General features: G+C 43.4%; 4 protein-coding genes and 1 non-coding gene across 12 annotated transcripts; 3 read left to right on the top strand and 2 right to left on the bottom strand.

Annotated features, from left to right (window-relative positions):
* Positions 1–20828: 20828 nt before the first annotated feature.
* LOC130872260 (beta-1,3-galactosyltransferase 5-like) lies at positions 20829–21761 on the bottom strand. Its single transcript, XM_057766164.1, has one exon. It carries the CDS (start codon positions 21753–21755, stop codon positions 20829–20831), a length of 927 nt encoding a protein of 308 aa, XP_057622147.1. The 5' UTR covers positions 21756–21761.
* Positions 21762–129724: 107963 nt separating this feature from the next.
* LOC130871583 (eukaryotic translation initiation factor 1A-like) lies at positions 129725–131446 on the bottom strand. The gene has a single exon (XM_057765059.1). It carries the CDS (start codon positions 130880–130882, stop codon positions 130448–130450), a length of 435 nt encoding a protein of 144 aa, XP_057621042.1. The 5' UTR covers positions 130883–131446; the 3' UTR covers positions 129725–130447.
* A 16108-nt stretch (positions 131447–147554) lies between these two features.
* Positions 147555–189618, top strand: LOC130871838 (beta-1,3-galactosyltransferase 5). 4 transcript variants are annotated; one of them, XM_057765479.1, is made up of 4 exons: positions 147609–147674; positions 150412–150485; positions 181825–182005; positions 183783–189618. In XM_057765479.1, exon 4 carries the CDS (start codon positions 183784–183786, stop codon positions 184636–184638), a length of 855 nt encoding a protein of 284 aa, XP_057621462.1. In that variant the 5' UTR covers positions 147609–147674; positions 150412–150485; positions 181825–182005; position 183783; the 3' UTR covers positions 184639–189618. The 4 variants fall into 4 exon arrangements, with proteins under 4 accessions (XP_057621461.1, XP_057621462.1, XP_057621459.1 ...); XM_057765476.1 differs by having other exon boundaries at positions 183712–189618; XM_057765478.1 differs by lacking the exon at positions 150412–150485 and having other exon boundaries at positions 147555–147674; positions 183712–189618.
* On the top strand, positions 147618–283389 carry Igsf5 (immunoglobulin superfamily member 5). Of its 5 annotated transcripts, XM_057765472.1 has the most exons (10): positions 147618–147674; positions 150412–150485; positions 246820–246897; positions 253095–253412; positions 258478–258777; positions 267726–267866; positions 270603–270627; positions 274847–274947; positions 276380–276453; positions 282643–283389. In XM_057765472.1, exons 3-10 carry the CDS (start codon positions 246840–246842, stop codon positions 282736–282738), a joined length of 1113 nt encoding a protein of 370 aa, XP_057621455.1. In that variant the 5' UTR covers positions 147618–147674; positions 150412–150485; positions 246820–246839; the 3' UTR covers positions 282739–283389. The 5 variants fall into 5 exon arrangements, with proteins under 5 accessions (XP_057621455.1, XP_057621456.1, XP_057621454.1 ...); XM_057765473.1 differs by lacking the exons at positions 147618–147674; positions 150412–150485 and adding an exon at positions 243004–243202 and having other exon boundaries at positions 267828–267866; XM_057765471.1 differs by lacking the exons at positions 147618–147674; positions 150412–150485 and adding an exon at positions 243004–243202.
* On the top strand, positions 209205–209277 carry Trnaq-cug (transfer RNA glutamine (anticodon CUG)). Its single transcript has one exon. It is a non-coding gene; the product is annotated as a tRNA-Gln (tRNA).
* Positions 283390–288358: the final 4969 nt, after the last annotated feature.

Here is a 288358-nt window from a genome sequence, read left to right as displayed (position 1 = left end):
CTATTGCTCTTTTCTTGATTTCCAGGTTTCTCTTTTTCTGTTGTAGGGTCCACGTGTCTTCTGTTCCTTTTGTGGGTCATCTTGAGGACAGTTTCTGGCCAGACATATTCTTGCAATTTCTGGGTAAACATCCTGTTTGTTCCTGAGTTCCCTCTGCCCCTCTGGTGATTAGCTATAGGGCCATTGTAAATTCCATCTTGGACTAGGCAATTTCCTACCTGTCTGGGGAAAATTCCATATTGCAGCAACTAGGTATTATAAGGTTTTTCCTAAGCTTGAATAAAGGACATTTGACATTATCTCCTCATGACTGGCCCATGTCTCTTGTGTGTTCTTTTAATCTCCAGGCCCTTGTCTGGCTCATGAACAGTGCAGTAGCACAAACTGTACTGTAGAGAGTAACACAGGCGCTACATTTGGAGGCCCGTTAGTGAGACTGGGAAGTAGAGGAGCCCCTGAGAGACTGCTCTCAGAAGGCTGGCCAGCAGGTAAGAAATTGATGGTGAGGGTGAATTGAAAATGGGTGCTGGTAATTCAGTATCAAAGAGCCAATTGATGGGCCAATTGATAGTTCTTTTAGAGAAGCAAGGCACTGGTATTAAAACTAAGACAGCACAGTAGTTCATTAAGACAGTTTTCTTTTGTGTAAGGTAGTTTATTGCCTAATTTTTTAAGAGAGATTAGTCCTGGTTTCTAGAAGCAGAGGGCTTTAATATTCCTGATTGTGAGCAGGTAAAAAAAAAAGTACTAAAAGGAATATAGAATAGGAAGAAGAAACTTTAGAAAGGGAAATTGTACTGCTAAAAATGAAATTAGAAAAAGAAGAAAGGCAGCTTTGCAGAGCCTGTCTTTCAGGAGGAAATTGTTTGTTAAGGATAGGTGAAATGTGTGTGTGGGGGGGTTGAGTGGATGCTGTGGGTTTCCCCCAGCATGACCTTGGCATGTTGCTGGTGTGGGAAGGTGCACGGGCTTAGTAGCACAACTTACTTATGACCCTGCTGTTTATGCTCAGATAGGTGCTGTGGCCGTTAAAGCATGGAAAGCTTTACCTAATAAAGGAGCAGGGGAACAGCTTTCTGAAGTCCTTCAATGACCCTCAGAACCTTATTCTGAGTTTGCTGACCACTTGTTACATTTGTGAGGTTGCCATTTTGGGGATGTGGACACAGCAATGCCTTTCATAAAGCAATTAGCCTATGAAAATGCTAACAAATACTGTCAGGGGCTATACATCCCCATAGAGATAGCGTTTAAATGAATAGATTGAGTTATACAGGGACATTGATGACACTCAAGTGATGGGTCATGTAATTGTTTCTGCCCTTGGGGGAGTCAAGGTGGAGCTAGATCAAGGACTTGTTTTCAATGCCACAGCCAGGATATTTCAAAAGGAGTTGTCCTGTGGGTAAAGGGAAGGTTAGTCAGGACAGGAGGAATCCAGGTGTTTGCCTAAATGTCAAAAGGGGGCCCACTGGGCTAATGAGTGGCACTCTAAAACTGACATTCAAGGAAATCCAATTCCCATGTTGGGAAATGGGAGGAGGGGCATGCCTCAGGCCCCCCAAATGCAAGTGTATGGTTCCATGAGCAGACTGGATGCTCCTATCAAATTCATTCCTCAAAGAAACACCTCACTGTCCATGACCTTGTACAAAGCATCCCAGGAAGTGCTGGACTGGAACTCTGTTCCCCCTCATGGGCAGTGTTGACACCACAAATGGGTGTGCAGGCCTTGGAGACGAGGGTATATAGACCTATTCCAGAAGGTTCAGTAGGTATACTCTTGGGTAGGGTTAGTTCAGCGCTTAAAGGAATTAAAATTTTACTAGGAATTATAGGCTATGACTATACTGGAGAAATTAAAATTATGATTGGAGCCAGGGTGGGAGTCCTTGTCATCCCTCATGAGCGAGGATAGCTCAACTGGTGCTTTTGCCCATGTATTGCTCTACTAACCCATTCTTTAAACACAAATGAGGGGACAAGGGGTTTGGCTCCATGGGATTCCCTGGACATTTGGGGGTTTCTAGTTTAGAGAACATCCCCACACTTATATTAACAATTATTGGGAAAAGGTTCCAAGGCCTTCCAGATACAAGGGCTCATAGTTCTGTGATTGCTAAAAAACACTGGCCCACAGCCTGGCTCCTACCATCAGCCTCTATGGCATTACAGGAGGTAGGAATGGCCAGTTCTCCAGAGTGCAGTGCCCAATATTTGGATTGGAAGGATGAAGAAGGCCATAAGGGCATCTTAAAACCATTTGTCCTGGAACACCTTCCTTTCAACTTGTGAGGAAGAGATATTTTGCAAACTATGGGAGCAGTTTTGACCACTGAACCTGTGCAGTGCATGTTAAAAGACCAGGGCTTTTCCCTGGTCAGGGTTTGGGAAAGATTCTGCTGGGAAACCTGCAAATTTTAACAGATAAGAAAATAGTACAATAGTCACCTGAACAGTTTGCAGGGTTGAGAAATTTTTCTTAGGGGCCGTTGCAGAGCAGCCAGAAAGCATTCTCATAAAATGGAAAACTGAAAAACCTCTATGGGTAGAGCAATGGCCACTAAGTAAGGAAAAATTACAGGTTGCTCATACCCTGGTCCAGGAACAGCTAGAGGCAGGACACATAGTGCCATCCACTTCTCCCTGGGATTCTCCTATCTTTGTTATTAAGAAAAAGTCTGGTAAATGGAGGCTGCTACAAGATCTTAGAGCAGTAAATGATTGTATGGAAATAGTGGGGGCAACTCAACCTGGGCTGCCTCAGCCTGCGGGAATTCCTGCAGGAAACCATCTTTTAGTTATTGACCTGAAAGATTGTTTTTCACCATTCTACTGCATCCAAAAGATTCTGATAAATTTTCTTTCAGTGTACTGTCTCTAAATTTCAAAGAACCCCATAGATGCTAACAATGGGTAGCATTACCTCAAGGAATGGCTAATAGTCCTGTCATCTGCCAAATGTTTGCGGCCTGATTTATTGCCCTGATAAGGTATACATATTCTAAACTGTATATCATTTACTATATTGATGATATCCTATTAGCTGGACAGGACCCAGATATAGTTCTTTTTTTTTAAATATTTATTTATTTATTTATTATGTATACAATATTTTGTCTGTGTGTATGTCTGCAGGCCAGAAGAGGGCACCAGACCTCTTTACAGATGGTTGTGGGCCACCATGTGGTTGCTGGGAATTGAACTCAGGACCTCTGGAAGAGCAGGCAATGCTCTTAACCACGGAGCCATCTCTCCAGCCCCCCAGATATAGTTCTTGAGGCTTTTGCTGAAACCAGAAAAAGTTAGCTCTTCCCCACTTGGGAATTAATCCTTGTGGGCTTGCTTTTAATCATTTATGGCAAATGGATGTTACCCATGTTCCTTATTTTGGGTGTATGCAATATGTTCACATAACTGTGGATACATATTCTCATCTTATTTTTGCCTCAGCCCATTCAGGAGAAAAATTATGGGATGTTAAAAGTCACTGTCTCCAGGCTTTTGCCTATATGGGAGTTCCAAATACTGTAAAAACTGACAATGGGCCAGCCTACACCAGCATTTGCTTTGCTAAATTTTGCTCTGAGTTCTTTATTTCTCATAAAACAGGAATACTATATAATCCTCAAGGGCAAGCTATAATAGAGTGAGCACATCATATGCTCAAAGCCTATTTGCATAAAACAAAAAAGGGGGAATATGTTTCTACCTCCAGAGACCATTTATCTTTTATTTTATGCATTTAAAATGTTTTGACTATTGATGTTCAATCTCATACAACTGCTGACCAGCATTGTCTGCCAGTTTATTACAAGATGCCTGATGTCAAATGGAAGTATCTAGCAGGTGGCACTTGGTGTGGTCCTGATCCCATACTCAGGTCGGGGAAAGGGGCTGCTTGTGTTTTCCCACAGGATGCTGACAGTCCAGTATGGGTACTTGAGCTCTTGGTGTGTGCTGTGGATTTTTCTGCCCAGGAGTCTGAGGGTGGGACAGAGCCAAGAGATCAGAAGGACACTGGCAAAGAATCATCTGTCTCTGAAGCTGACATTGGGGCATTGTTATCCATGCCCAAGCAGGTTGAAAGGCTAGCCAAAGGTAGGGAGAAAATTTAGGCAATGGGACCTCATCAGACTTCACTGAAGGGACAGGGAGTGCTCACATCAGCTGGACTGGTCCGTGTCAGCTTTCAGCAAGTTCATGGCTCACCACCATTCAGAGCAGGTTGTAATAAGCAACTGATGCTTAGATCCATCTGCCAGCCAAGTGGAAGCCTATTGAGATAAGTTTAAATTAGGAACAAAAGTTAAAATTTAGAAAAAGAGCAGATAACAGATGTCTGTAAACAGGAGGTATAGACTCACACTTTTGAGTCCTAGCTAACAAGTTGGCTACAGCTTTGTGGAAGAATCTAGATAACTTTTGCTATTAAACTGACATTATAACTGTCCTATCCATTAATATTATCAGAGATCTCAGAAGGATAAATAAAGTATATCTGAGTACAGACCAAATAGTTTCCAAATCTACCAAAAACAACAGGGACCAGAGTCCATATACAGTTAGTCATACCCAGATCCCCATAGCATTGGAGACAGAAATATCCAGAACAGCACTCTTACTGCCTAAGCCAGACTCATAAGGTGAGCTTTTTCTTTTTCTGTAGAAGAGGGACATGGAAAAGACTGACCTTATTTCATCTAGGCAAAAGTGGTGCAGTAAGTTCTCCAAGGTCCTGCTGTTTGTCCACAGTCTGGACCAGGTCCTGGCAGAAGGTGTTGTGCTGGGGCATCTCACCAAGTAGTCAGCATCATTGTAATCCAGGTGGAAACATCATGGTGTCATCATAATCCTCTTTGGAGACCTTGGGTTACTGCTAGGATCTCAGAGTCTCTGTCTAATATAATAAGCTTTTAAATCATTATTTTATTTTAAATCATATATTCTGCAGATCTCCGAAGTATGAGGGCTGCCTAGGTATGTCTTATTAGACAAACTTTGTTTTTCATTTTTGTTTTAAGTTTGACTTTAAAAACATATACAGGGAACTAAATAAGGCTTATTTCTGTAACTAATTATATCAGTAGTTTAAAGATGACTGACTAAGTTAGCAGCTTTTACAAGACTAGAACTCCATGCTCTGTAATGATTTTGAGTTAAAGCTAATAAAGAAACTGAATTAGTCATTCTGGGGGTAAACACAGAACAAGTTTTTGTCTAGCTGTTAATGCTGTCTCCTGCAAAGGCAAAAAAACAAGTCCCAGGGTGAAATGGAAACAGGAGGGAGTCTAAGAGCTAGCATTGCCCTAGGGCAAACTGAGACTCAGGTCTACCTTTTTGCTGATCTATGGAACCCATCTTGGCAGGTGTGTACCAAGTTGCCCTGGGAAAGCTATCCTGGGCCCTATATTTTTCCCCTTCTGAAGACAGGACATGATCATGGATCCTGTCTGTCCAGGGGCTCAGGGGTGTTACTGGAACCTCAATATCATCAGTTGATGACATTGACCCATTCTCAAGCAAAGCCATCAAGTCTGTTCATAAGAAGAAGCAAGATCATTAGGGGCCTGTTAAAGCTGAAGGTAATGTTGTTAACAAGGAGATCAGTTAAACAAGTTTTTATCCAGCTTTAGTGTGAGCATTTTGTTCTCTATCATTAGCAAGGCCATTGAATCTCTAATTACCCCAGAGTGATTGACATAGAAACAACATTCTTTATTCAGAATAGGAGGTCCAAACCTCTTAGTATCAATACAAAAATTTATGACTCAGTTATTCCAAATGCCCTTAAACTCAACAAAGTTAGCAAAGATAGGGAGGCTAAACATACACTTTTAAGCCAATAGACCTTGAACTAGGAAATATACTTTTAAACCACTCTTTAATATTTTAATGCCTTTACCTTTTAATATAGTTTTTTATGTTATAGTGATCCTCCCATTACAGAATTTTTTTGTTATTTTCCAAGTGCAGTTCTGCCTATGTTGTGTATCTCAATCCAAACATCTGGCATGCAGGTGGTCCTAGACTACCCCTGTACAACAACCTCCAAAAGATTGAGATTCATAGGCTTGGATGATGTTCCAAGTCCTCTATCAAACTGCTTAGATCACTGTCTTCTGCATCACAAGAAATGAACACTTTTGTTTCTGGTTAGCTTTTGGTGTTTATGGCTCTGACCCTAATTTTTAGCTTTTTATTTCAAGTTTAAATATTAACAATATAAAACATTTTATAGCACAGATGTCTCACAGCCTTTTACATTTATTTATTTTTTTAAAAATTAAAATCTCCTAAATGTCCTCCTGCAATATCAAGAATATTAAAAATAAAGTACTTCTTTGTTCCCACCCTTGACAGCACATACATAGCCTGTCTTTTAAATCTCAGCCTGCTCCATTTCAGTGTAGCTGGTACTTCTGTTGACTACCCCCTGGCACTGGCATTTCTAAAACTATTAAGGTTCTGTTAAACATTTGTAAACCTTAGCTGTGTTTTATGATTCCTTTATGTCTTTATAACCATTATTACCTTGGTGATTCTTAAATTAACAAAATCTAGCTGGCAGAGCAAGGTATTATTTTGAGTATAAAAACATTGAGATGTGCTTTAATATTTTAAATTTAATATCATATATATATGTAGTGGGAAGCTGTGGGCCTCTTCCCACAGCCCGGCTCATGGTTGCCTGGCTAGTTTATGCCCCAAAATAACGACACACAAATGGTATTCTTTTAAGCACTGCCTGGCCCATTATATCTAGCCTCTTCTTGGCTAATTCTCACATATTAATTTAGCCAATTTCTAATCATCTGTGTAGCACCTCAAGGTGTGCTTACCAGGAAGATTCTAGCCTATGTCCATCCTGGGTCGGAGCTTCATCGTGTCTGCTCTAGAGAGGAGAGCATGGCGTCTGTCTCTCAGAGGAGCTGCCCTGCATCTGAGCTCACTTCCTCTTCCTCCCAGCATTCTGTTCTGTTTACTCCACCCACCTAAAGGCTGGCCAATCAAATGGGTCAAGGCAGTTTCTTTATTAGCCAATGACCTTCCTCCATCATATATATATGTGTGTGTGTGTGTGTGTGTGTGTGTGTGTGTATATATATATATATATATATATATATATATATTAAACTATCTTAATTTAGACTGTCTTGGAGATTTGTTAGGACCACTCCATGTGGTCACCTTTAATGATGGTGAAATCATGAGTCATCCTTTTTTTCTAATACTCTAGCAAAATGGCAATCCAAAATGTAAAATAGAATTATTGCTTATGGTTTCTTTAAAATTACCCTTGCATAGATTTTAAGTAAAAAAAAAATGGGTCTAACAAAGGAAGAGCCATAATCCAACTCTAGAGCCAGCTGTTCAATAAAAAACCCAGCATATAGCAGTTTTAACATTATTTATATCAAAACTCATCTGAATTTCTGCTAACCCAAATTCAGTGATCAGAGCTCAGTGATAAATTTCTGGAGTCAAGCCCATTAATGTGGCCACAACAGTGATGGGTGGCAGAGACAGCAAAAATAGCCAGACCATTTCTGTCTCAGCTCCATGCTTGTAAGAAAACATACATAGACAAACTTTTTAACAAAACAAACATATTCAGTATTTGCATGTATGAGAAACCACATCAAACGTAGTTTATATCTCCTTCTGACCTTTTATAACTTTTTATATTGTATGGTTACAAAATTTTAAACAAGAACAAAAACATGCATGTACTATAACAAAAAAAACCTTTAAATTTAAAGCAAATAAAGTCCTGTACCAGCATGAAACATTTGAGACCAATAGTTGTTTTTCTTATACATTAACTAACACTAATTTTTAACCAGCACCTATAAATTTTGATAGATATTTACAACACATTTTATCTGAATGATCAAAGCAGCTCTGGTGGAGGGAAGTCTGGCTGTAAGTGTCACAACACCTATAGCCAGAGTGGAGCCAAACCTTGGTCATGTATGACCAGAAGCTGAGGCACACAGCCCCAGGGTAGGCAGAAAAAACTCATCCACCAGCATGGGAGGGGGCAGGGTGGTATGCAGCATGAAGGGGAAAGATTTTAACCTGACCAGCCATAGCAATTAACCCCAGATTCTCTGTTTAGTGTTTGAAATCCTATTGGGATATATTTGCCCCCTAAAACTGTGACTGGCAGCCTTGCTACATTAAACAAGGCTGCATAGCCCAGTCACTCATCCATATAAGCACACTGCCCCACAGCCTCGTAGTTAGGGCCAAGGCTGACTCCTTTTCATCAAATGTTTAAGGTGATGGGTAGAGGTTATTTGTCTTATCCCTTTTAGGAAAATATACCCCTATACTTATGGCCCTATCTCTAAAGTCCTGCAGGTGATCACAATTTCAAAGTCAAAGAAGTCATGATTTGAATCTGTCCCATATTGTCAGCGTCAGTCTAAGTCATGACAAAAACACAACACATAGACACACAAGACAATGAATAGGACAATGGAGCCAAATCAAACAAAAGATGACAGCCTCAAGCTGTTTTGTGGGTGTGACCCACCCCTCTATCAAAATGAGAATGCTACCTGCGTGCTTCTATACAGAACGGAAATGCTACCCATGTGCTCTCAACAGAACTGAGAACACTACCTATGTGTCTCTCAACAGAACTGAGAACGTTTCCTGCCTGTCTCACCAAAGAACTGAGAACTCTACCCATGTGTCTCTTAACAGAACTGAGAACGCTACCTGTCTGTCTTACCATAGAACTGAGAATGCTACCCATATGTCTCACCACAAAACTGAGAATACTACCCGCGTGTCTCATGACAGAACTAAGAATGTTACCCATGTGTCTCATCAGACTGAACCACCCTCTGCAGAAGGGTCCTGGGGACGTCTCCTCCAGGTGTCCCACCTGTGATTTTTTTCACGCATCTGCAGATTGTCTGCAGACACTTATGTTTCCTGGGCCCACTCACAGAAAGACATGAGACATGAGACACAGACATGAAACATGAAACAAAACACAGAAAACTTACTGGCCGGTTGAAGGCTCTGCAGGTGGTAGTCCCAGTGGGCTTGGGGGATCCCAGACAAGCCCCCAAATGTTATGCAAAAAATCTGTGAAGTCCCCAAAAGCCAAAACGGATACTGAGTCCCGTGTGTAAAAGCAAAGCACCTTTATTATATGCAAGTTTGCAAACTCAGTCTCTCCACATGTCCAACGTATTGGAATAACCAGAGAGCCCCGAGCTCAGTTAGAATTGGGTTTTGATAATAGTAAAGGTGGGGGTGAGGAGTTTCTGAGTTTCAGGACCCATGACTGGCTGACATTTGTCTAGGGGTGTCCTGGTGAGTGTGTGCTGGCAGGTGATCCTATCTACAGCAGTTGGAATGTTAGGCATTTCCTTTGGATGGTCTGTTTTTGGGTGGTGCTCAGCTAATCTCAGTTTGTGGTCCTTCCTGCAACCAGGTATTGCTTCAGGGTAAACTACTGAGACTCAAGACTTTATTAAATTTATCAATGACTGAGTCATACACTGGCAGGTGATAATGGTTGGAAGTAAAGAACTTCCTTTGGGTGATCTGTTCATTTTAGCTTTTCATGGCTGGCTCCTTCAGGTTTGTTTCAGCCTACAACTCTCAGGTCACACTCCATCACTGGGGGATGTCAGGGCAGGGAATTGGGGACAGGAACTGAAGCAGAGACAACAGAGCAGTGCTGCTTACTGGCTTGCTCCTCACGGTGTGCTCAGTTTGCTTTCATACATGACTCAGGATCACCTTCCAGGGTTGGTGCTGCCCACAGTGAGCTGAACCCTCCCATGTCAATCATTAATAAAGAAAAGGCCCCAACGAATTTCCCACAGACAAATCTAATGGAGTTAATTTCTCAGTTCCTTCAAGATGACCTAACTTGTGCCAGGTTGACAAAAAACTCAGCAGCACAATTGACCCCTTGTCAACTCAACACACAAATACATCACTCTCAAGCCCTAGCCTTTCTTTTTGATTTATCCCCAAGGTCTCTTGGATATAACACAATATAAAACAAGTGTAACTTTAAAACTCTCATAGGCTTTAAATTTTTCAACACTTGTAAAGTCCAATCTCTTTTAAAAGAAAGTTTTTTTTTAAGTCCAAAATCTTTCAACTGCAGACTTCTGTGAAATCAAAAGAAAATTAAGAGCTAGATAAATAGCTCAGTGGTTAAAACACTGCCTGCTATTGCAGAGGACCCATGTTCAGTTCCCAGCACCCATCTGGCAGCTTAAAGCTGTCTGTGAATCCAGTTCTATAAAATCTGGGCTTTCCTAGCCTCTGAAGGCAGTGCACACATGTGGTACACATACATGTATGCTGACAAGCGTAAAATAAATCTTTAAGGAATATATAAGGAGGGCAGAGAAACGGCTCAGTGCTTAAAAGGACTTGATGCTTGTCGGAGTAGGCTGCTTTTTGGTTCCTGGCTGCTCAAGGCCCTGAAATAATCACACAGAAACTGCACAATTTAAATCACTGTGTGGCCCATTAGCTTTAGCTTATTATTGGCCAACTCTTGTTGTAATATGAGCGGCAGGGCTGCGTCCCCGGCACCCGGCCGCCCGCATGGCTTATGCCCCAAAATAATTACACGGAAACTGTATTCTTTTAATCACTGTCTGGCCCATTAGTTCCAGCCTCTTATTGGCTAGCTCTTACATATTGATCTAACCCATTTCTAATATTCTGTGTAGTACCACGAGCTGGCTTACCAGGAAAGATCTTAACCTGCATCTGTCTGGAGTGAGACAATCATGGCGACTCCCTGACTCGGCTTCTTTCTCCCAGCATTCTGTTCTGTTTACTCCACCCACCGAAGGGCTGGCCTATCAAATGGGCCAAGGCAGTTTCTTTATTAATGAAAGTAACTCCTCCATCAAACTCTTACATCTTAATTTAACCCATCTCCAATAATCTGTGTATCACCATGAGGTCATGGCCTACCAGCAAAGTTTCAGCAGTCTGTCTCCAACAGTGGATCCATGGCTTCTCTTTTATTCTGACCTTCTTCCTCCTGCTGTGGGACAATTCCACAGTTGAAATTTGCTCTTCCCAGATGACTCTAGCTTGTGTAATGCCAACATTAAAAAATAACCACATCGTCCAACTAATTAGAGTGAACATTAAACACCTGCTTGCTACCTCACAGTTCTGAAGGCAGGAATCCTGCCATGCTCATCAGGGGAAGGTTATGCAAACGGATATTGCATGATCATTTCCCAGCCTCCCAGATCCAAATAACCACACAGAACTGTGTTAACTACAATACTGTTTGGCCAATGGCTCAGGTATATTTCTAGCTAGGTCTTATATCTTAAATTAACCCATTTCTATTAATCTATGTATCCCCATGAGGCTGTGGCCTAGTGGTAAGTTCTGACATCTTTCTCTTTTGGCAGCTACATGGTGTCTGCCTAACTCTGCATTTTTTCTCCCTGCATTTGGTTTAGTGTTCCCTGCCTAGCTCTATTCTGGTCGGCAACAGGTGAAAGCATCATCCTTATTAACCCTGGGTAATCAAACAAATTTACAGCATACAGAGGGGAATCCCACAACATCCAACAGATAAAATGGGCCATGGATGCTTTTTGTCTGCACTTATAGTACATGAAACCATGTCCAGAGTGGGCTAGTATCTTAAAGGCTATTAGCTGAAGGAGTTCTCACAACAAGTCTATCCCCGAAGGAACTGAGTAAATGCACTCCAACTCTGTGTTGCTAGCAGCTTCACCTCTGCAGGCTCTACAGGACTGAGGTTCCATCTCCTTCCTGGCTGCTAACTGAGGGCCCCCATTCCCAGTACACACCCATCAACAGCTTGTGGCACGATTCTTTCCCCATCCTAGAATCTCGGTGCAGTCCAGAGCAATCTCCTCTTCAAAAGGCTCCCAGTCTGCACCCATCCATGTCATGCCCCTTTAATGGACTCAGAGTCAACTCATCCTGAACTTTAATTACATCCACAAAATCTGTTTTGCCGTGCAATATGGTATAGCCATAGCTGTGCTGTCTCACCCGACTCTGTCCTGGAGAACAGGGCAGAAAATCCCAGGGAACCATAGCAGAATTCCATGTATCACATTATAAAGCCAATCATCATCTAGCCCCAAATTACCTAGAGTTGTTTTATTAACTTGGGCATCCTGAACAAATATCTTCTATGTCAGCTTAAATATCAGGCAGTTCTGGAAGTCGGGGGTCAAAGTGTTGGTCAAGTCAGGTCCTTCTAAAAACATTCTTCTTGTTATACACACATATTTTTTTATCCCCTATGCTGTATCTTCTGTGGCAGAGAGACCATCACTCTAATCTCCTGCCATAAATGTGTTGAATCATCCATAAAGGTAGAAATCTTGTGTACAAATGTATTACCTCTGAAATCATCAAGCCCATCCATAGGGTGAAACTCTCATGGACTACTGGGAGTACTATCTCTCCAGAGAAAGTACAAGCAAATGGAGACCCAGTGAGCAGCAGGGGCTTCTGGGGAGAGGCTAGAGTGGACAGGTTGGTGGATGCAGAAACGTGTTGAACCAGGGATTAGGGTGTTTAATGTAGTGAGATCAGAGTCAGAAGAGACGAGGTAGGGTGGACCGGCTATGTACTGCCTGTATCCCCTAGATTACCATGTTGGAGCCTATTTCTCCATGTGTCATGTTTGGAGGCTTTCTCAGGGTTTCTATCGCTGTGAAGAGACACCATGACCATGGCAACTCTTACAAAAGAAAGCATTTAATTGGGTTTTCTTACAGTTCAGAATGTTAATCCATTATTTTCATGGCAGTTGGCATGTAGGCAGACACAATGTTGGAAAGGTAGCTGAGAGTTCTACATCTTGATTTGCAGGCAGTAGAAGGAGCCGGGAGCCAGTGTGTCACAGTGGGTGTAGCTTGAGCATCTGAGACCTCAAAACTCACCCTCACAATGACACATTTCCTCCAAGAAGGCCACACCTACTCTAACAAGGCCATACCTCTTAACGATGCCATTCCATTTGGGTCAAGCATTCAAACACATGAGTCTGTGGGGGCTATAGCTATCCAAATCACCACAGAGCGCTTTTGAGCAGTAATGAATTAGTGCATGAGAGTTCTACTCTATGGATGGGCTCGATGATTTGAGAGGTATCTAGTGTTCACTGCACTAATGTAAATATTATCTAGTTGAGCATGACTGGCCCTCATCACAGGAAGAGATCTAATTGTTGAGTTCAAGATCCATCTATACTGACAAAGCCTACAGAGCCATAGCGCATCCAAACAGGGAGAGAACACAGCATTGCCATGATGGACTGGTTGTGACTGGCCTGTCCCACCCTCTCCAACTGCACATGCCAGGTAGAGAGGATACTTTACCTGGTTCACAGACATTGGTCATAAGGAGCAGAATAACTGACAAATCTAAAATGGACATTGTAGATACACCTTTCTCTAAGACCTTAAACAGCTCTGCACCATGGGATAGAAGAGATCAATAAGGCTTTATGATGATAACTGGTGCTTCTCCATCCAGTCAGTGTCATCTATGGCTACAAAAAGTTACCTGGACTGGTGCAATGGCTTAGCCAGTAAAGGTGCTTGTCATCCAGCCTGGCAACCTGAGTATGATTCCCAGAACCCACTTGGTGGAAAGGAAACAAACTCATCCAGGTTGACATCCAATGTAAAGAAAATCATTTATATCACAGTTGTGTGTGTGCTTCCTGTGTGAATTCTAGCACACATGTATTACAACACATCTGTGGAAATCAAGGCCAACCTTGGTATCAGTTCTTGCCTTCCATCTTATTTGAGGCATTTGCCACTTTGTGTACCAGGTCACTTGTCCTGCAATTTCCCAGGGAGACTCCACCTCCCATCTCACAGTAGGGAAGCTGGGATAACATGCTTATGATCCCAGCTTTACATGGTTCTAGGGATATGCTCATGTAGCAAGCACTGTGTTCATGGAACAATGTCCCTTGAACCTTCTCTGGCTTCTTAATCCAATGCAGACCACTGTGTCTGTCATAAAACAGAGGAATGAAGAGATGATAAGTCTTGGTAGGGGCAGAAGGAACAGGATGGATTTTTGCCTTCCCATGTGGTAGGAGTAGTTGCCAGAGGGAGGATGCTGTCCCCACCAGGATGATCAGGATATTCTGAGATGAGGGGAGCAAGCTGGAGAAAGATAACATGGGGAAAGCTGTTCTTTGGAAGGGTTTTTGCACTAAGAAAAAGTGAAAGCAGGCAGAACTGGAGAGGGGGCGGTCTGAAAGACAGTCTGTGTAGAGAGGGTGAGCATGCTGTGTTCTGAGGGAATGTTCTAGAAGGGAGGGGGTAGCAGAGCTGCAGATGGGAGATAACAGTGTGAGCTTGGTTGGAGAGGCAACAAGGCAGGCATGCAGGTGGGACAGGACCAGCCTTCAAGGTGACCACGGACAGTCTCCACATTCTCATGGAAAGGCAAGGCTGCTGGTGGGGACGAGAATGAGTGGAGCCATTGGAAGCTGCCCATCTCCAGGCATCTATGCACTTGTGTGCACAGCTTTGTGGCCCTTGCTGCTGCTTCCAACTTGGTTTCTGAGGCAGCAGAGGAGATGAGTAGTGAGGAGCACGGGTGCAGAGATTTCCAGGGCTGCACATGAGATTAGTGGCACATGCTAGAGTCAAAAGGAGACATTACTGGCTCATCCACTTTATTTCCACTTAAGTGACACATGAGAGATGATTGCCTACTGTCTGTATTTATAATTACCAAGAACGCCACACTGTTCACCCAAGGCTCACTGCCCCTGAAAGCCTTTCATAGTTCTGTTGAGTTCTATAGCTTTGCCTCCAAAATATGAGTGAAACAAGAAGTCCTCTTATATTTCAAACATAAACAAGACTGTTCAGCAATACTTTTCTAAGCATACAAAATCAAAGCCGAAGAAAAAAATTCCAGACACAAACATCAATGAAAAAAAAAAGACAAATTTAGACCATACAGATATGGATAACTTCAGAGGAGCTGTAAGTTAGAACCACCCACATGCACTGTGCTACTTTTAATTTAACTTTATCAAATATAAATATCATTATCAACAAATCAAAAATACACATACATGCTCCCCAAACAGAGTATCAGTCTGTAGAACCTCCTCAATGTACAGGCAAATGACAATTTCAAACACCATTCAATGACATAGACATTTAAATTTTATCCTTTAGGAAATAAGATTTGACCACAAAGTATCCTCAGTTTCAGATGAATGGTTTCCAGTCATGGAGTGTATTTTTTGTCTTATGTGACTGGGTGAATTGAGTCTGCTCTCTCCCTCTGATATTTCCCAAAGCAGAATGTAAGAAGGGTTTCACGGCTTGCTGGACTCACCTCAGTTCGGGACAGAGCACTAGCACCGGTGATGACATCCAGGGACATGGTGGTGTGAGAAGGGTCTGAGACCCCGTGTGGGTAACGCCCTGAGCATCTGTTTTAGCTTCATTTCTGTTACTGTAATAGACACCCTGACTAAAAGCAGCTCCGGGAAGAAGGGTTTCATTGGCTCACAACTCCAGGTGTGGTCTGTTATTGCAGGGAAGTCAAAGCAGGAACTTAAAGCAGAGGGGCACATCCATGGTCCCAACAGAGACAGGAAAACACAGGGATCCTTGCTTGCCCTCCGCTGGCTTCCTCCTCTCGTACTGCTTAGGACACTATGCCTATGGAACAGTGTCATCCACAGTGGGCTGAGTCTTCCTACATCAATGGATACTAAAGAAATATTTCTAATTAAAACCCTCTGTAGCGTGATTGTAGGTTGTGTCAAGATAACAGTCATAACCTCCCAATACAGCATTTGAACTGCAGGCATCAGGAGCTGATCCCCATGACCCCTGCATGGAGGTAGTAGAATGCATGATGCAAAACACTCACCAGGGGCTGGGGAGAGCTTGTATGCAGCCATGGGCTTAATCCCCAGCACCAAAACTCCAAAATGACACCACAAACATTCACACACAAATGACATTTAGCCATAGAATTCAGTTTTCTTCTTGTATTTAAAATGACTATGCCTGGTCATTAGAGAATGTTGCTTTTAATTGATTAAAACCTTTTGCTATTGTTATTAGGCTTCATTCAAATTTGTTCATCTCAGGCTCATACAGACCGTCTCAACTCTGAGCTTGGACAGTTTAATCTTCACCTCCAGGAACAACCTAAAGCCATCTTTGAGGATCTGTCTATTCCTGAAAGTTAGGCTAAAAGGCAGGAGACGCATGAGGCAAGCCCCCAATAAATTTTCCTATCAAATTCTCAGCCAAATGAAAGTACCACACAAATCCTAGAGGTGTGATTGAGAGTTTACTTCTAATTCATCTGTGCCAGTGTTCACACACAGGGTTTTTCATCATGAAGAGCCAGAGAAATAAAAATAAGCAAAGAGCCTGGGAGGTCAGTGTTTGCAGGAGCCTTTGCAAAGATTATTTTTGTTTGCATTTCATTTATTATGTGTGTGCATGCACATGAGGGCAGGCCCACCATGGGCTTGTGAAACTCAATTGTCTCAAGGACTGAATTGCATTTGCTAGAGTAATTTGGCAACAAACACCTTAACCCACCTATCCATCTTACCCAGGCCAGAAGGGACTCCCAGGCTAGCACCCTCACAGAATGCAGCAGCTTGGCTGACATCAGACACCTCCTTTAGGAAGTCCCCTCAGGACCTGTGAATAATTACAAGACTCCCCCCCACCCCAACTATATATACCAAGCCAAAGTCCCAGCCAGAGAGGAGTAAGCATCCTGTCTATCAGGAGACCCAGCCTAGAGAAGGCTCAGATGCCAGTCCTAATGTGATGAATACAGGAAATTAGTTCTCAATTTTAAAAATGTGGTATGAGAAAGCAAATGCTTCCAAAAGGAGGAATGGAGAAGATCTAAGCAACATCTCATCTATTTTTTAAGTGATGCCCAGCAGCTACCATATTAAATTCAGCTTCTAAATTATTCAGTCTGCCATGAGGCTCAGACTCAGTGGGGAAACCAGACAATGTCTGAAGCCTGGCTTTGTTCTTTCAAAACAGCATCCTGAGGCCAGCGATGGACATTCTAGTGTGACCACTGGTGCAGCTGTGATGATAAAAAGCTATGTTTCCTCAGCAGGCTGGTGGATGTGTTTCATTTCTACCTGGAGGCTGGAGGTCAAGAACCCTCTGGGTTTGCAACTCTGAGCCACTCCTTCAGCTCATGTCCCCACCATAGCACACCTGGCCTTGTGACAAGCTTGCAGCTGATTGTGCAAGAGAGAGATCACGGCAACCTCACACTCTAAAGAGAAGATCAGAGGCACTTGCTATGCCACATCCCAAGTAATAAAAGTAGCCTGGATCCTGCATGTAGACACCTGTATCTGCTGTGTTTGCATATGTAAAATGCACATGACCTCATGATAAAGCTAGTCTAAATGGGAGGGTTGTGAGAATTCCATGGAAGGCCCCAGGGCCAAGTCAGAATCAGAGAGAACCATGAAGAAGTAAAGCCACACTCTAGCCAACACCCAGGACAGAGGTGGCAGTGTGCAGGCAAAGGGAGATGCTGATGACTCCTTGGGTAGCACCAGCCCCAGGCTTCTGAGAGAAGTGAGCATGTAGGAAGGTATGTTAATGCTGTGCCAATGGAGAAGGCTGAGGGCTGGGTCTCCACCGCATCTCAGGCCCTGGGTGAGTCACTGAGTCACCTCAGTTGCCTCTGCTAACAACCAGTTTGGTCGTAAGAGTGAAGTGCAGCTACCTGCAAAGAATGCTTGCATCTTCAATGCAAGAGCAAGTCTGGGCACAGGTGATCACACCTGCTTATGCTCCCATGCACTATGCATAGATCAAGAGAACCTGTGCCTGACCAGCTTCTCTGCACTGAGTGCTCACTCAGATCTGCTGTCTGGAGACCCTCACCTTGACCTTGCTCTTGATGTGTGTGAATGCAGTGAGCAAACATGGCTAATGAAGGAATGAATAAAGGGAAGGTCTGACGCAGAGCGGCTGCTGCCAGGTCCTGATGTCAGCTCTTCCACCCTCTAGACAGCAAAGCCACCATATTGTTACAAGCCTTGGCTTCCCTCTCTGTCAAGCGAAGACCTGGTTTGGTTTTGATGGTGTATGTAGTCCCTAGTACACACGCAGGAACAGTCACCCTTTCTCTTTCCCCAGCTCAGATTTTCACATATTCTGAACTAAGGGTCTAGAACCTAGGATTTTGAAGAATGTCACAAAGAGAACAATTTTCCCCCAAGAGTTATGTGAGAGACTCAGAGGAGTGACAGGAACAAGTGTGGAAATGAGGCCCTGGAGGTAACTTCCAGCTTCCTCCAACCGAAGGAGTAATGGTTCTAACTTGAGTAAGTTTTCCTGTGTTCAGAGAGCATATTGCAACATTATAGTCACACAGTCACATGAAGCCTTGGTACCAAGCACACAGTAAAATCTAGTAAAGTAAAAGGCAGGGGGAAACAATAATTCCCATGATACAGAGCAAGACTATATGTCTGGTGACAGTGGCTGAATTGCCATGAGCCCCTGTTTTTACCCAGTTATGAAAACCATCAAGGTTAAATTCCAAACCAAAACACTCAGCAGATCTATGACCATGTGATAATCCAGTGTGAAGACCTGGGGTCAGAAGGATCACAGATGCAGGGAGAGCCCTTCCACTAGGCCTATCTCCATGCTCTGCATTCCAGGAGCGTGGACCAGTTCAGGTTCCAGCAAAGTTCTTGGATTCCCATATAGACCACACCTGTGCCTGGCTGCCCTTGAATTTGAGATCTGAAGAGTTCCAGTGCTGCAAATGGTCACCACCAATACATCAAGACATCCTCAACAGAGACAATGTGTCTCAAAAGGCTCAGAGGAGATGTCACCCTTGCTAGGATTTCAGCAGTTTTATCAGCCTATACAGAAACCAGCTATGGTTTCTCAGTCTGATTTATATGGTCATACAACCCAGTTTCCTTCTAGCATAGAGGTGAGCTAGTGTCTGCAGACATGCATGTCTCATGTTGAAGATGCATTGGGTACCAAGTGGCTAACACACTCAGTGCCTAGCTACATCATTCAAGTGAGGGGAGACAGCTGAGAAATTTGTTTCATACCAGACTTAGCATTTAAAAAGTAGAAGAGTACTACTCTGCAGTAAAAAACAATGACTTCTTGAATTTTGCATGCAAATGGATGGAAATAGAAAATACTATCCTGAGTGAGGTAACCCAGACCCAAAAAGAAGATCATGGGATGTACTCACTCATAATTGGTTTCTAGCCATGGATAGGGGGCCACTGAGTCTATAATTTGTGGTCCTAAAGAAGCTAAACAAGAGGGCAAATCCAAGGAAAAACATATAGTTATCCTCCTGGCTATGGGAAATAGACAAGATTGCCGGGCAAAAAAATTGGAATCTTGGGGGTAGGGTGGGATGGGGGTAAGGGGAGATGGAGAGAGAAAAGTGTGAAGGAGAGGATGAGGGGAACTTGGGGAAACGGGATGATTGGGGATATAGGAAGGTTGGATAGGGGAGCAGGGAAACTCATATCTTAGTTAAGGGAACCACCTAAGGGTTGGCAAGAGACTTGAACTTGGGGTGGCTACCAGATGCCCAGGGCAATGTCCCCAGTTAGTTCCTTGGGCATCTGAGGATAGGGAACCTGAAATGAACCTATCCTATAGCCATACTGATGAATATCTTGCATATCACCATAGAACCTTCATCTAGCGATGGATGGAGATAGAGACAGAGACCCACACTGGAGCACCGGACTGAGCTCCCAAGGTCCTAATGAGGAGCAGAAGAAGGGAGAACATGTACAACGACGTCAGGACCACGAGGGGTGCACCCACCCACTGAGACAGTGGGGCTGATCTATTGGGAGCTCACCAAGGCCAGCTGGACTGTGACTGAAAAAGCATGGGATAAAACTGGACTCTCTGAACATGGCAGACAATGAGAGCTGACGAGAGGCCAAGGACAATGGCACGGGGGTTTGATCCTACTTCAGGTTCTGGCTTTGTTGGAGCCTAGACAGTTTGGATGTTCAACTTCCTAGATCTGGATGGAGGGGGGAGGACCTTGGACTTTCCATAGGGCAGGGAACCCTGACTGCTCCTGGGACTGGAGAGGGAGGAGAAGAGGAGTGGGGGGAGGGGGAGAGGGGCGGGAGGAGGGGGAGGGAAATGGGAGGCGGGGAGGAGGCGGAAAATTTTTTTTTCAATAAAAAAACAAACAATAAATAATTAATTATAAAAAAAAGTAGAAGAATTGGGAAGTGAGGGGCAGGGGACTCAGGAAAGAGACTAAATGATGCTAGTTAGCTTTAAGACACCCCAATCCTAAGCTTCTTCTACTACCACCCTCTCCCAAAGAATGGGACACTCAGTTGGAGGCCAGCAACTTAATTCTAATATTAATTGATTCTCATTCCTGCTCAATCTGCAGACTGGGAGTCTTCGGATAAGTGGCCAAGGCTGCTGGTTCCTAACCTGTAAAATAGGAATGATCACATCCACGGCTTCATATGTATACTGAGCCCTGAAATGAGTGGATGAGGGCATGTCTCAAACCTTGAGAACATAGTGCAAAAGCCTGAAAGTCGAGATCTGTTATTGCTCTGGGTGCCAAGTGGGAACAAATCTTGATTCTGTTTGTGTGTTCATCCACTCTAGTATGTGCAGGGCATTGAGAACAGTACTCTTTGTTTTCCTCCTCCTTCTCTCTCTACCCCTGACAGTGCCCAGCAAGGCCATCCCAGACCTTCCCAAAGTATCACCAAAAGTTATTGGAGGTTCCCCTCAGACATCAGAGCAATCCTGTTCCTGAGAGTTCTCCAGTATCTGCCAGTAAGTGAGTAAGTTCTGAGGTGACACGTAGTGGCAGGTCACAATTTTCCGAAAGAGGCACACAGAGAAGTGTAAGCCACCTGGGAAAAAGGTCTGTTTGGTATGGAGTTCCTCAGGCCGGATCTTCAGCTTGGCCAGGCAGAGCCCGACAAACACATCCTCCAGCTTGAGGAATGGAACACTCTCAGAGACCTCGTATACTTGGCTGGCCACATCACTAGAAAAGATGTAACCTGTTCCAGAACAAAAAGGTGGGTACCTATCCCAGGGATATTCAAATTTACTCACAAACCATTTGTTTAAGTTATGCCTGAAGGGCAGTTGATGGTACCTTATGTGGCCTGTGAAGAACCTGGAGGTTTTGTTTTTCTTCAGCAGCAGTTCAGTCAGATAGCCAACATTCACAAACATGTCTGAGTCTGTTTTCATCACAAAAGCTGCCTGAGGACAAAAGTGGTGCACCCATTCCATGCCCATCAATGTCTTCAGGGTCAAGTTGTAATAGTCGTCCTTGAAATCCTTCTGGATGATGTCACGGTGCTGCTTGCCCTCCTGGGCTGTGGCATTCATCTCATCAGGGCTCTCTGAGGCCCCCAGGAGGAAGAGGGTCTTCACATTCTTCCCATGAATCTCTGCCTCTCTACCCCATGTCTTGCGGATGGCCAACCGAGCCTCCAGCTGCTTGTGGGACGAAGTCACCAGCAGCACAAGGAAAGGTGGCTTCTGCTTGCAGTCTGTATCTGGAAGCTGGAGAAACTTCCCGTGACCTTTCTTGAGAACAAATGGTGGTTCCTCGAAAAGTTCCATGCTGAAGTACAAGCAAAGAGCACCCATCGTCAGAATGAAAGCGTAAACCAGCCTCATCTTCATGAAGTCCATCTGAAAGAACAAAGACAATCTGCAGGTCTCCAAAGCGAGAGCGTGGAGGAACAGATATCCAAACACAAGATCAGAGGGCTTTGTTCTGGTGTTCCAAACCTAGCACCAGGACCAGAATTTATAGTTTATAAGGAACTGACAGAGAAGTATTTGAAAGTTCATAACACAGGGCTCAGTAGTTAGGAGCACTTCCTGTAATCAACCACCTGTATCTGCTGTTCCAGTGGATCTGATGCCCTCTTCTGGCCTCTGCGGGCACGGCACACAAGTGGTACACATATAAACATGCAGGCAAAATCCCCTAATACATAAACTAAAAACTTTTAAATTTTACCCAAAATGTATCAAAACAAAGGAAAAAAATAGATGTTTAAGGAAATGGAACTGTGAATCTGTGTAAACAGTACACATTATATATGCATACTGCATTATACCAAACCCCACATATACACAATATAAAAATGAACTTTTAAAAATATGAGTATGTTGTGTTCCCAGAAACCACATGGTCTGATGCCCCCCTCTGGCAGTCAGGCACACATGTAGAACACCCATACATAATATATAAAAAAGAAAAAGAAAGAAAACTCTGTAATCTTTCAACACACAGAAATGGAGGCCATTCCTCTACAGTGAAGCACACAGGACAACCTGCCATGCTGTTCTCCAGTGCCACACTGACAGCCTTGGGATTCTAGATGCTGGTCCCAGCTCTGGGAACTGCCAGTACTTCACTGATGTGGTATTCAGACTACTTGTCTTTCAGTAGATGGGACCAGATCCCCCAAGAGATTTCAGCTCTGACATCTGGTGAATCCATGACAAAAAAAATGTTACAATGCAGCTAGACAGCCTGTAGGTCTGACAGCTGTGCATTCAGGGTGGAAGCACAGGACTGGTCACAGACTTCTCTGCTCTAATTGCTCATGCTAAAAATGCAACTCTTTACACTATGAGTTCCTGACAACTCATGTGTCTGAACTCTTGGTCTGCAGCTGATGGTGCTGTTGGAAAAGGTTGTAGAACCCTTTATGAGACTGGGTTGAGCTACAAGTGACTCTTGGGGGATGAGTGTTGAGTTTATGCCACTGTCCACTTCATGTCCTCTCTCTGCCTCCTGATCCACAAGATATGAGCAATAATCTCACACCCTGATACCACAGCTACAAACTGCTCCCAGTGGTATGAATGTATTCCTTCTGCAAAGGAGAATAACCTCAAATCAAGATCCAAAGTAAATGTCCCCACCCCATAAGTCATTTCTCTTTAGGTATTTGTCATAGCAACAAGAAAAGTAATGGACATAAAAGCACCTCCATTCACCAAACCACATCATACAGAAGTCTGATCTCCAAAATATACAAAGAATTCAAGAAAGTTGTCATCAAAAGAACAAATAATCTAATAAAAAATGAAGTATAAACCTAAACAGAGAACTCTCAACAGAGGAATCTAAAATGGCTGAAAGACACTTAAGGAAATGTTCATCTTTAGTCATCAGAGAAATGCAAATGAAAACAACTCTGAGATTCCATCCCACACCTGTAAGAATGACCAAGATGAAAAACACTGATGACAACTTATGCTGGACAGGATTTGGGGTAAAGGAAACACTCCTCTATTGCTGGTGTTCAGACACTTTGGAGATCAATAGGGCGGTTTCTCAGAAAACTGGGAATCAATCTACTTCAAGATGCAGAAATACCACTCTTGGGCATATACCAAAAAGATTCTCACTCATACCACAAAGACATTCACCCATTATTACAAACCTTATTTGTAATAGTCAGAACCTAGAAACAATGTAGGTGCCCCTTAACCAAAGAATGGATTTAAAAAATTGTGATACATTTAAACAATGGAGTACTACTTAGCAGTGAAAAACAATGACATCTTGGAATTTTCATGCAAATGGGTGGAACTAGAAAAAAACATCCTGAGTGAGGTAACCTAAACCCAGAAAGACAAACATGGTATGTTCTCACCCATAAGTGGATATTAGACATAAAGCAAAGGATAAACAGATTACATTCCATGTCCCCAGAGAAGCTAGGTAGCAAGGAAAAGCCTAAGAGAGACATACATGGATCTGCCCGGAAAGGGGAATGAAACAAGATCTCTTGAGAAAGTTGGCAGTCGGGTGTAGAGAAAGGAGGTCAGAAGGAGAGGGGGATGGGAGAAGAAAAGGTAGGAGGAGAACATGAGGAAATGGAATGGTTGAGATGGGGGAAGGACAGAGAAGGAGATCAAGGAAAGAGATATCTTGATTGAGGGAGCCATTGTGGCGCTAGCAGGAAACCTGGCACTAGGAAAATTCTCAGGAATTTATAAGAATGACCTCAGCTAAGACCCTAAGCAATAGTAGAAAGGGTGCATGAACTGGTATTCCTCTATGATCCAATTGATGACTACCTTAATTGTCATCATAGAACCCTTATTTAGCAACTGATGGAAGAATATGAAGAAATCCACAGCTAAGCACTGGGCTGAGCTCCCAGAGACCGAAGAGAGGGAGGAGCGATAATATGAGCAAAGGGGTCATGACTGTAATTGGGAATACCCACAGAAACAGCTAACCTGAACTAGTGAGAGCCCACAGTCTCTGGACTGACAGCAGGGGGAACCTGCATAGGACCAAATTAGGCTCTCTGAATGTGGGTGACAGTTGTGTGGCTTGGGAAGTCTCTGGGGCCACTGTCAGTGGACTGGGGTATATCTTTAGTGCTTGATCTGGTGTTTTAGACCCCATTCTTTTTGGAGGGATACTTTGTTCAGCCTAGATATGAAGGCAGGGTCTTGGTCCTGTCTCAAAGTGATGTGTCAGACATTGCTGACTCCACTTGTGAAGCCTTACCCTCTCTGAGGAGTGGATGGGGGATAGGAAAAAAGGAAGGTAGGGTGAGTGGGAGGAGAGGCAGGAGTGGGAACTGGGTATTTAAATGAGAAAAGATTGTTTTAAAACAATTAATTTAATAATAAAAATGACTCTCATAGGTTCATATATATTAATGCTTTATCATTATGGCTAGTACTACCTGAGTGATTAGGAGGTGTGGCCATGTTGGAGTAGGTATGGCCCTGTTGGAGGAAGTGTGTCTTAGGGTGGGCTTTGAGGCTCTACCTGTTGCTTGTAGATCTGGATGTAGAACTCTCAGTGACCGTGTCTGTCTGTGTGCTGCCATGCTGCATGCCATGAGGATAATGAACTAAGTCTCTGAAACTGTAAGCAAGCACCAATTAAATGTTTCCTTTTGTAAGGGTTGCCATGGTAATGGTACCTCTTCATAGCAATAGAACACTGACTGAGACAACTAGTCATTAGGAAATGAAACAAACTCATAATGAAACACCATGAGTGTAATCAGGACACATGCAGCAACAACAAGCCCTGCCAAGAATGAGAAGAATTGGAAGTTTCAAACCTTCTAGTAGGTGTGTGTTATAAGAAACTCTTAGAAGTCATTGAGAAGTCATGGTTCACCATCGTTGGGGAAAACAAGATATTCCATGAGAAAACAGTTTTAAACAATACGTATCCAGAAACCCAGCCTTACAGAAAGTACTAGAAGGAAAACCACAACCCAAGGAAGCTAACAACAGCCACAATAACACAGATGTCTGATAACCCTCTACCAACACAACCCAAAGAAGGGAAATACACAAACACTACCACCAAAAATAACCGGAGTTAATGACCACTGGTCATTAATATCACTTAATATCAATTGAAGGTGAAGGCGTAAGTTACAAATACCAGTTTGGAATTATGATTAATAAAATGGTTATTTATTTAAAAGGGAAAAAAACTTACAGATCACCGTCACAGACAACAGCCCTCTGTACAATCAGGAAGGGAGTCTAGTCACCAGAACCAGAGCAGGAAGTAAAAAAAAGTGAGGAGGGAAGTAGCCGCTTTTTTAAAGGGAGAGAGACCACACCCCAATGGGCTGGTATCTCAGTGGCTATTGGCTGGAGGAGCGGAAGGACCTCCCGCAACACCTCCCCCTTTTGTTTAAGTAAGAGAGTTCTAAACCTATTATGAAATTATATACAATAAGTACAAATATCCTATTCTAACTAGCTTAGGTCTTATATAATAAATAGCTTGGACAAGTCATGAGTGGAAAGTAACTACATTTATATAGTATTCAACCCCATTGAAGATCTGAGAAGGGAAATAATGTTACCTGAGTAATTAGGAAGTGCAATCAAACAACTTCCAAAACATGCAACAAATCACAGAGACAACTAGCTACCTGGGCAATCACCCAAGGTCACATTTGCAGCGTTGAAGCAACCAACTTTGGCTAAGGCCTAACATAACTGACATACCATCTTCAAAGGCAAGAAACTTGTCAAAACTATCTTACCCTGTCTTGGCAGGATATGACAGTCCTATTTTTTCCATTCACAGATACTCTGTACTTCTGTCAGTGGTTGAGGTATGGGCATTTCTTTGCCCAAAGGCCAGTTCAGCCAAGAAGAAAAGCTCCAGGTGGAGTGTCTTTGGTGCTCAACATTCTCTCGGGAATAGAGTGGTGTTGCCAGGAGCAATTGTGTCTCACTACCACAAAACTCTGAGTTAAAGGCCATTTTCTACAGCTCTTTGAAGAGGTTGAAGATTATCTATCTCTACTGAGTATAATCTCTATGTATCTAAAGAACCTGATTAGTCTAATTATAAATGACAAACTTAGAATACTATTGATCTATATAATTCTCAATACCTATCTAACTTAAAGACTAAGACAATAAATGACTGTGAAACAAATGAGGACAATGACCTCCAAATATAAACAATGTACAAATATACATTGCAGTATGGTAAATATATATCAGTACACAAGCAATATGTAAGTATCTTAATCAGAGGTAGAAATGTACACTGCAATATGGTAAATATATACAATATATATATCAATACAATATTTGTCAATACATAAAAATGTTTTAAACAGAAGTAGAAGCATGCATGCATACAATAGTCAATATAATTTCACTTTGTATCAATATATAAGAATCGATACCAATATATTTGTCTCAAAACAATAACTCACAAGTACCAACAAGTACCAATCTATTATCCCATCATCCCATTATCCCTCTTTTTTTTTCAAATGATCCCTGAGCTTATAAAATTCCTTCCCCAACCCTCAACTGTATACCAATTATAATCAACCCCTAAATGATGTCCCTAAACCCAAGGGCAAACTTTACTGGGAGAGGGGACGTCGTCCTCTAGAGTTACTTCCAGCTGTCATGGGGGTGACGTTCTTTCTGGGGGATCCTGTGAAAGTAAAATGATGGTTAAATTTCAAGATCAATGTCTTTTAAAATTGCAAATAGTCTCTGAGTATTTTGTGCAGGTCTGGCCGAATGTTGTATAAGATGTGCACCGTTTCAGCTAACAGGAGCCAGGGCGACAGGAACGCAGCCCGCAGCTCCCACAACAATCAAGGGACTCAATTCACCTATAGAAAGGCACAGGTTAAGAGAATGGATATAAAAACAGGATCCAGCACTCTTCTGTTTACAAGAAATACACCTCAACCTCAATGACAGGCACTACCTCAGGGTAAAGTGTTGGGAAAAGGTTTTTTGATCAAATGGACCTAAGACAAGTGGATGTGCTTATCCTAATATCCAACAAAATTGATTTCAAACTAAAATCAATCAGAAGAGATGGATAAGGACACTTTATACTCATAACAGGAACAATTCATCAAGATGAAGTCTCAATCCTGAATATCTATAAGAGCACCTACATATGTTAAAGAAACATTACTAAAACTTAAATGGCACATCGAACCCCATACACTAATAGTAAGAGATTTCAACACTCCTCTCTCACAAATGGACAGGCCAACCAGACAGAAACTTAACAGAAATAAGAGAACTAACAGATGTAATAAAACAACTGGACTTAACAGACATCTATAGAACATTCCACCCAAACAGAAAAAACCTTCTCGAAAATTGATCACATACTCGGTAACAAAGCAAACATCCACAGATACAAAAAATTTGAGTAACTACCTGTGGCTTATCAGATCACCATGGAGTAAAGTTAGAATTTAACAATACTACCCACAGAAAGCCTACAAACTCATGGAAATTGAACAGTCAACTACTGAACCACCCCTAGATCAAGGAAGAAATAAAGAAAGAAATTAAAGTCTTCATTGCATTCAATGTAAATGAAAGCACAACATATGCAAACCTATGAGACACTATGAAAGCAGTCCTAAGAGGAAAGTTCATAGCACTAAATGACCACATAAAGAGAATGTACAAAGCTCACATTAACGACTTAATATCACACCTGAAAACTCTAGAAAAAAAAGAAGTAGACTCACCCAGGAGGAGTAGAAGACTGGAAATAATCAAACTGAGGGCTGAAATCAACAAAATAGAAACACAGAAAACAATAGAAAGAATTAATGAAACAAAGAGCTGGTTCTTTGAGGAAATCAACAAGGTTGACAAACCCTTATCCAAACTAATCGAAAGGCAGAGAGAGAACACCCAACTGAACAAAATCAGAAATGAAAAGGGGGACATAACAACAGACACTGAGGAAATTCAGAGAATCATTAGGTCTTACTACAAAAACCTGTACTCCATGAAATTGGAAAATGTAAAAGAAATGGACAATTTTTTAGATAGATACCATATACCAAAATTAAATCAAGACCAGGTGAGCAATTTAAATAGACCTATAAGTCACTAGGAAATAGAAGCTGTCATCACAAAACTCTCAACCAAAAAAGAGCCCAGGGCAAGATTGTTTTAGTCCAGAATTCTACCAGAACTTCCAAGAAGAGCTAATACTTATATTCCTCAATGTGTTCCACATAATAGAACAGAAGGGTCATTGCCAAACTCTTTTTATGAAGCTACAGTTATCCTGATACCAAAAGCGCACAAAGACTCAACCAAAAAAGAGAATTACAGACCAATCTCACTCATGACCATGGATGCAAAAATTCTCAATAAAATACCAGCAAACTGGATCCAATAACTCATCAAAAAAAATCTATCCATTATGATCAAGTAGGCCTCATCCCAGAGATGGAGAGCTGGTTCAACATACGAAAATCTATCAGTGTAATTCATCATATAAATAAACTGAAGGAAAAAAACATATATCATTTCATTAAATTCCAAAAAAGGATTTGACAAAATTCGAAACCCCTTCATGATAAAGGTCTTGGAGAGATCATGGATAAAGGATCATTTCTAAGTATAATAAAAGCAATATACACTAAGCTGACAGCTAACATCAAATTAAATGGAGAGAAACTCAAAGTAATTCCACTAGAATCAGAAACAAGACAAGGCTGTCCACTCTCCCCATATCTCTTCAATGTAGTGCTTGAAGTTCTAGCAATAGCGATAAGACAACATAAGGAGATCAAGGAAATTCAGATTGGAAAGGAAGAAGTCAAACTTTCGTTAGTTGCAGATGATATGACAGAGTATGTAAGTGACCCCAAAAACTCTATCAAAGAACTCCTACAGCTGATAAACACCTTTAGTAATGTGGCAGGATATATGATAAACTCAAAAAAATCAGTAGCCCTCCTATACACAAAGGATAGAGAAGCTGAGGGAAATCAGAGAAACATCACCTTTCACAATAGCCACAAATAGCATAAAGTATCTCGGTGGTAACACTAACCAAAGAAGTGAAAGACCTATTTGACGAGAACTTTAAGTTTTTGGAGAAAAAAACTGAAGGAGATACTAGAAATGGAAAGATCTCCCATGCTCTTAGATTGGTAGGATCAACATAGTAAAAATGGCAATTCTACCAAAGGCAATCTATAGATTCAATGCAATCCCCATCAAAATCCCAGCACAATTCTTCACAGACCTTGAGAGAACAATAATCAACTTAAATAGAAAACCAAAAGACCCAGGATAGCCAAAAAATCCTATACAATAAAGGAACTTCCGGATGCATTACCATCCCTGACATCAAACTCTGTTACAGAGCTACAGTGATGAACACAGCTTGGTACTGGCATAAAAACAGAGACGTTGACCAATGGAATCGAATAGAAGACCCGGATATTAATCCACACACACCTATGATCACTTGATTTTTGACAAAGAAGCTAAAGTTATACAATGGAAGAAAGAAAGCATCTTTAACAAATGGTTCTGGCATAACTGGTTGTCAACCTGTAGAAGAATGAAAATAGATCCATATCTATTGCCATGCACCAAACTCATGTTGAAGTGTATTAAAGACCTCAATATAAATCTGACCACACTGAACCTGATAGAAAAGAAAGTGGGAAGTAGTCTTCAACACAAGGGCACAGGCAATCACTTCCTAAATATAGCACAGTATATTCCCAGCAGCACAGACACCGAGAGCAACAATAAATAAATAGGACCTCCTGAAATTGAGAAGCTCCATAATGCAAAGGACACAGTCAATAAGACAAAAAGACAGCCTACAGAATGGGAAAAGATCTTTACCAACCGCACATGAGACAGAGGACTGATCTCCAAAATATATAAAGAACTCAAGAAATTATATATCAAAATTTCAAATAATTCAACTAAAATGGGATACAGAGCTAAACAGAGAATTCTTAACAGAAGAATCCCAAATGGCCAAAAAACACTTAAAGAAATGTTCAAAATGTTTAGCCATCAGGGAAATACAAATCAAAACAGCTCTGAGATAGCCTCTTACACCTTTCAGAATGGCTAAGATCAAAAACACCAATGATATGCTGGAGAGGATGTGGAGTAAGGGGAATACTCCTCCATTGCTGGTAAAAAAGCAAACTTAACAATCACTTTGGAAATCAGTATGGTGGTTTCTCAGAATATTGGGAATCAACCTAACTCAGGATCCAGCAATACCACTCTTGTGCATATACTCAAAAGATGTTCAATCATACTACAAAGACATTTGTTCAACTATTTTCAAAGCAACATTATTTATAATAGCCAGAACCTGGAAACAACCTAGATGCCCCTCAACGAAAGAATAGATAAAGAAAGTGTGGCACATTTACACAATAGAGTACTACTCAGCGGTAAAAAACTAATGACATCTTGAATTTTGCATGCAAATAAATGAAATTAGAAAACACTATCCTGAGTGAGATAACCCAGGCCCAAAAATATGAATATGGTATATACTCACTCATTAGTGGATATTAGCCATAAACAAAGGACATTGAGCCTATAGCTCTTGATTCTAGAGAAGCTAAGTAATAAGGTGAACCCAAAGAAAAACATATATTAATGTCTATATATGGAAATTGGAACCTGGAAATTGGAAGCAGACAAGATCGCCTGACAAAATTTGGGAGCATGGGGGTGGGGGGGTAGAAGGAAGGGGAGAAAGGGAAGAGGAGGGGAGAAGGGGAGGGTTGGGGAGAGTTCGAGGGAATGGGATAGTTGAGGAGGAAGGACAGATGTAAGAGCAAGGAAAGAGATATCTTGATATCTTGATTGAGGGAGCCATTTGGGGGTTAGCAAAAAACCGGGCTCTAGAAAAATTCCCAGAAATCCACAAGGATGACCCCAGCTAAGACCCTAAAGCAATACAGAGGGTGCCTGAACTGGCCTTGCCCTGTAGTCAGACTGATGATTATCTTAAATATCACCATAAAACCTTCGTCCAACAACAGATGGAAACAGAGACAAAGACATTGGAGCACTGGACTAAGCTCCCAAGGTCCAGTTGAAGAGTGGAAAGAGGGAGAGTATGAGCAAGGAAGTCAAGAGCATGAGGGGTTCACCCACTGAGACAGTGTGCCTGAGCTAATGGAAGCTCACCAACACCAACTGGACTCGGAATAAACGAGTATGGGATCAAACCTGTCCCTCTGAATGTGGTTCACAGTTGGGGAAGACTGAGAAGCCAATGGAACTGGGATTTGTCTCTACTGCATGTACTGGCTTTTTAGGAATCCTATTCTTTTTGGATGTATACCTTGCTCAACCTGGATGTAGTGGGGAGGGACTTGGACTTCCCACAGGGCAGGGTGCCTTGCCCTCTCTTAAGATTGGAGGGGGTGGGAGGAGAGTGTGTAGAAGGAGTGGGAGGAAAGTGGGAGGAGGGGAGGAAGTAGGAATTTGGAAGGGTATTTTTTAAAGTAATAAAATAATAATAGTAATGAGAAGGAGAAGGAGAAGGTGAGGGAGAAGGAGAAGAAGAAGAAACACTCAGAAAAGGCCCGCCTGCCTTGGCAGCATCCACCTAAGCAGGACACACATGTCACGACTCAGCAAACATCTCCTGATCATACCCAACAGAAATGACTACTGGTGGACACCAAGAGACACAGCCCAGAACATTTATAGTAGCATGGCTTAAAACTGCCAAAAATGCCTCTGGATCCAAACAAGAGAGAGAAGTCACTGAGTTATTTGCAAACAGGAAATTAATACAAAAGAAGTTGCTGCATTGGGGGCAGATGTGAACAGTGCAAGATTAACCAGAGGAAGAAGAGAACTCTGGAGGACTGAGAAGAGTCACTGCCCATCCCAGACTGAGATGCACAGCCAAGGCAAAACCTCACAGCCCCAGGCTGAGATCTGGACCATGGGGGAAAGGCAGAGTCATGCAGTTGCACTTCACAGGAACATGTTTTAACACATACACATACACACACATGCCCGTGTGCATGAGAGAGACAGAGAGAGCTGAAGACCTCTGGTTTGCCTGGGGAAGCTATTTGCAACTTACCTCACAGCTGCACTCTGCTTGAAACCCGAGGATGTGTCCTCAGTGAAGCTGCTTTCTGCTGGGTGCTATGATGCTATAGGAGCCTGCAATGCCAGCCGGGCTGACCTGTTAGAAAAATGCTTCCCCTCCAAGGCTTCTCCAGCTTCGCCCTCTGCTGACAAGCTTTAAGAGCTGAATTGTGAGGAACAGTGTTCAAAAGGTCCAGATCTACTTTCACAGCCTTTGAGAAAGGGCAAATTGGGAGCCCAGCAGAAATACACTGATACCTAAAACAGCTGCTGTCAGGAAATACGCATTAAGAGAAAGACAAATAAGTGAACTCCCACAAAGCCATGAAATACAAACAACATATGCACTGTGTGCTAACACGACAGACACTGTGTTGTAGAAAGGAACTACACAAGAATGAACACATTTATATGAAACAGGAAAAACCTTTCCACGATAGAGGAAGACAGAGCAGTGATTATCTTTGGTGAGGACTTATTGACTGGGAGGGACACAAGGAACATTTTGAGAGCTAAATACATTCTATTCTTGATCAGAATGGTGGCTACAAGGAAATGATTTTATGTTAAGATTTGTTGGACCAGACAGCTAAGACCTGTGCCTTTTGTTCTAGGCACACACTACGTAATGTGGTTTGAATGAGAAATGTCCGCAAAGGCTCATGTGCTTGAACACTTGGTCCCCAGTTGGTGGTGACATTTGGGGAGGCTATGAAACCTTCAGGAGGTGGAGATTTGCTGGAGAACTTCCATCACTGGGGATAGGCATTGGGGATTTATCTCCTACTCCAAAACCTCTTGCTTTCTCTCTCTCTCTCTCTCTCTCTCTCTCTCTCTCTCTCTCTCTTCTTCCTGTCTAAAGAGTTGATCTCTAACTCCCCCACTCCTGCACTCATCCTTGCTGACATGCCTCACATAAGGAGCTCTTATCCCCCTGGAACCATCAGCTGAAATAAATTCCTTCTTCCGTCAGTCACTTTTAGCAGAATGTTTTATCACACCTACAAAAATGATGTAATATATGCTAATATCTGATGGAGGAGGGTCATCTGTCTATGTGTTACTTTCATTGGTTAATAAATAAACTACCTTGGCCTTTTGATAGGACAGAAATTTAGGTAGGCGGAGTAAACAGAACTAAATGCTGAGAGGAAGAAGGCAGTGAGGCAGATGCTATAGCTCTCCTCTCTAAGATGGACGCAGGTTAAGATAGATCCTTCCCGGTAAGCCACCACTTCATGGCCCTACACAGATTATTAGAAATGGGTTAATCAAGATGTGAGAATTAGCTGATAAGAGGCTAGAACTAATGGGCAGGCAGTGTTTAAAAGAATACAATTTGTGTGTTGTTATTTCGGGTGTAAAGCTAGCCATGTGGGAGCTGGGTGGGAATGCAGCCTGCCGCTCCTTCTACAAATACCTTTATCACAATTAGAAATAAATCTCTGAAATTTTGGTATCTTCTCCAGAACTACCCAAATTCATTTGGCCACAGATTTGATTTTTCCTACCACAATGCAGTTCGTGTTGCTGTGTGTCACAACACAGGCTGCAGGAAGAAAACTGGGTTTGCTCTTTCAGTTCAATCCAAACCTCACATCAGTTGGTGTTAGACTAGAGCCTGGCAGGACCTTTGATCCCTGAGAGTTTGCACAATGGCTCTTGCAATATTTTATAACTTATGGAGTCAGTCAATTGCATGCGAAAGGCTATTTGATTTCCATTATGAATGGGCATTGAGGCAGCAGACTCAGGTACAGGAATCCCAGTATACAACTAGGATGGAGGAACCAGGAACTTGGAATTAGAAGACTGCTCACAAGGCTGGTTCAGCTGGTGCAAGCACAGGACCTGAGTTCTATCTTCAGAAGAAAGCTGGGCATGGTGGCATACACGTCTGATTCAAACACCGGACAAGTGCAGACAGCAAATGCTTGGAGCTCACTGGCTAACCAGCCTAGGCCATTTGGCAAGTTTCAGGAGTGAAGAATGACACCTGGAGTTGACCTCCAGTCTCCATATGTGCACACACACACACACATGCACAGACACAGACACAGCCACACACACACACACACACACACACACACAAAGCTGTTCTCATTCCAGCTCAATCCCAGCATGGTGTGTCATGGTCCACACCTCCGTCCTGAATCCCTCATCACATGGAGAACAGGGTAACTGACTTCTTCCAACTACAGTGCAGTAGCATCCACATAGGGTACTCAGGGATGCCAGCTTGGTTCTGCCCCTTGTGCCCCACCTTTTCAAGAGCCTTTGTGGACCCCAGCTTTCCTGTTTATAAATGGAAATTTCCTCTCTGTGGATAACTGGAGAGTCTAAAGAATAAGAGCCTTGCTCCAAGCTCCTTGCTTACATTCCAAGCCTTGTCTCTAGGACAAAGAGCACAGCCAGGGACAAGTCCCTCAGAGGTCAATGACTTTCTCTTAAAGAGCAGTGTAAGCACATGTCTGACCTTCCATGACTGGCTGGAGTTTTACCTGGGTAGGGCCCAGGTCAGTGAGGTCTCACATGGGGATGTTCCTACTCCAGGAAGTCAATGAGTAGAGACAGGGCATCCAAGATGGCCTGGTGGGTAACAGTGCAGTGTGTGGATGGAAAGCTTCAGCTGAGGGGAAGACCTAGGAAGGCTGCTCCACATGGCATTGTTATGACTGGTCTCAGAACCAAGGAATCAAAGAAGCTGGTCATTTAGGAGACTTCTCCAATTGCTCAGCTATGGTGGGAAAGCACGCTAATAGCCAAACTCACAGATGTATCATCCCTCAGTTCTGAAGTTGAAACCCCAAGCAGGGAATCAGCTGCTTAGGGAGGACCCTCTCTCCCTACCTTGCTGTGTCTTTGCACAGCAGAGATAATTTTAATGTTTCTTCCCACTCTGTTTTTTTTAAGGCAGGGTCTCTCTACACAACCCTGAGTATCATGGAACTCATTCTATGACAAAACTGGCCTTGAACTCAGAGATCCACCTGCCTCTGCCTCCAGGGTGCTGCGGCTAAATGCATCTGTCAACATGCCCAGCTGTCTATTCCTACTCTTCTGGGGGGGGCACTATTCCCTTTGCCAGGACTTCACAGTGCTGATCTCACCTAAACCTTCTCAGCTCCTGAAGGCCCCATATCCTTGGGGCCAGTGCTCTGGAGGCTAGCTAAGCCTCTGCCTATGAATCAGAGGATGCTAATACAGTCCACAGCAGGAATCATCTCCAGAAGTCATGGGGCACCTCTTGCAATCCCATAGGGGTGGGGCTGTCTCTGAAGGAATGTTGCACTTTTCTGGCATAGCGGGGGGGGGGGAGGGTTTCCTGCTGGGAAATTACACTTGACCTCAAATTTTTCCTTCGCAGACACGGAAAATGTTATCATACCTTGGTTGGAAACATAGATTTGGAGAGTGTACCAATGTGGAGGGCGGGGTGTATCTGTGTTGTATTCAAGCTCTGACCCTCAGCCTGCAATCTGATCCCTGTTAAAGCTGCCACAATCTTATATAAATCTGTAGGGATATAGCCCCACCCATTGGGGGCGTGTTTGCCTTGGGCTAATGTTTACTGATAAATCTGCCGGGCGTGATCCCAGCAGCCCCTTTTTTTGCTCTGCCTTTCCTGTTCTCCGCGGGAACCTGTGGTCCTGTAAGTCTATTTCCTTATTAAAGCTGCATATATTTTTATAATCTTTCTGCATTCATTTACGCCGCCACATTTTGGCGTCCAATGTCGGGCTATTTTGCCCCTGCCCCAGCACAGGGGGGGGCGCAAGCTCCATCTTTCCCAGCCTTTGCGAGCAAGTTAGTTACCAGAGCTCAGGAAGTGAAAGAGCCTGTTAGCTTTTATAGCGCGCTCCCTGCTCACTTTCCCTTCCCCCACTCCAGGCCACGATACAGTCACAGAGCAGCAACCCCCACGGAGCAGTTAATAGCTCCCTGCCCATCTTCCTCTTGTCTTCCAAAGCCTCACTTAACGGAAGCACCTGCGGTTTTGAAGCAAAAGCCGCCAACCCCTTCCCTTATCAGGCAGTACAATAATTTTTGTTTTGACTTGTTTCAGACCGGCTCTGGTTTAGACCACATGGACTCAGGTGCATTTCTTTTGCCACCACTGGCAGGAAAACGTCATTACAGCTACATAATTTTCTTTTATAAATAAGAAAAATGTCTGAAAACATTACCATTCAAGACTTTAACAGCCTTTTCAGTTGTACCATGTGGGAGATTTTACAAGAAGTGTCTGTCAGCCCACAGATATGGATCTTTCTGGGATTCGTAGTTTTCCTTGGTACTGTATGGTTTGATAATAGAAATATGATAAAGTCTTTACGAGATGAGGTTGAATGCTTAAAAGCAATTGAGAATGACAACAATCTTCTCAAAAATCAGTTTGAAGTTCTCCAGGCAGAGAACAGATCTTTGTTTAACACAACTCGACAAACTGAACAAAATTTAGAAGAGGTACAGGCTGATGTTAAGGAGAAATTCATTACTATGGAAGAGGGAACAGCTGATTTGGATCGTAAGCTTCAGTCCCTTTAAGTAGGAACTGAAACATTAACTGAGAGAATCAAAACTGCTGAATGTGACAATTGGATTTTGTCTAAAGTTTATGACAGATTGGTGGAAAGATTGTCAATACAAGAAGGCACGGTATATGCTATAAAAATTATGTCCAAAGATGAGATGTTATCTCTAATGGACAAACTTCATACTTTAGAATCCTCAATGAAGGCTTTGGAACATAATTCTGGACAGGAGATTCAGACATTAAAGAAGGCAATGGTGAATAGAATTGAAAAGATTGAGGAATTTCTAAATTCTGAGGAAGAAGAGCAAGAGGTAGAAAGGCAAATTTTAACTACATCTGTGGGTAAATCTCTCCGGGACAATTCCCACAAAGCTCTACCTACAGTTCTACCTGCCTTTCCAGTTGTAACAACAGAGAAAGTAGTTGGTTCCAGAAACCCTAGGGTCATCAAGGAAGATACATGGGAACCTGTCCGTATGAATGATCTCAAAGAAATTAAACAGGCTGTAATGACTTTTGGAATGAATGCCTCTTTTGTTAAAGAGATGCTAAGATCTTGGGCCACAACAAATAAAGTCACGCCCTCTGACTGGTTTCAACTGAGCTCTGCTGTCCTTGAGAGTGGACCGCAATTGAAATGGAAATGCTTATTCAGGCAAGAGGCTAGACTTTTAGAACAGCAGGAAAGAGCAAAGGGAATTGAGATTTCCATAGATCAAATTCTAGGAGAGGGGCTATTTTCTGACCCTCAGGAACAAGCTAATTTGGATGAAAACACACTCTCCATGTGTACTACAGCAGCCTTAAGGGCTTGGGACAGGGTGCAAGACCCAGGACAGAGGATGGAATCATTTGTCCGAGTTAAACAGGGTCAGAGAGAACCCTTTACTGACTTTTTACAAAGAATAACTAAAGCTGTACAAATAGGGATATCTGACCCAGAAGCAAGATGTATAATGATCGAGACTTTGGCTTATGAAAATGCAAATGTGGAATGCAAAAGGATTTTGGGATCTTTAAAGCTCAGATCAGCGCCATTAGAAGAATGGGTCTTGCATACACTGAATGTTGATACATTTGACTATGGCACTGAAGTATGGGTAGAAGAAGGAATTTCCAATGGTAAAAGGAGACATCAGAATACCAAATGTTTTAATTGTGGCAAAATGGGTCATATGAAAGGAATTGTAGACAACGGATTTTCAGAAATAATAATAATGCATCTTCTAGAAATAACAGAAATAGGAGGACTCAGCCTTCAGGTTTATGTAGAAGATGTGGAAAGGGCAGACATTGGACAAATGATTGCTGGTCTACAAGAGATAGACAAGGCAACCTGATACAGACGGGAAACGTGAGAGATGGGGCCTCACAGGCCCCCATGGCAAACATGATTCAGTCATTTCCAGTTACTACAGAGAACGTGACTCGTCAGGACAATTAGAAAGCCCCATGCCTACTGTTACAAGCAATAATGATCAGAAAGATGAGTTCCGTGTATTTTGGCAAACTTCTATAAATGATCAAAGACCAAAGCTGAGAGTATGTGTAAATGGCATTTTTATTACTGGCCTGCTGGACACAGGTGCGGATGTAAGTATCATTACCCCAGAATCTTGGCATCCGTATTGGCCTCTTCAGAATGTAAATGTTCAGCTCCTGGGAATTGGAACCCTATCTCGAGTAAGGCAGAGCACGAGATGGGTTGAATGTATAGGACTAGAGGGACAAATAGGAAAATTAAGGCCATATGTAGCCAATATTGCAATGAATTTATGGGGTCGTGACCTATTACAACAATGGAATACCCAAATTAACATTCCTGCTGCGTCTAGAGCCTATATTTCTGGGGATAATATTAAAAGATATTACAAACGGAGAAAACCAGCCATTTTGGCTGTATAAGAACAAGCAATTGATGTCCCTTTAGAGATACCAACAGCCTTGCCTTTAAAATGGTTGACTGAGAAACCAATATGGACAAAGCAATGGCCTTTAGCTGAGGAAAAGTTACAGGCTTTAGAACAGTTGGTACAAGAGCAATTAGATGCTGGACATATAGAAGAATCTACCAGCCCTTGGAATTCTCCTGTATTTGTGGTTAAGAAAAAATCAGGTAAATGGAGAATGGTGACAGATCTCAGGGCTATCAACAAGGTTATTCAACCTATGGGCCCTCTGCAATCTGGAATTCCTTTGCCCTCTTTATTGCCAAAAGGATGGCCTCTCATAGTTATTGATTTAAAGGATTGTTTTTTCACTTTACCTTTACAAAAAGAAGATAGAGAAAAATTTGCCTTCACAGTGCCTACTTATAATAAATCTCAACCTTCGAGGAGGTACCACTGGGCCGTCCTCCCCCAGGGTATGTTAAATAGCCCCTCCCTGTGCCAATATTTTGTGAATCAACCACTGCAAATAATATGCAAGAAATTTCCCAAATCGATAGTATATCATTACATGGACGACATTTTGTTATCCGATTCAAACATGGATACCTTGAACAGACTGTTGGAAGAAATAAAAATACTTTTACCAAAATGGGGATTGCAAATTGCTCCTGAAAAGATTCAGAAGGGAGATTCTGTTAATTATTTAGGTTATAAAATAGGTTTGCAAAAAATTAAGAAGCAAAAGGCACAAATTCGGAGAGATTGCCTACGGACTCTTAATGACTTTCAAAGACTATTAGGGGACATTTCCAGTCTACGGCCAGCTATTGGGATAACACCTGATCTAATAATTCATTTGAACAAAACCTTGGATAGTGACAAAGATTTAAACAGTCCCAGAGAATTAACAGCTGAAGCAGAAAAGGAACTGACGATGATTGAGGAAAAATTACAACAGGCACATGTGGACAGGGTAAATCCAGAGCTTGATTGTATTCTCGTCATACTACCATCAAAAATTTCCCCTACAGGAATTTTAATGCAGAGAGATGATATTATCTTGGAATGGATCTTTTTACCACATAAACCAAGTAAGAAACTGAAAACTTATGTGGAAAAAGTCTCTGAGTTAATTATAAAAGGCAAGTTGAGACTTCGTCAACTAGCAGGCATAGACCCAGCAGAAATTATAGTGCCTTTCACTGCTGATGAACTAAAGAAATTATGGGAAGATAATGAACCATGGCAAAGAGCTTGTGCTAATTTTTTTGGAGACATTAATAACAACTATCCAAAATGCAAGAGGCTTAACTTCATAAAGAGAACTTCTTGGATCCTTCCTCGAATCGTCCATGATACTCCAATAACTGGAGCCCGTACATTCTATACTGATGCCAATAAATCAGGGAAGGCAGATTACAAATCAGAAGACTTGGGTAAGGTGGAACAAAGTCCTTATGATTCTGTCCAGAAGGCAGAATTATATGCCATTCTTATGGTGCTAAGGGATTTTAAAGAACCTATCAATATAGTTACTGATTCACAATATGCATAAAGAGTTATTTTACATATTGAAACTGCTGAATTTATACCTGATGATACAGAACTAACCTCTTTGTTTATCCAGGTGCAAGATTTGATTAGGAACAGGCTTTGCCCTATGTACATAACACACATCCAATCCCATACGGGTCTGTCAGGTCCTCTAGCACAAGGTAATGCAGAAATTGATCAATTATTGATTGGTAGTGTGCTACAAGCCTCTGAATTTCATAAAAAACATCATGTTAATAGCAAAGGTTTGAAGAAAGAGTTTTCTATTACATGGCAACAAGCTAGGGAGATTGTAAAGAAATGCCCTACTTGCTCTTTCTATAACCAGACGCCACTGCCTGCAGGGGCTAATCCAAAGGGCACCCAAAGGAATGAAATCTGGCAGATGGATGTGTTCCACTTTGCAGAATTTGGCAAATTAAAATATGTTCATCACACCATTGACACGTATTCAGGCTTTCAGTGGGCAACGGCTTTAAGTTCAGAAAAAGCTGATTCAGTTATCACTCATTTATTAGAAGTCATGGCTATCATGGGTATACCTACACAAATAAAGACAGATAATGGTCCTGCTTATGTCTCTAGGAAAATGAAACGGTTTTTTGATTATTACAATATCAAGCATGTTACAGGTATACCATACAATCCTACAGGTCAAGCAGTCATAGAAAGATCAAATAGAACTATAAAGGATATGTTGAACAAACAGAAAGGGGTGGAAAACACCCCCAGAAATAGGTTACATAATGCTTTGTTAACCTTGAATTTTCTCAACGCTAATGAGAAGGGAACATCGGCTGCAGAAAGACATTGGATAATGGAAAAGTCTACTGAACTAAATCAACCAGTTTATTTCAAGGATGTGCTGACTTCACAATGGAAGCTAGGAGACATGCTGCGTTGGGGAAAGGGATTTGCTCATGTCTCCACAGGTGAGGAAAAATTGTGGATACCGTCAAAATTGATAAAGGTTCATTTTGATGAAGAGAAGCCAGTTGGGAAAGATAAATAACAATTCAATCACATGGATGGCAATCATACTGATGGTAAGTAATACAGATAGGTTGGGGGCAGGGTTCTCTTCTTATCTCCACAGGAAAATACCCATCTTCAAAGAATTTAAGGGACCCTGAATATTTAATTACTGATGGAGGGACGTGTTCTGTAAGTATTAATTTATATATATATATATATATGTCTTAAACTTTCTTTGCTTTTCCTCATATCTGTGTCTTTCTTTATATGTCAGTATATGTCCTTGTTGTTAATGTTTAAATTTCCCATAACAAGCAACAAATTTTCCTACAGTAATCTTTGAAGTTTCCAGGATGAAGATGGGGCCCCACGACATCAACTCAATCTGGTTTTTATGACGTCATGAATTTTTTTTTTTTAAAGAGCTAATATTAGACCTATTTTTTGGTACCAACTACATGAAACAATTTCGAATGGTGCACATTTTTGACAATACTCTGGCCAGACCTTCTCAAAATGCTCTGAGACTAGTTACAATTTTCTTAGGTCAAAGGTTAATTTGGGAATTTTACCATCATTTGCTTTCACAGGACTCCCCTAAGAAGAACGTCGCCCCCATGTCAGCTAGAAGCAATCTTAGAGGACGACATCCCTTCTCCCAACAGAGTTTGCCCTCAGGGTTAGGGACATCCTTTAGTGGTTGGTTTAGGGTTGAGGGGATGGGGTGATATTTTTATGGAAAAAAAAAAGAAGAAGAGGAGGAAGAAGGGGGATTAACTGGTTTATGGGATGATTGGTTTTTGTGAATTACTGTTTATAGAAAATTATATTGGTACTGTTTCTTGTATATTGATATATTGAATATTGAATGTGAGTGTTACTACCTCTATTTTTGTATGAGTATGCTTATAACTTTGTCTATATTGTATTGATACATCTACCATATTACAATGTACATTTCTACCTCTGATACTATGACATTGTTTACAATTGAAGATCATTGTCTTCATATATTGCACAGTTGTTTATTCTTTTAGTCTTCAAAGTTAGATAGGTATTGAGAATTATATGTTTGTCATATTTATTTTTAAGTTTATCAGGTCTTTTAGTTACATAGAGATTATATTTAGTATAGATCGTATGATCTTCAGCCTCTTCGAAGAGCTGTAGAAAATGGCCTTTAATCTAACCTAAAATTTCTGTGCCAACGAGACTCAATTACTCCTGGCAACGCCACTCTACTCCCGAGAGAACGTTGAGCACCAAAGACACTCCACTGGGAGCTTGTCTTCTTGGCAGAACTGGCCTTTGGGTTAAGAAAAGCCCATACCTCAACTTCTGACAAAGATACAAAATATCCCTAAGTGGATGAAACAGGATTGTCTTATCCTGCCAAGTCAGGGTAGGATAGTTCTAAGAATGGTATGTCAGTTATATTAGGCCTTAGCCAAAGTTGGTTGACTCAACATTGCAAACGAGACTTTGGGTGATTGCCCAGGTAGTCAGTTGTCTCTGTCAATTGTTGCACATTTTGGATATCTCTCGTTTGTTAAGTAATATTTATTCCCTTCTCAGATCTTTGACAGAGTTGAAGATTATATAATTGTAGTTACTCTCTATGTTATTTAGACTCCTTGAGATAGAATGTTTAGCAAAACTTTTGTTCTCAATATTGTTTGTTATATTTATTATTTGTTATTATTGTATATAGTTGTATTTGGTTTAGTTCTATCTTATTTAGACAAAAGGGGGAGATGTAGGGATATAGCCCCACCCATTGGGGGCGTGTTCGCCTTGGGCTAATGTTTACTGATAAATCTGCTGGGCGTGATCCCAGCAGCCCCTTTTTTTGCTCTGCCTTTCCTGTTCTCCGCAGGAACCTGTGGTCCTGTAAGTCTATTTCCTTATTAAAGCTGTATATATTTTTATAATCTTTCTGCATTCATTTACACCGCCACATAAATCATTTTTTTAAAAGAACCAACTAGTGAGCAACATGCTGGATCTTCACCCTGTATGGCACAAGCATAGGACTTCTGCTCTATTCCTTTCTTAGGAAAACACCAGATGATACTGAAAATTTTATTGAGCACAATTTATCCACAGTGACAAAAAATGTTTACAGATTTAAGGAGGTTGAGTTGTTTGTTTGTTTTAGAAAAATAAGTTGGTGATGTCAATACACCCAAAAAATCAAAGCAACAAGGTTTTCTTCTTACCAAAAATCAAAGAAAACTAATTAAAAGACATATATTTAACTCTACAGAATGACATCAATAGCAATGTTGGGTATTTTCATCACCCAAGTTAGAAACAATGAAAATTTTGTATTAGATTCTTGACCACCAAGGTTTAGTGAAATACAATAAAGAAGGAATCCTTGCATCCTTTGAACCCTGCAAAGGGTTGAATGAGAATGTCCCCACAGGCTCATATATTTGAATACTGGGTCCTCAATTGATGGAACTCAACTGGGAAGGACTAGAAGGTGTGCCCTTGGAGGAGATGTGACATTGGGTGGGCTTTGATGCTCACCATCCTGTTTGCTCTCCCTACATCATGTTTGTGGATCAGATGGAAGCTCTCAGCTACTGCCCCAGGGCGATGTCAGCCTGCCTGCTGTCATACTCTCCACCATGATGTCCATAAACTCACACTCTGAAACTGTACACCCCAAATAAACTCTCTCTTCTACAAGTGCACTGGACATGGTGTCTTATCACAGCAGTATGAAGAGAACTTTGACAAGTGGCAAGGGCTTCACCAAGTCCAATCCCTTGTTCTTGACCATGCAACCACCTTAACTCTCATGGCTTTTCTTGGTGAGCAAATTCAGCACTCTGAAAGACATGAGTCCCTCGGTCTGCAAGCTGGTTTGTCTAGTCCTGGTGACTCCCCAATGCCCAGCCCTCACACTGGTTTTTGTGCCTTGGTCACCCCCATCCTGTGTGGGCCTTATGCCCCCATGCTCAACACCTCTGCCTACTACTACATGTTTCCTTTTTCTGCCAGCTCCTCCATAGGCTACTCACATCACCAATGTGCTTTGTTGTGCAGGGAACCATGGAGCTGGCCTAGCCTAGCTGCCTTAAGAGGCATCATATGTTTTTCCTGCTAGAGCCCATGGCTCCTGCTCACCATGTGCCTTCCAGTACCTGAGAGGCCAAGGCACTCCCTCAGGCAAGGAAGCCTTCAGGCTACTTTGTGTTTCTCTGTATGTTCCCTCAGAAGTCAAGGAAGCAGAGAAGCCTGAGAGGACAATTGTTCTTAGACACTGATCTTCTGTACCCTGTGTAGTTTGCAAACTTCACTGTATCCTGGAAACTGCAACTGTCCTGATCCTGGCAACTGCTGTTACATTCTGTTTCTGATAAAGATCTCAAAAGTCTGATTGCTCTTCTTAAAGTTGCCACAGAATCACTGTACTGTGGCCCCTCCAGATGGCATGATTTAATTCCTCGTGGCTATATCAGGTGACCCTGGCATGGTAATAAACTTGGCACTTACAGCTCTGTGTATACGGATTTAATTACAGGGTTGTACAGCCCATCTTATCATTAGTTGACAACTCCAGAGAACCAGTTATCATCTATCTGCCTTTTCCACTATTGTAGACTCCATTTGGACAGATGTTCCAGCACATGGCCACCCAAGGGGATGTTTTGAGCCAGTAGATGAGAATGGAAGAGATTCTTGTCTCCAGATTCCCACACTTCTTGATTCAGTACATTTTCCCTCTTGGAAACTGACGCATGGTTTATGTGGCTTCTCAACTGCTGATCAAAATGTTGATTGAGTCAGGTATGTTTGCTCTCTGCATCTTTCCTAAGAGGTTTTGATGATTTCTGAGAGGTGAGTCAGGTTTATTGCAGAAAAGACGTGGTCATGTGTTTCACTCCCCTGCTGTTTGTGGGCTGGGGCTTCAGGGCTAGTGGGTGGTTAGAGACCCAGTGTGCTTCTGGGGCAGGTTCAGCCATGGGGTGCTCCAGTGTCCCTGCTGCTAGCTTCCCTGCTAGCTTCCCTTCACTAACAGTTTTCTCTTTCTGTTGAAAATGGACTTTTAAAAGAGCACTGATGGCTGATTTTTCATAAGTGATTATCTCCAAGAATGCAGGGAAGAAGAATAAATGTGGTCATGTGTGTCCACCATCTGCCAGATCAGCACTCAAGCCTAAACTTTCTCTGGGAAGTATTTCTTCTTTGGTGACTCTGCTGAACAATGAAAGGTGTAGGCGGACATGAAGTGCTTATTATTCTTCTCCCCCTTTGACCACTGCCTGACCTGGTTCATGGCATTTCTCAAAGGCTGTCACCCAGGAAGAAATTTGTCTAGATCAGTTGGGATCAGCAACTAGTCACCTTTACTCAGAAGTCAAAAGTCCAATCTCCCCAGTTTACCTTTGACCAGGAAAGACTCTGAACAGAACCTTATCTAGGCATCATTGTTAACTGCCCCTTTATCCCTATCAATACCCCTCACACCGTGTGAAAATACAGAGATTCTACTCGTATCTGATATAGAGCAGACGCTGGGACACAAACCAAAGCAATGCCGGATATTCACATGGCTTGTGTCAAGAAAGCCATCCAATATTTGTGCATTCTGGTGTACGGCTGAGAAATCATCAATAAGGAAGGACATGAAGAAAAGAAGGACCTGCCTCAGCGTGAATCCAGTGCCATATATATTGTATAAGAACCAAGGAATTGATTCCCAAGAATGGAAAGAAAATCAAAGGTATCAGTCAAGAAAATTGACGTTGTCATGTACCTGAACCATGGAAACACAATATCATCTGTGCCTTTGATGCCTGAGGATCAGACTCTAGACAAATAGGGACCATATCTTCTTCTCAGTTAGAGGTAGGCTTAACCATCTCAAAGGAGCCTTCCTCCATGACTTACAGAGTACAGTGTTCATCAGTCATCCTGCCCTAGATCCTCTGGACCCTATGGTCTCTTCTGACTGTGTAGTAATTTGGGCCAATCATCTAACAAAGAGGGGAGCTGTGAACTGCTCATCTTCTTAGCTCATGGCTGTTCTGGTGGAGAGAGCTAGTGCAGCATAGCCTGCTTCATGGGAAAACTAGTTGAATATTTAAAATGATGCAAAAATGTCTCTGTGGCTCAGAATTGTCCTTCCACCTTCAAGACAATGCAAGTTACTTCAAGAGAGTATAGAGAAATCCCTTGGGTTTTTGCCATGTTCAAGGAGAGAGAGGGAGCTACATTTACTAATCTCTTGCTGTAGTCCATGAACATTATATCATCAAATTAGTACACCAGCCTTCAGATTAAATCTTTTAAAAATGAAAAGACTGGGAGGATGTTAAAGAAAAGGCCCAGTGATTCAAAGTCCTTGACACTCCTGCAGAGGATCTTAGTCTGGTTCCTAGTATAGACATAGTAACTCATTCCAGAGGATTCATTCTTTCTTTACTGCTATCATGCTCTTATACACAGAACTTGTATGCACAATCATGCTCACACACACACACACACACACGCACGCACACATGTAAATAAATTTTGAAAATTGCGAGAAGGAGTTGAGTGAGAAAAGGTTTTTGTTAAGGTCATCCAGGAATGAGCTGGAGGAAGGAGAGCAAGTGAACTCGAGAAGAGGGCCAGCTAGAACTTGATTCCTATAAAACAACTCTATTGGCAACAGCCAACTCAAAAGGGAGGAGTTCTGGGTTAGTGACATTCCACTGATTATAAACCACAAGGCTCTGGCTGTAGCCTGTGGCCTGAAGAAGGGCAGTGATTTGGAGCACGTGCCAAGAGGGACCAGGAATTGGCTTGAACTCCAGGGTGCAGGCATAGAGCTCATGTTCTTCTGTCTAATACAGAGATCTCCAACAAGCTGTTAGACTTGAGGAACCCAAATTCCTCATTCGTTGGAAGGAAATGTCCCAGAGGCAACCTACTTAGGGATGAAGTTATCCTTAGCCACACAAAATGCTTTGACACACAACACAGGATCTACCATAAAAAGCTTTGGAAATTGTTTAACACTGCAGGGACACATTCCTTCATGCATGGCTATGGTAAGCCTCCTGCAAGCTCTGCATCTTCAGGGCAGCTGTGGAAACCACAGCAGGATGGAAATCTAGTACTGTCTCCAACCAATAGACAGGAAAATGCAGGCTGACTGAACCACTTTCCAGAGTGGCAGTCACTTTTTCAGAACACTGGTACTAATTTATCTTGCATGTCAAGTGGTCAACTGACATAAAGGATGATGGGTGATACTTTGCAAGCAGGTGTAGGAGAAGCTTGAGCTCACTACTAGTAGGGTTGAGACTAGTGGTGGGGTGGTGTTAAGGCTAGCACTAGGGTGGGGTGGTGTTAAGGCTTGCACTAGGTTTAAGGATGAGTTAGGGTGAGGATTATGGTTGAGACTAGGCTTTCAATATAGTTTCCTCCATACCTCCCCTTCTTCCCCTTCTCCCCCTTCCTCTCTCTGTGCCTTCTCTTGAACTAAGTTTAGAACCAGGACCAGGGCTGGGATTGCCTTAGGCTATGTCAGGCTGGGGTTAAACTTAGAGCCAGAGCTACAGTTACAGATGAACTAGGTCGAGGATTAGTGTTTTGAGTGGGATTTGGATATGGGATTAGCATTAGCATTAGAGCTAGGGATATGGTTAGTGTCATGCTCACGATTAGGCTTAGGCTTAAATTTAGACTTAGTCTTCAGTTTGGAAAGGGTTTGAGTTAGGGTTGTCTTTTACATTAGGACTGGAATAAGAGACTTGGTTAAAGTTAGAGTTAGTTTGGGTTCTGGTCATGGAAGCCTTCTGTAATATAGGGATTTACCTTGGGTTTCCATTCTAGATGCTCTGAGGGCAAGGCTATTTGGACAGCTCCCCAGACCCTCCTCATTTCAATTCTCATTGTTCACCTACAATTTCTCATTGCTTCCCCTTCACCTACATGACCACCCCCTTGGCACATGACTCTTTGATGCCTACAGCAGAATAAGTTCACAGCCTGCCACAATGTTCCCTGTGCCCAGGAACAACAAGAAATCAGCCTCTGACTCGAGCCTTCTCCAGTCTGGTAAGGAGCACTCTCTCTGCTGTACCCCAATGGCTAATATGCACATCCCTGAAAAGCTAGATCGCCCTCTTGTAGACAACTATATATTTCTTCATGTCCCCACTTAAACTCATTTAGCTTTTAGTATTTTCCAGTCCTTCAGAAAGAGAAGATCTTCACATATTGCTTCCCTGGGGGAAAGACCATGCACAAAAAGATTGTCTTTGGTAATTCTATTTGAAGCTTATTAAGTCTTTTAACAAGAGTCTGTGCCAATCATGGACTTGAGGAAGGAAGAAGGAAAAGCTGCAGTCAGTCACCAGGGGACAGTCAGAGGACACACAGCAACAAATGTGCTGGGAACTAAAAGGGAACCCAAGTATGCTTCACACAGTGGCTTGAAAATGGGGACTTGGAGAGGGAGGTCAGTTCATGACAAGATTATATACAAGGGTTTTACACTGCACAAGATGTGTCTGCGTGTTAGATGACTTCTCTCCCCAACTGCTGCACTCTGGAGGGTTTCTACTGATCAGTGTCCTTTGGGTCTGGACAGTGGTAAGCAACAGCAAATTTACAAGTCAGATGTCAGAATACCAGACATCAGGATTCCTATCTGGCCACTTCTGACCAAAGGCTTATTCTCTAAGGGGCTCCTCTGCCAGATGACCCCCTCAGTGTGGCTGCAGTTCCCACCTGATGCTGGGTTCCAAGCCTTCTTCCACCTCTCTAGGACATGGTTTGATCTGTTAACATAGTTGTGTCCAAACTACTTGTGATCTGAATGAGATTGGCCTCCATAGGTTTATATGTTTTATTGCCTAGTCTCTAGTTAGTAGAACTGTTTGGGAAGGATTAGGAGGTGTGTCACTGGAGGTATACTTTGAGGTTTCAAAAGCCCACCCCAAGCCTAGTGTCCCTCTCTCTTTCTCTTGACCTATCTGTCTGTCTATCCATCCACCATCCATATCTATTTCTATCTCTCTCTCTGCCTCCAACTTGAGGGCAAGATGTAAGGTATTGGCTGCTAAAATTTTAAAACTTCCTTTTTATTTAGACAGAAAAGAGGAGTTGATATGGGATTCTCCTCTCTATTCTGTGAATTCTTTATTATAGTAGATTAACAAAGAAGCTGCTTTGTCCTACGGCAGGGTGGAATACAGCAAGGGGGAAATACAAGCAGATATAGAGGAAGAATGTGAGGTCAGGGAGACTTCATGTAGCTGCCAAAGAAGAAAGACACCAGAACATTATCAGTAAGTCACAGTCTCGTGGTGATACACAGATGAATAGAAATGGATTAATTTAAGATATAAGAGCTAGCTAGAAAATTTCCTAGGCTGTTGGCCAAGCAGTGTTGTAATTAATATAGCTTCTGTGTGATTTTTGGGTATAGGTGGTCAGGAAATGAAATCCCATTCTCTGTTTATACTCGGCTACTGCTCCAGTACCATGCCTGCCTGCCTGCTGTCATGTTCACTCCACCATGGTGGTCATGGATTCACCTTTGAAAGTATAAGTACTCACTCAAGTAAATGCTTTGTTCATGGCACCTCTTCACAGCAATAAAAAAGTAATCAAGATAGTCCTTTATTATTTTATTAAGCATTTAAGGAGGAAGAGAGAAAGAGAGAGAGAGAGAGAGAGAGAGAGAGAGAGAGAGAGAGAGAATGTTTATACAGGTACATTTACTTACTCATTCACAAATAAAGGCTAGGAGAAGCAGAAGGCTCTCTGATGGATTCAAGTTCTGGGCTTGAAAGAAGCCAAAAGATGTCACTCAATCTTCTGCAACTGTGAGCATCCAAAGAGAATTAGGAACAGGGAGAAAAGTATGAGCAGACTAAGCAAAGACAACAGCTAGCCAAGTCAACTGAGAGCAAGGGAAAAGAAGCAGAGTGGAGTTATGTCCTTGACCATTCCACCCACTGCCCAGCTTCCCACATCTGCTGACCACAGGTCACATGACCATCCCTTCTTTCCTGTCCAACCCTGGAAACATGCACATCTCTTTCTGTCTCTCCTCCATCTCCAACCTTCCTCTACTTCACAAAGAAACAACTGAATACAAGTTTTATCCAAACTGTATCATGGCCTATGTTTGTACCATGGGGTCACCTTAATGTGACAGGATACTAAAAGGAAGATAGAATTGAATAACTAAAATAGCAATCACAGGAATAGCAGAAGTACGTGATGTGTGAAGGATCTTATGTGTGCTGGCTAGTTTGTTGTTGTTGTTATAGTTTGTTTTGTTTTGTTGTCAGCTTGACACAAGTCAAGGTCAACTAAGAAGAAGGAACCTTGGTGGTGTACTATCTTGATTGATGATTGATGTGTGAGGGCGTGACCCACTGTGGATGGTACTACCCCATAGCCAGATGATCCTGTATTATATAAGAAAACAAATGAAGCAACACACAGAGAACAAGCCATATACTGCATTTCCCAATGATCTTTGCTTCAGTTCCTGCTTCCAGGATTCTGCTCTACTTGAGTTTCTACATAGGTTTCCTCTGATGATAAACTGCAAAGTATAAGATTAAAAAAAAACCCTTTTCTCCCCAAGTTGCTTATGGTCACGGTGTTTATCACAGCAATAGAAGGCAAACTAAGATTCTATGTGTGAACCAAGTCAGCTAGTGGCAGGGACTTACTATGGCTCAAGAGAGCTGGAAAAACAGTGGTATAATAACAACCCAAGGTAGTCACCACATACAGAAGATTATAAAGCCTCTCCCAGTGGCTGAGGTTCCTCCAAATATCCCATGCTGTTTGATTTTAAACAAGTTTCTTAAAACTTTGAGCTTCCATATCATCAAGCTTAAAGTAAGAAAGATGATATTGGATTAAAAGAATGCATTCACAGAATAAAGCAAATATGCAGAAAGGGACTTATAAACTAAGAAGAACGTTGCAAATGTGAGTAGCTATCACCTTAATGCAAAGACCCTGTACATTTTGAAGTTTGATTTAGAATCACAAGCTTTGGTCACTACAAACAGCATGCCTAGTGTCATAATATGGAAAACCCAGGGTCTCTGCCAGGTTCTTCATTCATGCACAAGAATGCAATGACTGTGTACAACAGGGCAATAGCCTGGGTGTGTAGTGCTTACCTGTTACACACAAGGCCCAGTGTTTGGTCTCTAGAGTTGAAGAAAAGAAGACAGGATTGCAGAAAAGCTTAAAATGAAATCCTTAAGTATGTCTTAAGACCATCTAAGAAAACAAACTATAATAGAATATTCTATAATCATATTTTAAGTTGTATTTGTACATGGATACTATGTGGATTACATCGATTTGTGTGAAGATCACAGTTCAAGATTGCTCAAGGTGCCCCGTAGTAATATCCTCTTAACTAGTTTGAACTGGTTTCAACAGAAAACAGGAAGGTCAGTGTCACAGTGTAGAATGAGGTCACCCTTTTAAACTGACCTTTCCCCTTCATTTTGGGGGCTGCTTTATCACACTGGGGACAAAGACTGTTGAGTCATCTCTGCTCTCATGATTCACTCAATATATTGGGACCTAAACACAGGAAATCTGGTGAAAGCAAACCCTTGTAGAGTCCAGCGTGCAGGAATGCCAGTCTATTCCATTCATTCTCTGACGAGCCAAGGTGAACATTGCCCTGCCCCCAACAGTCCAGTACTCAGCCTTCTAATGTCAAAGCAGGTTAGCTGCATTCCAGTGGCAATGCCTGGGTCAGGAAAGTTGGTACAGATGGACATTTCCATAGCATGCTGTTCTCAGGCCCTTAGTGAGACAGGCCGCAGCAGCCTTCGGTGAAATTCTACCCACAGAACTATCACGCCGCCTTCTGTCCCTGTGTGCTTCTTCCTTTCCTCACTAGACCTTCATTTTCTTCAACTTTAATTTTATGTCTGTTTTTCCTGCATTATGTCTGTGTGCCATATGTGAGTAGTATCCACAGAGGCCAGAAGAAGTTGGGAGAGCCCCTGGGACTGGAGTTCCAGATCATTGTGAATCACAGGGTATATACTGGGAATCAAACCTGGGTCCTCTGAAAGAGCAGCCAATGTTATTAACAGCTGATTTATCACTCAGGCCCTAGATCTTCATTTCTTTGAGGAGGCCATGTTGCATATAATGACGTTACCAGAAGATAGGTGGTCACAGAGGTCTAAAGACAGCAGGGACCCATTTTCAGAACTGGATCCCACTCTTAAGCTGGTGTCTGCCTCATCTTAGCTCTCAGAGGTGGAAATGACAGGAAACCACTTGTCAAAGAGGGGTTAGACAAAATTCAAAATTCTGGGGCTGCCCACTCAAGCATCTGGGTTACTTGTGGAATCTGATTTTAGCTTCTCACACTCATATAACTCCAAGTCTGACTGCAAACACATGGCGTGCAGTGAAGATGATTTTGCCACGAAGTCTACTTATTTCCTGTAAAATGATTCACAGCTAACATACAACACATTTTACAACCTTGTTAAAATTGTTAAACATTGATAGGTTTGTTAGAAATCCCTCCTGTTTGGTAGAAAGAATCCTAAGTTTTAACAGGTGTCTGTCTTTTCATGTTGGCTGTAATGGAACAGGCTGAAACTGTTTTCCCACGAAAACTCACAGTAGCAATTTTGTTACAGATTTTATTGATAAAATATATTCTACTTGTTTAAAATCCTGTTGAGTGAGGAACCAGTGAGGTAGCTCAGTGGATAAATATCTTGCTGAAAAAGTATGATCATCAGAGTTCAGATCTCTAAAACTTGGTAGGCATAGTGACTCTCCTGTAATCCCAACAAGGGAGAGGCAGAGACAAGGGATCCCTCACTAGCTAGAGGGAAATGGATGCCCTGGGAATGAAGTTACAAATGATTGTTAATCACCATGTGTCTTTGGGAAGCCAAACTTCAGTCTCCTGAAACAGTGGCCAAATCCTTATGGTCTCTGTTCGACAAGAGATCATACCCCAGTAAAATAAAATGGAGAGTGATTGAGGAAATCATCCTCTTCCGTTATCTGCATGCGTCCACCCACATGTAAACACACACACACACACACCCTTAATTTTATATTAAGATTGTGACTTATGAGTATGAGTTCCAGATTCTAGTTGCCTTCCTGTTAAATCAGTATCGCTGTCATTGTGTAAACATCCACACGTCAATACAACCATGTTGAATTTAAGAAGTAGCCTATTATCCTGGTCACAAGGCATCAATTAAGAGCAAACTTCATAAAGATCAACACTTTCAAGTAGTTAGAATCAAAGAAAAGTAGTACCAGGCATGGTGGTGTGATCCCAGCAGTCAGGAGACTGGGGAAGGGAGATTTCGAGTTTGAAATCAGCTTCACTAGGTAGCAAAACTTTGTCTGAAGGAAGAAAGGGAAAGGAAAAAGGAAGGGGTAGGGATTTGAAGTCATGTCAAATGCAAAACTAAACATGCAACAGTAGACTACTTAACAAATCGAGTAAGAATTTTAGGTACAATCTCTTAGGTGTATTTAAAATTTCTTTCACAGGTAAATCCATACATAGCCTTAAGAATTTCCATTATTAAGCCAAGCTTGGTGGCACATGCCTGAAATCCCAACAGATCAGGAGCCTGGAGCAGAAGAGTCACAAATTCCCAACAGCCTTAACTACATAGTGAGATCTTATCTTGTTCTTCCAGTTCTGGAGGGGTAGAGACAGGAGGATTCCTACAGTTTGCTGAGCAGCCAGTCTAGACGAATCATCAAGTTCCAGGCCAATTAAAAAATAATATGGACATCTTCTGAAGAACTATACCCATGACTGACATCTTGCTTCTGAGTATATACACACACATACGGGAACACTGAATGTCTTTTTGACCTATTTTTGTGTCAGATCATTTCAGCAACTACTGTTACTCTTAATGTGTAGTAGAACATGGAACTTGTGTTTCTCTGCTGTTCACACAAAAATAAAATCCAAGTTCAAGTCAGGCATTGTGATTCATACATGAAAACACACACTTAGGAGACTGGAGCAGGAGAATCATCATGAGTTCAAGACCTGCTCTGGAGTGAGCTCCGACCCTGTCTCAAAAATCAAATCCACAAACTTTTAGAGAGGCCAAAAATATACAAAGGGCATCCAAAGAGACACAGCTCTAGGCAAATTCCTTCACATGGGAAGTCAGAGGAGGGACAATGGAAGTATCAGATTTTTACATGTACCTTTTCAGCAAAAGGAAAGATGAAACATTGAAAATTAAAGTCTCACTAATAATCCCCAGATTAGAAAAAAAGAAACATAGGCATTAAATGGGAGAGCCAAGGAAGATGATCTCTTGGTATGAACTCAGATGTCTGGTCTTGCCCCTCCGCTAATTACAGAAGGCCGAGGCAGGAAGAAGAGCCATTTTCATTAGAAGTAACTGTCTCCATAGTAACCTGCCTAAGGCAGAGGGGCTGCTGAAGAGGATCAACCTGCTCTGATAAACACTGCTGACAAAAGGAATGGAGGAGAACAGGAATAGATGTGAGGAAAAGTTCACCGACAACAATGCATAATCGAAAATGTGAGTCCTTAGATCATAGCTGTACCTTAATTATCACCAGGACAGATTCATACTTCATTATGTAACAGTGAGACTGAAGAACTGCCAGAGGAAAAGGCAAATTACTACAAAAAAACTGATAATGAGTCTAATAGTAGTTTCCTATAATTAACAATATGATCCAAAGTATCTTCAAAATGTTGAAAGGAAATACTTTCCAAGCAATAATTTTTATACCCTACTAAATTAACATCAAAAAATGAAGCCATAATTGACATATCTTCAAGTATTTATGCATAAAGCTTATCATCAATGTAGCTGCTGTCATGGAACATAGTTTTCACTACAAAAAGGGAATGAAAGAATTTATTCTGAACCAAATATGAGTGATAATAATCAAGGAAATATAGAATCACCTTGCCACAAATAACATGTTCTACTGTATAAAGTAGTTACATATACTTTTTATAGTCACAGAACAAAAAATCCATCATAAGTGAACACACATACTAAATTCATTGGTGGAGAAGACAGATTTGTAGCTCAGTGGGAAAACTTGGCTATAAGTTCAGATGTTAGCTAATAACATAACTTGGAGTTGGTGGAAGCCAATGGTCTCTTAAGTTCATACATTACAAAGATTTTTACCTGAGAGTCAAAGATTGTAGATCAGATACAGAAGTGGGTGATAAATTGCTATTAAAGGGAATAATGATTATGGAAGATAATTTTGGCTCTTGAGTTACAGCATTTCGTTCCTACACAATCAGAAAGTTCTGACCAGTCAGTCAGTGTGCAGGACCTCCCACACAGGTAGTGTGTTCCTTTTCCAGGGAACTTCAGCTCACACAGTCTTGCTCCAAGGTTTATAAATGGATTTACTTGGACAGGATATTGTATAAACCCATGTATATGTCACAGGATATAAGATATGAAAAAGAATGCAGAGCAAGAGGCTGTGGTAGTAGGCGATTCCATCCACTTCCATCCATTAGCAGAGATGAATATTTGCTATAGTCGGTGAGCTAGAGGGTCTTCTGTGTCAGAAGAAGAAGGCAAAGCAATATAATGAAGTCTTGGAACCAGTCAAGAATTCAAGAGATAAACACAGCTGACAGCTGAAGGAAGAGACTTTCCAACTTTTACATACAAAAATAGGATTAAAGCTAGTGATGTAAGAGGGTCTTTATCTATCTGTTGCTTTCATTGGTTAATTAATAAAGAAGACTGCTTGGCCTGATAGGTCAGAACATAGGTAGGTGGAGTAGACAGAACAGAATGCTGGGAAGAAGGGAAGTGGGTCAGACGCCATAGCTCTCCTCTCCAAGATGGATGCAGGTTAGAATCTTCCTGGTAAGCCACCACCTCGTGGTGCTACACACATTAGTAGAAATGGGTTAATCAAGATGTGAGAGTTAGCCAGTAAGAGGCTAGAGCTAATGGACCAAGCAGTGTTTAAATGAATACAATGTGTGTGTTGTTATTTTGGGTGTAAAGCTAGCCATGCGGGAGCTGGGTGTGATGAAAAGCAGGCCTACTTGCCACATTACTACAAGCTAGAGCAGGGGAGAGACTAGACAGCAGCATTGAACAGTCGTAAAAAAAAAACCAAGAGAGAATAAAAAACAAAACTGATTCAAGAACATGTTAATAAATTATTGGTCCTTAATTTCTGGCTTAGTTATGAGGAGGAAATGGGCTCTTTGATGTAGAAATATAACTGGACAAAGTGTGGGGCCGACATTTAAGAACTGTAGCCTGGTTTCCCTCTCACCTAAGCTTTATGCTGCCTGGTTGGTGTGGTTTGACTAGTCACCTCATCTTCCTGCTGCCAGAGGCAGGAGCTGGTCCTGACTCCATGCTGTCCCTGCTGTAATGGACTGTACCTTCTTCCCTGTGATCTCAGGGCAATCCTCCCTCTCAAGTTACTTCTGTCTCGTTAAGTATTTGGTCACAGTGATAAAGAGACAGAGATAGATGATTGATGATAGATAGATAGATAGATGATAGATAGATAGATAGATAGATAGATAGATAGAGATAGATGATAGATAGATATAGATGATAGATAGATAGATAGATAGATAGATAGATAGAGATAGATGATAGATAGATATAGATGATAGATAGATGAATAAATAGATAGATGGGGATAGATAATAGATTATAAATAGAAATATGGTAGGTGAAAGAGAAATAATATGTGATTTTAAATCAAAGATAGGTGACAGACAGATAATAGACATACAAAAAAATATTCAATAGAAGTTAGGTAAATTATATGGATTATAAATAGAAGATAGATTGATGTAAACATACATGATAGACTACTGATAAGTGATAGAGATGGATAGATGATAGATAGATTACAAGATGATTGATAGATTCACCAGATAGATATTAGATGATAGATAAACAATATATATGATAAATAGAAAATGGACAAGAGCTATGTACATAGATGATAGAAGACTACCAGGTGGTGGATAGATAATAAATACAAAGGGAGCTGAAAGATAGATAGATCAATCAATAGATGATGATGGCAGATTGATAAACAAGAGACAGACAAATCATAGGTTAAGACCTATATATTACTGAAAACACTGACAGCTGTGCTAGAATCAGGTAATGCATATTTTCTTCCTCTTCCTCTCCTTTGATTTTTTGAGACAGGGTTTCTATGTGTAGCCCTGGCTGTCCCGGAACTCACTCTGCAAACCAGGCTGGCCTTTAACTCACAGAGATCTGGCAACCTCTGACTCCTGAGTGCTGGGATTAACAGTGTGCACCACAACCTGCCTTAGGTAAAAGAATATTAAAGCATTAAATGGAGTTACTACTTTTTCTATTAATACAAATGTAAAGGTCCAGTGAGTCTAAGTCTTGGCCAAGCTGTGGAGAACCAGGCACTGAGTTACTGAACCATATGGTTGGTGGGAGTGTGATTTAGTGCAGGCCCCTACCCTCTCAAGTAGCATCCTTCAGGATCTAGGAGAGATTGAGACCTATCTAGAACAGCCCTGTAAGTCAATTACGTTCTTATGGATAAATCCTTAATCTACAGGAAATCACACAGTTGTGCAAGAGGAGACAGACCACTGTAGGAATGCCTACCACTCTATTTTATATAAAAATGCAAAACATCTAGATATCTAGCAATAGTAATGGATATGCAGAAATTACCACTACAGCTTAATACCAGCAGATTTAAAAGCATAATGGTAGTGACGTGAGATATAGCCTCACACATAGAGATAAGAACACGCACACAGGAAGGATGGAGGAAGGATCCAGAGCAGGGAGAAAGTGTAAAAGGTGGGGAGAGAAATGAAAGGCAATGCTCTATGACCAACTCACTTTTTACTATTTCACCTTATAAGTCACATGCAGGTGCTGCCCATATGACAGGGACATGGTCGCACACAGCTTGTCTGTGGCTCTCTGACTTTTCTACAGCCTGAAATAGTTTGCAACTTTAAAAAGTATATATTTGATTCCTTCCTAACCTGAGTGGCCTTGAAAACCTGTTTTGGTAAGAATAACATTAATAGCAATCTGACAACATGATTATTCACATTGCCTGATCCCTCTCCCCATTTTTTATAACCTGGGACAACAAAGAAGTAGATTGTGATATACACGGATGGTTCCATTGAAGCTCTGAGATGAATTTGAATAAAACCCATATAAAAGGGAGTTAGTACCGAATGGTCAAACTAACTTGAACCTACAGAGGCAGCCAACCAGATGACCCTGCCCGTGTTAAGCAAGAATGACAGGTCAGCTAATCTGGAAGAAGGAACTCCCAGAAGTGGATCAAAAGGGGAGTGATGGAGGAAGGTCATTGGTTAAAAATAAAGAAACTGCTTGGCCCTCATAGGTTAGAGCATAGGTGGGTGGAGTAAACAGAACAGAATGCTGGGAGGAAGAGGAAGGGAGCTCAGATGCAGGGCAGCTCCTCTGAGAGACAGACGCCATGCTCTCCTCTCCAGAGCAGGCACGATGAAGCTCCGACCCAGGATGGACGTAGGCTAGAATCTTCCCGGTAAGCGCACCTTGGGGTGCTACACACATGAATAGAAATGGGCCAAGCAGTGTTTAAATGAATAGAGTTTGTGTGTTGTTATTTTGGGGCATAAGCTAGCCAGGCTATCAGGAGCTGGGGCAGCAGGAACACAGCCCGCAGCTCCCACTACAGAATGGCGCCCACGTGGATAACTGCATCCACAGAAAGCCTGAGAAAGCTTGGGAAGTAATTCTAGAACAAAATGACAGTGTTGTGCATGTTTTCTTGGTAGCAGCAATTTCTCAGGTCTGCTCTGCTTGCTAGAGGCAAGCAAGTGCTCTCATCTAAGAGAGACTTCCTGACTCAGCTTCAGCTGTGAAACCTTACAGCTCATTTAAGAGTTCCTGCCACGAAACACTTAAATGGCATTGATAAAAGCTGACTGCATGCTTGTCTGTTCTCAGCTGTAGCAGGAAAAAAGTTGTGCTGTTTTAAAATGCTGGCATTCTGGTCCATCCTGCCAGGGCAAACTCTGACTCTGAGGCAGGAGGTCAGCTACAGAGAGAGCATTTGAGTGTTGTAGCTTGTTTGCTGGCAAGGACCTTGAAACGCCACAGAGTTGTGGTGATAAACATGGCTACAGCTGGTACCCCCCGCCATGAGGCTGGAAAGCTAAGGAATGGGCTGGATCTAGCTGGCAAAGCCACAGCTTTAAACCTACCCATATTGCTCAGTAATTTCAAGGCTCGTGTGGTCAGAAAAAAAGAGATATACAGTAAAAGAAGGATTCAAAGTCAAAGAAAAGTTTAAATGATTTACAGTGTTTAAAAATATATGCAGGCTGAAAGTTAAAGTTCTTAAAAGTAAAAAAAAAAATAAGGAAGTAGTTGGTTGTGGTAGTACACACCTTTAATCCCAACACTTGGGAGGCAGAGGGAGATTGACCTCTGTGACTTCAAGGTGTGGCAGTACACACCTTTAATCCCAATGCCTGGGAGGCAGAGACAGGCAGATCTCTGAGAGTTCAAGGACAGTTTGGTCTACAGAGTTATTCCAGGACAAATATATACAGAGAATATAAAACAAAAGTAAAAATAAACAAAATAGAGTTAAAATAAAGCTGCACAAAGATGGAAAATACACAGAGAATCTTGATACTGTATGCTATTATGCTCTCTTTGAATTGTTTGAATGCTGAGGAAGGAGCAACAGATGCTAAAAGATATTTGTTTATAAATGCTGCTGAACTAATCCAAGATAGATATTTTCAAAATATCTCGACTTCAGAATTTGGATCTAAGGATATGATACTTTGGAAAAGAGTTTCTTCTTTTGTTTTCACAGAGGATGAGACCCTGTGGATTTCTTCTATTTCAATATGGTATGATAGACCACGCCCTCCTGAATGGTTGCTGTGAACACCCTTAAAAAATTGCTTCGCTCAACTGCCAACTGAGATGAACCTAGCAGACAGGTTATCCCATAAAAGACCTGAATAACAGCGCCCCTATTCAGCAGGAAGCAGTTTGGAGAGAAAAAAAACTGCGCCCATGTTCCCATATATTGTTTATAAATGTTCTTTTACATTTAAAGGGGGAGATGATATAGATGTGAATAATTTGCATTGATATGAATCTTGGTTTACTGATATTAATTTAAGGTCAATTTTATTATATGTATATGTATTTCTGATATTGATTAAGGTTTTGTGATTGTGTAGCTCATGTAAAAATGTAATGTATATAGGTTGTTAATAGATAATCATCTATAATAATCAAATTTGTAGTCATGTTAGTTAGATTTTCTAGATGTGCATGGATATATTTCAAATAGGCATTCATCATATCTTTCAAAGGCTAGAGAATATGGCATTTTAAATGTTTTAATAACTTAGGGCTTTTCATGACAATGAGACACGTCTGCTCCTGGAAGCACCAATCTACTTCAAGAGGAAGATGGGCATCAAAAAGGCTCCTTAGGGAGTTGGTTAGTCATTTGGGCAAGAAACTGCTCTTGCCTGGGCTATTGCATAAACTGGACACAGAGAACCTGCAGAGAGAGGACTACTGAACTTGCCTAAAGGTGAGATGATCTTTCGGGGTTCCTGATTCATAAAAGACTCTGTGAGACATTCTGCAGGACACAGATAGTGATTGAACTGCCTTTGTAATTTTCCTGCTTCATGGAAATGTCTCTGGATACTATGGACCTGTAGGCCGAAGATGGATGCCCCAACGGTACAGAGGAACTTTGGGTGACTCTCCGGGCAGTGAGATGTCTCTGATTTCTAGAGTTTTGTAAGTTGCTTACTTCTCATTTAGTTAAGTAATATTATATCCTCCTGGAGTCTTTGATGGAGTCGAAGAATAGATAGATAGTTATAGCTGTTTTCCTTTGTTATGATAAAAGATAAAATAGATGTAAATATTGTAACTGTAATTCTTGCTTGATAACTGTTTTGTTATATGTAATTTTGCTATGTTAAAGTTAAAGCCTTCCTTTTTTTTGTTTAAACAGAAAAAGGGGAAATGATGGAGGAAGGTCATTGGTTAAAAAAATAAACTGCTTGGCCCTCATAGGTTAGAACATAGGTGGGTGGAGTAAACAGAACAGAATGCTGGCGGAGGAAGAGGAAGGGAGTTCAGATGCAGGGCAGCTCCTCTGAGAGACAGATGCCATGCTCTCCTCTCCAGAGCAGGCGCGATGAAGCTCCGACCCAGGATGGACGTAGGCTAGAATCTTCCTGGTAAGCGCACCTTGGGATGCTACACACATGAATAGAAATGAGCCAAGCAGTGTTTAAATGAACAGAGTTTGTGTGTTGTTATTTTGGGGCATAAGCTAGCCAGGCTACCAGGAGCTGGGGCGACAGGAACACAGCCCGCGGCTCCCACTACAGGGGAGCCTGAAAAATGTACTGCTCCCCAGAGAAATTGGGAATGCTCAGTCAGCAAAACACAATGGACATAGAAAATTACTAGAGACCCAGGAGATTAACAGAGGGACTTGCAGAGTTAACACATGGCAATTAACACACCACCAGGGAGCAGAGAAGTGAGGTCTTGCAAGAGAGAGAATAGACTGCTTTGAACAGTGACACAGGGAAGGGAGTTTAGACAGAGAGAACAAGCTACATGGAAGAGAGCCCAAACCTGAGTCAGCACACTCGCCACTGTGCCCCAAAGTCTCTCCTCTCTTCTGCCAGTCTACTGAGCCCCAAATATATATCTTATACTAACTGGCAATTATTCTTAAGGCCAAGTTATTTCATAATTTGAGAAGCTTTTTATTTCTTGCCATAACCAAGCAAAACTCAGCAGAGAACTTAGAAAATGTGAGGTAACGTTGCAATAATCATTGTCGCCGATGTCACAAGGAAAAATGCGACCATATAATCCTTATGTGCACCCAGAGAAATAATAATATCAGCCTCTGTGGTGTCAGTGGAGAGACCTGAGGTACAGGGTTGAATCAATGTGCCCGAGTTCCTCTGTCTCCATGAGTACATAGGGAATGAGGGAGTGATCAACTACATCTTTAGCCCTGTTTGGTTCCAAATGACTTCTAGCTCTTACTGAGGATGTGGGATGATGTTCAAAATCAGATATAAAGAGTCTGAATGATATCTTTACCAAGGGAATAGCATTATATAGCATTCTGAACCCTTGGTCTTGGTTTTCAACTCACTACCTGGCGGTGGTGGTGCATACCTTTAAGCTTTTAATCCCAGGACTCTGGAGGCAGAGGCTAGTGGATCTCTGTGAGTTCAAGACCAGCCTGGTCTACAAGAGCTAGTTCCAGGACAGGCTCCAAAGTTACAGAGAAACCCTGTCTCTGAAAACAAACAAACGAAAGAAAGAAAGAAAGAAAGAAAGAAAGAAAGAAAGAAAGAAAGAAAGAAAGAAAGAAACTAGGGACAAATGACTCTCTGTGGTGCCAATTAACAATGGAAAGCACAAGCTGACCTCCAAGCTCACTCAGTTCCTGTGGCTCCTCTCAGCTCTTCTAACCCTGCCCCCTAATCCTCTCCAGCTCAGGGGATTCCCTTCCCCAGATTCTCCTTCTATAACCCTGCCATTTCATCCATGAGCCCCTCTTGACCTCTTCTTTTTGTTCTCCCCTTTCTCTTCCCTTCCCTTCCCTTCCCTCCCCTCCCCTCCCCTCCCCTCCCCTCCTTTTCCCTTCCCTTCCCTTTCCTTCCTTTCCCCTCCCCTCCCCTCCCCTCCCCCTCCTCTCCTCTTCTCTTCCTCTCTCACTCTATTCCCCCATTACTCTCTTCTCTCAAAGCTCAGTTCAGTCTATTACTTCCTGTTCCTGCTCTGGACTCTTCCAGGTACCTCTGACTGTTCACTCCTCATGCCTACAATAAGAACCTTCCCCTCAGCTATACCTTGAAGCAGCCATGTCCTCGCTTTATATAATTTTGTCAAAAGCTCTGTTATAGCTGGGTCTGCAGGTTCTTTCCCTACTCGGTATAACATACAGATGACTAACCAGTTCAGAGAACCACCTAGAGATTTGACTAGATGGCCAATGATAAGCACAGTCAGCTTATATTCCAAAGGACCCTTCTCCTCTCCCAGAGCAAGTGTGTTCTCTGAACGGCCACACATTCAGGCTGAGTTATAATGGTTGTGACAAGCTCAGATCTTTCTCCACATTGGATGGTGTGTTTTTATCTTTATATTGAAATTATAATAATCCTGGGTTCATCTGATATGCCAATGTAGCATCTAGACCACATGGGTCTGGTCTGGAACATCACCACCCCCACTCTTCCTTAGTTGGGCAGTGGGAAATACAAACTAACTTAATAACTAGCAGCCAAGGACTGTGGTTTCCAGAGTTCAGGCTTTAACCTATTCATGCCGTACCACTAGCAGGACAGCTGGTCATCGGTTATTTCAAAGCCCAGTCTGGGGACACTCAATCTCATGATCCTGGCTTTAAACTGAGATTAGGTAACTTTACCAAACCTCGATCATCCATCTTACCCACCCTTTCACTCTGCAGCTTCAGACATGAGCTCAGATAATTCCCTTTTACCAGAAGATAAGGAAAGTGTTGTCCAAACCCACGGGAGGCCAGTCACAAAGGCTGATGGAGCACAGTCCCCAAGCCTGAGATCAGGAGAAGTGGAAAGATCCCTTGCCAGTCGTGTGCTTCCCTGATGACAGGGAAGTGAGCAGAGATGAGCATTAAAAATCAGGAGAAAAGCCAGCTGGGTACTGGAGGCCACTCCTCAACTCCTATCCCCACCCTCCTCCCCCTCAACACCACCTCTACCCCTACATATACACCACACACACACACACACACACACACACACACACTCAGCTTACCCAACCCAGGGTGGGGCAATGACAATGCAGTGAGCTCCTGGTAGTTGATACTGAGTCAGGAAAAGGTTCAAGGAAGGATCACATCCTGTTCAGTCAATTCACGTACTGGGGACAGAAGATACCAGGCAGCTATTCAAGACCACAGGAACCAGGAGTGACTCTCGGGACCAGAAAACCCAGGAGAAATAGGATCTGATGCCCAGTTAAATGGGCAAACAGAACAGATGTCAGGTTTCTGAGCTCAGAGTTTAAGGCCCAGGTCAGGCTCAGGTTAGCAGAGACCCCCTCTGGAAGTCCTAGGGTTCTCTGCACTGACCTAACCTTTCCTGACCACTGCCTGTAACCAGCAAGTGGGAACAGAAGGAGGAGAGCCCAGCTGAAAAGAGACTCCCCAGCATGTCAGAACACCTGGCCTCATGCTATAAAATTCAGTCTCAGAGAAGCCCATTGTTTATTCAGAGCACCTGCCCACAACCCACAAAAGAAGGACCATCTGCTGAGAGGAACGTTCATAAAGGAAGAACTGTCTGGGTCAAGCTGGGAGTGGGGAGGAAGGAGAAAGATCTGCTCCCCAAGATCTCTTCCGGGACTTGACGCCAACAGCCTTGCCCTGAGCTTCTTCCTCAGAATTAGACTTTCTTGTTAATTTTCCTAAATAGACCTGTGCACAGTCACTCCTTAAAAAAAAATCTCTTTGAAGACAAATTTGCATATTACTCAAACTTTTTTTAAGAGAACAAAAACTGAAAAAGGCAGATAGATGGAGCATACACAAGACTGGATGGGTGATTGACAGGCAAGTAAACAGATGATAGGTTTTTTGTTGTAGTTATTTTCAGTTCTCATTATTTGAGCTGGGGCCTCCCACATGCCAGGGTTTCTCTACCACTCAGCTGTATTCCTTTTCCAAAGCAATAATTTCACTGAAAAACTTCATTATACAGAATGGGCAAGCTGGGTGGTGGTGGCAGCAGTAATAGCAGAGCCTTTAGGCAGGCAGATCTCTGTGAGTTTGACGCCAACCTGGTCTATGAGTAAGTTTCAGGACAGCCAGGGCTACAAGAGAAACCCTGTAACAAAGAAGAAGGAGCAGAAGCAGGAGGGGAGGGAGGGAGGGAGGGAGGGAGGGAGGGAGGGAGGGGGGGAGGGAAGGAAGGAAGGAAGGAAGGAAGAAAGGAAGAAAAAGAAAATAATGGGCATTAAAGTGTGTATAGAATTCAGCTGTGCAACTAAGAATTCCCTACATTCAGAAAATGAACAAGAGCAATCACTGGGCACCCCAGCATTGACTGGACCAAGACCCTTCCCCCAGACTCCACCTCTTTAAAACCTATTCCCCCATTCCTTGGACCCAGGGCAGAAATAGTAAATGAAGGAGAAAAAAAACCCAGGAGACGATGCTATGTACACATAGAAACAAAAAAAAAAAAAAAATTTAAGCGGGTAGAACAAATAGGTGAAAAAGAAGTCTATAGCAGCTTTCTTCTAATTCAGTTTCCATTATTTGAAAGCTGACTCTGTCCCGTAAAATTAGAAACCTGTAAACTGAAACGGGATGAGGAGGCAGAAGAGTTCCTCAAATGCTGTGTCCAAATGATGCGTAGCCCTCATGTATGTGTGTGTGCTGTTACCCACCCAGAAACACAACTTCCTTCAGTGTGTGTATACAAGACTGTCAGTGAACCCAGGCTCGCACAAGCTTAATTTTACAGGAAGAAGGAACACATGGATGCCAGCCTGCCCTGCGGTCCCCTCACCCTGGGGTCCCGGGATTTCCCTACCTTTGTCCCGCTGAAGCTGAGGCAGGGGTAGTGCCCTGGCTCAGGTGGTTCATAGGCGCTGTCCAGACTGGAGCAGTCGCTGACTGGGCAGGCATTTGCAGGTGGGAGGAGCGCAGAGCAATGCACTCAGGGACTGTGATAGGTGTGCAGTGGAGGGAGGAGGTGCACTCAACTCTCAGAGTGCACAGCACGGGGTCAGTCAGTGCCTGGGCCCCAGGACCTGCTGCTCTGCTGACAAGCAGCCTGACTGCGAAGGTCCCGCCTCCAGAGTGTGCCGACCAGAGCATCTTCCCTGGCACCAGCAATTGCGCAGATCCTCAGCTGGGACACTGCTTGCTCTGCACTCTGTCCTTCCCAGGGGACAGTCTCAAAGTTAACTTTAAAATTACTCTGGTGCAAGCCAAGTTTGGAGTCCCGAGTTCACAGACACCGAAGTCTCCACAGACCTTGAAGCTCCCTCAAAGTGGCCAGGGTAGGGGGTGGGGTGGGGTAAGGAGGAAGGAGAGAGAGAGAGAGAGAGAGAGAGAGAGAGAGAGAGAGAGAGAGAGAGAGAGAGAGAGAGAGAGAGAGAGAGAGAGAGAGAGGAAGCAAGAGAGTCTGAGCCTGAGAGAGGGAGGGAAGGAAGAAGGGAGGGAGGGAGGAGGGAGGGAGGGAGGAATGGAGGGAGGGAGGGAGATGATTCTCATATGAAACATTTCTGCAAGGTTAAAGAACCTCATGGGGAAAGGCGCCTGCATCCTAAGCCCTGGGGCAATGGTGAAGGTATGATTCATTTTTCTCATTTTGCAGATGAAGAAATTGAGGCACAGGAAAGTTAAGAGGCCTGTGCTGGGTAATGTCCTCTGCCACAGGCCAAGAAGAAACTGAATACAAATGTGTTGATGGAACAGAGGGAAAGAAGCTAGCTGGGGTGGCAGAAGACACCAGACTTTTCTCTAAAAAGTGGCCATTTATTTATGTGCCCTTGTGTACAAAACTGCACAGCATTTTTGTCAATTGAACACAGCTCTAACTCAGTGCTTAACCTGAATCACACAGTGAAAATCTTTGGGAAGCTCTGAAGAAGCCCAGTGCACAGCTCCCATCCCTAACAAGTGGGTGTTGCTTTTTTCCCTTAAAGTCCTGTGTGTGGTGGTCTCAGACAGTGCAGGACCTTGTCTGCCTAAAGTTAGCATGCCATTGTTTTTACACAGAGACAAACGTGCTCCTGGGCTAGGGACCTGGGACAAAATTTAGGACAACTGGAGTTCACAGTCAGAATGATGTGAAATCCTTTCAGATATGAGAGCGGGAACCTGTGGGTTGTGGGAACTGCAGTCTCTGTGGGAGAGGAAAGGAGTTGAGTGAAGCACCGCCCTCACCCACAGTTATTAAACTCCCATGCTATTCTGGGCAGGGCTTCAAGCAGAAGCTCTGTTTCCTGGAGTAACCAAGCCCTGATGCACAAGCAGAACCAGGTTGTACAGAGCCTTCTGCAGCCAGGGATTGGACCACCCACAGAGCACAGGACTGTGTCCACTACTTTCCACACCTGTCCTCTCCATCCTGACCTCCTTGACCTCAGAGCAGCCCCTCTCCCCACCTATCTCATAGCCTTTCCACCAAGGTCAGCTTCTGGAGCTCGGGCAATGGAGGGATATGACCATTTTGCTTCTTTGTTTCTGTGTTTGTTTAGCTTACAAAATGGTGAGTTTGATTATGACATTACATTTGACTGTACTTTGCTGAGATTACCTGAAGCCTGGGGATGACAGGACTGGAGACCCCTTTTAGGGTGCAGCCCATGTTGCAAGAGCGTGCACATGCGCACACACACACACACACACACACACACACACACACACACCAGTAATTTCTCCGGACCAGCAAATGTCCCATGGAAAGAAAAGTTGTCTACAATTGAGAACTACTGCTCTGGGAGAAAAGGACCCAGCCTGGCATGTGGACGAGGAACAAGAAATACTTTCGGGACCAATGTAACGAAATCCTAACTGGTCTTATTAAATAAAAATCCAGAGTCAGATATTGGGGTGTGAAGCCTGCAAGATCGGAGAAGCTGAGTAGCAGTCACTAGTTCTTAACCCTATGAAAACCTCAGACCAATTGGGCAGAGCTCCTGTCTCAGAATGAATGCCGTCTCTATGAAACCTCAGACTGAATCCTGAGCTCCTGTCTCCTCTGGCCTTATATTCCTCTCTCCACCAAGTCATATCTCTTTCCATCTCGATCTTCCTATGGCTGGGATTAAATGTGTGGGCCACCACTGCCGGGCTCTGTTGTAATATGAGCAGCGGGGCTGCGTCCCCGGCACCCAGCCGCCCGCATGGCTAGCTTATGCCCCGAAATAATTACACGGAAACTGTATTCTTTTAATCACTGCCTGGCCCATTAGTTCCAGTCTCTTATTGGCTAGCTCTTACATATTGATCTAACCCATTTTTAATATTCTGTGTAGTACCACGAGCTGGCTTACTAGGGAAGATCTTAACCTGCGTCTGTCTGGAGTGGGAGAATCATGGCGACTCACTCACTCGGCTTCTTTCTCCCAGCATTCTGTCTGTTTACTCCACCCACCTAAGGGCTGGCCTATAAATGGGCCAAGGCAGTTTCTTTATTTAATGAAAGTAACTCCTCCATCAGGGCTCTGTGTCTCTTTTACACTGATTCAACCTCATACAGCCCAGGGTGGACTTGAACTCATAGAGATCTGTCTGCCTGTCTCCCATGTGTTGGGAGTGAAGGTGTGTGACACCACTACCTGGCCTCTATGGGAACTCGCATGGCTAGCTCTGCACTCTGATCTTCAGGCAAACTTTATTTGTTAAAGCACAAACAAAATATCACCACAGGACCAGTCAATGAGATGAGGAGTGAAGCTGTCTGGTGTCTGTGGATGGCAGCTGGGGATGGAGAAAGGGGTACCTTCTTCCACAGTGTGGGTAGCCTGACAGGACAGACCAATGCCTTGTTCCACAATGTGGGTAGCCTGACAGGACAGACCAATGCCTTCTTCCACAGTGTATGTAGCCTGACAGGACAGACCAATGCCTTCTTCCATAGTGTGGGTAGCCTGACAGGACAGACCAATGCCTTCTTCCACAGTGTGGGTAGCCTGACAGGACAGACCAATGCCTTCTTCCACAGTGTGGGTAGCCTGACAGGACAGACCAATGCCTTCTTCCACAGTGGGGTAGCCTGACAAGAACACACCAATGCCTTCTGCCACTGCTGACCTGGCTTGGTCAAGGGACACAGAGGAACTGTAGCTCATCTGTCTCTCACTATTTTCAGAGAGCCTCAAGACATTGCCAGTAAGATATCCCTGGCTCCTGAGTCAAGAACCTGGGTAGGGGCAGCCTCTGGCTGAAAGATCCAGAGACTTTCCGTGAGGTTCTATGAGGCCTGGCAGATGGTTCTCCCAGAGAAGCCACTATCCTGATCACAATGACTCTGCTGGGAAGGCTTTTCAGACTCACAGCAGTTTTCTGATCCATTAAACACAACTGTCTAGTGGACCACGAGAAGGGTCACTGGGACAGAGAGTTGGAGGATAAATCAGCTGCAGCTCAGAGTGTGAGCACTGGGAGCAGAGAGCCATGGACAGTGAGGTCACTGCCCCAGGGCCCTTGTGATCTGCATTCCCTTCCACCAGGAGATACCCCCTGCCTATGTGTGCCAGGCTGTCCTTTTCTTACCTGGGCAGGAGCCCTCAGTGGGTGGCAGTGTAGAATAGGGTTTTATGCCCTCTCCTGGTCCACAATGGTTGCAACCTGTCCCTATGCATCGTAGAGAAGCAAGACTGGGGCCAATCATATCATATGTGCTGGCATGTAAGTGGCCCTCATTCCTGTAAGCAGCTGGATCTCAGTGACCAGGTGATGGCGTCCACCCTCTGGAAAGCTGGAGAACGGACCACACTGGAGGAAAGGAGGGTCAGGTTAGTGGAGGATGGCTGCCTTTGGAGGCCTTTGTTTACCTCTGAAGTGCAGAACCCACCAGTCCTGCTGCCACAGGGAGAGGATGGGGCTCTGGATGTGGCAGAGTTCATGTCTTAAAGACGTGTTGGAGAAGCCATTGGATTCCGGGCTCTGACCTCATAAGTGGTCCCTTGGTGGATTTGTACTTGATGGCGCTGTTGGGAGATAAAAGGTGAAACATGTTGGTGTGTCCTGGAAAGTGCGTGTGCGCATGTGTGTGTGTACACTTACATGTGCGTGTGTGTAGGAGTTAAGGGAGATTCCTGATAGGCAGCAGATAGGGAGAGGGGTCTCTGATAGATACTAAAATTGACACACACAGCTTCTTCCTCCCCATTCTGACCTGAAACTGTAACACGAAGTCTAATTGGTCTTAATAAATAAAACCTGGAGTCAGATATTAGGAGGTGGAAGTTGAGAGATCAGAGAAGCAGTGCAGCCAACCACAAGAGAGACCTTTTACCTCTACCAATGCTCAGACCGAAGGGGCTATCCTGTCCTCAGACTGGCTTCTCAGACTGCAATGAAGTCCCGTTTCCTCCTGCCTTATATTCCTCTCTCCACCCAGCAATATCACTCCTGTCTCTACCTCCCTAGTGTTGGGATTAAAGGTGTGAGATCCCAAGTGCTGGGATCCCCTTTGTATGAGCTCTGTTACTCTTTTAGACAGATTTAATCTCATTAGCCCGGGTGGCCTTGAACTAACAGATCCCTCTGCCTCTACCTCCTGAGTCTTGGGATTAAAGGCTGATGACACCACTGTCTGGTTGATAGTGGCTTAGCTCTGCACTCTGATCATCAGGCAAAATTTGTGAAAACACAAACAAAATGTCACCACATCTCTTTTTTGTCTAAAATAAAAAAAGAAGGCTATAACTAATATAAGAAAAACTATATACGATAAGTATAGTAACAATATACAATATATACAGGCAATATATACATTGACAATATATTTGCATTTGACAAATTCAGAGAAAATATTCCTTTATCTATCCTATCCTGCTGAGTCCAAAGTGTTGTACCCAATTTACTTTCTATTCTAATTTGTATTAACAACTCAAAATTATTTTTTATGTTTCTCAACCTAATATACTTTACATTTTTTAGTGAGTTTCTTTTCTGAGTCTGATAAACAAGGAAAACTATAACTATAATTATCTATTCTTCAACTTCCTCAGAGACCCAAGACATGGGACTCCTTTTTGTATGCTGTGATTAAGATTGGTTAATAAAGAAATTGCTTTGGGCCTATAGCAGAGATATAGGGGAACAAAGCTAGGTGGGGAAAACTGAACTGAATGCTGGGAGAAAGAAGGTGGAGTTGAGAGACATCATGTAGCTGCCAGAGGGGCAAGATGTGACCTTCCAGCTGGAACCTTGCTGGTAGGCCACACGCCTCATGGTGAAAATATAAACTAATAGTAATGGGTTAATCCGAACATATAAGATCTAGCTAACAATGCACTTAAGTGTTTGGCCAAGCAGTGATTTAAATAATACAGTTTCTGAGTGATTATTTCAGGTCTAAGCTACCTGGGTGACCTGGAAGCAACAAGTGGCCTCCCCTCCAACAGTTACTGGAGGGCACTATAGGGTTATTATTAGGGAGAAGCAGCACCACTATGCAAAGCATTATTGTTGCCCCTGGAGTCATTGACACTGATCTTGAGGGAGAAATCAAGGTTATGACTCACTCATCCAATGGAGTTTCTGTGGTAAAGACAGGTCAGAGGCTTGCACAATTAATTTTAGTTTCTGCTGTGCAAACCAAAAATCAAATTAAGAGGGATAAGAAAGGAAAGGCCAAATTTGGTTCATCTGATGCCTATTGGCAACAAGCCATAGGTACTCAAAGGACAGAATTCACCTTGTTTATAAACAGAAAAAAAATTTCTGGTCTTCTAGATTCTGGGGCAGATATTTTGGTTATAACTCATAGGTGGTGGCTTTCTAAATGGCCCAAGACAGAGATTGTTACACAGTTACAGGGGATTGGTCAGACTCAAAATTCTGAACAAAATTTTGAACAAAAGGAGTAATGAGCTTTCCTGGAGAAGGCCATGAAGGAACTTTTCAGCTGTATATTATGTCTTTTACCCATTAATTTATGGGCCTGAGATATTATGATTAGAATGGGGGTGGGTTTTTTTTTGTTTTTGTTTTTGTTTGTTTGTTTGTTTGTTTTTTGATTTTCGAGACAGGGTTTCTCCGTAGCTTTTTGGTTCCTGTCCTGGAACTAGCTCTTGTAGACCAGGCTGGCCTCAAACTCCCAGAGATCCACATGCCTCTGCCTCCCGAGTGCTGGGATTAAAGGCGTGCGCCACCACTGCCCGGAGAACGGGGGTGTTTTTAGATTATCCCCCACACAGTTGTTATTAATCAAATGTTTCATCAAGGATTATTACCTAATCCAGGCCTAGGCAAGGAAGACAAGGGAAGAATTGGTCCTATCATACTGGGCAATAGACCTCCCAGGGCAAGATTAGGGTATTTTTAGGAGAAGTCACTGAAAAACCTGCACTCCATGAAGACCCAATAATATGCAAAAATGAGGAACCTATATGAGTAAATCAGTGGCCTCTAACAGAAGAAAAATTACAAGCTGCCTGGCAATTAATGCAGGAACAGCTGGATAATGGTCACATTACCCCATCTAATTCACCATGGATTCTTCAATATTTGTCATTAAAAAGAAATTCAGAACTTAAGGGAGATCAATGTGAGCATGCAGCCAATGGGAGCATTACAACCAGGGCTGCCTTCTCCTACAGCTGTACCAAAAGGCACCCATAAAATAATTTTAGACTTAAAAGATTGTTCTTATACCATTCCTTTGGCACCACAAGATTGCCAAAGGTTTGCTTTCAGTGTCCTCTCAGTTAATTTTAGAGAGCCAATGGAGAGTTATCAGTGGAGCATCTTACCTCAGGATATGGCAAACAGTGCCACCTTATGACAGAAGATGTAGCTCAGGCTATACAAAAGTTGAGAGATCAATTTCCACAGGTTTATATTGTCCTTTATGTGCATGATATTCCACTTGCCCATAGAGATGAAGGAATTTTACTTGAAACTTAAGGACTACTACAACAGAGGCTAAGCCATCCAGGGCTAATTATTGCTCTAGAGAAAGTGAAGACGCACCCACCTTTCTGGTATTTAGGTCATACGTTAACCCTAGAGAAATTAAGCCAAGGATGGTTTAAAGACTCTAAATGATTTCCAAAAGTTGTTGGGGAACATCCAATATCTGAAACCTTATTTAAGGTATCCTTCAGGAGACCTCGAGCCTCTAAGTGAAATCGTTAAAGGGGACAGTGATCCAAATTCCAGTAGACAGCTTTCAGAAGCTGCCAGACAGGTACTCTCCTAGGTAGAGCATGCTGTACAAAAAAGGCATGTATATTATATAAATTGTGACCAGCCTTGACAAGCATGTTTATTACCTACAAAACTAGCTCCTACAGTGGTTTTATGGAAAAATGGTCCATTTTTATGGATGCACCTTCCTGTATCACCAGTTAATATATTAAACCCTTATTTTGAAGCAGTAACTTGCTTAGCACAAAAGAGCAGGATGGAATCTAGGAGACATTTTGGCAAGGAACCAGTGATAATCAATGTTTCTTATACTAAACAACAAATTGAATGGTTATTCTAAAATGATGATTCTTGGGCAATTGTGTTTGCTCAATTTCAAGGCCAGATTAATAATCTTTTTCCTGCTGACCTGTTGCTGCAGTTTACACAACTACATGCCTTCATTTTCCCTAAAATGGTAGCAAAAGATGCTTTAAAGGATGCTTTGTTAATTTTCACTGATGGCTTTTCTAATGGGAGGGCTATATATGTAGTTAATGGTAAATAACATGCAGTGCAGACAGAACCAGCCTCAGCTCAGATAGTCAAGTTGTGAGCTGTGGCTATAGTGTTTCAACACTTTGCAAATGAGCCATTTAACCTATATACTGATAGCTGATAAATTTATAATGTTCTTCAGGTCCTAGAGACCGTTCCTTACATTGGGACTAGAAATATGCAAGTTAAGATGCTGTTCCAGCAGATTCAAAATGTCATACAAGAAAGAAAGTTACCATGTGGGGTATATCAGAGTATATTCAAATCTTCCTGGTCCATTAGCTGAAGGTAATGTTTTAACTTATAAACTTACAAAAATAATCACTCTATCAGAGGTTGAGCTTTCTCAGCAGTCTCATGCTTTGCACCATCAAAATAGTTTTAAGTTTACAAAAGCAATTTAAATTAGCAAGGGAAGCTGCTCACCAAATTGATAAGCAATGTGAAATGTGCACACAATATTTACCTATACCTCATCTGGGGTAAATTCTCAAGGACTACTTTCTAATCATATATGGAAAATGGATGTTACTCATGTTACAGGATTTGGAAAATTAAGATATGTGCGTGTGACAATCAATACATGTTCAGGATTATTGATGGCCACTGCACAAACTGGGGAAACTGCTAAGTATGTAATAACTCATGTATGAGAAACCTAAAAATAATAAAGATAGATAATTGATTTGAATATGTCAGTAAAGCATTTCAGCAATTTTGTGCCCAGTGGAATATCGAACATAAGACTGGTATTCCTTATACTCCTCCAGGGCTAAGAATTATGGAGCATGTCGATAGCTCCTAGAACACACAACTTCAAAAGATAAAAACAGGAGAATTATATCCTAAAAAGCCACATAATGCCATGAATCAAGCATTACATGTATGATCATGAGCAGTCTGTGGCAGACAGATTTTGACATAATAATACTAAGGTGACCTTCGCAAAAGCAAGGTGGAGAGACCCTTGCACTGCAATATGGAAAGGACCCAATCCTGTATTAATATGGGGTTGAGGATGTGTCTGTGTTTTCTCATCATCAAGCAAGATGGCTTCCAGAATGTCTGGTTCAATGTGTCTAGCAGAAGAATACCAGACCCAATGACATAGTAGCTGCTAATGCCCCCATGGAGGAGTCAGAGTGAGAGTCTGTGGCCCTGCCTTCCCTACCCCATGGAGAGGAGTGCCTGATCTGCAAGACTGGGCTTAGGATGCACGTAGCCGACCTGCTGCTGCCATTCTACACTGTGGAACATTGAGTTGCCTCTGGATACTCAGGACCCACACTGCCAATGAGGCCCTGCTGTGACAGCTGTGATAACTATGACTTGCTGTGGTCTGGATCCTGTTTACCTTGGAGCTGCACTAGAAAAACAGACTCAACATCTGGCTGTTTGCGGACGTAGAACTCAGATTGTCAATGGGGTATTCAGTCTGCTGTTGAAATGTTAAGAGAACCTAAGAGCTGAGATCTCAATTTTCCCCTCAGGGAAAAAAGGACTCTTACAAAGAGTGACTGGAAGCCCTCTTCAGATATGAGGAGGGTAGCCTAAGGATTTTTGCTGCTGCTCAGAGACTGGAACAGTTACTTAAAAGCAGCGTTGCATTTGGACTCTTACCATTACAAAAACCTTTTATTTTCTTTTGGTTAGCATGGATTTAAGAGAATCATGATTTGCTAAATTGTGTTATGGTATTGACCTGTTAATACTTTAGTTCACTATAAGATGTTTATGATTAGAAAATAATTAGAACTTGTCTAAGAAAACTTTGATATTAGCAATGTTCACTATAAAATGTCAATGATTAGAAAATGATTAGAAGTTGTTTAGGAAACGTTTGACACTAGTAATGTTTACTATAAGATGTTAAAGTTTAGAAAATGTTTAGAACTTGTCTAACAAAAGTTTGACACTAGCAATGAATTCTTGAATTTTACATGTTTGATAAGACAAATTTAGATTTTAATACAGCTTAATATTCTAGGCCAATTCAAAAGTTGGCATTCCCAACTCTGGTGATCCTCCATTCCTTTAGTTAGAAGATATATTAGCCATAGAAGCATGCATAGCATAAAGTATTATATACTTGCTTACCATTAGTTAATTGCTGATGAACTCTCTTGACATAAACTTGGTTCAGAGACACAGAGCTCAGTACTTTCTCTTTTAACCCTTCGTTTACAGAGGTCAGCAATCAGTGACAGATTTTGATCTTTCCCTTCCCCCTACCCCTGGGCAACTAAGACATGGACTTGCATAGGTGAAATGCATGTTCTGAAGATGAGTACGTCTGGGAAATGAAAAAGTATTCAACCTAAGGCAGAGGTGATCATCTGTACTGTTGCAGAAGCACAGACTTTATTAAAATTAATAAAAAGAAAGGAATTGCAAAGGTCCAAAAATGTGAGCCTGTTTCCATGCTGACCAAAAGTCAGAGAGTGGGAACTTTCTTCTAGTTCCTTCAATGTTATTTTGTTTCTGCCTCAACAAAGGTCCCACTTAGATTTTGATCAGAGAGTTTTGCTCTTGCAAGGTTATTGTTTACAGGTGTGGCTAATAGCCAGACTTTGTGACCCAGGAAGTAGATTGTTCCTGCCTCAAACAGGAGTCTAAGGATCCAACTAAATCCCAGTTACCTTTATGGAGATAACTTGGGATTCCAGCCAGGGAGTGGTTTGCCTACAGAATATTTTGGTCTAGGGTGTGAGCATGACTTGTTTTGTTCTAGCAACAGAATGTTTAACTATGAATATAACCCATGACTTTGAATTGGTATGTTCATTTCTTTGTATTATGTTAATATAGTCTTTTGTCTTACTCCTCCCTTTTGGGGTCAGGTGTATTTTAAGCAGTTAGAAATTAAATGCAGGCAAATTTTCAGTACTCAGTGGAATCCCCTCCCAACATTATCCTTTATGTTTCTCCATTTTATTATTTTCTTCACATCTTCATATTCTTTACTGTATTTTTAAATTCCATGATTCTCTCTTGGAGAAAGGTATTTTTGTCGAGGTTAGTACCCCACAAGTAAGGATAGATGGAGCTGGCAGGCAGAAGAGAATAAATAGAAGGAGAAGCATGAACAGGAAGAGGAGCAAGGAGAGAAGAACAGAACACTAGGGCCCAGCCACCCAGCCATCCATATAGTAAGAAACATAAGAGATAAAAACCCAGAGGCAAAGGCAGATGTGATAATTTAAGAAAAGCTGGCTAGAAACAAGCCAAGCCAAGGCTCGGCACTTATAAATAAGAATAAGACCCCATGTATGATATATTTGGGAGCTGGGTAGCAAGCCCCCGCCCCTAAAGAGTAAAAGAATAAAAAATAATGACATTTTGGTGTTCCGGCATGGGGCTAGAGTAAAAGAAAGTCCAGCGACATGGGGCTTGAACTCAGGTCGTCAGGCTTGCATGGTGAGCACTTTATTGGTCGAGCATCTCACTGGCCTTTGACGTATACGAACTATGTTGGAGCTGCAGTAAAGACAAACCTATCAGGATAGAAAGGCAGTAAAGACATTTTTGTTTTGGTTGAAAGCCTTAATGCTTGCATCTCTGATCTGATGTTGTTAAATCATCACAGTTTTGCTGATTGACACCTTGTGGATAAGTAATGCCCTGCTCATTCAATGAGCTTTCATTGTGTTATAGTTTGTTTACCTTAAAAATTCAACTTAAATTTTACTCCTTTTTTTTTTTCAATTTTGTGGACCCAAGGAAGAAGAGGTTGAAAAGGGAAAGAGAAAAACAGAAAAGGTAGGATCTGTATCTTTAACCGCTGGTTTAATCAACTTAGTGGTGATACCTGTGCTACATTCCTTTCATGTGTGTGCATGTGTGTGTGAATCATGTGTGATTCTTTCTCATAATTCTATGGACAAGAAGCTGATATCAAGATGGTTAATATGGCCAGGTGGTGGTGGTGGTGCATGCCTTTAACCCCAGAACTTGGGAGGCAGAGACAGGTGGATTTCTGTGAGTTCCAGACCATTTTGGTCTACAGAGTGAGTTCCAGGACAGCCAGAGCTACACAGAGAAAAAAAAGAAAAAAGAAAAATAAGATAGTTAATGTTTTGTTGGAGCTGGTGGGGATGTCTGTCACAGTTTGTTATTAGACTATAGAAGTATTGTGCTCCGTTTACATTACAGTAGATCTGGGCATGGCTGGTTGTCTCCCCACCACTTTCCTTCATGCTGGTGACACACAGACCTCTCAACTATGTATTCCTCTGTAATGATTCCACTGCTAAGGAATGAATTGTGGCTGATATTTAAGAAAAAGAAAATTAGCAGTTTTATGAAATTCCATCTGAAGAATCAGGAAAAAATGCAAAAGTGATGATTTTATCATTAAACCAGCAGCAAAGCCAAAGGCTACAGAGCCGCAGCCTTGCGAGCACCATGCAAATCCACTGATAGCCAGGCTACTTGCAGGGTTCTTTAAAAACTACGCAGTTTTAATATGATGACCATATAAATACTGAATGTGAACTGACAGAGCAGAGAGAGAAGCCTTAGTATTTGGACGGTGTCCAGGTCCAATTCCAAAGTTAAAATAAAAATGAAGGAACAGTGTGAGGCTGTCTGGGTCATTTTGTCTGTTTCTCTGAGGGTGCTAGGTTGGAACTCAGCCCATTATAGTCTGTTAAACACCTGGATGTGAAGGCATGGACCAGGAGGCTCTTGGCTTCACCCTTGGCTCCCACTGATTCAGTGACTTTCTTTCAAGTGTGCCATAGTTGATGGCAGGAGTGGTCTCTGGGACAAAATGATATCTGGGTCTTCTATTAGGTTCAATTGGTCCTTCTGTCTGTTCTTATGCCAATACCAGGCTGTTTTCAGCACTGTAGCTCTGTAGTAGAGTTTGAAGTCAGGGTTTGTGATGCCTTCAGAAGTTCTTTTATTGTACAGAATTGTTTTGGCTATCCTGGATATTTTGCTTTTCCATATGAAGTTGAGTACTGCTTTTTTTTTTTTTGAGGTTTTTGAAGAATTTTTCTGGGATTTTGATGGGTATTGTGTTAAATCTGTAGATTGCTCTTGGTAAGATTGCCATTTTTACTATGTTAATTCTGCCTACCCAAGAGCATGGGAGATCTTTCCACTTTCTGGTGTCTTCTTCAATTTCTTTCTTCAAAGATTTAAAGTTCTTGTCATACAAGTCTTCCACTTGTTTGGTTAGAGTTACTCTGAGATATTTTATGCTATTTGTGGCTATTGTGAAGGGCGTTGATTCTCTGATTTCTTCCCAAGCCCTTTTATCATCTATGTATGTCAGGAGCCATTTTCCCAAAGAATATAGCAGGAACTATTGTCCTAAGGATGTTTGTGGAGAGCCCCACACCCCCAACTGTATTGAGAACTGTTTGCTGGCAGAGCCTACCCCACACCCAACTATCTTGAGAGCTATCTGTTAGCAGAACCCACCACATCCCAACTATCTAGAGAACTGTTTGTGGTTGGAATCACAAAAGAAACGATTCCGCTTGCATAGAGAACACTAGGTGTGTCGACTCGTGACCGACTTGTGACCAAGTGTCAACTCATGACCATTGCTGCAAGACCCCTTCCTGCTCTCGCCATGCCCCTGCCCCCATCCCAAGCCAAATTCCTCATCCAAGGGCTATATAAGCTGCTGCCATTATGCTAATAAACGGAGGCCTTGACAACAGATCTTGCTTGGCCTTGTTCCTCTTTCCTGCCCATGTCTTTTCAGATAGCGCCTCTTCAGGGACCCTGGAATAACTGACCCGTCAGGCGGGTTACAACCCTAGAATAACAGACCCGCCAGGCGGGTTACAGTGGCACCCGAACAGGGACCTGAAGCACGGCCAACTATCAGATGACGAAGCAACAAGAAGAAAAGAGAAGATTCTGCTGTAGAACTCGGACAGATCTGCAGGATGAGGTAGGTGCAGGTCCACTGTCGTCCAATAGACATGGGAACAGTCAATTTCAAAGGAAGAAAAATTTATCAGGGAGAGAGGAGTAAGAGTCAAAAAGAGATTTATGTGTTTGCTTGTGGACTCAAAAGGGAGTCCCTCAAGACGTGGGAAATAAGGGGGAAATCCACAGCTATGCCTGCCAAGCAGGCTGACTGCCAGGGCTAGAGAGCCTATGTCTTACCCCCCCGCTACACGGAGCAGAAGCTCTCAGGCAGATTTGCTATAAAGAAAACTAGACCAGAAAGCTACAGCTTCAGGACAGTAAAAGGAGGTTAAATATGCTTCTTTTCCATTCTAAAATCTTGCTTCTTGGTCAAAAATCTTTAGTTTGTAGGTCTATAAATTTATATCCAAGGTAGATTAATTTCAGTACTATGGTTCTGTAAAAAAGCTTTGAAGTCAAAGATTGTAATACATTCAGAGGATTTTAAAATTATTTAGGCTATCCTGAGTTTTTATTTCTTTCATATAAAGTTGAGGATTGTTCTTTCGAGTTCTGTAAGAAGTTTTGCTATAATTTTAATGAACATTTACATTAAATCTGTAGGTGAGTTCTGTGAGGAATGTTGCTATAATTTTTAATGGACATTTACACTGAATCTGTAGATTGTTTTCAGTGAGATTATCATTTTTGCTATGTTTCTTCTACTTTCCCAAGAAAATAGGAGATCTTTTTATTTTCTAATGTTTTAATTTTTTCTTAAAAGATTTAAAGTTCTTATCATACAAGTTTTTCCAATTGTATGGCCCGCTCTTGGGTGGGAGTCAAGTTGTCTCAGCTTGAGGTCCTTTCCTGCTACCAGGTGTTGCTTCAGGGTGGACTGCTGAGACTCAGGCCTCTTACTAAGTTTGTCAAGGGCCAGAGTTATACTTTAACAAGTGATAATGGTTAAAAATAAAAACATTTTCGCCTTCACAAGCAGAGATGACAGGACCCAATCTTCTGTCCTGCTTGCTTAGAGTTACTCCAAGATATTTTATGATATTCATGGATATTTAAAAGGATGATGTCTCATTTATCCTAGGTGTAAAAGAGATACATTTGGGTTGTTTTCAGTTTCTGGCTATGATAAAGTAGTTCTGCTATAAGCATAGCTGAGCACATGTCCTTATGATTTGGTTAAACAACTTTTGTATTTAGGCCCAAAAGGGGTATTGCTAAAGTTTTAAGGTAGATATTTGCCTAATTTTTAAAAAACAGCCATAATGGGGGGCCCCCCAGTGCTGGGGAGACTCTCACTCAGGTCTCGGGATGACACGCCCCCCCCCCCCCAGTGACTCACGGGAGATCATCCTTGCTGCGGTTGCACAGGGCTTTGGTTGGCGGCCCTGAGTGACCGGGAGAGGAAGTTTTTGAGGAAAAAAACCACAGCCCAGTAATCCAAAGGGGTCATAGAAAATTCCAAAAATCCAGTGATGGCCACTAGGGGACAACTCCCTGCCTCTCAGGACCACTCCCAGGGTCATAATCAGCTAGTTCCTAAAATGTACAATGATAATCACAGCTGGGAGGCTCCCTGTTTCTCAGGATTGTTCTCAAGATTACAGTCTGGCTTTGTCTTCAGCTAGTTCCTGGGGCAGGGTCGCTGAACTGGCTAGTTCTGAATTTTTGATTCTTCTCTTCCTGCTGGGGGAGCCTGGATTTGTCCAGGTCTTTCAATACTATGTATGATCCAAAAGTGGCTGTGCCAGTTTACACTTCCAGCAATGGAGTTTTTTCTTTACCCACATTTTCTTAAACATAAATTGTTAGTAATAATTTTTTATCTTGGCTATTTTTACAAGGATAAGATAAAATCTTAGAGTCTTGATTTGCATTTCTCTGATGGCTAAAGGATGTTATGTTTGGGCATTTTTTAAGTGTCTCTCAGTCATTTTTAAGTTCATCTGTTGAGAGTTTTCAGTTTATGTCTGTAGCAAATATTCTTATTGGATTAATTTTTTAATAACTAATTTCCTGAGATCTTCATATATTTTTGGAATGGGTTTATGATAAGTAAAGATCTTTTCCCACTCTATAGTCTTGTTTCTTTGTTTGTTTTTTTGTTTTTTTTTCGAGACAGGGTTTCTCTGTGGCTTTGGAGCCTGTCCTGGAACTAGCTCTGTAGACCAGGCTGGTCTCGAACTCACAGAGATCCACCTGCCTCTGCCTCCCGAGTGCTGGGATTAAAGGCGTGCGCCACCACCGCCCGGCTATAGTCTTGTATACAAAAGTTTCTCATTCGGAGATCTTTGTGCCACTGAGGCTGTGCTTGAGATGAGACAAAATGTACTTCTAATTTTTCTCTGTGAGGTTCAATGTGATTTTTAAATGCTGAGGCCTTTGGCTCATTTAAACTTGAGTTTTGTACATGGAGATGGATATGGATCTCTTTTTATTCTTCTACATGTTGGTGTCTAATGAGGCCCAAATCATTAGTTAAAATACTTCCTTTTTCCATTTTCCTATCTGCCAGACAGACTTACAACTTAAGAGAATAGCTTAGAAACTTTTAATTAGATATTCAATGGTTAAAGTCCTAGTTATAATATTCTTATGGGAGACCTTGAGCTGCTAGATAAAATTCTTACAAAAAAACAATAAGCCAATTTCCAATAGAAAGCTGATAAAAGCTGCCAGACAGGTAAAGTATAAATCAACAGGTAAAGTATATAATAATGTATAAGTACAATATATTACAGCTATGGCAAGTGCATATATTAAGTACAAACTTATTGTACAACAGTTTTATAAAAAAACAAAATGCTGTTTATGGCTAAACCTTCCCAGTTTTGCCAGTTAAGATATTAAAATCTTAATTTAGAACAGTAACCTGTCCGGTACAAAAGGGCAGGATAAAATCTGGAAGATGGTTTGACAAAATATTGACTATAATCAATGTTTCTTATACTAAACAATAAATTCATTGATAATTTTAAGATTGATTCCTGGACAATTGTGTTTGCTCAATTCAAAGGCCAGAATAATAATCTTTTCCCAGATGATCATTGCTACAATTCACACACCTGTATTTTGCTAACGTTATAGCTAAAAATCCCTTAAACGATTTTATGCTCAATTTTACAAATGGCTCTTCCAATGGAAAAACTGCATATATGGTTAATAATAAAAAGAAGTTGTGGAGCGTACCAAGGCTCCTTAAAATCAACTTATAGAAGTTACAAACAGATCCTGATGCAAACGGATCTAGCATGATAACACCAAGCTGACCTTTACTAAGGCAAGGTAAAAAAGCCCTTGCAATGCATTATGAAAAAACCCGACCTATATATATTTGGGGTTGAGGATATATTTGTGCTTTTTTTTCACAGAAAAAAAATAAAAGCTGGACCTGATGATGTCGTGGCTGCAGACACCCCACAGAGGAGTTCCAGAGGTGATTGGGGAGGGGTCCTTGGTCTGGCCTTCCCTGACCCCAAGGAGAGGAGTGCCTGATAGCAGGACCTGCTACACCACTCTGCAGGGTGTCATTCTGCCTCCAGAGAGTCTGAACAAAGGACTGAGATAATTGCCAAGATGTGCTTCAGGTAGCTGAATCCAGCTCACCTCACCCAGAAATCCCACCTGCCCTGAAGCACAAATGCTGAGCTGTTTCTGCAGTTTAAATTCTGTTTGCTTTGGAGCTAAGATACAGACTAAACATCTGACTGTTTTAATCTTTGGGACACAGAACTCATTTTGATTAAAATACTAACCCCTCTTCACTTAAGAAGGGGGAAGATTGGGGTTCTGACTGTTGCCCAGAGACTGGAACTGGTGGTGTTTAACAACAAGGTCTGTCATTGTACCCTTACTGGAATTGACCTAATGATATTTGTAACTGCTTATAGATGTTGGGAAAGGTTTGACACACGCTGTAAAGTGTTTGGGTTTAATGCATATGTTAAGAATTTTAGATTTTGATCCCTTTACACTGCCCTAATTTTTGGCAGACAGCACTCGTAATCTTATGTTGGAGTTGGCATTTAGGAAGGAGCATATACCAAAGGCCAGACTAAAAGGTGTATACTGGGTTTGGAAGGTGCCCTTTCTTCTTGTTTGGAGATGGAATTATTGGTGCCCAAATTATATCTTTACTCAACCTATACGTGATATCTTTTATTTGAGGAGCTCCTCGCAGTCTTTTCATTAATGATTGACGCAGAGGCCCAACGATGGGAATATTGTGGAGCCCTCCCCTGAACAGCACATCATACAGAGGCTGTACAGGCCAGCTCAACATGGCATGGTGTCAGGGGACGAGGATCGCCCTCCACATAGCCTAAGACAGTGAACCCTGCGGTCAGAGACCTCCTTATTTGAGGACCTCCAAGGAACTAATGCTACTTATAAGGCACCCCTCTGTTCCCAGGAGAGAAAAATTGCTCCACCACCTGAGAGGAGGGCTCTCCTTGTCCCAGTCCCTTCTCCTTTAGGTCTGATGATGTGGTTAGACTCTGACCTGGTACCCTCCACTTGATAGCTGCCTGCCCTTATAAAAGGAAGGGGGATATGTCAGGAGCCATTTTCCCAAAGAATATAGCAGGAAGTATTGTCCTAAGGATGTTTGTGGAGAGCCCCACACCCCAACTGTATTGAGAACTGTTTGTTGGCGGAGCCCACCCCACACCCAACTATCTTGAGAGCTATCTGTTGGTGAACCCGCCCCACATCCCAACTATCTAGAGAACTGTTTGTGGTTGGAATCACAAAAGGAACGATTCCACTTGCATAGAGAACACTAGGTGTGTCAACTCATGACCGACTCGTGACCTCGTGACCGACTCGTGACCTTGTGACCGACTTGTGACCAAGTGTGGACTTGTGACCACTGCTGCAAGACCCCTTTCTGCCCTCGCCATGCCCCTGCCCCCATCCCAAGCCAAATTCCTCATCCAAGGGCTATATAAGCTGTTGCCATTATGCTAATAAATGGAGGCCTTGACAACAGATCTTGCTTGGCCTTGTTCCTCTTTCCCGCCCATGTCTTTTTAGATAGCGCCTCTTCTGGGACCCTGGAATAACTGGCTCACCAGGCGGGTTACAACCCTAGAATAACAGACCTGCCAGGCGGGTTACATGTGTACAGGAGGGCTACTGATTTTTTGAGTTAATCTTGTGTCCTGCTACATTACTGAAAGTGTTTATGAGTTGTAAACGTTTTTGGTAGAATTTTTGGGATTACTTATGTAAACTATCATATCATCAAACAGTGAGAGTTTGGCTTCTTTTCCAATTTGTATCCCCTTGAACTCCTTTTGGTTTCTTATTGCTCTTACTAGGACCTCAAGAACTATATTAAATAGATATGGAAAGAGTGGACAACATTGTCTTGTTCTTGATTTCAGTGGAATCACTGGGAGTTTCTCTCCATTTAGTTTGATATTGCCTGTTGGCTCGCTGTATATTGCCTTAATTATGTTTAGGACTGTTCCTTGTATCCCTGCTCTCTCCAAGACCTTTACCATTAAGTGATGTTGTATTTTGTTAAAAGCTTTTTTGGCATCTAATGAGATGATCATGTGGATTTTATTTTTCAGTTTGTTTATATATATGGTGGATTACGTTGACAGAGTTTTTGTATGTTGAACCATCCCTGCAACTACGGTATGAAGCTGACTTAATCATGGTGGATGATGGTTCTGATGTATTCTTGGATTCGATTTGCCAGTATTTTATTTAGTATTTTTGCATCAATGTTCATGAATAAGATTGGCCTGTAATTCTCTTTCTTAGTAGTGTCTTTCTGTAGTTTGTGTCTCAGGGTAATTGTAGTCTTATAAAAAGAGTTTGGCAATGTTCCTTCTGCTTCTGTTGTATTGAAGAGTATTGTTATTAGTTCTTCTTTGAAAGTCTTGTAGAATTCTGCGCTGAAACCATCTGGTCCTGGACTTTTTTGGGTTGGGAGACTTTTGATGACTGTTTCTATTTCTTCAGCAGTTATAGGTCTTTTTAATTTGCTTATCTGGTCTTGATTTAATTTTGGTAAGTGATATTTCTCCAGAAAGTTGTCCATTTCCTTTAAGTTTTCCAGTTTTGTAGAGTACAGGTTTTCGAAATATGACCTGATGATTCTCTGTATTTCCTCCATGTCTGTTGTTTTGTCCCCCTTTTCATTTCAGATTTTATTAATTTGGATATCTCTCTCTGTCTTTTGGTTAGTTTGGATAAAGTTTTGCCTATTTTGTTGATTTTCTCCAAAGAACCAGCTCTTTGTATCATTGATTTTTTTGTATTATTTTCTTTGTTTTTATTTTGTTGATTTCAGCTCTCACTTTGATTATTTCCTGCTGTCTAGTTCTTATGGGTGAGTTTGCTTCTTTTTGTTCTAAAGTGTTCAAACGTTCTGTTAATTCACTAGTGTGGGATTTTTCCAGCTTTTTTATGTAGGTGTTTAGTGCTATGAACTTTCCTCTTAACACTGACTTCATTGTGTCCCATAAATTTGGGTATGTTGTGTGGTCATTTTCATTGAATTTTAGGAAGTCTTTAATTTTTCCCTTTATTTCTTCCTTGACCTACTGATAATTCAGTTGAGCATTGTTTAATTTCCATGTGTTTGTGGGTTTTCTGGAATTAGTATTGCTGTTAACTTCTAGTTTTATACCATGGTGATATGATAAGGTATATTGGGTTATTCCAAATTTTTTGTATTTGTTGAAGCTTATTTTGTTACTGAGTTTGTGATCAATTTTTGAGAAGGTTCCATGAATTGCTGAGAAGAAGGTATATTCTTTTCTGTTTGGATGGACTATTCTATAGATGTCTGTTAAGTCCATTTGAGTCATAACATCTGTTAGTTCTCTTATTTCTCTGTTCATTTTTTGTCTGATTGACCTGTCCAGTGGTCAAGCTACCTACTATTAGTGTGTGGGGTTTAATGTATGATTTAAACTTTAGAAGTGTTTCTTTCACATATTAGGGTGCCCTTGTATTTGTGGCATAGATGTCCAGTACTGAAATTTCCTCTTGATGGATTTTTCCTGTGACTAATATGAAATGACCTTCTTTGTCTCTTTTGACTGATTTTAGCTTGAAGTATATTTTGTTAGATATTAGGATAGCTACACCTGCTTGTTTCTTAGGTCCATTTGATTGGTATATTTTCCCAACCTTTTACTCTAAGACAATGTCTGTCTTTGAGGTTGAGATGTGTTTCTTGTATGCAGAAGAAGGATGGATTCTCTTTCGTTTCCAATCTGTTAGCCTGTGCCTTTTTAGAGGTGATTAATGACCAGTGATTGCTATCTCCTGTTAATTTAGTTTTCACCATTGGTGATGTTAATTTGTGAAATTTTTTCTTCTTTGGAATTTGCTGCTATGAGATCATCAATTGTCTGTGTTTTTGTTGGTGTACCCATCTTCCTTGGGTTGAAGTTTTCCTTCTAGTATTTTGTGTAAGACTGTGTTTGTGGCTAGGTATTGGTTAAATCTAGATTTGTCATGGAATATCTTGTTTTGTCCTTCTATGGTTATTGACAGTTTCGCTAGGTATAGTAGTCTGGGCTGGCATCCGGGGTCTCTTAATGTCTACATAATGCTTGACCATGACCTTCTGACTTTCAATGACCTTCTGGTCTCCAATGAGAAGTCAGGTGTAATTCTGATAGGTCTACCCTTATATGTTACTTGGCCTTTTTTCTTTGCAGCTCTTAATATTCTTTCTTTACTCTATATATTTAGTGTTTTGATTATTATGTGGTGAGAGGACTTTTTTGGGAGTCCAGTCTATTTGGTGTTCTGTAAGCTTCTTGTATCTTCATAGGCATATCTTTCTTTAGGTAGAGAAAGTTTTCTTATATGATTTTGTTAAATAAATTTTCTGTGCCTTTGAGTTGAACTTCTTCTATACCTATTATTCTAAGATTTGGGCTTTTAATGGTGTTCCATATTTCCTGGATATTTGGGGTTAAGTGTTTATTAGATTTAATGTTTTTTTTAACTGATGAGTCTATTTCCTCTATTGTATCTTTAGCACTTGAGATTCTCTCTTCCATCTCTTGTACTCTGCTGTTCATGTTTGTGTTTGTGGTTCCTGATCTTTTTCTCATGATTTCTGTTTCTATAATTCCTTGAGCTTGTGTTTTCTTTATTGTTTCTATTTCAGTTTTCAAGTCCTGAATAGTTTCTTTTATATGTTTGATTTCTTTTTCTTGGTTTCCTTTAAGTGATTTGCTGATATCTTCCATTTTTTTGTCTGTCTTTTCCTCAATTTCTTTAAGGGAATTTCTCATTTCATCTTTAAGAATTTCAAGCATTCTCTTGAGGTTATTTTTAGGGTCCTCATTGTTGTCTACATTTACAAGAGATATTTTAGAGAGAATTAAAGTAATTCTTTCCAAAATCACCAAAGTCACTTCCTTTAAAAACATTTCTCCCTTTGCTAACAGTAAGGTAAAAGACTGGTGAGATGGAAGTCAGGTGATCAAAAGTTAATTCATCTTCTTCTACTTCATTGTAATGAATTGTATTCTAGTAGTGTTTAAAGAGCATCTCTATGTACTTCTTGCTGGTGCTTAGGGCTGACTTTCTGTCCTTGACTGAGTAGGATGAGGTAGATGAAGCTCACTGCCAATTTACCTCTTAGCTCACACATTTTAAAGCAGGAGGTGGAGGCAGGAAGGAGCCTCCCTCCCACTGATGGGTCAAGTCATGAAGAGCAGCGGCCCCCATAAGCATGTGCACTTATATACCCCAATAACTCAAAATTCCATATTAAAAACAAAAATAAAAACCCCAGGAACCCCTCAAGAAATCAACTAATTTTATGTTAATCTGATAAGACTAGAAGATTAAAGAGTTTTATTAGTCTAAAGAAGGCCTAAGTGTTTAAAGTAAGATTTCTAGTTAGAAAATCAATGACACAAAAGCTCGAGTTTATTTTTTTTTCAGCCTCTTTCATCCCCTCTTCCCATTGTTTCATCCACCCAGAAGGGTGTCCTCCGTTCTTCTGGTTGAAGAGGCTACCTCTTATGCTAAGGACAGTTTGTTTTTGTGTTCCAGATTAATGTGAGAACAGGAAGGGAATGAGATGGTTTGTCTGCAAAGCATCTTGGGGAATCTTTGGGAATATTTTCTCAGAGTTCTCCAACCATTAAACACCCGCCTCCCAACCCCACTAACATGGGAAATGGTCCATGCTGTAATAACAGAGAACCACCAGTAGGTGGCGAGAAAGGACAAGATTCTTGGTCGGGTGTCACAGTCCCTGGGGCAGGCAGCCTGTTTTGCCCACCGATCAACCAGGAGGAAGAGAGAAGACAAACCTATACAAATTAGTGAGCTAACAAACACACCATTTACAATGCTTTTATCCAAGATAATTTGTTGTTCAAGATGTTGGGCAGGTCTAAAATTAATATGTGTTTACATATGAATGCATAATACATATCACAAATGGCTTCATCATGGCATTTTCATAATATATATCATGCATTTTTGCTGCTGTTCACTCATTGTAGCCCCGCCCTCTGACTGTTTCATATGAATTTTTTTTCTTTAAATGTGTATGGGTGTTTTGTCTTTATTAGTGCCTGGTGCCCAGGGAGGATAGAAGAGAGAGTCAGATCCCCTGGGACTGAAGTTATAGACAGTTATGAGCCACTGTGAAGTGCTTGGAATCAACTCCTGGTCCTCTGGAAGAGCAGCCGGTGCTCTTAACCACTGAGCCATCTCTCCGGCTCCCTACCTGTTCCAGCCCTGTATTCCTCGGTATATCCTGCAGAAGGGGCATCCCGAACTCATTTAACACTTAGCTGCCAGCTACCACTGAACAGTTGCCATGAGTTCCTGGTGGCAATTTTTAGTAGTGAGAATAATTTCTGCCTGAGTAATTCAGAGAGGTAAGATGTGTCCAAATCTTGGGGTATCTTTGGTTTATTTTGTAGTAGGCCAGTTTTCTCTGTGGGTCCCTGCCAAAATATTTGTCTAGGGGCCTTGGCAACCCTAACAATTTAGATTTAGTCACCCATCCCCAGTAGCCAAATAGAGACAAAGCAAGGGGTTGGGGACTTGACTGAGCAGTTAAGAGCACTGGCTGCTCTTCCAGATGACCCAGGTTCAATTCCCAGCACCCACATGGTGCTCACATTGTCTAACTTCCCTCCCACCCAATCTGACATCCTGCTCTGGCCTTCAAAGGCACTGGACACACATAGAAATGTCTGGCGCCCAGACATACATGCAGACAACACACATACATACAATAAAAATAAATCCAAGAAATAAACAAAAGAGAGAAATGATAGTGAAAAGCAGAGAAAGGGAATTCATTCGAGGTGTACAGAAGCAGACCAGGCAGCTGCACGGGCCATGACTGTAGCAGCCTCCCCTCCCCCATTCTCTAACGAGCAGTCTGTGAACATGAAGCTTCCTAACAGAATCTCTAGTGCCCAAATTGCTTGATTCTCCTAGGAGGTTGCTGGACCTGAAACATCAAAGGACTCATGATGAAGCCTACCACCCCTGAGCCCTGCTGAAGAATCACAGTTGACCTGGCTGCTGGCTCCAAGGAGATCCCATAAGGAAGGTTCCTGACTCAGCTCTATGATACTGAACTCCACACAGTTCTTATCTAACGGGATTGTCTCTCCATCTGCTGATGGCATTTATAGTTATTCTAAAAAACTTCTTACCCCGGCCGTCTGCTGCGGTGACCTCCTTGAACCATTTCGTGGATGTGAGGTTTAAATTTCCATAGAGGTGGTGAGTTTACGCACAGCTGAGCAGTGCTGGCCAACGTGTGGTTCTCTGTCTAAACTCCAATCTCTCCTGCAAAGCAGTTTCCACAAGTTGTCCGGACCGTGTAAAATTTCCTCTTAGGGTCCAAGTTCCTCCTCTGATTGGCCCTGGGCTTCAGCTTTTCCTCCTCCCAGCCCAATATCCCTGGGGAAATTCCAGTTCCATTGGGATAATTGTCTCAGAAGCCAGATGACCAAATGAGGGATGCACGTCTCTTTGGAATGTCTTGGTATCTGCCAGGTTACAGCTTTTCCATGACAGTCAGACATCTGGTTCACCTAAGTCTTCACGGCTAACAAAGGCCTGGGAAAGGACACCAGACTCTCCTGGCTTGAAAGAGCTGTCTGTCTTCTCGCAGCTTAGATTGACTTTTTTGTCCACACAAATCATGCACCCAGTTCTCTACTCTGGGGTGGGATAACTGCTTCTGCTGTAAAATATGGTTCTCTGGGCAAAACAGCTGCCATGTTCATGGGATACACAGGGCCTGCTTGCAGAACGTCATCACAGCCGTGCTTGTCTGTTGGTGTTCCCCATAGAAGGAGGGTCGGGGCAGTTATTGGAATCTGTCTTGAGATTCTATTGTCTTCTCCCAGCCATTCGTGTGCTGTTCTGTCCCAACAGGCCTCCCGAGTCTGGGGAAGAAGTAAGTATATAGGCTGGGAAAAGACTTCCATCTATGGTGACTTGAGGAAGCCATCATCCATGCTGGGGTTGTTATCTTCTAGAGGTCTTGGTCAGGTTCCTTTGCTGGGACAATTAAGGAATTAAAAGGCAGAAAATCTTGAGCACATCAGGTAGCTGCAGGGACAATCTCAGACTCAGAAGTCAGAATCAGTCCATAAAGAATTGCCTTTACTGGGGGTATGAAAGAACACACACACACTCAGACAAATACACAATCAGACATAAAAACAGACACACATACAGAAACACACACAGATACGCACAGACACAGAAACACAGACACACACATACAGACGCATATATACACACACAGAGACATCAAACACAGATACACAAAAACGCAGATACACACACATACACAGAAGGAGAGAAAGAGAGAGATCTTCTGCAGAGCAGATTGGGGGGCCTAAAGCCTAGCCTCTCTAGTGGGCTTGGGGTTTTAAGGGTCTTTGAGATTTTCTTTCCTTAATTTAGGGTTGGTCAGTTTCAATAAAGTCAGAGAGGCTGACAGGCCCCCAACTTTGGGGATAAACATGTCCTGAAAGTCCATAAGGTCTTTATTTCAAGTTTCCAGATTTTGTCTCAAGTTAAGCAGGAGAGGACGAAGTCGGCACCTATCTTTGACTGGTCTCCCGATCTGTCTCCTTTCAGGGGTCTGTCTAACTCTGAGTCCCTCAGGGTCTTCCATTCTCCTTCCAGGAACCTCCTCTCAAGCTGCGTAGGTCAGCCAGATGAACTTGTTGGGTCCTCAGGGTGGACTTGTGTTTTGGTTTGTCCCTGGGACCTTCTGGGGAGGGGATAGAAGCTGTTTATGTCTCCCCAGGGAACAGACAGTTACCTTTTGATAGTGTTCTAGGATTCCAAGGTAGGCAATGGTCAGAAATTGCTTGTGTTTCCACCAATAGGGAGAGGAGATAGATTTATACAAGTATGAAGCTTGAAGGAAACAAGTATCGCAAAAGCCCCATTCTTGAAGAGGGAGGGAGCATCTTAGGGGCTTTATGGAGTGACTCCTGGACCGTCCCTCCTAGTCACGACCCTGCTGCAACTTTCTGTCCCAGCCCCATTCATACCTTTGCTTTGACAGCTTGTATGGTGCAGCCCTTAGTCTTTCCTTTTGAAGATCAGGTGCAAGTGTGACCCCCATGGTACTGTGGTACCTGTTAAATGTACTAATTTGCAAGTGAAGTGGAGTGGGGGGTGGGAGTGGGGCTGGACTCCATCACTGTCTGCCTCTGAGTATAAGTGAAAAAGATAGATTGTTGTAAGTTAAAGAAAAGGTGGAGGGAGGGTCGTATCGGGTCTTGGTTTACACTGACTACCAAAGCCCTCAAAGTGCAAGGTCAGCATTTCCATCCAGGCAAAGCGCTCCTCCTCACAAACAGTCTCGAGTTTTAGGTAAACACGATGAGCTCATATTTCAGTCTGCGGCAGTGTGGGCTGGTTTGGCTGTGTGTACGGACCATGTGTACCGAAGTGACTGTCTCTCCGAGGGCAGTCTGCTGCTCACACTCTCAGGCGTGGCCCTGTCTGGGCTCAGTACCACTGGCTTCCTCGGGGCTCTGCAGGGCTCCTTCTGCTGCCTGCCCCACATGCTCCTCTGGGGCTTCTTAATGGATGTTACTCTTCTCATAAGGCCACTGGTTCCCTTTAGGGCTTGTGTTAGTTCATTTTCTCTCTGCTGTGACAACTGAATGGCAGAAGCCACTCAAGGAAGGACGGGTTTATTTTACTCAGCTTTGAGAGTACAGTCCACCACGGAAAAGGAGGTTTGGTGGCGGCGGCAGCCACAGCTGTGTCAGCAAGGGTGCGAAGCTGGCAAGGGTGCGAAATTGTGAAAGTAAGTTCCAGAGAAGGGCTGAAACTTCCCCTGAGGTTTCTGATTGTGCTGCAAGTCCAGAGGTGAAACACCTGGATGCACCTTTCTCTGTACTGACCCAACAACATCTTTGTGACCATTACGTAGCCCATGGAAGGAAGAACTGCTATCTGTGCCTTGATTTATGACTTGTCTTTGGTCTGTTACTATAAAAGACTTCCTCAAATGGTTACCACATTGAAACATGGAATTTGAGGCCACCTGAATCTGTATTCCTGGGTCATGGCTACTCCTTTTGTCTCTAGAGCAAGCTCTCTCTTATCTCCTCTGATGTGAGAGTTGTGTTTTATGCTGGGACTTGCTTTCTCTTCCTATGTCTGTTCAGCTCCCTGAAATGCACCCTCTTTCCTCTTCAGTTAAAGCTCTCAGGAAGCACCCTCACAGCCACATCCAGAGGCATGTCCCCTAGGTGGCTCCAAACCCAGTACAGTTGACAGATGAATGCAACCCCATTGCATGGCTCCATACAGCACAACTGGGTTTCTTCTTAAGTAGTTCTGATCTCAGAAGGAATCTAAGGCTATTCAATATCAACTATAGTTTTTGGTTGGTCACTACTAGTTCTTACCTAATTGTGTCAGTAATTAAAACATTTTGTTTTGTGTATGGTGTGGAGCAGGGGGGAAACCTTGAGAGTTGGTCCTCGCCATCAGCTTTGTTGAGGAAAGGGAGGGTCACTTTTTCTTTTTCTTTTTTATTTGTGTGAGTATTTTGCCTGCATGTATGTCTGTTTTTGCCGTCCACCATTCTGCCCCCCAGGCTGGCGGCTCCACCAGTTTCTGGAGTCTTCTGCTTCCACCTGCCGTCTCACCTTAGGAGCACAGTTATAGATGTCTGTTACTGCACTTGACTGGTGTAGGGTCTAAGGATTTGAACTGCGGTCCTGAAGCCTGCACAGCCAGCCCTTTACACATGAACCATCTCCCCGGTGTTTTTATTTTATTGATGTTCTTTTCATGTGGTTTCCTGGGAGAGACATGAAGTAGATATGATGCTGATGACCGTGTAAAGGTGCCTATGCCATAGACACGCACTCACGAGTATTGGAACCAGGGCAGATTACTCTTCAGTGATGGAGAATGAGCCCAGCAGAAACTGTGGACTACAAACAGAAAAGCAAGCTTGTTTATACAAGATCTCAACCTGGGGAGCTCGTGATGGGTTGTGCTGCTCCACGGAAAACTCAGACGGTGAGCAATTACAGATGGCGAGCAAAGTCCTGTTTTCACATACCTTGTTTGTGTATGTGTGTGTGTATGTGTGTATGTGCGTGTGTGTATGTGTATATATGTGTGTATATATGTATATATATGTATGTGTGTATATGTATATGCATGTGTATGTGTATATGGGTGTATATGTATATATGTATATGTGTATGTGTATATGTATATGTGAATGTGTGTATGTGAGTGTACTGTGTATGTATGTATACATGTGTATATGTATGTATGTGTATATATGTATGTCTGTGTATATGTATATGTGTGTATATGTGCACACATATGTGCACATGTGTATATGTATGTATGTGTTTATGTGTATATGTATGTATGTGTGTATGTGCGAGTGTACTATGTATGTATGTGTGTGCATGTATATGTATCTGTATGTGTGTGTATGGGTTTGTGCATGTATATGTGTGTGTGTATGTGCGTGTGGTTTCTTGCTTATGTCTGGGTACACATGTGTTTAGAGGTGCCTGCATCAGTGTGTACATGGGATGCGCATGTGAAGGCTGGAAGCTGAATTTGGATGTTTTCCTTGTTTGTTCTTCATCTTGTCTACTGAGGCTGATTTTCTCACTTGAACCCAGAGATCACAGGTTTGCCTAGTCAAGCTCTCCAGTTTGCTGCAGGGATCCAGTCTCTACCTTCTGTTGGATTTATAGGCAGCCACCGCACATGCACATGACTGGTATTTACCTGGGTGCTGGGGTCCACACTGCAGCCCTCATGCTAACGTGAAAGCACTTTACCCAGGGGGCCTTCTCCCCAGGCCCCTCTCCTATCTTTCCTCTGCCAAATCATTGTTGTGCGGTCGACACCAACAGCTGGTCATGGAAGCTAATTTAGTAGTCTGCACTTCAATTTGAATTTTACTTTGTTTTCCTGAAGGTTTTGTGTCAAGGTTTAGGGACCCACTATGAAGGGCAAACCTGGTAACCATGGCAACACCATTGCAATCCACAAAGTAGTTCCCAGAACTCAAGGCTCTGGGGTTGGGGGTTAATCCCTATAACAAAGGGTTTTCTGTTCTAGTGGGCACGGGGAGGCTCCTGTCTGTGGTGGTGGCCATGACAAGCTTTCAGGCTGATGACTCCGGAGGGAAGAAAGTGAGTCCTAGCTTCCCGCCTTTGGTTGCTTTATGAACAGAAAAGTGAGCGTGAGAGCCAGCGGGAGCGTGTTCCTGAGTGACCCAGCGCCTTCTTAGCAGTCACAGACTCTCTCACATAGCAGTCCCTGACCTCAGTCTCTCCTCGGAGTCTGCCTTAAAACACCCCCATGACCAGGAGCAGTCCGACTGCTGCTTTGCTGTCTGCTTCTCACAGACACTCAGCTGCATCATCAGGGATGTTAACCGTCCTCCAATAACCACCCACACGCTGCAGACTCAAGACAGAGCAGATCCGCAGCTGGTGAAATGCCCTCCTGGAGAGCATCCAGCCGGAGACATAACATTGTCTCAGAAAAAGAGGAGAGTGTAGTTTGAACAATTTAGTGAGGGGGAAAAATGTGTCTGAATTCCGGTTTGTTTCGCTTGTGGCAACAGTTGCAGGGGAGGGGACAGGGTGAGCGCAGAGGTTCTGTAGTAAGAGCGTGGCTTGCTTTTACTCCCTGGATGTTTACTTATTATTTTATTTACTGCTTACCTAGTGTGCATTTCTTGGTTTGCTTATTTTCTGCATGTGTTTTGGAGGAAGGAAATGGAAAGGACAATGGTCTCTGAAAACTGGACCATGTACAGAGCAATGACCCAGGGCTCTGCTTATGGATGTGTGATTGTTACTGCTGGTCAGTGGCGGGTTCTGGGCCGGATGTTTCCAAGGATGATTCAAGATTGCGAAGCAGCAGGACTGCTTAGTTCCAACAAAGTGCTAGTACAGATCAGAAGAAATGTGTTTTATTGTTATTGCTTGGGGCTTTCTTTTATGGGTGTCAGATAAGGAGTTCAGCTGCGAAGGGCACGGCACAGGTGGTTCAGTTTTGACTGACAGGCTTGGTTTATGCAAGCTTTTGCTCCCTTACCAAGATACCTCTGACTTTAATCTTATGTGCATCAACTTCTGCATAGACGTAAGACCATAAATAGGGAGCTTCCCTAATAGCTCACTCAGAGGAAACCCCAAAGCAGGCTAGGTCATACTGCCCATTTTCTGTTGTTCTGGAAATGGGGAGGTAGGAATGTATTTCAGGGTGTGTTTGAACAGAAACCAAGCAGGTGCACACAGAGCTGGGTGCAGATGGAGGACGTAGGCTGCTCACAGGTTTCTAGTGGTGTTGTTCGGACAGGACTGAGTGTGGTACACAGAGTTTAGGGTCTCAGGCAGCCAAGGACATTATTAGAAGTTCCTTGAAGGACAGAGATTACTCAAACCTTTCTCTGGAGGTTTTCAGGCCCCAGGGACATCTTGTGGCCATTACCCACTCTCTGGTAAATAGAAGATAAGATTAGAGCAGCTAGCAGATTGGTGGGGGCTGAGTCCAAGGTGAGTGTGCAGTCGTAGTGAGGAGTGTGCAGTCATAGTGAGTGTGCAGTCGTAGTGAGTGTGCAGTCCTCAGTTGCCTTCAGTAGCTAAGGAGAGCAATTGCTTCTCAATACAGCGTATCTTCATAAACTCACTACTTTCTCTGTAATATTTAGCTTTCTCTGTTATATTTAACCTGACCTTGAACATTTGATATCTTCTTTTTTTTTTTTTTTTTTTTTTTTTTTTTTTTTTTTTTTTTTTTTGAGAAAGGGTAGTCCTGTCTGTCCTGGAACTCATTCTGCAGACCAGGCTGACCTTAACTCAGAGATCTGCTTGCCTCTGTGTCCTGAGTGCTGGTATTAAAGGTGTGAGCCACCGCTGCCTGGCTTGATCTTTTACTTTTAGATAAGATTACACACTGTAAAGTTCATTTATTTTTATGCATGTGAATGTTTTATATAAACACATGTATGCATGGATGCCAGAAATGGGCCTTGGACTTATTAGAAATATTTCCTAACACGAGTTCCCTGCTGAAGCAAAAATTCCCAATCAAGCCAAATCAAAACAAGCCAAATTAAGAAATATCCAGGTTTAATGGGAGATCTGCGCTCTTGGGTGGCCCCAAGGGGGAACTGGGAAGCAGCAAAAACACACGACCCCCGGGAGGAAGAAAGGGAGACCATGTGTTCCTCTTTCGGGAGATCACTTAAATACCCTGGGGAGTGGTCCTGACCCCATCCCTAGGGAGGGGTCAGGACCTGGCCTGCTGGGATTTGGAGTTTAGACCAAACCTGGGGGCTGGGATAGTTGCGAGGGGCTGGGCCCTATGCTCCCAACTTGACAGATTCCCTGATGCTGGAGCTACACACAGATGTGAGTCATTATGTGGGTGCTAGGAATTGAGCCTGGACCTTCTGGAGGAGCAGCCACTGAGTACCTTCCACTGCCAAGCCATTTCTACAGACTTTGATTAATATGTTTTGTTTTTCCTTACAGAACTTACAAAGAGTTTTTAAACTAAATCACTGCTCCCCATACAGTTTGTCTTTAATCTGCAGGGCATCCTGTCCTGGGGGCAAATCTTGTTTGCTTTGTTAGAACCATTAAAGAACAATGCCTCTGCCCTTCCTTTATGCTCCCATAACACTTCAGGAAACCTAAAGTACCCACACTCTGCCACTCTAATACTGCTCCCTCAAGCTTCCCCTGAATGCTGAGCTGCCGGAAGCCTCTGTGGTATCAGTGCCCGATGTGTTGAGCGGCCCTTGATCTGGCCAGCCACAGGGCAAGTGCTCCTGGGTCTGCTGGACACTGACTCTTGGCAGCCAGTACCTCCAGCTGGCGATCTCTAGGTCAGCTGCGGAGGGATGGTTTCTGCCCTGCCTGGCTTCCTCTCCTTTTAGCCCTTAGGTCAGCCCTGGCATAGGGGTTAGTTAAGGGATAGACTCCAGCACTGAGCTCTTGCTGTGTGACTTTTTCTTGGGGGAGGTGAGCAAACATCCATGCACCATAAGTTATAACACCAGTGACAGATGGAAGTCCAAGTCCACCTTGATGAGCCAATGAGCTCATTGGTTTTTCTTACAAGTGTGGATGAGGAGTTAATTACAAGAGTGTGCATGGCCTTCCAAAACAGTTGCATCACTGAAAAGTCCCATCCGCACATGGATGATGACGTCATGAAACCTGCATGGTGAGGTTATCTTTAGGTAACCTCTGCTTACTCTGTCAACTCCTGAGGCCACATGGAGCTGTTGTAGGATTCCACACTTCTGAGAGGAGGGATAGAGCGGGTGAGATCTCAGGTGAGGGTCTGGTGACACTGCCCACTCCTTCCTTCCATGAGAGCCTGATATTTTAAGACTCTCAAGCCAGTCCACACAGCTGCTCTCTTTGGAAGGTGGTCATTGCCATGCCACACGTGGAGGACAATGTTCCCCCAGATGGAAGTGTGAGTTAATCAGTCATATATATGTTTTCCTTAGCCTGAGTCACCCTTTTGGTCTAGAAACTTGACTCAGGTTAGGGTGTGTGTCTGTGAGAGTTCAAATCAGGTTGTGGTCTCTGGGAGGCTTAATCCAGTTACATTAGTATCCAAGGAAACAGACTACCAGAAATTCTGTGGTTTTAAACAGCAAAACACATTTCGTAATCTGTTCTCTCTCTCTCTCTCTCTCTCTCTCTCTCTCTCTCTTCTCTCTCCTCTCTCTCTCTCCTCTCTCTCTCTCTCTCTCTCTCTCTCTCTCTCTCTCTCTCTCTCTCTGTTTGTGTGTGTGTGTTTGTGTGTGTATGAGAGAGAGAGGAGAGAGAAAGGGGATTGAGCAAGGGGGGGGAGAGAGAAAGAGCAAGAGGGAAGATGAAGGGGGGGGGGGTACTATGGAAAGCAGCAGTGTGCATCTGAGAGGCCTGCAGGCCACGCCCCATCCTAGCAGGCTAAGGAAGATCATTTGTGCCCTTCCCAGGTGGCCCCAGCTTGCAGCAGCATCATCCCATTTCTGTCTCTTCTTTACATACCTTCTCCGCTGTGTCTTTTGTTACCCTCCTCTCTTGCAAGGGGAGAGGGCTTACTCTGAAAGAAGGGTGTCTTGCCTTGAGATCCTTAACATAGTTACAGCTACAAAGATTTTCTCTCTACAGTCACACTTAGGGGTTCCAAGTGGACGTGAGTCCCATCCCCCATTATTAGATTTTGCAGGGATGGGCACCTGGTGGTCCAGCATGCTTCGATCAGGAATGTTTGAATGGGTAGATTCTAGGTGAAAATACCCAAGCAGGGAGTTGGGAAGCAGCCAGTCTGGTGCAGGGTGGGAAGAATGGGAAGGCTAACAACTTGTGTTAGCTGTTTTTCCCCATTGCTATGACAAAAGACCCAACAAAAGCAACTTAAGGAAGGGCTCATTTTGGCTTGTGTTTTGAGGTGGGATACAGTCTGTCATGGTGGGAAGTCATGGAGGCAGGAGGATGGCAGCTGTTCACCCGGCAGCAACAGTCAGGACACAGAAGTAGGTGAACGCTGGTTCTCCTTTTTATTCGGTCAGGGACTCAAGACCTTGGGATGGTGCCACCTACCTCCAGGGTAGGTATTCCACCTCGTTTAGCCCAGTAAAACTCCCTCATGGGCATGGACAAAGGTTTATTTTATGGGTTATTCTAGATCCTGTCAGGTTGCCAGTCAATATTAATTCTTACACAGCTCTTAACACCCCAGGACCAAACGTGTAAGAATCAGGAAGTGGCCAAAGGGATGAGAAAGAATTATGTTGGAAGACTGCCCAGATGGGAGCAGTGATCCAAGACACCGTGTAGGAGGGCCGGGGAGAAACGGCCACTGACTTGACTTCATTTCTAGTCTCCCTGGAAGCAGTTTTGAAATCACAGAGCAACACAGCTCTGTGTGTGGCCTCTAACCTAGGTCCCAAGAAAGCAAACAAAAAGCAAGCTAGGGAAAAGTAGGGAGGCACAGGAAGGACACCTGTCCTTATTACTGTGGGTTCCTTGTCAGTTCGTGGAGCCCTCTCTGTGGCTGATGACACTGACCTTGCACAGTAAGCAACTGGTGGCTGAGCCCCATCTGCTGTGATCGCATGCTCACTTGGCATCTGTTAGCTCTCACCAGATGGCTACAGAGGACTTTACCGTGTTACCAACTTCAGTAAGCCGTAACAGGACACTGTGTGGGCTGGGGCGCAGGTCCATACAGCTCTCACCTGGTCTATGTGAAGCCCTGGTGTCCAGGGTTGCACAGGCTGAGACAGGAGGGGCCGGAGGTCTCTAAAGGTCTCACTTCTGTTGTGAGACTAATCCCATGGCTTGCAGACCAGAGGGTGGCCCACCGTGTCTCTTCTAGGCAGCAGCAATCCTAGTTAGTGTTATTCCTCTTGTACAAAACCCTCAGGCGCAGTATTCAGCACAGCCGGCTCATCCCAGCTTTCTGCATCCATCCCCTCTCCACATCTTCCCCCCATGCCTTCATTTCATCTCTCCTCCCTTTCTCCCTCCCCTTCCTTCCTCTTCTCTTGCCTCTTTAATCCTCTTTCCCCTGCTCTTTTCCCCCTCCCTCCCCCATCCCATCCTTCTGTCTTCTCCTGTCTCCTTTTCTCTCAATCCCATGTGGAATCAGATTCAGGGACTGAGCCAGCTAGGGTTTTTGACTCTGGGAAGATTCTCAGTGCTGCTTAATGCGAGGGTCTGTGTTGTTTTATTCTGGAATTTCCTTCCTCATGGCAGCTGCACCAAACCTTCTGAGCGCTACTTTTGAGCAGGATATATCGATAGGCTTCTCATGCACACAACCTCTTTGCTCCCCTTCAGCCCAAGGAACTTGCTGAACCTCATAGCCATGCCCAGGTGGTCCATAATAGTGAGGACCTTGACCCTGCTCTGTATCCCTACACCTACCACTTCTGTTTCCCAACCACGACCTCATGTAGGACTTCTCGTCCTTACAAACCAGGCACAAAGTTTTTCTGGAGTCTTGCTTTATGGGCTGAGGATGGAGCCCAGTTGCCACGGTGCTTGCTTAGCATGCAAGAAGCCAGGGTCGGATCCCTGAGCTGCATAGACCAGATGTAGTGATGCATGTTCGTAATCCCAACACTCAGCAAGGGGATGCGAAAGGAGCAAGGCAGTCACCATCCTCCTTGGCAACCGCGCTTTTGTTTTCTTGTTCTAGTTTTGTCAACTTGTAGCAATCTATAATCACCTGTGAGGAGTCTCAAGGAAGGGTTGTCTAGATCACGTTTACCCGTGGATGTGTCTATGGGGTTGTCTCGATTTTGGTGATTTATGTGTGAAGATACAGTTTAAAAGTGAGCCCTCCTGCTCCCTGGGTGTGGGTGCTGGGCTGTACGAAAGAGGAGGTGAGTGAGTGTCAGCAACCCACACGTTCATCTGCTACCTGCTCTGTACTGTGTGGATGTGATCAGCTGCTCCAAAGTTCTGTCTCGGCTTTTCTGCAGTGATTGACTGTAACCTGGGTTTGTCAGCGAAATAAACTCCCTCAAAACTGTGTTGCCAGGGTCCCCCATCACAGCAACAGGAGGAAGCTAGGCCAGGTTAGCCTGGTTACCACATCACAGCATCAAGAGGAAGCTAGACCAGGCTAGCCTGGGTATCCCGTCAGAGCAGCAGGAGGAAGCTAGACCAGGTCAACTTGGGGCTGCTGTTGCCAGGGTACCCCTTCATAGCAACAGGAGGAAGCTAGAGCAGGTTAGCCTGGGTACCACATCACAGCAGCAGGAGGAAGCTAGACCAGGTTAGCCTGGGTACCCCATCACAGCAGCAGGAGGAAGCTAGACCAGGTCAGCTTGGGGCTGCTGTTGCCAGGGTACCCCTTCATAGCAACAGGAGCAATCTAGAGCAGGTTAGCCTGGGTACACGAGTCCTTGTTTTAAAAGCAAAGCAAAACAAATCATGTCTTTCTTTCATTAAGTGGTGTGTCTAAGATTTGTCAGTGTTAAATGTAAAATCTAACCTGTGACTCTTCCCAGCCACTACCTCTGATTCTCCTGGAGAGAAGTATGCCACCTTTCTTAGTGTTCCGTTGCTGTGGTGAGATGCCACAGCCACGGCAACTCTTATAAAAGAAAGCATTTAGTTGGAGCTGACTTACAGTTCGGAGGTTCAGTCCATTATCATCATGGCAGGAAACACGCAGGCAGACATAGTGCTGGGGAAGGAGCTGAGAGCTCCACATCTGGATCTGCAGGGAGCAAGAAGAGAGAGACATTGGGCCTGATGTGACCATCTGAAACCTCAGAGTCCACCGCCAGTGACTCACTTCCTCCAACAAGTCCACACTTCCTAGTAAGTAATGCCATTCCCTATGAGCCTATGGGGACCATATTCATACAAACCACCACATCCCCTCCCACCTCTCCTAGTGCTGGACACAGGTCACCAGAACCTAGAGTTCCCCAGTGTACAAATAAGAGCACCATGAGTCTTTTCCTATGTCATCACATAGCGTCAGAATTGCCTGGGCTGACCATGGCTGAGCTAGGCCAAGCTGCTGGACAAGTCTTGCCTGTTACCAATATACACAGCCCTACACCCCCATTTCCCTGCCAGCTTGGCCCAGCCTACTGACTGGCACTAGGCTTATAGGTGTGAAGTGCTGCCCCCTGGCATTAATTTGCATGTTCCTCACTGATAATGGTTTCCTGTATTGCTTTCCAAGCCTACTGTTATGACCCCAGTTCACCCCCTGACAACTGAGGACATTCATTTACTGCTGGAGTTGCAGTTTTCTCTGTGGTCCTCTGGTCTCTCTAGTCTCTCTAGTCCTGTTCTTTGTTTTCACATTTGGTTGACTGTCCTTGTCCCCAGTGACCTTTCTCGATTCATGGCCTCCATGTCATAACACTATGTGTGCTCATATTACTGTGAGCATTGACGGTTAGCTTAAGAAGACCCATGCTGTCTAAAATCTGGAAGTCATATGCCTGGATCTCCTCCAGGCACGGTTTTGTCTTATTTGGTAGGAATTGCATTTACCTGGGGTTCATCATTACATCTGTGTTGAGCAGCATTCCCTCGCACCTCTGCCAACCCATGTGCCACTTCCTCTGGGTTTTTACCACCTTCACCGTATGGTGACCGCCATGCAGTCTTCTGTTTTCTTGGCATGTTTTCTACTTCGTGTCTATGGAACACTGTCCTCCCATATGGCATCTAAGATGTGTTCCTCAGGCAGGATTTAAACTCCTGCCTCTGTGTCTGGAGGGCTGAAACTGCAGGTACACAGCACTGAGCCCAGTGCACTCTGTCTTTTTGTTCCCATGACTTCGACTTCACCTTCATGTCTCGTGGGACAAGTGATTGTGCTTGGATTAGAAAGTTGACTTAGCTCTTATAGGCCCCTTCTCCTCCATTTAGCTTTATCACGTTCCTCACAACACTCTGCTGGAATTTATTGCCTGTGGATGGCAATGGAGAGAGAAGGTAGAATAGCATCTTTACTCTGCTGCTTGACATTGAAGAGTCTTCTTTTCATAGATTCTTGACTTGCTCATACTTGCTTCCAAGGGTCAAGGCTGAACTTCAAAAAAAAAAAAAATCACTTCTTCTGCTCCTTTCTTCCATCAATGAGGGCTTAGGTGAACCTTCCCTCTCTTCCTGCTTCAGTTACTGGGAATAGCATGAATTCTAATTGGTATAAATAATAAAAACTCAGAGACAGATATTGGGGTTAATGCTGAAAATTAGAGAAGCAGATCTGTCAGCCACTTGAGAGTTCTTTTATCTCTACCAATGCTCAGACCAAAGAGATGAACCTGTTCTCAGAATGCATCTTCAGATTGCGTCTGTCTCCACCAAACTTCAGACTGCTTGAGTTCTTGTCTCTGCCTGCCTTATATTACTCTCTCAGCCCAACCATATCACTCCTTTCTCTACCTCCCTAGTGCTGAGATTAAAGGCAGGAGATCATGTTTGTATTTCTCTTTTAGACAGATTCAATATCATGTAGCTCAGGGTGACCTTGAACTAACAGAGGTCACTCTCCCTCTGTCTCCCAAGTCCTGGGATTAAAGATGTATGCCACCACTCCCTGGCCTCTAGTGGTTTGCTCTGCACTCTGATCTTCAGGAAAGTTTATTTGTTAAAACAAACAAACAAACAAAAAAAACACCAAAATATCACTACAACTGGGAGTCCACATCCTCCAAACCAGTCCCAACAATCCCAACACTCAGTCTCCAGGCTATGACCCAGGGCTGGAGAGTCAATATACCTTTGAGATAAAACTGTAATTGTATACTCATGGCCCTGACAGCAAATTGCTTCTGGTGGTTCTTATGGTTAGGTAAATGAGAAAAAGGCATTTGCTAGATCAGTAGCTCCATATCATGTACCAGGAAATGAGCTTTTATCTGATCAAGTAAGGACACCCATCTGGTACAGCGTAACTTCTCTGTCCCTCCAGCAAGCTCCCAAATAATGTCATGGAGACTTATTAATTATGAAAGATTATGAAAAGCCTTAGCTTATCTCTTATAACCTAAATTAACCCATTTACATTAATCTACTTTTTCTTTCTTTGATTCTGTATGTCTGATTCCCTCCACGTCTTGTCGGTGTCTGACACGTGCCTAGATTCATCTCTTCCTTTCTCTCTGTCTCTGCCCAGAAGTACCGCCTATACCTCCTGACTAGCTATTGGCCACTCAGCTTTTTATTGCACCAATCACAGCAATACATTTTCATATAGTGTGCAATTCGATCTCACAACAGTACAACAGCTGCAGTTGGAGTCACTACTAATTAAGGTTTTGATAGTCGGCAGCCACTCTCTGGTTCCGTCTGTCCTCTGCACAGGCCAGAGAGAAGAGTTAAAGGAGGATGTGGTGTGAACAACAATTCCTGCATTTTACAAGTCCTTGGTGGTGCTAAATCCTGCGTTTCCTTCGGGGTTGCGATGCTGGCTTTCGTTCACTACTTTTCCCTTACAGAAATTCCTTCGATGCCTGGCTCTCAAATCCACTTCCTTTAATGGTATATTTAGGTCTTAGGATATGACCTCTGGAAGGTGATACTGTGGGATAATGCTCTTGTGCATTGTAAAGATCTGTCATTTGTATTGGTTTAATAAAATACTGATTGGACAGTAGTCAGACAGGACATATAGGTGGGACAACAAGTCTCAGAGAATTCTGGGAAGAGGAAAGGCAGAGATGCAGTCCCAAGCTAGACACAGAGGGAACAAGATGAGAATATCTCACTGAGAAGAGGTACCAAGCCACATGGTTAAACAGATAAGAATTACAGCTAAATTTAAGTTGTAACAGCTTGTTAGTACTAAGCCTGAGCAATAGAAGAGACAGTTTAAAAGTACTATAAGCCTCTGTGTGTTTATTTGGGACTGAATGGCTGTGCGACTGAGTGGGACAGAAATTTTTGTCTACAAGATGTCATGGAAGATCCTTAGGATCTGGTCCTACACAAGGGCTCCATTTGTTGTCTGGCCCCCAAAATGTCCCATTCTAAAAATGGCTCAGAACAATTCTCTGGTTCCTTGGATGCCTGTGTCACATAATGAGAAATGGATCTTGTAGTAGGAAGGCCGCTTGTTGGTTTCCCAGATTCCCAGACTCCCAAAATAACCACACAGAAATTGTATTAATTAAATCACTGTTTGGCCTATGAGCTCTAGCTTCTTATTGGCTATCTCTTACATATTAACTTAACCTATCTCCATTATTCTGTGTATCACCACAAGGTCGTGGCCTACCAGCAAAGTTTGAGCATATCTGTCTCTGTTGGAGGCTTCATGGTTTCTCTCTACTATGCCTTCCTTTTCCCAGCATTCAGTTTAGTTTTCCATGTCTACCTACGTTCTGCCCTATCAATAGGTCAAGGCAGCTTCTTTATTCACCAATGGTATTCACAGGATACAGAGGAGAATCCCACATCAGGGTCTGAGTTCTAAGAAAATAACCACACATTCCAAAGTATTTGGACAAAGCAAAAGTTCTACTTCTGAAGAAGGATGCATACTACATCACAGCCAGCAGGCAAGAGCATGCAATAGGGGTGCAAAGGGATCCTGTGCCTCACTCTCAGTACTCAGAGTTTGGCCTTATTCAAATGGCTATTCCTAATTCAAACAACCAGCAGAGGCAGGAGGATCTCTGAATTTGAGGCCAGCCTGGTCTACAGAGTGAGTTTCAGGACAGCTAGGACTACACAGAGAAACCCTGTTTTTAAAAACCTAAAAACTCAACCAGTGAAACCACCACCACCTCAACAAGAATCCCAGCTGATAAGCAAACCACAACTTGTGAGAGCTGTGTGCAATCTTGAGTGTGCAATGCAAAACTTGTGAGAGTTGAATGCAATTTTGAGTGTTTCATTATTATTCTTTTTCTAATGTGTTCTTATGTCAACACAAAATCATATCCCTTTGGTTTGTTTTGACAAGACAAAGTAACACTCTTGTTGACTGCCCATGTAATTGCATATGGGCAGGTAAGTTCTCTTTACCTCTCATTTAAAGGACTCTTTACTGATCTTGGGTCACGAAGACTTCTTGTGTGTCTCATTTAAGAGTTTAATAACTTTTGCTTCTGCAGTTGTCCTATATTCCACCTCTTGTTGGATTCTGTATGATGGGAGGTAAGGGCCATGTAAATGATTATGCAAATTATGGTTGTAATCCTATCTAACAACAGAGACTCTGAATGATGGAGTCTAGGCTATAACATTGATGAGTAGATGTTCACTTTTTTATAAGATGTAAAGTTATAGATAATTCAAGGTTCAAAGCAGTTGTAATTGGTGAAGAGATTAACACCATTAAAGAAAATAACTTGCGTCTACACTGGGACAGCATCTTGTAAAAAATGCAAATTCACTTGAAAGTAAAATTCAAATTGACATTGCTACTAGAAGGGTTTTCAACTAAACAAAGAAAAAGTAAAGAAAAAGTCACCTAGGAAAGTGTTTCCCCATGATCAACACACAGTAAAAGAATGGTGGTCCAAGAAGATCATCTTCAGATCAAGCTGGCAGCAGAACTTCGCAGCATCAAGTACATGACACTGATTTTGAAAACATGGGAGATACAAGATTTCGGGGGCCCTGGAGCCTTGCTTCACAGTTTCAAGAGCTGCCAAGGTTAGGCAATATGTGACAAGGTCAGAATTTCCTGCACAGAGGCCCTGAGAGATCATGCTGTATAACTGTAAGGATAAAGTCTAACTTGCAATGGAGACACCAGGGTGTTGGGGATGCTGGGATCATTGGATATCTACTGAGGGAGAGAAGCTTGAGTGTGGCAGGCAGCAGATGTGGAGGGATGGGGCTAAGCAAGCTCTTTGGGGCCCAGACAATTCTGTCACAAGCCCAAGATGCTGGATATGGGATTGTAAGCTTCATCTTTGCTTTGGTCCCACCATTCCTTGTGCCCTACTTCTTTCTCTTGCAATGGGAACATGTACTTTGTACCACTACATGTAGAACTGTGTAGCTTCTACCACTCACAGTTAAGAAATTGCCTTACATCTCAGAGAAGACCTAGAATTCAGACTTTTGAACAGTGTTTGGACTGTTAAAGACCACAGACTTTTGAAGTTGGGTTGGCTTCATTTTGCTTTGTCAAAAGGGACAAAGGATGGAAGATCATAGCTCAAAAGTGGTATATCTGGGTGTCAAGTTGACAAGGACTTGACGTGATGGCTTATATTAACTGTCACTTTTAACAGGATCTAGAACCACTTTGGAGAGGAATCTCTGGAAATGTTGTGAAGGATTTTCTAGATTATGTTCATTGAGGTTGGAAAACTGAGGTTGGAAAACCAACCTCCAAAAGTGAATGACACTGTTTCATGAACTGGGGAACTGGACTTCATTACAAGGAAAAAGCCGACTGATTTCAGATGCAGTGTGACCAGACAGCTTTCTGCTTCTGCCATCATGCCTTCCATATGGTGCTAGATTGTGTCGCATGAATTAAGCCAAAATACATCCTTCATCCCTTACTTTCTTTTTTTTTGTAGGCATTTGGTTATAACAAGAGTTAAAGTGATCAATACACAGCAAGTCTATCCATCTGTCTATCTATCTATCTATCTATCTATCTATCTATCTATCTATCTATCTATCTTCTACCACCTATCTTATAGAATGGGTAGACAATATATGCCATAGATGAGCTCAAGGAATTTCACAGAAGGCAGATAGAGGTATGAAGATAATTTCTGCAGGGATTAGATAACCAACTCTCTTAGTTATAGTGTGTGATCTGTGGATAAAATTGGGCAGATTGTATTGTTTGTGTGCCCAACAGCATACAGAATCAGCCTGTCTCTGTGTTTGTACTCCAAAAAATGAACTCTTATAGCACAAGACAGTCTGAAGAAAACAGTTTTGAACAACCTAGAGTAGCTTAAGGCAGGCTACAGCCTGCTTTCAACAAGAACTATTTAGATAATATCAAGATTCAACATAAATGTGATGTCAAGAAAGATCTCTTCATATGTGCAATATGGTTGTGTGTATAATGCCTGCATATTTAGACAGGTTCATTTTGAACAGGGGACATGTATCCTCCCAACAGGGTTCTTTACAAGGCAGCAAAGCTTCCATCCTGAGTCCTCTAGGGAGGGAGGCTTCCACAGCAGCACCCTGATCAATTAGATAGGGTTTCACCTGAGGCAAGCACTCAGAGAACTAAGAAGCTGATCTAAAAGCAATCATAACCTGTTTGGCTTATAATATATCGGCTATGGGACATGCCTAACTTCAGAGCTTCTGCTTTCCCTGCTGGCCGTCTTCTGTTGTAGGTACTTTCCTATTGCTCTGAAGAGACACCGTTGTCAAGACAACTTATAAAATATACTTTATTAGAGTTCATAGTTTCAGAGAATGAGTCCATGCAGGCAGGCAGGCATGGTGCTGGAGCAACAGCTGAGAGCTTATATCAGATGATCCACAAGTTGAAGGCAGAAAAGCCCAACCCCAGTGGCACACCTCCTCCAAGGTCACACTTCCCAATCCTTCTCAAACAGTCCCATCAACTGGGAACCAAGCATTCAAACATGTGAGCCTATAAGGGAAGGGACCACACCTTCCTTTAGGTTTTTAAGTTAAAGACAGTAACAAAGATCTCTTCACAATGTCAGGTAGGTCCATTTAAGCTTTTCTCTGTGTTTGTCTCCTTGTGGGATCTGGGACATGTGTGGAGTATGCCACAGTTAGTACATGTGTTTCTGGCACAAGTTTGGGGAACCACACTATTCTTTGATTTTATCCCCAAATATCTCCCATTACATCCTGGTGATAGTGGGAGTAGCTTCCTGCTTTTAAAAATGTACTGTTAGCATTTTATATGTGAGAGTGTTGTGTCTTCATATATGCCTGTGTACCATATGCATGCCTGGTGCCCACAGGAGCCAGAAGAGGACGTCAGATTCCCTGGAATGGGAGTACCAGATGGTTGTGAGCTGCTCTGTGGGTGTTGGGAATTGAACCCAGGTCCTTTGGAAGAGCAGCCTGTGCCCTTAATAAGCAGCTGTTGCTCCAGCCCTGACTTCCTGCATTTGAAATTCTTATTTTTGAAATTTTGAAACTGTTCTCATCATTGCTCACAAGCTCTTCTAATTATTTTATTGGAATCGCTCCAACTTATCTCTTGTTTTTATGCTGGATTTCCCTGCTTGCTGAATTTTGCTGTTTCTTTTAAACAAAAGATCCTAGAATTCTAAGATCTGACTACAGACTCTTGAAAGAGATAATAACTTACAAAGAAGAAGAATGTTTGAAAAGCTTGTAAATCAGATAAAGAATCAAGAGAAGACAGAAATCTATACGGGAAGACTGTTGGGATTGAGTGATTGGTGCGTGCATGCACACACATGTGCATTTGTGCTTGCTGTTTAAATGGGATAAGGCCGAGGCGGGGATATAGGCTTTTGAGGGACTATGGCGGGGGAGGGAGCTAAAGGATTAAGGTCTTCCTAGAAGAGCAGGATGTTAATTAGTAGAAGAAGGAGGAGGGAAAACAGTATTTCTCAGTCTATCACCTGCCAAAGAGGATCTTTGTTCATGAGTGCATGCAGAACACCACCAAGGAAGGTAGACTCATGGGAGATAGGAGAAGTTCTACAGAGCATTTAACCTTAGGCATACAAACTCCGAACTCTGAGAGAGTTATACCCCAGTGTTTCTGAGAGTTTCATAGACTCCAAAGACTCAGCGTGACTTCTCCTCTTAGGAAAGGGAAAGGCAGAGGTAGTCTAGATTGATAAATTCCCAGTCAGGCCCTGGAAGCTTCTGGAATGGTATGCGAAACAGATGGCTCCCTCACACAAGCCAGAGGAAACACTGAACATGTTGTGTAGCTTTGATTTTGCATGAGCAAAATCCTGGTGTTTCAGTTTTTCTTCTCTTCTTGTTCTAACTAATAACTCTGGGAATAATTTATTTCTCCAACTTGTTAAGATTCTTGGATCTCTCATAGAACTACTCTGCAGGTGGCTAAATGATATTTGATAATATGTTGACAGTAGTGGCATTTCCATTAGCCCCGGAGATGACAATTCCAAAGCTGAACTTCACATGGGAGGGTGGCATACATATTTATAAAAATACATTTTATAATCTATAACTTGAATAATACATATCTTGAGAAACAAGATCTGGGATTAGGGTCCAGAAAGCAAGTTCTTAACTGATGAATGACTCTCCTTGAATAGTATAGATGAGAGGCTTGGGATCCTAGAATGGTTTTGTTGTTGTGTGACTTTTACTGGAGAGGTGTGAGCAAATGTTTATTCACTCCAGATAGGACACCACTGACAGACCAAAGGAATGAGTCCACTTAGTCTGGTTTAGGGAAGCGGTGAGATTGGGGGGGGGGGGGATAAAATAAATGGGGATGTTTACTTACAGGAAGACTGGGGACTTAAAGACAGCTATATCCTGAAAAGCCTACACCAGCATAGGTGACAACTCACAAAATTGCTGGATGTGGGGAGCAAAGGAAGCCTGAGCATCCCAAGGAGATGTTCATTGTTGACAGGGGCTTGGCCTCTGAGAACCATGGGAATAACCAAACCTTCCCTAGGTAGGAAGGACTGAGACTTGACAAAGCCTTCATTGTGGAGTGAGGCTCGAGGGGTGGCAAAGCCTTCCTGTGGCCTTTGTGGGCATGTCCATGTTGATGCTGCTTGGAAACACAAGTGTTTAGGAGCAACTGACCAGAGTATGGGAAAACTAGCAACTCCAGCTTCCTCCTCCAGGTGAGACTACCTAAGCCCTCCCTCCAAGAGCTCTACTTAAAAGTGCTGAGGTTCCTGGTTGCTGTGGGCAGTTAGGGTGTTCTATGAGAGCAAGCACAGCCCACCTGACCCTAGCTTTTCTGCGCTGTGGCCATGTATCTGTCCTTTCTTCATTCCTCTGATGCCTCTAGTCAAGTAAAGGGGCTAAACCATGCCGGGAGGGGTATCTGGATGCCTGGTATGAATTTCAGGCAGCAGTTGTTACTACATACCTAACCTTGAAACCATCTTATAAATCTTCTAACTTTCTTCTACTTCTTGGGCTTTGTGTGTTTCATTTGCTTTTCGAGTCTCATAAACTTCCCTCTGAGCCTCAGAAGGAATGATTTAAATAGGAGAGAGCACCTGTATCGTATTGTTATGAAGATGATGTGAGAATGAAGGGGCACAGAAGCAGACCTTAGTAATGGCTAGCATAGCAGCTAGTCATTAAAGATTTATTAAGCGATAAGTTAAAATAAACACAACAAAATACAGAGCTGTTTGTGAAGCAGCGCCCTGAACAGTGGGGCTTTCTCCCTGACCCTGGATATGGCACAAACACATCCACACACCGGCTTTCACAGAGAGATCCTTTTTTAAGTGGGAGAGAAAAGTTAAAGAGGCTGCTTTCTGACTCAGAAAACAGCAACAAATGACCTTGCAGGTGTAATTTTTAAGAGGAGGAAGGCAGTTCTGTGTTAGAATGGGCTAAAATGTGATGGTGAGGGAGATAGGGGACAGGAAGAAGGGGAAGGGGACAGGGAAAGGGGCAGGGGTATTTGTTCTGGAAGGACAAGGAACTGCCTCTGCATACAGGGGAGATAGATATGGCACATAGGCAAATGGTGGTTTATAAAGGTAGTGGGAGAAATACCATGATGGATGAGGGTTTTAATTTTAATTGGGCATGCTAATTAGGTGAGCCAAAGGGTGGGGGTTGATTGCTGAACTTTGGTGGTCAGCTTTAGGAGGAGGAAGCGGCCACCTAAGGGAACAGACCTCGGTGTAGCTTTAGGAATGTAATCTAATGGCTTTTAGCAAGGCAGAGGGAATGGGGAGAAGGGCAAGGCCATCTGTAGTGAGGAGCTGCAGGCTGTGTTCCCGCTCGGCTCCCGTATGCCTAGCTAGCTTATGCCCCAAAATAATTACGCGGAAACTGTATTCTTTTAAACACTGCTTGGCCCATTAGTTCTAGCCTCTTATTAGCTAATTCTCATAACTTGCTTAACCCATTTCTAATAATCTATGTAGTACCATGAGGTGGTGGCTTACCAGGAAGGATCTTAACCTGAGTCCATCTTGGAGAGGAGAGCTATAGCGACTGCTTGAATCTGCTTCTTTCTCCCAGCATTCTGTTCTGTCTACTCCGCCTACCTAATTTTCTGTCCTATCAGGGCCAAGGCAGTTTCTTTATTAACCAATGAAAGTAACACATAGACCCTCCTCCATCAGCCATCCAGAGCCTCATGCTTGCATGGGCTAGTGCCCCTTTGTTGTAAGGAGCGCTTGTTGGTTTCCTGGCTGCCCAGACTCCTGAAATAATCACACAGAAACTATATTAATTAAAACACTGCTTGACCCATTAGCTGTAGCTTCTTATTTGCTAACTCTTACATCTTAATTTAACCCAGCTCCATTAATCTGTGCATCACCACGAGGTCATGGCCTACCAGCAAACTTTCAGCACGTCTGTCTCCGACTCCATGGCTTCTCCATGACTCCTCCCCCTTTCTCCCAGCATTCACTTTAGTTTTCCCCATCTAGCTCTATTCTTTTGCCCTATCACAGGCCTCAAACAGCTTCTTTATTAACCAATGGTATTCACAGCAAACACAGGGGAATCCCACATCACTCCTTCAGTTTCCAAATTTTAAAAGTTGAGTGGATGGGCCTGAGGGCTCAGTGGTTGGGGCACATGCTGCTGAATTGGATGACCTGAGTTTGATCATCAGAATTCACATGAAGGAAGGAGAGAACCAAGGCCTTCAAGTTGTCTTCTGACCCCCACTTGTGTGCTATGCTGTGTGCACAACCCCTGAAAAAAAAACAAGTAGAAAACAAAGTCAAGTGAAATACCTATTGAATATTGAAGATTAAAATATTTTTCTAAGTGCTATAACATTACCAAAAACTGACAATGGAATTTATAGAGTAAATAAACATTTTGGTAATTAGCTTGTTGTCATTTCTCCCCATCTCTGCATGTCCTCTATTTTTTTTTTGACTACTTAAAATAAATGAAAGGTGGGGAAAATAGGACTCAGTAGGGGTGTCAGGACACTTTGATGGGAAGGTGTTTTCACTCATTCCCTCACTGTCAGGAGTGGACAGACCACACTTAGAGGACCGCACCCATTCCACGTGTGTGATATGACTTCGTGATTGACTAGATGGGATCAAGACCAGAGATGAAATCATCGTTTCCCAGAGTCCACTAAGGGAGCAGTTAGAAGAGAGAAGTTTGGGGCGAACCTGTTAACGGTATGCTAGATTAATGTTGATCTATGAGCCAATTGACCCAACAATGTGAGAAAAGTCTAGATTTACAGAACTAACATAAGATCATGGCCAGCTTCAGGAATATATTACCAGGGACTGGAGACATGGCTCAGAAATTAAGGGCGCTTGCTGCTCTTCCAGAGGAGCTGGGCTTGACTCTCTGCACCCGCATGGCAGTTCACAACCATGTGTAACTCCAGGGGATCGACACCCTCTTCTGTGTGTATGTGGTGCAAGATGCAAGGGCTGGCCCACCAGGAGTGACTGTCTGTGAAGCTGATCTTCCACAAAGTGAATGCGATGGGGTAGGGAGTGACATGGAGGAATCCAGAAGTAATTACACTCTGACATGCCAGACTCCTTATCCTAATAAGTGACTGAACAAATAAGCCAGCAAGGGTACAGAGGGTTTGATTGGCATTATGAACAGTCTGACGTAGCTGGCAGGGCCCACCCTCCAGCCGTGTGTGTGTGTGTGTGTGTGTGTGTGTACAATGCCTTCAAATGCTTGCACAAGACAAACCAATATAAACCAAATTCTGGGCCTTTGGACAATCGCCAACACATTAAAAATGATCAAAGTGATGAAACCTATATTCTTAGACCAACGTGGAACCAAAGGAACCAGTACCAGGAAGGTATCTTTAAACAACCCTCCAACATTTGGAAATGATAAATAACCCACTTGTCAAGAGAAAGTGACAAGAGAAACCAGAATACATTTCTGTCTTCACTGAGTGTAGAAAAAAAAGTTGCAAGAGTCAGTCTCTTTTTATAGAAATGGCAGCTATTAAAATTCAATTTAGTTGAATACATTTTCATAATCTTCACTCGTATGAGAACAATGTTAGTGTAAGACCAGCAAAGCAGGTGCAAAATCCCAACAAGCCCAGGTTGATGAGGTGTTCTCCAGGGAAATGAGTTACATGTTACATAAATTAGAATCTCATGCTAACATTCTTTCCACACTGTTATTAAATCAAAAACAATGTCTAATTTTTAATGCTTCATCCTGACTAAAAATATTTCTTAAAAATCCCTCTCTCCCCTTTCTCTAAAATGTTATCATCTGTGAGTCAGTGGCCTTGCTTCTTACCCAAAAACCTCAAGCATAACTGACCAAAGAAATCCAATTAGTTCTAGCTGAACTTTTCCCCCTTCTAGTGCTGCAGCTTCAGCATGTATGTTTTACTAATAATACATGGAAAAATGAGCTATTAATTTTCCCCTTTAAAAATTCTTCTATTTTGCTTAAAATTTATGTAAGTGCTTAAAAGTCTCTCTCCAGCAACTAGAACAAGGGACTCTGAAAATAGATTTATTAGCTTTTTTTTTTTTAAATGGGCGTTTTGATTGAGTGTTTGTCTGTGTACCACATGTGTGCAGAAACCTAATAAGGTCAGAAGACAGCCTTGGACCCCCTGGAATTGGAGTTTCCACCCTGTGGGTGCTGGATACTAAGCCTTGGTCCTCTGTAAGTGTAGCAAATGCTCTTAATCACCGAGCAATCTCTCCAGCCCGGGAACTGATTGATTTTCTCCTACTTGCTCTCCACCCATGTGAACGAGAGTTTGCAGATAATGGTACCTGAGGATGGGAAGTGCTTCCCGACAGGCACAACAGAAGGCGTTTTTCCTTCAGGGGTCAAAGGCAAAGCCCAGGGAAAAGCAGCACTGACCAAGCTTGGAACCTCAGCTGACTGCGCGCTCTTAAGAGTGAGTGCAAAGTCTCAATGAAGATTGCCACCAGAGTTACAAAACGACCCGTGAGCTGTGAGCCCCAAGCTCAGCAGCCTCTATGAGGTACCAGGTGCCGGAGTCCCGCTCCGGCGGGGTTCTTGTGTCGCAGGACGGATGTATGAAGTCGGCGAAGAATAGTCTATCCACCGCTTGTCTTTCAAACTGACTGCCCTGCTATCTCAGGCCGTCTTTATACAGTTCTAATACATTCAAGCTCGAGCAGTTTCACATCCTTTCTCTTTAATCATTAAAGAATCACTGACATTTATTCAATTAAGTTCCTCTTCTTTCCCACTTCCTTGACGTCATTGACCTTTACCCCATATCATTACAATGCAAGCCAAATGTTTTTATCTAGCTAGGTGCATCTCATTCATACTGTGCCCTATCCTGCAGCAAATACACGATTACAAAGTAAGAAATTTAAGCCTTGTGATTTGTGATTGATTCTTAACAATATGAAATCAGCTGAGTGTATTGTGATGCCTAGGGTATCATTTTCAGGTATATACCAGTACTAAGTAATCTAAGTCACCTTTATTATGAGGACCACAGTTGTAATCCTATTCTTTATAAGTTCTCAAAAGGAATGATTAATACCTAACTTTTTAACTGTTGGAACTAAATTTCTATTCTTCCTGAAAATTTCTGCATGTGCTTTCCTTAAGGGAACTGGGGGTTTTAGATTCCTTTATTGATATATTGGAAGAATATCCAAGTGTTCGTGTCCTGGCACCAGAATAATATCTGACCTTTTGTGTCCTGTACTGTTTCATTATATGTTCCTATAAGTTTTTAACGTCATCTTTTAAGAAACCGTTTTCCAAGTTGTTAAGTTCTTCAGAGTATATTTATTCCTTTTTGGAATGGAATAAGCAATAATCATCAACCTTAGTGAGTTCTTTAGGCTTGCTTGGGGTGGCTGCAAAGGCAGGCAGGGGCAACCAGAAACCGATTCTGTAACAGATCAGAGAAATTTAATTTTTCTGTAGAGGTTTTTGTTTCCAGTAAACTCGGGCACAATCGTGGCTAATAATGCAAAACTAAGTATTACCATAGAATAAGCATAGCAGAAGTTACCAAGGCCTGCAGCTCATGAGGTCCTTAGGATTAGCACAGGAGTCTGCAGTATTTTTTCCACAGGTCCTTGCCAATTGGATGGGACTCTCCAAAGGGCCTTGCCATCCAAGGAACTCCTTTTGCAAAACATTTATGCTCTGTTCCCAGGGTGACAGTATGGCTTCTGCCAACCAGGACACAGGAAGCTGAGCCTTCCTTCAGGGATCCTGGAAGGGCATGTGCTTCTTCTCACAGGTTTATGGCTTCCATCCCAGCCTAGTAGTTCCAGTAGGGCCCTCCAGGCAGTGGGGAATACACAAAGACCCTGGTTATACATGGAAGTTTCTTTCCCACCCTGTCTGGTAGTCATTCAGTCCCAAAGAAACACGGGGGATTTTATTAATCTTAAACTGTTTAGCCTATTAGTTCAGGCCTATTATTACCAAGCTCTTACAACTTAAATTAACCCCTAATTCTTGTCTATGTTTAGCCACGTGGCTTGGTACCTCTTCTCACTGAGGCATTCTCATCTTGCTTCCTCTGTGTCTGGCTGGTGACTGACTCTCTGCCTTTCCTCTTTCCAGAATTCTCTTAGTCTGGTCACCCCAACTATATTCTGCCTGGATACTGGCCAATCAGTGTCTTATTAAATGAGTAAAAATGTTTGCAGTGCACAAGAGCATCATCACAGAGCAATTGGTACTAAGTAATAGGAAGCTAACCTTATCATGCTGACAAGGACAGGATGGGAGTCTTGGCCCTGGGGGCACATGGATTTCTGACTTCCAGAGCCATAAGGTAATAAGTTCTCATGGTTAGCAGTGATTGAATGGGATCCAGAATGGCTCCAGGATCCCTGCAGGAACTATTATCCATGCATGCTCAAGTCTCTGTCAGGAGAGGATACAATATTTGAATAAATCGCACACACATCCATCCACATGCTCAGCCATCTCTGAGTTTGCACAGCTAGTCCAATGCAAATAGACGCTGCACCGTATGGTTTATGCATTGACAAGGAAAAAGTCTGCTTATTCAGAACAGTGCAATTCAAGTTGGCTGGATCTGAGTATGTGGAAGCCATAGATAGGAAATATTGATGGAGTCCTGCCCCTTTCCTTATTTCATGCCTTTTTCTAACGTGTAAAGGTTTCCTGTACTTCTTCACTCACAGGGTGCAGCCTGACCACTTGTGAGGTACTGCTGTGTCCTTGTCAGTAAACAACTGATGGCCCGCATGGGATGCAATAAAGCCTCAGGCTACAGTGAGCCTCATTTGTCCCTGAACTCTCTGGTCTCTGTCTACGTGATGCTACTTCTTGATGCACCCTGACCTTTAGTGGCAGGCAGCCCTCCTCTCCCAGTAAATCATGACTACATTACTACTTGTTTTTTCCTCTTAAAACTCTCTTCCTGTGGCCACAGAAAGACTACAGATGTAGTGTAGGGCTAATTTTATGTCAGTTTGACACAAGCTAGCTCTCAGAGAAGGATCCTCAGTTGGGAAAAATTCCTCCAGGTAGGAAAACATGTAGGGCATTTTCTTAATTGGTGATTGATGGAAGAGGCCTATCCTTGGGCTGGTGGTCCTGAGTTCCATAAGAAAACAGACTGAGCAAGCCATGATGAGCAAGCTAGTAAGTAGCGCCCCTCCATGGCCCCACTTGAGTTGCTGACGTTGCTGCTTTGATGATGAAACAGTTATACGGACGTGTGAGTGAAACAAACCCTTTCCTCTCTAAGTATCTTCTGACCATGGTGTTTTATCACAGCAATAGAAACCCAAGCTAAGACATGCGGCTTCCAAAGTGCTTTTTCCCTTTCTAACTTTGATATGGAATCTGTATGTCACAGAGCAGTACCTAAGTGAAAGAAATGAAATGTTAGGCTGGTTAAGATTCTATAGCCTCTCTTTGCCCTTCTTTCTGGAGAGTCCCAGGTTGTATGAGTTTATTGATGGTTTCTGATTGGTTATAAACATCTTGAGTTTTCTTTTTTTGTTATTGCAGGCATTTACCATGTTTGTGAACATAGCAAAGTTCAAGTCACCCATGAGATCAGGTAGCTCCAACTGTGCCCCTCCACAGAACTTCAAACAATTGCGACTATCACTATTTGTGCAAACACACCCTTAGACCTTTCACTGTGCCTCAGTTTACCTTTAACCAGAGGCCCCAAGAGGACCATCCCTATTGATATCTTGCTCTCAGATTTCTTGTCTTCAGGGTTGGGAACTCATGAGTCTGATACTTCAGTTGCCAGGCAGACACACTCACTTTCTTGCAACTGTATTTCAGGTTCTGCGTCCCCTGCCCAGGCAGTACATTAGACTTTCTCCCCACTCCCTTTGTGAAAAGGGGTAGATCCTGGCTCAGCTGACTGTAGGGACATAGCCCCACCCATTGGGGGCGTGTTCGCCTCGGGCTAATGTTTACAGATAAATCTGCCGGGTGTGAGCCCAGCAGCCCTTTTCTTTTGCTCCACTTTTCCAGTGCTCCGCGGGAACCTGTGGTCCTGTAAGTTTATTTCCTTATTAAAGCTGTATATATCTATATAATCTGTCTGCATTCATTTGCACCACCACATTTGGCGCCCAACGTGGGGCTCGAACCCACGACCCTGAGATTAAGAGTCTCATGCTCTACCTGGTTTTTTGGGATGATTGGTATTTGTGAATTACTGTTTATAGAAAATTGTACTGGTACTGTTTCTTGTATATTGATATGTTAAATATTGAATGTGAGTGTTCCTACCTCTATTTTTGTATGAGTATGCTTATAACTTTGTCCATATTGTATTGATACATCTACCATATTACATTGTACATTTCTACCTCTGATACTATGACATTGTTTACAGTTGAAGATCATTGTCTTCATATATTGCACAATTGTTTATTCTTTTAGTCTTCAAAGTTAAATAGGTATTGAGAATTATATGTTTGTCATATTTATTTTTAAGTTTATCAGGTCTTTTAGTTACATACAGATTATATTTAGTATAGATAGTATGATCTTCAGCCTCTTCGAAGAGCTGTAGAAAATGGCCTTTAATCTAACCTAAAATTTCTATGGCAAAGAGACACAATTACTCCTGGCAACACCACTCTACTCCCGAGAGAACATTGAGCACCAAAGACACTCCACTGGGAGCTTGTCTTCTTGGCAGAACTGGCCTTTGGGTTAAGAAAAGCCCATACCTCAACTTCTGACAAAGATACAGAATATCCCTAAGTGGATAAAACAGGATTGTCTTATCTTGCCAAGACAGGGTAGGATAGTCCTAAGAAAGTTCCTTGCCTTTAATAATGGTATGCCAGTTATGTTAGGCCTTAGCCAAAGTTGGTTGACTCAACATTGCAAACGAGACTTTGGGTGATTGCCCAGGTAGTCAGTTGTCTCTGTCAATTGTTACACATTTTGGATATCTCTCGATTGTTAAGTAATATTTATTCCCTTCTCAGATCTTTGACGGAGTTAAAGATTATATAATTGTAGTTACTCTCTATGTTATTTAGACTCCTTGAGATAAAATGTTTAGCAAAAGTTTTGTTCTCAATATTGTTTGTTATATTTATTATTTGTTATTATTGTATATAGTTGTATTTGGTTTGGTTCTATCTTATTTAGACAAAAGGGGGAGATGTAGGGACATAGCCCCACCCATTGGGGGCGTGTTCGCCTCGGGCTAATGTTTACGGATAAATCTGCCGGGCGTGAGCCCAGCAGCCCTTTTCTTTTGCTCTGCTTTTCCAGTGCTCCGCGGGAACCTGTGGTCCTGTAAGTTTATTTCCTTATTAAAGCTGTATATATCTATATAATCTGTCTGCATTCATTTGCGCCACCACAGCTGACCTCTGCACCAGCCTGGGAAGCCCCAAGGCTGTGAGCCAGCCTGGGAAGCTCCAAGGCTGAGTAAGGCATGGTGTGGCCATACATAAAACAGTCTCATACTGGGCTGGCTACAGCAATGGAGAGAAAACATGAACCCTCATGGTCCAGAGGGCATGCAAGGTGGGTTGTCAGTGTGTCTACAAGAGGTAGGAAAAAGCCCATGGGAAGGGGAGCTGGTTATCCTGTGTATGCCTGTGTTTTCCTCAGCTGGCCTCCTGGGTGAGAGCTAGCATGAGGTTCTGTGGTCCTGCCTTCCTGGTCACTGTCTCACTCTCAGAAGTGCTGTGGGACACACTACTCTTTCTCCTGGTGTGTGCTTACCTCCTTGGGTGAGAGGTCTCTTCCTTAAAGAGCCCAACATACGCCATGCATTTTTATCTTAGTGTTCGGCTCTGCTTTTGAATCGCTTTAGTAGGATGTGTTGGGCAAAGGGATCGTTGAAGGGTTGAAGTTTGTGCTTATGACGTAGGGGTCTCTGACGTGCTGTGTGCTATTGGTTTGGTGGAACGCCTGGTTTCCTAGGGGTCTCTGACGTGCTGTGTGCTGTTGGTTTGGTGGAACGCCTGGTGTCCTAGGGGTCTCTGACGTGCTGTGTGCTGTTGGTTTGGTGGAACGCCTGGTGTCCTAGGGTTCCTATGGCTGTGATAAGACACCATGAGCAAATGAACTTGGAAAGGAAAGGATTTATTTCACCTTTCGGCTCATAAGTCCTTCTCGGAGGGAAGACAGGACGGGATTGAGCAGAACACTGCTTATTGGCTTGCTCCTCATGGGTTGTTGAATTTGCTTTCTTATACAGCTCAGGACCACCTCCCAGAGTTGGCACCACCCACACTGAGCTAGGCCCTCTCACATCAGTCAATCTGGTAGGGCATTTTCTCAGTTGAGATTTCCTCTTCCCAAACACCTCTAGCTTGCGCCAAATTGACATAATGCTAACCAGCACCGATTAAGGTGCAAAACCCAGGCAGGGTTTGGAGCAGGCACTTTAAACCTGTGTTTGGAGTCAAAGGGGGCAGATAAGCTGAGGTAGGGCAAAGGGTGACTTAGAGTAACCCAGTAACTCTGTTCCCCATCCCAGTGGTTTTAGGAAATCTTGAGGTAGGTCAGGCATAAATATATGCATGGATAGCTTGCTCCTGGCTTGTCCTGTGGGACACGGTCAGAAGAGCTGGGCAGAGTAAATTATTGACCAATCCTTACCAATGAGAGAATGTGGGCATGGCCAAGTGGCTCTTACCATCTGTAAATACGTAGCTTTCAGGACATTGATAGTGTGGGCTTAGTGAATGTGAGAACCTGGGCTGCAGACACTTGAACCACTTTCTTTCAAAATAAGAGCAGTGCCTCTTATTTATAGTGGCTTCTCTAAGATTAAACTTTTGACTCGAGCTGGGTGTGGTGGAATTCCAGCACTAGGGATGCTGTGTCAGGAGCGTCTGAGAGTTCAAGGTTAGCCTGGTCTACTTAGTGAGTTGCAGGCTTTACTGTGGAAAGCGTCAGTTCTCATTCCCATTCTGAGGCCAGGGTGGATGGTTTTGCCTTCCCTGTCTACAGGGCAGCCCTACTTGCCTGTCTTTTTTTTTTTAAAAAAAAAAGTTTTCTGAGGTTAATGACTTAAGCCTAGCAGTTTAACTCATTCCAGAATTTTCTTCATCAGCTGTATGACAGAGTTTATCGTTACACTTGGGGGAATTCCTTGGTGGTTGTCAACAGTTATGCACAACAATGCATAAAAATATCATGTTTTTGATTCTGTCTGGACTTGGACCTAGCAAGTGAATCTAAGCATGTTTTTATGAAGCCCCCACAGAAGTTGGATGGTGAATATTCATTGTACTTGTTTTCCAACAGATAAGCAAGAAATAGTAGCTTAGATGGTCACCACATTTTCCAGGTTTTCACCATGTCTAGGTGTGAAGTCAGCATTCCAATGGATGAAAATGCCACCCCAAATCTGGATAATGTTCAATTTGGCATCAGATTGGTGTGGGACAATTCTGTATTCTGTCAATTATATTTTAAATAAACGCTGATTGGCCGGTAGCCAGTCAGGAAGTATGGTTGGAAAACCAGGCAGGAAGTAGAGGTGGGGCAATGAGAATAGGAGAATTCTGGGAAGAAGGAAGCTCTTTCAGCGCCCTGCCCAAATCACCGAAGAAAGAAGATGTGACCTACCCTGCTGAAAAAGGTACTGAGCCATGTGGCTAACATAGATAAAAATAATGGGTTAATATAAGTTATAAGAGCTAATACAAAGCCTGGGCTAATGGGCCAATCAGTTTATGATTAATGTAGACTTCTGTGTATTCTCTTTGGGATTTACTGGCTGTGGGAACTGGGCGGGACAGAAATCTCAATGAGCAGGCCCTCGTGTTACATCAGATGTCTTGCTTCTGTCACCACCACTCCAAATCTGGTCTGTAACAATCTTTCCCTGGGCTTCCAGCCAGCTGCCCTTCCTCTGATAGAAATTTCTGTGTCTAAGGGCAGCTGGGCTGGCAGTACTTTCTGTGGCCACCACCTTCAACTGAAACTCTCCTGTCCTCACTGCAGATGTCCTGCATACATGCCATTTCCCTTCCACACATGGCTCTGCCATGTCTTAGCCAGAGATGGGAGAGGGCAGACAGACGCAAGCACTGGGGGTGGCACAAAATGAAATCTAGCAGAAGAGGAGCTACTTACTGCCTCCATCTCCTCCCTCCCCTGCCACAGCATGCCTCTTGTAAAGACAGGTTCTGGGGAGGGTGGCATCTTAGGGATTTCCTAAGTCTTAGTGACGCGACACCATGACTATGGCAACTCTCATAAAGGAAAGCATAAATTTGGGGAATTGTTTATAAACTCTGAGGTTTCATGGCAGGGAACATGGCTACATGCAGGCAGATATGGTGGAGAAGTAGCTGAGAGTTCTACAAGCAGGGAGACATACACACACACACACACACACACACACACACACACACACTGGGCCTGGCTTGAGCTTCTGAAACCCAAACGCCTACCCCCTGTGATATACACTTACTTCAAAAAGGCCATATGTCCTATTCCTTTTCACGAAGAGCCACACCCTAATGACAAAGCCTTCAATTATGTGAGCCTATGGGGGCCATTATTCTTCAAATCACCACACTTAACTTGTCCCACTTCACTACTTAACAATGACATGATAGTATCATGCAAGTGGGGGAAATTGGTGACACAAAGTCCCTGACCCTGAGTAGGGTACAGGCATGTGATCTGAGTAGCCCTAATGGTGCCACGTGATCCATGCTGCTGCAGGGCCAGGAACAAACATGCCCCAAGGACAAAGTCACTAACTGAGTCAGGGCACATAAGGTAGCATGTGTTGGGGGTTGTGGGAATGACTAGGAGTTTTCTAGTAATATGGTGAAGGAAGTGGTGAGGAAGCCAGGGCACAAACAATGCCAGGGTCTTGTGATGGTGGATGGTGACCATCACTGGCAACAGAGACTGAACTGTGATGGAAGAGAAATGAGGTTGGGGACAATTTGAAACCTTTTATGCGCATGCATTTCTGGCTAGGGTGGTCATGGTGTCTATGTAAGGGCTTGATTTCATTAGGATGGTGCTGATAGGGGAGCTCAGGCGGGGGGCACCCAGGGATGCTCCAGAGAGCCCACTAGCCATGGCGAGACTTCTCAGTTGCTCTAAGAAAAGAGATGTTAAGGAAGAAATGACTAGAGTTTGTGGAAGATGAGGACTAAAGACTTCTGCCCCAGTTGTCATGTGGATAATGGTCCCGCATCCCTAGAAAGGTCAGATAACTTGCAGGAAGGACCTTGGTGCATCTGGGTTCTCTGCTTCTCAGACTCTCCCTGACATCTGTCTAGTGTTGACTTGGCATGGGTCAAAGGTTCCACATGGATATGGATCTACTGTGCGAGGATCGAGGCTCCACAGAGATGTCATCAGAAGGAGACGTGTGTCTCGAGGGAGGGGGCTGAGCACACGCTGCCTCCATGGCACAACCTGAGAGGCTGGCCCTGCATCTTCCCACCCGAGCCAGTGTGTTAACGAGGATCTGGGTCTATCAAAAGGAGTGGAGTTGTATTTTTGGTTGTCTTCTGATAAAACCAAATGGCATAGACTAAGTAACTTAGAAGGCACAAGAGTTCATTCATCTCATAGTACTTAATAAGAAGTGGACCAAGGGCTGCATCTGCTGAGAAAGTAGGCTGGCAGTAGGGTATGACTTCGTAGAGTTCCAAGGCAATGCTGGGCATTATGTGGTGTGGAGAGATATAAATGTAAGAAAAGCTGGATATTACAACAGATTTGACTCTGCCATAATCCTAAATCTATGCACTCACTCCTTGCTTTTTGAGATAGGATCTCCTGTGTCCAGGCTGGCATTGAGCTTTCTCTGCAGCTCAAGATGACCTTGAACTCCTGATCCTCCAGTCTCCATGTCCCAAGTGCTAGATCACATGAGTGCTCACCAACCTTGTCTACAGTGTGTTGGAGATGGAACCCAGGGCTTTGCATGTTCTAGACAAGCATTCTGTGAACTGAGCTACTTCCCCATGAGTCAGCGAACAGACTGCTCAATCCAGGAGGACACAGCCCTCTCCAGCTTACCCTACTCAAAAGATTACCTCCGTGATAGGCCTGCACAGTGTCTCCTGTAGCCTCTTGGTTAGACTCCAAAGCCACCATTTCTGAGCTGCCTGACAGTATGGCATGCTGTCCTCCTTTGGGATACAGGAGTTTAGGCCCAGCAGAACATAATATAATAACTGCCTTCTGAAAAACACATTTATTTCTAAGTATAACACTGCCCCCTAGATTTAGGGACAGTGTGGTCTGCTTCCATAGGTATAGAAAAGTCACCTGTATACAGATTCTCACTTCTCAGCCTCCCTAGGCCATAACCAGGTGCCTCTCACCCACTTTCATAAACTTGAGGGTCAAATTGCCCAACGAAGAGTCTTGGATAATCACAGAAATAGGTACCACACATATTTATGTGGTTATTTTCTAGGTTGACTTTGTTTTTAGAACAACTTTCACCCAAAGTGGAATTCTCAACATGTCTATACAACATGTTCTCTGAAAAAATGGGTTCCAGTGTCAGATGATTGTGGGAAATCCTGCACCCCTCATGCTCTTCTTCAGTATTCGCAATTCACCATCAAGGCTCTGAGAAAGTCTGCAGTGTGAACAGTTGGCTTGGGCTGGGAGATGTTGGATCAGGAAGGAGAGTGCTCGCTGAGCAAGCATGAGGTTCTGAGTTCAGATCCCAAGTACCAAGCGCTGGCAGCACATCTGTGATCTCAGTACTGAAGAGAGCAGAGGCAGGAGGATTCCCAGCTCCTTGGCCATCCAGTTTAGCCAATCAGTGAGCTCTGGTACAGTGAGAGACCCTGTTTTTCTTCACCATTTTAGATGTACATGGTGGAGAGCTGTAGAGTAGACACCCTGTGTCGGCTTGTGGCTTCCACATATATGTGCTGACGTGAGCACTTGTACCAGACAGTCTGTGCACACACATATGTGAACACAAACAACTCTCTGTTTCTCTATCTCTCTGTCTCTCTCGCTCCTCAAAACTGTAGATTCTCTATTGGTTGTCAGGACACAAAACCTGTGTGTTGTTTTGCATTAAAATTACATTTTTACATGTACGTGTGCTTTGCCTGAATATATGTTTATGCACCACATGCATGCCTGGTGCGTAAGGAGGCCAGAAGAGGACGGTGGGCTGGGATTATAGATGGCTGTGAGCCAACATCGGAGTCCTGAGAACTAAACTCCGGTCTTGGCAAGATCAGTAAGTGCCCTTAGTCAGTGAGCCATCTTTCCAGTCCCCTTGTTTTGCACTTTTTGCTGACTGTAGTTTTAACACCTGGGGGCTAGACCACTGTGAATATTGTCATAGCGCATTCACACCAGGCTAGCCTTTAAGGTCATGTTAAGAGTCTGTGAAAGCGGTAGAGCCTTGGACAGCCCTGGAGCTGGAGTGGGGCATCTCCTGACCTGTGGGAGGATGTCAAATGTCTTCTGCCTTCGTCTTCCATTTTCATTTTCCCCCACTACTCGCTTACGATAATTTTCTTACTTATTCTATTTCTTGATCTTTTACCTTAGATGAAAGTAGGGTAATTAGTTCCTTGTCTCTGTTTTTAATGGTGTCTCATCTGCCTTCTGGCTTAGCAGTTAATTATGGCTTTAGGGTTCTTTCCCTTTGAAATGAATCTATGCTGTTATCCTCCACCACCCAACCGCCCCAGGCTAATTTCTCTTCTGTCCCTGGAGACGTCCGACTCATTTATTATTATAAAAAGTTAGAAAGGGTCCTGGAGAGATGGCTCAGTGGTTCAGAACATTTAATGATCTCACAAGAGCTAGGTTCAGTTCCCAGCACTCACAAGGTATCTCATAACTGACTGTAACTCCAATTCCAGGGGAACTGACTCCCATTTCCGGTATTGGCAGGCTCCCGCATGTACACCGTGCACAAAACACACATGCAGGGCAAACACTGGTACTCACAAGGTAAAAATAAATCTTTAAAAGAAAGCTAAGGAGGAATCATTTGCTGATAAAGTATTACAGTATTCATTTTGCATTGCTAGGACGCTGTTTTCCCTGGATCAATGCTTTGACCTCTCTGTGAGCCATTTCTGTCATCTGCTAATGCCATCTGCCTTACAGGAGTGTGGTGGGAAGGAAATGAGTTAATATGGCGCTAATAATCACAAATGACACAGTTATTATAGTAATTAATAAGAACAATATTTTTACTTTAAAAAGGCACTTAAATACATTTTCTAAACAGCTCTTGATTAACTCTTTTCCCCCCCAGTTTTACTCAACAAGATGAACCACAGAAAATGGTCTTCGTACCACAGTGTTATTTTTATTCACCAAGCTGCATTTTCTGCTCTTTTGCAGTGCACACAGCCACTCTAAGGACACTAGCCTGGCAGAGTGAGAGGAGGGGAGAGGAGGGAACCCAGAGGATTGGGCCCTGCCTTGCCACTCCCTCCTCCTCCTCCCAAGGGCCCGCTCACTAAATGACCAGCGCTAACACATGCAAGGCTTGCACTTAGAGGTAACAAGAGACCATGGGCTCAGTCACCCGTGGGTCTCAATTTCAGGTGTAAATAATACATTCTGCCCACTCCGACCCACGGCCTCTCAGAGGCTGTGCTGGATGCCTCTAAACAGTGCTTTGAAAGTAGCAGCTTTCTAGTGGGAGATGGTAAATCTCAAAAGCTCACTTTGATGCATTATTCAAAACTTTATTCTCTAAAGTTTTTATTTGTACATGTTGATTTTACAAAGAGAGGTTTTGTGAGCGCGTCATTCCAGTATCTCATGTTCTTTACGACGGTTGCCCAGCATTGTTCTCTCGGACTCGGTGGATGTGTCATCCCTGCCTTCGCAGAGAGCTGACAAGAGAGCTCTTGTCCCTGTACCCTACCACGTGGACCGGCCATAAAGGACTATTTGAGAGCAGCAGCAGCAGGAGATGCCTGGGACTTTGGGGTGACAAGCTGTCTGGGTTTCCTCTTCTTAGGGTTCTGCTGCTGGGAGGGCCAGCCTTCACCATGCAGGGCTCAAAGGGAATCCACAGGGTCAGTGTACTAAGATTTTTTTTGTAGGAGAGAGTAAGGGGAAAAGATCCTCACACATTCTCTTGATGACTTCCTTTAGACATTTTCTTTATTTTTCTTCTGTTTTCTAACTCTTTGTTTTTTACCTACAGCTTATGTACCCTAACAGAATCTTTCAGGCAATATGGAAATTACAATGTGGTTACATTCCATTTTTCAAGTGAATGATTATAATGAATACAGGTAAGAACATGTTTTTCATTTCCGTTTACATGATGAAGACAAAATCATCCCAAGAACCCACATACATTTACATCTAAGTAACTTGTTATAGATTAGCAGAGTGTGAGCAAGCAGGGTGGTTTTCTCAGCCAGTTCTTTTGCTGGCAGTCTGTATATTGTGATTACAAAGGAAGAATCAATCACTTTATTACTTATCTTGAAAGGTAATCTTACAAGCTTACAAGGAGCTACAAATCTAAACTTGTATACATAAAAAAATATTAGCCAACTCTAAATCTTTAGGGCTTAGCCTACTCATCAATAGTTTTTTTTTTTTATATCAGGAAATTGAGGGCAGAAATAGGCACAAGGAATTAATCATCATCTTTGATCACAAACCAATCCTAGCGAGGAAAGTACGTCAACTAGTAATTGGGCTTCTTTGATTTTAGATCCTGTACTGAGAGGTTTTATCAACTTGACACAGCTATTGAGTCATCAGAGGAAGGAGACTCAGCTGAGTGAATGCCTCCATGAGATCCAGCTGGAAGGCGTTTTTTCATTTATTGATCAGTGGTTCAGGGTCCAGCCCACAGTTGGTGGTGGGATCCCTGGGCTGCTGATCTGGGTTCTATAAGAAGGTAGGCTGAGGAAATCAGGGGAAGCAAGCCAGTAAGCAGCTCCCTTCCATGGCCTCTGTTTCCAGGATCCTGCCCTGTTTTGAGTTCTTTTTTTTTTTTTTTTTTTTATGATGAACTAAAAATCATCCAGTCATTTATTTTTGTTACATACCAGAGAGATAATGAACATATTAAAAGGGAAAAGTATTTTTATGCCAACATATTTCACTGGGCTTCTCTTCTGGACTCTGCCATTCAGGAAAAAGGGATTGCCTTTGCATTAAGCTGTTGCTCCTCTCCCTTTAACCTACGCTTAGGTTAAGGAAGACTTTATTTATACAATTATGTAATTAACTTTAATCCATACACAGCAATTAAATTATTCAAAGCCTCAATACAGTAACTTTTTGGAAATGACTTTTTACACAACCTACTTTGCAAAGTAAAAATGTTTCATGTGCTATTAACAACCACCTTCTCTCCGCAAGTATCAGAACGTATTTATTTCACTTTTTATTTTCAATTCTTGCGTATGCCTTAGGAAAGTAAAAATTACATATAAACATTGTCAACTACTGGATTTCTAAAGTCAAGATGATTATCACCTAAGTGTTTAATTTCTGCAATGGCTAATTTTTAAAACTCAAAATTGCTACTGATGTAATTTAAAAACTGCACTGCAAAATGCCTATTTATGGGTGGCAACAACATAAAGGCTAAAATGTACAGAACATGAAAAGTATAAAATGGCATGGCTCCATAAGTACAAAAACAGCTGCATTCTTACTACAAATGTGGAAATCTGACTCAAGTCTCAAGGCCTAAGGGCCTGAAGCAGATGTGCTGGAACTGGGGCATATTCAGCCCAGGATGCTCGACAGGAGGAACTGCAGACACAAAGCACTCACGTGCCAGAAATGAAGTGTCCCAAACGGAAAGGCAGTCTCAGCAGTGCACACTGCTCTACCCCTAAGTTCAGTTACATCTATAAGAACAAAGGGTTAACATGTCACAGTAACATCTTTCGTTTTCAAAGAAATATAATACTTCAAAAAATAAAAATGCATCAATCTGCTTTAACAAGTCATACTCATGCTAAAAGAAGTTTTACTTAACAGCTAAAGGTCAAGATCCCAAGTATGCAAACTATCTTCAGAAAACTTGGGATGTAGCATGCTTAGGTTAGCTTAGATATCATCAATGTCTTCATCATCATCTCCAATATCATAAAACTGGATTTCATCATCATCCCCAGGACCAAATGTGTCTGTTTCATTGATTTTCGCATGTTCTGGAAGTTCTCCATACGCCTTCAGACTTCTTGCTTCATCTGCATTATACTTTAAGATTACATCAGCTTTGTTATCTTGATAGTCTCGTAGACCAATCAATATAATGTCTGAGGTATTTATCCAAACCTTTTTTCTCAGCTTTCCTCTGAAGTGGCACAGCCTCCTTACACCGTCGAAACACATTGCTTCCAATCGTCCGTTTCCCAGCATTTTGATCACCTGGGCATACTCTTGCCCATCTTCTTTAAACACCAACTCTCTTTTTTCAGATTCATTTTCATTTTTACCTCTGCGCCTGTTTTTGCCTCCTTTGCCTTTATTCTTCGGCATGATGGTAAGGGCAACCACAACAGTCGAGGTGAGAGACTCTTTACTGACGTTGCCTGCAACTCCTCTCCAAGAGGAAAGGATGGGCGGTAGGAAGTGTCTTAACAGTGGTAGATTGGAAGAAACTGTGCAGTGACTGGAACTTTCTGGTAAACTGTCAGTTCAGAAGATACACAGGCAGCAGAAAGTGTTCCAGAGTCCTGCCTTCTGCTAGGATGACAAAACGCAGCAGAAGCCCTTCATCACTGCAGCCTGGCCCTGTTTTGTGTTCTTGTCCTGACTTCTTTCAGTGATGAGCAGCAATGTTGAAGTGTAATCCTAGTAAACCCTGTCCTCCCCAGCTTGCTCTTTGGTCGTGGTGTTTTTTGTCACAGCAGCAGAAACCCTAACTAAGATTTCTAACCTAATGAATCTATCCCTCAGCTGAGGATGGATGTGTCATTGTGAATTGTTTTCTAGGGTTTAGATTATTTTCTAGGGTTTTCCATCTCAGAGTTATTATTAAAACATCTCAATCTAACATGAAGCTGTTGCAACTATGATAAAATGGAAACCTATGAATCTTCAATCTTTCAACACCAAGATTAAAAGGATTTCAGTCATCCTGGTTCCCGGACTAAACTGTTTTCTTTAATCATTAACTTGAATTGTGATCCCTGAAGCTCCTGAAGTGAAACCCCTTGGCTTTTTCTAGAGCATTTACTCTGTAAGTTCTCAGTCAATCCCTTCTTCAGTAATCAATGCCAATCAATTAGAGGTGATCACCTGCTGAATAAAGGCTGTGACTGAAGCTGCCACAGATCCTGTAATGGCTATTAAAGCAGTAATGCCAAGAATAGGTGTAGCCATGAATCTTTCAGGCCATGAGAGAGAGTTAGTAACCCATTCGAATGTGAACACAACAGGATCATCACACCAGGGTGGGGTAAGGGTAACAGGCAGCACATATGGTGGTCAATGAACTATATGGAATTATATTAATTATATTAATGAACTGTAAGAAATTATAGGAACTATATTAATTAATTAACTATAAGCATTGGGATTCACGGTAGAGTTAATTCATGTTGTCAAATAACAAGTTTTATAGGAAATGTTATATATAGATCCATTCATAACAATATTCATAAGGCCTGAATCTCCTAGATACAAAATAGCAAAATGTGACACAAGACTGAATTCTAAGAGAAAGACAATCAGATCACAAAAGCAATTTTAAGTTAGTGTAAGTGAGGGCAGCAAATAGGTGATACAATTGAGTTTGAGGTTCAGGGTAGTGGGATGCCTAGGGCTACATATGTGGGGCTGGACCACTCAACGTCCAGCGTGTTACAGCGTGTATTCTCATAAGGATGGATACTAACTCCCGTGTTGGGGAAAGCACATGGTATCCACCTGGGACTGTGGGTAACAAGGTTAATGCCATTCCAAGTATGATTTATGTTCTAGAATCACAATCCGGAAGGCCCTTAGGAGGAGGTGTGGGATCAGGAGTTAGTTTATCTGGGTGATACCAGTCTGCAGGGGAAGTCATATTTAGTGACCAAGTCTGTTCTCCAGCTGTTTGTGTAGGCTGACTAGTCTTGAGTGTCCTGTATTTTAGAAGAAAACATCCTGTAGTGGGGTCGCAGCAGATGTAAAAGAGGACAAGGGAAGACTATCTGAATGTCCCTGAAATTCAAAGGGCTCCGTTAAACGGGGTTGAACAAAACCAGATCCCCATAAACAAAGAACCATTAGAAACAAGTTTTACTTTTTCATAGTTCCATGTAACTGGATGAAATGGGGGAGGGTCAGGGACACTATCCCAATATGCTTCTTGAGCAAGAGCACAAGGAATAAGGCACAGTACCTGCAGAGTAGACACAGCTGACATAACCATGAAAAGATTTTCAGGAGGTAGAGTTTTTCCCTGATTCAGTAAAACCTAAGCGACTTCAGCCGTCTGCTGGTTAACCTGTCCTCAAGAAGGAATCCAACCGTGGTGGGTAGAAGTAACAGACCATGGGGCATGATGAGGACGGGGCTGATGAATTTGGAGGCAGTCCACCAGGAAGGTTAGGGCATCAGGTGTTGGTTGAATATTTTCAGTGTCTTCATATGAGGTGGTGGTTGGAGATATTGGAGGATGAGGTGGGTGTGAAGAAAGCATCAGGCGTGAAAGTCTCCACCTTGGCATTGGTGCTGGGAGCATCTGATGTAGACCAACTGGCCATATGGTCTCATCAATTGGTCTGGTACCCACAAAGGTGAATCAGCATCCTGAGGGAAAATATAAGCATAACCTCTTTCTGATGTAAATAAGACATCTGGACCCTTCCACTGACCCATTCACAGGTCTTTCCTCTTTACCAAAGGTTTAGGAATAATTTCGGTAGTAAAATGTCTAAGGAATGGACTCATTTTGTCCTCAGAGATATTTACATGACATATAGGGCATGATTTAGAATATGATGAAGAGATGAGTGTATAAAATGCCCATTTTGTAACATAGATATTTAAATTTTCAAAGTTTGGGTTGTCCCTACAACGATCTGTCCTTGAGGATTATAAGGGATACCTGTGAAGTGGGAAGTAGTAAAAACTGAGTACCATTTATTAAAAGCTTTAGAAATATAAATGGGCATTATCTGTCTTTAAGGCCCTAGGCACCACCAAATTATAAAACAATAAATTAAATGTTGCTCTAGAGTGGTCAGAGCACAAATAACATGAAAATATGTATCCACATACACATTGACAAGAGCTAGCTAGCTTTCCAAAGGAAGGGACATGAGTAATGTCCATTTGTCATAAGTCACATAGACTTAGGCCTCGTGGGTTGACTACCATGGGGCGAGTATGTGTGGTTGTGGGACAAGCAGGGCAATTCCATACGGTTCTCCAGGCAGCTTCGTGAGGGAGTTGAAGCTGAAAGTAGAACACCACAGCGTTTTGATGATAGAGTGTGTGGTTCTGTTGACCTGCTTTTGTGGAATGGGCTATGATTCTCATCAAGGGATCATTTTCCTTCATGTACAGGGCCAGGAAGTATAGAGTGTGCTCAAACGTGCCTCACATTTAAGATATTCATCAGTCTGACTACAGGCAAGGCCAGTTTGGGCACTCTATTGCTTAGGGTCCTTGCTGGGGTCATCCTTGTAGATTCCTGGGAATTTCTCTAGAGCTTGGTTTCTTGTTAGCCCCATAATGACTCCCTCAATCAAGATATCTCTTTCCTTGTTCTCATCTCTATTCTTCCTCCATCTTGACTATGCCGGTTTGCTTTTTTAAAAAGTTAAATTAAATCAAATTTAAGAAGTTATTTTTCTGGGCTGGAGAGATGGCTCAGAGGTTAAGAGCACTGCCTGCTCTTCCAAAGGTCCTGAGTTCAGTTCCCAGCAACCACATGGTGGCTCCAAACCATCTATAAGGAGATCTGGCGCCCTCCTCTGGCGTGTGGGTATAAATGGAGGCAGAAAGTTGTATACATAATACACAACCATCTGTAATGAGATCTGGTGCCCTCTTCTGGCCTGCAGGCATACATGCAGTCAGAATACTGAGAATACTGTACACATAATAAATAAATCTAAAAAAATTTTTTAAAGTTATTTTTCTTAAAGAGAAAAGAAAGGAGGTACACAGATATATCTGAAAGAAACATAGTGAGAGAGAGAGTGTGGGGTAGTCATGTCTGAATTTTAAAGGTAGTTCAGTGCATGTGTATAGGAGTTTATGTAGCTATGCCAGGCATACATATAGATTACATGGCCATGCTACACATGTGCATAGATAACCTAGGGCATAAGGATCCAGGGTGACCAGGGAATTTGCTTGAATGCTGATGCACAGCCGTGGGACCTCAGAAATGCTAGCACCTAGGGTGACTAAGCATTTTGCTAAATGCTGATAGCTGTGGGACCCCGGATGTGATGGAAATTAGATCAGAAACTCCTAGGCCCTAGCTGTGTGACATCTCCTTGTATTTATCCTCAATCCTCAAAACTCTACCTAAACTGACATTATTATTATCAATTAGACAGTACAGCTTGGGAAGAAAGCATCTTAACAATCCATGGGTTAAAATGCCCAGTAAAGTGGGATGTTTCCACAAGATAGACACACTACAGCAGCAGCAGTGTGGCTCTCCCTGAACCCACTCACACCATACCCAGAGACAAAGATGGCAGAGGTAACCTGTAAAAGCACAGTGGAAACAAAAGACATTCTGGAGTTTGTGGTCCTTGTCTATCTGAGACTCACCCATCAGGGTTTCTCCTCCTGGTGGGCTGACTGCCCAAACTTCAACTGCCACCTGCTGCTCTCACAGGGCCCCTGGCACTGTGGCTTCCTTTCTGTGTTTTGCTCAGGGGACCCACTGACCAGTGTATGAAGTCAGAAATGGAAAAGAATGAGTCTGCCCTCTGACCCAGACTGGGAGAGAGGATATTAAATGCTGCCCCTGCTACCAGCTGAATGAAGGCTGCCTCAGCTGGTTTATTTCAAGTTCACACAAATGTAAGCATGAGAGCTTCTAACTTTTAAACAGAGAGCAGTAGATCAAGTCCTGCTGAGCTGGAAGGTTGGAGTTCTCCATTATCTGTCATTCTGTGCTGAAATGTCCCTGTGTGAATCCTGGTCCTGAAAGGGAAGGCTTCTGACTGCCACTCTGGTCTTCTTTTTGCTACTCTTTGTTCCTGAGAAAAAAAATGTTACCATGTAAGTTTGCACACATACATATGTGTGTGTGTTTGTGTATGTGTGCCTGTGCATGTATTTGGACACATGTCCAGAGGTTGTGGCAAACTTTTGTGTTGTTTCTCAGTAGCTAAGCTACCCTCCTTAATTTTTGAGAGGGTCTCTCACTGGTCTGGAGTTTGCCAAGTAGGATGGGCTGTCCAGCCAGTGAACCTCAAAGATCCACGTGTCTAGGCAACTCCCACCCAAGCAGTGGTGCCACAAGCCTGCATTTACCATGTTCAGCTTTTAAAACAAAATGTGAGCTCTGGGGTTGAGACTCAAGTCCTCATCCTTATTAAGGAGATCAGCGTATGAAGCCATCAAAGAACTGGTATTCTTCAGACAAGTGTCTCTTAGTGCAAATGGCTGCAGGTCTCACTTTTTCCTAGCTGTTTTCAGAATCACCAAAAGCCTCCTTATCTCTCTGAAGATAAATTTGATTTCCATGTGTCACCAGCCCACCCACCGCTGGCTGGTGGCTTTTCTGAGAAGAGTGACAAGTGTCTCTGAAGAAAGAGTTTCTGAGAGGGTGGCAGATGTACTAGGGTTGGCTGAGATAAGGATGTGACTTTTAACTTGCAGGCTAACTTGACAGGTGTCAGACTGCTCTATCATCAAAGAAATAGCTTATGTTGGAATGATGCTTCTTCCTGCTTCCTTCTTAATCAATCCAGCTATAGGCTGTTCAACTCTGCTTCTAGATGGTACTTTAGAAAGTCCAGGCAGGTTAAGCGATGGCTCAGAGATTAAGAGCACTGGTTACTCTTTCAGAGGTCCTGTGTTCAATTACCAGCAACCATATGGTGGCTCACAAACAACTATAATGAGATTTGGTACCCTCTTCTGCCATGCAGGTATACATGCATGCAGAACACATAATAAATAAGTAAATCTAAAAAAATAAAAAAATGAAAGTCCAGGCATCCTTGAATCTGATTGACAGCTAGAGCTGTCTCCTCTCCCCAAGCTCTGGTTCTCTGTATGTGCATGTACCATTGTTAGTGTCAGCGAGAAAGATAGTTCTCAGTGTGTGTGTATGTGTGTGTGTGTGTGTATGTGTGTATGTGCATACATGTGATATGCATGTTTGGCTAGTGGCTAGGTACATGTTTACATGTGTGTGTTTGCTAGCTCCTACGTGCTCATGTATGTAGAGGCCAGAGGGATGTTGATGTTGGATGCCTTCCTCAGTTACTTTCCATCTTATTTTGTTGTGAGAGAAGGTCTCTCAGTGAACCTGGCTCATCAAGTGGGTGAGGCAGGCCAGTCAATGAGGTTCAGGGATCAGCCTGCCTGTGGCTCCTAAGTGCCATGACACCCAGGTTTTACATGGACACTGAGGATCCTAACTTGATACCTCATGCTTACATAGGAAGTGCTTTACCCAGCCCTGGTCCACATTGTTTCCATCATCTTTTCTGAAAGAGATATAGAAAGGACCAATGGAAAATGTCTTCTGTTTGCTTGTGCACAGGAAGAGAGCTCCTGTGGTCGTCCTTCCCCCAAATTGCCACCAATGGTGTCATCTTTGTCTTGAGCAACTCTCTTAACAAAAGGCCCGCTGTTCCAAAAGCAAAGGATGAAATGAGGAGCGCTGAAGATGGCAAACGGAGCAGACAGTGCATGACATGCTCCTGACCTGCTGGCCTCAGTGACTGTTCTACTCCTCTGCTCATTTTTAAATGCATTCGGTACTCTATTGCTTTGTCTATCCTTGTGCCACTCGTCTGAGTGCTCACACAGTCCTTTCTGTTCCTGTTGCCATGATAAAATATCCAGAGAAAAGCGACTTAATGGAGAGATGGATTATTTGACTTACAGTTCCAAGTCATAGTTTGTTATCAAAGTGTAAGAAACTCAGAGCAGTAGGTCACATTACATCCACAGTGAAAGCAAGGAGCAATAGCTTTTTCTCTTCACTGTTTAAAAATTACATTGGTTGTGTGTATGAGTGTGCATGGGCATGTGATGGTCACATGGGGAACAGTGTGTGTGTGTGTGTGTGTATGTCAAAGGACAACTTTTGGAAGTTATCTCCTTCTTCCATGCAGCTCCAGCTCAGACAATCACCTTTACAAGCTAAGCCATCTTGTAAGTTCTTCCTCCACTCCCATTCAGTTCAGAATCTCATGTCTAGAGAATGCTGTCACCTGTAGTGTTTCCGTTGTCTCAACTCAGTCAATATAGTCAAGCTAATTCTCCACAGGTGTGCAACAGGCCCCCTGACTGAGACAGTCTCTCACTGGCACTCTCTTTCCAGGCAACTCTCGGTTATGTCAAGTGCAGCTCCTCCCACATGATTCTAGATTCAATCTCATGACCATGATGATGCTTGGATAGGAGAGGTGATTTCCAGAGGTTTGAGGAAAAATCAAAATGTCAAGTGTTTCAATTGCGGCAAACAAGGTTATTTAAAAGGGGCTCTAAACAGGGCATTCCTAGAAGCAATATTTTTTCTAGGCATAATACAAACACAATACCCCTTTCTTCTGGAATATGCAGAAGGTGTGGCAAAGGCAAATATTGAACTAATGAATGTCAATCAAGAAGGGACATTCAAGGTATCCCTTTGCCACTGGGAAACCCTTTGAGGGGCCTCTCACAGGCCCTAATACCAAATCTATTTCTGTCATTTCCTGCCATTATGGAGAAAACTCCTTCCCAGAGCAATTAAAAACCTAAGTCCTATTGTAAGAAATCACACTGCTCTGGAAAGCAGAACAGCTATATAAAAAAGAAGAGAAAATTCAGGAAAAACCATAAAGTGATTATTTTGGCAAACTTTTATAAATAAACAAGGACCAAAATTAAAAATATGAATAAATGATGTTGTCATTGAAGGTTTGGTAGACATAGGTGCATGTCTACAATAATTCCATCAGAATCTTGACATACAAACTAGCCTCTTCAGAGGTAAATGTTCAGATTTTGGGGATTGGAACTTTATCTCAGGTAAAGCAGAGCATGAGATGGGTCAGATATATAGGACTAGAAGGGCAGAGAGGAAAATTAAAGCCATATGTGGCTGACATAAGCAATGAATTTGTGAGGATGTGATTTGTTACAGCAATGGAATACTCAGATTAATAGTTCCCCAATCTCAAAAACAAATAAATTAATGTATGTTTCTGGGAAAAATATTAGAAAGTATTATAAAGAACAGTTACTGATCATTCAGATTGTACAAGAACAGTGCATAGCACCTGCTGATCTTTCAAAGGCACCAACAGCCCTACCTTTAAAATGGTTGACAGACAAACCTGTATGGGCTGTGCAATGACCTTTAACCCTTTAAAGACAGAGAAACTGTAAGCCTTAGAACAGCTGGTACTGGAGCAATTAGATTCTCAGCATATCGAAGAATCAACCAGCCCTTGGAATTCTCTTATGTTTGTTGTTAAAAAGAAATTTGGAGAATGGAGAATGGTGACAGATCTAAGAGCTGATAATAAGGTGATTCAGTCAATGGGCTCTCTACAGTCTGACATTCTTTTGCCTTCTTTATTGCCTAAAGGATGACCTCTTACAGCTATTGATTTAAAAGATTGTTTCTTCACCATAACTTTACAAGAAAAAGACAGAAAAAAATTTGCCTTCACAGTGCCTGCTTATAGTAATTATCATCCTGTTAAGAAATATCAGTGGAATAATTTCCCCAAGGGAATGTTAAATAGCCCCATCCTCTACCAATATTATATAAGAAGTTAGCCCTTGGAAATAATATGTAAGCAGTTACCTTAATTTATAGTTTACCATTATATGGATATTTTACTTGATGACTCAAATGTAGATACTTTAGAAAGAATGTTTGAAGAAGTAAGGAAATATTTTCCTTGGTGGGAATTACAAATTGCTCCTGAAAAAAAATTAAAAAGAGATTATATTAATTATTTAGAATAAAAATATAAATTTTCTCCAGAAAATTAGACCGCAAATTATTCAAAATAGGAGAGATCAATCGCTGACTCTTAGTGACTTTCAAAGATTTCTAGAGACATTTCCTATCTAGGGCCCACTATTGCAATAGAAAAAATAAACTGAATAATTTGTTCAAAACCTTAGAAGATGAAAAGGACTTAAATAGTCCCAGGAAATTATCAGATAAAGCTTTGGTGGCAGAGAAATTACAGAATGAGTATGTGAGTTGTGTGAATCTAAAACTTAGCTGCATTCTGTTCATGTTACCCTTGAAGCATTACTCTACGCGAGTTTTAATGAAGAGGGAAGGTAGCATCTCAGAATGGATCTTTTTACTGCATAAACCAAGTAAAAGCTTAAAAACTTATGTGAAAAAAAATGTTAATCCTAAAAGAAAAAATTGAAACTTCATCAATTAGTAGGAATAAATCCAGAAGTTGTAGGACTGTTTAATAGTGTTAAGATGGGCAAACTATGAGAAGAAAGTGAACTCTGACAAGGAGCTTAGAGTAATCTGGGGGGAGGTGGATATTAGCAAGAAATGTACCCAAAGCAAAAACATTCTACTTATAAAGAGAATTAATTGTATACTTCCTCACATTATATAGGAATCACCAATATCTGGAGCCCCTACATTCTATACTGATGCAAATAAATCAGAAAAGGCAGGATACAAGTTAGAAAATGTTGTCCTGGTTTCTGTCTTCCCACCAGGTCCCACAGCCATTTAACCCTAAAGAAAATCACACAGAGGTCTTTATAAGTTATAAATTGATTGGCCCATTAGCTCAGGCAACTTATTAACTCTTATAACTTATATTAGCCATTATTCTAGTATATGTTAGCCACATGGCTCAGTATCTTTTTCAGCAGGGCAGGTCACATGTTCCTTCCTTGGTGTCTGGACAGGACTGGAGAGGATTGGGCTTCCTCCTTCCCAGAATTCTTCTGTACTCCTTGACCCACCTCTCCTTCCTGTCTGGTTGTCCTGCTTATACTTCCTGCCTGGCTACTGGTCAATCAGCATTTATTTAAAACATAATTGACAGAATACAGATTTGTCCAGCACCAAGAAAATATTAATAAAGTAGATCTAAGACCTTATGAATCTGTCCAAAAGTCAGAATTAAATACTATTCCCATGGTATTAATGGATTTTACAGAACCTCTCAATATAGTTACTAACTCACAATATGCACTGTTTTGCATATTGAAACTGCTGAATTTATACCACATGATACAGAATCCACTTTATTTTTTATTCAGTTACAAGAAATAATCAGGAATAGGAATCATCCCATATACATAACACATATCTGATCCCTAAGGGTCTGCCAGGTTCTCTAGCAAAAGGTAGTGCAGAAATTGATCAGCTATTGATTGGGAAGTGCTGGAGGCCTCAGAATTTCATAAAAATCATGTTAATAACACAGGTTTAAAAAAAGACTTTTCAGTCACATGGCAACAAATCAAGGAAATTATAAGGAAATGTCCTACTTGTTCTTTATACAACAAAACACCACTACCTGAAGGAAGTGACTCAAAGGGTACTCAAAGGAATGAAATCTGGCAGATGAATGTGTTCCATTTTGTAGAATTCGGAAAACTAAAATACGTACACCACACCATTTGTACTTTTTCAGGTTTTCAATTGATTTGGTAATCACACATTTGCTGGAAGTTTTGGCCATTATAGGTATACCTATACAAATAAAACGCATAATGCAAAAATTAAACATTTAAAGTATATACGTTGGTTTAGCTTCACAGCCTGTACAATGAAATGTCTATCTCCACTTAGCTCCTTCACAGTCAAAGAATTCAAAGAAAATACAATAATACACATAATCCAGACTTTTTGTGTATATTCCATCTTTACATGGCTTATTTTTCTTTTCTCTTTTAATCTATAACTGTATGTACTCTGTCTCCTTAAAGACTTAAGTTTTATTTTTTTAAAAGAATTTACTTCTTTTTATAACTCTCTATGTTCTTTTTCCTCTCTCTCTCAAGCCTATGTACATTTATTCAAAACTGTGACCCATTTAGAGGTCTTTGATATCTGAATTTGTTTTATTGCATATGTATCTGTAATTGTTTTTCTGACCAGAAGCACCCTTTTTGTTAAATGATAAACAGGTGTGGCTAGGACCAATTAGGCCCTTCCTACTTGCTCTGCCCAGTCCAACATGGCAGAGGCATGTTCACTGCCTCTGAGACTGGAGGTGGGAGCCATCCTCACCACTTCTACTCTGGGAAACACCGTGCAGCATATAAACCCTTTTTATCTAAGTAAAAGCTAAATCTGCCATGCAATGCTCTGCGTGGCCTGGAAATACCTCCTTGTATGGTGATGGGAATTCACCATGTTCTCCTGCCTGTGCTTGGCCAATAGCTTAAGAGTATTGATAGCTAGCTCTTACATCTTAAATTAACCCATTTCTATTATTTTATATTTTACCACAAGGCTCGTGGTTTACCATTAAGGTTCCGGAGCGTCTGTCTCCTTTGGCAGCTACATGGCTTTTCTCTTTGACTCTGCCTACTCTTTCCTCCTCTATCTGCTTTGAATTCCTGCCTTGCCCTATTCTGTGCTGCAATAGGCCCAAAGCAGCTTCTTTATTAACCAATGGTATTCACAACATACAGGGGGAATTACACATCAGAGTATTTACTCTGAATTACTCAAATACAAATGAATTATACATTGTTGATGTACATATCGCCTGTATATATTATATATAGTTATTCTTATATTAGTTGTACCCTTCTTTATTTTAGACAAAATAAGGAAAAATGTAGTGATATTTTGTTTGTGTTTTCACAGATAAAGTTTTCCTAAAGATCAAAGTGCAGAGCTAAGCCACTAGAGGCCAGGGAATGGTGGCACACACCTTTAATCCCAGGACTCAGGAGAAAGAGGCATAAGGATTTCCATTAGTTCAAGGCCACCCTGGCTACATAAGATTGAATCTGCCTAAAAGAGTAACGGAGCTCACACAAAGGTGATCACAGTACTTGGGATCTCACACCTTTAAGCCCATAACTAGGGAGGAGGAGACAGAAGTGATGGCTGGGCAGAGAGAGGAATATAAGGCAGGAGGAGACAAGAGCTCAGTGCAGTCTGAGGACAGGATCACCCCTTCGGTCTGAGCATTGGTAGAGGTAAAAGGTCTCTCTAGTGACTGGCTGTGCAGCTTCTCTGATCCTTCAGCTTTCAGCCCCTAATATCTGACTCCAGGTTTTATTTATTAAGACCAATTAGACTTCATGTTACAGTTTTGGGTAAAAAGGGGAAGGAAGAAGCTGCATGTGTCAATTTTATTATCTATCAGAGAACCCTCTCCCTATCTGCTGCCTATCAGGAATCTCGTTTAACTCACACACACACAGACACACACACACAGAGACACACACACACAGACACACAGACACAGACACACACAGACACAGACACACAGACACAGACACACACACATAGACACACAGACACAGACACACACGCACACACACACACAGACACAGACACACAGACACAGACACACACACATAGACACACAGACACAGACACACACGCACACACACAGACACGCACACACACACAGAGACACAGACACACACAGACACACACAGACACACACAGACACACACACAGACACACACACAGACACACACACAGACACAGACACACACAGACACACACACAGACACAGACACACACAAAAACACACACACAGACACAAACACACGCACGCACACACACACAGACACAAACACACGCACACCCACATACAGACACACACACACACACACACACTTTCCAGGACACACCACCAGTCATCCATTTCCTTCAACTGTGTTTCATCTCCCAACAGCGCCATCAAGTACAAATCCACCAAGGGACCACTTATGAGGTCAGAGTCCCGGGATCCAATTGCTTCTCCAACAAGTCTTTAAGACATGAACTCTGCCACATCCAGAGCCCCATCCTCTCCCTGTGGCAGCAGGACTGGTGGGTTCTGCACTTCAGAGGTAAACAAAGGCCTCCAAAGGCAGCCATCCTCCACTAACCTGACCCTCCTTTCCTCCAGTGTGGTCCGTTCTCCAGCTTTCCAGAGGGTGGATGCCATCACCTGGTCATTGAGATCCAGCTGCTTACAGGAATGAGGGCCACTCACATGCCAGCACATATGATATGATTGGCCCCAGTCTTGCTTCTCTACGATGCATAGAGACAGGTTGCAACCATTGTGGACCAGGGGAGGGCATAATACCCTATTCTACTCTGCCACCCACTGAGGGCTCCTGCCCAGGTAAGAAAAGGACAGCCTGGCACACATAGGCAGGGGGTATCTCCTGGTGGAAGGGAATGAAGATCACAAGGGCCCTGGGGCAGTGACCTCACTGTCCATGGCTCTCTGCTCCCAGTGCTCACACTCTGAGCTGCAGCTGATTTATCCTCCAACTCTCTGTCCCAGCGACCCTTCTCGTGGTCCACTAGACAGTTGTGTTTAATGGATCAGAAAACTGCTGTGAGTCTGAAAAGCCTTCCCAGCAGAGTCATTGTGATCAGGATAGTGGCTTCTCTGGGAGAACCATCTGCCAGGCCTCATAGAACCTCAAGGAAAGTCTCTGGATCTTTCAGCCAGACGTTGCCCCTACCCAGGTTCTTGACTCAGGATCGGGGATATCTTACTGGCAATGTCTTGAGGCTCTCTGAAAATAGTGAGAGACAGATGAGCTACAGTTCCTCTGTGTCCCTTGACCAAGCCAGGTCAGCAGTGGCAGAAGGCATTGGTGTGTCCCTGTCAGGCTACCCCACTGTGGAAGAAGGCATTGGTCTGTCCTGTCAGGCTACCCACACTGTGGAAGAAGGCATTGGTCTGTCCTGTCAGGCTACCCACACTGTGGAAGAAGGCATTGGTCTGTCCTGTCAGGCTACCCACACTGTGGAAGAAGGCATTGGTCTGTCCTGTCAGGCTACCCACACTGTGGAAGAAGGCACCCCTTTCTCCATCCCCAGCTGCCATCCACAGACACCAGACAGCTTCACTCCTCATCTCATTGACTGCACCTGTGGTGATATTTTGTTTGTGCTTTAACAAATAAAGTTTGCCTGAAGATCAGAGTGCAGAGCTAGCCATGCGAGTTCCCATAGAGGCCAGGTAGTGGTGGCACACACCTTCACTCCCAACACATGGGAGACAGAGGCAGACGGATCTCTGCCAGGCAGTGGTGTCACACACCTTCAATCCCAGCACATGGGAGACCGAGGCAGACTGATCTCTGTGAGTTCAAGGCCACCCTGGGCTGTATGAAGTTGAATCAGTGTAAAAGAGACACAGAGCCCGGCAGTGGTGGCCCACACATTTAATCCCAGCCATAGGAAGATGGAGATGGGAAGAGATATGACTCGGTGGAGAGAGGAATATAAGGCCAGAGGAGACAGGAGCTCAGGATTCAGTCTGAGGTTTCATAGAGACAGCATTCATTCTGAGACAGGAGCTCAGACCATTTGGTTTGAGGATTTCGTAGAGGTAAGAACTAGTGACTGCTGCTCTGTTTCTCTGATCTTTCAGGTTTCACACCCTAATATCTGACTCTGGATTTTTATTTAATAAGACCAGTTAGGATTTCGTTACATTGGTCCCGAAAGTATTTCTTGTTCCTCGTCCACATGCCAGGCTGGGTCCTTTTCTCCCAGAGCAGTAGTTCTCAACTGTAGACAACTTTTCTTTCCATGGGACATTTGCTGGTCCAGAGATAATATTACTGGTGTGTGTGTGTGTGTGTGTGTGTGTGTGTGTGTGTGTGCAGGCAGGCATGGCACTGGCAGGAGTGGATTGGTACCAGGGATATTGCTAAACACCTTACTACAACAAAGAATGATCAGACCCGACAACAGTCACTACAGCTGAGGAAGGGTGTGCTGCTTTGGCCCCCAAAAGTGGATGCTTTGACTAGCAGTCTCTGGTACTAGGCTCTGGAGATTGTTTGCATGTGGACTGGGCACACGGAAAGTGGTATAGTTTACATAGCTCACAGGTAACAGAACAATGCTCATGACAAACAGCACAGCTCACAGCCTGGAACAGTGACAGAACTTTAGAGTCTGAACTTTGGTCAGGAGCCATCTACCATATTTTAACTGACACCTCCAAGCCTCAAGGCCCAGCCTAGCTCATTTCCCACTGGGCTTCCCTGTGACCAGCACTGTAAACTTATGGACCTACCTCACCTTATGTCTGCTCTTATCTCATTTCCTACCCGGAGTCCCAGGAAGGTGTGTTCCCATTGCAGGACTGAGTCTGGCCAGCTCCTTCCTGGAATGCTCTCTCCTTATCCTTTCCCTGTGTCTTCATCATCCATGTCTCAACCACAACTCTTCCCAGGACAGGATTTCTCCCCTGCATTCGAGGCTACACCCTAGGAGGGGGATCCCCAGTGCTTTCACCCCAGGCCAGAGAGAATCTCAGCAAAGTGCAGTCTAATGTAATGTCATAACTGAACCCACAATTTTGTAAGCTAAGCAAACACAGAAACAAAGAAATGAAACATTCTTGCCTCTGATCATATCCCTCAATTGTTCCAGGTCCATGAACTAACTGTCGGAGCCAAGCTGACCTTGGCTGAGAAAATATAAGACAGGTGGGGAGAGGGGCTGCTCTGAGGTCAGGGAGGTCAGGATGGAGAGGACAGGTGTGGAGGGTAGTGGACACAGTCCTGCACTCTGTGGGTGATCTAGTCCCTGGCTGCCAGGGGCTCTGTATAACCTGGTTTTGCTTGTGCATCAAGGCCTGGTTACCCCAGGAAAATGAGCTTCCGCTTGAAGCCCTGCCCAGAATAGTGTGGGAGTTTAATAACTGTGGGTGAGGGCGGTGCTTCACTCAACTCCTTTCCTCTCCCACAGAGACTGCAGTCCCCGCAACCCACAGGTCCCCGTTCTCATATCTGAAAGGATTTCATGTCATTCTGGCCGCGAACTCCAGTTGTCCTAAAATTTTGCCCCAGGTCCCTAACCCAGGAGCACATTTGTCTTTGTGTAAAAACAATGGCATGCCGACTGTAGGCAGACAAGGTCCTGCATTGTCTGAGACCACCAAAGATAGGACTTTAAGGGAGAAAAGCAACACCCACTTGCTAGGGATGGGAGCTGTGCACTGGGCTTCTTCAGAACTCCCCAAAGATTTTCACTGTGTGATTCAGGTTAAGCACTGAGTTAGAGCAGTGTTCAATTGACAAAAATGCTGTGCAGTTTTGCACATAAGGACACAAAAATAAACGAACACTTTTCAGTCCAGAAAAGGGTCTGGTGTCTTCTGCCACCCCAGCTAGCTTCTTTCCCTCTGTTTTATCAACACATTTGTATTCCGTTTCCTCTTGGCCTGTGGCAGAGGACATTACCCAGCACAGGCCTCTTAACTTTCCTGTGCCTCAATTTCTGCATCTGCAAAATGAGAAAAATGAATCGTACCTTCATCATTGCCCCAGGGCTTAGGATGCAGGCGCCTTTCCCCATGAGGTTCTTTAACCTTGCAGAAATGTTTCATATGAGAATCATCTCCCTCCCTCCCTCCTCCCCCGTCTCTCTTTCTCCTCCTCCTCCCCTTCCTCCTCCTCCCCTTCCTCCTCCTCCGTTCCTCCCTCCTTTTTTCCCTCCCTCCCTCTCTCCCTCCCTCTTTGAGGGAGCGTCAAGGTCTTTGGAGACCTTGGTGTCTGTGAACTCGGGACCCCAAACTTGGCTTGCACTGGAGTAATTTCAAAGTTAACTTCGAGACTGTCCCCTGGGAGGGCCAGAGCACAGAGCCAGCAGCGTTTCTGCAGAGGATCTGCGCAATTGCTGGTGCCAGGGAAGATGCTCTGGCCCGCGCACTCTGGAGGCGGGACCTTCACAGTCAGTTAGGCTGCTTGTCAGCAAAGCAGCTAGCAGGTCTGGTCCTGGGGCCCAGGCACTGACTGACCCGCTGCTGTGCACCCTGAGAGTCCAGTGAGCCTCCTCCCTCCACTGCGCACCTATCACAGTCCCTGAGCGCATTGCCCTGCGCTCCGCCCACCTGCAAGTGCCTGCCCAGTCAGCGACCGCCCCAGCCTGGACAGCGCCTGTGGGCCGCCTGAGCCCTGGCACTACCCCTGCCTCAGCTCCAGCCTGAAGAAGGTAAGGAAATGCCGGGACCCTAGGGCGAGGGAACCGCAGGGCAGGCTGGCATCCATGTGTTCCTTCTTCCTGTAAAATTAAGGCAGAAATGTCACGGAGCTTGTACAAGCCTGGGTTCACTGACAGAGTCTTGTATACACACACTGAAGGAAGTTGTGTTTCTGGGTGGGTAACAGCACACATATACATGAGGGCTACACATCATATGGACACAGCGCATGATTCAAAAGAACAGCCTGAGCTAGAGGAAATAACATCAATCAAACCCAATTCTAAAACCAACTCGGAAGCATCCTGCTGCAGCAGCTCCTGCAGTGTGTGGGCCCAGGCTTGAGAACAAGAAAGGAAAAAGCAATCTTCTCAGCCAGGGGTGACAGCCAGGGGCTGACTTCCCAGGGACTGTTCTCCTGGTCATTTCTAAATCCCAGGAGTGTCTTGTGCTTGGTAATCAGCATTTTCTCTTTTGGAGGGTTGGGTGGGGTGGGGTAGGTGAAAGCTGTGGTATGATGATGATGACGACGAGTGCGTGCCTGTGTGCACCCATCAAGGGTAAACACAGAAAATACAGCATTTGAGGAACTCCTCTGCCCCCTCATCCCGTTTCAGTTCACAGGTTTCTAATTTTAGGGGACAGAGTCAGCTTTCAAATAATGGAAACTGAATTAGAAGAAAGCTGCTATAGATTTCTTTTTCACCTTTCTATTTGCTCAGTCAACTTAAAGAACATTTTGTGTGTGTGTGTGTGTGTGTGTGTGTGTGTGTGTGTGTTTCTATAGCATTGCTCTGGGGTTGTTTCTCCTTCATTTACTATTTCTACCCTGGGTCAAGAGGATGAGGGAATATATTTTAATGAGATGGGGTCTGGGGAAGGATCATGCTCCAGTCAGTGCTGTGGTGCCCAGTGGCTGCTTTTGCACATTTTATGAATGTAGGGAATTCTTAGTTGCATGGTTGAATTATATATACACTTATATGCCTATACCCTTTTCTTTCTTTCTTTCTTTCTTTCTTTCTTTCTTTCTTTCTTTCTTTCTTTCTTTCTTTCTTTCTTCTCTCTCTCTCTCTTCCCCCCTCGATCTCTCTCTGTTTCTGTCTCTTTCTCTCCCATCCTTCCTTCTCTTCTTTCTTCTCCTCTTCCTCTTCTTTCTCCCCTACTTTCTCCTCCTCCCTATTCCTCCTCCTCGTCCTCCTCGTCCTCCTCCTCGTCCTCCTCGTCCTCCTCCTCCTCGTCCTCCTCGTCCTCATCCTCGTCCTCCTCGTCCTCGTCCTCGTCCTCGTCCTCCTCCTCCTCCTCCTCCTCTTCTTCTTCTTCTTCTTTTTCTTCTCCTTCTCCTCCTCCTCCTCCATCTTCTGTTACAGGGTTTCTCTTGTAGTCCTGGATGCCATGAAACTTATAATTTACTCATAGACCAGGCTGGCCTCAAACTCATAGAAATCTGCCTGCCTCTGCCTCTGCTTCCCAAGTGCTGAAATTGAAAGTGTGCACCACCACCACGACCCAGCTTGCTCATTCTTGTATAGTGAAGCTTTTCAGTTAAATTATAGTTTGGACAAGCAATATATCATAGCGGTAAAGATATCCCTGGCATGTGGGAGGCCACAGCTCAATCTTCATTACTGAAAACAAAAGCAAAAACCTGTCTGTTTACCTGCCTGTCAATCATCCATCAGTCTTGTGTATGCTCCATCTATCTGCCCCATTTTTTTCAGTGTTTCTTCTTTTTAAAAATACAGTTTGAGCAATATGCCAACCTGTCCTCAAAAAGATGTTTGTCTTAAGGAGTGACTGCATGGCTCTGTTTCCTGTTACCTTCAGTTTTTGTCTTCTCTTTCCAAGTCATTCATGCAAAATGAAAATTAAAAAGAAAGTCTAATTTTGAGGGGAAAGCTCAGGGTGAGGCAATTGGCGTCAAGTCCCAGAAGAGATCTTGGGGAAGCAGATATTTCTCCCTCCTCCCCACACCCCAGCTTGACCCAGACAGTTCTTCCTTTATGAACATTCCTCTCAACAGATGTTCCTTCCTTTGTGGGCAGGTGCTCTGAATAAACAATGGGCTTCTCTGAGACTGGACTTTATGAGATGAGGCCAGGTGTTCTGACATGCTGGGGAGTCTCCTTTCAGCTGGGATCTCCTCCTTCTGTTCCCACTTGCTGGTTATAGACAGTGGTCAGGATAGGTTTGGTCAGTGCGGATAAGGACTTCCAGAGGTGGTCTCTGCTCTCCTGAGCCTGACTTGGGCCTTGGACACTGAGCTCAGGAACCTGCCATCTGTCCTGTTTGCCCATTTAACTGGGCATCAGATTCTATTTCTCCTGGGTTTTCTGGTCCTGAGAGTCACTCCTGGTTCCTGTGGTCTTGCCTGGTATCTTCTGTCCCCAGTAAGTGAGTTGACTGAACAGGATGTGATCCTTCCTTGAACCTGATAGAGCTAGTGTCCTTTTCCTGACTCTAAGTATCAGCTACCAGGAACTCACTGCATTGTCATTGCGCCACCTGGGGTTGAGTGAGCTGAGTGTGTGTGTGTGTGTGTGTGTGTGTGTGGTGTATATATAGGGGTTGGGGTGGTGTTGAGGGGGAGGGTGTGGGGATGGGAGTTGGGGAGTGGCCTCCAGTACCCAGTTGGCTTTTCTCCTGATCCCTATTGCTCATCTCTGCTCACTTCCCTGCCATCAGGGAAGCACACGACTGGAAAGAGATCTTTCCACTTTTCCTGATCTCAGGCTATCCTCTTTCCAGGCTTGGGGATTGTGCTCCATCAGACTTTGTGACTGGCCTCCCGTGGGTTTGGACAACACTTTCCTTTGCTTCTGGTAAGAGGGAATTATCTGAGCTCATGTCTGAAGCTGCAGAGTGAAAGGGTGGGTAAGATGGATGATCGAGGTTTTGGTAAAGTTACCTAATCTCAGTTTAAAGCCAGGATCATGAGATTGAGTGTCCCCAGACTGAATTTGAAATAACTGATGACCAGCTGTCCTGATAGTCCTTTGACATGAATAGGTTAAAGCCTGGATTCTGAAAACCACAGTCCTTAGGTACCAGTTATTGTTAGTTTGTATTCCCTACACCCAACTAAAGGAGAGTTGGGTGGTGATGTTCCATACCAGATTCATGTGGTCTAGATGCTATGTTGAGATATCAGATGAACCCAGGGCCATTATAATTTCAATATAGAGATAAAAACACTCCATCCAATGTGGGGAAAGATCTGAGCTTGTCACAGCCCTTATAACTCAGCCTGAATGAGTGGCCATTCAGAGAACACACTTGCTCTGGGAGAGGAGAAAGTTCTTTTGGAATATAAGCTGACTGTGCTTATCATTGGCCATCTAGTCAAATTTCTAGGTGGTTCTGTGAACTGGTTAGCCATTTGTATGCTATACCGAGTAGGGAAAGAAGCTGCAAACCCAGCTATAACAGAGCTTTTGACAAAATTATATAAAGCAAAGACATGGCTGTTTCAAAGTATAGCTGAGGGGAAGGTTCTTATTGTAGGCATTAGGAGTGGACAGTTAGAGGCACCTGGAATAGTTCAGAGCTGGACAGTAGTAGACTGAACTGAGCTTTGAGAGAAGAAAAGAATAAAAAAGTAAAGTGAGAGAGGAAGGGAAGGGAAAGGAAAGGAAGGGAAGAGATGAGAGGAGACAAGAGGGGAGAAGAGAAGAGGAGAGAAGAGAACAGAAGAGAAGAGAAAAGAAGAGAAGGAAGGGAAGGAAAGAGAAGAGAGAGAAGAGAAGAGAAGAGAAGAGAAGAGAAGAGAAGAGAAGAGAAGAGAAGAGAAGAGAAGAGAGAGAGGAGAACAAAAAGAAGAGGTCAAGAGGGGCTCATGGATGACAAGGCAGGGTTTTAGAGGAAGGAGAAGGTGGGGAGGGGATCCCCTGAGCTGGAGAGGATTAAGGGGCAAGGTTAGAAGACCTGAGAGGAGCCACAGGAACTGAGTTGTAGGGGAAGACCAGCCAATCACCTTGCTTGAAGGGCGGGGTCCCCTAAGGTTATTTTTTACTTATAAATATTGCGGGTGCTCCCTGCCTTCCCTTCTGCTTTCCTCTTCTCCGCGGGAACCTCGGTTCTGTAAGTCCTTTCCTTATTAAAGCTGAATATTCTATAATAATTTCTGTCTGCCGTTCATTTACGCCTTAACACTGAGTGAGCTTGGAGGTCAGTTTGTGCTTTGTGATGCTAATAGGCATCACAGAGAATTTATCCCTAGTTTCTCTTGGACCTGATAAAAAACAGCCTGGTAGTGAGTTGAAAACCAAGCTCAAGAGCTCAGAATGCTATGTAATGATATTCACTTGGTAAAGATATCAACCAGATTTTTTTATATCTGATTTTGAACATCATCCAACATCCTCACTAAGAGTTAGAAGTCATTTGGGACCAAACAGGGCTAAAAATATAGTTGATCACTCCCTCATTCCCTATGTACTCATGGAGACAGAGGAACTCGGGCACATTAATTCAACCCTGTACCTCAGGTCTCTCCATTGACACCACAGAGGCTGATATTATTATTTCTCTGGGTGAACATGAGGACAATATGGTCACACCTTTCCTTGTGACACCGGCGACAATGATTATTGCAACATTACCTATCATTTTCTAAGTTCCCTGCTGAATTTTGTTTGGTTATGGAAAGAAATAAAAAAACTTCTCAAATTATGAAATAACTTGGTCTTAAGAATAATTGCCAATTAGCATAAGATATGTATTTTGTGGCTCAGTAGACTAGCAGAAGAGAGGACAGGTTTGGGGGCACAGTGGCGAGTGTGCTGACTCAGGTTTGGGCTCTTTTCCATGTAGCTTGTTCTCTCTGTCTAAACTCCCTTCCCAGTATCACTGTTCAAGGCTGTCTATTCTCTGTCTTGCAAGACCTCATTTCTCTGTTCCCTGGGAATGTTTTAATTGCCACATGTTAGCTCTGCAAGTTCCTCTTTTAATCTCCTGGGTCTCTTGTAATTTCTTATGTCCATTGTGTTTTGCTGACTGAGCATTCCCAATTTCTCTGGGGAGCAGTACATTTATCAGGCTCCCCTTTGATCCACTTCTGGGAGTCCCTTCTTCCAGATTAGTCAGGCTACCATTCTTGTTTAACAAGGGCAGGGTCACCTGGTTGGCTGCCTCTGTGGGTACAAGTTACCTTGATCATTCCTTATTGCCTCTTTCTTATTTGGATTTTATTCAAATTCTTCTCAGAGCTTCAGTGTAACCCTTTGTATCATAATCTATTTCTTTGTCGTCCCAGGTTATGAAAAATGGGGAGAGGGATCAGGCAATGTGAATAATCACGTTGGCAGATTGCTATTTATGTTATTCTTACCAAAACAGGTTTTCAAGGCTACTCAGGTTAGGAAGGAATAAAATGTATACTTCTTGAAATTGTAAACCATTTCAGGCTGTAGAAAAGTCAGAGAGCCACAGACAAGCTGTGTGCGACCATGTCCCTGTCACATGGGTGGCACCTGCTGTGACTTATAAGGTGAGATAGTAAAAAGTGAGTTGGTCATAGAGCATCGCCTTTCATTTCTCTCCCCGCCTTTTACCCTTTCTCCCTGCTCTGGATCCTTCCTCCGTCCTTCCTGTGTGCATGTTCTCATCTCTACGTGTGAGTCTGTATCTCATGTCACTACTATTATGCTTTTGAAATTTGCCGATATGAAGCTGTAGTGCTAATTTCTGCATTTTCGTCACTATTGCTAGGTATCTAGATGTTTTGCACTTTTATATAAAAACACAGTGGTAGGCATTCCTGGTCTGTCTCCTCTTGCACAACTGTGTGATTTCCTGTAGATTAAGGATTTATCCATAAGAATGTAATTGACTTCCAGGGCTGTTCTAGATAGGTCTCAATCTGTCCTAGATCCTGAAGGATGCTACTTGAGAGGTTAGGGGCTGCACTAAATCACACTCCCACCAACCATATGGTTCAATAACTCAGTGTCTGGTTCCCCACAGCTTGGCCAAGACTTAGATTCATTGGACCTTTACATTTGAATTAATAGAAAAAGTAGTAACTCCGTCTCATGCTTTAATATTCTTTTACCGAAGTCGGGTGGTGGTGCACACTGTTAATCTCAGTACTCAGGAATCAGAGGTTGCTAGATCTCTGTGAGTTCAAGACCAGCTTAGTTTGCAGAGCAAGTCCCAGGACATCCAAGGCTACACAGAGAAAACCTGTCTCAAAAATCCAAAGAAGAGGAAAAGGAAGAAGATGCATTTACCTGATTCTAGCGTAGCTGGTTGTGTTTTCATTTACATATAGGTATTGGCCTATGATTTGTCTGTCTCTTGTTTATTAATCTGCCATCATCATCTATTGATTGACCCATCTTTCAACTGTCTTTGTATTTATCATCTATATTTTTTTGTCTATCATCTATCCATCTATCACTTATTAGTTTTCTATCACCTATATACCTATCACTTGTCCATTTTCTATTCATAATATATATCACTTATCTATCATCTAATATTGATCTTGTCTATCTATTGATCAGCTTGTAATCTATCTATCATCTATCCATATCTATCACTTATCTGTAACATGAGGGCCGCTTGTTGGGGTTTCTGTCCTCCCACCAGGTCCCACAACCATTTGGTCTCAAAGAAAATCACACAAAGATCTCCATAAGTTATAAACTGATTGGCCCACTAGCTCAGGCTTTGTACTAGCTCTTATAATTTATATTAACCCATTATTCTTACCTATGTTAGCCACATGGCTCGGTAGCTTTTTCAGCGGGGTAGGTCACATCCCGTTTCTTCAGTGTCTAAGCAGGACTTCCCATAATACTTCTGTTCTCATTGCCCTACCTCTATTCCTGTCTGGTTTTCCACCCTATACTTCCTGCCTGGCTACTGGCCAATCAGCGTTTATTTAAAATATAATTCACAGAATATAGAATTGTCCCACACCACTTATCAAGAGTCTATTGTATGTTTTCATCAGTCTATCATCTGTCTTCTATTTATACTCTACATAATTTATCTAACTTCTATTGTATATCTTTTTGGTATACCTATTATCTATCTGTCATCTATCTATCCTTGATTTAAAATCACATATCATTTCTCTATCACCTACCATATACCTATTTATAATCTATTATCTATCACACATATATGTATGTATGTATCTATCTATATCTATATTTATATCTGTCTGTCTATCTATCTATATCATCAATCATCTATGTCTGTCTCTTTGTCACTTTGACCAAATACTTATCAAGACAGGAGTAACTTGAGAGGGAGGATTGCCCTGAGATCACAGGGGAGAAGATACAGTCCATTACAGCAGGGACAGCATGGAGTCATGACCATCTCCTGTCTCTGAGAAAATAAGGTGACTAGTCAGACCACACCAACCAGGCAGTATAGAGTTTAGGCAAGAAGGAGTCCAGGCTACAACACTTAATGGGCTGCCTCCATCTTATCCAGTTATGCTTCCACACAAAGGGCTCATTGCCTCCCTAAAACTTGGTGAGAAGTTAAGGGCAATAATTTATTCACACAAGCCATGGGGGTCATTTCCCATTCATATCAAGGAAGTCTGTCTATCTGCCTACCCCTCGGCATTGCTCTTCTGTGAGGGATCTGTTTGTACCTTCTGTTCACTTTTCATTTTGATGTCTTTTTCTTAGTGTTTGCATAGGCTTGTTAGAACCTTCATTTATCTGTGAATACCATTCCCTTAGAGCCTTAATTTTCACTGTGATGTCTGCTATGCAGACATCTTAGTCCAGGTCTTAGAGGAGATTCTTGTAGAGCCCAAGTAAGTCTTAGGTCCAAGGCCCTGAGTGGCTGGCTTCTGGTGAGGTCTCTCTTCTGGTTGAAGACTTCCATTTTCTGTCATTTGAAGGGCCTGGCATTTCTTTCTTTGTCTTCTGATATTCAGTTGAATTAGGGCCCCACCCTGGAGCCTCATCATCTAACCTTAATTATAGCTTGAAGGCTCTGTAGTACTGGGGTCAGAACTCTGACATGACTGTTAGGGGAGGCATCATTTAGTTCATGACATTGGTCTCCCAGCACTTGGGAGATTAAAACAGGTGGATATCTGAATTTGAGACTAGCTTTGTCTACAGAGTGAGTTCCAGGACAGTCAGGAAAAACTGAAAAATGCTGATTAAAAAAAATCAAAACCCAGAAAGAGAGATACTGTAAGGGAATGATAACTCAGTTATATTTTTATTGGTTCTAATGTTCATATGTCATCATAAGAATGTCTTTATATTAAAAAATACATTTTGCTATGTTTTATTTGCATGTATATGTGTCTTGTCAATGTATACCTTGTGTACATACAACCAGGGGGACAAAGGAGGTTGTCAGATCCCTTAGAGTAGGAATGACACGAAATTGTGGACTGCACAAATGGCAACTGGGAACTGAGCTGGAGTCCTCTGAAAGAGCGGGAAGTGCTCCCAACCACGGGCATCTCTCCAGCTCCTGTCTTCAGCATTTTAATACAATTAATTATATTAGATATTTTAATTATGAATACTTAGTGAGGATACAGCTTGTCTTAGGGTTTTATTGCTTTGAAGAGATACTATGATCATAGCAACTAGTATAAAAGAAAACATTTAATGGAGGGTGGCTTACAATTCAGAGGTTTAGTTCATTATCATCATGGTGAGAAGCATGGCAGTATACAGGCAGACATGGTTCTGGAGAAGGAGCTGAGAGTTCATCATCTTGATGTGCAGGCAGCAGGTGACTGTGTGCCACACTGCGCATAGCTTGAGCATATAAGACCCCAAAGCCCTCCTCCACCATACAAACTTGCTCTGAGAAAACCACACATATTCCACCAAGGCTACACTTCCTAATAGTGCCACTCCCTGTGGACCAAGCATTCAAACACATGAGTCTATCGGGCCATACCTATTCAAACCACTACCTCCCAAATACTGGGATTATTGGTATGTGTCATCACACCTGGCCATTCTGTTTCTTTGATATCATTCATGTATTATATAAATATATATAATCATTGTTGTTCCTTTAAAATCCTTGTAAACCTTGTCCCTTAATCTTCTCTGGGTTGTTCTTTGGAATAGAGGCAGGTCAACATTTGATTATAGACTTATTGTCTAATCATTCTCTGGTTATTCAAATTCTGTTTCCTGTTTAGCAAACTTTATGAATTCATAATTTGCCATAAAATCATTTTAGATTTGGAATTTATGGAGAGAGTTGATAATAGTATTCTGTGTGTATGTTTGTTTTTCTTTATCTTCTTTTAAATATTTTAATTCATTTTACATACCAACAACTGTTCCCCCTCCTTCCTACCCCACACAGGCCCCCTATCCTACATCCACTCCAAAGAGATGGTAAGGCCTTTCACAAGTCTCGTGGCTTGTTACCTCACATGTTACTTCTCCAGTGGATGCTGGTGTCTCTCTGACTTCTTCTTTTTCCCTGTCTCTTTATTTGGATTTCCCTCCTGGCTTTCTTCTTCCTTGACTATTGACCAAATCAGTTTATTTATTAACCAGTGATAATAAGACATATTCACAGTACAGACAAGGGCACCCCACATCACACTTGTTCCCCACACCTCCCTTGAGGATGTTACCTAAACTCATATATAGCTAATTTCCTCCAATCTGATAATTTCATTTTTTAAAAATTTGTCTTTTAAAAAATCTTAATTTTTATGTCTTTATCCTTTTTAGTTATTTTTATTTTATGTGCATTGATGTTTTTGCTGCATGTGTATCTGTGTGAGGGTGTGGGATCTCCTGGAGCTGGAGTTAATGCTATCTCTCCAGTCCTTTAAATAAATTGTCTTACGGCGATTGGACATGAGTAGATAGATCATTATGTGTTTCCTCTTTGCCACATTTTCTTCACCTCTCTTCTCTACTTTTTCTCTTCTCTTGGGTATTTCTCACACTCTGGTTTTTCTACCTTCACTGCTGTGCAGTCTAGAAACCATGTCTCCATTTGCTTGCTGTTTGTCTTGGTTATGAGCCCTGTATTTCAGCTATATATAATGGAAGATTTGCATTCCCATTATGTAATCATCAGGAAACCTCTTTGCCTTGTCTTTATTGCCAAGAATTTGGTAAATATGAAGTTGTAATCATTTTAATGGACATAAACTGAACTTAATCATGTATTTGATCAATTCCTATACTTTTCTTTGTCATTTTAAACGTAAGTTAGTTTCATTTGTTGCATCTACAGCTTCCATAAGCTATTACACATACTGAACAGAAGTTATTGGATGGAGGAGGGTAGATTGTAGGAATAGCAGAAGAGAAGAAACAAAGAACTAATTGTATGCTGCCTCACTTACAATTGCTTCAAGGCTATTCTACTCAGGGAGACCAAAGTTGGCTGAGATAGGGGGCAGGATCTTATCCCCAAACAGTGACCACCAGGAGCCCCAGGTTTCAAAGAGGCCAAGATTCATTTTATAGCCAGCCTGTTACTACAGATTCACCCAGTTCTTTGGATACCCATGGTGCCCCTCATTCCTTTTTTATTTTTATCTTTTTTATAAAAAGCCTCAGATTCATCAGTATCAGCTGGAATAGATGTATCGCAGTACTTCCAGGGTGCAACCAGGCTAGCTTCAGCTCCACCTCATCCCCTTGCCCATTTTCTTCAATAATTTTTGTTTTTTATTCTCTCTTGTTTGTTTTGTGTTTTCTGTCTGTTCAATGCTGCTGTCTAGTCTCCATCGAGCTCTAGCTTTAATCCTGTTTTTGTATGTAAAAGGTAGAAAGTCTCTTCCTTCAGCTGTCAGATGTAGTTTTCTCTGCCTTCTTGATTTGTTCCATGGCTTCAATATATTGCTTTGCCCTCTTCTCCTGACACAGAAGATTCTCCATCTCACACACTGTAGCAAATATTCATCTCTGCTAATGTATGAAAGTGGATGGAATCTCCTACTACCACAGCCCCTTGTTCTGTATTCTTTTTAATGTCCTATATTCTGTGACATACACACGGGTTTACAGAGTATCTTGTCCAAATATATCCATTTATAATCCTTGGAATAAGGCTGTGTCGACTCAAGTTTTCTGGAAAAGAAACGCACCTACCCATGTGGGAGGTCCTGCACACTGACTGCTTAGAACTTCCTGATTGTGTAGGATTGGAATGCTCTAACTCAAGAGTCAAAATGATCTTACATCATCATTAGTCCCTTTAATAGCAATTTATCACCCACCTCTGTATCTGATCTAAAATCTTTGACTCTCAGGTAAAATCTTCATCGTGTATGAACTTAAGAGACCATTGGCTTCCACCAACTGCAAGTTATGTTATTAGCTAGCATCTGAACCTATAGCCAAGTTTTCCCACTGAGCTACAAATCTCTCATCTCTACCAGTGTACTTAGTGTGCTCACTTATGATGGATTTTGTTCTGTGACTATAAAAAGTACATGCAACTACTTTCCATAGTGGTGCATGTCATTTGAGGCAAGGTGACTCTTGCTTTCCTTGACCATGATCACTCATATTTGGATCAGAATGAATTCTTTCATTCCTTTTTTGTGGTGTAAACTATGTTTTATGATAGAAGCTACATGAATGCTAAAGTTTATACATGTGTGTTTGAAGATGTGTCAATTATGGCTTTGCTTTTGGATGTTAATATAGCAGGGTATAAAAATTCTTGCTTGGAAAGTATTTCTTTTCAGCATTTTGAGGATAACTTTGGCTCATATTGTTAATTATAGGAAACTGCTATTAGCCTCATTAACAGTTCTTTGTAGTAATTTGCCTTTTCCTCTGGCAGTTCTTCAGTCTCACTGTTACATAATGAAGTATGAATCTGTCCTAGTGATAATTAAGGTACAGCTATGATCTAAGGACTCACATTTTTGATTATGCATTGTTGTCAGCGAACTTTTCCTCACATCTATTCCTGTTCTCCCCCATTCCTTTTGTCAGCAGTGTTTATCAGAGCAGGTTGATCCTCTTCAGCAGCCCCTCTGCCTTAGGCAGGTTACTATGGAGACAGTTACTTCTAATGAAAATGGCTCTTCTTCCTGCCTTGGCCTTCTGTAATTAGTGGAGGGGCAAGACCAGACATCTGAGTTCATGCCAAGAGATCATCTCCCTTGGATCTCACATTTAATGCCTATGATCCCTTTTCTCTAACCTGGGGATTATTAGTGAGACTTTAATTTTAAGTGCTTCATCTTTCCTTTTGCTGAAAAGGTACATGTAAAAATCTGACACTTCCATTGTCCTTCCTCTGACCTCCCGTGTGACAGAATTGCCTAGAGCTATGTCTCTTTGTGTGCCATTTGTATATTTTTGGCTTTTCTAAAGTTTGCAGGATTGCTTTTGGAGACAGAGTCACACTCCAGCAGGTCTTGAACTTATGATGATCCTCCAGCTTCAGTCTCCTAAGAGTGTGGTTTCATGTATGAATCACCATGCCTTGTAAGCAGAGGCTGCTTGTTCATTTCTCGACTGAGCAGACCCAAAATAATTACGCAAAAATCTGTATAAATTAAAACACTACTCAGCCTATTAGCTCAGGCTTTTTGTTAACTAACTCTTACATCTTAAATTAACCAGTTTTAATTATTCTATGTATTGCCAGTAGGCTCGTTGTTTACTGGAAAGGTTCTAGCATCTGTCTCCTTTGGTAGCTTCATGGTGTCTCTCTGATTCCACCTTCTTTTCTCCTCTATCTCTGCATAAAATTTCTGCCTTGCTCTATTCTGCACTGCCATAGGCCCAAATTACCTTCTTTATTAACCAATGATAATAAAGCATATTCACAGAATCAAGAAGGGAATCCCACATCAATGTCTGGATTGAACTTTCTTTTTATTTCAGTGTGAACAGCAGAGAAACAAAAGCTCCGTGCTCTACCTCACATTAAGAGTAACAGCAGTTACTAAAATGGTCTGACACAAAGATAGGTCAAAGAAACATTCCGTGTTCCCATTTGTGTGTGTATGTACTCGGAAGCAAGAAGTCAATCTTGGGTGTAGTTCCTCGGGAGATATTTATTTATTTATTTATTTATTTATTTATTTATTTATTTATTGGACAGGGTCCATCATTGGCCTGGACTTGATGATGCATCTAGACTGGCTGGCCAGCAAATTGTAGGGATCCTCCTGTCTCTACCCCTCCAGCACAGGAAGAACAAGATAAGATCTCACTATATAGTTAAGGCTGTTGGGAATTTGTGACTCTCCTGCTTCAGGCTCCTGAGTTGTTGGGACTGCAGACACATGCCACCAAGCTTGGCTTAATAATGGAAATTCCTAAGGCTATGTATGGATTTACCTGTGAAAGTAATTTTAAATACACCTAAGAGATTGAACCTAAAATTCTTACTTGATTTGTCGAGTAGTCTACTGTTGCGTATTTAGTTTTGCATTTGACATGACTTCAAATCCCTACCCCTTCCTTTTTCCTTTCCCTTTTCCTGTCTTCCTCAGACAAAGTTTTGCTACCTAGTGAAGCTGATTTCAAACGTAACATCTACCTTCCCCAGTCTCCTGACTGCTGGGATCACAATACCATGCCTGGTACTACTTTTCTTTGATTCTAAGTACTTGGAACTTTTGATCTTTATGAAGTTTGCTGTTAATTAGTGCCTTGTGGCCAGGATGATAGGCTACTTCTTAAATTTGACATGTTTGTACTGATGTGTGGATGTTTACACAATGACAGTGATACTGATTTAACAGGAAGGCAATTAGAATCTGGGACTTGTAATCAAAAGTCACTAATTTTAGTGTAAAATTAAGGGTTTTTTCCCTCAACTGAATTTTTTTATGTGTGTCTGTGTGTGTGTTTCCGTATGGGTGGACGCATGCAGATAACGGAAGAGGATAATTTCCTCCAATCGCTTTCCATTTTATTTTACTGGGGTATGATCTCTTGTTGAACTTAGACCTTAAGGATTTGGCGGCTGTTTCAGTAGACCCAAGTTTGGCTCCCCACAGACACGTGGTGATTCACAATCATTTGTAACTTCATTCCCAGGGGATCCACTGCCCCTAGCTAGTGAGGGATCCCCTGTCTCTGTCTCTCCCTTGTTGGGATTACAGGAGAGTCACTGTGCCTAACAAGTTTTAGAGATCTGAGCTTTTCCATCAAGATCTTCATCCACTGAGCTACCTTCCTACTTCCTCACTCAACAGGATTTTAAACAAGTAGAATATATTTTATCAATAAAATCTGTAACAAAATTACTACTGTGAGTTTTCGTGGGAAAACAGTTTCAGCCTGTTCCATTACAGCCAACATGAAAAGACAGACACCTGTTAAAACTTAGGATTCTTTCTACCAAACAGGAGGGATTTCTAACAAACCTATCAATGTTTAACAATTTTAACAAGGTTGTAAAATGTGTTGTGTGTTAGCTGTGAATCATTTTACAGTAAAATCTGTAGATTTCCTGGCAAAGTCATCTTCACTGCACGCCATGTGTTTGCAGTCAGACTTGGAGATATGTGAGTGTGAGAAGCTAAAATCAGATTCCACCAGTAACCCAGATGCTGGAGTGGACAGCCCCAGAATCTTGAGTTTTATCTAAACCCTCTTTGACAAGTGATTCCCTGCCATTTCCAACTCAGAGAGGTAAGATGAGGCAGACACCAGCTTAAGAATGAGATCCAGTTCTGAAAACAGGTCCCTGCTGTCTTTAGACCTCTGTGACCACCCATCATCTGGTAACGTCACTATATGCAGCAAAGAAATGAAGATCTAGGGCCTGAGTGATAAATCAGCTGTTAATAACACTGACTTCTCTTTCAGAGGACCCAGGTTTGATTCTCAGTATATACCCAGTGATTCACAATGATCTGGAACTCCAGACCCAGGGACTCCTCCAACTTCTTCTGGCCTCTGTGGATACTACTCACATATGGCACACAGACATAATGCGGGAAAAACAGACATAAAATTAAGGTTGAAGAAAATGAAGGTCTAGTGAGGAAAGGAAGAAGCACACAGGGACAGAAGGCGGCGTGATAGTTCTGTGGATAGAATTTCACCGAAGGCTGCTGTGGCCTGTCTCACTAAGGGCCTGAAAACAGCATGCTATGGAAATGTCCATCTGTACCAACTTTTCTGACCCAGGCATTGCCACTGGAATGCAGCTAACCTGCTTCGACATTAGAAGGCTGAGTACTGGACTGTTGGGGGCAGGGCAATGTTCACCTTGGCTCGTCAGAGAATGAATGGAATAGACTGGCATTCCTGCACGCTGGACTCTACAAGGGTTTGCTCTCGCCAGATTTCCTGTGTTTAGGTCCCACGGTACTGAGGGAGCCATGAGAGCAGAGATGACTCAACAGTCTTTGTCCCCACTGTGAGAAAGCAGCCCCCAAATGAAGGAGAAAGGTCAGTTTAAAAGGGTGACCTCATGCTATACTGTGACATTGACCTTCCTGGTTTCTGTTGAAACCAGTTCAAACTAGTTAAGAGGATACTACTATGAGGCACCTTGAGCAATCTTGAACGGTAATCTTTGCACAAATCGATGTAACCCACATAGTATCCGGGTACAGATGCAACTTCAAAATATGATTCCAGACTATTCTATTATAGTTTGTTTTCTTAGATGGTCTTTTTTTTTTATTGAAAAAAAAATTTCTGCCTCTTCCCAGCCTCCCATTTCCCTCCTCCTCCTCCTCCCACACCTCTCCCCCTCCCCCCTCCCTTTCCAATCCAAAGGGCAGTCAGGGTTCCCTGCCCTGTGGAAAGTCCAAGGTCCTCCCCTCTCCATCCAGGTCTAGGATGGTGAGCATCCAAACTGGCTAGGCTCCCACAAAGCCAGAACATGAAGTAGGATCAAAACCCAGTGCCATTGTCCTTGGCTTCTCATCAGCCCTCATTGTCCGCCATGTTCAGAGAGTCTGGTTTTATCCCATGCTTTTTCAGTCCCAGTCCAGCTGGCCTAGGTGAGCTCCCAATAGATCAGCCCCACTGTTTCAGTGGATGGGTGTACCCACTAAGGATTTCAATTTAGTTTTTCTGCAATCCTGTCTTCTTTTTTTCAATTCTAGAGACCAAACACTGGGCCTTGTGCGTAACATGTAAGCACTATATGGCCAGGCTATTGCCTTGTTGTACACAGTCATTGCATTCTTGTGCATGAATGAAGAACCTGGCAGTGGTCCTGGGTTTTTCATATTATGACACTAGGCATGCTGTTTGCAGAGAGCAAAGCTTGTGATCCTAAAGACAAACTTCAAATTGTGCAGGATCTTTGCATTAAGGTGATAGCTACTCACATTTGTAATGTTCTTCTTAGTTTAAAATTTCTTTCTGCATATTTGCTTTATTCTGTAAATGCATTCTTGTAATCCATTATCATATTTCTTACTTTAAGCTTGAAGACACGGAGGCTCAAGGTTTTAAGAAATTTGTTTAAAATCAAACAGTATGGGATATTTGGAGGAACCTCAGGCACTTGGAGAGGCTTTATAATCTTCTGTATGGGGTGAATGCCTTGGGTTGTCACTATACCACTATTTTTCTAGCTCTCTTGAACCTTAGTGAGTCCCTGCCACTAGATAACTTGGTTTACACATAGAATCTTAGTTCACCTTCTATTGCTGTGATAAACACCGTGTCCATAAGCAACTTGGGGAGGAAAGGGTTTATTTTATCTTATACTTTGCAGTTTATCATCAGAGGAAACCGAGGTAGAAACTCAAGTAGAGCAGGATCCTGGAGGCAGGAACTGAAGCAGAGGCCATTGCGAAATGCAGTATGTGGCTTATTCTCTGTGTCCTGCTCAGTTTTTTTCTTATATAATACAGGACCATCTGCCTATGGGGTAGCACCATCCACAGGGGGTCGAGCTCTCCCACGTCAAAATAGTGCCCCACAAAGCTTCCTTCTTCCCAGATGACCCTGGCTTGTGTAAAGCTGGAAAAAAAAAAACTATAGCAAAAACAACAACAACAAAAAATCTAGCCAGAAAACTTGAGATCCTTAACACATCACTTACTTCTGCTATTCCTGTGATTGCTATTTTAGTTATTCAATTCTATCTTCCTTTTAGTATCCTGTCCTATTAAGGTGACCCCATGGTACAAACATAGGCCATGATACAGTTTGGATAAAACTTGTATTCAGTTGTTCCGTGGTGAAGTAGAGGAAGGTTGGAGAGTAGAGGAGAGACAGAAAGAAATGTGCATGTTTCTGCAGTTGGACAGGAAGGAAGGGGTGCTCATGTGGCCTGTGGTCAACAAATGTGGGAAGCTGGGCAGTGGGTGGAATGGTTGAAGACATAACTCCACTCTGCTTCCTTTCCCATGCTTTCAGTTGACTTGGCTGGTTGTTCTCTTTGCTGACAGGCTCAGTCTGCTTAGTCTTTTCTCCCTGTTCCTAATTCTCTTCAGATTCTTACTGCTGTGTGACATTTTTTGGCCACTGTCAAGGCCAGACCTTGAATCTTGTCAGAGGGCCTTCATCTTCCCTTAGCTTTCATGTGTGCATGAGTAACTAAATGTACCTGTACACACATTCTCTCTCTCTCTTGATCTTCTCTGTCCTAAAATGACTAATAAAATAAAGGACTTTTGTCAGTTGCAGGGTTGGTGAAGATATTCTCCCAGTCAGTGGGTTGCCTTTTTGTCTTAGTGACAGTGTCCTTTGCTTTACAGAAACTCATAGTTGGTTTCTAACCATAAATAAAGGACATTGAGCCTATAATTCGTGATCCTAGAGAAGCTAAATAAGAAGGTGAACCCAAAGAAAAACATATAAGCATCCTCCTGAATATTAACCTTCTTCAGGCGATGAAAGGACACAGAGACAGAGACCCACATTGGAGCACCAGACTGAAATCTCAAGGTCCAAATCAGGAGCAGAAGGAGAGAGAGCACGAGCAAGGAACTCAGGACTGCGAGGGGTGCACCCACACACTGAGACAATGGGGATGTTCTATCGGGAACTCACCAAGGCCAGCTGGCCTGGGTCTGATAAAGCATGTGATAAAACCGGACTCGCAGAACATAGCAGACAATGAGGACTACTGAGAACTCAAGAACAATGGCAATGGATTTTTGATCCTACTGCATGTACTGGCTTTGTGGGAGCCTAGGCAGTTCGGATGCTCACCTTACTAGACCTGGATGGAGGTGGGTGGTCCTTGGACTTCACACAGGGCAGGGAACCCTGATTGCTCTTTGGGCTGAGGAGGGAGGGGGACTTGATCGGGGGAGAGGGAGGGAAATGGGAGGCGGTGGCGGGGAGGAGGCAGAAATCTTTTTTTTTTTTTTTTCGAGACAGGGTTTCTCTGTGGTTTTGGAGCCTGTCCTGGAACAAGCTCTTGTAGACCAGGCTGGTCTCAAACTCACAGAGATCCGCCTGCCTCTGCCTCCCAAGTGCTGGGATTAAAGGTGTGCACCACCACCGCCCGGCTCAGAAATCTTTAATAAATAAATAAATAGATAAATAAATAAATACAAAAAAGAAAGAAATCAAAAATATTAGAAAAAAATAAAATAAAGGACAATCTTGATTACTTTTCTCTTGCTCTTCAGAGGCTCCCTGACAAAAGCACTTAATCAAGTTCTTGCTTATAGTTTCCCAGGAGAATCCATGACCATTATAGTGTGGGATGTATGACAATAGGTAGGCAAGCATGGCACTAGAGCAGTAGTTGAATGCAAACAGTCATTTCCCAACTGCCCAGAATTGAATAATCACACAGAAACTATATTATTACTAGATTTCCATCCTGCTGTGGGTCCCACAGCTGCCCTGAAGGTGCAGAGCTTACAGGAGGCTTCCTATAGCCATGCTCATTGAGGGACTGTGTCCCTGCAATGTTAAACAATTTCCACAGCTCTTTATGGTAAATCCCGTGCTGTGTGTCAAAGCCTTTTGTGTGGCTAGATATAACTTCAGCCCTAAATAGGTTGCCTCTAGTGGTCACTCCCTTCCAATGGATAAGGAATCAGGGTTCATCACGTCTAACAGCTTGTTGGAGATCTCTGTGTTAGACAGCAGAACATGGGCTCTATGCCTGCACCTCGGAGTTCAGGACCATTCCTAGTCCCTCTTGGCACGTGCTCCAAATCACTGCCCTTCTTCAGGCCACAGGGAACAGCCAGGTTCTTGTGGTTGATAATCAGCAGAATGCCACTAACCTAGAACTCCTACCTTTTGAGTTGGCTGTTACCAATAGAGTTGTTGTGTAGGAATCAAGTTCCAGCTGGCCTTCTTCTCGAGGTCACTTGCTCTCCTTCCTCCAGCTCATTCCTGGATGACCTTAACAATAAACCTTTTCTTGCTCAACTTCATCTCTCAATTTTCAAAATTTATTTCACATGTGTGTGTATGTGTGAGTGTGTGTGTTCATGCCTGTACATGCATGTGCATACCACCTTGTGAAAAAGAGCATGATAGCTGGAAAAAATATTAAATCCCCTGGAACTGGAGTTACACACAGTTATGAGCCACTATGTCTATACTGGGAACCAGACTAAGGTCCTCTGCAGGAGCATCAAGGACTCTCAATTACTGGGACTTCTCTCTAACCCCACCCCAAGTCTTGATTTAATCTGAAGGCTGGTGTACTAATTAGGTGAGATAATGTTCATGGAATACAGTCAGAGATTAATAAATGCTCACTTTGTCTCTCCTTGAGCATGGCAAGATCCCAAGTGGTGTTTCTCCATATTCTTTGGGAGTGTCTTGCATTGTATTGAAGGTGGAAGGACAATTCTGAGTCACAGAGACATTGCTGCATCATTTTAAATATCCAACTAGTATTCCTGTGAAGCTGGTTATGCCCCACCAGCTCTCTCTACCAGAATAGCCATAAGACAGGAAGATGAACAGTTCACAGCTCCCTTCTTTGTTAGATGATTGGCCCAAATTACTACACAGTCAGAAGTAACCATAGGGTCCAGAGGATCTAGAGCAGGACTGATGAGAATTATATTCTGTAAGTCATCTCCTTTGAGATGGTCAATCCACCTCTAACTGGGGAATCTATGTCACATGTAGGGAAAGATACTGTCCCTATTGTGTCTAGAGTCTGACCCTCAGGCATCAAAGGCACAGCTGTGTGATGATGTGATCCAGGTACATGAGAAAGTCAGTTTAATTGACTGGCATCTTTTGATTTTCTTTACTTTCTTGGGAATCTGTTCCTTGGTTATTATATAGTATATACAGCACAGATTAACCCTTTGGCAGATCCTTCTTTTCTTCATGCTGTAGGCAGAGACTGCTCACTTGTTTACTGGTTGCTCAGACCCAAAATAAGCACAAAGAAACTATATTAATTGCAATACTGTTTGGCCAGTAGATAAAGCGTCTTTCTAGCTAGTTCTTATATCTTAAGTTAGCCCATTTCTATTAATTTGTGTATGCCCATGTGGCTGTAGCTTGCCAGGCAAAGTTCCAGAGTCTGTCTGCTCTGGTGGCTACATGGTGTCTCACTGACTCTGCCTTATTTCTCCTAGCATTCAGTTTAGTTTTCCGCCTATCTCTACTCACCCTTATCACAGGCCAAAGGAGCTTCTTTATTCATTAACCAATAAAAGCAACATATATACAGAAGGACTTCTCACATTATCTCCCTTTTTCTGTTTAAATAAAAATGAAGGTTTTAACTTTAAATAGTAAAATTACATATAACAAAACAGGTGTCAAGCAAGAATCACAGTTATAATATTTATATCTACTTCATATTTTATCTTAATTAGGAAAACAATAATTATTTTTAAACTTCATCAAAGTTTTCAAAAGTGTATAATATTGCCTAAGTAAACAGGAAGTACATTGTAAGCAACTTTCAAAACTCTAGAATTGACAGAGACATCTCGCTGCCTGGACAATCACCCAAAGTTCTTCTGTCACGTTGGAGTATCCAGTCTTCAACCTACAGGCCCGTAGTATCCATTAGATTTTTCCATGAAGCAGGAAGTTCTAAGATCTGTTCTGCCTTTTAATGACAAAGTCCATCAGTCACTTTCTCCTGTGTCCTGCAAAATGTCTGGAAGTTCTTTTATGAAGCAGGAACCCTGAAGGACTGCCTCACCTTCTTTGTATACCTTCAGCAGTCATTTTTCTGTGGGCCTTTGTTGTGTGAGGTTTTTTGTCCTGACCAGTTCCTACAGTCATTAGGCCCCAAAGAAATCACACAGAGTTCTACATTAGTTATAAACTGATTGGCCCATTAGCTCAGGTTTCTTATTAGCTCTTATAACTTACATTAGCCCATTATTCTTGTCTATGTTAGCCACGTGGCTTGGTACCTTTTTCGGTGAGGCAGCTACATCTTGCTTGCTCTGTGGCTGGGTCAGGACTGTGTCCTCCTCCCAGATTTCTCCTTGACCTGCCTATACTTCCTGTCTGGTTGTCCTGCCTATACTTCCTGCCTGGCTACTGGCCAATAAGCATTTATTTAAAATATAATTGACAGAATACAGACCATTTCCCACACCAGGCCCTGAATGTCCAGTTCACAGCATACCATCAAGCAGTCCAGGTAAGAACAGTTTTTACCCAAATGGCTAGCCACCTCCATTATGAGACTCTTTGATACCCATCATCCTCTTGAAATAGATTGGTGCTGCCAGGAGCAGACGTGTCTCATTGTCATGAAAAGTCCTAAGTTCAAAAAACATTTTAAATGCTATATTATGCTAGTCATTGAGAGTTTTGAAGGAAAACTATCTATCTGAAATATATCTGTACATCTAGAAAACCTAACATGACTACAAGTTTGGCTATTATAGATGACTATCTATTAACTGTATTTTAACTATACATTTTAAAATGAGTTGCACAAACACAACACCTTAATCAAGAGCAGAGATATACATATAACAAAATTGACCTAAAAATTGTATCAATAAACCAAGATCCATACCAATGCACATCTCTATAGCATATCCCCCTTTAAATGTTAACAAACATTTATAAACAATTTTGGAATTTGGGTATAGTTCTCTCCAAACTTCTTCCTGCTTTTTGTTTGGCAAAGTAATTTTGGGGGTGAGGGGTGGGGGGTGGGGGGAAGGTTCATGGAGACCTTGCATGGGTTCTTGGTCCATCAAACCACATTAGCCTGGAAGGAATCCATAGGTTCTCTTCCTCTGTGGAAACAAAAGCAGACATCAAGATACCTTTAAAATATATATGTTGGTTTATCTTAGCCATCTGTACAATGAAATATCTCTCTGTACTTAGCCCATTTACAGTAAATAAAATTCAAAGAAAACACAATAATATATATAATTAAGACTCTGTGTATTTTCCATCTTTACATGACTTATTTTTTATTACTCCTTTAATCAATGACTGTACTCTGTCACTTGAAAGACTATTTATTTTTAAAATCATTTACTTCTTTTTATAATAGTTTCTTCTCTCTCCAAGTCTATATAGATTTATCCAACACTGTGACCCATTTAGAGGTCTTTTCCATCTGGATTTGTCTTTATTATGTGTATCTGTAATTATTTTCTGGCCAGGAGCACTTTTAACATGGTAAGCAGCTGGTTACAGCAGCCAAGGATGTTTGCTCTGCCTCTCTCTGCCTTTCAATATGGCAGAGGTAGCTCACCACCTAACTGACAGCTCTGGGTCTGCTGGTTGGGAGTCATCCTCAACACCTCAACTCTGGGTAGCACCATGCGGCATATCAACCCTTTTTTTATTTTAGTAAAAGCTAAATCTTCCATGCAGCACACTGCGTGGCCTGGATAGATCTCTGTGTATGGCAGAGGGAATGTGCCATGCTCTCCTGCCTGTGCACTTCTAGCAGACCCAATCCCGCTGTGGCACTGTTCACTGACAGCAAACAGAGCCCATCTGAACAAAGAGCTGGCTACCAAGAAGTCATGCTTAACTCTGTTCTGCTGTGTCTAGAACTCCTTTTCAAGCTCTCTTGGGTTTTATGTGGATATACTTGACCACGCTAGTACCAAATTGTTGGTGGAAGCTCCTTGTTTCCTGGCCACTCAGACCCAAAATAACCACACAGAAATGATATTAATTACAATACTGTTTCACCAATAGATTAAGCATCATTCTAGCTAGCTCTTATATGTTAAACTAACCCATTTCTATTAATCTTTATATCACCATGAGTCTGTGGCTTACTGGGCAAAGTTCCAGCATCTGTCTGCTTCGGCAGCTTCATGGTGTCTCATTGACTCTGTGTTCTTCCTCCCAGCATTCAGTTTAGTTTTCCTGCCTAGCTCTATTCTGCCCTATCACAGGTCAGAGCAGCTTCTTTATTCATTAACCAATAAAAACAACACATATACAGAAGGACTTCCCACATCGTAATGTCCTTCCTTCTTGATGATTTCTTAGCCGTACACCAGAATGCACAATATTGGATGGCTTTCTTGACACAAGCCATGTGACTATCTGGCATTGCTTTGGTGTGTGTCCCAGTGTATACTCTATCAGATGCATGTAGAATCTCTGTATTTTCACATGGTGTGAGGGATGTTGATGTGGATAAAGGGCAGTGAACAATAATGCCTAGATGAGGTTCTGTTCAGAGTCTCTGCTGGCCAAAGGCAAACTGGGGAGATTGGACTTTTGACTTCTGAATAAAGGTGACTAGTTTCTGATTCCAGCTGATCTAGCCAAATTTCTTCCTAGGTGACAGCCTTTGAGAAATGCCATGAGCCAGATCAGGCAGTGGTAAAGGGGGAGAAGAAGAATAATAAGCACTCCATGCCTGCCTACACCTTTCATTGTTCAGCAGAGTCACCAAGGAAAAAATACTTCCCAGAAAAGTTTTAGGCTTGAGTGTTGATTTTGGCAGCTGGTGGACACACATGGCTACATTTATTCTTCTTCACTGCATTCTTGAAGCTAATCACCTATGAAAAATCAGCCATCAGTGCTTTTTTTAAAAGTCCATTTTCAACAGAAAGAAGGGAAAACAGTTGTGTAATAAGGACTTCCCAGTGCTCGGGGAAGCTAGCAGCAGGGACACTGGAGCACCCCAGTGCTGAACCTGTCCCAGAAGCACACTGGGTCTCTAACCACCCACTAGCCCTGAAGCCACACCCCATAAACAGCAGAGGGTGAAACACCTGACCACTTCTTTTCTACAGTAAACCAGGCTCACCTGTCAGAAATCATGAAAATTTCTTTGGAAAGATGCAGAGAGCAAACATACCTGATTCAATTAACATTTCTTTCAGTAGTTGAGAAGCCACATAAACCAAGCGTCTGCTTCAAAATGGGAAAAATGAATCAATAAATGTGGGAATTTGGAGACAGGAATCTCTTCCATTCTCATCTATTGTCTCAAAACTTTCCTTTGGGTGGCCATGTGCTGAATCATCTGTCCAAACAGTCTACAACAGTAGAAAATGCAGATAGATAACTGGTTCTCTGGAGTTGTCAACTAATGATAAGGTGGGCTATACAACTTTGTAATTAAATCCATATAACACAGTGCTGTAAGTGCCCAAGTTTATTACCACACCAGTATCACCTAATGTAGCCATGGGGACTTAAGTCACGCCATTTGGATGGTGACAGTACAAATAAGACGGTGGCATTTTTACTGAGAGCAAACAAACTTTTGAGATCTTTATCAGAAACAGAATGTAACAGCAGTTGCCAGGATCAGTAAAGTTGCAGTTTTCAGGATACAGTGAAGTTTGCAAACTACACAGGATACAGAAGATCAATGTCTGAGAACAATTGTCCTCTCAGATTTCTCTGCTTCCTTGCCTTCTGAGGGAACATACAGAGAAACACAAAGTAGTCTGAATGCTTCATTGTCTGAGGGAGTGCCTTGATCTCTCAGGTACTGGAAGGCACAGGGTGCGCCAGGAGCCATGGACTCTAGCAGAAAAAACCTATGATGCTTCTTAAGGCAGCTAGGCTAGGCCAGCTCCATGGTTCCCTGCACAACAAAGCACATTGGTGATGTGAGTAGCCTATGGAGGAGCTGGCAGAAAAGGGAGACATGTGGTAGTAGACAGGGGTGTTGAACATGGGGGCTTAAGAGCCACACAGGGTGGGGGTGACCAAGGCACAAAAACTGGCATGAGGGCTGGGCATTGGGGAGTCACCAGGACTAGACAAACCAGCATGCAGACCATGGGAGCCATGTCTTTCAGAGTGCTGAATTTGCACACCAAGAAAAGCCATGAGAGTTAAGGTGGTTGTATGGTCAAGAACAAGGGATTGGACTTGGTGAAGCCCTTGCCACCTGTCAAAGTTACTTCCATAGTACTGTGATAAGACATCATGACCAATGCAATTTTAGAAGAAAGAGTTTATTTGGGGTGTACAGTTTCAGAGTGTGAGTTATGGACATCATGGTGGAGAGTATGGCAGCAGGCAGGCTGACATCACCCTGGGGCAGTTGCTGAGAGCTTCCATCTGATCCACAAACGTGATGTAGGGAGAGCAAATAGGATGATGAGCCTCAAAGCCCACCCAATGTCACACCTCCTCCAAGGTCACACCTCCTAGTCCTTCCCAGTTGAGCTCCACCAATTGAGGACCCAGTATTCAAATGTATGAGTCTGTGGGGACATTCTTATTCAACCCTTGCAGGGTTCAAAGGATGCAAGGATTCCTTCTTTATTGTATTTCACTAAACCTTGGTGGCCAAGAATCTAATACAAAATTTTCATAGTTTCTAACTTGGATGGTCAAAATACCCAACATTGCCATTGATGTCATTTTGCAGAGATTTAATTTTTTGTGGCTTTTAGTTAGTTTTGTTTGATTTTTTACTAAGGAGAAAACCCTGTTGCTTTGTTTTGTTTGTTTGTTTTTTTGTTTTTGTTTTTTGTTTTTTTTGGTATATTGAAGTCACCAACTTATTTTTCTAAAAACAAATAAAAAAAAGACTTAACCTCTTTTGTAGAAGGAGCAGCAGGCTGCATCCCGCCACCCGGCTAGCTTTACCCAAAATAATTACATGGAAACTGTATTCTTTTAAACACTGCTTGACCCATTAGCTTTAGCCTCTTACTGGCTAACTCTCACTCACATCTTGATTAACCCATTTCTAATAATCTATGTAGCACCACGAGGTGGTGGCTTACCGGGAAAGATTCAACATGTTTGACCTGGTGGCTGGCTCCATGGTGTCTGACCAACTATGCTTTATTTCTCCCAGCATTCTGTTCTTCTACTCCACCTATCTAAATCCTGCCCTATCAAAAAGCCAAGGCAGTTTCTTTATTAACCAATGAGAGTATCACATAGACAGATGACCCTCCTCCATCATTTCCCCTTTTTCTGTTTAAACAAAAAAGAAAGGCTTTAACTTTAACATAGTAAAATTACATATAACAAAAACAGTTATCAAGCAAGAATTGCAATTACAATATTTATATCTATTTTATCTTTTATCATAACAATGGAAAACTATATCTATCTATTCTTCAACTCCATCAAAAACTCCAGAAGGATATAATATTACCTAAGTAAACAAGAAGTAAGCAACTTCCAAAACTCTAGAAATGACAGAGACATCTCACTGCCTGGACAGTCACCCAAAGTTCCTCTGTACCATTGGGGCATCCATCTTCAGCCTTCAGGTCCATAGTATCCAGCAGACATTTCCATGAAGCAGGAAATTTCAAAGACAGTTCAGTCATTATCTGCTGTGTCCTGCAGAATGTCTCACTGACTCTTTCATGAATCAGGAACCCCAAAAGACCATCTCACCTTTAGGCAAGTTCAGCAGTCCTCTCTCTGAGGGCTCTCTGTGTCCAGTTTATGCAACAATCCAGGCAAGAGCAGTTTCTTGCCCAAATGGCTATCAAACTCCATAAGGATCCTCTTTGATGCCCATCTTCCTCTTGAAGTAGCTGGTGCTGCCAGGAGCAGATGTGTCTCATTGTCATGAAAACACTGAGTTATTAAAAGATTAAATGCAGTCTTTGAAAGATATGAAGAATGTCTATCTAACTGAAATCTCTTTATATATATCTAGAAAATCTAACTAACATGACTACAAGCTTGAGTATTATTGATGATTATCCACTAACAACCTATATTTTCTAATTATACATTACATTTTTAAATGAACTACACAATCACAATACCTTAATCAATATCAGAAATACATATACGTATACATATACATATAACAAAATTTACCTTAAATTTATATCAACAAAGCAAAAATTTTATCAATGTAAATTATTCATTGAGGGGTGTGTCCCTGACTGTGCTCTTTGTCCTAGAGACAAGGCTTGGAATGTAAGCAAGAGCTTGGAGCAAGGCTCTTATTCTTTAGACTCTCCAGTTATCCACAGAGAGGAAATTTCCATTTATAAACAGGAAAGCTGGGGTCCACAAAGGCTCTTGAAAAGGTGGGGCACAAGGGGCAGAACCAAGCTGGCATCCCTGAGTACCCTATGTGGATGCTACCACACTGTAGTTGGAAGAAGTCAGTTACCCTGTTCTCCATGTGATGAGGGATTCAGGACGGAGGTGTGGAGCATGACACACCATGCTGGGATTGAGCTGGAATGAGAACAGCTTTGTGTGTGTGTGTGTGTGTGTGTGTGTGCGTGTGTCTGTGCATGTGTGTGTGTGTCTGTGCATGTGTCTGTGCATGTGTGTGTGTGTGAGAGAGAGACAGAGAGAGACAGAGAGGGAGGGAGGGAGGGAGGGAGGGAAAGAGAGAGAGAGAGAGAGAGAGAGAGAGAGAGAGAGAGAGAGAGAGAGAGAGAGCAGGAGGTTGGAGTAGGAGATAAATCCCCAATGCCTGTCCCCAGTGATGGAAGTTCTCCAGCAAAGCTCCACTTCCTGAAGGTTTCATGGCCTCCCCAAATGTCACCACCAACTGGGGACCAAGTGTTCAAGTACATGAGCCTTTGGGGACATTTCTTATTCAAACCACATTACATAGTGTGTGCCTAGAACAAAAGGCACAGGTCTTAGCTGTCTGGTTCAGTGTATATTAACATAAAATCATTTCCTTGTAGCCACCATTCTGATTAAGAATAGAATGTATTTAGCTCTCTCCAAAATGTTCCTTTTGTCCCTTCCAGTTAATAATCCCTCACCAAAGATAATCACTGCTCTGTCTTCCTCTACTGTGGAAAGGTTTTTCCTGTTTCATATAAATGTGTCCATCCTTGTGTAGTTCCTTTTTACAACACAGTGTCTGTTGTGTCGCACACAGTGCATATATTGTTTGTATTTCACAGCTGTTAATGCTTATTTCCTGACAGCAGCTGTTTTAGGTATCAGTGTATTCCTGTTGGGCTCCCAATTTGCCCTTTCTCAAAGGCTGTGAAAATAGATCTGGACCTTTTGAACATGGCTCCTCATAGTTCAGCTCTTAAAGCTTGTCATTCGAGGGTGAAGCTGGAGAAACCTTGTAGGGGGAAGAGTTTTCCTAACAGGTCAGAAAGTTCCTTTCTTGTACAGCATTGTTTTGGCTACTGTTTTTTTGTTTTGCATATGAAGCTAAATATTTTTTTTCAAGGTCTGTGAAGAATTATGTTAGGATTTTGATGGGGATTGAATAATCTGTAGATTGCTTTTGGTATGATTGCCATTTTTATTATGTTGATCCTACCTATCCAAGAGCAAGGGAAATTTTTCCATTTTCTGTTATGTTCTTCAATTTCTTAAAGGTCTTTTTGTACAAGTTTTTCACTTCATTGGTTAATGTTACCCTAAGATATTCGATGTTATTTTTGGATATTGTAAAGGTGATGCTTCTCTGATTTTATTCTCAGACCTATTTGTGGCTATTGTGAAGGATGTTGATTCTCTGATATCTTCCATAGCTCTTTTATCATCTGTATACAGGAGGGCTACTGATTTTTTTTGAGTTAATTCCTGTGTCCTGCTACATTGCTGAAAGTATTTATGAGTTGTAGAAGTTTTTGGTAGAATTTTTGGGATCACTTATGTAAACTATCATATCATCAGCAAACAGTGAGAGTTTGACTTCTTTTCCAATTTGTATTCCCTTGATCTCCTTTTGGTTTCTTATTGCTCTCACTAGGACCTCAAGAACTATATTGAATAGGTATGGAGAGAGTGGACAACCTTGTCTTGCTCCTGATATCAGTGGAATCGCTGGGAGTTTCTCTCCATTTAGTTTGATGTTGTCTGTTGGCTTGCTGTATATTCCAATTTTTTGTATCTGTTGAAGTTTGCTTTTTTTTATTGAAAAAAAAAACATTTTCTGCCACCTCCTAGCCTCCCATTTCCCTCCCCCTCTTCTCTCCCTCCCCCCACTCCTCTCCTGCTCCCTCTCCAGTCCGAAGAGCAGTCAGGGTTCCCTGCCCTGTGGAGAGTCTGCTTTGTGACCAAGGATGTGGTCAATTTTTGAGAAGGTTCCATAAGATGCTAAGAAGAAGGTATATTCTTTTGTGTTTGGGTAAAATGTTCTTTAGGTGTATATTAAGTCCATTTGCATCATGACATCTGTTAGTTCTCTTATTTCTCTGTTAAGTTTCTTTCTGGTTGACCTGCTCATTGTGGAGAGTGAGGTGTTAAAGTCTCCCCCATTAGTGTATGGTTTGATATGTGATTTAATCTTTAGTAGTGTTTTTTTTTAACATATATGGGTGCTCTTAATATTCTTTCTTTATTCTGTATGTTTAGTGTTTTGATTTTATGTGGCAAGGATACATTTTTTCTTGTACAGTCTGTAAGTTTCTGTAAGTTCTGTAAGCTTCTTGTGCCCTCATAGGCATTTCTTTCTTAGGTTGGGGAAGTTTTCTTCTATGATTTGTTGAATATATTTTCTGTGCCTTTGAGCTGAAGTTCTTCTCCTTCTATCCCTATTAGTCTTAGGTTTGGTCTTTTCATGGTGTCCCAGATTTCCTGGATGTTTGTATTAAAAATATGATGGATTTAACATTTTCTTTGACTGATGAATATATTTCCTCAATTGTATCTTCAACTCCTGAGTTTCTCTCTTCCATCTCTTGTAATCTGTTAGTTATGCTTGCATCTGTAGTTCCTGTTCATTTACCTAGAGTTTCCATTTCCAGGATTCCTTTGGTTTGTGCTTTCTTTATTGACTCTATTTCAATTTTTAAGTCTTGAACTGTTTGAACTGTTTGCTTCACCTGTTTGATTGTTTTTTCTTGGCTTTCTTTGAGATATTTATTGATTTTTTCCCACGTTTTTGTTTGTCTTTTTCTCCATTTTTTAAGGGAATTTTTCATTTCCTCTTTAAGGGTCACTATCATATTTATAAAGTTATACTTAAGGTGTTACTACAAAATGAAGGTGTTTCACCTGAACACAGGGAATGGCAGTCATCTCAATGAAGCACTCCTTTTGAACAGACCAATCCTTGGCTGAGTACAGGAGCATCACTGTCATGGAAGGTCCACCCATTTGAATGCTATTTTCATTCCTAAACACCATCTCATACACATCCAACATAATATTTAGCTAAGTGTCTGAGAGTACCCCATGGCCAGTCAAGCTGACATAAATTAGCCAGCACATTGCAGGAGGTGTGTGGGCTACTCTGCCTGGCCCTCACCCAATGGGCAAAGAGCTGGATTCCAGGTAGGAACTTGGAGCTGATGACCCCATTTGGGTCTGGGCATTGCCAAAGATTTCACTGTGCCCTGCCATTCCATGACTGGTGGGGAGCTGTGAAGGATGTCTGCCCCATCTCATTCTTGGAAACACTTTTCCTCAGTATGTGGTTTCTGTAGCTTATATAATTTTGGTGGAGGTCTTTTTTTTCTTTTTTAGGAAGAGCATAGTATGTGGCCTGAGGCTTGCCTTCCTGTCACATCATGGAATGGTCTTTCTCTGAGAAGGACTGGCTTAGTCTTGCCTGGCAATACTGGGATGGGATTCACTGGAGGAACCATTGCTCTTCTCTGGCTTCAAGCTGTGGGTGACCTATGAGTTCATTCCTTGTACATCACCCTTAGTCACTACCTGCTTTCTCCTCTCTGCTACACTCATCAGAATGGATATTTTCAGTTCCATAGCTTAAAGACTAAATGACCTAAGGTTTAGACAGAGGTTTCTGTCCCACCAGCAGCTCCCAAATAAACACTCCAAGGCTTATATTAATTAGAAATGCTTGACCAATAACTCAGGCTTATTACTAATTAACTCTAACATTTAAATTAACCCATATTTCTTATCTATTTTATTCCACATGGGTTGGTACCTTTTCTGAGTACAGCACACCCATCTTGCTTCTCTCTGCATCTTCTGACAATTCCTCACTCTGCCCTTCTTCCTCCCAGCATCCTCTTAGTCTGGCTGTCCTGCCTATACCTCTTGTTTAGCTATCAGCTGATAAGCTTTTTATTAACAATGAGAGCAGTACATGTTTACAGTGTACAAAGATTGTTCCCCAGCCCCAAGCTTAGTCACTCATGTATGCCACACTGCCCACATTTGGTTGATTCCACATACAGTGACCAATTGTTCCTGCCTATCAGAAGCTTGGGGCTGCAATCTGAGGATACACAGTGACATCGTGTCCTTCAAGAAAAGTGCTGTCCTAATCTGTTTCCTGATGGTCCAGTGTCTCCCCAAGTCCATTAAGAGGAAGGTTCCCTTTCAACTCAAGGCACATATACCTACCGACTGTGTACATGAGAATACTGAAGGTGTCACTTTGGACAGTTTCTTGGTAATTCTATTATAGATAGGAAAAATGTCGCTACCCTTATGGGAACAGAAAATACAGGGAGTGTTGGCATTGGGTATGGCATCTACTTTGGCCATGGGCTGATATTCGCTGTTTACATAGAGGGTGATGCAGTGGAGAAGGGGAGTGTTAATTCCTGGGAAGTTTAACCTCTGTGAAGTATCCAGAGAAAAGTTACCTTTACCTCTGTGATGTGTCCAGAGTAAAGGGACCTTGGAGGTAAAGGTACTTTGTCTCCAAAGCCTGATGATATGAGTCCTGAAATCACATGGTGAGAGGAGAAAATTGGACTTCCAGCAAGTTTTTGTCTGACCTCCACACTTGCATTGTAGTGTAAACACATACAAAACATACACATACACACACTAATGATTTTTTAAAATGAAGTTTTATTTACTTTTAAAATTTTATGTGCTTATGTCTCTGTGTGGGTTTTCACATAGAAAATAGTTGCCTGCTGAGGCCAGAAGAAGGTGGTAGGTTCCCTAGAACTGCAGTTGTAGGTAGTTGTGAACTGCTTGACATGGGTGTTAGGACCTGAATTCAGGTTCTCTGAGAATACTGCTCTGAGCCATTCCTATTCAAACCACCACAGTTCACTCTCTGACTCCACAGACTTGTAGCTATACTATACTGCAAAAATGGATTTAGTCCAACTTCAGAAACCCCATTGTCTTTCAAGTGTCAACTCAGTTTAAAAGTCTAAAGTCTCCGTTTGAGACTAAGGCAGTCTCTTTACTGTAACTATCTGTAAAACATAATCAAAAAACATATATACATTCAACACACAATGGCAAGGAATATACATCATCATTCCAAGTGGAGGAAAAGGAGCATAGTGAAGAAATATTGGATAAAAGCAAAATGGAAACTAAACACGGCTCCACACCCAGTGTCACTGGGCTCAGCTGGCCCTTCCCTTCCAGCTTTGCCCCCACACCACACATCCCTCTCCTGCTCCACTCCTCTGTGCAGCTCTCCTTGGCAAACATCCATGGCTCTGGCAAGTCTGACACCTTACAGTCTCCATGCAACCCAGGCTTCAGTTTCAGTTTCATGCAATGAACTCCCAGGGCTTCTAGCTCTTGCAGGGTCTTTCTTATCATAAACTACTGCCTGGCCTCCTCAGCTCTCCTTAACCACAGAGGAAGATGCCACAACCCCTTATCCCAGAACCTTGTGGGTGACAGTTTCAAGTCTGGATGCCTCCTTGAATCCTGTTTGCAGGATCTGTCCTTTGTTGTTGCTCTTTAGGAACAGAAAATTCCTTAGGTCTCCCTCTTACAAGACGGAAGATTAGATGAGTGGGGTCTTGCCTTGAGGACACCCTCGATTTATTCTAGTTTGGATCAGGCTTTTCTTTAATCTCCTTATCTCTTTCAGCACAAGCCTGGGTTTCAACATTAAATCCATCTGGTGCTCTTTTTCTCTTCAAACATTTTATATTAATTTCTGTTCCGCATGCTCTTTTTTATCGTATATTTGTATAAGGGTATCACGAGTAACCACGTGAGAAAGTCAGTATTAGCCTGTCTTGAAATTGCTCTTCCAGAGCAACTGTCTTAGTGTTTCTATTGCTGTGAAGAGACAGCATGACCTCCAACAAGGCCACACCTACTCCAAGAAAGTCACACATCCTAATAGTGTCACTCCTTATGCACTTATGGTGGTCAATTGCATTCAAACTACCACAGAACTTAATCCCTTACTCTTCAGTTTGGCATCATGCGGATTCTTGATACAAGGACAGAAAGAAGCCCCATTCTTTGTCAAAATATCACAAGAATGGTCTCTATCCCCGTTACTAATATTGCTCCCCTCTGAGACCTCTTGAGGTGGACTCCCATGGTCTACTGCACTACTGCCACACTCCTACTAGGATGGCCCATTAAGCTCAGCACTCAGTGTTCAACCATTTTTCTCATCCAGAGCCCCACTGTCTTCTACATTCCTCCAAAACACAACAAGGTCAGTCCTGTCAAGCTCTATCCCACTCCCTGGTGCCAACTTCTGTGTTAATTACTTTTCCCTTGCTGTGGTGAAACACCATGAGCAAAGGATCTTGTAAAAGCATACAGTTGGTCTTATAGTGTCAGAGGGTTAGTGTCCATGATGACAGCAAAGACATGAATGGTGGGAACAGCTTAGAACTCATACCTTGATTCACAGCCATGAGGAAGAAAGAGAGCACAGTGGTAATGGTATGGATTTTGAAAACCTCAAAGCCCACACCCAGTGACACACCTCCTCCACCAAAGCCACACCCACAATCCTTCCCAAAGGTTTCCACCCACTGATGACAAAGTCGTCAATCATATAGGCCCAAAGAGGCCATTCTTCCACAAACCACCACAGGACCTATCTTCATCTGTGAGACCTCAGAAGATTCTCATATATTTGTTGTTGTAGACATGTGAGTCATATGGTTGGCACTGTGCCTCAGTTGTACCTATGTTAGAAGTCACAAAACTGAGTCCAGGAATGCAGCTCACACACTTGCTCGAGGTCACACAGGGAGAGGGCAAAGCGTGAAGGAAAGTGAAAACAACGTGACTCTATCATTTTTTCTCCTAGTTATTCCTGAGAGACACGAGCTTCATTTTTGGTAGACAAACTGAGTCCAGAAGATTGTCTCAGGAGGTAGGGTGGAACGTTGGCCACAGTCAGCACTGCTCCTCACAAGGAATTCATTTCATCGTGGCTTCTACCCTGTGACTTAGCCCTCTGGAGGGAGCTGATTTCTTGCTCAACAAAAGTGAGTGTTTTTCTTTCTCAGTGTTACAACACTAACACAGGTGATCTCAAACTTACCACATTCCAGGTTTCTAGAGTTTCAAGGTAATTGTGCAAATCAGAAAACCAGAGCTCCTTTTGTGTTCATTACTTTTCTTATTGCTATGGCCAAATACCTAAAGAGAAATGACTTATGTGGGTATTAACTTTGAATCCTGACTCTAGGTGATTCTCCTTTGCTTCAGGAACACATACACACCACTGGGAGCAGTTTGTTGCTGTGGTATCAGGGTATGAGATTATTATTCATAACTTGTGGATCAGGAGGCAGAGGACATGAAGTGGACAGTGCCATAAACTCAGCACTCATCCCCCAGGAGTCACTTCTTGTAGTTCGACCCCCATCTCATAAAGGGTTCTACAACCTTTTCCAACAGCAGCATCAGCAGCTGATCAAGAGTTCAAACACATGAGCCTGCCAGGAACTCAATGTGTTAAGAGTTGATTTTTGAGCATGCTTAATTAGAGCAGAGAAGACTGTGGCTAGTGCTGCTTTTTACCCAGAATGCACTGCTTTCAGACCTCTGCCTGCACCCAGAATGCATTGCTTCCAGAACTCTGCCTGCACCCAGAATGCACTGCTTCCAGACCTGTGCTTGCACCTAGAATGCACTGCTTCCAGACCTCTGCTTGCACCCTGAATGCACAGCTGTCAGACCTACAGACTGTCTAGATGCATTGTGACACTCTTGGTCATGGAGTCACCGGAGATCAGAACTGAGGATCTGTTGGGAGATCTGGTCCCATCTACTGAAGGACAAGGAGTCTGAATATCCCATCAGTGAAGGGCTGGCAGTTCCCAGAGCTGGGACCAGCATCTAGAATCCCAAGCTATCAGTGTGGCATTGGGGGACAGCATGGCAGGATCTCCTGTGTGCTTCATGGAAGAGGAATGGTTTCCATTTCTATGTGCTGAAAGAGTCCAGATCTTTCTTTTTTCTTTTTTTCTTCTTTATACTTTATGTATGGGTGCTCTGCATGTATGCCTGCATGTCAGAGAAGGGCATCAGGTCTCATTGTAGATGGCTGTGAGTCTCCATGTTGTTTCTGGGAATTGAAATTGGGACCTCTGGAAGAGCAGCCATTGCTCTCAACCTGTGAACCATCTCTCCAGCCCCTCCAGAGTTTTCTAAACTGTGGATCTCTTCATCTATCTCACCTACCTGGCACATCAACTCATATTTTTTAAAAGTTCATTTTTAAATTGTGTATATGTGGGGTTTGGTATAATGCTATATGCATATATAATGTGTACTGTTTACACAGATTCACAGTTCCATTTCCTTAAACATCTATTTTTCCTTTTTTTGGTACTTTTTGGGCAAAATTTAAAAGTTTTTAGTTTACGTATAAGGGAATTTCGTCTGCATGTTTATCTGTGCAACACATGTGTGCAGTGCCCACAGAGGCCAGAAGAGGGCATCAGATCCACTGGAACAGAAGATACAGGTGGTTGCTGGCAGGAAGTGCTCCTAACCACTGAGTAGTCTCTCTAGCCTTGTGCTGGGAACTATCAAATACTTCTCTGTTAGTAGCTCATAAAGTATAAATTCGGGCCCTACTACGAGGTTTAGAACACCGGAACAGAGCCCTCGATCTCCTTGTGTTTGGGTATCTGTTCCTCCACCCTCTCTCGGGAGACCTGGCAGTTTGTCTTTGTTCTTTCAGATGGCCTTTATGAAGATGAGGCTGGTTTATGCTTTCATTCTGATGATGGGCGTTCTTTGCTTGTACTTCAGCATGGAGCCTTTCAAGGAACTGCCATTTGTTCTCAAGAAAGGTCACGGGAAGTTCCTCCAGCTTCCAGATATAGACTGCAAGCAGAAGCCACCTTTCCTTGTGCTGCTGGTGACTTCGTCCCACAAGCAGCTGGCAGCTCGCATGGCCATCCGCAAGACATGGGGTAGAGAAACAGAGGTGCGGGGACAGCGTGTGAAGACCCTCTTCCTCCTGGGGGCCTCAGACAGCACCGATGAGATGAATGCCACAGCTCAGGAGGGCAAGCAGCACCGTGACATCATACAGAAGGATTTCAAGGATGTCTATTTCAACTTGACCCTGAAGACGATGATGGGCATGGAATGGGTTCACCACTTTTGTCCTCAGGCAGCTTTTGTGATGAAGACAGACTCAGACATGTTTGTGAATGTTGGCTATCTGACTGAACTGCTGCTGAAGAAAAACAAAACCTCCAGGTTCTTCACAGGCTACATAAAGTCAAATGATCTTCCCATCAGGCAGAAGTTCAACAAGTGGTTTGTGAGTAAATTTGAATATCCCTGGGAAAAATACCCACCATTTTGCTCTGGGACAGGTTATGTCTTTTCTAGTGACGTGGCCAGCAAAGTATACAATGTCTCTGATAGTGTTCCATTCCTCAAGCTGGAGGATGTGTTTGTCGGGCTCTGCCTGGCCAAGCTGAAGATCCGGCCTGAGGAACTCCACACCAAACAGACCTTTTTCCCAGGTGGCTTACGCTTCTCTGTGTGCCGCTTTCAGAAAATTGTGACCTGCCACTTCATGACACCTCAGGACTTACTCACTTACTGGCAGGCGCTGGAGAACTCTCAGGAACAGGAATGCTCTGCTGTCTGAGGGGAGCCTGTGGCACAAACTTCCAATAACCTTTGGTGATACTTAGGGAACATCTGGGATGGCCTTGATGGGAACTGTCAGGGGTAGAGAGAGAAGGAGGATGAAGGCAAGAGTACTGTTCTCAATTCCCTGCATACACTAGAGTGAATGTTCATATACACAGGTCAAGACTTGTTCCCACTTAGCACCCAGAGCAATAACAGATCTCTACTTTCAGGCTTTTGCACTATGCTCTCAAGGTTTGAGACATGCCCTCATCTGCTCATTTCAGGGCTCAGTATACATATGAAGCCGTGGATGTGATCATTCCCATTTTATAGGTCAGGAGCCAGTAGCCATGGCCACTTACGTATCCAAAGACTCCCAGTCTGCAGACAGAACAGGAATGAGAATCAAGTGCTATCATAATTCAGTTGGTGGCACCCAACTGAGTGTCTCATTCTTTGGGAGAGGCCAGTGGTGAAAGAAGCTTAATGTGGGAGTGTCTTAAAGCTAACTGGCATCATTCAGGACCTTTCAGGGTCCCCTGTCCCTCATTTCCCCATCCTGCTTTGGAAATGCTGAGTCTGGAATGAATCAGCTTTCTCAGGACTTTCCCCTCACTTGAATGATGTAGCTAAGCACGGAGTATGTTAGCCACTTGGTACCCAATGCATCTTCAACATGAGACATGCATGTCTGCAGACACTAGCTCACTTCCATGCTAGAAGGAAACTGGGTTATATGACCATATAAAACAGGCTGAGAAACCATAGCTGAGTCTTTCTGTATAGGCCAAATACACTGCTGAAATCCTAGCAAGGGTGACATCTCCTCTGAGCCTTTTGGGACACTTTGTCTCTGTTGCGGATGTCTTGATGGATTGATGGTGGTGACCAGCTGCAGCACTAAAACCCTTCAGATCTCAAACTCAAGGGCAGCCAGGCACAGGCATGGCCTGTATTCGTGTCCAGGAACTTTGCTGGAACCTGGACTGGTCCAAGCTCCTGGGATGCATAGCATGGATGTAGGCCCAGTCGAAGGGCTCTCCCTGCATCTGTGAATTTTCCCCACCCTTCACACTGGGTTTACCACATGGTCAGAGATCTGCTGAGTGTTTTGGTTTGGAATTTAACCTTGATGGTTTTCAAAACTGGGTAAAAACAGGGGCTCATGGTCCTTCAGTCACTGTCACCAGACACGTAATCTTGGTCTGTATTGTGGGAATTATTGTTTCCCCCTGCTTTTTATTTTACTAGATTTTACTGTGTGCTTGGAGCTAAGGCTTCATGTGACTGTGTGATTTTAAACATTGCAATATGCTCTCATCTGAACTCAGGAAATCTTACTTAAGTCAGAATACTTTAGGGCCTCATTTCCACACATGTTCCTGTCTCTCCCATACCTCATAAGGGGGGGGGATTCTTCTGTCTGTGACATTCTTCAAAATCCTACAGCACCATGTTCTGGACTCTTAGTTCAGAATTTGTGAAAATCTGAGCCAGGGAAAGAGAAGTTCCTGGCATACACCATCAAAACCAAACCAGGTCTTCTCTTGACAGAGGGAAGCAAAGGCTTGTAACAATATGGTGGCTTTGCCATCTAGAGGATGGAAGAGCTGGCATCAGGACCTGGCAGCAGCCTCTCTGGGTTAGACCTTCCCTTTATTCATTCCTTCTTTAGCCATGTTTGCTCATTGCATTCACACACATCATGAGCAGGTCAAGGTGAGGGTCTCCAGACAGCGACATGAGTGAGCTCAGTGCTGAGAAGCTGGTCGGGCACAGGTTCTCTTGATCTATGCACAGTGCACAGGAGCATAAGCAGGTGTGGTCACCTGTGCCAAGACTTGCTCTTGCATTGAAGATGCAGGCATTATTTGCAAGTAGCTGCATTTCACTCTTACGACCAAACTGGTTGTCAGCAGAGGCAACCAAGGTGACTCAGTGACTCACTCAGGGCCTGAGATGCGGTGGAGGCCCAGCCCTCAGCCTTCTCCTTTGGCACAGCATTAACATACCTTCCTACATGCTTACTTCTCTCAGAAGCCTGGGGCTGGTGCTACCCAAGGAGTGTCCAGCATCTCCCTTTGCCCGCACACTGCCACCTCTGTCCTGGGTGTTGGCTAGAGTGTGGCTTTACTTCTTCATGGTTCTCTCTGACTCTCTGATTCTGACTTGGCCCTGGGGCCCTCCATGGAATTCTCACAACCCTCCCATTTAGACTAGCTTCATCATGAGGTCATGTGCATTTCACACATGCACACACAGCAGATACAGGGGTCTACATGCAGGCAGCAGGTTAGTTTTATTACTTGAAATGTGGCATAGCAAGTGCCTCCGATCTTCTCTTTAGAGTGGGAGGTTGCCGTGATCTCTCTCTTGCACAATCAGCTGCAAGCTTGTCACAAGGTCAGGTGTGCTCTGGTGGGGACATGAGCTGAAGGAGTGGCTCACAGTTGCAAACCCAGAGGGTTCTTGACCTCCAGCCTCCAGGCAGAAGTGAAACACACACACCACCCTTCTGAAGAAACATAGCTTTTACCATCATAGCTGCACCAGTGTTTACAATAGAGTGTCCATCACTGGCCTCAGAATGCTGTTTTGAAAGAACAAAGCCAGGCTTCAGACATCGTCTGGTTTCCCCACTGAGTCTGCAGCCTCATGGCAGACTGAATAATTCACAAGCTGAATTTAATATGGTAGCTGCTGGACATCACTTAAAAAATAGATGAGATGTTGCTTAGATCTTCTCCATCCCTCCTTTTGGAAGCATTTGCTTTCTCATACCACATTTTTAAAATTGAGAACTAATTTCCTGTATTAATCACATTAGGACTGGCATCTGAGCCTTCTCTAGGCTGGGACTCTCCTGGTAGACGGGATGCTTACTCCTCTCTGGCTGGGACTTTGGCTTGGTATATACAGTGTGTGTGGGGGGAGAGTCTTGTAATTATCCACAGGTCCTGAGAGGACTTCCTAAAGGAGGTGTCTGATGCCAGTCAAGCTGCTGCATTCTGTGAGGGTGCTAGCCTGGGAGTCCCTTCTGGCCTGGGTAAGATGGATCGGTGGGTTAAGGTTTGCTGCCAAATTACTCTAGCAAATGCAATTCAGTCCTTGAGACAATTGAGTTTCACAAGCCCATGGTGGGCCTGCACACATGTGCATGCACACACATAATAAATGAAATACAAACAAAAATAATCTTTGCAAAGGCTCCTGTAAACACTGACCTCCCAGGCTCTTTGCTTATTTTTATTTCTCTGTGGCTCTCCAGGATGTAAACTGTGTGTACACTGGCACAGGTGAATTAGAAGTAAACTCTCATTCACACCTTGTGTTTTGTATGGTGCTTTCATTTGGCTGAGAATTTGTTGGGAAAATTCGTTGCCTCAGGTGTCTCCTGCCTTTTAGCCTAACTCTCAGGAAAAGACAGATCCTCACAGATGGCCTTAGATTGTTCCTGGAGGTGAAGATTGAAAGTGCCCCAGCAGCATTCTCTAATAACCAGGCATAGTCATTTTAAATATAAGCAGAAATGTGGCCAAATGTCTTTTTTTTTTTTTTGGTGCATATTATTTTGGGGTTTTGGTGCTGGGGATGGAGCCTGTGACTGCATACAAGCTCTCCCCAGCCCCTGGTGAGTGTTTTGCATCATGCATTCTACTACCTCCATGCAGGGGTCATGGGGATCAGCTCCTGATGCCTGCAGTTCAAATGCTGTGTTGGGAGGTTATGACTGTTAACTTGACACAACCTACAATCACGCTACTAAGGGTTTTAATTAGAAATATTTCTTTAGTATCCATTCATGTAGGAAGACTCAGCCCACTGTGGGTGACACTGTTCCCTAGGCATAGTGTCCTAAGCAGTACGAGAGGAGGAAGCCAGCGGAGGGCAAGCAAGGATCCATGTGTTTTCCTGTCTCTGTTGGATGTGCCCCTCTGCTTTAAGTTGCTGCCTTGACTTCCCTGCTATAACAGACCACACCTGGAGTTGTGAGCCAATGAAACGCCTCTTCTCAGAGCTGCTTTTAGTCAGGGTGTGTATCACAGTAACAGAAATGAAGCTAAAACAGATGCTCAGGGTGTTACCCACACGTGGCCGCAGACCCTACTCACCCTACCATGCCCCTGGATGTCATCACCAGTGCTACCTCTCTGTCCCGAACAGAGGTGAGTCTAGAGAGGTGTGAAACCCTTCTTACATTCTGCTTCAGGAAATATCACAGGTGGGGAGCGGACTCATTTCACCTGGCCATGTAAGACAAGAAATACCCTCCATGACTGGAAGCCACTCATCTGAAACTGAGGAGAAAGATTTGTGGTCAAATCTGATTTTCTAAAGGATAAAAAAATTAAATGTTTGTGTCATTGAATACTGTTTGAAATTGTCATTTGCCTGTACATTGAGGAGGTTCTACAGGCTGACACTATGTGTTTGGGGGCAGATGTATTTATTTATGATTTGTTATAATGATATTTATCTTGAATAAAAGTTAAATTATAAGCAACATAATGCATGTGGGTGATTCTACCTTACAGTTCCTCTGAAGTTATCCATATCTGTATGGTCTAAATTTGACTATCTTGTTTTTTCCATTGATGTTTGTGTCTGGATATTTTTTAAAAAAATACGGCTTTAATTTTGTATGCTTAGAAAAGTATTGCTGAAGAGTCTTGCTTATGTTTGAAATATAAGAGGACTTCTTGTTTCACTCATATTTTGGAGCAAAGCCACAGAACTCTACAGTTTGGAAGGCTTTGATGGGCAGTGAGCCTTGGGTGAGCAGTGTGGCGTTCTTGGTAACTATTAATCCAGACAGTAGGCAATCATTCTTTGGAATTATTTTCTCTCTGGAGTACTTTTCTTTTGTTTAAGCCTAAGGAATTAACCTTATGAGTGCACTGGCTGTGCCTTCAGCATCTTTGATCATTATTTGTTTTTAGGTGCAGCTGGGATCCTTGATCTCTCATGTATCATTTAAATGGAAATAAAGTGGATGAACCAGAAGTGTCTCCTTTTGACTCTAGCATAACTGTCACAAATCTCATGTGCAGCCCTGGAAATCTCTGCACCCGTGCTCCTCATTACTCATCTCCTCTGCAGCCTCAGAAACCAAAGTAAAGTTGGAAAAGGGCAGGGAAGGCCACAGAGCTCTGTATACAAATGCAGGGTTTCTTGAAGATGGGCAGCTTCCAATGGCTCTACTCATTCTCATCACCACCAGCAACCTTGCCTTTCCATGACAATGTGGAGACCGTCTGTGGTCCCCTTGAAGGCTGGTCCTGTCCCACCTGTATGCCTGCCTTGTTGCCTCTCCAGCTAGGCTCACACTGTTATCTCCCATCTGCAGCTCTGGTACCCCCTCCCTTCTAGAACATTCCCTCAGCACACAACATGCTCGCCCTTTCTACACAGACTGTCTGCCAGACCGCCCCCTCTCCAGTTCTGCCTGTTTTCTCTTTTTCTTAGTGCAAAAACCCTTCCAAAAAACAGCTTTCCCCATGTTATCTTTCTCCAGCTTGCTCCCCTCATCTCAGAATATCCTGACCATCCTGGTGGAGGGACAGCATCCTTCCTCTGGCGAATACTCCTACCACATGGGAGGGCAGAACCCAACCTGTTTCTTCTTCACCTCCCAAGGCATCTCATCCCTGCATTCCTCTGCTTTATGACAGACACAGTGGTCTCCACTGAAGTATTAAGAAATCAAAGGAGGTGCTAGGGGCATGGCTCGGTGAACACAGTGCTTGCTACATGAACAAGAAGACCTGATTTTGGATTCTAAGAACCCACGTAAACCTGGAAATGGAAGCATGTTATCCCAGCCTCCCTACTGTGAGATGTGAGGTGGAGACTCCCTGAAAACTTGCAGGACAGGGGGCCTGGTGTACAAACTGGCAAATCCCTCAAACAAGGAGGAAAGCAAGAATTGATACCAGAGGTTGCCTTGCCTCTACAGGTATACTGTGATGTAGTGTGTGCTAGAATTCACACGTGGAAACACACACACCTACACACACACACACACATCATGATATAAATGATTTCCTTTCCATTGGAAGTCAATCTGGAGGAGCTTGTTTCCTCTCCATCAATAGGGTTCTGGGAATCAAACTCAGGTTTCCAGGCTGGATGAACAATGCCTTTAATGGCTAAGCCAATTCACCAGCCCAGGTAACTTTCTGTAGCCACAGATGACACTGACTGGATAGATAAGCACTGGACTCAGAGACTGAGTTAGGGTTAGGTTGGTCAAGGTAAACAGAAGTTCAACTCTGTTACCTTCTACCTGGAATTCACAGTAGGGCTAAAGGCACACATCTTAAAGGAGGCCAGGTGGGGCTGGATCAGTTTCCCACCAGCATCAGTAACAGTGATTGATGCCTATCAACACAACAAACTTATCATTCATTTTGTGTCCTTTTAGAGCCTCTTCCTTCCCTCCTTCCTCCCCTCCTCAGTTTCTTTCCTTCCTTATTCCCTCCCCCTTCCTCTCTCCCTCCCTTCCTTCTTTCCCTCCTTCCACTCTGGCTTTGAACTCACAATCCCCCTGCGTGACCTTCCCAAGTACTGGGATTACAGACATGTACCACACCTTGCAGAAATTTATTCTCCACTAAAGAAAATGATGGCTAAGGAGTCTTTGAGAATAGAGTGTGGCTGTGGTGAGTGGAAATGGGACAGGCACCATCAGTATTTGCTGTAGGAGCTGCTTGTTTGTTCCCAGCTGCTCAGCCCTGAAATAATCACACAGAAACCATGTTATTTGCAATACTGTTTGGTCAATAGCTTAAGCATATTTCTGGCTAGCTCATATATTAAATTAACCCATCTCCATTAATCTGTGTATCACTATGTGAAGCCGCAAAACAATCCCACACCAGTTAAGAATTATGGATAATAAAAAGAGTTATTTATTTAAGGGGAAAAACTTACAGATAACCATCCCAAACAACAGTCCTCTCATTGCAAACAGGAAACAATGTCTAGTCGCTGGATGAGAGCTGGAAGCAAGAGAGAGAGAGAGAGCTGCTGTTTTTTAAAGGTATAAGAGACCACACCCCTGTGGGCTGGTATCTTAAAGACTATTGGCTGAAGGAGTGGAAGGAGCTCCCACAGCAACCTAAGGCTATGGCTTACTGGATAAAGTTCCAACATCTGTCTCCAGCGAGGCTACATGGCTTCTCTCTGCTCTGCCTTCTTTTTTCCAGCATTCAGTTTAGTTTTCCCTGCCTAGTTCTGCTTTGCCCTATCACAGGCCCAAAACAGCTTCTTTATTAACCAGTGGTATTCACAGCATACAGAGGGGAATCCCACATGATCTCCCCTTTTCTGTTTAAACAAAAAGGAAGGTTTTAACTTTAACATAGTAAAATTACATATAACAAAACAGGCATAAAGCAAAAATTACAGTTATATTATTTATATCTACTTTATATTTTATTATAACTAAGGAAAACTATAACTATTCTTCAACTCCATCAAAGACTCCAGAAGGATATAATAGTACCTAAATTAACAGAAAGTACATTGTAAGCAACTTCTAAAACTATAAAATTAACAGAGACATGTCACTGCCTGGACAGTCACCCAAAGTTCTTCTGTACCATTGGAGCATCGATCATCAGCCTACAGGCCCATAGTATCCAGAAGACTTTTCCATGAAGCAGGAAATATCAAAGACAGTTTCACCTATATTGGCAGTTAGTCAGTCACTTTCCTCTGTGTCTTGTAGAATGTCTAGCAGACTCTTTCATGAAACAGGAACCCAAAAGAATGGTCTCAACTTTAAGGCAAGTTCAGCAGTCATTTCTCTGTTGGTCTTGCATGTCTAGTTCATACAGCATAGCATCAAGCACTCTAGGCAAGAGCAGTGTCTTGCCCAAATGGCTAGCAAACTCCTTAAGGAGCCTCTTCAATGCTCATCGTACTCTTGAAGCAATCGGTGCTGCCAGGAGCAGATGTGTCTCACTGTCATGAAAAGTCCTAAGTTCATAAACATTTTAAATGCCATATTCTAAAGGTCCCTGAAAGATTTGAAGAATACCTATCCATCTGAAATACATCTCTGTACATCAAGCAAATCTAACTAACATGACTACAAGGTTGGCTATTATAAATGATTATCTATTAACATATATTTCTTAATTACACATTACATGTTTAAATGAACTGCACAAACACAATACCTTATTCAAGAGGAGAAATATACATATAACAAAATTGACCTAAAATTTGTATCAATAAACCAAGACCCATACCAAGGCAAATCTCTATGGTGTATCCCCCTTTAAATGTAAACAAACATTTATAAACAATATTTGGGAATTTGGGCATAGTTCTCTCCAAACTGCATCCTGCTTTTAGTTTGGTGAAGTAATTTTTGGGGGTATTCACAATGAACTTTTGGGGGTTCTTGGTTCATCAAACCACTTTAGTCTGGAAGAAATCCACAGGTTCTCATCTTCTGTGGAAACAAAAGAAGAACCTCTTCTCCAAAGCAACTTATTCTTAGACCTAAATTCTGAAGTCGAAATACCTTTATGTTTGTTTAACTAAGCAGTCCATAGAATGAAATGTCTCTTGTTCTTTAGCTCCTTCACATTAAAAAATAACACAATAATATACATAATCCAGAATCTTTGTGTATAGTCCTTCTTTATGTGGCTTATTTTTCTTTATTCTATTACTTTTTCCACAAGTTTAATGCACAGTCAACAAGACAAAATGGCAGCCTGTAGAATGGGAAAAAATCTTCACCAATCCCACATCAGACAGAGGGCTGATCTCCAAAATATGTAAAGAACTCAAGAAAACGGTCATGAAAAGAACAAATAATCCTATAAAAAAAATGAGGTACAGACCTAAACAGAGAACTCTCAACAGAAGAAGTTGAAATGGCTGAAAGATACTTAAGGAAATGCTCAACATCCTTAGCCATCAGAGGAATGCAAAACAAAACAACTCTGAGATTCCACATTACATCTATAAGACTGGCCAAGATCAAAAACACTGATAGCAACTTATGCTGGAGAGGTTGTGGGGTAAAGGGAACACTCCTGCATTGCTGATAGGAGTACAAGCTGGTGCAGCCCTTTTGGATATCAGTATGGTGATTTCTCAGAAAATTAGGAAACAACCTTCCTCAAGACCCAGCAATACCACTTTTGGGTATATATCCAAAGGATGTTCAATTGTGCCACAAGAACTTGTGCTCAGCTGTTCATAGTAGCATTATTTGTCATAGCCAGAATCTGGAAACAACCTAAATGCCCCTCAACCAAAGAATGAATAAGAAAAAAATGTGATACATTTACACAATGAAGTACTACACAGCAGAAAAAAAAAAACAACATCTTAAATTTTTTTTTAACATCTTAAAATTTGCAGGCAAATAGATGGATCTAGAAAACATCATATTGAGTGAGGTAACCCAGACCCAGAAAGATAATTATCATATGTGTTCACTCATATGTGGTTGTTAAACATAAAGCAAAGAAAACCAGCCTACAAATCACAATCCCAGAGAACCTAGACAACAATGAGTATCCTAAGAGAGACATACATGGATCTAATTTACATGGGAAGTAGAAAAAGATAAGATCTCATGAGTACATTGGGAGCAGGGGGACATGGGAGAGGGTTGAAGGGGAGGGAAGAGTCAGGGAGGGGTGCAGAGAAAAATGTAGATCTCAATAAAAATCAATAAAAAAGAAAGAAAAAAAAACAAGAAGTTCACTGGAAAAAGAAGAGACAAATAGGGGAGAGAAAAAAGAGGGGAGAGAGACAATGAAAGAGAGAGAGAGGGAGAGAAAGGGAGAGAGAGAGAGGGAGGGAGGGAGGGAGGGAGGGAGGGAGGGAGGGAGGGAGGGAGAGAGAGAGAGAGAGAGAGAGAGAGAGAGAGAGAGAGAGAGAGAGAGAGTTTCCACAGGAACCATAAGCACACAGAACACACTTCCATCCCATGGATTCACTTATGGGGTGAGAGCTTTATTTTTCAACCCTCCAACAAATTAAGAAAGAAGGCCTGCGTCTTCCTTTGGCAGTAGTCCACCATATTCTGAGACACACATTACAATTTGTTGAGGATTTCATTGCCAAATAAAAAGGAAGCTGATTGTTCTCAGCATCTAGGGGATGCTTGTCAGCTTGGTATTCACAAAACATCTCCTTCGTGTGTTCCTGGGAGCACTGCCATGACGTGCAAGCCAGGTCCCTCCAAGGAGTCATATGGGGATGCAGAGACACAGGTGTGGGGTGCTCTAAAATCCAGAGCCATCTCACCTGGTGTGGAGACCTAAAAATTTGAGCCTATTTCCACCTTGTCCAAAGGTCAAAGAGTTGGAACTTACCTCTATTCTTTCAAGGTTATTGTGTTTCTACCTCAAATGAAGGTCCTACCTAGATCTGGATCAGAGAGTTCTGCTTTCTCAAGATTATTGTCAACAGGTATAACTAATAACCAGACCTTGTATTTCAGGAATAGAGAAGTAGATATGTTTCTACCTCAAACAAAAGTTTAAGGATCCAACTAAGGGAGTGGTTTGTCTACAAAATGTTATGGTCTAAGGTGTGAGCATGACTTGTTTTGTTCTAGCAACAGAATGTTTAACTATGGATGTGGTCCAGGACCTTCAATTGGTATGTTCATTTCCTTGTATCATGTTAATGCAGTTTTTGTCTTACTCCTACCTTTTGGGGCCTGGGGTATTTTAAGCAATTGGAAATTAAACACAGGTGAGTATTCACTGGAACTCCCTCCCAAGACAGTAACAAAAGCTTTTTTTAAAGAGAGAAAGAGAAAGAGAGATACATTTTTAATTAGTCATTTCTGCCTCCCTTTATTGCTTAGAATTAAGTCATGTGTCTACACAAAGGTAGCTAAGATTAGCATATGACCTCTTTGTCCAGGAAGAAGTAATGGATGAATTCTGTACACTATGTTTTTTTTTTGTTGTTGTTGTTCTTTTTTTGGTTTTTTGAGACAAGGTTCCTCTGTAGCTTTGAAGTCAGTCCTGGAACTAACTCTTATAGACCAGGATGCCTCAAACTCATAGAGATCTGCCTGATTCTGCCTCCTGAGTTCTGGGATTAAAGGCATCCAGTACCACTGACTGACTCTATACATTGTGTTTCATATTGTATTATTCACAGGAGATCTTGGAGATAAATCAAAAAGAAAGGCTATGGCTTAAGAGGGATGTATTTGTATGTTGAGTTGACAAGGGGCCAATTGTGCTGCTGAGTTTTTTTGTCAACCTGGCACAAATTAGGTCATCTAGGATGACGGATCTGAGGAGTTAACTCCATCAGATTTGCCTGTGGGAAAATCCTTGTGGTCTTTTCTTTATTAATGATTGACATGGAGACTTCAGCTCACTGTGGGCAGTGCTAACCCTGGAGGGTGATCCTGAGTCATGTAAGAAAGCAAACTGAGCACACCATGAGGACCAAACCAGTAAGCAGCACTGCTCTGTGGCCTCTGCTTCAGTTCCTGTCCCCAGTTCCCTGCCTTGATGTCCCCCAGTGATGGAGTGCGACCTGAGAGATCTAGGCTGAAATAAACTCTTCCTGGGTTGCTTTTGGTCATGGTGTTCATCACAGTGATGGAAGGATCTGGGGAGTGGGAGCGGAGGACATGTTTAAGACTGAGAACTAGGGCTGGAAACGTGGCCTAGGGGGTAAGGGCGCTTGGTACATGAGCCTGACCCTTGAGTTTGATCCCTGGGACCCAACAATGGAGGGAGGGGAAGTGAGTAACGGAAGTTGTCCTCTGAGTTCTCAGTAGACCTCATTGCCTATTATGTTCAGCAAGTCCACTTTTATCCCATGCATTTTCCAGGCCAGCTGGCCTTGGTGGGAGGCAGTTTGGATGCTCACCTTACTAGACCTGGATGGAGCTGGGTGGTCCTTGGACTTCCCACAGGGCAGGGAACCCGGATTACTCTTAGGGATGATGACGGAGGGGGACTTGATGGGGGAGGGGGAGGGAAATGGGAGGTGGTGGCGGGGAGAAGGCAGAAATCTTTAATAAATAAATAAATAAATAAATAAATAAATAAATAAAAGAAGTTGTCCTCTGACTTCCAAATGTGTGCTGTGGCACACCTGTCCTCACACTCTCATACATCAAACACACACAATAATAACAAATAAAACATTAAAAACTCAGAAAATAGAAAGCAGTTAATACTCTTAGAAACAGGAACAGAAGAAGCAACATAAAGAGATTAATAGTAATATGTATATATATATGTATGAGAATATATATATACAAGAGAGCGAATGAGAACCTGGAAATCAAGAAAATGGCAATAGAAAAAAAATACCATGTTCCCATAAGCTAGAAACTCGAACTGATCAGATGAACCACCTCTCTCCAAGGATAGTAATCTGAACTCTGTCACCTGGTTTATCTAGGGGCAAGGGTTTCTAGGAGATGTGTCATAGTCCTCTTGTGTTGTTATAACAGAATACCTGGGGCTGGAACATTTATACAGAACAGTCATGTGTTTATCATAGTTGTAAATGCCGAGCAGCCCAGGATCAAGGACTTGTCAGGCTTATGGTCAACCAGTGACCTGAGTTTCATCAACCCACACCCTGAGTTTAAACTGGTGAGCTACACAAGGTAGCAGTCAGGTCTAGGGCTATCTCTGACTGCAGGGGCAGAAGCATCTTCTAGTGTTTTTCTTGGGCTGTTATGGAATGTTCCTTGTTCTCTGGGCTTAGTTGTGGCCTCTTCTGACTCAGGTACACTCTGAACCATTCTGTCAGGCTGTACATTGATTCTCTGCCACCAGATACTGCTCTGCTGCTGTGGGGATGTTGTGAGTGTAATGGGAGTCGATTTCTGTTGACTGTAACTGGAAACCCTAATTAGTGTGTACAGAAAGCCTACAGAAAATATCAGACCTCATGAAGAAAGGTCAGAATCCCGCCTTTAAAAGGGGCCACTGACCTCGACTACTGCGGAACCCAAGCAAGACCTGAGCCACTGTCCTTTGCACCCTGCATCTCTAAAGTGACAGCAGTCATGTTGGGATTCTGCTCAGCAGCAAACCATAGATAGAGCCCCTATTCAGGGAGGGGAATCACTCAAGAGCCAGGAGCATAGGTGTGACCCACAGAGAAAGTAGCTGAGATCAGTGAGACAATTGTGTGTACCAGCGTGTGAGTTAGCTAGAACCACAGGAAAGAAAGGTTGCCAGAGTTCTCCTTACCACCTACCAAGACACCTTATCTAACGTAAGTAGTTGTCATCAAACAGAGGACTGATATGGCAAGGAATGAGTTTTAATTTGGTGGGGCCAGATGTGTGGAAGCTCAGACAGATGGCAGCTAAAGCTGGAAGAAGCAGAGAGAGGAATGGTGGGATTAATGGTTTCAGATTTACTTTGTGTCATATCTCTGTCTGTTGTATATATTTTTAAAATTTTAGTATGATTCTATCATATCTCCCTTCTTTCTCCTCTCTGCTTGCTTCAAAATTTACAGCTTCTATTTCTTCAGTTTTGTGTGTGTGCGTATTTATACATACTTTATTCCTAAAACCAAAAAATAAAACCGGCTCAGTCCACATAATATGACTTGTATTTTTATATTTTCAGGGCTGACAATTTTGTATTCGATAGTCAATTGGTGCTCTCTTTCTTGGGGAAGATTATCTCTCTGGCTCTTAATATACTTTAGTTGCTAGTGGTTCTTTGTGATTGAGGGCTTTATTGTGGGTTTTATTGCATACAATATTAGGTATTAGCTTTTCCTAGACATCACAAGATTTTGTTTGAGCATCTTAAAAATATGGCCCAAAGTGTTTATAGACACTGTGTTTGTATCTTCAGAAATGAGTTGGTTTGATTTGAGCGAAAGAAAGAAAGAAAGAAAGAAAGAAAGAAAGAAAGAAAGAAAGAAAGAAAAAACAAGCAAATAAAAAACAGAAAAAGCAGCCAAACTACATCCCACCCCCAAGCTAATCATGGAAACAGCTGCTGTCACAGCTTTCTGGTGTAGACAGACAAGGAAGGCATTCCTGCTTTGTGCGGGTGATTTCTCACAGCATGCCTTGTACACGAAGCAGTGCTCAGATGCTGGCTGGTACACAAGTGGTGAGAGGGTTAAGGCCAGCTGAGCTTACAGTGTCAGAGGTCATGGTTTGACAGGTCGTTTTAGCCTGGCCTCCTGCAGCTGAGAGCTGAGTCGTTTTTCATAACACATTTCTCTTTTCTGGCGTGAGACAGACCCAAGGTGGGTGAAGAGGTCCTCTCTCACCTCGCAGGAGCAGCGGAGGCAGAGCTAGTGGATCCGAGGTGGTTGGCAGTCACCAGGCTGAGGCCATGTTGTCCAGCTAAGGGGGAGCCAGGGCCGCGGTGTAGGTGCCATTTCATTCCAGCTATGGAGCTCTGTGTGTGGCTGAGGCAGTGGGTTTAACAGTGGGAGAGAAGAAGGAAGTGGGGAGAAGCTGGAGGGGGAAACCTACCGTATGGTCTATGGTTGTGCTGCCTCTGGTGGCCATGGCAACCCGCAGGGAGTCAAATGTCCTGTTCTGTTTGTTCTTCCAATTTTGTGCAAATTCCGGATTTGCCACCTCTTCTTTGGAATCATTCAGAGAAAGAGATTATAGGAAACATGGATCTTATTTGATCAAATTTGTGTAATGGAAACCACTCTAAGTGTTCTTCTATGAAGGCTATGTAGGGCATTGGAAACAGCCAACAAAATTCTTACACACACTTGTCCTTTGAGCTAAAGACCCCAGTGTGGTGTCTCACAAACCATTCAGTTGGTGCAAAACGGCTGTTAACGGGAACCCTGCTTACCTTAGCAAAATATTGAAAACAATGCTCACATTCAAGGAAAAATATGCAATAAACAGTGGAAAATTGTGCACTGGTCCAGGAATAGCACGCACGGTCCTGGAGTACAAGACGTGTATAGACTAGGACATACTGCTCAGTGGGAGCCAGCTGTGCATGGACCAAGCAGATGGCAGACAGAGAGTTCAAGTCTCAGCTTCACCTATAGCCCTTGGGTCTAAATTTGACTTTGTAGTCAAGGAATAGGTTCCATGGTCACACATGAAAATTAACTTTAAAAAGTATTTCCATGAAAATAGATCCATATCTATCACCATGTACAAAACTCAACTCCAAATGGATCAAAGACCTCAACATAAAAACAACCACACTGAACCTCATAAAAGAGAAAGTGGGAAGTACACTTGGACTCATTGGCACAGGAGAACACGTCCTAAATATAACCACAGCAGCACAGACACTGAGAGAAACAAATAGGACCTCCTAAAACTGAGAAGTTTTTGTAAAGCAAAGTACCCAGTCAACAAGACAAAACGGACTACAGAACAGGAAAAGATCTTCATCAACCCCACATCAGACAGAAGGCTGATATCCAAAATATACAAAAACTCAAGAAATTGGCCATCAAAAAAGCAAATAATCCAATAAAAAAATGAGGTACAGACATAAACAGAGAACTTTCAACAGATGAATCTAAAATGATTGAAGACACTTAAGGAAATGCTCAAGATCTTTAGCCATTAGAGAAATGCAAATCAAAGCAACTCTGAGATTCCATGTTATACCTGTCAGAATGGCCAAGATCAAAAACACTGACGGCAGTTTATACTGGAGAGGATGTGGTGTAGAGGGAGTGCAAACTGGTAGAGCCCCTTTGAATATCGGTATGACAATTTCTCAGAAAAATAAGGAAACAACTTTCCTCAAGACCCAGCAATATCACTTTTGGGTATATATCCACAGGATGCTCAATTGTACCACAAGGACAAGCTCAACTATGTTAATAGCAGCATTATATGTCATAGCCAGAACCTGGAAACAACCTAAATGGTCCTTGACTGAAGAATGGATAAAGAAGACGTGGTACATTTACACAATGGAGTACTACACAAAAGGAGAAAATGATATCTTGAAATTTGTGGGTAAAAGGATAGATCTAGAAAATATATTGAGTGAGGAAACACAAGACATTGACCCAGAAAGACAAACATAATATGTACTCACTCATAAATGACTTTTAGAAATAAAGCAAAGAAAAACCAACTTAGACTCACAATCTCAGAGAACCTAGACAACAAAGAGGACCCTAAGAGAGACATATATGGATCTAATAGTCTACATGGGAAGTAAAAAAAAGTCAAGATCAATCTCCTGAGTAAATGGGGAGAATGAGGATCAGGGGACAGGCTAGAAGGGGAGGGGGAAGAAGGGAGGGAAGCACAGAAAAATATTTAGCTCAACAAATACAATAAAAACTTAAAAAATTCATTTCCAAAATTCAAAGAAAAAAGTGAAACAAATAGACTCTGCTGTGTATTGATTTTGTAGTATAGTGAGATGCCCACTCTACAGCCATCCCTGGACAGTAATAATTACACCAGATAGTGACCTTAAGTCTATCATAGGGGTCTCCATTCGCTGTGGCAGGTGTAGTGTGAGGTGAAACACTTGAGCGATAGAGTATAGAACCAGAGATTCAGGTCTGCTGAGAGGAGATGAGACACAGGGTCTGTTGGTCGGCCGCATGCTTTGTCCAGAATTGGACATGGGGAGAGTAGGTTTAATGCATGGCACATTCTCTCTTTAAAACATTCCCCCACTTTCATCTAGGCTACAAGCCTAGACACCACGAATGATCCTTCAGCAGTGTAGACCCTCACTGCCCCCTCTGTGGTCACTCAAACAAAAGGAACTAGAGTTCTCTGGAGAGGTGCCTCATTTCAGTTGTGAGACCAGACATAGAGCATGAGACCAGACAGCATGAATGCTGGAACTGTGGCAGAAGGACTCAGCCCAACAGCAAGGAGCTGCTCTGAAGATGGGGGATTCAAGATGTTACCACCAGCACCTACTGAAGTCCTTCAGGCTGTGTTATTACCCAGCAGAAACCAGATGACATGGATTAAAACCTCTGAAGCTGGAAGCCCCAAATAAATCCTTTTTCCTTTTGAGGTTGGAACCCATACGGACATTTTTGCATCTTAGTTTAGAAAGGATGCAGCATGAATAGATTATCAATAGCCTAGCGTATAGTTAATGGTTTGTTTGTTCTCATTGACTTTAATGTCCAGGTGGTAACTGGAGTATCACAGGTTTATTGTAGGCAGCCACTAAGTCGACCTGGAGAACAGGGAAGAGTATAAGGAAGGAAAGGGAGAGAAGCACAGAGTTTCAGAATGTGGCTGTCACCACCTGGGCAGAGGGGCAAGACTGAACCCTAGAAGGACTGACTGCCCTTGTTCCAGTCCTGTCAGATCTGGATGTATGGAGATAGGATGCCAAGGCAGGGTTTTCCTGTGGTGGTAACCTGCTTTCTCAGGTCTCTGTCATGACTGCTGTGACATAGGACAACAGGAGGTCTGTGAGTTAGCTCTGCCTTAAGCTGCTTTTCTTGGTGTTTTGTGACAGTGAAGGGAAGTATGGAGCCCATGGTCAAGGAGCTCACAGAAGCCTTTGAGCTGTGGATAACAGAGCTGTTTTGCTTTCTGTAATGAGGGTCAGAGCCTTTGGTCTGTTTTAAGGTTTTCAAGTAAATTAGCATGATGGGGGAATGATGCCCAGCTCCTCTGAGCCCATGGAGCTTTTGCAAGCTGCAGGGAAAAGAGAAACTGGGCTCAGAAGACTGATTGAAAGGTGGTCATAGGACCTCACAAGAAGTATCTTTATGGCATGACACACCCAGAATAGTGCAAGCTGTCTGCTTTACAGCCTTGACTCTGGAGTTCTTCCAGGAAGTTCTCCTAATAACCCTCCACATCTGACTAGGACCCCTGGCTGCCAGTTCCCAGGTGGTTCTGTATTACATAATCAATACAGAAATGACATCACAAGAGCTGGGGAGGGGACTCAGTCAGAAAAGTGTCTGTTGTGCAAGCATGAGAACATGAGTGTGAACCCAGCATCTCCATAACACAGCTGGCTTTGGTGGCATGAGCTTGGATTCTCAGCCCTGGGGAAGCAGAGGCAGGAGGATCCCTGAAGCTTGCTGGCTGGCCAGTCTGACTGAACCAATGATTTACAGGTTCAAAAATAAGGTGAAGAGTGATAGATTAATACACCTGGCATCGTCGTCTGACTTCTGCATGTGTGTGCATATATGTGCACAGGTGTCAGCATGCATACATATTCATACATGAACATACAAGCACAAGGAAATAGCATCGCCGAACTCCTGTATACCAGATGACATCTCCCAGCCTTCTTTGCACTAGGATTAAGATCATGTGATCAGTTATAGCCAAGTAGGTCATACCCCACTATGTCTTCTGGGCACAACACACAGACTATGTGAGCTCACCAAGTTGTTTCTTCATATCCTTGATGGTGATTTCTGAGACCCTTGCTGATACATTAGAGCTTCACTTGGGCATGGCTTAGGTCTCAGAGGACTATGGAATGCTTTCCACTGAGAGAGCAAAAGCCACCAGTCCCTGCACATGAGAGCCTGTGCAGTTCCTCTGTAACGTCCTGACAGTCAGAACACAGTATGTGTGCTTTCAGCTTGGCATTTCCTCCCTTAGAGCTATTAAATACGAATAACATGACAGCTAAATATGAATGTCTCCAAAGATGAACATGAATGAAAGTGGATCTCCACCAGTAGCTCTGGAGAATTGTAAAGATGGGGATGACATTTGCCTCAGGGAAACTGGAGTCCTTCCTATAGTGAGGGTAATGACAGGTGGGTCCCCTCTGTGCGTGATAACCTTCTGATACTGCCACTCCTGAGCTATCTTTACAGTAGTAAGTCACTCGGTTTACAACCTTCAGGTCAATACCTTTGAAAACAAGTTAAGTGATAAGGAAGATTTCTCCTGGCAATAAGGCAATATACAGGCAATACAGGGTGAGTTTCGGTCAGAGACACAGTTCTCCCTTCAGATGGTACACCATAATACATGTGTATGCCATCAATGATTAACATTAATCATTGTTAATCATTGTGCCCTTTGTGCCTCATGGTGTCTCAGATGAGGCACAAGGTTAAGATCCCTATGTTCTCAGGTAGTAGGTATGATTTCCTGTGAGCTCTTCCTTTCTTCCCTGAGATTTTTCTCCTTGGTGCCTGTTGATCAGCGATAAGCTGTGCTAAGGCAGTGTGTGTCACTGGCTGACTGCCCAATGATCCCTGCCACTCCTGTGGATTTTCTACAATTAGTCCAGGAGCAAATCCTTCTGGCCTGTGACCCAAGGCAGAAGGCAACTGGGAGCCACTGGAGCCTCTTCTGTCTTCTTCTGTGCTGAGGTGACACTGGGGGCCATGAGTCCCCAAATGTGGTATGGTCTACTTTCTGTCAGACTTACCATAAGTGAAAATGAGTCCAAATGTGTCAGGCTACTGCGATGCCAGGCCTTCTTTTCAGTGCCCTCAGAAATTGTCCCAGCTTGAGTCATAGCATTGCTTGTTTGTTGAAGGAGCTGTGGGCTGTGTTCCTGCCGCCCCAGCTCCTGGTAGCCTGGCTAGCTCATGCCCCAAAATAACAACACACAAACTGTATTCTTTTAAACACTGCTTGGCCCATTAGCTCTAGCCCTTACTGGCTAATTCTCATATCCCGATCAACCCATCTCTAATAATCTGTGTAGCACACCAGTCTTACCAGGAAAGATTCAGCATGTCTGACCTGGCGGCTTGCTTCATCGCCTCTGCCTTGGAGAGCAGCGGCATGGCATCTGCTCCAGAGAGGAGGGCTGTCAAGTCTGAGTTCACTTCCTCTTCCTCCCAGCATTCTGTTCTGTTTACTCCACCCACCTATGTTCTAACCTATGAGGGCTAAGCAGTTTCTTTATTTTTTAACCAATGACCTTCCTCCATCATTTCCCCTTTTTCTGTTTAAACAAAAAAAAAGGAAGGCTTTAACTTTAACATAGCAAAATTACATACATATAACAAAACAGTTATCAAGTAAAAGTTACAATATTTACATCTATTTTATCTTTATCATAACTAAGGAAAACTATAACTATAACTAACTATCCTTCAACTCCATCAAAGACTCTAGAAAGATACAATATTACCTAAGCAAACAATAAATAAGCAACTTTCAAACTCTAGAAATGACAGAGACATCTCGCTGCCTTGACAGTCACCCAAAGTTTCTCTGTACCATTGGGGCATCCATCTTCGGCCTACAGGCCCATAGTTTCCAGCAGACATTTCCATGAAGCAGGAAATTTCAAAGTCAGTTCAGTCACTATCTGCTGTGTCCTGCAGAATGTCTCACAGACTCTTTCATGAATCAGGAACCCTGAAAGATCATCTCAACTTTAGGCAAGTTCAGCAGTCCTCTCTCTGCGGGTTCTTTGTGTCCAGTTTATCCAACAGTCCAGGCAAGAGCAGTTTCTTGCCCAAATGGCTATCAAACTCCGTAAGGATCCTCTTCGTTGCCCATCTTCTTCTTGAAGTAGATTGGTGCTGCCAGGAGCAGAGTGTCTCATTGTCATGAAAAGTCCTAATTTATTAAAACATTTAAAATGCCATATTCTATAATCTTTGAAAGATATGAAGAATGCCTACCTAAAATATATCTATGTACATCTAGAAAATCTTAACTAACATGACTACAAACTTGACTATTATGATTATCTATTAACAACCTATATACATTACATTTTTAAGTGAACTACACAATCACAATACCTTAATCAAGATCAGAAATACATATACATATAACAAAATTGACCTTAAATCTCTATCAATTAAGCAAAATCTATACTAATGCAAATTATTCATACCTACATCATCTCCCCCTTTAAATGTAAAAGAACATTTATAAACAATATTTGGGAATATGGGCGCAGTTATTTCTCTCCAAACTGCTTCCTGCTGAACGGGGGCGCTGTTATTTAGATCTTTCATGGTATAACCTGTGTGCTAGGTTCATCTCAGTCGGCAGTTGAGTGAAGTAATTTTTTGAGGGTGTTCACAGCAACCATTCAGGAGGGCATGGTCTATCATACCATATTGGGATAGAAATAATCCACAGGGTCTCATCGTCTGTGAAAACAAAAGAAGAATCTCTTTTCCAAAGCATCATGTCCTTAGATCCAAATTGTGAAGTCAAGGTATTTTTAAAATATCTACGTTGGATTAGTTCAGCAGCATTTGTAAACAAATATCTTTTAGCAGCTATTGCTCCTTCCTCAGCATTCAAATAATTCAAACAGAGCATAATAGCATATAGTATCAAGATTCTCATTGAATTTTCCATCTTTGTGCAGTTTTATTTTAACCTCTATTTCATTTATTTTTACTTTTATTTTTTGCTTTTTGTTTCTCTATATATCTGACCTGGAATAACTCTGTTGACCAGGCTGTCCTTGAACTCTCAAAGATCCTTCTGTCTCTGCCTTCCAGGCATTGGGATTAAAGGCATGTGCTACCACACCTTGAAGTCACAGAGGTCAATCTCCCTCTGCTTCCCAAGTGTTGGGATTAAAGGTGTGTACTACCACACCCAACTACTCTCTTTCTTCCTTTTTTTTTACTTTTAAGAACTTTAACTTTTAGCCTGCATATATTTTTAACACACTATAAATCATTTAGAAGTTTTCTTTGTTTTTGATGCTCTCTTTACTGTATCTCTCTCTGTTTTTCTGACCACATGAGTCTTTAATTTACCAAGCAATATAGGTAGGATTAAAGTCGTGGCTTTGGCTGCTGGATCCAGCCCATTCCTTAGCTTTCCAGCCTCATGGCAGAGATACTGGCTGTAGCCATTTTTATTGCCACAAGTCTAAGTCTATGGCGTTTCAAGGTCCCTGCTGCCAAGCAAGCTGCAACAGACAACACTCAAGTCCTCTCTCTGTAGTCGGCCCTCCTGCCTCAAACAGTCAGTTTGCCCTGGCAGGACAGCCCAGAAAGCCCACATTTTAAAACAACACAACTTTTTTCCTGCTACGGCTGAAAACAAACAAGCATGCAGTCAGCTTTTATCAATACCATTTAAGTGTTTCGTGGTAGGACCTCTTAATGAACAGCAGGGTTTTGCAGCTAAAGCTGAGTCAGGAAGCCTCAGTGCTTGCTTGCCTCTAGCAAGCAGAGCAGACCCAAGAAATTGTTGCTACCACATCGGGCGCCATTCTGTTATTGTTTTGAGACAAATATATTGGTATCGATTCTTATATATTGATACAAAGTGAAATTATATTGACTATTGTATGCATGCATGTTTCTACCTCTGTTTAAAACATTTTTTATGTATTGACAAATATTGTATTGATATATATATATATATATATATTGTATATATTTACCATATTGCAGTGTACATTTCTACCTCTGATTAAGATACTTATATATTGTTTGTGTATTGATATATATTTACCATACTGCAATGTATATTTGTACATTGTTTATATTTGGAGGTCATTGTCCTCATTTGTTTCACAGTCGTTTATTGTCTTAGTCTTTAAGTTAGATAGGTATTGAGAATTATATAGATCAATAGTATTCTAAGTTTGTCATTTATAATTAGACTAATCAGGTTCTTTAGATACATAGAGATTATACTCAGTAGAGATAGATAATCTTCAACCTCTTCAAAGAGCTGTAGAAAATGGCCTTTAATCTAACTCAGAGTTTTGTGGTAGTGAGACACAATTGCTCCTGGCAACACCACTCTATTCCTGAGGGATGTTGAGCACCAAAGACACTCCACCTGGAGCCTTTCTTCTTGGCTGAACTGGCCTTTGGGCAAAGAAATGCCCATACCTCAACCACTGACAGAAATACAGAGTATCTGTGAATGGAAAAAACAGGACTGTCATATCCTACCAAGACAGGGTAAGATAGTTTTGACAAGTTTCTTGCCTTTGAAAATGGTATGTCAGTTATGTTAGGTCTTAGCTGCAAATGTGACCTTGGGTGATTGCCCAGGTAGCTAGTTGTCTCTGTGATTTGTTGCATGTTTTGGAAGTTGTTTGATTGCACTTCCTAATTATTTAGGTAACATTATTTCCCTTCTCAGATCTTCGATGGGGTTGAAGACTATATAAATGTAGTTACTTTCCACTCATGACTTAGCCAAGCTATTTATTATACAAGACCTAAGCTAGTTAGAATAGGATATTTGTACTTACTGTATATAATTTCATAGTAGGTTTAGAACTCTCTTACTTAAACAAAAGGGGGAGGTGTTGCGGGAGGTCCTTCCTCTCCTCCAGCCAATAGCCACTGAGATACCAGCCCATTGGGGCGTGGTCTCTCTCCCTTTAAAAAAGCAGCTACTTCCCTCCTCTCTTTTTTTTACTTCCTGCTCCGGTTCCGGCAACTAGACTTCTTCCTAATTGCACAGAGGGCTGTTGTCTGGGTCGGTGATCTGTAAGTTTTTTCTCCTTTAAATAAATACCACCCTATTAATCATAATTCCAGACTGGTGTGGGATTGTTTATGACTTACGCCTTCAGATTATAAATAGAAATATGGTAGGTGAAAGAGAAATAATATGTGATTTTAAATCAAAGATAGGTGACAGACAGATAATAGACATACCAAAAAGATATACAATAGAAGTTAGGTAAATTATATGGATTATAAATAGAAGATAGATTGATGAAAACATACATGATAGACTACTGATAAGTGATAGAGATGGATAGATGATAGATAGATTACAAGATGATTGATAGATTCACCAGATAGGTATTAGATGATAGATAAACAATATATATGATGAATAGAAAATGGACAAGTGCTAGGTACATAGATGATAGAAGACTACCAGGTGGTGGATAGATAATAAATACAGAAGGAGCTGAAAGATAGATAGATCAATGAATAGATGATGATGGCAGATTGATAAACAAGAGACAGACAAATCATAGGCTAAGACCTATATATTACTGAAAACACTGACAGCTGTGCTAGAATCAGGTAATGCATATTTTCTTCCTCTTCCTCTCCTTTGGTTTTTGAGACAGTGTTTCTATGTGTAGCCCTGGCTGTCCCGGAACTCACTCTGCAAACCAGGCTGGCCTTTAACTCACAGAGATCTGGCAACCTCTGACTCCTGAGTGCTGGGATTAACAGTGTGCACCACAACCTGCCTTAGGTAAAAGAATATTAAAGCATGAAATGAAGTTACTACTTTTTCTATTAATACTATATAAGTATACTATTAAGACTATATAAATGTAGTTACTTTCCACTCATGACTTGGCCAAGCTATTTATTATACAAGACCTAAGCTAGTTAGAATAGGATATTTGTGCTTACTGTATATAATTTCATAGTAGGTTTAGAACTCTCTTACTTAAACAAAAGGGGGAGGTGTTGCGGGAGGTCCTTCTGCTCCTCCAGCCAAAAGCCACTGAGATACCAGCCCATTGGGGCGTGGTCTCTCTCCCTTTAAAAAAGCGGCTACTTCCCTCCTCACTCTCTCTTACTTCCTGCTCTGCTTCCGGCGACTAGACTCCCTTCCTGATTGTGCAGAGGGCTGTTGTCTGGGATGGTGATCTGTAAGTTTTTTCCCTTTTAAATAAATAACCATTTTATTAATCATAATTCCAAACTGGTGTTTGTGACTTATGTCTTCGCCTTCATCTAGCCCGGCTAGCTCAGTTGGTAGAGCATGAGACTCTGAATCCCAGGGTCGTGGGTTCGAGCTCCACATTGGGTGCCAGATGAAGGGTTCTCTCTGTCCCTGCCTAATTCTGGTATATGATTCAACCCTTTTTGCTGGATCTTGTAGCCTATTCCAAGCATTTAAAGCTGCTTGGTGACATAGACACAGTACTTCATCATCATAAAGAGCTTGGACCTGTGGATCAGCATATTCTCCTGCACCAAGAATTTGATCTTGGGAAACCTCCACACCTTTTGCTCTTCCTTGCTGTTCCATATGTTTGGATTCTTCTCTGAAATATATTCCAAACATCAAGGTAGGTCCATTATCTAAAACTGCAGACACTAACTGATGGAAATCATGGGGGGTAGCTCTAGCATTAGAAGCCCAAGTCCTTATCATTTCCTTTACATATGCAGAGTGCAAGCCAAAATTAACAATAGCTTGCTTAATTTCTTTCAGATCATTCATTGCTATTGGCATCCATCTAGCTTCTTTGACTCCCTTTGAGCCTTTAGAAGTTGACGCTTTGTCAGAATTAAGTATAGGGTATGTCGCTAAAACCCTGGGTAAGCCAGTTCTAATAGCTGGTGGTGGCATTGTATCCTGTCCTTGTGCCTTCTAATCTGTTCACCAGCTCCAATAATTTCTTCAATCATTTCAAGTCTTTTTATTATTATCTCTCTTAAATCCTGAATCTCCTGACCTGCATGTGTTTCTAGTCATTTCACTGAGGTATCATTTTTTTGGTCCCCATTCTGCACCTGTGATTCCAAAGCTTTTGAATCCTGAATCTCCTGACCTGCATGAGTTTCTAGTAAAGATTGTATGGTTCTTTGGAGTGCCATATTCTTCCTAAATGATAGAATATGCAAAAGAATACTGAAACCTAGTAACCAGTAAATTAAGTTATCCCCATAGTCATATAAACCTTGCATGATATAACCCATTGTATTGGTAACCAAAACAGTAAAATTCGTGTTGGAAACAAAAACTGCCATATTGCCTATTATCCAGCAGGTGGCGCTGTTGCCAAGTTGCTACGAAAACGGGGTCCTGATTCAGTGTCCGCCTAGTATTTGTTAAAAACTGGGAAATGCAAGTTGCTCAACAAAGTAAATATAATTAAATCAATTCCGTACACAGAACCATAAACCCAGAATCCAGGGGTAGAGAAGAGTAACCTGGAAGCTGTGTATGCCTCCACGTGACAGAGTCGCCCCGAGGGGTTGCAGCTTTCAGCAACCGGCAACCGCATGCTCTGGTTCCCGCCACTCAAGTGCCGCGCTTGCAAGGGGGATTTAAAAACGACTCAAAAGAGCAAACCATGTGGGCAGAGACTACATGGGCCTGTGGAGTTTAAATCCACGTGGGGAGGCAAACGATAGGCTGTGTGGGGACTTGAAGTCAATCTGAGGTGTCTAAAGGGAAAATATAAAGAACTGCTGCAAGAAAAGCCACTGCGTGATGATTTATGTTAAACTGCTGGCTCCACGTACAAGGCACGGGCCGCAAGGCACAGGCCGTGGCCGAACTGGCAGCAGGCAGCCGAGCGAGGGAAGGAGGGGTCCTAAAACCAAACGTTGGGCGCCAGATGAAGGCGAAGGCATAAGTCACAAACACCAGTTTGGAATTATGATTAATAAAATGGTTATTTATTTAAAAGGAAAAAAACTTACAGATCACCATCCCAGACAACAGCCCTCTGCACAATCAGGAAGGGAGTCTAGTCGCCGAGAGCGAGGAGGGAAGTAGCCGCTTTTTTAAAGGGAGAGAGACCACGCCCCAATGGGCTGGTAACTCAGCGGCTATTGGCTGGAGGAGCGGAAGGATCTCCCGCAACACTTGTTATCCAGGGATTATAACTGCATCCTAAAGAGGCATCTGCCGAGGTTTCCAGAAATGATTAGCACTGAAATTGGGCTGCAAAACACTCTTGAAGACTTTGAGTGTGAAATGTTTAGATGCCCACAGGTGGGGTTTTAAATTTAGAGGCTTATATCAGTTTTCTTATAGGAATCATGTTTAAAGATTATTACCAAATATTACCCATCCACAGACTCAATGCCTCTGTGCCATAAGACCCACAAGGAATGCCCACATCAGCCTACCCCTCCCTTTCTTGCTGCTGCTGGGCCCCTACCTGCTGCTGCTGGGGTTTATGGCACTCACACTAATGTCCCCAACAAGGACTCTGCTCTGAGATGTGTGCTGTCACGAGATCATGATGGGGTTGGTCAGCTTCTTCACACTTTTCTTACAGTGGGGAGTTATGGTTCATGCTGGATGCATTACATGCTATGGCATGGTAAGGCATAGCTTTTGATGCCTGTAAGAAGGAGTAGGCTCTAAGAAGAGGACAGTGTAGGCAGTAGGGACATGGAAGAATCAGTTCATGTTTATGGATGATTGATGTTAGGTATCATGAACTATTCACGTACTTTTAACGTAACCGTGTGTATGAGAGAGAGAGCATTTTAGGTTTGTGATCCTGGTGTGTGCTGTGGTGTTGATGTGGTGTCTCTGGGAAATACATTTTCAGCATCACTACAGTCTTACTGGGATATTCTGTCCTTGACTGAAATGTCATTTCATTACACGGGAGTGTTTCTGAAGAAGACATCTTGATTATTACCCCAGCATCTTAGCCATTCTCTCCTGGCATTCTACTTATGCAGTCGGAGATTTAGCTACTGTATTTGTTATTTTTGCATCTGGTGAAAAGTCTCAACGTGAACAACTCAAGGAAGAAAAGACCAATTTTAGTTCATTTCTTGCTTTTATTAGTGTTGAAGACTATTCCATTGTCTAGATTATTTTATTCATCTATTAGAGGATATATAGTTCATCTCAGTTTTTACAAATGTACAGCTGTTATAAACACATATGCCTTTGTTTTGAATGAGGTTAAATTCTTTGTGTCAATGCTGAAGAGCACGGCTGACTGCTGGACTATAAGGGAAGGGTACATCAGCTCTGAGAATGGTCTGCAGATTGCCTTCCAAAGTGGTCATGCCATTCGCCTCCCACCAGCGCAGAGAAACAGTTGGGCTGCTCCACAGAGTCTCCAGTTCTTAATATTGTCTGTGTTCTGAATTATGCCGTTCTAAAAGGTGGATTAACTATTCTTGAGCTGGTATTTGTTGGGTTTTATTTCTACTGACTAAAGTAATGTGTGCTAAATTATTCTCAAACTGACTTTTGCAGCATGCTTTTTAATCTATGTTTGCACACGAAAAAGTGAAATATACAGGAAACATGAAGAGTAAGTAGTTTGTTGAATAGTTATGAGGAAACTCAGGATGTGCATCTAACAATCAGTGCCTTGTCTTGCTTTGAAGTTGTATGGAGTGGACTGAGCTTCCAAGCAGAACGGCTGGTTTGTCTGGTTTTCTTTTTAGCTTAATAGCCACAGAGAACATGAAGATAGTTTATTTCTCTCTGGATCGACCAAATGAGACCTCCCCATTGCTGATAAAGCAGCACTTTGTGCCTCTGTGCTGTGAATACTTCTTACCGTGTCTCCGGTGACTTGTTTCTTTAAAAACTACTGATTTTTTTCATGCATTATGTTTTGATCAGATTATTTTCTTTCTTCCAACTCTTCCCAGTTCCTACCCACCTCTCTACCTACCCAAATTCATCTTTTCTCTCTTTACAAACACACACACACACACACACACACACACACACACCAAATAAGAAAACAAACAAGCAAGAAACCCAGTAAGACCAAACAAGCAACAGCAAACACCGTGGGATCTGTTTTTTGTTGACCAGCTTCTACTGGGTATGGGGCTTGCTCTGCGGTGAGTTGATGTTCCCACTGACAGTCCACTAAAGAAAACAGATTTCCCCTTTCTCAGCAACTATCAGTGGCAATAACTTCCTGGTTAGGGGTAGGACTTGATGTTCACTTCCCCTTTTGGTGCTGCCATTTTGCCTGGTTTGAACTTGTGCTGGTCTTGTGTGTATGGTTGCTGTCTCTTGAGTTTATAAGCATGAGTCCTAATGTGTCTGGGAGACACTGGTGCCTTAGTTGACTCCTTTGTTTGCACTTGTATTCCTAGTACAGAGATGCTGGGAGAAACATACTTTCAATACCAACAAAAGGCTTCAGCTTGGTTTCTAGCTGGACAACACTAATTCAGGTCCAAAAGAGAAGCTAGATGTCTCTCTACTGAAAAACCCCACTTTTTGCTGGTAAAACCTGGTATTTCCAGCAATTCAGGGTCTGCCAGTGTGGCAGATGGATAGTAGTGCCCATGAGACTGAGATGCTGAAACAGGGCTGAGGTTATAACAACTTGAGAATCTGGGTCTTTGAATGTGGTGACAACTTTGTATACAGACTGTATATGAATCATTAGGAGAATGAGCTACAGTAGATTGAACACAAGCTCCCCAAAGATGCCCACAGCCACGCACAGCAGCCACAGTTCCACTCAGACACTAAGGATAAGAGCAAGATTTTTTAAGATTTGTGATAGACATGGTCATCTTTTAATTTTAAGTTTTTAATTATTTTTTGTGTCTTTCACATCATGCATCTCAATCTCTTCCATCTCCCTGTTCTTTGTATCTGCCCTCTGCCCTTGCACCCATAATAGTGGCTGACTTCCCGGCACCACAAGGTGCTGGGTGGGCCTGTGTTTTCTCCCTGGCACTGAAGTGCCCTGGGTATGTGATAGGGTCATATTTGGTGAGTGCTTTGTGTTTGTGTTTAGAATAATGTTCTGAGAGTTTGTTCTCTGTCAGTGTATAACGTATTTTATTCTTTTTCTGCTATTAAACAGTGCTACATGTTATGAAAATGTCCGAAAGTGTTAATTTGTTCTCCACGGTGTAGACATTACAATATTTTCTGGCTTAAGCTGTTTTAAATAAAAGCTGCCATGACTCATTCAGGTCCTCATCCTGTGTGGGTGGATATTTACGGTTCAGAAAACCGAAGCACATAGAAGCAGGGTTTCCACTTTACTTTGATTCCTTGTTGGAATTGTGTACGAAGATGATGAACCCTTGAGACTAAATTAATATAACCTTATAAAATATAATTGGTGTTTTTGCAAATATTCTTGAAGTACCTGCAAAGCTCTCATTCACATGGCTCAGATGAGCTACATCAGCCTGGATTGAAGTGTGATGCATGAAGGAACACATTTTCTGATTTCTAGGTACATCAGATGGCTGTCAGGAGCCGTGTCCCCCCAAAATTTACAGGAAGCACCGCCGTGAGGAGTTTTTGCAGAGGGCTTCACTTCTCAGTTGTATTGAGAATAGTCTTATTGACCAAGCCTATCCCACACCCAAATTAACTGTTAATAGAGAGCCTCTGTTAAGGGAACCTGCCTCACATTCCAGACTATCTAGACAACTAGGTGTGTCACCTTGTGACTTCCCGACCAAGGAATCATGACCTGACCCATCGTAACCTCTTGGTTTACGTAACGGGCGTGGACCACGTGGCAAGATCCCATGCCCCAGCCCCCAAGCTCCCCATTCAGGGGCTATATAAGCTGTAACCATGACCCTAATAAACGGAGGCTTTGACAAATAAGCTTAGCCTCCTTCCCCTTATCAGCCTATGCCTTTCAGGTGGTGCCTCTCCGTGACCCTGGAATAACTGGCCAGCCAGGCGGGTTACAAACCCTAGACAGAGTAACCCGTCGAGGCGGCTACAGATGGCAACTTGTTTGTCTAAGGTGTTTCTAGGCAGAAGTCCTTGGCATTTGTTTTAGTAGACCATTATACTTTGCTATAATTTACTGCAAGCTCTAATCCCTTAAGCATCCTCCTTTGGATCTTGGCCAACCACTAAATTGCTTAGCAAACATTTCCTTACAGGAAGTGTGAGCAAAACAATTGAGACATAACAGATTCCTGGCTGATGAGGCCAATTAATGAAGCTGTGACTTTATGTGAGTAGAATTCAGACCCCTGTAGCTCAGCCCATGAGGACCAGCGAGTCCTAAGATGCTAATTGAGCCCATGGGAGCAGAGGCTGACGTTCAGTGTCACAGCACTGAATGACAGGCTCCTTCTAAGTACATGGCCCCTGGGAGGAGAATTTTAAAGACAAACTTCATAGAAAGAATTGGTGTGCAATAAAAGCAGAAATCTTAGTTCTGATCACACCAGTTGAGCCTGGTGTTCAAACTTAACTACCTGAGAATTAGTTTCAGGAGAGAGGAAAGTGGGGATGCTGTTAAATTTGCCCTCCCAGATAAATCCAGTGGAAACAGTATGCTTTAGAACCTGCACCAAAGACAGAAAATGGGAAGACTGCAGAGCCTTAGCCAGGATTTTGCAGGAGTTTCGAGGTTGGAGGCATCCTTTCCAGGTGTCTCCTGGGCTGAGCCTCTTTTGGGCATCTCACTCAGTTACAGGGACATCCTGAAGCATTTTGAGGTCATCAATTCCTGTATTAATAATCTTCCCTCTAAGATGGAATGTTTCCACCCTGGAGAGAACTGATACACAGCACAAATGTATACATCAATGAAGTTTGGTTTTTGAGGAGAAAGAAGTAGGGTGATTATCTTTGCTGTAGGGTCACTACAATTTTTTTTAAAATAAACTAAATGGTTTAAATCTTAGAAGAAAATTGCCATAAGTTATGAGAAATCTTGGGGGCTGGGCACAGGGATGTCTGGTGTATCTGGAAGGAGTCAGAGTGAGGGGTGACTATGGTCAAATGCATTGTACATTTCCAAACAATTAAAAATATATTTTAAAAAGAAGCTTATGGGAAACCAGTTGCTCTAATCCTCATGGTTTTCAGTAAGTTTCATCAACTTTATATCAAAACCTCATCAACTCCCAAGTTCCACCTCACCCTCACCACCCTAGGTCTGACAGTTTCAAAGGGAGGGTTATTGACTGCACTCTTGCCTACAGCTGTGGCCACCAAGGGCAGTAAAGCCTACAGAGTACTTGACATGGCTGTTAGCCTGTCCCACTTGGGATTCTTGGATGGACAATGAATGCTAGGGATGCGGATGAGATGACCTCTCTTGCTCATGTACATGAGATCTAGAAAGGGGAAGGGGACACGTGCTCACTGGGCTGGGTCCCAGTGCTCATGCCTGCTGGTGAGCTGAGTTCAGTACGGGAGCAGCAATCTCTACTGAGTCACATGTCATACTCTTCTTGGGATCCACATTTGGTGTAGTGATCCACTTAAACATTTTATGGTTTACAACCCATGGCAGAAGCATCTGATTCTGTACAGGATTTCTTCTGAGCATCTTAAAACACACATGTGTTCCCACCAAGACCTGATAGGCTGCAGTTTCTACAGGGTAGAGACCTGGGGTCTGTGCTTCTTAAGACCCACTGGTGACTTTGTGCTTCCCAAACCCAAACTGGGCAAGAGAGGCTCTAAGGATGTTTGTCAGCATTCAGGGGGAGCAGAAAGCTACACTGTCCTGGAAACTGATGGCAGAGCATGAAGGATGCTGTGGCTTTCACTGAGTCATAGGGTATGAGAGAAGAGAGTAGAATAACACCCATAACCAACCAGGAGGCCACTGCTGACTTAGCAGTGAGAGGAGGGGTAAAAGACCCAACACTGCTGAGTGAGGGGAATGGCTGAACTAAGGTGAGACTGCAGATGGGTAGCACTGCAGTGCCACCTGCTGATATGTACCCAGATAGCACACAAAGAGCCCCGCAGTAGCAAGCTATCTACTGGGTCTTAGTTCTCAGGGTATACCAGTTGACGAAGACTGAATACACCAGGTATAACTGTGCTACTGCTCTGTGGTGTTTCCAATGAATGAGTTGGAATGTCCTTAAGAAAAAACGTTGTAATAAACACAATATTTTCCACAGGCACTCCTAAGTACGTCTCAGTGTGGCAGAACGGGTCTGAATAAACACATGCTGTGTGATTGATTACTAAGTGGCAATCGAAGGAAGATATCAAATGTGGAAAGATCAAACATCCTCTACTGGTACATGACTTCTAGAAAAAAAAATCCACCGTGACTCAAATCCAAGCTTTGCTTTCTATTAGCTGTAGGACTTTGGGCAGGTCACCTGATGTCTCTGGGCCTTGAGCTTCTCATTTGTTTTATAAGGATAGAATGAAGTCACTGCTGTGCTCTACAGCCACCGTAGGAAGCAAATGTGTGCAATATGCATGAAGTTCTGGGTACAGTAGAAACTTCACGAGTGTCGGTCAACCAAGTGCTGGGGTAGTGAGAAGAGCCATGTCAGTGTGATCAGAAGTGGAGACTTTAAATCGTAAGATCACAATTGGTGTTTATTAGCCATCCCATCTTCATGTCTGTGACTGGGATGCAGTATCCTGACCAAGAGTGACTCAGGGAGGAAAGGGCTCATGCAGCCCTTTACTGCTGCAGGTTACAGTTCATTATCGTGGGGACGTCAAATCAGGGGCTTCAAATACCACACCCACACTCAAGAACAGAGAGAACACACACACAGATCCCTGGTCACTTGCTCTGCTCGGCTCAACTCGATTTATGAGCCCTTAAAATGATCAGGACCCTCTGCCTAGGGAATGGTGCCACCCACAATGGGTTGGGTCAACGGACAATCAAGTCTCTCTCTTTCCAGGTACTTCTAGTCGTGTTGGGCTGACAGTTAAAATTATTCAAAAAACTAGTATATTAAGATAATATAATATATAATAATAATAATAATATTTGAAAGAAAAAATGGCAGATAAAATATCAGAGGCAGAAATGCAGAAGTTTGTCAGGGAGTTTAAGGCTGGATGGAGAAGGAAAATCTCTCATGGAAGAGAAGCAGTGTTTTTATTGGTGTGCTGGGCACTTATTCAGATCCTGTGCTGTTTGTATGCATTTGAGTTCCTGACACACGTTGCTGTGTGGTTAAGTCAAAGCACTCCTCAGAACTTACATCTGCAGACTGTTCAGCTCCTGGAGAGATGGCGGAGGCTGACCTTTGAGGCCTGAGTGTTGCTGACTTAAGAGAAGTTTATCAAGAGAGTACAAAGATGATACAACCCCAGGTATTCACAGCTTTTTAAACAGGATTTGGAAGCATTGTCAAGTGGAATGGTGACATCAGACAACATTCTTGGTGGGCACTAAAGGAACAGCTGGCTGGCTTTGTGTTAATGATGCAAACATTTCATTGAGAAGTTTTGAGTCATTAATATTTCGGCACAGATGTGTGGGTTCACGCGGGTCCAAGAAATGAAGACTCAGAGACACATGGAGACACGTGCGGCTGCAGGGGGCTCAGTCTAGATGAACTGCAGTGCCTTCTTTGATTTCCAGCATCTTTGTTTTTTCTTGTATTTATACGTTAGCTAGTAGATTTCCACATCCCAAAACAAACTGAAAGAAGCTCCTAATAATACAACGCCAGGTGCAAATACCTGATTACAAGGCACCAAGGTTCTCTGGGTCTCCTCTAACCAAGTTTTGCATGGGCTTTGTGTTCACAGAGGGCAACAAAAGGTATCTGTAACACAAAGGATGGATTAGGGGCTGTGTGAAAATTCCAGAGCCAGGCCAGGTGTAACCCAGCGGGGCTTCATGGCTAGTGGAGGCTGCTTGCTCTTCCTCTAGTGCCAGGTCAACGGGACATTATACCACAGATACCCCCCATTTTTCTATACAAAACTTATTTTTTTTGAAGTTTTGTAGCCTCATAGTATATATAACCTTTTTCTATCTATCTGACTCACATTCTTACATAAGTAGGCCAAAGCATATTTTAAAACATGTAAGGCTATTATTGACAGAACATGAACAGCACCTGCTACAGTAAGAATTCTATTAAAATGATTCAAAAGGTTGAATGAATTTATGGTATCTATAAGACTTTCCATAAAATTCATTCCTGTCATATCAGGTAAAAGTCCCCTTGATTTCTTTCTGTAAATCAAATGAGAAGAATTAGGGTGACCCATCAAATGCATCTTAACTATATCCCAATCATGCTTGCTTTCATTAAATCTTAAGGATGTGATACAATAGAAAGAAACATTCCAATCACATTTTTTTTGGGGGGGGGGTGTTCAAGACAGGGTTTCGCTGTAGCTTTGGAGCCTGTCCTGGAACTAGATCTTGTAGACCAGGCTGGCCTCGAACTCACAGAGATCCGCCTGCCTCTGCCTCCCGAGAGGTGGGATTAAAGGCGTGTGCCACCACTGCCCGGCTCCAACCACATTTTAATTTCATCTACTCCTTAAGATTTCTAGCTGATCCCCTAACAATATAACAGCTTGCCTCAGCTCAGTTAATTCATTCATTATCTCATTATCAATTTTTTATTTTGTTCAGTCCATAGTTCTGATGAATGTTTATACCACCAGTCTCTAAAAAATTCAGCAGTTTGGATTTCTTCATGAAGCGGCACTCCAGCTATTGTTGCTGTAGCCGTCAATGCAATGACCCCCAAAACAATTGCGACAACCAGGCCAACCATTGTATGTGTTCTTTTGAATACTCTCTCAGCGAGCTTCTGCACAGTCTCATCACAGGAGAGTCTGGCCATGGCCTTGGCAACATCACAGGTATCCAGATTGCAGGTCTTGCTCTAAGAATATGTAAACTTTCAAAGGTCACATTTAAAATCATACTAAAGTTAACACAGGTGTGAATGAATGGCCCAGTGTTCACAAGCGATGCTGTAATTTTTAGGGTGCCGTTGTATAGGTCTTTTCAGTAGTAAGATAATGGTACACATGCCAGAAAAGGATGGCTCTGACTGAGTCTAAGAGACAAAGTATATTTATCTTGCTGAATGTTTAACTTTCCTTCCCACGCCTTAAGAGGGGTGGAAGGCACTTGCCATATTCCACAAGTCAGTTTGAAATATATTGCCAAATTGCGGGAGAGAACTTGCCATTCCAACTTTGTGCCATTGGATAGGTTCATTAACGAAGTGTTAATGTTTGCAGTACCATTCCGGTTATACTGTTTCCATTTTAGCTCTGAGTCATCTTAGCTTTGAGTGGAGCCAAAAGGGCTCCAATCTATGACGTCTCCTCAGGAGATATTAACCCTCGAGGCTTCTCACTCTTGCAGGGTTACCATTACACCCAATCAGATACTTTGTTGCTAACCCACATCTCACAGAAGGATAGATGTATGGAACTAGTAGCGTTAATCTCTTACCCTCTAAAGCCAGATGCATATAAAACTTGTTACGATAATCCTGGGCAGTATTGACTATGGATAGCCGTACTGAGAAGTTACTTTTAGGCACTGAGTTCCATTTCCCATGCAAACAGGAATTTCTTTTACTCCCGCAGTGTAATTATCAATCACTCACCCTCCACAATTGGCTGAGATGGACCTCTGTTGTCATGTGGACCAGGTAGCCATGAAGATTCATTCACCATCTCCCCAAATAACTGCTACTGTTAATTGGAGAATTGGGAATAAACACCCGGTATGCATAGTTTGTCCCTGTTAAGTGTGTAATTACCACAAATAAGTGTATCAAGGAACAGATCTGCAGCATTCGGGTTTCTGAGTCTTTCCCCTCCCTTGTCAAGCAGACTCTTATTAAGCTGTCCCCAGGTGGGAGGATTCGCCTTTTGTTTCTCACAGGCACCTCAGCAGCTGCAGCATCAGAGAGATTCCTCTTGGCTGTGCTGGATTCTCAGCAGTTTTGATGGGATCCACAATCTTTTATTTCCTGTGGAAACATAAGCATAACTGATATGGGAGAGTAGTCACACCGTGGGAGGGGTGGCCCGGCCATCCCCGCCTCCGACCTGTCAGGGAGCAGTTCTCCACCTTTGGCTCCACCCACCCGCCGAGCCACTGCTCCGCCTAAATTTAACAATTTCCTTGGTTTTACACAGGCTGACCTAATTCAGCAGTTTTTTCTACAATCCAATTTTTTTCTACAACCCAATGTCTTTAGCAGCTGCTGTCCCTGTTTCATTGGCATTTAACAGATTTTAAAATTTGAAGTTAGTAAAGCATTATCTACTGGGGTCCTCATATCGCCCTTCTGTTGAACAAGCAACTCCCTTAGGGTGTGATTAGATGTTTTCTAATCTGTACTTTTTTTGTGACTGAATTTCTGTTTACTTACTTTAAATCCTAAATAGTTAAGAGAGTCTCTTTTTTGTATTTTTTTTTTCAGGACAAATCTGTAGTCCCCCAAAGGGTAAATTTTTGTATTACATTAAACATTTTTTCCAAGGTGTTTGTATCAGAAACAGCCAATAAAATATCACCGTTATAGTGATAAATAATAGACGGAGGAAATTGTTTACATACTACTTCCCGTGGTTAATTTACAAACTATTGACATAAAGTTGGACTGTATAACAATGTTTTAAGGAAGCACTTTTATTGATATCTCTTTACAGGCTAGGCATTATCATAAAAAGGCTCTGACAAGGTAAATTCTTCTCTATCCTGTTTATGTAAAGGAATCCCAAGCTGTAAAGATCCCATAGCCTGAATTATCTTGTTGATGCCTCTTAGATCAGTTAACATTCTCCATTTTTCAGATCACTGGGGGTTCCAAGGACCAGGGGCTTCCTCCCTGTGCGGGGTCTCTAACTGCTCTTTCACACGTTCCTCAAGTGCCTGCGATTTTTCTTTAGATAAGAGGCATGGTTTTACCCACACAGACTTCAACATCCTTTTTTGTCCTTTAGTTTCTATACACTTAATCCACCTCACATTTACCTCCACCGGACATAAGGTTTCTGTCAAGTTGGGAGCCTAGGCCCCAGCACCTGGCATCTATCCCAGCCCCCAGGCCTGGTCTGGACTCCAAATCCCAGCAGGCCAGGGTACTTAAGTGATCTCCCGAAAGAGGGACACGTGGTCTCCCTTTCTTCCTCCCCCGGGTCTTGTTCCCAAAGCTTCCTGGTTCCCCGTGGGGGGGGGGGGGGCGTCGGGGCCACCCAAGAGCGCAGAACTCCCATTAAAACTGGATATTTCTTAATTTGGCTTGTTTTGTTTTGGCTTGATTGGGAATTTTGCGTCGGCAGGGAGATCGTGTTAGGAAATATTCCTAACAGTTTCGATGTCTAAAAGCTGAGTGGAGACCTCTTGCAAAAGCCAGTTGTGATTTTAGGATTTTGAAAAATTACAGATACATCAGCTTTAGCATCTAGTAGGCCTTAATGTCTTAGTCTTTGCAATTTTAGCTTTGGCCTCTCATCATTAATAACAGTTTGACAAAACACCTTTTTCCCAGTGTTTTTAAAACCTTTCATTTTATAATTGGAGCTGTTTTACCTTTAAGATAACAATAATTAAGCAACTCTATCACCCACTTCTCCCTGTATAGTCCGTTGTGCATAAGCCATCCATGAAAGCATTAACACAATCTCTATAGGATTTCAAGAGGTAACTGTAGGCAATACTCATGGAGCATTTTTACAAAAACTTTAAGAGGATCTTTTTTTACAGATCCTAAGTGACGTGTTAACGCAATTCGGCAGTTATTAACAGTGTAGATTAAACAACTCACCCGTATTTCATTTAATGGAGAAACGATTCCAGGAGCTTCTTATCAGTAAAAGAAGACTTGTACGAGCCTTTAACTTACTAACCGTATTATCTAATGACCTAACAACCCAATCTGCTTCAGGTGTTACATTTTTATAGAATTTAACCAAGAATTTTTTGAAAGCAAGTTGAGCAGAGCCAAATTTTCAGTAATGATAACCAGATAAGATCATACCCAATATTATAGTTTAAATCAAAACTTTTGCTCTTAGTTCATTTACTATGAAAATTAAACAGTCATCTAAACATTAATTAGACAATCAAGAGAACATTCTCTATACAATGAATGATTGATATCTTTGGAAATTAAAACAGCATTGACTTAGTACTTAATCCCCTGACCTCAATTGTTCTTACTAGAGAAGCAGGGCTTGTTTTAAATCCTTTCTCCCACGGAGGGGCTATTGATAATGAGTTTTTCCCACTATTAAGCAAACATAAACATTTCCCATGAAGGGACATTTAATATTGAATTATTCCCACTCTGAGGGAAAAACAATAACAACAAAATTTTAACCAAAGTTAAGCAAACAACAGAATTCTAAGCTCTGGGCTTGCTGAGCTCCGCTCACCTGCTGTTATTTAGATGCCTTACTCTGTGCTGATCTCTGAAAGAGCTGGCAGGCAGCCTGCAGCCACAGAGAGGGAGCTCTGATTTTTAACTATTCTCAGTTTTTTATATCAGAAAGAGCCCTTTTTCTTCCTGTTTATCTACTGGGAATAGGCTTTTTTTCTTTTATGGGCCTTTTAATTTCTAGACCTTGATTCAGTATTTTATCCCTTTTCACCAGGAAAATTTCTTTTCCGTGATTAATCATTTCTCCTTTTTCCTTTGAGAAATTTCCTTTCCTTTCTTCTTCTCTATAGGGAAGATTTCCCTTTTCCATACTGAGAAGTTTCCTTTTTCCTTTTATAACCTTTGTCTCGGGAGCTCTTGTTTTTTTATCTTTAAAAATTGTGCAGTTATTATTGCTCTTTCTTTTGACCAGCATTTTAGCAATTTTACATTTTGTTGCTCCTGACATGGGGAGTTTAAATTTCCCAGGCCCTGCTGATTCTGGAGTCCTCTTCCTACCTGAGTCTTCCTTCCAGTTCTCAGTGTGGCAATTTCTCTGATCTTCAAGCCATGCTTTGGGCACCAGAATGCCCTGAATATTTTGGTGTGGATGTGTGGGTTCACACGGGTCTGAGAAATGAAGGCTCAGAGACACATGAGAATGAATTTAGCCTGTGCGGCTGCAGGGGGCTCAATCTCGGTGAACTGCGGTGCCTTGCCTTCACCTCCCAGCATCTTTACTTTTTCCTGTATTTATACTTTAGCCAGTAGATTTCCATATCTCAAAACAAACTGATAGAAGCTCCTAATAATACAATGCCAAGTGCAAATACCTGATTCATGAGGTACCAAGGTTTTCCGGGTTTCCTCTAAACCAGGTTTTGCATAGGCTTTGTGTTCATGGGAAACTCTGTCAAGACTCACATAGGGCAGTGGGTGGTGGTGGCACATGCCTTTAACCCCAGCACTCTGGAGGCAGAGTGAGTTCGAGGTCAACCTGGTCTACAAGAGTTAGTACCGGGACAGGCTCCAAAGCTACAGAAAAACCTTGTCTTAAAAGCCACACACACACACACACATGCACACACACATACACACACAAACACACACACACACACACACACAAAGATTCACATAGGAAAACAAAAGGTAACATAAAGGAAGGCCTAGGGGCTGTATGAAAGTCCGGGGCCAGGTATAACCCAGCAGGGTTTCATGGCTAGCAGAAGTAGTTTGCGACCCCTTTGGCACCAGGTCAGTAGGGACATTATGTCACAGTATAATATCCTGTACCGCTGCCATCTCTGCATGTTTACAACTGTGAAATATTCCAAGACGAGGTGGTGTACACCTGTAAGCCCAGCACATGGGGGGCTGAGGCAGGAGATGCCAAGTTCAAGGTCAGCATGGACTATGGATAAAGACCATTAAAAAAACAAACAAACAAACAAACAAACAAACAAAAAAACAGGGCTAAGGAGATGACTCAGTGGGTAAATTGCTTGGCACACAGGCATGAGGACCTGAGTTTGGATCTCCCAAGCCCCCCAAAAGTTAGGTATGTTAGCATGCTTCCATAATTTTCTTCTTCTTCTTCTTCTTTTTTTTTTTTTTTTTTTTTTTGGTTTTTCGAGACAGGGTTTCTCTGTGGTTTTGGAGCCTGTCCTGGAACTAGCTCTTGTAGACCAGGCTGGTCTCGAACTCACAGAGGTCCGCCTGCCTCTGCCTCCCAAGTGCTGGGATTAAAGGCGTGCGCCACCACCGCCTGGCACTTCCATAATTTTCTACAGTGAGATCAGAGCTGCTGGAAGCAAAGACCTGTATTTTGATTTGCATTTTGTTTATAGCCATCTTCATGCAAGCTTTATTTGTTAGATCATAAACAAAATGTGCATGAAGATCGGAGTGCAAAGCTAGTCACACTAGTCACATACAAGCCATGCAGTGGTGTCACATACCTTTAATCCCAGCAGTCACACTAGTAAGCCACAGACACCAGGCAGTGGTGGTGCATGCCTTTAACACCAGCACTAGAGAGGAATATAAGGTGGGATAAAAAAGGAACGCCCCCCCCCCTCTTTTCAGTCTGAAGAATTCTAGAGGTAAGACCTCTCCAGTGACTTGGCTGCTTTGCTTCTCTGATCTCTTGGCTTGAACCCCAATATCTGTCTCTGGATCTGTTATTAGTTGTTCTGCAGTGATGGGGGTGCAGTGGCAGGTTTTCTCAACAGAGACAGATCCAGATGTCAGGCGATTATTATAGCTCAGTCATCTTTCCTCAGAAAGGGCTTCACATCATTGTCTGTTATTGGTTCCCCGAAATGTCATTTCACAGACAAACATGTAACATTTATCCGTGGCAATCACTCATTCCCTCATTTTCTACTAAGCATGCATTTATCCATGACACATGTTAGGAATGTCAGTATATTAACCAGTTGTGTCGCTACAATGATATGCGCTTCCTGTGGAGCTGAGAAGAGCCTTAGGAGATTCAAATGTAAAGTCAGGTGATCTCATTTGCTTGGTCTTCTGGCAAAGGTTGTATGTTGCATGTACTGTGACACAAAGGGAAGGGGGTGACAACCAGGGTTCCACGTTTCCTTTTAAGAACATCATAGTGACCATGGGCTTTCCTTACAGCACCTGCTGGTACCAGTCCTGGGGACCTGGGCTGCTACTGATGTCGCATTTAACCAGGGGCTGAGGGTACACCACACACAGTCACCAAAACAGGCACTTGCTACAGGAGAGTACACAGAGTGTCCCAGCTAATCTTAGACTAGTTCATGAAAGAAAGCAGGAATATACTTCTTCATATTCAAAAATAAAACATAGCTGGTGGATAGTCATTCATGTTTTTATATATAAGAGGAATCTACAGCCTGTATTTTTAGGGTAAGCATTCACAGAACATCTGACTCACCCATTCACAGAGTAAAACAGAATGCGACAATGTGTATGTGCCGTGGGCAGGGAGGGAAACAGTCTGGGAGATTAGTAAATTAAAATTTAAGTGCTGGGGAGATGACTTGGTTAGTAAAATGTTTGTTTTGCAAGCATGAAGACCTGAGTGTGACCTCCCACCCCCAGAAGTCTCTCTCTCTCTCTCTCTCTCTCTCTCTCTCTCTCTCTCACACACACACACACACACACACAAACACACACACACAAATGCCAGGTGTGGTGACATGCTTGTATTCCTAGCTCTGGGAAGGCAGAAATTGGATTCCTAGGGTTCACTGTTTCTCAAGCCTAGCTTAATCAGTGAGGCTTTGGGTTAGTGGGTAAGTGAGAGAGCCTGTCTCAAAGGATAACACAATCACCAAGAGGACATAAAAAAAATTGTCCTCTGGCCTTCACGAGTGCACGCACGCACACATACAAACATATATATCCATGTTTTATATTTATATATATATACATATATACTAAGTGTATATGTATCTATATATAGATCATTAAGTGTAATTTTAATGTAGTTTCTCACCCTGCAGTGCCATCTGGTGGCAGAAGTAAAGTACTACATTCGAACCTACACCTATTTATGCTTGTCTGTGGTAGCTTCATAATTTATCAAGATAACTTGAAGAGTTTTGAATGTAAAATGGGCAACAATTAATAATTCTCTACAGCGCCAAGCGTGGATGAATCCTGTCAGGAACAAATGCACTCTGGAGGAAAAAGCGGCCATTACACTGAATCAGTGAACACACACCTCATCTCAGATGTTGAAAATGGCTTGACTCAGGTTTACATCACTAATTGTCGTGTGTGGATTGTGGTATTAGCAGGAAAACTGAACAGCAGCAAATTACAGGTCATCAAGGACTACCTAACGGTGTCTCAAATGAACAGATAAGTAGCAAATAGTTTTAGGGTAAATAGGTCCCACACAATGTGTGGAATGTATTTGTACTAAAATTTTGCTGCTTATTTGAAATTGAGATATTCCTACAGGGTTTGTTTTTATTTGCCCCAAGTGTAGAATCTTAGGTTAGAGAGGTCCAGCAACTTACTAAAGACTAGAGCATTTTTAAAGACAGTTCTAAGGTTTGAAACCATCTCTTGCTTAAAATGATGGAGTGTATCTCACCTGCCTGGTCTCAGAATGATAGTGTGTAGGGTCTTACCTGCCTTGTAGTCTCAGGAGTCGGGGGCACTGTGGAGTGGGAGAGAAGGCTACAGTGGCACACAGTGCTCAGAGACTTGAGGATGGTGACTTTGGTTTCTTGGGGAGGCACTCCTGTGCTCATGTGCCAAGACAGTGTCACGGAGGCACCCTGCAGTCCAAGTGGGGACAGCTTCTCTGACAGAGGTGGACAGACAGTAGGCTGGGCTCTGGGTATAAGTGCTGGGTTTGAGCAAGAGCCATCCACTTCTAGAATGTTCATCTTAGGGACTTTGTGGCATCAGACCTCTTTTCTGACACCCACCTTCCCATATAAGGGAATCTGAAATCCACTTCTGAAGCAGTGTCTTATCCTTGTGGCTACAACAGCAGCCAGTCTGAGGGACACCCAACTAAGGTGGAACAGACGGAGTTCAGACTCCAGGAATTTAAAAACTGAGATCTAAGGTGTTGGTCACAGGTGGAAAAGAAATCCTGGGATTTGGAATAATCTTGCCAGCAGGGAGGTGGGAAGGAGAGATGAGGAGAAGGAAGAGGGCATGAGGAGAAGAGGAGAGAGAAGCAGGAGTCTGAGGAAGGGGTGTGTGACAGAACATTAAGGATTCGCAAGGAAATGCAGAGGCCCCAAGGCTCCAGCAACATATGAATCCCAGGGCTCCAATCTCTGTGTTCTAGAACCTTCTGTCCATCACTGAATCTAGTTTTGGGGGCTCCTGAAACCTCTGGATGACCTGTAGCCTCATAGACCCAAATCCCCGTAGAGTGCAGGCTCAGCAGCCCCACATCCCCACAATCCTACAGCTCCATAGCATACATGACTCCATAGCCCTATAACCCCATAGCCCCACAGCCCCACAGCCCCACAGCCCCACAGCCCTATAGCCTTTCAGCATCCACAGCCTGAGTGAACCTGTAACCCTATATCAGTCAGTTCTATTGTTATGAAGAGAGACCATGACCAACTCATGAAAAAAAGCATTTACTAAGGACTGGCCTACAGTTTCAGAGGCTTAGCCCATTTTCATCATGGTGGGGAACATGGCAGTGTACAAGCAGGTGCTTGAGAGGAAGCTGAGAGCTACAACCCGATCCTTAGGCAGCGAGACTGAGCCTGTCATGAGCTTTCTGAAACCTCAAGGCAAAGCCCTGATTGCATAGTAACTCCAATAAGACTACATTTTTGTGGGGAACATCATGTTGGGGTGATATGTCTCCATTGCATGTAAGTAATCCCTAGCACGTGCTATATAAGTCATGTAAATGTTCTCCAAAGGCAAACCCACCCTCCCTGAGGCTGCAGGTTCCCTGCTGCCTCCCCAGGTCTTTCCTTTTCTGTCATCAGTTGTCTTTTAACCCCCAGAAGTACTTGTAGCTTCCTGCCTTACATGCACCAGCTGTCTTAGGTATCTCTGCGACACGCAGGCTGGTGTCTTAGAGCTCTGTTTGATGAGGTCTGTCTCCACCTAGTGGCCAGCTAGTGTAAGAGAAGAAATTCATCCAGAATAGAGGTGGTCCGTAGCATTTTTCTGGGGACTGTGGAAGAAGCAGCATCACTCACAGGAACACCAGGAGGCTCAGAAGATCTTGAGATACGTGGGATTTGAAGCAGGGTTGGAAGAACCTGAAGCTCATATTTGCAGGCCGACAAGCAAGCGACTGTGAACACGCCTACCAAGTGACAGAGAACTGTTTACCTCACGAGTTCTTTCCATGACTGTGGGAGACTTCCCATCTACTTTTCCACTTGTGCCTGATTCTATACCTTAGCTATTATGAGTAATGCCATAATAGATATGGGGTGCAGCCAAAAATTAGTTTTTATCATTAATTATGCTTTATGTATGTGTATCTCTGTGTGGGTATGCACACTGTGTGAAGGAGCTCATGGAAGCCAGAAGAGGGGGCCAAATCTCTGGGAACTGGAATAACAGGTGTCTGTGAGCCACTGATGTGGGTGTTGGGAACTGAACTAAAGTCCTCTGCAAGAACAGTGAAGATTTCCTTATGTCTGAATTGCACATGGCTGAGGCTAATCCTGAGTCACAGGTGACATTTGCACATGAAACATGGGCTCTGCCTGACGTCTTCAGACATTACTCTTCTCTGCTCCACACAGCTTTTGTTCTCGTGATATGCCGTAATTTTATTTTATTTTATTTATTTTTTGTTTTTTCGAGACAGGGTTTCTCTGTAGCTTTGGTGCCTGTCCCGGAACTAGCTCTTGTAGACCAGGCTGGCCTCGAACTCACAGAGATCTGCCTGCCTCTGCCTCCCGAGTGCTGGGATTAAAGGCGTGCGCCACCATCGCCTGGCTACGCCATAATTTTAAACAGAGATGAGGAGTCACTGCCTTGGGATCCAGAGCACTGGGTTCTACTTCTGCATGTGAAACCCCAAACTGTTAATCCCTTGCCCCTGTAAACATGCCAATGTGTTTAAATCTGCTTGAAGGGATTAATAAAACCAGCTACTATAGTATGAAATGGTAACAGTTCCTAACCCCTGTCAGTGTTAAAGACTTCAGGTGCCACTAGCCCTACTTTAAGGGAGCCAAAATAGTTTCTCTTGTTCTGTGTGGGATCAAAATGGCTTGTTTTTCTAACATCACAGGAGCCTCGCAGTAGGGTTTCAACATTTGAGAGCAGTAGGACCACTTTCTCCCCTGATGTGGCTAAGATAAAGAGGCAGCTTCAAGTGGAAGGATGAATCTAGGTGTTATGCCCGTCCACAGATCTGGAAGTGAACAGGTCTCCTCCTCAGCGGGACCCTAGGACCTGACTAGACAGAGGGTCACTGTTTTCCCAAGTGGACCACAAGTCACCCTCTGGAACACAGACATACAATCTCAGTCTCAGTCACACATCTATGTAAAGTGTGAAGGAGAGCCACAGCCACCCCGTTCATGACTTCACAGATCTCACTGTAGGCAAGAACACAGTGGAACCACTCCATCGATGGAAGAAGAGGTCATTTGGGGGAAACTGAAAGATGCTATGGCTACCCTTTGGAGGCAGAGAGAACAGAAAAGGGTATGAGAACTTTCTGGTTCTAAAGCAGCAGCCTGGATGAGAGGGAGTCTGTAAGACAGGGAAGCAATGGAGGAGGTCTGTGGACCAGAAGATCCCAGAAGCTCATGTGGGGGCTTTGATATGTTATAGGTTCGGGCTAACGGAGAACTATGTGCCCCATTGCCAGACATAAGGAAAGTAGTGCTCTCGCTGACAGCCAAACCCGCTTCACAGGTTTTTGAGGACTGTTGAGCATAAGCTTTTATTTGTCTGCTAACAATCTTTCTGTTTACCTGGTGAGACTGAAGCCTGAGCTGACAGCAGCCAGCTTATCAGTATTGGAAGTTAGGGGCACTTTGGACCTAACATATTCCACTTTGAATAAGGCTGAAGTTGGCAACTGTGTTTTGAAAGGGAAATCAAGTTAATGAATAATAAGAGAATACCAGTCATGCGGGGAACAACAGAAGACTCAAGTGGATAGAAGGCGGGTTTGTAATGTGAATGACCTCATCCTCAGTCCTCCAACTGCTCATGCAATGCTAGGGAAGGGATGGCTGTGATGGTGCGAGGAAGTGAGGGTAATATGTGATTCCTCTTCATGGCTGCCATACCTCCTGCATCTACTGGATGTCTGTCAGCTTCATCTTGTGCTGCTAGCCTTGGGGAACCAGCAGCTGCTTCATTGAAAGCTGATGACATGAGAGCCCTTCCCCTCAAGGGAGGTATTTATTTCCAGGCAGTCATATGGTGTGAGTACCTTCAAGATGGATGCTTCACAGAACAGGAACCTTGTTGGTTAAAATTGGCAGGACCTAGAGTCACCTGTGTGACAAACCCTTGGGCATATCTGTGAGAAACTTCCTAGATTTGGTTTCAAATGTGGGTGACAGCATGGGTTGGGATACCATGTGAAGGAGAAGATGAGCTGAGCATCAGAATCCATCTCTTTCTGCTTCCTAAGGTGACCGCTACCTCACACTCTTGCCGCTGTAACTTCCTATGGTAGGCGGTGTTCAATTGAAATCCTGGTTAATGGGAACAACTGCCACTGATGTAATAAGCCAGCCAAACCGAATAAATAAGCAGAATAAATGGAATACCCGTTTATTTTGAGCATAGCATTCCTGGGTGGCCCTGGAGGAAGTTGAGGAGACCACAAGGGGAAACCACGAGATGGGGGCTTTTAATACCCTCGGAGGTGAAGCCACCAATGGCGGACTTTTTCAGGGGCAGAGCAATGTCCCTTATGGGACAATGATGGCAGTCTTTTTCAGGGGCAGAGACTTGAGTTGAAACCCCTACCCAAACACTCCAGACTCTTTGGATATATGGATGTCAGGGGCTGGAGTGAAAGCTTCACTGAAACATTCCAGACTCTTAGGGTATAGGGGCACTGGTTCAAGTCTGGCTACTTCCTGCGGGCATGGGGCAACGTGGCAGAGAGGGGAGTTGGGAGTTGGTGGGCTCACGTTCAGCGGGAAAACGGCTGGAGAGGCATTCAGTTGACTGCCATCCCGGAGACCTCAGGTGTTTGTTCCTTGAGAGAGGTTTCTAGGAGAAAAAAAACAGTTATTATCAGCCCTATGAACCGGGCTAGCCATGGAAAGAACGGGAGGGAGAAGTGCCCCAGGTGAATGACTGAGGCATGAGAGCAGATGCGCCCTTTAAAACCAGTTTTCAGTTGCTGGGTAGGTGCCCGTTTGAGACTGGAGCGGGTGCAGGTGCTGGTGTTATCTGAAGAACCCTCTGTAAATTGGTCTTGGCCCAGGCAGCAGGAGCGACCTGTAAACTCTGCTCAAAAATGGGTGGGGTCAAAACAGGTTCTGGAGACTGTTTTCCCCAGACCAGATTTCTTCATAGAGCAGCAGAGCTTCTCTCAGGAACCTGCAGTTATCTCTCGTGTCATAGCAAAAGGCAATGGCTTTAGGTTAAAAGGCACGAGGATTTTGGAAGACAATGAGAGGAAATTTAAAACTCGGAAACTCTAAAGTTGTATTTGAAAAGAAGCCTGTGAAAGAGGCGCACCTGTCTGTACTTTTAGCAGGAAACTTAACTAATGTAGTAACGAGCTTCCAGTACCCTAAGTCATCAAATGCTGTCAGACAGATCTGAGAGGGATAAGTAAATGAGCAGAAGAGAGACCGCTTTTCCCAGCTACCCAGGCAGTCCCCAGTCTCTCCGTGGCCTTTAGCGAACACCAGTCTCAGAAGCAGTGCTTGCCTGTAGCTGATGAGCTTAGAAGCCTAACATTTTCCTGTGGGGGTCAGGCTCAGTCTACTGTCGGCCGAATGAGACGATCGATTCCCCGGTGTAGTGTTGTCCATTTTAGGCAGGGTCCAGGCAGCTGGTGAGGGGAAAGGCATCTTTTTGCTGTGTGGGTGGCTTTGCTATATCCAAACGCAAGCCTCCGGGAGGAAGTTCTGCAGCCACACATCTTCTTGGAGATATAGGATGCTGCAGGAGTTGCACGTCTGTCATAAGAAGATCTTTTTTTAAAATGTCATACTCTCAGATCCGTAAAGGCCCTTGAGAATCAGGGTACCATTACCTGTCAGGAATATCTAAATTAGACATTTAAGTTAACCTTGGACATATAGTTTACTCAATCAGTTTCAGGGTAGGAATTATATGATCTCTGCAACTGAGCTTAGCCAAAAATGTGCCTGACTCCCCCACCCCCTGCCACGGGTTGTAAGTTATTGACAGACCATGTGATATTTTTACAGTAGTTGTAGTCTGGAACTATAAGTTTTATAGATTTTAAAATACACATACAGACATAAACAAGCATATTGTGGCCACATTATTCGTACATTTTAATCCATACGTAAGGAACAGACAAGACTTTTAACAGAAACAAAACTTTAATAAAAAAGGACGAACAAAACTCTTCCTGAGAAACTGTGTCAGATGACCAACTTAAAAATCCTCAAGTAAGAAAGAAACCGTAAGAATGAAAGACATTTTATGGCGTTATGGCAGCTTCTATCAGATTGGGACAGCCCCCCCCCCCCCTGTCCAGAGAACGAGAAGGCACTGCAGGAATAAACAAACAGTGGCAGAGGGGCTGGAGTCACGTGGCGGCCGTGGCGGCTTAAGTGGCGGACCCCCCGGGCTGTTGGGGGAGGAGACAAACAGCCATGTACTGGGCATGAATCCCAGCCTGGCTGGGAAGCCCGGGAAGAGTTGGCATGAGCGTCCAAGAAAGGAGCAAGCTGGGAAATAGGAAGAGCAATCAGAGGGAAGCATGAAATACAGACAGCAAGAGAAGCAAGGAGATTGCCTACAGGCAAAACCCGGGAGCAGAGAGAAAGGATAGGGACAGCAGGAAGATGAGGGAGGCAGGAATGCAGCTCTCAGGATCCTGGCCAGCGTAGTTCAGGCTCAGTTTAGACAAATGTATAGGGTGTCTGGGGAGCAAGCTTGGACCCTAAGACACAGGCGCACCAATGAGTTTATTGAGACTACCTACAAGAGTATGGGTAAGAGATTCCTTCAGGGGCAGCAATGACTCCAAAGCAGCCGCCTCACTGAAAACCCATAGGTGATGACTCAGGAGATTTGCATTCCTGGAGCTCTCTTCAGGGCTTACAGGCTGCTCCACAGGTCTGTGATTCTCCTTCCAGGAACTCAGCTGGGCAGAGGACCCACTCCAGCTGCTGTTTACTGCTTCTGTAACCTTGGGGAGGGACTCCCGCGAAATGCACAAAGTTGGCTTTCCTAGTCATAAGAGGTTTGTTTAATCTATTTACTACTGCCCACTCTCATGGCATGACCTCGTAATATCTTTCTGACCCTTTTGTCAGCTTCCTGCCGCCACACCTTGAACGGGCTGCTGTGCAGGGCTCTCCCCTCCACAGTGGACTGACACCTCCAAAATCACGAGTCCAATTAAATCCCTTGAGTTGTTGTCCTGGTGACGAGAGTAGGAACTGCCACACACATGTTCACCCCACTGCCCTTGTTTGTAGGTTGTGTCCTGTCATGGCCGTGTAGTCATGGTAACAGAGCAGAACTAATGTGCAGTCGGGATGGTCCAGGAGGGGTAAGGGGCAGCCTCTGTGTTTCATGGTGGGTCACTCAACGCTGACAGCTGCTTCTGCAAACCTGGGCTGCAGGACCTTACTTTCTTCTGTAGACTTCACACAAGCCATGCACGAAGAAGACTTAAAACTGTGGGTGGATTATACCATCAGAAAGGAGTGGTGCTGAAGGACTGAGCGACTCTCATCTTCAGGGGGCAGGGTCTAGAGTATCTTGTATGCCTCCCAGGAGGTCCGAATGTTAAGTCCCACCATCTGTAGCCGCTTCCTTGGCAACACTGGCTCTTCATTTTCTGCCTTACTGGTAGTGGTTGCACCTGTGAATGCAACCTCGTTTGGAAATAAGAACTTTGCAGATTCAGGCTAGTGAAGATGGGGCTGTGCTAGAGCAGGGATGGTTGGCTTTTAATCCTATGGGCCTGGCATCCTGATAAGAAGGAAGTGGGAAGATCCACAAGGAGAAACCGGGTGATTGCAGAGGCAGGGACTGGAGTGAGGTAGCGACAAGCCCAGATACACTAATTGTGGCGGTTTGAATCAGCGATGCCCCTCATAGCCTCACGTATTTGAATTTGTGGCTCCTGGATGGCTGTTTTAGGGGGTTATGGAACCTTTAGAAGGTGGAGCCTCACTGAAGGACTTACGTCACTGGGAGTGGGCTTTGGGAGTTTATAGGCTCATTCTGTTTCCAGTTTGATCTCTGTGCAGTGCATTTGCGATTGGTCTCTCAGTTTCTGGTTCTGGCCATCTGCTGCCATGCCTCCCACCAAGGAATCTCCCTTTGGAACCACATTCCAAAATAAACTCTGTCCTCTATAAGTAGCTTTTAATCGTGGTGTTTATTTGCAGCCACAAAAAGCATATAATGCATTAGGTGTGGGGGCTACTTGTCAGCCTGGTGGGGTTTGGAGTCATCTAGGAGGCATACCTCGAGGCGTGGGTCTGAGGATATTTACAGAGAGGTTGCGTTGAGGTGGGAAGACTACCCTCAGAATGGACGGCACTGTCCAGCCAGCAGTCCACTTACAAAGAGGGCACTGTAATGGAGAGACCTAATCCAGTGGTTTGCACAGAAGGAATGTCTTGTGAGGAAGCTGCTAGTCAGCAGCCACACACCCTCCAGAGCTGCAGAGGAAGGGTTATTCTGAGCTTCTACAGGCTTCTGGTGACCACAGACCTTCTCTTGGGTATAGCATCTTCTTTCCAGTCTCTAACTGCCACTGCCTGGCTTTTCTGGGGTCTTCCCGCATGGTCTTTCCTACTCGTATCTCTATCTCTGAGGCTTACTCTACTAACCTTGTTTGAACTCAGCTAGTAAGGAACGGTTCCATTCCCAAATAAGGAGACATCCACAGGTACTGGAGGTTAAGATTCAGTCTGTTTTGAGGATTTGTATTTCAACCCATAATAGTTCGTCTGATGGATGTTCCTATCTGAAGCCAAAGTAAATTCAATTCTCCTCCCCAGAAACAAGGAGAGTCCCTCTGAAGCTAACGAAAACATCTGGGGAGTTTTGTTTCCTCAGCAACTAGCGGCTCTGGAGCAAGTACCCATGGCCATAAAAGGATGCTGTGTTTATTTCTCAGCATGCATACCTGAGCAGTGGCAGGCATCAAGTCACGACTGAGGCAGGATTCATCAGTAAAAATAGAACAGAATAAACTAGACTAGGAGACCCCAAAGGCAATCTATGCTTCTCTCTCCTTTGTTTTCAAAACACATTTTGCCTTTGAAAATCTAAGATTTCTCTCAAAGCCAACGCTCATTTTACCTTTTGACAATTTTTAGTGTATGAACTCTCTGACTTTAAGGATAACTACCCAGTGGGGGAAACTCCTGGTGTAGGTCCTGGGAACAGTAGAAGTCCTCAAATGTCCTATATTCTCTTGGAAGACCTGGGAAAAAACACCATTGTTGTTTGAACTTTTTCTTGGGGAGAAAAGAAACACTTCATCCCACCGCACCAGTGAGGAAGGAGGTATGATCGTGCCAAATACAACCTGGGGAGCCAGTGAGTTTGCAGCTTACAGAGCATGGACGAAGGATCATCTACATACAGGGTGACTCACTCCAAAGTGATCTCACAAAAGTTCTCACCAATGGGATGATGGCTTCCTCACAGCTGCTTAGGTGGGGCCCCATCATTTAACTGTCCCCAGCCTGAATATTCTACCTTATGATACCACAAGGTCACATCTGATTAGGGTGGAATTCTGAACAAGTAGGGGTGGGGTGCAGGAGGGAGTGTCTGAGATCTTAGAACAGTTTCTGATGACCCTTTTTCTCATTACTCTTAGAGGGCCCGCCACCTTCTATATGTGTGATACTTTTATTAGTTGACTAATAAACCTGTTTCGGCCAGTGACTTAGCAGAATAAAGCCAGGTGGGAAATATGAGCAGAGATATATAGAGAGTAGGCAGAGTCAAACATGGATAAGAAAAATGTGGTACATGGAGTACTACATAGCAGGAAAAAATAATGACATCTTGAAATTTTCAGGCAAATGGATGGATCTAGAAAACATCATATTGAGGTAACCCAAACCCAGAAAGACAAACATAATATGTACTCACTCATAAGTGGCTTTTAGACATAAAGCAAAGAAAAAACAGCCTACAATTCACAATCCCAGAGAACCTAGACAACAAGGAGGACCCTAAGAGAGACATACATGGATCTAATCTGTATGGGAAGTAGAAAAAGACAAGATCTTCTAAGTAAATTGGGAGCATGGGGATCATGGAAGAGGGTAGAAGGAGAGGGGAGAGGAAGAGAAGGGAGCAGAGAGAAATATATAGCTCAGTAAAAACATTTTTTAAAAAATGGCCCCAACTGACACAAAAGGACATCAAGGAGTATTGGATGGTTGGTTTTGATTGCCAACTTGGGAGAATTTAGAGTTACTCTGAACTTCTTCCTCACCCTCTCTAGGCATTTTTCTGTAAAAGCCTTTTAAGAGATTAACTGATTAGACCCTCCCTCTAAGCAGGAGCCTTTCAATGGCCGACCTAGAGACAAAGTGGTCCAGTTAGAGAGCACTGTGGGTCTAACTGTCTGTGTTTCCTCTTGAACTTGGTGCTGACCTCCCCTGCTACCATCAGAGATCATCTTCTTTGGCCTCCAAACGGACTGAAGACTAGAGACTCCCCAGGGAGTTCCAGGCCTTCGCCGCTGGATTGTGACTACCAGAGGCAACATCTTCCTGAACTGAGCAGCTACAGGCTGCTCAGCCTCCTCAGGGTGCAGATGGCATAGTGGTACTACCTGACCCCTGTTGTGTGCTCCCGGGTAAAGCCCCACGCATACGCATTTTGTCAGTCTGCTCCTCTAGAGAACTCTGCTTACTGCACCTTCCCGGGCTACAGAGTTAACAGACTGTTCTTAATGCACCTTCCCGGGATACAGAGTTAACAGACTGTTCTTAGGGCTACAGAGTTAACAGACTGTTCTTACTGCACCTTCCTGGGCTACAGAGTTAACACACTGTTCTTAATGCACCTTCCTGGGATACAGAGTTAACAGACTGTTCTTAATGCATTTTCCCGGACTACAGAGTTGACAGACTGTTCTTTTCTGCAGTCATTAACGTTTGTGGTAGTGGAGTGGATGGAATTATCTAGGCTTGCTACCATCAATGCTGATGGTGACTTGGTTGCTACCAACAATGCTCTAGTGACCTGGTTGATGCTGAAGATGGTTGCATCCATAAAGACCAGTTTCCCAGGACAAGATGCAGTTTGTGCAATCCCACAGCCTCACGGCCCTGGTCCATAGACCTTGTAGGCATGGACAGAGGCCATTTTTCAAACTTTTCGCTAGGAGGAATTATGGGCCTGGTATCTAGTGTGCCATACTCAGAAAAAAAAAAGCCAATAGTTCTGCCAAGGGTGCAGTGGGATGAACCATCTCAAACCACTCAGGTGGGTCTGAAATTGGGCATGGTGCTGGGAACAAAATGGCCTCTATCCTCAGTTTTAAAGTGATCAATGTTTTGACATATGATTCTAATTAAAAGTACCAAATGCAAAATAAAAGAAGAAACAAAGGCCCCCTTGTGCATATGTGCATTCATCTCAGTAGTATTTGCAATTTTGGGAAACTGGGCCCAGCATAATGCTTAACCAGATGGGTGTTCTTATAGTTGCTGTGATATATTATAATGATATTGTGATCATAATGTAACATATTATTATGGAGCCATTAAAACAGCATTTGTGAGTAGCTTTTAATGATGTGGAACCATGGTTTTAATAGCCTTAAATTAAAAAGGCTATAAAGCTGTATATACAAATGCTATATCCTCCTACATAATATGTGGAAATGTATAGTTGTTGAATTAAAATATTTCTAATAGTTAAGCTGTAGGCACAATTAAATGCTTTAGAATAAGTGATTTTTTTTAAAATAGCTATGGGTATAGCTATAAAAAATGCTGCTTAGCTACTCAAGAAAATAACGTCATGAGGGAAAAAAAGCTTCTGCATAACTTGGGGCTACCTGGGTATGTTAGCAGTCCTAGACTGCCAGTGGAAAACACCACTAGTGTTGTATCTTAAGCCAGCTTGATGTGCTGGGCGGTGTCTGCTTAGGACCAGGCCATCTGCTGACACTGCAGAGCTCACCAGCGACTGTGGCTCCGTTGGTGCAGTGCTTACCTAGCAAGCGTGAAGCCTGTGCTCAAAACACATAAAAGCTGGGTGGGGCGATGGAGGAGGAAAGTCAGAAATTCAGGGTCATTTTTGGCTACTAAGATAGTTTGAGGCTAGCTTAGGAAACTATATGGCTCCCTAGCTAAGAAAACCATAATAATGAAAATAAGAATAATAAGCTTTACCTTTTAGAGTGGCTTTAGGGTCACAGCCAAATTGAGCAGGTGACGCCGAGAGCCGTTTATCTTGGTCTCCTCCGTGTGCAGTTTCCCACTGACTGCCCTCTGGGCAGTGGGCCTGTGTGTGAGCAGTGAGTTGACCCTGCATTGACTCTCGTACCCACCTGATTTACTTCAGGGCTCTCTCTGACTGTAGGACACTCTGGGTTTGAGCAAACGCATGTGCTGTGACATGCATTGGCATGCATTCCAATTGCACCCTCACATGGAGCAGGAAGCCCCAGTCCCCAAACCCTCCATGCTGTGTAAGCTCAGCTCTCATTCTGCTCCTGCCAACCACTGAGCTTTCTGTCGACCTTATACCATCAACTGCATTTTCCCCAGAACTGACCCTGCAGAAAGCACTCCATGCACCTTCCTCTCTGATTCACTCCTTACAGTGTTCATCACTTACACAGATAAACCTGCACGCAAGCTGGGTGTGCTGGGTGTGTGGAGTGGTAGAACTCTGCTATACGTCAGTATGCAGAGGATGCTGGGAGAAAGGCCAGCGGCTGGAACCTGTTCCACACGGATCAGCCTTGCTGCCTCCAGAGGGCAGGGTATGCTTAACCACTAAGAATAACACATTTGAGCCCATAATTTTAGTTATTCACTGGCTGAGGCAGGAAGAACCCAAGTCCAACCCCTGACCTGAGCTGCAGGATATGTTTAAACCAGCCTGGGCAACTTAAAATCTATTTCAAAATAAAAGTGAAGTGTGGCATCAGATCCCCTTGGGACTAGATGGTTGTGAGTTGCCAGGAATTGAACCTGGATACCTGGGTCCTCCGGAAGAGCAGCCAGTGCTAACCACTGAACCATCTCTCCTGCTCCTGGATTATAATATATAAAGGAGTAGAATCTGGTTATTAAGTCACTACACCAATACATTTTAAAACATTACATATTAAAAAAAAATGTCGGGTATTCATAGTGCTTGTCATGGTGTGGTAGTCTCAGCCCCTTTCTATTTAAAAATTTCCCTCCTTTTTGGGCCAGTGATATGGCTCAGTGGGTAAAGGGGCTTTTGTTGAACCCGAGGACTTGAGTTCAAGCCCCAGAACCCATATAGTAGAAACAGAGAAGCAACTCCTGCAAATGTCTTCTGACCTACACACACACACACAGAGAGAGAGAGAGAGAGAGAGAGAGAGAGAGAGAGAGAGAGAGAGAGAGAGAAAGAGAGAGAGAGAATAGTATCTCCTTTTTGCTTTCCTGTATTTTCTTATTTTCTTTTGGTTTTTCAAGACAGGGTTTCTCTGTGTGGCCCTGGCTGTACTGGAACTCTCTATAAATTAGGCTGGCTTGAACTCAGAGATCCCCCTGCCTCTGCCTCCTGAGCGCTGGGATCAAGGGTGTGCACCATCTCAGTCCGACTATTTTTTTATATTCTATAGTAAATATGTATCATCTCTTTAACAAGGAAAAAGATTAAAGCTTCTCATTAAACATTCATAATACTTATTTATGCAGGATGGTAAAATTATCATGCATTTTTACTTCTTTATGTGAAGCTGAATCTGATATAAAATTGCTATTTCTGGGTGCTGGAGAGATAACTCAGTGGTTGGGAACTCTTGCTGCTCTAGTAGAGGACCTGGGTTTGGTTCCCAGCATTCTCAAGGCAGCTGGAACCACCCATAATTCCAGTGCAGAGGATCTGGCTCCTTCTCTGTCCTCCGTGGGTGCTGCAGGTATATAGTGCACATGCAAGCATGTTGGAAAACACTCATATACATACATGTCGGCAAACACTCATATACATAAACTTAAAAAATATTAAAAATTATATTCTCGGTGAGATAGAATATAGTTGAATATTGATTCACTTATTTCAGTTTTTTAAAGTCTCTCCATATATGTGCATTCCTCAAAAAAAAAATGGTTTTCTTGAAAATCTAGAGTGTAACATGTGCTAAAGATTTTATTTAATGTATCAGTTAATGAGGGACCAGCATGATGTTGGAGCAGAATCACTAGAGGGCTCAAAGAATGGTTCTTGCTCATCCCATCCTAGATACAGCCGCTGTCTGCAGCTGAGGCGTCATGAGTTCTCTCTAAGAACTCAGACCTCTACAACCCTTTCCCAGTCCCAAGTCGCCACAACTTTGCCCCCTGTGCCTTTGTATAATGCCCAATATGGAAGCCAAGCCTGGCCAGACCTTCTGGAGCCTCCTCTGGGTGCATCTAGACCGCTCTAGTTCTGCCTCTTCACATTCAGGGCCTTCTAACCTTTTCAGGGTCCACAGAGTCCCTGCTGTCTGATCGCATTGCTCCCTCTGAGTGAGGACCGACTAGCAGTCTCCTCAGTCCAGCTTCCTTCCCGTGACATCTACACATCCATATTCATCTGAACTCAGTCCTCGTTTACTGGGGCTTCCCAGGGCCTCCTCCTCCTCCTCCTCCTCCTCATTTTCCTTCAATGCCCCCTGCCATCTGAATTGCCTTATGAATATGTGTTATGCAGATTTGAACTTTGTGAATTTAAAATAGCAAGGGCTAAAATTATCACTAAAGTTTCTCCTTATGGCTCACCCTTAAGACAAGATGCAAATCTCCCAAACACACACAGTGCCTCAGGACAGCTGACCTTCAGAGTTTAAAGATAAGAGGGGGCATCTCAGAGAGGGTAGAAAGAGGCCATGTGGGGGCTGTAGGAATGGGGATCACAGTCCACATTCAGTCTTCCGGGGGCTGACAGAAGTAGGGGGCCCTGAGTCCAAGCTCAGTCCTCTAGGGGCTGAAAGGAATTGGAGCAGCAGTCCATGCTCCTTCCTCCAGGAGCTGCTGAGGAACCCGCAGGCAGTGTTCATGTGTATGTGGTTCTCAGACAAACGCTTCGCAGGAACATGAGATAAACAGAGAAGCCATCTCTAGTTCCAAAGAGAGACAGGGATAGTTTGTTCTGAGGCAAAGTGCGTGACTCTGGCCCGGGAAACCAGACTCAGTTTTCCTTGGATGGCGGGTCTACAGTCAAACTGGCTATATGAACTTTTTGTCACAGAACTAAAGACAATCACAGGTCAGGCACATTGGTGGGACATTGGGTAGGTGTGTTCCTGAGACACTCAGGTCTCTGTTACAGGTTTCGGGTCCTATCTGACACATTCCCAGGTCTTAGTTTGGTGGATACAATGGTTTGCTAAGTTAATAATCCTAAAGGTTTTACTTGAAAAACCGAAAGGATGCTACAGACACAGAGATGGGGAATTAAGGTAGCCCAAGATAAGCTGGGTTTTGATCTACCACATTCTCACTTCCTACAATCAGGGATTCCTACTCTGCCAGTCAGTCTGCAGAGTCTTCAAGGGGCAGCGTTCTCCGGGAACTTCAGCTGTCAGGCCCAGCTAACCCACTTCCAGGGCTTTGTCTTTCTCCAAGGCTTAGCTCCTCTGGCTGTCCTGTTTGCTTGGGGAGGAAACCGGTTTCACCAGACCTTGGGTCTCTGCTGAAGGCAAGTGGATAGCCAGGCCAAAGTGTTTTGGCTCAGCCTTTGGGGCTGACTGAGCCTGTCAGGCTCCATGGCAAAGGAGTACAGAGCAAGGATACAGGACAGCCTTCACCCAGAAGGACTGGAAAAGGCTCCAGGAGGAAGAGTGGAGACTCCGCCTCTGTTTCTTAGCCTGGGTCTGGACTTCCTGTGTTTGAACTGGCTAATGGTTAACTGGGAATGTCCCCGCAGCTAGAAGCACCCACACCGTTCTGCACCTCCATGTTTATAGTCTGGGTCACAGACGGGATAGGGCCACCTCACGAGAAACTTCCTGTTACCGGGAAAGGAGTGCCCAGTCAGAAGTGTTCCTGTGTTTGTGTGGAGTGCAGACGACAACCAGGAAGCCCTGCGTGAACGGAATACAAGAGATTTACCTGTCTGAGGTAAGGCGGGGAAGGCCAGTGTGGCAATCCTGTAACAAGCGTTTTTCCGGTGCGTTTCTTCTCGGGACTCTGTGGGTGCCTGGTAGGCCATTGTTGGGGCTCCCCACAAAAATGCCCAGAGTGTTTACTTTCCAGCTTCCACGGGGTTGAAAATTAAACAGGTAGGCTGCTCTCAGGGTTCAAAAATCCCAGTGACTTATCAGAGAGTCTCCCCTTCATACAGAGCTGCTCTGGGGATAGGCGAGGGCTCTGGTGGAATTCAGAGGAGGGTCTCAGATTCACAAGCAGGGAAAGCAGTCTCATTCCTGGGCAAACTTGTGAACTGCCATCTCCCTGATGAGTAGCTTCGTGGGTCGCTGCTGTTGCCACTGGGGGTTCCAGGAGGGAAGGCAGAGCCCCAGTGAAGAGACAGGCCCCAGTCAGTGAGGAGCCCGAATCCTAGGGAGGTGAGAGGCCTCCATCAGGAGGGACACTGCAGTAAGGAAGCAGTTCTGAAGGCAGGAGCTCAGTTCCAGGCTCCAAAGTGAGGCAGAAATGTTGGGATCTTGCGCTGGAGATCAGTCAGAGAGAGCCCCTTGCTCAGCTTTATTCCGACTGAATCTGCTGTCCCCGAGAAGCCTTGGTCCTCTGTTCAGCCTGAAACACCGTGTTTCGACCCTTTCCAGTATAAAATATTTTCAGCAGTTTAGAAGCAAGGAGCGAGCATTCTGAGGCAGCAGATTCATGGTCTTTCAAGATGCTGGGAGACCTGTCAAGTTTTCTGAGTGGTTTTCCTCCCTTGTCAGGCCAGTGAAGGAGGGGTAGGATGTTCACAAAACTTAAGAAGACTTATGTTTTTGAAAATATGACAGGTGTTTTTTTTTTTTTTTTCAACTAAAAGGAGGTCATTCTAAGCTTTTTGTAGCAAAATGAATGAGAAGTTGAGTCTCAGGTTTGGGGTGTAATTGTTTTTTGTTTTGTTTTGTTTTGTTTTTTCTCTTTGCTCTTTGGGGGCCCACCACACAGCTCCCAAATAAATACATGGATACTTATTCTTACTTATAAACGCCAGGCCTTAGCATGGCTTGTTTCTAGCCAGCCTTTCTTAAACTGTCCCATCTTCCTTTGCCTCTGGGCTTTTACCTTTCTCTATTCTATGTACCTTTCTTCTTGCTCTGTAGCTGGTATCCTCTTCTCTTTTTCTCATTCCTTCCTCAGTTCTCATTCTTCTCTTTATTCTCTGTCTGGTAGCCCTGCCTCTCTCTCTCCTGCCTAGTATTGGCATTCATTTTTTGTTAGACCAATCAGGTGTTTTAGACAGGCAAAGTAGCACAGCTTCACAGAGTTAAATAAATGCAACATGAAAGAATGTAACACATCTTTGCATCATTAAACAAACATTACACAGCATAAACAAATGTAACACATCTCAAAGTAATATTCCACAACATTTGGATCAACCCCCCCCGCCCCCCCCAGAGGTATTAGCTAAAGATTTCTGGCCTAGATCCATATTTAATTAAAGTCACACACGTCATTTTGGGTATCCTGTAAATGTCCATTTTTCGATGATGTCAGCGGCTGCACACACTGTCAAATGCTATGTCTGTAGGCATCACATCCTGGTGCAGTGGCCTCACTGCTGACTCCTGGATTCTGCTGCTGGCCTGGGACAGCAATGAGGCAGCTGAGATAGGTCTATGGGACAGACACGGTGACACTGGCAGGCAGGAAGCTCCCAAGGGGAGCTCTTCCTGGGTTGTGACGACTGTGTTCTTATTCTATAGCTCATTTGTCAGTGGTTGAAGAGTTTCCTGATGACCTTTGCCCGTCCTTTATTGCAGTTTCGGTAATGATCAGTAGCTGTATCTGAAATAATCAGCTTTCAGGCTGGGCCTAGTGGCACACACCAGTCATACGAGGAGACAATCTTTGCTCTACAGTATCTTTGAGTCCTGCCTGGGCTATACAAGACCCTATCCTAAAATAAACAAAACAAGTCAACCAACCAGAACATCAACAACAAAACGTGTTTAGTTTTCAGAACCGAGTAGTTCAATCCCCCTCTTCTCCTGCTGACCGGGCATTCCAGGTGGCTGACTGATAGAGCCATTCCTTTGTGAGCTTGTGCTAATTAAGCTTGAAAATTAGCAAATGATTTATTACCTACCTTGTAAGACTGGTTCTGGGCTCAGGGCTGAGTCTCAAAAGGTTGTGACTTCAGCAGCAGTGTGGCTGCCTGCTGACCCTTGTGGAGGAGGCATATTCTCCAGTTCTGCCCAGTACTTCAGGCCCACAGTGGGGCAGTACCTTAGTGGAGGTGTTGCAGTCCTCAGGTCAGAATGTAGGTAGTTAAAGTTCAGTGCACATGCTGGGGTTTGGCCTCAGAGAGACAAAGAGGTAAAACCCCACCTTAATCCCCCCACCCCCCCCAGTGGGGGGACCTGGGGATGAGTTTAGGTGTGTAAAGGGAGAGTCACAGGCGTCAGCATCTGTGCTGACAGAATAGAAACTCTCACTCTCATTTCCGGGATGCGCACAGCCCAAGAGGTGGTAGTCATTTCCCCTGGCAGTGTGGACACCGCGCTGGCTGTGGTGCTTCAGGGCCCAGCAGAGAAGAAAAGAGAGCAGAGGACCGAACAGGTGTGTCTTCACGTGACAAAATCCCACCCCCAGAGTCCCGCGGGGACCTCCGCAGGCGGTGGTGTCCGTGAAGGCCTTGCTGGAAACTTCCTATGTCTCCGCTCTGCAACTGGGGGGGGGAGGGGGGGTATTTGATAAACAGGCCCTGTCCCGAGGGCAGGAGCAATACTTTTGCAGACGGCTTACGATGGTTTACTGTGCAGCTAGTTAGTGCCAGACTTTCCAGTGGGACCCACGATGCTGGGAGAAGGGAAAAATGAAAGGAAAAAAAAAACTGAAGGATGGGCGGGTCATCAAAGAAGCAGGCATCAGAAGGAGGGTGAACCCAAGGGAAGCTCTTGTGCTGCCAAACGGGACCGCAGAGCTCACTTCATCTGCCTCAAGCTTCCTGAGTATGACCTCACTATTCCCACTAACCCCTCATCCGCACCTGACCCTCTCTGTAGCGCCTCAATGGTGCCCAGCATGGCTCCACCCCAGGCCCTTTGCACCTGTCCTTTCTTCTGTTTCTCCACTAGTGCGAACGTGGGTGCTGCCAGGAGCCTGTCCGTGAGCACCTGCTTGAAGTGACAGTCAATACCTGGTTCTGTTTCCCTTCCCCTGCCTCACCACCTTTGAATTGCCACTACAATTGTCTGTTCCCCAAGTCCCATCTTCCCTTGAGCTCATGATGGACAGGGGATTGCCTTGGAGGTGGAAATGAAGAGTTGGAAACCACATTGTACTTTTTGGTCAGGAATTCCGAGTCGGGCTGTCCTGCTGAGTCTTGTCAGTTATACATGGGCTTAAGGTCAGGTCTTGTCCTTCACTCTGTAAGGTGAGCCACACCAGAGTTCTTGGAGGTCTGTGTAAACAGAGTGATGGTTCTCTGGTGAGCCCCAAATGCATCTTCTGAGAGAATACTGCCCTGGCTCATAGGCAAGGCCCCAGAGATATCCAAAGGGTCTGGTAGATCCCTTGGGCTCTAAACATCACCTCCTCCCTTCACTTTTCAGGGAAGGAGGATCATGCTGAGATGGAGGGCAGGTGGAGAGGAGTCCTGGCTGTGCTGGTCATCCTGGCTAGGCTGACAGGTAGGTGGAGTGGGTGGGTGGTCTGTTTACAGACTTCAAAAGCAGGGTGGGAAGGAGGGTGAGCAGAAGATGCAGCAGGACTGGCTATAGTTGGTTCTCCTCAGGTGGCCCTTCTCAGGCACTCCCTCCAGGTGGTCCTCCTCAGGCACTCCCTCCAGGTGGTCCTCAGGCACTCCCTCCAGGTGGTCCTCCTCAGCCACTCCCCCAGGTGGTCCTCCTCAGGCACTCCCTCCAGGTGGTCCTCAGGCACTCCCTCCAGGTGGTCCTCCTCAGGCACTCCCTCCAGGTGGTCCTCAGGCACTCCCTCCAGGTGGTCCTCCTCAGCCACTCCCCCAGGTGGTCCTCCTCAGGCACTCCCTCCAGGTGGTCCTCAGGCATTCCCTCCAGGTGGTCCTCCTCAGCCACTCCCCCAGGTGGTCCTCCTCAGGCACTCCCTCCAGGTGGTCCTCAGGCACTCCCTCCAGGTGGTCCTCCTCAGCCACTCCCCCAGGTGATCCTCCTCAGGCACTCCCTCCAGGTGGTCCTCCACAGGCACTCCTCCCAGGTGGTCCTTCTCACTCACTCCCCCCAGGTGGTCCTCCTCAGGCACTCCCTCCAGGTGATCCTCCTCAGGCACTCCTCCCCCCTCCCCTGTATGTATGTCTTGGCCAGCCCCTCAGGAGCTCTGATTCCTGTTATTGTAACTCTACCCCAAAAAGATCCCCTTGGTGTCGCTGATACCCCACATGGCCCCCACTAGGACTTTTCCTTATCCCATTAGACATGAATTGTTTCACTTTTTGAGATACTTTTCCCACTTGCTTCTCGTCTCTTCAATCTCTTTGTAGCTTTTAAGGGAAGGTTGGCTCAAGTCTCTCCTGTCTGTGTCTTCTTGGCTTTTGTGATATCGGTGGTGGGATCCCCAAGCCTCATAATATGTCAGGCACTTCTCTGACCCCTCATCACAGCCATGCTGACCGGAGTTCTTTAGGGCATCAGCTGGAGTGCACTCCTGAGGATCCAAGACCCATGGAGAGTGGCCTGGGCTGACTCTGAAGGTCTCAAAACCTTTAGAGTCTGTGTACCCAGCTTTGGGCTGATTAGGTCTTGACTCCTTGTCCACTGCCTCTGGGATCTGGCTTCTCATTTCTCTGTGTCTCCTATTATGGCAACTTGACAGCTTGCTGTAAAGGAAGATGATGCAGGGACATTTGTAGGCCAAGGTACCCTGGATGATGTGTCGCAAACCGAGCCATTCTTGTGATCAACCTGGAGACAAGAACACCCAATGAGCAGCTGCCCCTTCTCTCCCCAAATGCCCCCAGGTCTATTAACCGTGTGGGCAGCTGTGCTTGTTTGTGCTTCAGAAGCTAGTGTGCTCCGTTCTGGATGGGTAGACACTGGACTTTCAAAGGCTGGCTGTGGCCCTGGTAAAAAAGCAAATCAGAAATTAAGTAGGAAACCAGGCAGGTTGTGAAGTTCCACTTTGGGGTGTTTCTGTATGTGAAGTCTAGGAGCAGCTAGCTGGCTGAGGAGTCCAGAGGCAAAGGTGTGACAATCCCCCATCTAACAGCACACAGTGAGAAGCAGCCTGCAGGGGCCTGCTGGACATTTTCAGCACAGTGGAGAGGATAACCAGGTCTGGGAACAGTTTAGGGACTGAGCCTGGGGCTAATAGGCTACCTTAATCCACACTTTAAGGACATTTTGAGCTTACAAAGGTCCTTTAAAGACTGGAGAGAATTGGATGAACTGTGGGCTTAGTTTTTCTGATTTTATTTTTTCACAATAAATATCATATGTATATTCATATACATATATGTGATCAGAAAGACATATAATCAGAAATATGTATAATCATTCTGGAAACTCAGCAGACAGTTTAGATCTGCCAGGGGCCTTCTCAGGACCCCCTCCCCATTCTGCTCTTCCTCAGTGGGGCCCAGCATAGAGTGTGGTTGGCTCTTCTTCTGAAGGCCTGTCACCAAAGTTGTTCTCTCTGCCCTCTGCCCTCCATTCCACATTTCTTCCCAGCTGTTAGCCACACGGCCAGCCTGCTTTCCCATTTACTGCAGAGGTCAGGTAAGAAGAGGCAGCATGGGGTGTGCAGGTGTATCATGATGTGAAGGTAGAGTGAAGCCCATCTGGACTAGGAAAATGGACATGGCGTCAGGACAGACTGTGAAGTTTCTTATGTCAAGAAGATCGTCCCCATCGTGTATGCTTGCGTAGGTGTGCGCGTAGGTGCATGCATGCGACAGTCAGAGGTCATGCTGGGGCATCGTTCTTCAGGTTGCTGTGCACCTTGTTTTCTGGAGACAGAGTGTCTCACTTTTACCTGGACCTTTCTGCTTTGGCCAGGCTGCCTGGCCTGTGAGCCCCAGGGACACCTGCTGTCTCCATCTCCTCGATGCGGGAAGTACAAACATGCACCACCACACCCAGCTTTTCTGCGTGGGTCTTTGGTGTTAAACTCTAATCCTTATGCAGTGTCCTGACTGAGCCACATCCTCGATTCAGGAGTCAGTTTCGGAGAATCAGCAAGAGGTGCAGGGGTTGGCCAACCCCTGTTCCACAGGAGCAATTGAAACTGTATTAATGTCAGGATGGGCAGTGGGAAGAAAGAGGGCCCTGCTCAAGTCTAGGGGTGGCAGGGCAGTTCCAGACATACTCATAGGGCACGAGAGAAGGCCAGCCCCGCCAACTGAAGAGTGTGGATCCCACAAACCTTCTGGGAAAAGAAACTCCCCAAGGACAGCAGACGCCGGAGGTGTGTTGAGTAATTCCTGCAGAAAGCTCTCAGGCAGGGGAGACCCTGACTTTTCTCGCATCCTGCTCCATTGTCCAGCTTTGCTGTCCAGGAAGAGAGAGAGTGGAGGAGGGGAAAGTGAGAGCTGAGGTCTCACGTCTGCTTTGTGTGGGGCAAGGTCACCTGTGGCCTCAGCATGGTGAATCACTGAGGAAGGAGCAAGGCACTGTGGCCGCACATCCTTGTTACGGATGCAGCTGAGGGCAGCTGGTGAGTCGAGAGGGGCTGCAGCTGTAGGTGCAGCTGAGGGCAGCTGGTGAGTCGGGAGGGGCTGTAGTTTTAGGGGATTGTGTTAAGGCTTTGCTGTCACCTATTTCGTTTAAATGTCAGTGTTAAGTTTTTTCTGGCCCAGTGAACCTCTCCACCATCACAATAATTCAAATCAGACCAAATCAAACCAAATTAGAAGCAGCCCAGGTTTAGTGGGGGCAGGGTCAGAGAACAGGGAGACCACATGTTCATTTAAATAGCCTATGGGAGTGGTCTTGGCCATCCCTGGGGAGGGGTCACCTTTTGGCAAACTTTCCTGGAGGTGGAGTCTGGACTGCAGCAACTCCCAGGAGAGAGGGTCTTAGAACTTTCCACCAAACATTCCAGACTCCTTGTGTATATATGGATGCCAGAGGGTTGGGGTGAAGCTTCCAACCAAACATTCCAGACTCCTTGGATAAAGGGGGTGCCAGGGGACTGAGGTGACGCTTCCAAACAGTCACCTGGCCCCAGGTTTGTCTTCCAAGCATGCACATGGCCCCAGGTTTGTCTTCCAAGCATGCACATGGCCCCAGGTTTGTCTCCTAGTACTATATATTCAGGTATTATGGCTCATGCTTGCAATTCTGGCACTCAGGAGCTGGAGGCAGGAGGATCAGAAGTTCAAGGTTGTCCTTGGTTACATCAGAAATTTAAGGCCACCTTGGGAGACGTGAGATCCTGGCTCAAAAACAAGCCAATACCAAAACCCAAAGCAAAAGCAGCAAAAACAGGTAGCCTCAAACTCAAAAGAATTTCCCCAATGCCTAAGTTCCTCTGGCTTTGCTCCTACCTGTCCAGCTGCAGTGTAAGGCGGTCTGTGAGTTTCACGTGGTTCCTCAGTCCCTGAGACAGTGGGTGGTACCTTTACATACTGTTTTTGGAGCAAAATGAGGTAGTGTGTACTCATACTACCCTCCAACTTTGTAGGCTCTGTGGCCCTCACCCCCTCCTTTCTTTCGGCCTTGCAAGCTCTATGCGGTTGCCACCCATCCCCTTACAATGAGGCAGAAAGTGTGTGTACGGGGGCTGGGGTTTCCTCTTTCCCAAGGCATGTGGATTAGTCTATTTTCTTCAGTGCAACTCCAGTTTCATGGCTAGAGTTGACTCAGTGTCTGTAGCTTCCTTGGAGTCTGTTCTGGTTGGTTTTTGTTTACTTGGCACTAGACAGAGTCATCTGGAAAGAGAGAACCTCAACTGAGAAAAAGCCTCAGGCCTATAGGCAAGTCTGTAGGGTGTTTTCTTGATTAATGATTGATGTAGGAAGACCCAGTTTATGGTGAACAATGCAACCTCTGGGTAGGTGGTACTTGTTGGTATAAGAAAGCAGGCTGAGCAAGTCATGGAGTGTAAGTCAGTAAACAGTGTTCCTCCATGGCCTCTGCACAGGTTCCTGCCTCCAGATTCCTGCCGTGGCTTCCATTAAAGGACTGTGACCCAGGATATGCAAGTTGAAATAAACCCTTCCCTCTCCAAGTTGCTTTTGGTCAGTGTTTTATCCCAGCAATAGAAGGCAGGCAAAGATAGAGTCATTTCTAGTTTGTTTGTTTTTTTCTTGAGTTATTTTGGTTTTTAGCTGAAGGTCAAGATGGGTCTGAATTGAAGCATAATTAATAAAAACTCAGAGACATATATTGGGGTTCAACCTGAAGATCAGAAAAGCAAAGCAGCCAGCTACTGGCTCTTACCTCAACCTCAGTCTAAAATGGTGATCCTGCCTCCAGGAGACCTCAGAATGAGACTGAGACTGAGAGCTGTCTCCTGCCATTTTATAATCCTCTCTAGTTCTGGGATTAAAGGTGTGCACCACTACCACCTGGCTTCTATGGCAAGCTAATATGGCTACTGGGATTAGTGTGTGTCATTGTGGCTACTGGGATTGAAGGTGTGTATCATTGCTGCCTGGTCTGTAAGACTGTCCAATATGGCTGTTTTTCTTTTCTGATCTTCAGGCAAGCTTTACTTATTAAAATACAGATGAAATGCTAATACACTGGATCAGTCAGACTGGGCTCAGTAGCCCTGGAGAATATCCACTCTGCAGTGTCTGTTAGGAACACATTTTCTTTCTTCTTTCTGTCGTACCCTGGGCGAGGTGCTGTGCACTCAGGTACCACTGACTTGGTTCAGGTGCCTTCTCACCTTCGTTTAGCTCTGTCCCATCTAGGCCAGGTGGCCTCTCCTGGCCTTGTCTTCCCCAGAACCCTCCCCTCTGCTGGTCCTCATGTGAATGTAATCCTTTTCTCCATCTGTGAGTTCCTGAACAAGGAAACTCTGCCCCATGGTACATTCTGGGTGATATGAAGTGCTAATGTGTGGCTGTCTGTCATGCCCGGGGATGTTCAGGGCTCTGCTTAGTTTCCTTCAGGGACTGCCTCACACTTGCCCTTCAAGGCGAGAAGAGAAGGGCTAGCTTGTCGACCCACAAGGATTATATAACACCCAGGTAGCCCGTCCTGACTGATGGGTTGGCCTGCACAGAAACCAGGCCATATGCTGTTTCAGTGGTCTCCTGAGGGACAGGAGTCATGGTAGAGTCTGTGATTCAGGGTGGCAAAGCCTGAACTCGGGTCCCAGTTCTACTGCTGTGGCTGTAAGTCCTGGGTGTCCTGTGGACAGGACTGGTCCCTTTTGGAGGCCATGGAGGAGAATCTGGTTCCCCATCTCTGCTTGCTGGTTATTGCAACCCTTGGCTTTCCTTGCTCCATGTGTAATACGTCACTTGAGTCAGTTCCCATCTTCACATGGAGTTCCTCTCTGTATAGTCCCGTATCTTAGACTCCTCTGCCTTTCTCTTACAGAGAACCTAGGGTTGAACTTGAGGTCCATTTTACATCCAGGACTATTTCATATCAGGATCCTTGGCAAAGTATATCTGCAAAAACTCTTAAATGTTGCATTTTGTGGCGTTGGTGACTGAGAGCTTCTAGGGAATGGTGGTGAAGTCAAGGCTGCCTGTCTAGGGGAGTGCAGTGGGAGGTTTATATTGGCCATGGATTTACCAGAAGTCCTGGTCCTTGGCCTCAGGACCAATAAAGTAGACAGGCTGAGCCTTCAGATGGACACTCAGAGCATGACAGCGGTCAAACAGGTTAAATGACGTCGTTGACTTATGCCAGATAATTCATTTTACTGCCCTGAAAAACTGATTTCCTTCTAGCTTCTGGATCCAGTTATCAAATCATAGAAGGTCCTCAAAACGTAACGGCCCTAAAAGGCTCAGAGGCGCGCTTCAACTGCACCGTGACCCACGGCTGGAAGCTCATCATGTGGACTCTCAAAAACGTTGTGATGCTGAGTATCACTTCCCAGGAAACCATCATCACCAACGACCGCTTCACCTCCGCCAGTTACAACGGGAGTGACAGCTTCATTTCTGAGATGATCATCCACGATGTGCAGCCCAGCGACTCGGGGCTTGTGCAGTGCAGCCTGCAGAACAGTGACGTGGTTGGAACGGCCTTCCTCTCCGTGGAAGGTGAGTAAGCTGGCGGGCCTTCTGAGGCTCACAGTCGGGACGTGTCGGGATGCGTGGGGTCCACACTCAGCTATGGTGATGCATACTGTAATTCTGAACTGATGACTGCTTGTGCATATTCCTTACCTCCCTCCATCCCTGCATCCTCTCATGCATAGTCTGACTTCATTGTTCTGAATAATCTGAGCAAATGCTTGCTGAGCTTATATCTCCCTCTTTCCCTCCCTCCCTCCCTCTCACCCTCCTTCCCTCCTGCTCTCCCTGCTTCCCTCCCTCTCTCCTTCCCTGCTTCCCTCCTTCTCTCCCTCCCTTCCTTTTCTTCCCTCTTTCTTTTCCTCTATTCTCCCTCCCTCTCCTGTTTGACTCCCTTTCCTTGTTTAACCCTTTCTCCCCCACCCCCGTGAATGGGTTTATCACTTCCCCATCTAATCTACTCCAGTGTCTAACTGCTTTTCTGAAACCATCTTCTGGAGTTCTTCGTCATGTAGCTGCAGCTCCTCTGATTTGGACAGTTGGGGGTCATGGCCCCTTCTCTAGCTTTTTGTCTACCAGCATATACTTTGTTATATACATTATCAAGGTGAAAGAATGCTTTAACTACTTTATGACTTTGAATTTCTCTGATCTACTTTTCTTCTTGCCCCAGTGACTATAGCTGTTAAAGTCAAAGATGTGTGTTTTTCAAACACACCATGTACTTAAGAGAAAAGGGTAGACACTAGTCTATACTACCATAACTTATTTTCATATGTAAAGGGAATTTGGTGTCCTGAAGATCATTATAAATTGATAAAGGTAAAAGGATGTGTTTTATGGGGCTTTAGATAGTTTTACCCTAATCAAGACCCTTTGACACTTTTTGAAAGTAAATTTATATATTATTGACAGAAGTTGTAATTAGTGGATTACAAATTTCTATCAGATATTTTTTGTCAGTGTTGGGGACCAAACTCAGGTCCTTGTGGTCTCTCTCCAAGGCTCTCCCATTGAGTTGAGCTTTGTCCCTAGTTTTCTATGACAGCATTTCTTATGAGAACAAGCTATGTCTTTGAGATTTTTTTTTTAATATCCACATATTCCTTCACCCCAATGAAATCCCAGATTCTGTCTGTTGTCAAATCAAATGTGATAATATTTGGTGAAAAAGCATGTAAAAATATATAATTTGTATTTGTATTTTACAATAATTTTTCTTTAGAAATTGAATTAAATTCAGGATTCTTTACTTTGGGGTATCTTTAATTTGTTCAATTAATGGTATAGTGATATTTTCTAAGTAGTGATTGTTGCGGGGTTACCTAGAACTCTCGGTCTAGTTTGCATGCCGAGTTTCTCCGATTTTAATTCAGTTATAATGAAGAGAACACAGGACATGAGTTCTGCTTTTGCCTCTCTGAGCTGTCAACCAATGAGACTCCTGCACTGGCTCCTTCCTTCTGCTGTAAGGGGGGATGAGGCTCCTCTATTTAGCTCACACATCTGCTGTGAGGACCAGATGATAAAACCACCAAAGACTCCATCACTTTGTCCCATGTAGCTTGATGTACATTCAGCTGGGTGTCCAGAGTGGCCTAGTGGTTAGAAATGCAGGCTTGGGAACCTGGCTGCCTGGGTTCCTGTTCTGTCTTTGTTGCTTAGAGCTGTATGGTCTTAACAAAGCACACAGTGACTTTGGCTCTGCGTTGCTCATGATCAGGCTATTGTAGCATGGGGTGGGTGGGTCGATAGAAAGCCTTTACCATAGTGTCTGACTCACAGAACATTTTTTTATTCCTGGAAAAGAGAATACTAATCTAGAGGACTGGCTCAGTTGGTAAAGTGCTTGCTACGCAAACACGAGAGCCTGAGCTTGGTTCCCTCAGAACCCACATGGGAAAGCTGGGTGTGGTAGTGCATGCCTGCAATTTGCAACTGGTGGAGACAGAAGGGTCCTTGGGGCTTGCTGGACAGTCAGACTAATGAAATTGGTGAGCTCTAGGCTCAGTGGGAAGGGAGACTCTGTCTCAAAAGACAAGATGAAGAATGATTAAGGAAGACACCTAATGTTGGCCTCTGACATAAACACACACACACACACACAGAAAGAGAGAGAGAGAGAGAGAGAGAGAGAGAGAGAGAGAGAGAGAGAGAGAGAGAGAGCGCTTTAGGACAGTAGACCTTCAGAGACATAAAGACCCATAGATAGTGATTTCTTGAAGTGGGAGTATCTTTGAGAGAGTAGAAATAGATCATATGGAGGCTGTAGGACTGGGTACCCAGTCCATGCTCAGTCCTCTGAGGGCTGATAGGAGTGGGGATCACAGTTCAAACTCAGTCCTCTGGGAGACTGATAGAAGTGGAGATCCCAGCCCACACTTAGGAAGTGGGTAGTCATGCATCATGGGAGTACAGGTTAGAAGGTGGGGCTTCTTACTGCTGTGCTTATGACATGTACTTCTAAGAAAATGCACACAGTTCTGAAGTGGTCCCCAAGGCGCTCAGCCTGTACATCTGCCTGAAAACCTCTGGCATGCAACTTAGGCATTGGTTATTGAAGCTTTTGGTTTTAATATGGGGAGAAGAACAAGCGTCTAGGGCACTGGAGCTTTCTCTGAGGTCCTGCACAGGCACGGCAGTGGGCAGAGCTGCTCTGTTGTTGCAGGAACACTAAGCAACAGGTTTTCCTCAGGAACATGATCTTGGAGAAAGAGGAAACGCCCATGAAACACCCAAGACCCATTTCACTTTCCTTCACCTGTTTCTATAGGGCAGACGCAACTCCAGCTTGAGTCCTCTTCCTCTGCGGCTATTCCTGAGACTGTTTTTGAATAATGTCTTTGTCATGTTCGTGGATAACCCCGTGAAAGCCTCCTCCAATGGGGAAGGAGAGGCTAGGGGAAGCTGGAGTCCAGGTGCATACACAGAAAAACCCTTCACATGACTGCCCTGGTCTAGTTACTGCCCAACATGCCATTGACTCAGGCATATGCATTCTTTTGCTTTCCAAGAATCAGAAGGACCTGAGTTCATCTCCTTCTGACATTATCTGAGGCAGTTCCATCCCTTCTAGGGCCTCTCATTATCCTTTTTTTTTGATATTTATTTATTGTTCACACATGTACCACAGTGTGTTGTAGGAGTTGGTTCTCTCCTTCCACCATGTGAGTCTTGGGGCTCAAACTCATGATAAGTTTTGTCATCAGGGGACTATCTGATGAGGTGTCTGGAGGGTGTCTGTTATCTGCTATCTTAAATCTCCTTCCCATCAAACAAAACAGAGGAATTGACAAAATAATGACCATATAAAACCTAATCCCTTCATATTTAAGTCATCTGCCTTTCATTCCCTCATTTACAGGAATACTTAAGGTTAGCACGGACATCTTATTCTAGGGGAGCATCCAGGAAGTATAGCATCCCGGAGCAAAGAGATATGACAGAGCCTCTCCAACTCCAGGGCATGACTTCTTGTAATGACCTAAGACAAAGCTAACACGCTAGTGACTCTTCCAGTTCCATTCTCCCGAATGCTCAGGAGAGCTTCATGCTGCACATTGGAAAGGTCTTCTCAACCATAGGCCAGCATCATCCACACACTTGAGTATGATAAAAAACAAACCACACAAGGGCAAAATCTAGTCAACTGCCTGATAGGGCCGTGGTCCAGAGGGAGAGAGAGGGAAAGCCCTCCTTGTGGTTTCAGGTTCTATAGTGTATGAGTTTTGGCATGATATCAAATGATAGCTATGGTTATTTAAAAAGGCTACGCAACACGGTGCTCATCGGTGGAAGTCAGATTTCCTTCTGCACTCTTCAACAAAGCAGTCTTCTAACCTGTGAATAAAGCCGCCAGCTTGGGAACCTACTGAACATAACAGAGATTTGCATAGACCAACATTGTCATTTGGTTTATTAATTTTTTATTAGTTTAAATATGCAGTTTAGCAGAAATATGTTCATTTACATCAACATGTAATGAGTTATGTTTGTTACTTTTAAGTAAGTATTTTAGAATAATTTATGGAGGAGTTATCCACACAAAGGAAGTTCTTTGGAGTCTCTTGTGGCTTTTAAAAAGGAACTGAAACCAACATGTTTGAAGATCATGTATTCTGGCCAAATTATCCCCTTTAGGGATAGAAAATGCAGAGGTTGGGGCTCAAAGACCCCAAATTTCAGTAGTTACTCTGAGTGATGGAGTCGTGTTGTGCCGCAGAACCTTGAATGAGAGCAGAGTTTGCCATCCCTGGTCCAGTGTTCTTTTCATTATATCAACAGCTGGGGTGGTGCCTGGTAGCACGTTGGAATTTGAACATTTGAATGCATATGTATGTCACTAAGGCTGTGTCTTTGCTGGGGCCATCCTTCAGGCTAGTTCAGTAATGTCAGCACAAGTAGATATCGTTTTCAGTTGGATTCCTGGGAGCATGAAGGCTGCCACTGGCAAGTGCGTTCTTGGAGAAAATATTGATCTAAGTCAAGAATTCTTAATTGGGTTAATTCAGTTTATAACAGATTTGATTTTGATATAATTTAAAAACTTACTTTTAAATGAATATGCCAGGATGTTATTTTTTGAAGTTTACTGCTGAGTGAGGTGGCACTTGCCTGTCTTCCCTGCTCCTGGGAGGTAGAGGCAAGAGGATCTCGAGTCCAAAGCCAACTTTGAGTGATGTTTGAGGAGCCAGCCTGGGATACATGAGATTTTGTCTCAAAACAAAACAAAAAAGTTTGTGACCCCAAATTATAAAATGAAGGTGATTTAATGTAAGAGATTTGCTATATATGAGTCTGTGGGAAAAAATATAGATTATTCCCCTTCCTGCTTCTGTTTCCAGGATTGCCTAAGAGAATCCTGTAGTTCCATGCCAGTGCTCCTTGATTTGTATTTCTCATTATTCTCAGGAGACACTTTACCTTCTCATAAGAGCATAAGAGCAGGTGCAAATAGACATGGCAGATGAGACCTGAACTGTGGTTTCCTGGGACAGACACAGCCTTCCTGGGGCCTGATATGTAATTTGAAGCTAAAATTGGGAAAATTCGAATGCTGTTATTCCTTGGCTTGTTTCTTTCTTCTCTTTAGTTATGGGGACCCTGAACATTCCCAACAGCAGCCTTGTAGTCATGGAGGGTGAACCCTGTAATGTGACTTGCTCTGCCCTGGGCTGGACCCCACTCCCAGACATTTCCTGGGAGCTTGAGGTCCCAGTAAGCCAGTCCAGCTACTATTCCGTTCTGGAACCAGGTGACTTTACAAGGACCTTGAGTGTCCTGGCTCTCACGCCGCTGGGCAATGGGACCTTGACCTGTGTGGCAGAGCTGAAGAACCTGCAGGCCAGCAAATCCTTAACTGTCAACCTAACTGTGGTTCAGCCCCCGCCTGGTAAGTGAGCCTCCAGCCAGAAAGCTATGAGCGACCATTTCCAGTTCATGGGAGGGTCAGGCTCTTGGTCACTATACATGGCCAAGCTGGACTATGACCTTGACGTTAGGTGGAGATAGTGATGTTGTCAATCCAGTGGCATGGGCTCAGTCTATGATCTCACCTGTTCTTCCGATTCCTTCTTGAAAGTTTTTCTTTTTCCTAGCTGCAAATGAACCACTGCAAAACCCTGTCCACTACTTAGATAAGAAGACAGCAGGTTCAGACACAAATACTTGAGTTAATGTTTTTCAAAACTGAAGCTGGAGGCTAATATTTATTATCCTAGCACTCGGGAACTGAGACAGTAAGATGGCTGAGAGTTTGAGGCCAACCTGGGCTATGTAGTGAGTTCCAGAGAAGCCTGGTTTATAAAGCAAGATTCTGTCTTGAAAAACCAAAACAGTGTCTCATTGTCTAACTTGACTAGGTGACAAAACTTTGACACTGTGACATAGCAGGAACTCTAACCTTGTTCATTAAAGGGCCCTGTGGAGCCTGTGAGTTCTGAGCTGGCAAGAGTACAGGGGTGATGTGGTAGGATATGAAGTTTACTTAGAAGAAGGGATGCTGTTGGGCATAAACCCAGGGCCTCATATGTACCAAGTAAGGGATCTACCTCTGACTTCAACTCCAGTCACACGAGCCCTGGAGACTCACTGTAAACCCCTCATCTTACAGAAGAGGAAGGTGTTCCTGGAGAAAGCAGGGAGAATCTCTTCATTCACTTTTCCTGTTTCAGTATTTCTTGGCTTGTCAAAGTAGCTCTCTGACCCCCAGTCTTCATTTTCACATGGCTTCCGTGAGCATGTGTCTGTACATATCTTTGTCTCTCTTTCTATCTCTGTCTGTTGGCCTTTCTCTCTCATAAAAATTCAGTTTTATTCTGTCCATTATAGTCTATTCCTGTCCTTATTCTTCTTGGTGTTCAGCTTGGTCTCGGGCTGCCCACCCCCTCAGGTGACTTTCTGACATTTTCTTATTAGCTTTTGGGCTCTCACTCAACCAGGTGCTCCTTATTCACTTCGCTTTGCCCATGTCCAACCCAGCTCTCCCACAATCTACTTAGAGACAATGAAGTCTGGTCCAGGCTTTGACAGGCAAGACTGAAAGACAAAATTCTGTTGGCACCAAACAGACAAGAACTGACGATTGAAAACCCACATTTCACCAAGATAATGAGGCAGCACAGAGCTCTGGTTGATGGATGGCCCCTTCTAGAAATGAATCTTATGGATTAGCTCTCTGCCATCCTTTTCTTCTGAAGGAAAGGGCACTTCGTTCCCCTATCAATGGAACTCTTCCTTAACTGGGACTGCACCTTAATTACAGCAGCTGTCGGCCAGAGGGCTGGGAAGGAAGGCTCTGCGGGTGGGCAGCAATGAGCCTTGCTTTATTGGACTCATTTGCAAAAGGGTAATTCGTTTCTAAATTATTCATCAAGATCAGAACAGCTGGTATCTGGCTCCGTGTTGTGTGTTTTATGCAAGTGTTATTAGCTGCAGACCTCATTCAACCTTGCCTGTGGAGCTAGAGGAGCTGGGATCAAGTTCGTGGAGAGTAGAGAGGTGAGCCACTTGTGATAGTTGCCAGACTTCCTTAGGGGTGGGGAACCCCAGTTCTGTACCCCCATATGTACCACAAGGCTGGGGGGTTATCCTTAGGTGAGCTCAGAAAGTCTAATGGACTTGGGTCACAGAGTATGTGCTGCCTCAGAGATCAAACACTCACCTGAAGAAGGTGCGTGGGAAGCCAATGCTTGTCTTCAGAGCTGGTTTCTCAGTTCTAGAAAAACCAGTTTTCTTAGTTACTGAAACCACAAACCTGTGGACAGCAGACAGCCACATTAGAAAGCAAAGACCCTTGGTTATGTGTTGGAGAGAGATGTGAATGAGTGCTTACTCGCTCCAGATAGGAGACTAGTGATGCACCAAAGAAATCGTGTTACCCAAGAAGTTTATTGGGGTCACTTACAGGAGTATGAATGATTCAAATACATCACCAGATTGATGATTCGGAACCACTGTATTCATGGAACACCCTGCACGACTTGCAGGCAGTTCCATTGAAGGGTCTTCCAGCAATTATTACAGCTTATATAGCTTTTGGGAAGAACCTGAGTCTTGTGACTTTCGTTACCTTCCTGAATGTTTTGATCCTCTTCCATTTGGGACTCTTCCATTGGGAAGAAGGAGCTACACAACAACCCAACAAAGAAATATTCCGGTGAACAGCATGGCCCCAGATGTGCCTCTTTGGGTGTCCCCTTAGTACTGGTTGTCCTCGTGTGTAGGTTGTGAAGTGAAACCGCATTCTAGGGCACATGAGCATCTTCTCAGATGCAATGATCTAGTTTGATTTCAATTCATTTCCATGAAAAGTGACAAAGTCAGACAGAAAATGTGGTAGGCATGATCCTGTTTCCCCCATGAAGTCACGGTAGACAGGGTGGCGTCATTTTGGGGTCTGCACAGCAGGAGTGGTACTGCACCTCTCTGTTCTTTCCAGTGACTGCAGGCAATCTTTGATGGTCCTTGGATTTAAGAAGCAGCCCTCTGACCTAGACCTTCTTTTCCACATGGCCTCCCTGATGACATGACTCTGGGCACATCACATGGAGTTCTGAGGCTCAGTTTTCCTGCATGTGAGATGGGCAGGCAAGCTGTTTTGTCTCCTGGCTATGGATCATTCACTGGAGGAGCCTGGATGCCTGTGCTGAGGCTCAGCCCTTTTTAGAAGCTCTCATTTAATTGGTTTTTATGGAATATGATATCTTTGATATTAAGTTCCGAAATAACTGGTTTGAGAGTACTTAGCCTAAAATCTTAAACCCTGCTTTCTACTTTAGCTGGTCAGGTCCCACAATCTATACAGACCATAGGTGGATGCTCTATCTAGCCCATGTGACTTGGGAGGAAGTTAATTTACCCCTCTGAGCTCCAGTTCTGTCGTCTGTGAAAATGAAATAATTGTAGCACTTACCTTGGAAGAAATAAGTATACTGGAATGTCCAAGACAATTTCTCAATGTGATTCCTGCTCCAGAGCAGAAAGGACAGAAGGGCGAGCAGTTTTAGCAAACATTAATGCCTCACACACCCATGTCCTCTCTGGTCAGCTTGGGTTTTGCATGCAGTGATGACATTTTATGGCAATGCAGCTTATGTTGAGAAATTTTACACAATTGCTTTAATGTTGTGCTAACTCTTTCCAGACAGAACATTTGGGGAAATGATTCTTTCCTTCACAGATTGGGAAAGGATGGTCCCCCAAAACACAATAAAGTCAGTTAGGTGTTCCTGAGGAGCACACAGGAGTGGGAAGAGCTTAGGGAACAGGGATTGAAGTTCAAACCTGAAGATAACCTTGGTAGTCACTGTGGGTTTCTCAGGTAGAGTGTATCCACCCTCTTGAGGGGCTCTGTCACTTACCTGAGTCATATATCCACTGCCCTGAACAAAGCAGCAGCCGTACCTTTCCAGATGCCCTGAAAAGGTAAGACCTGGGTGGCGCCTCCCTGGAATGATTGTTCCACAATGATAGGGTTTGTGACAGAGTAGGAAGTGTGTTAAGAACCTGGCTTTCTTGTGCTGAGCCGTGGGGCAGGTTCCCAGGGCTCTTTCCTGTCTTATCTACACTGCGAACAGATTGGATCACGAATCATTCCAAGAACCTGTTTTTCTATCTATTATCATTTTTTTGGCTTAACAATAAGACTGTCATTTGTTTTCAATGGGCTGTGAATGATTTATTCTAAAATGACTTTCTACTAAACCAGGTTATCCATGTTTTATACACACACACACACACACACACACACATGTGCACACATATATGTAACAGGAGGTAAATGAAAAGCATTATTAAAATAAGACACCTGGACAGTTCCAGTAGTGTCTTATGTTTCCTGAAGACTGCAGACATGATAGACTTGATTAGAGGAGATTTGAGCAGATGTGTCTCAAGGGAGAGACTCGGAGGAAGACTGGACTTCCAGGGAGAGGTGAATACCCAGACGGTGTCAGTGTGGGGCTGTTGCATGAGGCTGGGTATGGTGGCTGAACTAAGATGACAGTGAGTGATACCGCGAGTCTCCCATTCCCTTCTAGACTCAGTCATCAGCCTCAAGGGGTGGCCTTTCCTCTGTACACACGCACACTCAAGGAGAAAGCAGCCACTCTCTACTCAGTCAAAAAAGCTTGTGGAATCCAGCCTGGTTTGACAGAAGATTGGAATGTTAAGTAGGAGAAGAGGCCATAGGCAGGGAATGTTTGAGTGGTTAATAAACATGCTGCCACAACTAGGGAGAATTCAAGCCTATCTCTTACATCAGGAGCCAGGCCTCCTGTCTAGCCCCAGCCAGTTCCCTTATCATGAAAATGTATGACATTTGCAAACTTAGGTTTGAGAAAGGCAGTCCATCTAACTTGATGTAGGGTGTCCATGGCGATTGTAAACACATGAGTTCTACCTCAGAATCTTTCACACACATTTTTTGAGTTTAAACAACCTGGTAGAGGAAGACTTGTGACTGGCAAGTGAATCAGAGGCCAAAGGCAACCCAGAAAGTAAACAGGGGCCACAAGAGGGATTAGGTTCTCTGGTGGGAAGCCCAACGTGACTGAGAGTTAAGAGGCTTCCGCACAGATAGAGGTCTGCTTTTATTGTGAACTGTGAGAGTCAAGAACGTAGCTCAGACCTTAATGATATCATTATTGTGTTCATGGTAAGGGAAGCATGGGAATATCCCATAATGGGGCAGAGTGGCCTCTAAGCAGACTGTGCTTTCATTTCCTTGCCACCCAGACCCAAATAATCACACAAAACTATATGAATTGCAACACTGTTTGGTCAAGGGCTCAGGCATATTCCTAGCTAGCTCTTACATCTTAAATTAAACCATTTCTACTATTTATATTATACCATGAAGCTTGTGGTTTGTGATCTCACATCTTGCTTCTTGGGTAACTATATAGCATCTGCTTGACACTGCTTTCTTTCCCTCTGCATTCAGTTTAGTTTTCCAGCCTAGCTATAGTCTGCCCTGCCATAGGCCAAAACAGCTTCTTTACTAATGAATAGTAGCACACAGTAGGGAATCCCACTACAGTGGCCTGAGTAATATTCCCCAAGTGTGTGTCACCAACCTCTTGCATGTGAAGCATTTGGAGTGCCTTTGCATTCCTCTTGACTCTGTCACTGGAGCAGGTTTTGAATCTGATTGCTCAGTGGGCATTGCAAGTGATTCCCAGTGTTGTGCTCTCTGACTATGGGACTTCTTTATGACAGCAGCCTAGTTTGGGGGTTGGGGAGGTGTGATAAGGAAAAGGCATAATCCTATCCTCTCTACAATCTCTTTTTAAAACACATTTAAACATTTCTGAGATTATGTTACGTTATTTCCTCTCCTTTTCCTTCCCTCCAAATCCTCTCATATACTCCTTCTTGTTCTTTTTTAAAATTCATGCCCCCATTTCTTTAATTGTCATTACATATATATGTATATATATTTCTAAATATATAAATACAACCTGCTCAGTTTGAATAATGCTACTTTTATTTACATGTTCTCAGGGCTAACTGGTTGTGGACATACAATCTGGATGTTCTTCCCTAGAGAAGAGTATTTCTTCTGCTTTCAGTATTTCCCAGTTGCCTATAGTTCTTTGTGTAGGTTAAGGCTCTCTCTCTTTCCTACCATATTTCAGAGAGATATTGGGGGAAGTGGCAACAGATGGCATTAGAAAAATAGTTTGGACTTCCTACATCCTGCAATTCTTCTCTGGATATCTTATATGAGGAGAAAGGAGATGTCTAGACCTGTCTCAGTATATCTGATTGCCCAGTGCAGGAGGCAGATAAGAAGTCAGTTCTTTAATCCATCCATCCATCCATCCATCCATCCATCCATCCATCATCCATCCATCCATCCACCCATCCATCCATCCATCATCCATCCATCCATCCACCCATCCATCCATCATCCATCCATCCATCCACCCACCCATCCACCCATCCATCCATCCATCCATCCATCCATCAATCATCCATCCATCCATCCATCCACCCATCCATCCATCCATCCATCCATCCACCCATCCATCCATCCATCCATCCATCATCCATCCACCCATTTGTCCATCCATCTACTCATCCATCTACCACCCATTTTTCTGTATTTTCATTTAACCATCTACCCACCTACCCAACCCTCTCTTTCTGTTATCCATCTACTCATCCATCCCCTGACCCATCTGTCATTTATCTATCCATTCATTATGACTAGCATATTCCAGGTATGTAGGGTATAAGGAATATAATATACAACATATGAGCTCAAAGGAGTTAGGACCAGTTTATATTGTAGAAGATAAATAAGAAGAAATTGAAAAAAAAAACACAGTTTGCAGTGACAGTAAATATAAGCTGTTAAAAATAAAAATAAAGCAACCATCAAAATTGTCCAACACTTTCTAATCCTCTGGAAGGAAATAAAGAAATATGAGCAATTCATGAAGAGCAAAACCAACTATCTTTTAAAATAACATAATTCTTCAAAGCATAGACAGTTACCTGGTTTGTTTTCAGACAAATCTTTACTTTTTAAAAAAAAATTTTTGAGACATGGTTTTACTGTGTAGCCCTGGGTCTCCTGGAACTCACTGTTTAGATCAGGATGGCCTGGAACTCACAGAGATTCACCTGCCTCTGTCCCGGGTGCAGCAATTAAAGGCATGTGCCACCACCACCACCTGTCATCTTTTTAAAAAAGGTTATTTATTTGCGTGCGTGCATGCGTGTGTGTGTGTGTGTGTGTGTGTGTGTGTGTGTACTCACATGAATGCAATGCCCCCAGAGGCCAGAAGAGGGCCTCAGATCCCACTGGATCTGGAGTTACACACATTTATGAGCTGACCTATGAGGGACAGAACTCTGGTTTTTTGCAAGAGCAGCAGGCCCTGTTCATTGCTGAGCCACTTCTCTAGGCTTGCCTGTGGCTCTTTGTGCAGTTAGATTCTTGCTTGCGGTGACACCCTGTGCAGTTGAGTTCTTGCTTGCCTGTGACTTCTTATGCAGTTGGACTCTTGCTTACTCTTGATTGAGAACTGAGGCAAAAGTGATCCTCTCTAAACATGCTACTCATATTCTGATCATTTAACATAGGCAGAGGAACAGCAAGCTACAGCTGAAGGATCAATTTTAAGCAAAGTTCTACATGGGGAGAGCTCCCAAGAGAGATGTTCACCATTAGCCTCCCTGGCCAATGGTTCCAAAGCAAACTCCATGTTCCTTCAGAGGAAGCCTGTTGTTTTACATTTCTTGGGACTAGCCTTATCAGTGAGGCAAGCTGACAGACCTTGTAGAATCCAATGCACAGTTTCACAGATCAATGTGGTTGTCTGTACTTTGACTTCTGTGTGGTTTCTGTTTGGGCACAGAGGAATGAAATGCTGTTTAAGGCTCCCTCAGGATCACCCATATACTTTCCATGAGCGAGGACTTTCAAGGATTGTGGAAATGCTCCATCTGGGCTGATTTAGCACTTGAGATGTAGGTAGTATAACTTAGGAAGTGTATATTTAATTTTAATGAAAAATGAATTTACATGACCACCCAAAGCCAGCATGTCAGCTCTAAGACATGGTTATAAAAAACAAACCAAACATATAAACAAAACAAAAATTCCTAGGTCATTCCTCTTCCTTTTTATTTCCTTCCATATTTTCCTTTCATTCCCTGCTTTTTCTGTCTCACTTACCTTTGCCTTACTCCATGCCTACTGGATACAGTAAGAGGGCAAAGTAAGATACTAAGAGTATCGGCTCCACAAGAGGTTAGGAAAACTTACACAATTGCAGGAGAAATGCATTTAGTGGTGGACTCTGCTGGGTCCATAAGGAGATCTGTGTGCCCAGGGTCTTTTGCCCTCCCATAGGGTGCTCCTATTACCTTTGGTTTGTGGAATCATAGAGCTGGGAACATGGATGCCAAAACCCACCATTCTTGACTAACCCACAGTTTGGCTAACCAAGGGCTTTCCCAGCATGGTTATCAGAATGCTAACCCTTGGGAGTAGCCTTGCTGGCCCACCCTTGTGCAGCTCTAAGGAATGTGGGAGGTTCAACCAACTGATAGTTGGACCTGGGTTACAAAGACCAACTGATAGTTGGACCTGGTTACAAAACGATTACTTGTTTCAGTAAATACTGGGATGGGAGATACTGTTGGGATCTGAGTCACTGAACAAAGAGGAGGGCAGTTGGCCAAGAATGCTCTGCTGCATTATAATGTATTATATTGCTGAATATTACAATGCTGAAGCATTATGCTATTATTCAAGATACAACATAGTGATATTTTATTTATGAGGTTTTTTTTTTCTTTTTTTCTTTTTGAGATGAGTTTCTCCGTAACTTTTGGAGCCTGTCCTGGAACTAGCTCTTGTAGACCAGGCTGGCCTTGAACTCACAGAGATCTGCCTGCCTCTGCCCCCTCCTGAGTACTGGGATTAAAGGTGTGTGCCACCACTGCCCGGCTTAATATTTTATTTGTGTATTAATAAATAAAGCTTGCCTGATGATCAGAGGGTAAAACTAAGCCACTAGAGGCCAGGCAGTGGTGTGAGTTCAGGGCCAACCTGGGCTACACAAGATCAGTGCAGAAACAGATCCAGGTGATGGTGGCTCACAGAGATCCATCTGCCTCTGTCTCCCAAATCCCAGGATTAAAGGTGTGTGACATCACTGCCTGGCCTCTAGTGGCTTTGTTTTACCCTCTGATCTTCAGCCAAGCATTATTTATTAAAACATAAATATAGTATCACTATAACACAAGATAATTTAGATCCCACTCAAATCACTGAGCCTACAAGGTACAGATGTTGCTAAGCTCTTCCTCTTGCCGTTGTAGATAGTATTGGCGAGGAAGGCTCATCGCTGCCGACCTGGGCCATTGTACTGCTGGCAGTGGGCTTTTCCTTGCTCCTGATCCTGATCATCGTTCTGATTGTAGTATTCTGCTGTTGTGGTATCTCCAGGAGAGAAAAAGAAGGTATTGTTTACATGTAAATTTCTATGGGGTTTTGAATTTGTGGTACAAGCAGTTGAAGTGAGCGAGCTTATCATTCAAAAGATGAGTTTCACCACAGTGAGATGTCATAGCAACCTGGCAGATGGCTGTCATCACATAGGCAGTAGACAAGAGCTCACAGGGAAATAGACAGACAATTGGCTGGAATGTGAACAGGTACGGCCACCATGAAGAATAATATAGAGGTTCTTCAGAGACTGAAAATGGAATTACTTGTGATCCAGCTCTCCCACTGTGGGATGAATATGCATAGGAAATGAAACACGTGTTTCAGACACACATATGCCTTCCCATGTTTATTGCAGAGCAGTTCATGATAGATAAGATATCAAAACAGGCTGAATGCTCATCAACAGATGACTGTTGAAGGCAGTGCTACACACATGCATGCACATACACACACGTATACAGGTATACATATGTGCATACCTATACATATACACACATGAACACATCTGGATATACATAGCAAACACACACATCACATTCATATATGTATACATACATGAACGCACACACATGCATACACATACATGCATACAGACGTATACACACAATCACATAATGCATATAAACACATGAGCACACTTACAAATATGTATACATAGACACACCTGCATACATACATGAATACACACACATAGACATACATAGGCACACATGAGTACACATACAAGCATGTTTGTGAACATACACTTATATACATATATACTTAATATTTATTCACACAAGGGGATACCATTTAGCTTTAAAAATGTAGAAATCCTGTTATTTAGGCCAACATGATGAAATTGAAGACATTAAGAGAAAGGAGTCAGTTACAGAAAGGCAAGTGCAGTGTGATCCTGCTTGTTTGTGGCATACTCAACAACAGAAGTGGGATGGGGGTCTCCAGAGTTAGGGATGAGGGACTGGGACATGCTGGTTAAAGGATGCAAGGCTTTGTTTAGAGCAAACGTGTTCTGTAGACCTGTATCACTCATAATAAATCATGGCTTGAAAATAGACCTTTAATGTTTTCCTTTAAAAGTGATTCATTCATGTATGGAATGGTGGGTGTATGGATCGGCTCCATCTAGTAATTTTCCAATGCCCACTCACATCAACTTGTCATACGGTGCCTGCCAATTTACTTATTTATATTTTCACTCCTGTGCTGCCTTAATGAACTGGGACAGAGATAATAGGGATGCTGAGCAAAGCAAAATTGAAACTAAGAGGCAAGGCCTTCAGTCATTGACAGGAACCATGGAAGGGTACAGGAAAGAGAGAGTCGTTCCTCTAGGACCCAGGAAACCCTATCTGGAGACCACAACTGAGAAGGTGACGGATGAGATCTTGCTAGAGGCCTGGGTTACTTGACTTCTGTACTTATTTTCAAGGATAGACAGCCACGGTGATATGTCCTATAATATACAATTGCTTTTCTAGAATAACATTGGTTGGGACATGCCTTTCCCCATTCTGTGGGGTTTAAAATGTCCCAGTACAGGTGAGGGTGGCTGCAGAGGTAAAAAGAAAAACTTGGCACTTGCTAAGTAAATGGAAAAGGCACACATGTCTCATGAATGAATGTGCCGGGACACTCCCAGCTATGCGGAAGCTGCTGGTGGTCTGGAGATGGGGTCTAGGATGAGAGGCCTTGTTACAGAGTTTGACAATCTGAAACTTGAGTGCGGAAGGATGATTTGACATGTGACAGCCCAGAACTTTCTAAGTGCCGAATCCTTGTCTTTTCTCTGATTTGAACACTTTCTACAGTTAAATTATTTTTTTGTAAGAGCTGAGGTGCGATGTTTGGGTGCCTGTCACTTGATTTGCGTTGTTAAATTCACGAACACTTTGTGTGTGCGCCAAGTGGATCTACGGACTCTTTTCCATTGATCTCTCTCAACGAGACATGCCTGGTAACTCCCATGATCTAGCGTAAGGACAGGGTCTGACTGTAGCTCCTTCGTGGATCAGGCTTTGATTGGGGGGTTCATTTTATTCCTTGGCAAGGGGAAGCTGAAGAGCAGTGAAAACCTGTGAACTCAAGATGAGAGTTTGGTTTGACCAAGGATTTGCTCATGTTCTGCAGACCCGTTCCTTGCTCGCTGTAATTCTAATACTCTGGAAGCTGAGGCTGAAGGATTGTCACAATTTTGAGGGTAGCCTGGCCTACACAGTGAGTTTGCAGGCCCGTGTGTTTACATAGTAAGACCCTGTCTTAAAAAATATTTCTGAGATGGGTATCTTAAATTTTGTCCTGTAAATGGAGACTGCACTTTAGTTTCCCAGTTGCCCAGACCTGAACTCATTTGTTGTTGTTAGTTAAAAGAGGATATACCTTCTGGTGGTCTGGCACACAGTAGGCAACCAACGACTCATGTGACTGGCTTGGCTACTTAGAGCTCTTCTTGGTCATGTAGCCTGCGCAACACTGGGTATCAAATTCAGTCAGTATTCACTGGGTACACAAGGGGCATCCATTATCTCTCAGGTTCCCACAGAGTATTTATTTTTCTGATACTGAGTCTGTTTTCCTTGGGCTTTAGTTGTCTACTAATTCAGTGCAGGGTTACTTTGAATACGGGCTGGGTCAAAGTGAAGTTTATCATGTCAGAGAATCAGCAAAAATTAGAGTTGCTTCTAGAACCACTGTCTCCATTTTGCTAATGGGATTTTCTTTCTCCCACACCCTCTTTTGTTTTTCAGAATCTAGCTATCAAAATGAAATAAGGTAAGTTGGAAACCTCTTCAGCTTTTGGCCAAAACAAAGCCAAGTAACCATGGCAACACTCATGCATGGGAATATAGGGTTTGGGGGATTATGCTACTCAGTATGTACTGCAATCAGACACTCTGAAAAACATATCCAATCGCAGACTCATGAAGCAACCGTGGGCCATCTATAGAGGACTCGCTTAGGCTCTCTAAAAGATGGAGGTTGACTGAGCAGCTGGCCTCTCCACAAGAGGGCGCTGTGCCCTGTGACTGTTGGTGGCTGTTGTCTTGCCTGCTTTGAGCCAATGCACTGCACAGGTTGCACCAGGACTTGAGGCATGTTGCAGGACAGAAAGCCGTGCCAGACAGATGCCTATAAGGCATGTGGCATTGCTCTGGTAGACAAATTAGATACTGTCTGCAGCTCGTCCCAGCACTAAGAAGACAGGAGTGAAAAATTCCTGTTTCATACACCATCCAGAGTGTCCGCAGATTGATTGATTGATTGATTGATTGATTGATTGATTGATTGATTGAGTGAGTGATTGTTTTTCGAGACGGGGCTTCTCTGTAACAGCTTTAGCTGTCCTGGAACTAGCTCTGTATACCAGGTTGGCCGCAAACTTACAGAGATCCACCTGCCTTTGCCTCCTGAGTGCTGGAATTAAAGGTGTGCCACCACCGCTCTACTGTAAACACTTTTGAGGAAGATAATTCCAGATTCACAGGAATACATGCTAGCTGATATTTTCACAAGAATACACAGTAGACAGTGTATTCTTAGGAATACATGGTATCTGGTGTGTTCACAGAATACATGATAGCCAGTGTGTTCATAGGAATACATGGTAGTCAGTATGGTCACAGGAATACACAGTAGCCAGGATGTTTGTAAGAATACTTGATAGCCAGCATGTTCACAGAAATACATGGTGGTCAGTGTGTTCATAGTAATACATGGTAGCTGATACGTTCACAGGAATACATGATAAACCAGTGTATTCACAGGAATACATGGTAATCAGTGTGTTCACAGGAATACATGGTAGCTGTTATGTTCACAGGGATACATAGTAGCCAGTGTATTCACAGGAACACATGGTAGCCATTGTGTTCACAGGAATACATGGTATCTGGTATGTTCACAGGAATACATGGTAGTCAGTATGTTCACAGGAATGCATGGTATCTGGTATGTTCACAGAAATGCATGATAACCAATGTGTTCACAGGAATACATGGTATCTGGTATGTTCACAGGAATACACAGTAGCTGGTATGTTCACAGAGATACATGGTAGCCAGTATGTTCACAGAAATAACCAGCGTGAATATCTCTACTTTCAGAGTCACAGAGTTACCCAAAGTGTTTCAGATGCAGCAGTTTTGTTGAAGATGTCTGCAGCCACATCCAGCAGTCCATGTTTATTAGATAATATAGTTTCTAGGCTCTGAAATTTGAAAACCTCTTTGGCTATGTGCAGTACCATGAATGAATGTGTAATGGTTACCAAGTGACAGGTTCTTTCCATTCATCTTCCAGCCCTGATAAAAAAAAAAACAGGTTCTGAGAGAGGTAGCTACATTCTGAGGCACCATGCAGCAATAGTCTTGAAACTGTTCTTTGGGGCTGATGTGAGATGAGGGAGAGCAAGGAAACAGATCCTGGTGCATATTTTAGCATTTCTCTTGACCATGGTTACCAGGGAGTCATAGCCTGGATTCCCCCTTGGCTGAGCAAGGTGATGGTTGCCATGACCTTTGGTTCTGTTCTCAGGATCTTAGAGGATTTCAAGGCTCAGTAAAGGAATCCATAGTTACTCAGCAAAATGCTGGAGAATAACAATAGGCACATACAACCACATGGGTAGCCATGACAACAGCTAAGACCCCCTTCCTCTGTTACACTCATACCCTTAACAGTTGGGTGCTGCTCTGAGCTCTGCACAGGTTTCAATCTTGCTGGTTTCTTACCATGGTTGTATAGATCTTTTCCATTTTGTGGCTGAGGGTACTGAGGCAGAGAGACGATATTTATAACATTCTGCTTTGTGGATTCAGGGTTGTAAAGAGGGCAGCTGCTCCCAGAGCCAGGTCCCTCATCTATGTGCAGGGCCTGGTATAGAAGGGATTGCCTCGTCCTGGGGGCATGATGATGACTTACTGCCTGTCCACATCTCCTGGCTTTTCCTTCCCATTTGTCCACACTGCTGTCTCCAGCCACTTACATTTTTGCATTAAAATAATCATACATATTTTTCTTAAAGATTCAGCACATATTTAGTGTAGAAAAGAAATTAAACATGAATAGATCTGAGAAACAATGTTAGTATTACCTGTAGATCCATTGTCTAAAGCTAATCACTGTTACATATGTTAGTGTATGCATGTGTGTGTGTGACCATGTATACAAGCAGAGATATGGATGCAGGCATTTTGTACAATCTGGGCCCTCACAACTGTTATCTAATAGCGTGTTCTTTTTTTTTTTTTTTTTTTTTTTTTTGGTTTTTCGAGACAGGGTTTCTCTGTGGCTGTGGAGCCTGTCCTGGAACTAGCTCTGTAGACCAGGCTGGTCTCGAACTCACAGAGATCCGCCTGCCTCTGCCTCCCAAGTGCTGGGATTAAAGGCGTGCGCCACCACCGCCCGGCTAGCGTGTTCTTTTTATCTGACACTATTCTGAAGGTTTTTTTTTTTTCTGCTAACAAATAGTACTTTGGTCTGGAAGGTTTTTTTTTTTTTTTTTTTTCCAGATGGTTTTAACTTCATTGTTTCATGAAAGGCATGTATGTAGTTTTAGTATCTGCTTTTTCTGCTTGGGAAGCACAAGCAACTGTCTATATCAGCAAACACTATAGACATTTTTTTTTATAAATAAAGCAATTTTATTAGCAGGACTGGAGGAATAGCTTAGAGGTTAAGAGCATTTTCTGCTCTTGTGCAGGACCTGAATTCAGCGCCCATGTTAGGCAGCTCATGCCCACCTCTAACTCCAAATCTGGGGTATTGGACACCCCCCTTAACTCCTATGGGCATCTGCAGTCACATGTTCATACCACACACAGACACATACATATATGTTTAACTTAAAACATCTTTAAACATTTTTTATCAGTATAGATTTGTTTTACAAGGTGATGATGGTTCATGACACTTTTGTTCACAAATATAAGTGGAGGAAGGTATACACAGCATGAAGTTCTTAGATACCTGTGCTGTGGCCTTGACCAAAATTCACTAGCGAGTCGGTAGCCCCACCACGCTCCTCTCAGACCTCCCTTAGATAATTGTCTCCTTGCCCCCAACAGTAACATACTTCTGACATCTTTCCCCACATTGTAAGCTTAGATCTATGTAAATGAATCGCCACAAATCTTCATTCAAACGTGTCTGCTCTCCAGGGCTTTCTACAGTGAGGCCCATGCACACTGTGTCATGTGGGTGGAGATATTTTCTGATGATAAAATGCTGTGCTCTTAGCTGTATGTGGGATTTATTCTTCTCTGCTTTATGTGGGACTTTGACAGTTTTCAGCTTGCTCCAGTAGGAAGGGAATATCATTCTCCGAGTGTTCTCTTGTGTCCCTGTGGAGAACTTGAGTGCCAACCTTGTTCAGAGTTCTGTGTCATCCCCGTGGCAGTGAGGGCCTGGACACACAGTAGGTGACTGTTGCCACTGTTGTCCAAGAGCAGTCCCGTGTCCACTGTCCCCTGCAGCACGGATGTCTACCACTCGCTTATGTTGGCCCCTTGGGTCCTCTGTAGCTCATGTGTGAGCATCTTCAGGCATATATCACAATTGTTTTGTTAGCAGACGCTCTTGGGAGTTGAGCATAAATGTTTTTCATTCTCTGGCTATCCATCATCCGACTTTGCTCCCTGGGGAGCTGCACTCATCTCTTCTCTATTTCAGGGGATCAAACCCACTGTTTTGTACAAAGGGATACACAGTAATACTTTTGGTTTTCCACAACCCCTAGCTCTGCTGTGACATGAAGGCAGCCCCAGAAACTGTGATGAAGAGTGGATGTGTCTGGATTTCAGCAACAGAGGGTGGAATAGTTGGGCTCGCGTTCATAGGTTACTGACCCTGTATTTACTTAGGGGCATTTGTGGAGCTGAGTCCACAGACCTTCCATGATGAGCCCCATCCCTCCCTCTCGCTGGTAGGCAGGAACACACAGACCGTCTACCTTTGCTGAGCAGAAGCTGTAACCGAAATGCTCTAATTTCAGGAAAACAGCAAGCATGAAGACAATCAAAGCAGAGCCTGAGACAAGATTAAAAAGTGGAAAGGAAAACTATGGGTACAGTTCAGAAGAAGCAAGGAGGGCACGTGAGTACCAGGCGGGCATGGGAGGACCTCCAGAGGGAGATGTGTGTGGTGCCTGGATGCCAGCTTCTCCAGTAGAAAAATCTACACACGGAACAATCAGTGTTTGGATAACTTTTTAGAAGATTTTTAGAGTTAGGAGTAGATTTAGCAATCAATCTCTCTTTCTGCTGAAAGCATAAATAACGTATTAATAACTTTCAAGGATTTTATTCCCCTTTAAAGCTATGCGATGACCCTTTAATGTACTGCACGCAGGCGGTTTCTTCCAAATGTAACCCGATTCAAGTTCAACCGACACACAGAACTCTGCTCCTGATCAGCCAGACAGGACAGTTGTTAGAAGGCTAAACTACTGGGAGAAGTCGTCCGCAGAGTCTCATCTTCTGTAGTCACACGGGGTAGGGACTCTCTGTAGGCAAGGCCGCAGCAGTAGGATTTGAAAGGATGAGGTCCAAGGGAAGACGGCACACACCATTCCTTAGCACTAGAAAGGGTTGTCAGCCACATGGGTTGGCCAAAAAAAAAAACCTCCAGAAAAACACAGTCCTAGGGACAGACTGCCAGTCAGTTGACCCTTGCTAAGATTGGGGTTTTAGCCTTCAGTATCCCCATCCTTTGACTTCACTCAGGCTGCCTTCCTAGTGCATCACAAATTCTATGCATCACATTAAAAAGTTCCACAAAGCATGGGCGGCCACATTGGAGAAGCCCCCAACCTCTTCCTGAGTTTCTTGCTGTTGTGTATTACTCATTAGTATTTTGAGCATTTTGCAAGTAGCTTGACCGAAATCATGGCTTAGACCCAACCTCTCTGCCCTATTCTCAATGTGCCTGTCTTTATTTTCTTCTGTCAGCTACTGATGCTGTGGGTCATCTTGTGTCTAGATGAGACCATGGTGTGAGGAAAGGAATTGATTTTTACATAGAGCATGAAGTTTTAAGCTTATGTGGTGGAAAGAGACAAACAGCTCTGCGCTCAGAGTGCTGTTAGCTTCCTTCCACCCATGGGGCACTGAGCTCAACAGCGAAGACCGGCAAGAAAGGTTCATTTTAGCTCACAGTTCCAGAGACCTGGACCTGGGTGGACAGAGCATCATGGAGTGGAATATTCACTTCGTGGTGCTAGGAAGCAAAGAGAGAGAGATAGGGAGAGGCAAGGGTCTAATGTTCTCTCTAAGGACATCTTCCTTATGACCCAACTTTTTCCCACTGGGCTCCACCTTTTAAAGGACCCATCATTTCCAATAGCCCCTCATCTTTAGTAAATGGGCCTTGAGGAACATCCCAGATCTGAACTGCAGAGATTATTTTAACCCAGAACTACATAGGAACGAATATGCTTATGTAGAAATCCTAATTAATTATTGGTATATGCAACCCGGTTTCTTAAAAACATCATATATTGCACTGAAAAAAAATTCTTCTATTGCAGAGATTGCTTCTCTTCCTCCTAAATCTGGTGAAGTCAGCCTTCCAAAACAACACAACTACAGCTCTATTTACCAGGTGATGTAGAACACTTTGGAATTTTTAAAAATAATTTCTAAATGCATACCTTGTGATAGGTACACATTGGATATTCATGACGGAAGAAGGGCTCTCTTCCCCATCTCTGTTTCAAGCAGATAGCCATTCTAGAATGGGGTGGAGAGAGGAAGTATCTCTTGCTTTCCTATAGCAGTGGCTATAAGTCCAGCACATGGTTTGGAAGGATGTACTCTGACTAGGGAAATAGTCACCTGAACCAACAAAGTCATGAACAACATGCAACTTGTTTTTTCTCTTTGATGAAGGTCTCTAACACCTTTGCTGTTCTGACTCTCTGGGATCTGTAGAATTTACATCTACACTAGTACTTTGGGCTCTTTGTCTCATGGAAGGATGTTGGGTGCTGGGTTTGAAAAGCAGGAGAATAAATGTGGTTTACCCTGCGTGTGAGTTCTATGGCCATGAGGTTGACAGTGAGGAAGATCCTGTTGGGACTGGAGTTTGGATGGAGATGGGAAGAGTCCTTGGTCAAGAATATGGCCAAAACCATTTGGAGGTTGGAGCTGCCATTGACAGAGATCATCAAGGGACGAGAGGGTTTGGGTACAAAGAGCAATATTTATGATGAACATTTCTGAGGTCTCCATTAGACTTCATCGGAGGCTCAGTGTGCAATTGAATGCATAAGTCTGCAGTGTTTGATGGACAAGACAACTGTCAACTGTGAACATAGCATGTTCATTTTCTAACACACAGTCAACACTGGTTATCATACATGTAGGAGTTGGGGTTAATGTTGCAGAAAACAGTTTGTATCTGAAATCGTAGGCAAAGCATTGACAGCAACCTTCTCTGACCTGCACAAGTAAAACGCCTAGAGAGACCCACTCCAGGGAATCCCACCAATTAAGGATGGACAACCTTCTCATCCCTTTTGGAGAAGCTGCCTCTAGATTTCCAATCACTCACTGGGTGGTTTGATCTGAGCAATAGTTGCTCTTGGCTTGTGGTGATGGCACCTAGCACATGGACCTTTGTGGTCCTTGATCGCTCTTTTTGAACACAGGGATTGATTTAGATTTCCAGGGAGCTCTGCTCTGTGGTTTCCTCCCTCCCTCTGGGATTCAGTTGCCTATGTGCATTCTGCCAGTTACACGGAGCTTTTAAGCTTTATGTGGGCCAGAGACTGCCTGATGCTAGGTTAGGCAGTTTGGGTACTTAAGTGTTGTTAGAGGAACACAGGGAGCCAGTTGAGGAGATACATGGGGGAACTGTGGCAAGCATGAAGGTTACTAGCTCTTAGTATACATTGTACACATTGTAGTCACCCCCTCAAGCAAAGTGGCAGGGGAACAGAGAGGCCAGTGTTTCTCGGTAAAGTAGATCCTTAGCTTGTGTGCCTTGGGATGGACCTGGAACTTTTGAAGCAGGGGAAAGGAGACAGACTTTCTTTAGAAGCACTGGTGTGGTGACCAAGAAGGGAGCAATGGGTAAACTATATGCGTATGTATTGTATATCCAGTTTTGGTAGCTCTATCTGGGTGGAATCACAGGTTGATAAAGACACAGGTGGCCGAGGAGTTCACTCCCACCCAGCTATGAGCATTGTGACTAAGTCACACTTCTTGTTACAGTGACAAGATGCCTGGCAAAGGCAACACAAAGAAGGAATGGTTTCTTTTGGCTCACAGTTTGGAGATACAGTTCATTACAGTCCCACAAAGTAGAGAGAGATGGGTGCTGCTGTACCACCTCCTTTCGGTTCAGTATGGGACCCAAGCCCATGGGGTGGTGTTCTTACGTTCAGGGTGGGTCTTCCCTTCTCTTAGCCCTCTTTGGAAACAGCCTCATAGATAAGCTCAGAAGTGTGTCTTTTAGGTGATTTCAGGTTTGACTGTTGACAGTGAAGGGAAGCTATCCCACATGGATACCCCAAGAACACACTTCAGAAGCCCCCATCTCCCCAACGCCTTTCTGGCTGCCTTTTCTATCAAGAGTTTCCTGTAGACAAGCCCATGTATTTGCCTAGGAAGAGATCCAAATAGGGTTCACTAGATAATATCACCTGGAATGTATCTGGTGTGAGTGAGGAATGGGAATGCTGGTGCTTGAACAAGAGACTGGAAGATGACATTTCAGAAGTTCAAGAGACTGCTTCTCAAAGCTGTTCTGAAAATATTCAGGGAGAGAAATTTGACAGTTTCAAGTCATGCATAGCCAGTTAAGTGATCAGTTGGTGGGGAAAAATAAGATAGTGGCCCTGGTGCTGAACATGCCGGTAATGGTGTATTCTGTGTTTCCTGGGGGGGGGGGAGGTTGCAAAGCTTCAAGGCGACCTTAGCATCAGCAGAGAGTGTTGAGGTCCATGCAACACCAATCAGACCCTAGAGAGAACTGTCTTTGCCTAGCTAGAAACTTAGTGTAGTTATTGAAAGGCTGGTTCTTTCCATTCCCAGTGGGGGATTTTGGGAAAGCATTCCCTGAACAGGGCGGTCAAGTTCAGCCAAAGGGTGGCTGTGCAGGTGTGGGTCCCAACACTGCCTCTAGGTAGCCCATTTGGACTGTGAATGTGCCATGGGCTATGCTTTCTGGGAGTCACATTGAGTAGCCAATGAGCTGGAGGGATTCTGGAAGGAAGGGCTGTAGCCAGGTGCACAGCTATCTGCTGTGTTTGGCTTGAAGAGGACATAGGATTTTGTGAGGTCACCTGGACACATGAAAGTTTCCAGTGTGGCCACAACCATTTCTTACAGTGATGGGTGAGGTGATCCTTAAGCCCAGGGATTCCTTTGAAGGCCATATCCCACATCCCTGTCTAGTCTGGGAGTCTTAAAGGTGTGATGGGCACTGTTCTCAGAACTCTTGACTCCTGTAAGGATGTTATCATCTGTGTGCCCTCCATCCTCCAGTTCTCTTCCACCCCGCTCTGATCCCTGCTCCTGGAATGCTAAGACAGGTGTCTGATAGCATATCCTTTGTCTTTTTATCCTCCCTTTTTGCTGCTTCAGTGTGGCTCCAATTTGTCAAAGCCCACCTTACATTGACATGGGGACATTTCTGTACACACATGCCCCTTAAGGTCAGTGCTGACTCCCAGCTCTTCTCCAGCTCGAGATGCTGGCCAGTTTGAGTTCAGGGCTGTTGACTACATCTGTGCTGCTTTGCAGACCCCGCCCCCCGCCTCCCATCCTGCAGTCTAAACCAAGCTCTCTAGCTGTGAGCCAGCCTGCAGCCAGTACGGTTCCTAGTCTGGGCTGCTGGGGAGCTCAATGGGCCAGATAAATGGCCTATCCATAGAGACACAGGGTGCCACAGCCACAAAGGCTCCTGCTTGGCGCTAATAGGCCTTGGAACAGGCAAAGCTTAATTCTGTAAATAGCGCAGCAGCTGCCAACCAGGAGCTCAGGGCTATGTGCAGCTCAAGAAACAGTAGTGCATGGGGCTATTCAGAGGTTTCCTGTCTTTGTCCCAGCTTCTAGTGCCTCTGAGATCTACACACGAGTATGCATCTCCAGGCTGGTGAAAGCTGCTGCCTATCCGTCTTCATCCCTGGCCGTGTGGCATGATTCTAGTTACGACCTAGATCTAGGAGTTACTCCACAGGAAAGCTCAGTTTTGGAAGGCTAGGAGACCCCCATCTTCTATAACTCTTTCTGTTCCAGGTCTTTCCAGGATGCTGGTGTCCATGCTGCCGTAGTGATGTCTTGTGAGGGTGGGGGTGATGCTCTTGGGTCAGACCCTTCTTCATCTTCTGCTAGTTTCAGCACAGACATGTAAAACTTCAGAAGGGTGAGGGACTGAGTCTTAGGGGACCGGTGGTTCTAGGTATGCACACAAAAGACCAGGCATTGTGACTAGAAGCTTTGGGAGGATAGGGGCTGCTGTGGGTCAGTCACCACGGAAGATGGTGAGTTGTATCCGTGGGGTAAGATGCAGGCTTTCAGAACCACTTAACCCTCCAATGCCTGGAGCTCTTCTTTTCTCAATCACATTTCAGCCTTTCCCCTCATGGAGTCTTCCCTGAGCACTGGAGTATTAAAGCTTCACTTATTTCGTGTGTATGAGTGATTTGCCCACATGTATAGACATGTTCTTGTATGTTCAGTGCCATGAGAGACCAGAGAAGAAGTCAGGCACTCTGGAAGTGAAGCTATAGATGAATGGTTCTGAGCCGCTGTGCAGTTGCTAGGAATGGCGTTTGGGTCTGCTGTGAGAGCAGCACACACCGCAGGGGGCACAGATACTTGGGTTACGGTTCCAGATGCTGGATTCCTGGATTCCTAAAGAATACATGCTGAATATGCGTGGAGCCTATAGAAACCTGCCTGGTACCTTGGGATCTCAGTGCAGCACACCCCAGAAGCACTTGGTGTACTTGTGCAAGCTAGTGGGGCTCTTCCAGACCATCTAGACAAAATCAGGCCTAAGAACCAGTCTTTTCAAATGTTCCAAATGGTATGCATGGGGACAGTGTTTTTGTAGACACAGGCCTGTTTCTAAGCCAGTGCCCTCTCTGAGTTCCAGGAGGCTTCCTAAACTGTGCCTGGTGTGCTCACTGCGGTGAGCTTCTTACATCATAGGAGGGGCTTGAGATATTTCTAGGGTGCTGTGAATCAGCACCAAGTGTAAGGTTACGAGGCTCACACACCCCACCATCTGTGGCAGCATTTTCTTTTTAGTCTTCGGTGTTTTAGATGCATCCTAAGACAGACCACATTCAATATAGGTGGAAGACTAAAATTTTAGGCTGCAGACCTCAGCTCAGGCATTAAATGTCTAGGAAAGTTAGCAGGAAAAAAGATAGATTGTCAAAATGGGCACATGCCAAGTGTGACCGCTCTTCATTGCTGGCTTCTGTCTCAATAGGATGTGCAATTAAGGTATGGAACAGGCCGTTGATTACTAGAAAAGAGCATGCTGGGTAATAGAGAGAGCTCAGGTGTAACATGGTAGACACATCTTAGGACAGAACTCACAAGGATTTAATTTTTTCTTTTGCTATGAATCACAACCAGCTCATTGGACAAGTGAACTCTTTCCATTTTGGTCTAAAACCATGGACTTTAAGAATGTTTTATACTTAGATGAATATTTAACACAAATGGCCATCCTTCCTTCTTCTCTTCTGGGCCCTTCACTTGCTGTCAGTCAATTTTTCTGGTTGTTTTTAGCAATTCCATCTCTTTACCATTCAGTTTTCGAGGACATATGAATGTTTCATAACCTGGCTTGTGCCTCGCCCGCTAATCCATTCCTCCTGTTGAGATAAACAGAAATAAACTGTGATAAATTTAGAAAGCGGCAGTAAATTTGTGCAACCCAGCAGCACAAACAGAAGCAAACAACTGCACAAAACCCCCAGCACTCCCAGCAGAAGGTGCCCTCCAGAGAAACCCTGGTGTGGACAGCTCCATCCACCAAGCAGACTTCCTTTCCTTATTGGAAGCCTGTAACCGAAAGCCGTAAGACTTTTCCCACAGACCCACAACGTTCCACTGCAGCTGAATAATTCATCCTGCCCCCCTGCATTATTTAAGATATTCGATATGCTTGCCATGCCCTGCAGTCTGAACTGCGGCTCTCGGGGCTGGCAGGGAAAATGGGTTGCACGCAACTTCTTTGCTTTTGAGACAGGATCTCCCCGTGTGGCTCAGGCTAATTTGAACTCGTGTCTCAGTCTCCCTGGGGCTAGTGTTACCAGCACACGATAAGTTTGTTTCACTGGCCTTGTGAAGGAGCCCAGGTTAATTTGGGAAGTTTCTGAATGAGAAACCAGCACCACACAATGCCGCAGGAGACACGGAGTGGCAAATTTCCAGTCAGGGCTTCTGTTTTGCTTTTGTTCTTTTAGAAGGAATGTGTGTTATTTGAAGATGTCCACAAATGTCTTATGTTTTAAAAGGAGAGAGAGAGAAAAATAAAAAGCCCTACCAGGTAAAGCAAGAACTTCCATGGGAAAATTAGCAAACAAAACAAAACAGCAAATCTTTGCATCTGTAATATCGTTTGTTAAAAGTGGGTGTTGGATTATAGGAATGAGCTTGCTCTTGGGTTTGGAAAGCACCAGAGCATGTGTTGCTGGAGGAAAAGGAGGAGAGGGTGTGTCTTTATACAGTTGTTCATCTCTGATCCCTCATGCTACTCAGGTGAGCACTGAGCCTCAGGTCCAGCCAGTGAGCACACTGACCTTTCTGCCTTTGTTATCAGGAACCCAAAACATGCCAGCCCAGCCCAGCGAGTCATCCACGGGTTTCCTTTGACGTCGCCAGTCCTCGGAAGGTCAGAAATGCAACATTGGTGTAGTAAAGACTTCTCAGGGCTGTACTTTGTGTACACTCACCAAGTTAATACCATCTTCCTCTCCATCCTGAGACTGGGCCTCAACTTTGCCAAAGAGGCCACCTTGGAGTCGCCGAAGCTGATGCTTTATTGTGACAGGAGGATTCCGTTTTCCTCATACCAAGAAGAATTTGATTTTGAAATGTCCCATGGTTTTGGTGAATTCCTTAAAGTGACTGAGTGAAACCTGAGGGTCTGTCATGGAGATATTCCTCGTGGATTGACACTCCTGCTTGGTAACCCAACAAAAGGCAGACAGGACTGGATTCTGCCATGACTTTCAAAATGTTTTTGTTGTCCTATATCATGGTAATATGCTATTTATGTGTATTTTATAGCTAGGGGCATTGCTGTATATTGTCACTGAACTGAGAGCGTAACAATTAGAATCAACTGGATCTTTCTAGGTGGACTGGCACTTCAGAGCTCAGCGGGTTAAATAAAAGGAGAAGCAATGCCAGGCGCATGTGCAGACGACAGTCAATCCTGGCTGCCCTCTTATCCTTGTCCCCATGTCTGTGGGTGAGTTAGGGGTGGACTCTGCCTGACAGGGCACAACGCTTGCATTATCCAAGCATCATGGGAGAACTGGAAAGAGATATCTATTTAATAAACAAAGAGAAAACAAAACACCTTATACTATCCTTTTCTATTGCTGTGTTTTTAATTTATTCTTTGAGAATTTCATAGAAGCAAACAATGCATTTTGATCCATTCTGTGATCTCAACACCTCCTCCAACTTCTCCCAAACCCCAACACCTACCACCCCCCAGCTTCATGTCCTCTTCTTTTCCAATCAATGCTACCACATGTGAATGGGTATGGGGCTCTTTCCTGGAGCATGAGCAACCTACCAGGGGCCACAGCACATAAGAAAATAAAAAGATTGTCTTCCTGCCCTGTAAATGGAGATTGCTAGTTTGTTCCCAGCTGCCCAGACCTGAATCACACAGAAACTATTTTAATTACAACACTGCTTGGCCAACAGCTTAAGTGTATTTCTATCTAGTTCTTATATCTTAAATTAACCCATTTCTATTAATCTGTGTATCACCACGAGGCTGTGGCTTACTGGAAAGTTTCTGGCAGTATTGTTCTCCTTCAACAGCTACAAGGCTTCTCTCTGACTCCGCCTACTCTCTCTCTATATCTCTGTTCGGATTTCCCACCTGGCTTTACTCTGCTCAGCCATTGGCTGAAACAGCTTCTTTATTAATAAATGGTAATAAAACATATTCAAGCACACAGAGGGATTCCACATCACTCCCCCAGCAGCTCTCCACTGCTCCTCAGTTTACGGGTGGGGACTTGTGAGCTCCTCCCCCTCTGTCCTAGTTAAGGTTACTACTGCTGTGATGAAACACCTTGACCAAAGCAACTTGGGGAGGGAAGGGTTTATTTTGCTTACACTTTCATATCACAGTTCATCATCAAAGGAGTCTAGATAAGGACTTAAACAGGGCAGGAACCTGGAGGCAGGAGCTGATGCAGAGTCATGGAAGGGTGTTGCTTATTGGCTTGATTTTGCTCATCCTGCTTTCTTACGGAACCCAGGACCACAAGCCCAGGGATGGCACCACCTGCAATGGGCTGGGCCTCCCACACCATTTCTCAACTAAGAAAATGCCCTACAGGCTTGTCTATGGTCTGATCTTATGGAGACACTTTCTTAGCTGAGATTTCTTTCTCTCGGAAATGACTATGGTTTGTGTTAAGTTGGCATGAAACTGTCCAGCACACGCCATGCTGGGATGTTGACTGACTTGGTCTTGTACAGGTAGGCATGGCTGCTATGACTTCTTGAGTGCAGTGGTCCTGTGATGTCCAGAAGGCATTGCTTTTTGCAGTCCTCCCTGACCTCTGGCTCCTACAGTCTCTGCCCCCTTTTCTGTAATGGTCTGTGAGGGGCTGATACAAATGTCCATTTAGGGCTGAGGCCTCCACAGTCACTTATGCCCTGCACTTTGACCCATTGTCCACTGTGTCCACTGCATGAAGAAGTGTCTCTTGTGGGCTGAGCATTGGTGCTGCTATTATTTATTATTATTATTTATTATTATTATTATTATTATTATTATTATTATTATATGTGTGTGTGTATTTTGCCTGCATTAATGTATTGCATCAGTGTTCACACTGCCCATATATGCCAGAAGAGGACATTGTATCCTCTGGAACTGGAATTAAAGATGGCTGTTAGCTACCCTGTGGATGCTGGGAATTGAACGTGGGTCCTTTGAAACAACAGTCAGTGCTTTTAACCATTGGCCATCTCTGCATCCCTGGTGTTGTCTTTCTTCATGCTAAGATTTGGGTGGGAATCCAAAAAACGTAGTACTTAAAAACGAAGTTGTTTCCAAGAAGGAGTTTGGGAGACTTCGCCTGTGAGTGGCTCAACTTCTCCTGAGTCTTCTCATCCTGTATAAAACCAACGTGGATGTTAGGATCCAGGATGAAATTTCTGCCCTTTCCAAATCCCTTCTACACCTAAGTTTGCTCAGTGAATTTCACTTCCTGCACCTGGTGCACTCACATTTAACCTAGAAGCATGGCCGTTATTATCACAAGCTCCAGACTGGTTAGTTCAGATTTCTCTGTGGTTGGCAGTTAATTAATCTCATGTTTAACTATGCTATGCTAGGGTAGAGTTTGACTTTTTACATATGTCAAGGCTATTCCTCTGAAGCCCAAAAAAATGCTTATTCACCCCAGATAGCAAGCCTATGACAGCCCAAGGTACGGATACCATTAAAGTCCAACTTGTTGAACCATAAGTTTTACTGGGGATACTTACAGTAGCAGAAACTACTCAAAGACAGCTACATCACAAAAGCCCACCTCAGTGTAGGTGACAGACCACACATCTGGAAACCTGAGCAGACAGCTCAACAGGTTGTAAAGTGTCCCTCCAGGTCTCTCAGTTGGTCTTGTCTGAGAGGACTGTTGGAAGTCTTTACTGCTTATGTACTCATGGGAAGGAGGGACCTAGTGAGTCTGGTTGATTTCAGGGACACCTTGGAACTGTTTTGAGTTATTTACTGCCTGTCTTAAAAGCTTCCCTGCAGGATGGAATGCTTCACCCTTAACTGCTACCCAACCTTAGGTTCCAGCCAATTCTGTGGAATTGTTAAACAAAAGATCAAGATGCGTTCCTTGTCACTCAGAACTCCTACAGACTCACATAGCACTACTTAAACTTAAGTTATTTAGACTAAATAAAATTCAAGATCATTCCCTTCAAGTTTACCAACACATTCCAAATGCCCAGTAGTCACTCATGGCCATGGGCTACTGTGTGTAGACAGTCAGATGACAGGTTTTCACTGTTGAAGAGAACTCTGTTGGACAGTACTAATCTACAGAGAGCTACTTGGGAATGACCTTGACATGTCATGGGCTCTTTCACACAAACACAATCTGTGTTTTCCTCGGTGTGAAAGCCTGCAGTCGACAGGTTTCTATTTATGGATTCCGCAAACCCCAAGGCAGCTCTCAGCTCAACATGGTGTTTTGCTGATGTAGTAAAAGTGTCTTTCACTTTGCAGTGCAGACAGCTGAGGCAGGCTCGGGAGGCTGGGGTGTGAGGAGGCGATCAGAAAATGACAAGGACAAGGCTGTTTATCCAGAATATAGATGAAGGTCTCTGGTGATGAATGCCTGATGAGGTTGCAAATATAGATAAACACGTACCCCTCAAAACCTTGAGACATCAAATCCTGGCCATAGAAATGCCCCCGTTTGACTTCCTGACTGATTTTGAACTTGAATGCTCATGACTGATCTTTTCAGGGCCTTCTCTCGTTGACTTAGAGCAGGACTGAACTGGTCGTGACAATACCCTGAGGATAACTGGAAGCATTTCCTCTGCTCCATGTGGCTCCGACCTCAGCAAATCATTAGGGAGGTGAAGGTTGCCTTGCATGTTCCTAACAATCAAAGGGCATCAAAAGTGAATGGGGGCCATGACCAATAAGAGTCACATCATCAATATCATGCCCTTGGCACTGAAGTGTTTAGGACACCTTGGAGAGGAACCATCTATCCTGTTTGGAGATGAAACAGTTGGAAGCTGAAGAGTTTAGAAAGAAAAGAAAGGGGAAGATGGCAATGGGAAGATGGCAAGCGAAGGCTCAGGAAGATGGAGTAAGCCAAGGCCTTCCTTGGGAAGGGGCTCCAGTGGTCTTGGGGCACGCACACAGACTGAGAAAGCCTGAGAGGACTAGCGGTGGTAGAGTTGGCTAGACACGTATAAAGCAGATCCCATAGTTTTTGTGGCTTTAAGTGGAGGAACACAGCCAAGCCTAGGAACCGGCCCTGGACTAGCCTTGGCCAGAAGCCAGATGCCCTGTGAGCTCATTGGTAAGTTATCCAGAATATAGTCTCTGGGGGGGACTGAGCTGAGTAAGGTAGTGTATAAAAGGTGTGGATAGACAGGGGGAATGTTCAGGAAGCAGAAATCAAAGAATAGTGAGTGCATTTGTGAAGTCAGAAGGAAATACAGTCTTCCCAGCAGCTCCATGGCTCACTCCCCCTCCCCCACCAAGGCTAGGGCACTTACCCGAAGTGTACATGACCCGGATGTTCCAGGCATGCACCTTCCTTGGCTGAGTAGCTCAGGCCCTTTGGTACCCATGTCCACATCAACAGGACAAGGAGACAGAGTGATGAGCCTCTGAGGTTTCTCCTCACTATCACAGGATGCAGGAATTTTGTCATTGGTCCGTTAGTCAATTGTCAGGAGCACCTCGGTCCATAGGGCAGAATTCTCATTAACGGGTGTGTGACCCAAATACCCAAATGAAAGGTCAGGGCAGGCGGAGGATGCTTTCTTGGGTGTATGCGAGCTGGCGCGGAAGCATACATGGCTGGCAGCTTGGTTCTAATCTACTTTTGGAACAAAGTGGCGGTGGCGGCCCTGTGCGGAAGCTTCGTTCTGTCTGGTGAGTGCAGTACTTTGATTCCTGATTGACCCCATTTGGCTACCTTCATTAGTCACAGAGATGTTCACACAGACAGGCCAGCAAGCCAGTGCGGGCACCCATCCTATGCTCACCCAGCGTGGCCTGGTGGTTGGAACTGAAGCGCCTAGCATCCTCAGCCTGAAGCACGGGATGGGGGTGTTTCTGCAGGCCCGCACATGTTTGATTCCTCCCAGCACAGCCTGGAATCTTTGGGCAGGGACTGACAACCGTGTTTGTGGTGTCTGGTGGCAAACTGAGTCCTAAGCAGCCCCCATTGTCTGTCTTGTGCCATAGACCACTTCTAAAACTGCAGTGGGATTGTTGCCCATTAGGGCCCGAGGCAGATCCTGAGAAGGCAGCCAGTGACCTCAGGCTGACAGATTAGAGGTTGGTGTCCCACCTCCTGATAAGGCTGGGATGACACAGCAAAAAACCCATAAGGTGTCAGCCAGTAAATCTGAGGGGAATGTACCCCAGAAGGCGTTGATTCTATGTCTCTCTGGGAACCTAAAGAATGCACGTGTTTTACAGGATAACTTCATTTGCAGTTGGGCAATGCTTTTCAGTTTCATAGATAATAAAGTCTGAGGTAGTTCAATTAATAGAAAAAAAATCTAAATAA

This window comes from Chionomys nivalis, chromosome 3, assembly GCF_950005125.1.
Source record: "Chionomys nivalis chromosome 3, mChiNiv1.1, whole genome shotgun sequence".
Lineage (NCBI taxonomy): Eukaryota > Metazoa > Chordata > Mammalia > Rodentia > Cricetidae > Chionomys > Chionomys nivalis.
The sequence above is the reverse complement of the archived record's forward strand: the minus strand, read 5'-3'. Positions and strand labels throughout refer to the sequence as shown.

Excerpts from the sequence above, each read along its gene's own strand:
- LOC130872260 (XM_057766164.1), bottom strand. The coding sequence starts at position 21,755 with ATGGACTTCATGAAGATGAGGCTGGTTTACGCTTTCATTCTGACGATG.
- LOC130871583 (XM_057765059.1), bottom strand. The coding sequence starts at position 130,882 with ATGCCGAAGAATAAAGGCAAAGGAGGCAAAAACAGGCGCAGAGGTAAA.
- LOC130871838 (XM_057765478.1), top strand. The coding sequence starts at position 183,712 with ATGGCCTTTATGAAGATGAGGCTGGTTTATGCTTTCATTCTGATGATG.
- Igsf5 (XM_057765472.1), top strand. The coding sequence starts at position 246,840 with ATGGAGGGCAGGTGGAGAGGAGTCCTGGCTGTGCTGGTCATCCTGGCT. Across the intron at positions 258,778-267,725 it reads TGTGGTTCAGCCCCCGCCTG|ATAGTATTGGCGAGGAAGGC; the intron begins GTAAGTGAGCCT and ends TTGCCGTTGTAG. Across the intron at positions 270,628-274,846 it reads AGCTATCAAAATGAAATAAG|GAAAACAGCAAGCATGAAGA; the intron begins GTAAGTTGGAAA and ends CTCTAATTTCAG.